The sequence below is a fragment of the Heptranchias perlo genome, chromosome 8, assembly GCF_035084215.1.
Source record: "Heptranchias perlo isolate sHepPer1 chromosome 8, sHepPer1.hap1, whole genome shotgun sequence".
Classification (NCBI taxonomy): Eukaryota; Metazoa; Chordata; class Chondrichthyes; order Hexanchiformes; family Hexanchidae; genus Heptranchias; species Heptranchias perlo.
The window spans coordinates 76,172,898-76,461,255 of NC_090332.1; the positions used below are offsets into that span (position 1 = coordinate 76,172,898).

Genomic DNA, 288,358 nt, shown 5'->3' on the forward strand with positions numbered 1-288,358 from the left:
CAATAGGGTAGATGTAGAGAAGATGTTTCCGCTTGTGGGGGAGTCCAAAACTAGCGGTCATAAATATGATAGTCTCTAATAAATTCAATAAGGAATTCAGGAGAAACTTCTTTACTCAGAGAGTGGTAAGAATGTGAAACTTGCTAGCACATGGAGCAGTTGAGGTGAATAGCATAGATGCATTTAAGGAAAAGCTAGATATGTACATGAGGGAGAAAGGAATAGAAGGTTGGATGAAGTAGGGTGGAAGGAGGCTCGTGTGGAGCATAAACACCGGCATAAACCAGTTGGGCCGAATGGCCTGTTTCTATGCTGTAAATTATATGTAATTCTACGTAGAATGCTATTTTGCTCTTTTGGCTAATTAAGGAACCTCTACATTCAAATCCTTTGATGCTGCTCATAGACTTGAATGTGAATTTAAACTGAAAGGATTTGTGTTGGTGTAGTGATTAGATAATCAATGTAGTGTTTCCAACCTTCCAGGATTGTCCTGGAGTCTCCAAGGATTAAAGATTAATTTCTCAGACACTGCTGCGAGCAACCCAGGAGAAAAATCATTGGGGCATTAAAAAATTGTGTTTTTCTCATTTTCTTTGTACATTTTTGTTTATTGGTTATAAAAATGTGGAAAAAAGGATGGGTTGGGGTGGTTGGAGGTGGGAGGCCATGTGATGAAACCTTCAGGCATACGTCCAACCAGAGTTGGCAACCCTAAATCAGTGACATGTTTATTCTGAGCTGCAAAGACATTTCCCAGGTAGGGGTAAGAGGAAGAACAGTCTGGCCCCTCCTGCAGTGCCCTGGAATGTCCTGGGGCTTCCCCATTGCATGTAAGTGGTGCCGGGCCTGTAGTAGGCCCAGGCCCAATGTTGGCATTTCAGTGAGGCGTGAGGGGACCTTCCTGACATCCCACTAAAACTCATTAGGTGCCCTAGCAGAGGAGTGCCTGTAGAAAACTGCCACACGTCCTTCTCATGGATCCCACTGATCAGAGGGTCTGCAGGGTTACCAGGGCAGACCGTAATGGGTAAGGAAGAAAATTACTCAGGGCCTCTTTAGCGGTGGTCAGAATGCCTGCACTCTGGTGCCTCGATATACACTATGGCTGAGGGTCCTGGTGGAGGAAATACAGGGGCAAATGCCACCCCTAGTGGGCACCTGTAAAGGAAAGTCTACCTGCAATACTTTAGCAGAACGGATTGAGAGAGTAGTTTAGTGAGATTATGGTTTTACACCATGCAGCTTCTTATTATCCTACACACAATAGCCTGGCAGTTGTTGTTTGTGCACTATTGAGGGGTCAACTGAGGGCTAGTTCTGGGAGTAAATTGGAAGTCCAGGGTAGAAGTTGACTGAGCAAAATTGCTGAAGAATGGGATATTAGAGAGGGAGGAAAGCCAGGGTTAATTCCAAGGCACTGGACACCCTATAACAAGGGATCTGTTGTGCCTAATAGGGTAGACATGCATTTTCTCGTACGGAAGAATTACATAGAATTTACAGCACAGAAAGAGGCCATTCGGCCCAACAGGTCTATGCTGGTGTTTATGCTCCACATGAGTCTCCTCCCACCTTACTTCATCTCACCCTATTAACATATCCTTCTATTCCTTTATCCCTCACATGCTTATCTAGCTTTCCCTTAAATGCATCTATGCTATTCACCTCAACTACGCCATGAGGTAGCAAGTTCCACATTCTCACCACTCTCTGAGTAAAGAAGTTTCTCCTGAATTCCTTATTGGATTTATTAGTGACTATCTTGTATTTAGGGTCCCAAGTTTGGACTCTGCACAAGAAGAAACATCTTCTCCACGTCTACCCTATCGAACTCCTTCATAATTTTCGAGACCTCTATTAGGTCACCTCTCAGCCTTCTCCTTTCTCGAGAAAAGAGCCACAGCTTGTCTAGTTTTTCCTGAATGTTATAACCTCTCAGTTCTGGTATCATACTTGCATTGGACTACTCGCATGCTAAACAGCAGAAGAAACATGCTATACACAGAGCTAAGCGATTCCACAACCAATGGATCAGATCAAAGCTCTGCAGTCCTGCCACATCCAGTCTTGAATGGTGGTGGACAATTAAACAACTAATGGAAGGAAGAGGCTCTGTAAAACATCCCCACCCTCAATGATGGCAGAGTCCAGCACGTGGCTGAAGCGTTTGCAACCATCTTCAGCCAGAAATGCCGAGTAGATGATCCATCTCAGCCTCCTCCCGATATCCCCACCATCACAGAAGCCAGCCTTCAGCCAATTCGATTCACTCCATGTGATATCAAGAAATGACTGAGTGCACTGGATACAACAAAGGCTATGAACCCCGACAACATCCCAGCTGTTGTGCAGAAGACTTGTGCTCCAGAACTAGCCGCGCCTCTAGCCAAACTGTTCCAGTATAGCTACAAAACTGGCATCAACCCGACAATGTGGAAGATTGCCCAGGTATGTCCTGTCCAGGACATATCCAATCCGGCCAATTACCGCCCCATCAGTCTACTCTCAATCATCAGCAAAGTGATGGAAGGTGTCGTCGACCATGCTATCAAGCGGCACTTACTCACCAATAACCTGCTCACCGATGCATAGTTTGGGTACCGCCAGAACCGCTTGGCTGCAGACCTCATTATCGCCTTGGTCCAAACATGGACAAAAGAGCTGAATTCCAGAGGTGAGGTGAGAGTAACCAAGGAGCCCTAGTAAAATTGAAGTCAATGGGAATCAGGGGGAAAACTCTCCAGTGGCTGGAGTCATACCTAGCACAAAGGAAGATGGTAGTGGTTGTTGGAGGCCAATCACCTCAACCCCAGGACATTGCTGCAGGAGTTCCTCAGAGCAGGGTCCTAGGCCTAACCATCTTCAGCTGCTTCATCAATGACCTTCCCTCCATCATAAGATCAGAAATGGGGCTGTTCGCTGATGATTGCACAGTATTCAATTCCATTCGCAACCCGTTAGATAATGAAGCAGTCCGTGCCCACATGCAGCAAGATCTGGACAACATCCAGGCTTGGGCTGATAAGTGGCAAGTAACATTTGTGCCAGACAAGTGCCAGGCAATGACCATCTCCAACAAGAGAGAATCTAACCACCTCCCCTTGACATTCAACGCATTACCATTGCCGAATCCCCCACCATCAACATCCTGGGGGTCACCATTGACCAGAAACTTAACTGGACCAGCCACATAAATACTGTGACTACAAGAGCAGGTCAGAGGCTGGGTATTTTGCGGCGAGTAACTCACCTCCTGACTCCCCAAAGCCTTTCCACCATTTACAAGGCACAAGTTAGGAGTGTGATGGAATACTCTTCACTTGCCTGGATGAGTGCAGCTCCAACAACACTCAAGAAGCTCAACACCATCCAGGACAATGCAGCCTGCTTGATTGGCACCCCACCACCACCCTAAACATTCACTCCCTCCAACATCGGCGCACAGTAGCTGCAGTGTGTACCATCCACAGGATGCACTGCAGCAACTCGCCAAGGCTTCTCCGACAGCACCTCCCAAACCCGCGACCTCTACCACCTAGAAGGACAAGAGCAGCAGGCACATGGGAACAACACCACCTGCACGTTCTCCTCCAAGACACACACAATCCCGACTTGGAAATACATCGCCGTTCCTTCATTGTCGCTGGGTCAAAATCCTGGAACTCCGTACCTAACAGCACTGTGGGAGAACCTTCACCATACGGCTTGCAGCGGTTCAAGAAAGCAGCTCACCACCACCTTCTCGAGGGCTATTAGGGATGGGCAATAAATGCTGGCCTCGCCAGCGACGCCCACATCCTTTGAACGAATAAAAAAAAATCCCTTTTGCACCTTCGCCAGTGCCTCTACATCCTATAGAAAAGACACAGGTCAGCGTTCTACAGTACAACCCTTCAGTTCTACCTGAAACGGTAAGTCCTGTACCGATGCTGGCAAACCTGCTGTGTGATTCTTGCGTTTTCTGTTTTTTGTTTCGTTTCAGATCTCCAGCATCTGCAGTTTTAAGCGCACATCCCGTTACACAGTTTAATAGAATTTTAATTTATATTTTCCCTACACCTTGCGGTCTGCCATTGTTAAATTACGCAGAAGAAGAAAGCCTCTATTGTCCAAAAATAATCAGAACGGATCATCGTTTGCTCAGTGCAAATAAAAAAACAAACGGAGAATTGGCGGGAGTTGCAATGCTCCAGTTGAGAATTGCAGGCTTCACCCTCCAAAATCATGAAAAATGTATCCAATAAAGTACCAAAAATCAATGCTTTCGGTCGGCCTTTGCCTCCAACTTCTCCGTCCCTCCCCGAAAATAAATTTAGTTCCTTTAGTGCTCACAACCCCCTTCAGAAAAATCGAAATACCCCACAGCTAGCTGTCGGTTCTTAAAGTAGTTTATAATCACCACTGATTTGTTAACTCACTTATTGTTATTTTTCTCTTGTTTATTTTTCTCCTGTTCCTCAGACTGAGCACCATGTCCCATTTCTAGCCAACAAACTGCGGATGTATGAGGGGATCCGTCGTCCATGTCTGTGCTGATACTTCAAAATTTCCAGATCGTTAAGCTCAATAATACCAGAACTGACCTGGACTAAAATAACTCATTCTTCAATCTGCCTCGGTAGCCGTACAAGTTCCTCAAGTTTTGGTTGGGCTCAATGGGTAGCACTCGGTCCTCGGAGTCTGAAGGTTGTGGGTTTAAGTACCACTCCAGAGCACAAAATCAGGCTGACACTCCCAGTGCAGTACTGAGGCGGTGCTAAACTGTCGGAGGTGTCGTCTTTCGGATGAGACGTTAAACTGGGGTCCTGTTCAGGTTGATATGACAGATTCCATGGCACTATTTGAAGAAGGTCAAGTGCGTTGTCCTGGCCAACATTAATCTCTCAAGCAACACCACTAAATCAGATTAATTGATCATTTCCTGTTTGTGGAATCTTGCTGTGTGCAATTATGGCTGCAACATTTGCTTGAACAATTATTACTTCAAAAGTAACTCATTGACTGTAAAGCGCCTGGGGATAGTGAAAAGATTTATGTAAATGCAAATTATTTTCTCTGCCCTAACAAGCAAAACCTAGGCTTCTTTCTGACTTCTCACTAATTTATGAAAGGGTAGGGCTTCTAGGAGCAGTGCTAAACACGATTAATAGGCCACTGATGCTTTCCATCTCTATTCTACCACTTTCTATTCCCGCCCACTTTTTGGGAATTTCAGTCTCTGCGTTACCGATCAAAGAGCGAGATCTGATCAAACCCATCACCCCTGTGCTCATTGACCTACATTGGCTCCCAGTCCGGCAACATCTCGATTTTAAAATTCTCATTCTCACGTTCAAATCCCCCCATGGCCTCACCCCTCATCTCTGTAACCTCCTCCATCCCTACCACCCTCCGAGATCTCCCATTCTGGCCTCCTGTGTATCCCTGATTTCCTTTGCTCCACCATTGACGGCCATGCCTTCAGCTGCCTAGGGCCTAAGCTCTGGAATTGCCTCCCCAAACCTGTTTGCTTCTCTACCTCTCTCCTTTAAGCCTCTCCTTAAAACCTACCTCTTTGACCAAGCTGTCGTAATATCTCCTTATATGGCTCGTTGAATAACTTGAGTTTAGGAATATTAAGTACCCAGTCCTCCCCTTATTTGAGGCAGGTCTCTGTTATTGCCGTAATATCATAGTCCCATGTGGCAACTTGTGCCTGCAGCTCACCAACCTTATTTACCACGCTATGTGCATTTACACATGTGCATTCCAAACTCATCTTAGACTGCTTCACATTTGCCCCCTATTTGATCCCTCCTCTTTCTGAACTATTCTTTACTCTAGTGCTATTTGTCTCTCCCATTCCTCTGTGCACCTTGTTTCTCCTTTCTAATATTTCATTCTGGTGTCCATCCCCCTGCCAAATCATCGAACTTACACAGAAGGAGGCCATTCGGCCCATCGACCCTGTGCCAGCGCTAGCTCTTCAACTGAAGCTGTCTACTCTAATCATATTGCCCTGTCCTTTCCCATTGTGCTTTAATTTTTTTCCTTTTTCAATACTTACCCAATTCCCTTTTAAATGATGTAACAGTCTCCCTTTGAGCTAAAGCATTCCCTGTTCTAATAATCCTCTGTGTGAAAACATTTCTACTAACTTCTCACTTCATTCCTCTAGTGAGTCTGTGCCCCCTTGTTACTGATTCACGAATCAGTGGGAATAATCTTTCACTATTTTCTCTCTCAAACTCTTCATAATGTTGAACACCTCCATTAGCTTCCCCCTTAACGTTCTCTGATATAATGAGAAAAGCTTTTCTTCCTGACTCCAACCATGCCTTATATCATATAATGACAATTGTACATCTCTGCATACTGCCTTCTTACTTCATTCTGACTACTCTTTGAGTAAATATTCACAAACTTCTTCCTCAGGACTTTCTTGCAGGAGAACTTTTGCTCTCCCATCGCCTACTCTCCGTAAACTTCAGCTCATCCAAAACTCTGCTGCGCGTATCCTAACTCCCTCCAAGTCCCTTTCACGCCTGTGCTTGCTGACCTACATTGGTTCCCGCTTCGGCAATGCCTCAAATTTAAAACTCTCATCCTTGTGTTCAAATCCTCGCCCGCCCCTCCCTATCTCTGTAGCCTCCAGCCCTACAACCCTCAGAGAACTCAGCTTTCCTCCAATTCTGGCCTCTTGCGCATCCCCAATTTCCTAACCCCACCAATTGACGGCCGTGCCTTCGACTCTCTAGGCCCTAAGCTTGCAAATCCCTACTTAAACCTCTCCGCCTCTCTATCTCTCCTCCTTTAAGACGCTGCTTAAGACCTACCTCTTTGACCAAGCTTTTGGTCACCTGTTGTAATATTTTTCTTATGTGGCTCGGTATCAAATTTTGTCTGATAATGCTCCTGTGAAACGCCTTGGGATATTTCTACTACGTTAAAGGCACTATATAAATGCAAGTTGTTGTTGTTATTGTTGTTGAATGTGACATCATTGTTTCTCATTGACAGGCTGTACTCATACGAGGGTCGAATTTACAAAACCGAGCTCCCTGATGGGAGCCTTGCCACCCTCCCCCTGCCCAGTTGGCAGTTTGGGTGCTGCCCGTGATTTCTCATCCAGTAATATTAGTGGATGGAAAAGCATAGGGACTGTACACCCGACTTCCTGACATGAATGTCTTGCGGATGAGTGCGGTTTTGTAAAGATTGGTCCAATAATCTTGTCATAAAGCTTTTTTTGGGCTTTTGCCCACCCCCATCTCCACCTCACCATAGCAGCTCGTGTAATTAATCTATCTGACACAATGGATGGAAAACAGCCCTGTTTGAACACAAGTGTTTTAACGTTTAGCAGCAGATGATGTCATCAAACGATCCCTCTTAAATGAAGCTTAGTGAAGGTGGGCCTTTCATTGCTGAGCTCTGCGCTTTCCTGGAATTTCTTGTGCCCCTGGTGTGACACCCGGTGGGTGTTGACCTGGCTTGGGGTTTAAAAGATAAATAAGACAGCACGCCTCTTTTTAACTGATTTTTTGTTTCTAATTTATTGACGCGATTGAATTGCTAATAAATCATCCTTTGAAACTCCGGCCACTTTAAGACCTGTCCAGATGTTACACATGAAAGAAAACAATTCATGGCAACAGTGCACTGTTGCAGAGAAAGACTCAGGTACATAGGACTGAGAAAGGGGAAGATATCAGGGGAAACTTTGAAAACTGCTGGATACTTTATTACTGCACTGTCCCAGATTGTTCCATTTTGTCACAGGTGTATGCTGAAAAGAACATTGTTTAGATTTGGCTGCTAATTGCCTCAAGCTCTAGGACGAGGGCTCAAAGCTCTCAGAGGAGGTGCTCAGAATGTGTGGGGTTGACTGCCCAGGGAGGAACGCGGGGTGGAGAAATTTAAGGGAGAGTGAGATAGGCGTGTGAGCGAGTGGGCGATTGAGTGGGATTAGTTTTGGGACCGTGACACCTTTACTGGTTTCATATTTTCTGGTGAACAGCTATGCGGGTGAGGTGGCAAAAACAACAGGAATTTCTCTCCTAGTGTTGTAGTTACAAAAGCACAGCCTGAGAAAGGCACGCACGTAAAAGAGCCTTTAATGTTTGGTGAAACATTGATTCAGTGTCACTTTAACAGCGTGTATGCCTGTGGTGATACATAAAACTAGTGCCAATGTAAAACAGCGTTTTTCTGGCTAGCTGCCAACACCTTTGTAATGCTTATTAGTTCAGATGAGAAGGACTTGTTCTGAAGTTTGATTCTGTTCCTCTCCCTGCACTCTCTCACTCGTATCCTCCTCCTCTTCACGCACAGGAGCAATGCAGTCGGAATGTTTGTGAAGCGCTGTCATCAGTAGTGAGCGCTGTAGTACTCGTCCTCCCCTGACTGTGCGGTTTTCTTTCTCTCTAGGTTGGTCAATTGATATGAAGTGCGATCCTACAGGCGACAGTGTCTGGCTGTGACACTGAGAGCTGCGTTGGCCTTTGTTTTTTTTCTTTCCCTCTCTGGATGCTGGTCATGGCAATTCCACTCCATCACAAATCACCTGCAATTGCTTTGCTGCAGAAGATTCAGGCTAGCGATTTGGACACTTTTGGCAGGCAAACTCTACAGTTACCTATAAGTGGCGATGGACCTCTAAATGAAATCTATGTGGAAAAAAATCGAGCAGGAACAATGAATTACCCAGAAGGTGGCTACGAATTTGCTGCTGCAGCTACCTTGTACAACCCGGCCAGTCTCGGCTATGCAGCCTCCACTGACTCACATGGCTCCAGCAACATTGGAGGTCTTCACTCCCTCAACAGCATGTCTCCGAGCCCACTGGTCTTTTTACAGACGGCACCCCAGCTCTCTTCCTTTGTTGCCCATGGACAACAGGTCCCATACTACGTGGAAAACGAACAGAGCAGCTGCAGCAGTTTTGGGCTGCGTGAGGCCCCCCCTTCCACCTTTTACAGGTAAGGTGCCGACTTTTCTCTGCTATCCTCACAGCCTACAGCTGCAGCACAGGGTGGGGGGTTGGGGGAGCGGAGAGGGGGAGGGAGGGGGAACGACAAAACTTTCAGCCGATCCCCTTGAACTTTGCTTTGTTACCTCAAAGTCTGCTGTGTGCTCAGGAGTGATCCTGAAATATTATGTTCGTACATGACAGTTTTTATTTCGCGTGCAGCTTATGATGTTTGATGCGGTTTTATGAGGTGTATCTCCCTTCATTCACTGCTTGCCACGTTTAGCTCTGCCTTGTTTTTAGTTCGGGCTATGGAGTTTCCCCTCGCACTGAGTGAATCTGGTTGACGGGCTGGTTCAGTTTTGGGTGTGCCCTGGATTTTACTGTATATATATCTGACGTTGTTTGTAACGTAGCTACAGTTTCTGGAATTTGGGTCTGATCTTGATTGTACACAAGTTGCACTACAATCAAAAACGTAATAGCACAGTCAGAACCTCTGAATAGTTTAACTTTCGATTCGAGTTTCTAGGTGATGTTGACAAGACTGACTGTGCAGTAAATCTGTCGGAGGAAGCAGAACGTTCAGTCAGCTTTAGGCTTATCAGGTCCCTTAACAAAATAAACCCAATATCTTTAGCCCTCAAGAGATGAGAAAAAAAACCTCTGGATATTTTCCACTGTTTTGTATTCCTTGCGCTGCCCTTGCTTTGAAAGGCTACTGAGACATAGTGAATGTGGTTGTGTAGCCCAGTCTCCCCGCACTCCCTGAAAATCGATGCCGTAAGTGCCATAAATTGACCCGAGCTCAGCTGAGAACCGAATAAAATTCCACACTGCACTATATGTAGCGTTACACAGCGGGCACACTCATGGTGTAGGGGCGTTGTAGTGAGAGATGAGCCCATGGAAGAAAACCCTTTTATTCTTTGGCAAACGAAGTACGTTGGTGTAAAATCGGTGCAAATCCACTCTGCAGCTTTAGGCGATGATATCAGTGAATGCTGATAATTTGACCTGACCCAAATATAACTTTTCTAACAGTGCCCAGGAGTTTAGAGCATTACAGAGTTTCTATGCCCTGCATACTGGTCAAGGAGATGCATTTCAGAAATGTACACTGGTCTGGTATGAGTAGGGAAGGGTTCAAACCCACTGGCCTCTACGTAAACCTCAGCAGGAGGTGATTTGTTGCCCAAGTGTTTTAGATACAGGTTTTTCTGTTATTGCTATTTCCCTCAACATGTTGAGGCAAGCTTCCTTTTACACTCACTCGGACAGCTGTTGCCATTGTTGTATTTCATATTGATTGCGCAATCAATAGTTTGGATACCAGTCCTATGAACAACACAATGCCGAACGTGTATTTTTTCGTTTAAAAAAAACTCTGGGGCATGAAGGGTTTTGATAGAGTAGATAGGGAGAAACTATTTCCACTGGCAGGAGAGTCGGGAACCAGAGGACACAGATTTAAGATAACTGGCAAGGGGAAATGAGGAAAAGTTATTTTTACGCAGCGAGTTATTATGATGTGGAATGCACTGCCTGAAAGGGTGGTGGATGCAGATTCAAAAGGGAATTGGATATTTACTTGAAGGGTACAAAATTGTAGGGCTATGGGGAAAAAGCAGGGGGGAGTGGGAATAATTGGATAGCTCTTTCAAAGAGCCGGCACAGGCACGATGGGCTGAATGGCCTCCTTCTGTGCTGTACGATTCTATGATTTATTCCGATTGGGCTGTTTCGGAAAGGGTTTGGCGCAGTGAGCTCACCTGCTGGTGATGAGAGCGGTGCCAGTTGCATTCCATTTCATTCTCTCCGTAGTCCATGTCTGCACTTCAGAGGGTGGGATCGAAATTCCCTGGTGGACCTGGGGAGGGAGAAAACAAATTTGTAGGGAAGCACAAAAGATACCTTGACCAAGGAGCATGTGGTAGAAAATAGAAAGGCAATGGATAAGGTTGAGTAATAGCTTGCCCATAAACATTCGAAGCGCATTTTGTACGGCCCAAAAGGTCCTGTAAGATCACTGGAAATGCTGCGGTTTGCTGCGCTGTAATATTATCGTTTAATTTTATTTATTCTCCTCCTTTTACCTCTCTCCTCACTATGAGCACTGTCCCATTGATTGTGAAGCCTGTTACCAGGGAGCTCCCTCCTCCACTGCTGCCTCTTAACCAGCCCCTCTAGAATATGCTGGGCGAGTACCAGCTGATCTCCACCTCGCATTTTCTTTCCGTTCTTGTGAAGAAGCACTTGGCCTGCGCTCTGTGCTTCCCCAGGGGCCCAGACCTGCAGGTCGCTGTGTCAGGAACCACAGGGACAGGTCTACATGCAGCCCACCCTCGGCTGTGGTTGTGGGTGGCCAGCACCGTGAGCCTGCTCAGGCCCCGACCATCCCCGTTGACTCAGCTGCTTATTGAAGCCGTGCAGGAGGTCCCAGGTTCGATCCCCAGTCTGTGCTGATCTCAGGCCAGGATAGAAGTACGAGGGATACGATCAGCCTTAGTTCCCCTGGGCTGGGGAAGGGGAGGGGGGTAAAATCGGCCAGATCTCATGATCACTATCCAACAACTACTGTTGGGAAGGATTGTGTGTGGTGATGGGGTGGGAACAAGATCAGACTCGGTGGTGATGCCCTGGGTGGGTCAATAGCTTGCTAACACTCACTGTCTAGGCCCACACATGAAGAATGGGCTCCTGGGTGAGGTACCGGGTGGCACCTGACATCTACACAACTATAGGGTAAATTTTCCAATGGCCACCATCAGGTGCAGTGCCTCTCCCACTGGGAGCGGGAGCCTGTACCAGGAAACACACTTGCTCAGACCGGCAAGAAGTCCACACCTTCAGGTGAGGAGAGCAAGTTGGCACAAGGCCAAGAAGAAAAATAAACACTTTCCCAAGAAACCTCAGTAAAAATAAATGAACCAGCCAGTGCCGAAATTTTTTTCAGTAAGGTGGCAAGATTCGCATGGATAGAATTTGAGTCTGCAAATTTTTTGAGAATGGGGCCCAGAATTAGTTTTGAGATCATTGAATCAGAAAACACAGTGTACTTTATAACAAGGTGACTGAAGGGAAGACTGAAGGGAAAAATTCCGCTTGTGAGTTTAGAATCGTAAAATGTTCCAGCACACAAACCGGCCATTTGGCCCATCAACTCTGCACTGGTGTTTTTATCCACATGAGCCACTCAGCCTAATCCTACTCTCCTGCTCACTCCCCATATCCTTTAATATCCCACCCAGTCTAATTCCACTTTCCTGCACACTCCCCGCACCCTTTAATATCATACCCAGTCTAATCCCACCCTCCTGCTCACTCCCTATGCCCTTTAATATCCCACTTAGTCTAATCCCACCCTCCTGCTCACTGCCCATACCCTTTAATATCGCACTCAGTCTAATTCCGCTCTCATGCTCACTCTCCATACTCTTTAATATCCCATCCAGTCTAATCCCACTCTCGAGCTCACTCTCCATACCCTTTAATATCCCATCCAGTCTAATCCCACTCTCTTGCTCACTCTTCATACCCTTTAATATCCCATTCAATCCAATCCCACTCTCCTGCTCATTCCTCGTACCCTTTATATCCCATCCAGTCTAATCCCACTCTCCAGCTCACTCCCCATACCCTTTAATATTCCATCCAATCCAATTCCACTCCTCTGCTCACTTCCCATTTCCTTTAATATTACTAAGCAATTATTTACCTCATCATAACCCCTCATTATCTTGAAGACCTCCATCTGCTCTCCCCTTAACCCCGAGCTCTAATATAACAAAGTCCTGACTTCTCAAATACAACATTTCAGTGAATGGATACTGTATTTCTTTGTCAAGTATTTATCACCTTCACTTATACCAGTATGTTGTGAGGAGTAGTTCGGCATACATCAGTCACCATCTTATGGCTCTCAACAATAGTTGCTGATTGTAAATGTGAAAGGGGGCAAACTGTTGAGATATTCATGGGGGAACCTAGCTCTTCTCCACCTGTGTGTGCAGTCACTCGTTGTGTGAGGTTTACCCACCTGAATTCTGTTTTCATATTGCCTGAGACCTGTGCTAGCGCTGTTGGTTCTCAGTGCATGGGGTTCACCCAGCCAGTGATGACCCAAATTAAATGGGCAAGGAAACCTCCTGCTGATTACCACCTAGCGCCCTCCCTCAGCTGATGAATCAGTCCTCCTCCATGTTGAGACCACTTGGAGGAAGCACTGAGGGTAGCAAGGGCACAGAATGTACTCTGGGTGGGGGCTTCAATATCCTTCACCAAGAGTGGCTTGGTAGCACCTCTGCTGGCCGAGTCCTGAAGGACACAGCTGCCAGACTGGGCCTGCGGCTGGTGGTGAGCGAATTAACACAAGAGAAAAACCTACTTGACCTCGTCCTCACCAATCTACCTGTCGCAGATGCATCTGTCCATGACAGTATTGGTAGGTGTGACCACCGCACAGTCCTCGTGGAGATGAAGTCCCATTTTCATACTGAGGACACCATCCATCATGTGTTAAATGGGATAGATTCAGACCAGATCTAGCAGCTCAAAACTGGGCATCCATGAGGTGCTGTGGGCCAACAGCAGCAGCAGAATTGTATTCCAGCACAATTTGTAACCTCATGGCCCGGCATATTCCTCACTCTACCATTACCAACAAACCAGGGGATCAACCCTGGTTCAATGAGGAGTGTAGAAGAGCATGCGAGGAGCAGCACCAGGCGTACCTAAAAATGAGGTGCCAACCTATTGAAGCTACAACACAGGACTACATGCATGCTAAACAGCGGAAGCAACATGCTATAGACAAAACTAAGCGATCCCACAACCAACGGATCAGATAAAAGCTCTGTAGTCTTGCCACATCCAGTCGTGAATGGTGGTGGATAATTAAACAACTAACAGGAGTAGGAGGCTACATGAACATCCCCATCCTCAATGATGGTGGAGCCCAGCACGTAAGTGCAAAAGACAAGGCTGAAGCATTTGCAACCATCTTCTGCCAGAAGTGCCAAGTGGATGAACCATCTCGGCCTACATAAGAACATAAGAACATAAGAAATAGGAGCAGGAGTAGGCCAATCAGCCCCTTGAGCCTGCTCCGCCATTCAATAAGATCATGGCTGATCTGATCCTAACCTCAAATCTAAATTCATGTCCAATTTCCTGCCCGCTCCCCGTAACCCCTAATTCCCTTTACTTCTAGGAAACTGTCTATTTCTGTTTTAAATTTATTTAATGATGTAGCTTCCACAGCTTCCTGGGGCAGCAAATTCCACAGACCTACTACCCTCTGAGTGAAGAAGTTCCTCCTCATCTCAGTTTTGAAAGAGCAGCCCCTTATTCTAAGATTATGCCCCCTAGTTCTAGTTTCACCCATCCTTGGGAACATCCTTACCGCATCCACCCAATCAAGCCCCTTCACAATCTTATATGTTTCAATAAGATTGCCTCTCATTCTTCTGAACTCCAATGAGTAGAGTCCCAATCTCCTCAACCTCTCCTCATATGTCCACCCCCTCATCCCCGGGATTAACCGAGTGAACCTTCTTTGTACTGCCTCGAGAGCAAGTATGTCTTTTCTTAAGTATGGACACCAAAACTGTATGCAGTATTCCAGGTGCGGTCTCACCAATACCTTATATAACTGCAGCAATACCGCCCTGTTTTTATATTCTATCCCCCCAGCAATAAAAGCCAACATTCCATTGGCCTTCTTGATCACCTGCTGCACCTGCATACTAACTTTTTGATTTTCTTGCACTGGGACCCCCAGATCCCTTTGTACTGCAGTACTTTCCAGTTTCTTGCCATTAAGATAATAACTTGCTCTCTGATTTTTCCTGCCAAAGTGCATAACCTCACATTTTCCAATATTGTATTGCATCTGCCAAATCTCCGCCCACTCACCCAGCCTGTCTATATCCCCTTGTAGGTTTTTTATGTCCTCCTCACTCTCTACTTTCCCTCCCATCTTTGTATCATCTGCAAACTTTGATATGTTACACTCGGTCCCCTCCTCCAAATCGTTAATATAGATTGTAAAGAGTTGGGGACCCAGCACCGACCCCTGCGGAACACCACTGGCTACTGGTTGCCAGTCCGAGAATGAACCATTTATCCCAACTCTCTGCTTCCTGTTAGATAACCAATCCTCCACCCATGCCAGAATATTACCCCCAATCCAGTGATTCTTTATCTTGAGCAATAATCTTTTATGTGGCACCTTGTCGAAAGCCTTCTGGAAGTCTAAATACACTACGTCCACTGGTTCCCCTTTATCCACCCTGTACGTTATGTCCTCAAAGAACTCAAGCAAATTTGTCAGACATGACTTCCTCTTCGTAAAGCCATGCTGACTTTGTCCTATTAAATTATGTTTATCCAAATGTTCTGCTACTGTCTCCTTAATAATAGACTCCAAAATTTTACCCACCACAGATGTTAGACTAACTAGTCTATAATTTCCAGCCTTCTGCCTACTACCCTTTTTAAATAAGGGTGTTACATTAGCAATTTTCCAATCTTCCGGGACCTTTGCCGAGTCCAGAGAATTTTGGAAAATTAGTATCAAAGCATCCACAATCCCTACTGCCACTTCCCTCAAGACCCTAGGATGTAAGCCATCAGGTCCAGGGGATTTATCCGCCTTGAGTCCTATTAATTTACTGAGTACCAATTCCTGAGTGATTTTAATCGTATTTAGCTCCTCCCCCACTAGAGCCCCCTGTTTGTCTAGTGTTGGGATATTCTTAGTGTCCTCTACCGTAAAGACTGAAACAAAATATTTGTTCAGCATTTTTGCCATCTCCATGTTTCCCACCATTAATTTCCCGGTCTCATCCTCTAAGGGGCCTACGTTTGCCTTAGCCACCCTTCTTCTTTTTATATAACTGTAGAAACTCTTGCTATCTGTTTTTATATTTTTTGCTAATTTATTTTCATAATCTATCTTCCCTTTCTTAATCAATCCTTTAGTTACTTTTTGCTGTCTTTTGAAGACTTCCCAATCTTCTATCCTCCCACTAAGTTTGGCTACCTTATATGTCCTTGTTTTTAGTCGGAGACTATCCTTAATTTCTTTACTTAGCCACGGATGGCTGTCATTTCTTTTACACCCTTTTTTCCTCAGTGGAATATATATTTTTTGAAAGTTGTAAAATAACTCCTTAAATGAACACCACTGCTCATGTACCGTCTTACCCTTTAATCTATTTTCCCAGTCCACTTTAATCAATTCCGCTCTCATACCATCATAGTCTCCTTTATTCAAGCTCAGTACGCTTGTTTGAGAACCAACCTTCTCACCCTCTAATTGGATATGGAATGTAACCATGTTATGGTCACTCATTCCAAGGGGGTCCTTAACTAGGACATTATTAATTAATCCTGGCTCATTACACAGGACCAGGTCCAAGGTTGCTTGCCCCCTTGTAGGATCAGTTACATACTGCTCAAGAAATCCATCCCTAATACACTCAATAAACTCTTCCTCAAGGCTGCCCTGCCCAATTTGATTTGTCCAGTTAATACGATAGTTAAAATCCCCCATAATTATAGCTGTTCCCTTATAACATGCCCCGACTATTTCCTGATTAATACTTCTTCCAGCAGAGTTGCAACTATTAGGAGGCCTAAATACTACGCCCACGAGTGTTTTTTCCCCCTTATTATTCCTTATCTCTACCCAAACTGTTTCATTATCTTTGTCCCAATATCATTTCTCTGTATTACAGTGATTCCTTCCTTTATTAACATAGCCACCCCACCTCCCCTTCCTTCCTGCCTGTCCTTCCTGATTGTTAAATACCCTGGCATATTTAATTCCCAGTTGTTGTCACCCTGCAGCCATGTTTCTGTAATGGCCACAAGATCATACCCATACGTAGTTATTTGTGCCGTTAACTCGTCCATTTTGTTACGAATGCTGCGTGCATTCAGATAAAGAACTTTCAAATATGTTTTGTGACACTTAGTTCCTGCTTTTTCCTTTTTTAACACTTTACCTTTTACTCCATACCTTCTGTCCCTTCCTGACACGCTTTCCTCTGTCTCCCTGCTCAGGTTCCCAACCCCCTGCCACAGCTTTGATGCTGGGTTAATCGCCTTACGCCTTCTAGTTTTTATTTTATCTGTCGTGCCTAAAGTACACTTTCTTTCCGCTGCTCTATGCTTTTCCCTTTCACTTGTTCTTGAACAACTGTTTGTACTATTTGTATTGTAGATTTCCCCTGGGTCTTCCCCTCTCTTGCTGCTCTCAACTTTATTCTCTTCTGACTCCCCACTCAGGTTCCCATCCCCCTGCCACTCTAGTTTAAACCTTCCCCAACAGCACTAGCAAACACCCCTGTGAGGACATTGGTCCCGGTCCTGCTCGGGTGTAACCCGTCACGCTTGTACAGGTCCCACCTTCCTCAGAACCGGTCCCAATGTCCCAGGAATCTAAATCCCTCCCTCCTACACCATCCCTGCAGCCACGCATTCATCCTGTCTATTCTCCTGTTCCTATACTCACTAGCACGTGGCACTGGTAGTAATCCTGAGGTCATTACCTTTGAAGTCCTGCTTTTTAATTTAATTTATCTCCTTAAATTCACCTTGCAGGACCTCATCCCTTTTTTTTACCTATGTCGTTGGTACCAATATGGACCATGACTACTGGCTGTTCACTACTGGCTGGCCTCCTCCCGATATCCCCACCATCACAGAAGTCAGTCTTCAGCCAATTCGATTCACTTCACGTGATATCAAGAAGTGACTGAGTGCACTGGATGCAGCAAAGGCTATGGGCTCTGACAACATCCCGGCTATAGTGTTGAAGACTTGTGTTCCAGAACTAGCCGTGCCTCTAGTCAAGCTGTTCCAGTACAGCTACAACATTGGCATTCATCCGACAAAGTAGAAAATTGCCCAGGTATGTCCTGTCCACAAAAAGTAGGACAAATCCAATCTGGCCAATTACCTATCAGGCTACTCTCAATCATCAGCAAAGTGATGGAAGGTGTTGTCGACAGTGCTATCAAGCGGCACTTACTCACCAATAACCTGCTCACTGATGCTCAGTTTGGGTTCCGCCAGGACCACTTGGCTCCAGACCTCATTACAGCCTTGGTCCAAATATGGACAAAAGAGCTGAATTCCAGAGGTGAGATGAGAGTAACTGACCTTGACATCAAGGCAGCATTTGACCGAGTGTGGCATTAAGGAGCTCTAGTAAAATTGAAGTCAATGGGTATCAGGGGGAAAACTCTCCAGTGCTGGAGTCATACCTAGCACAAAGGAAGATGGTAGTGGTTGTTGGAGGCCAATCATTTGAGCCCCAGGACATCGCTGCAGCAGTTCCTCAGGGCAGTGTCCTAGGCCCAACCATCTTCAGCTGCTTCATCAAAGACCTTCCCTCCATCATAAGGTTAGAAGTGGGAATGTTCGCTGATGATTGCACAGTGTTCGGTTTCATTCGCAACCCGTTGTATAATGAAGCAGTCCATGCCCGCATGCAGCAAGACCTGGACAACATCCAGGCTTGGGCTGATAAGTGGCAAGTAACATTTGCGCCACACAAGTGCCAGACAAAGTCCAACGAAAGCGTCTAACTACCTCCCCTTGACATTCAACGGCATTAACATTGCCGAATCCCCCACCATCAACATCCTGGGGGTCACCGTTGACCAGAAGCTTAACTGGACCAGCCACATAAATACTGTGGCTACAAGAGCAGGTCAGATGCTGGGTATTCTGCGGCGAGTGACTCACCTCCTGACTCCACAAAGTCTTTCTATCATCTACAAGGCACAATTCACTTGCCTGAATGAGTGCAGCTCCAACAACACTCAAGAAACTCAACATCATCCAGGACAAAGCAGCCCGCTTGATTGGCACCCCATCCACCACCTTAAACATTCACTCCCTCCACCACCAACGCACCGTGGCTGCAGTGTGTACCATCTACAGGTTGCACTGCAGCAACTCACCAAGGCTTCTTCGACAGCACCTCCCAAACCCGTGACTCTACCACCTAGAAGGACAAGGGCAGCATGCACATGGGAACACCGCCACCTGCATGTTCCCCTCCAAGTCACTCACCATTCTGATCTGGAAATATATCGCCCTTCCTTCATCATCGCTGGGTCAAAACCCTGGAGCTCTCTTCCTAACAGCACTGTGGGAATACCTTCATCACATGGACCACAGCAGTTCAGGAAGGCGGCTCACCACCACCACCTCAAGGACAATTAGGGATGGGCAATAAATGCTGGCCTTACCAATGACAACCACATCCCATGAATGAATATAAAAAAACCCACTAGTAACAGGCATTATTATCTCCATGGAAACGGGTCCCTGACGGGAGGGTAGCCCATTCAAGATCATAAATGAAGGGCTATGTTGTTTGCACAACCGAGAGTCTTACTGTGCTCCATAGACCACGGCACATGTTGGCTGATTTAACACGTTTCTGATGATGACAGGGGAACTCAAAGGTTTAAATGATGTTGTTTATGCATAAACTTGGGTTGTATTTCCTTGATTTCAGAAGGTTGGGCGGGGGGGTGATCTGATCGAGGTGTTTAAAATGATAAAAGCATTCTATTGGGTAGATACAGAGAAATTATTTCCTCTGGTGGGGGAAGCTAGAACAAGGGAACGCAATCTTAAAATTAGAGCCAGGCCATTCAGAGGTAAAATCAGGAAGCACTTTTTCTCTTTCTCCCCAAAAGGCTGTGAATACTTGGTCAATTGAAACTTTCATGACTGGGGTAGATAGATTTTTGTTAGGTAAGGGTATCAAGGGATATGGAGCAAATGTGGGTGAAAGTGATTGATGTTCTAATATCTTTCTCCTTTCTCTGACTCCTTTAAATTCTGCAAGTTTATCACTAATAACCAATCCTCTTCATTCACACAGTCCATTCCTGTTTGGGATGTGTACAGGTGATTTATGCCTGGTGGCTTAAACCTCTTAGACCTCAGGTCAGGAGCAAGTGAGTTAGAATTTTGATCCACCACTGGCACCCAACCTGCTTTCTCTTTACTTTAGCATCTATAGGATTGAATTTGCTGGTAGAGAGGTGAGGCTCTAAAAAGAATACAACGCAGATTCACGAGGATACTGCCTGGTATGAGAAAATACAAATACGAAGACTTGAAAAACTGAGTCTTTCTTCATTGGAACAACTCAGATTATAGTGCAATATAACAGATGATTTTAAATTATGAAAGGATGGGACAGGGTAGATAGAAGCAGACTGTTTGTGGTAGTTGACAGGTCAAGAACAAGAGGCCAGAGATACAAGATTAAATGTCAGAGATTTAAGACAGAGGGCAGGAGAAACTTGGGGATGGTGCAGGTAAACGGTGTTGAGGTAGAAGATCAACCATGATCTTGTTGAATGGCGGAGCAGGCTTGAGGGGCCGGATGGCCTACTCCTGCTCCTATTTCTTATGTTCTTATGTTCTACACATAGAGAGTTGTGAGGCTGTGGAATTCGCTTCCCAGGCTTAGTGGTGAACATTCAAGTTTAGATTGGATAGGTAGATGAAAGAAAAGGGGATGAAGGGATATGGGAGTAGGGTGGATAAATGTGATTAGGACCATGTGCTCGCGTGGAGGGTAAACACTGACTTGGATTGGTTGGGCTGACTGGCTAGTTTCTGTGTTGTAACTTATGAAGTGTTTTGATTGAGTAGGCAGGGAGAAACTGTTTCCACTGGCAGGGATGTTGGTAACCAGAGTTCACAGATTTAAGATAATTGGCAAAAGAACTAGGGAGAGATGAGGAGATTTTTTTTAATGTGGCGAGTTGTTATGATATGGAATGCATTTCCTGAAGGGTTGTGGAAGAAGATTCAATAGTAACTTTCAAAAGGGAATTGGATATATACTTGAAAAGGAAAAATTTGCAGGGCTATGGGGAAAGAGCGGGGATGTGGGACGAATTGGATAGCTCTTTCAAAGAGCCGGCACAGGCATGATGGGCCAAATAGCCTCCTTCTGCGCTGTACAATTCTATGACAACTTACATGTATTTCTGTGTATTAATTTTTACCTGTCTGTTCACTGATTTTGGACTGTTCCATAAGCATCTCACAATGCTGAGTGCTTTGGGACCACTGTTATATTGTTGAGTCTGTCCAAAATCAGCCAAAAATTGAACTGAAGAGGGATAAAACTTGCTAAAAGAAGCAATCAGTATGCACAAAGTGATTTATTCATATGCCAGCTAGCACCACTGAGAATGCATGTTATGCACGAGATGGGAACACAGTTCCCCTAGTCCTCGCTGTATCCCCTCATGTGCTGTTTCTCAACCTGTCCTTCCACTCTGTTGTGATTCTGCAGAATTAACAATGACAATCGACGCCAACGAGTTAATGACCATCTATCCAGCACCAGTGAGCAAAGCAGCCCATCAGCAGGCACGTTAGAATCAAGCAAGGAGACACGGTACTGTGCGGTGTGCAGTGATTACGCCTCAGGCTATCACTATGGAGTCTGGTCGTGTGAAGGCTGCAAAGCCTTTTTCAAGAGAAGCATTCAAGGTAACAGATTGGCTATAATTTATCGGTACTGCTTGTCATGGCAACAATAGAATGAGCGGGGCTCTTAAGCGACAGCCAGCTTGTGTAATCTTACATGTGTGTTTTTAGAAGTTTGTTTTCTGTATGGTAAATCTGGATCTGTTGCATTATTTTCAAATTGCATCCATTGCCTTGACAACAACCATAAGCATAGAAGCTGACCAACTCAAACACCATTAGCAACTCTCATTGAGATCATCACACAGTGTTTTCATCTAATGTTACATGGTGGTGTTAGGGACAACCTAGCTTGGCAAGTTGAGCCCCGTTATTTGTTAGCTGGTATGATTGATGTTAACTGATTACAGGAAATGTCTTGGCTTTCAGGCTCGATTTCAGTACAAGCTGCATGGAATCTGACTTTTGAAAAAAGAAACAAAATGATTTCTGAATTGCTGAATAACTTCTTCATCGAACTTAACTGCTCAGGTGCAGCATGGAGTGACTGGGATAGAGCAGGTGTTGAGCAGTCATAGCAGCAAGTGACTGGTTGTGGAAAGCGCCAGGATGAGGGGAGGGATTGGTTGTGAAGAAGGATTGATTGTTGCTCAGATCCGATCAGCAATCAGTGTTTTTACTGCCTCTGGGACATTTTGTGCAAAATTCTGGTGCTCAGCGTCAAGTCATGCTGTATATGTAATGCGCAGAAATTGTGGTGGGATGTTAGCGTCGTTGTAAATCCGTATTCTAATCCATGCCATGTCCTGCTAGCCCATCATCCCTGTCCTCACCAAATTACATTGGCTTCTGGTCCTCCAACGCCTCAAATTTAAAATTCTCATCCTTGTGTTTAAATCCCTCCATGGCCTCGCCCCCTCCCTATCTCTGTAATCTTCTCAAGCCCTACAACCCTCCAAGATCTCTGCATTTCTCTGATTCCAACCACTTTTTAAAAATTCATTCTTGTACTGTGGGCATTGCTGACAAGTCCAGCATTTGTTGCCTATCCCTAGTTGCCCTGAGAAGGTGATGGTGGACCTTCTCCTTGAACCGCTGTAGTCATCCGAAGGGAAAGTTAGAATTCTAAATTTCTGGATCTATAAAGGATGAATTCACAATTGAAACGTTCTTCAATTAAATTCAATAAAAGAACTGTTTACTAAGATAAAATTATATTTCAAGTATTGTAAAAGTTAACCACTTATAGTCATTAACTCAAAGGAATACAGGGATGAACATTTCAGTCATGATGTAATTGAATGGCAGAACAGGCTCGAGGGGCTGAATGACCTACTCCTATTCCTATGTTTCTATGTCAGATCCTTTGACTTCAGGTGCAACCATGAACATTTTCACCCTCTTCTTTCGGACAAGTTTGGTTTCTCTCTAGTAACAGTGCCCTTGCTCTTTGAACTTTGTACTCTGCGGGGTAAATTCTCACCTGGGAGACTCTGTGCAGAGCTTCACAGGCCTGAAGAGCGTTTGGGAATGCTGGCCCTGCGCGATTTTCCCTGATATGTGCTTTCAGTTCAAGAAACTCTGTCCCAGCAGCGCTAAAGACAAAAATGATCCTTATTTTGTTCTCACTTCTTACTTCAGTCATTGATTCTTTTCTGCAACGCTGTGTTGCTCAGTGAAGTGTGGGTAGTTCACTGTTTTGTTGTTATCATTGCCCATGCATTTTGGAGTTGGCAGTGATGTGGCTTTTCCATAAAAAGTATCTTGATGTTTGGACAACTGCCCATCAAAAATGAAAGAAAGAACTTGCAGATATATAGCACCTTTCACGATCCCAAATCCCTTTACAGCCAATGAAGTACTTTTTTGAAGTGTAGTCACAGCTGTAATGTAGGAAACGCGACAGGCAATTTGCGCACAGCAAGACCCCACTAAACATGGACAAAAGAGCTGAATTCCAGAGGTGAGGTGAGAGTGACTGCCCTTGACATCAAGGCAGCATTTGACCGAGTGTGGCACCAAGGAGCCCTAGTAAAATTGAAGTCAATGGGAATCGGGGAAAACTCTCCAGTGGCTGGAGTCATACCTAGCACAAAGGAAGATGGTAGTGGTTGTTGGAGGTCAATCATCTCAGCCCCAGGGCATTGCTGCAGGAATTCCTCAGGGCAGTGTCCTAGGCCCAACCATCTTCAGCTGCTTCATCAATGACCTTCCCTCCATCATAAGGTCAGAAATGGGGATGTTCGCTGATGATTGCACGTTGTTCAGTTCCATTTGCAACCCCTCAAATAATGAAGCAGTCCGAGCCCGCATGCAGCAAGACCTGGACAACATCCAGGCTTGGACTGATAAGTGGCAAGTAACATTCGTGCCAGGCAAGTGCTAGGCAATGACCATCTCCAACAAGAGAGAATCTAACCACCTCCCCTTGACATTCAACGGCATTACCATCGCCAAATCCCCCACCATCAACATCCTGGGGTCACCATTGACTAGAAACTGAACTGGACCAGCCATATAAATACTGTGGCAGGTCAGAGGCTGGGTATTCTGCGCCGAGTGACTCACCTCCTGACTCCCCAAAGCCTTTCCACCATCTACAAGGCACAAGTCAGGAGTGTGATGGAATACTTTCCACTTGCCTGGATGAGTGCAGCTCCAACAACACTCAAGAAGCTCGACACCATCCAGGACAAAGCAGCCCGCTTGATTGGCACCCCATCCACCACCCGAAACATTCACTCCTTTCACCACCGGCGCACAGTGGCTGCAGTGTGTACCATCCATTGCAGCAACTCGCCAAGGCTTCTTCGACATCACCTCCCAAGCCCGCGACCTCTACCACCAAGAAGGACAAGAGCAGCAGGTACATGGGAACAACACCACCTGCACGTTCCCCTCCAAGTCACACACCATCCCGACTTGGAAATATATCGCCGTTCCTTCATCGTCGCTGGGTCAAAATCCTGGAACTCCCTTTCTAACAGCACTGTGGGAGAACCTTCAACACACGGACTGCAGTGGTTCAAGAAGGAGGCTCACCACCACCTTCTCAAAGGCAATTAGGGATGGGCAATAAATGCCGGCCTCGCCAGCGACGCCCACATCCCATGAACAAATAAATTTTAAAAAATGAGATAAATGACCAGATAATTTGCTTTAGTGATGTTGGCTGAGACAAATGTTGGCCAGGACACCGGGATAACTCTGTTGCTCTTCTTTGAATAGTGCAATGGGGTTCTGGGAATTCCAGAGAGTGGGGCCTATCTGGCTGTAGGCATGGCCACCAATGGTGGGGTGAAGGGAGGAGGGGTTAAACAGAGGCTGGAGTCAGAGGCAAGGATAGAAATTGCAACCTGACCTGTTTTACTTGGATCAGCCCCAAATTAAGGAATTCTGAGATTCTCTGGTGTCTGAAACAGGGGTTGGGATCTTTGGTTCCCATTGTGCAATGTGTCAAACCATGCAGTGCATCAATTTCCCTTGTTTCACTGTTAAAAATAAATTACAACACCCATAAACTTCCCCACAGCATTTCCCCCAGAGGTTTGAATTTGTTGTATAAATCTCTATGATATACTCTAGCATGCTTTACACTATGAAGACTGCTGTCCCTATACAACTGTGAAACGAGGCTGTTGGTAGTGACTTAGTATAAAGGGCAGCCAGTGTTTGAAATGAAAGTACAACTATGAAAGTACAATCCACACTTGCTACTTAAATAGGATGCATCTTGTTGCCTGATTCTCATGTACCAAGATTAACTAATGTAACATGTGAGAGACTGGTAATGCCGTAGGGCTCATTGTTCTAGTTGGAATTTGCTTCACGCAACAGTGAGGAAGTCATGAGATTGATTTGTTCATGGCAGTGCAGTCACTGTTGTTGGTACAGATGAGATAGCATGTCTGACCTTGATGTGGGAGAGAACAGTTTGTGTGCCGGACGAGTTTCTGCCAAGGAAGCCAGCAAAAATGAATCATAAAGACACAGAACTCACTTAATGAGGCAATTTTAATACATAAAGGAGAGGCCCCAGAAATGCTGTTGCTGTACTATGTATAGTTTGTGCTGATTTATGTGGTTCTTTGAACTGGGATTCTGATATGCGAGGCCTTCTTTCAAATAAATTAACTTACTTGCATAAAGGTTGCGACTGTTTTTGTAGAGAGTAGCTGCGGACCCTTTTTAAAATCTTCTTTCCTGCACTGTCTCGCTCACCCAACACCACCCCCGCCCCCCACTGCCGTCCATGCTTCGCTACACTGGCTCTCTGTCCTTCACTGCCTTAAATCTGAAATCCTTCTACTTGTCTTCAAACCCCCTCCACGGCCTCACCCCACCCTCCCCCAGCCTCCTCCAGACTTGGTCCCGCCCCCAATCCCGCTGGTTTTTCTGACTGGGACACTCCCTTCTGGTGGGCCCCACCACTGTTGGCAGAGCTTTAAGTGGCCTCAGACCAACCTCTGGAACTACCTCCCTAAATGCTTCTCCTTCTCTACTCCTCTCCCCATCTCTAAACCCTTCTCAAACTCCATCATTCCGACCAAGCTTCCAGTCATTTCTCCCACTGTGGCTCGTTGTCTGATCCTTTATTCCTTTTGTTTGTATATTTTGTTTCTCCACCTTCTGTAAAACACCGTGGGATGTTTTTCCCTGTTAAAGGTGCTATACAGCATTGCCCATATAGTTGTCGAATGTATAAGTTTAAATACTTTAACTACGTTTAAAATGGCGGTGTTCCAGTTTTTAAAAAAAAGCATTAACAAACCTAATAAATGATTTGTTCTCAACTGGCACCGAGCTGTCTTTTGAAAACAGACATGTTCAAACCCCCACAGTCTGCACTCCGTCCTCATTAAAGCACCACGAGGACCAATTCAAGAGACTGTACTCCCAAGCCAGAGCAGAGCTGAGCTAGGTGGGAGCAAGAGGCACGGATAGAACTGTCATGAAAGAACTAGCAATTAATACTATCTTACGTCTCCAAATGCTTCATAACCAATAAATGACAGTCAGTGTTGTTCTGTAGGCAAACACAGCAGTCAATTTGAGCACAGCAACAACAACAACTTACATTTATACAGCACCTTTAACGTAGTAAAACGTCCCAAGGTGCTTCACAGGAGTGTAATCAGACAAAAATTTGACACCGAGCCACATAAGGAGATATTAGGACAGGTGACCAAAAGTTTGGACAAAGAGGTAGGTTTTAAGGAGCGTCTTAATGGAGGAGAGAGAGGTAGAGAGGCAGAGAGGTTTAGGGAGGGAATTCCAAAGCTTAGGGCCTGGGCAGCCAATAGTGGGGCAAAGGAATTCAGGGATGCACAAGAGGCCAGAATTGGAGGAACGCAGAGTTCTCTGTGGGTTGCAGGGCTGGAGGAGGTTACAGAGATAGAGAGGGACAAGGCCATGGAGGGATTTGAACACAAGGGTGAGAATTTTATAATTGAGGCGTTGCTGGACCAGGAACTAATGTAGGTCAGTGAGCAGAGGGGTGATGGGTGAACGGTATGGTGCGAGTTAGGATACGGCTAGCAAAGCTTTGGATGCAAAGCCACACAAACAGCAAATGTGTTAAATTACCAGTTAATCTGTTTTTGGTGGTGTTGGCTGAGGGAGAGAATGTTGGCCAGGCCACTGGGAGAATTCCCCTGCTCCTTAATTAGAGTCACAGAAATGGGGCTGTTTGTTGATGATTGCACAGTGTTTAGCCCCATTCGCAATTTCTCAGATAATGAAGCAGTCCATGCCCGCATACAGCAAGACCTGGACAACATCCAGGGTTGGACTGATAAGTGGCAAGTAATATTCGTGCCACACAAGTGCCAGGCAATGACCATCTCCAACAAGAGAGAGCCTAACCACCTCCCCTTGACATTAAGTGGCATTACCATCGCCGAATCCGCCACCATCAACATCCTGGGGGTCACCATTGTCTAGAAACTCAACTGAGCCAACCACATAATTTCCATGGCTACTAGAGTAGGTAAAAGGCTGGTGGCTCACCTCGTGATTTCCCAAAGCCTCTCTACCACCTACAAGGTACAAGTCAGGAGTGGATGGAATACTTTCCACTTGCCTGGATGGGTGCAGTTGCAACAACACTCAAGAAGCTCAACGCCATCCAGGATAAAGCAGTATGGAGGTACAAGTCTTCTTAGTGACTGTTGAATGTTCCTTGCCTTTCCCAAAATGGCTACCAAAAGGGAATTTGGCATTATACTGTCCTGCGAAAAAACACTCAATATGGAAAATAGCATAAAGCAACCTAATTTAATAATGTAACAATGACCATAGGCTGGGAGACAATATGCAACATTGTGTAATAACCATATCTATGTGATCCACACCAATGGTTAATGCTGAGAGGCGGAATCATTGACAATTTAAATTATTATTCAATTTCCTCTCACAGTCACTCTGCTCTGGTATTTCATCACCTTTCTTTATGTTGTGAAGAGATTAGGGAGACCTTGTAAATGAACCCTGTGCGGTGAATATATTTTGTGATCCCACTGTATCGGTGCCAAGAGAGGCTGGAAGTACTAAGCCTCTCCTCTTTGATTTCATTTTCTTTCCCTGCAGCTCAATCTATGAACATCATAAACAGCTGTTCGAGAGCTCAATTTACCGTAACCATGACATAGAGGCTTTACTGAAAATAAAAGGCAGTTTGAGAGCTAGTAGCACAAGGCCTTTCATTATCCAGTGGTCATGGGCACATTGCCTCATGTACCTTCTCTATCTCTATAGCAGACAGTATCGGTAACTACCAGAATCAAGGGCAGCTTGTGCTGTTAAAAGGAAATTCAACCCAACTCCTTCCTTTGCCTCTGGTATCTTTAATCCCAACAGACTATTCCTTGTGTGTGATCTGTTTCCCAGTTTATGTTCCTAAGTTTCTACAGATTGGACTGGATTCCCCTCCACGATGCCGTCTGAATTTAGGCAGGGTAGCAGCGGAGAATGATGGAAAAGTCAGGTGATGAGGCCCACCGCGATTCTCGCTCCTGCCGAGACCACCGCTAGGCCGCTCCTTCAACCCCTCCCCCGCGCGTGTAAATGCCAGCGGGGTCCGGGTCCTCCAGTCCGCCCGTTGCCCGAGGTCACCATGAGGAAGGTAACAGTTGGCTGCAGGAGGTGCCGGCAACGGCCCCTGAGGTCCTCCCATCGAGGAAGAGGGCCTTGAAGCTACTGCTGAGTGAAGCTGTTCGAATCAGGTTCTATTTCATCATTACCCGTCTGAGGTTTCCGAAAGGGCTTCGTCCAGCAGAGTCACTGTTTTCCTTAGAAGAGAGAAGATAATGGGGCAATTTGATGGAGGTGTTTAAAATTCTGAAGAGGTGGCACAGGGTAGATAGAAATAAACTGTTTCCAATGATTGAGGGTCTAGAATGAGGGGCCGTGGATAGAAGATTAAATGTAAGATTGAGGACAGAGTGCAGGAGAAGCTTTTTTACACGGAGGCTGTGGAATGCACGACTGGAGTTAGTGACTGAAGCAAAGACCATGGCCATGAATTTCCTCTGGAGCTGCTTCCGCTCCACTCCGTCCCACTAACTGCACTGGAAGTGGGGCAAAAGCCCTGTTTAAGGGTGTAAGTGGGATTTTCACTGCACTTCCGCTAAAGTTACTGGGTGACTCTTATCTCCACGAGTAACAAAGCACAACACAAGTATACATTTTCCTTTAAGTCCAAAGTGCATACAACCTACTCTTTCCCCGCACCTTGTGCTTCCTCTGGTTGAGTGGTCCCTGGGTCCTGGATGGGAGACTGAGGGACAGCTGGAAGGCTAACCAAGAAGAGCAATCTCTTCCTCTTCCCATCTAAAAGAAAGACTTACTTTTAGATATCGTGCCTTTCATGACCTCAGGACATCCCAAAGCGCTTTACAGCCAATGAAGTACTGTTGCAGTGTAGTCACTGTTGCAATGTAGGGAAACGTGGCAGCCAATTTGTGTACAGCAAGGTCCCACTAACAGCAATGTGATAATGATTAGATAACATGTTTTTAGTGATGTTGTTTGAGGGATAAATATTGGTCAGGACACAATATTAAAGACAATTGACATCGGCAGAAGGAAGAGTCACAGTAATACATGCAAATAATAAACTTGCACAAATGTGTCCAGAAACCTAAAAAATAATTGTAACTTGACTTCTTACACCTGGCATGTTCATTTTTCTGAATGAACAGCCAATCCCATGTATTGGTCTGTAACCAGACCACTGAAAGGATACAAATGATACATTCCTTGTCCTTTATCCATTTCATTGTAAAAGAAGAACAAAGCTATTGGCAGATTTCGCAGTAATAGCCTCTCAGTCTACAATCAAGTTTACGTGTTCCTACTGTTCTCATTGATTTCTAGAAATTTCTGCGTCAGCATGCATTCCGCAGTAAGAGTTTAATTGTTGCTCATTTTTCTTATTATCTGATTAAACCTGACAGCTTTTGTAAAAGGGACATCTTGCAACTCCAGGAGTAGATCTCTTGGGGGGGGGAGGCTAATGTTGGAATATGCGTTGGCGATTGACAATCTGAGCTGGAGTCAGCACATATTGGAAACTCGCGAGTGTGCTTCACATACTCAGGAAATTATCTCCTTTAACTCAATTCATCCTCACTGACTTGTTTACATTAACGATAAAATGATTATTGGTTGTATACTGTATCTAAGGGAGCATTGATATTACTAGTTTAGCTTTGGTGTGAAGCAGCTTCACTTTTGGAGCAAAGCTAAATTTGTGTAGTTCAAATTGGGTATTCAGGCGGATCCTGACTCCAGATTCAGGCTGCAATTACACTTTTTTTTAATTCATTCTTGTGATTTGCGTGTCGCTAGCAGGGTCAGCATTTATTACCTATCCCTAATTGCCCGTGAGAAGATGCTGGTGGTGGGCTTTCTTCTTGAACCGCTGCAGTTCGTGTGGTGAAGCTGCTCCCACAGTGCAGTTAAGTAGGGAGTTGCAGGATTTTGACCCCGCATCGATGAAGGAATGGCGATATATGTCCAAGTCAGGATGGTGCGAGACTTGGAGGGGAACTTGGAGATGATGGTGTTCCCATGCACCTGCTGCCCTTGTCCTTCTCGGTGGTGGAGGTCGTGGGTTTGGGAGGTGCTGCTGAAGAAGCCTTGGCAAGTTGCTGCAGTGTATCCTGTAGATAATACACACTGCAGCCACAGTACGCCAGTGGTGGAGGGAGACGGTGGATGGCTGCCGATCAAGCGGACTGCTTTGTCCTGGATGGTGTCGAGCTTTTTGAGTGTTGTTGCAGCTGCACCTATCCAGGCAAATGGAGATTATTCCATCGCACTCCAGACTTGTGCCTTGTAGGTGGTGGAGAAGCTTTGGGGAGTCAGATGAGCCACTTGCTGCAAAATACACTGCAGCATCAACACCAACAACAACAACTTGCATTCATAAAGTGTCTTTGACATAGAAGAACGTCCCAAGGTGGTTCACAGAGGCGTAAGAAAAAATAGGTGCTGAGCCAAAGAAGCAGATATCCCACAACATATTTGAATCTCTCCTATCAGGTTTCTGCCCCTGCCATAGCACTGAAACAGCCATAATCAAAGTCACAAATGACATCCTCTATAACTATCTGTCCTCATTTTTCTTGACCTCTCTGCAATCTTTGACATGGTCAAACACACCATTGTCTTCCAACTCCTCTCCTCCGTTGTCCAGCTGAGTGGCATTGCCCTCGCTTGGTTCAACTCTGACCTATCCAGCTGTAGCCAGAGAATCTCCTGCAATGGCTTCCCTTCGCACCCCTAAGTTGTTACCTCTGTTGTCCCCCAAGGATCTGTCCTTGGTCCCCTCCTCTTCCTCAACTACATGCTGACCCTTGGCGACATCATCTGCAGACATAGGGTCAGCTTCCATATGTACGCTGATAACCCCGAATTCTACCTCTCCACCACCACCACTCAATCTTTTCACCACCTCAGTGTTGTTAGACTGCTTTTACGACATCTAGTCTTTGATGAACCACAATTTTCTCCGTTAAACATTGCAAAGTCCGAAGCCATCATCTTCAGGCTCCACCTTAAACTCCATTCCCTAGCCACTGCCTCCAACCCCCTCCCTGGCCGCTGTCTGAGGCTGAACCAGACTGTTTTAGAACCTCGGCATCTTATTCAACCCTGAGCTGAGCTTCTGACTCTATATCCTCTCCATCACCAAGACTGCCTACTTCTACCTCTGTAAAATTGCCGGATTCCACCCCACCTCAGCCCATCTGCTGCTGAAACCCTCATCCATGCTTTTGTGACCTCCAGACTCGACTATTCCTATGCTTCCCTGGCCGGCTCCCATCTTCCACCCTCCATAAACTTAAGCTCACCCAAAGGTCTGCTACCTGTATCCTAATTCATCCTTGTACTTGCTGACCTACCAGTCCACCAATGCCTCCAATTTAAAATTCTCACTATTGTGTTTAAATCCCTTCAAGGCCTTGCCTCTCCCTATCTCTGAAACCTCCTCCACCTCTCAGAAATCTCCAATCCTTTGACTCTGGACTCTTGTGTATCCCCCCTTGCCCCACCATTGGCGGTCATTTCTTCAGCTGTCAATGACCTACAGCCAGGAATTCCCTCCCTAATCCCCCTGCCTCTCCACCTCCCTCTCCAACTCCTTTCCTTATTACCCACCTCTTTGACAAAGCCTTTGGTCACCCCATCTATTATTTCCTTCCTTGGCTTGGCAACTATTTTTTTTGACTACCCCCCTGTGAAGCGCCCTGTGATGTTTTTCTACGTTAAAGGCGCTATATAAATGCAAGTTGTTGTCGTGAGTAGGAGGCGTGAGCAGAATCAGCCCATGTGACACTCTGGCCTAGAAATCCACTGATGCCACTCCCATTTCACAGGTGTAAACGGGCCCCAAAATGGCGGGCAGCAGGCAGAAAAAGAGGCGTCCAGCACCCTTGTCTGAAACGGACATTAGGCCCATTACATATTCCCTCCTTATCGCCCCCTCCCTCTCGATCAACACCCCTCCCTGCCCGTCACCCCTTCCTCCCGATCGCTTCCGCTCATCTCCCTATCAACCCCCTCCATCCCGATTACCACCTTCCCTCCCAATCGCCACCCTCCCTCCTAATCATCCCCTCCCACCCCAATCGCTTCCCCCCCATCTCCCAAACACACCCCTCCTTGATCACCCCACTCCCTCCCAATCACCCTACTCCCCTAGGACCTACCTGAGGGTTGCTCCGAGCCACGCAGCCGCCTAAAACCTCTCAAACAGATATACTGCTTTGGATACTGTTGGGGGAGATATCTTATCAGGGGAGAGCAGCAAGCGCCAAGTTCATGGCACCATGGGTGGCTCTGCTGCACAGGAGGGGAGGAATAAGAGTGGCAGGGTTATATTGATAGGGGATTCAATCGTAAGGGGAACAGATAGGCGTTTCTGCGGCCGCAAACGTGACTCCAGGATGGTATGTTGCCTCTCTGGTGCTAGGGTCAAGGATGTCACGGTTGCAGGGCATTCTGGAGGGGGAGGGTGAACAGCCAGTATTGGTACCAACGACATAGGTAAAAAACGGGATGAGGTCCTGCAAGGTGAATTTAAGGAGTTAGGAGATAAATTAAAAGCAGGACCTCAAAGGTAGTGATACTACCAGTGCCATGTGCTAGTGAATATAGGAACAGGAGAATAGACCAGATGAATGCATGGCTGCAGGGATGGCGTAGGAGGGAGGGATTTAGATTCCTGGGACATTGGGACCGGTTCTGGGGAAGGTGTAACCTGTACAAGCGGGATGAGTTACACCCGAGCAGGACCAGGACCGATGTCCTCGTGGGGGTGTTTGCTATTGCTGTTGCGGAAGGTTTAAAGTAGAGTGGCAGGGGGATGGGAACCTGAGCAGGGAGACAGGGGAGGGGGAAACAGGATGGAAACAAAAGACAGAAAGGGAAGAAGTAATCGTGGAAGGCAGAGAAAACAATGGCGAAAAACAAATAGGGCCATTGTGCAAAATAAAACTAAGATGACTAGCAATTTTAAAAAGACAAGTCTAAAGGCATTGTGTCTTAATGTGCGGAGCATTCGCAATAAGCTAAATGAATTAACAGCGCAGATAGATATTAACGGTTATGATATAGTTGCGATTACGGAGACATGGCTGTAGGTTGACCAAGGATGGGAACTGAACATCCAGGGGTATTCAATATTTAGGAAGGACAGGCAAAAAGGGAAAGGAGGTGGGGTAGTGTTGTTAGTAAAGGAGGAAATCAATGCAATAGTGAGGAAGGATATTGGCTCGGAAAATCACGATGTGAAATCTGTATGGGTGGAGCTAAGAAACACCAAGGAGCAGAAAACTTTGGTGGGGGTTGTCTATAGGCCCCCAAACAGTAGTGGAGATGTAGGGGAGGGCATTAAACAGGAAATTAGAGACGCATGCAAGAATGGTACAACTACAATCATGGGTGACTTTAATCTACATATAGATTGGTCAAACCAAATTAGCAATAATACTGTGGGGGAGGAATTCCTGGAGTGTGTACGTGATGGTTTTCTAGACCAATACATTGAGGAACCAACTAGAGAACAGGCGATCCTAGACTGGGTATTGTGCAATGAGAAAGGATTAATTAACAATTTTGTTGTGCAGGGTTCCTTAGGGAAGAGCGACCAGAACATGATAGAATTCCTCATTAAGATGGAGAGTGAAGCAGTTGAATCCGAAACTAGGGTCCTGAATCTAAATAAAGGAAATTACAAAAGTATGAGGTGCGAGTTGGCTATGATAGATTGGGGAACTTTACTAAAAGGGCTGACGGTGGCTAGGCAATGACTAATATTTAAAGAACGTGTGCAGGAATTACAACAATTATTCATTCCTGTCTGACGCAAAAATAAAACAGGAAAGGTGGCTCAACCGTGGCTTACAAAAGAAATTAGGGATAGTATTAGATCCAAAGAGGAGACAGATAAAATTGCCAGAAAAAGCAGCAAGTCTGAGGATTGGGAGCAGTTTAGAATTCAGCAAAGGAGGACAAAGAGATTGATCAAGAGGGGAAAAATAGAATATGAGAGTAAACTAGCAGGGAACATAAAAACTGACTGCAAAAGCTTCTATAAATATGTCAAGAGAAAAAGATTCGTGAAGGCAAATATAGGTCCCTTACAGTCAGAAATGGGGGAAATTATAAGGGGGAACAAAGAAATGGCAGATCAATTAAACACATACTTTGGTTCTGTCTTCACAAAGGAGGACACAAATAACCTCCCAGAAATGTTAGGGAATCAAGGGTCCAGTGAGAGGGAGAAACTGAAGGAAACCAGTATTAGTAAAAAACTAGTGCTAGGAAAATTAATGGGGCTAAAGGCTGACAAATCCCCAGGGCCTGATAATCTACATCCCAGAGTACGAAAGGAAGTGGCCCTGGAAATAGTGGATGCATTGGTGATCATCTTCCAAAATTCTATAGACTCTGGAACGGTTCCTACAGATTGGAGAGTGGCAAATGTAACCCCACTATTTAAAAAAGGAGGGAGAGAAAAAACAGGGAATTACAGACCAGTTAGCCTAACATCAGTAGTGGGGAAAATGCTAGAGTCTATTATAAAAGATGTGATAACAGAACATTTGGAGGGCATTAACGGAATTGGACAAAGTCAGCATGGGTTTATGAAAGGGAAATCATACTTAACATGTATCTTTTTGAATGGCGGAGCAGGCCTGAAGGGCCGAATGGCCTACTCTTGCTACTATTTTCTATGTTTCCATGGGCTCGATTTTCGCACCCCCGATTGGGTGCGTTCGTGGTGGGGGGGAGCTGCGAAAATCGGGGATTCCCGGGGCGGGTCCGGAGCCCGGCTCCAACCCGCCCACTTCCGGGTTCCCCAGTGACGTGCTGACATGCGCACGCAGCCCCCGCATGTGAGACTCCCACCAGCAATTAAAGCCAGCGGGGTGCCACTTAAAGTATTTATCATACATCTACTGGAGTTTTTTGAGGATGTAACTGGTAGAATAGATAGGGGAGAACCAGTGAATGTGGTGTATTTGGATTTTCAGAAGGCTTTTGATAAGGTCCCATACAAGAGGTTAGTGTGCAAAATTAAAGCACATGGGATTGGGGGGAATATACTGGCATGGATTGAGAATTAGTTGACAGACAGGAAACAGAGAGTAGGAATAAACGGGTCATTTTCCGGGTGGCAGGCAGTGACTAGTGGGGTACCGCAGGGATCAGTGCTTGGGCCCCAGCTATTCACAATATATATCAATGATTTGGATGAGGGAACTAAATGTAACATTTCCAAGTTTGCAGATGACACAGAACTGGGGTGGAATGTGAGCTGTGAGGAGGATGCAAAGAGGCTCCAATGTGATTTAGACAAGTTGGGTGAGTGGGCAAGAACATGGCAGATGCAGTGTAATGTGGATAAATGTGAGGTTATCCACTTTGGTTGTAAAAACAGAAAGGCAGATTATTATCTGAATGGTGATAGGTTGGGAAAAGGGCAGGTGTAACGAGACCTGGGTGTCCTTGTACACCAGTCGCTGAAAGCGAGCATTCAGGTGCAGCAAGCAATTAGGAAGGCGAATGGTATGTTGGCCTTCATTGCAAGAGGATTTGAGTACAGGAGCAGGGATGTCTTACTGCAGTTATACAGGGCCTTCGTGAGACCACATCTGAAATATTGTGTGCAGTTTTGGTCTCCTTATCTGAGGATGGATGTCCTTGCCATGGAGGGAGTGCAACGAAGGTTTACCAGACTGATTCCTGGGATGGCAGGACTGACGTATGAGGAGAGATTGGGTCGGATAGGCCTATATTCACTAGAGTTTAGAAGAATGAGAGGTGATCTCATCGAAACATATGCAGGGAGGATGTTCCCGATGGCTGGGAAGTCCAGAACCAGGGGTCACAGTCTCAGGATATGGGGTATGCCATTTAGAACCAAGATGTGGAGGAATTTTTTCACTCAGAGGGTGGTGAACCTGTGGAATTCTCTACCACAGAAGGCAGTGGAGGCCAAGTCATTAGATGTATTCAAGAAGGAGATAGATATATTTCTTAATGTTAAAGGGATCAAGGGATATGGGGAAAAAGTGGGAACAGGGTACTGAGTTAGACGATCAGCCATGATCTTTTTGAATGGCGGAGCAGGCCTGAAGGGCCGAATGGCCTACTCTTGCTACTATTTTCTATGTTTCCATGGGCTCGATTTTCGCACCCCCAATTGGGTGCGTTCGTGGTGGGGGGGAGCTGTGAAAATCAGGGATTCCCGGGGCGGGTCCGGAGCCCGGCTCCAACCCGCCCACTTCCGGGTTCCCCAGTGACGTGCTGACATGCGCACGCAGCCCCCGCATGTGGGACTCCCACCGGCAATTAAAGCCAGCAGGGTGCCACTTAAAGTATTTATTTAGGTGTTTCAGGTCGTTTAGAGACCTGATTAACATGATATTTTAGGAGGGGTGGGATTTTGCAAACAACTGGACTGTTTCCCGTACTGGGGGAAACACTCCCAGTTCAAATGGACGTGTTGCAGCCATCAGCCTGTGGCAGCTGCAAAGGTCCATTTGACAGGTGGGGGAGGGAAGACCCTCACTCATTGCAGGAGGCCACTCTGTCACTTTGGACAAAGTTTGACCACCACCACCACCCTCCTAACAATGAAACTCGCCAACTTGCACACTTACCCTGGTGTCCAGACACATGTACCTACCTTGCGGACCCCCTCAAATGTACATCTTCCGGATGGGGGCCGCCGTAGCTGCAGTCATGACCTCCTCGGAGGACGAACAGCAACAGCAGCCTCGCCGGCCAAGCCATCCACCTCTGACACATGGAGCTCCACAACACGGTGCTGTGACACATCCACCTGCACAGCAGGAGGGAGGGCAACGGCAGAGAGAGATGTGTCGCAGAAGGTACTACCCTCGCCACAGGGTCTACAGACCGAGGCTCAGCTTCCTGGACCTCTCTGAGCAGCAGTGCACATGGAGGCTCAGAGTCACTCAACATGTAGTCGTGGAGATCTGCAGTCTCCTTCATGCGGAGCTGCTCCCGGCTGGCCCGAGCACCATCTTCTTACCTGTCGCTGTCAAAGTCACCACTGCCCTCAACAACTTCTTCTTCGCATCCTTCCAGGGTGCCACCGGGGACATCGCCGACATCTCTCAGTCGTCTGCACAAAAGAGCCCTGCAAATACACCTACACCCACTCTGCAGTGACACAATGGGTGGCATCAGTTGTGGGTCATCATAGTGATCCTCAGGAAAGGGCATTATTGCACAAACCAGACAAGATTCGCAAAGACGTGGCAGTAGTGGTGACAATATAATATGTTATGTGAGTTGATCAGAAATTCAATATTGGTAAAAACCATGACAAACCCTCAAACACCCTTGTGCATCCCCTTCATGCTCACGACATGCCTTACGCCTTACGCTTCCTACTGCACATATGTGATGCATGACCTGTGGCTGCAGCACAGGTAGTGGCAGGTTGAGTGAGGCTGACCGTGAAAGAGATGCACGAGAGGGTGAGTATGAGATAGAGCCATGAGATTGTATGAGGATTGGGTTGAGTGGTAGTGGCGGGATGAGTACTGGCGAGGTGAGTAAGTGCAGGTAAGATGAGGATGAGGTTTGAGTGGGTGTGAGGAGTGATGTGATAGAGTAGTGTTGGCAGTGCAGAAGGAGATGTGGGGTGGGGGCGGTGATGGGCAGATGGAGTGTAGGGGAATGAGTAAGTGTACTCACTTCGGCTGACCTATTTAGGTCATTGAAGCGCCTCCTGCACTGTATGCAGGTGGGCGATATGTTGGTGGTGCAGGTGACCTCCTCTGCCACCTCGAGCCAGGCCTTCTTGGTGGCAGAGGCAGGCCGCTTCCTCCCGCCTGCCGGGGGGGAAGATCTCTGTCCTCCCCCTCCTCCTCACCCCATCCAATAAGACCTGGAGTGAGGCACCATTAAACCTGGGAGCAGCCTTCCCCCTGGGCTGCTCCAAGCTGTAATTTTGCCTATTTCTTGCAGCATCAGTCAGTGGAGGACTGCCCCTTTAAATATGGCTCCTCCAGCTGACAGCCTATGCTGCGCATACGCAGTCTGCCTGCTGCGCAGCTTACCAGCGGGAAACCCGGAATCACAGGTAAGTGGTTCCAATTAGCCTGCGATTCCATGCGGAGCACCCCGATTTCACTGGGCGTGTTACCCACGCGCCCAGTTGACCCCCCCGCTGCGAACCCGCCACCCTGCTAATATCGGGCCCTATGTTTCTGAAATCCAATGTCGATTCTCCAGGCCGCTGCCTGGGGGCACCCAGCCTGATGCCCAATATCGGGTGTGCCTCAGGCCTACCCATTCTGGCTCAGGGATATTTCCCTGTGCCAAGTTCTTGCCAGCCTGCCAATTTCTACGCCACCGTTTGTACCAGTTCCATTGTTTGTACATCAATAGTAGCAGTCGTTTTTTCAAATTAACTGAACACCAGTCCGTTTACAGGTTCTTCCAGAAGATGAGGGCACTGAACCTGCTTTTCTCTCCAATTTCCCAGTTCACAGTTTTATTTAAGTCAACCTTACCTTGCAGCTTAAGTCCACAGCCTCCACCAATAAATGCATTGTCGCTGTCCACCATCTGTGGCATATCCTACCTTGAAAGACCTTGTACAGTAAGTACTTTTGCAGTCGCTAAAGCAGTACAGCAAGGAGTAGGAATATCTTCGACCCATGTAGTGAAAGAATCAGCAATAGTGAAAAAAACTGAATATTTTTTAACTGGTGAGAAACTATTAAATGTTGGTGCTCAGAGAGACTTGGGTGTCCTCGTACAAGAAACACAAGAAGTTAGTATGCAGGTAATGCAGGCAATTAGGAAAGCAAATGGCATGTTGGCTTTTAGGTTGAAGTACAAGAGTAAGGAAGTCTTACTACAGTTGTACAGAGCTTTAGTGAGACCTCACCTGGAGTACTGTATACAATTTTGATCTCCTTATCTAAGGAAGGGTATACTTGCCTTCGAGGCGGTGCAACAAATGTTCACTAGATTAATTTCTGGGATGAGAGGGGTATCCTATGAAGAGAGATTGAGTAGAATGGGCCTAGATTTCTGGAATTTAGAAGAATGAGAAGTGATCTCTTTGAAACATACAAGATTATGACGGGGCTTGATAGGGAAAATGCTGAGAGATGCTGGGGGGCATAGTTGTAGGATAAGGCGGCGGCCATTCAAGACTGAGATGAGGAGGAATTCTCTACCCCAGAGGGTTGTGGATGCTGAGATGGATAGATTTTTGGACCCTCAGAGAATCAAGGGATATGGGGATCGGGCGGGAAAGTGGAGTTGAGGTCTAAGATCAGCGATTATCTGATTGAATGGCAGACCAGGCTCGAGGGGCCGTATGGCCTACTCCTGCTCCTGTTTCTTATGGTCTTATATTTATTTGCCTTTGCAATCTGAGGCAGCTGGCCTGTGCAGTCAATTTGCAGTCGTTCCCAAGGTCCCATAGGGGGATGACTAAGGAGCAAGGCTTGCTTCTTTCGGGATGGAGGATTGTGATGTGCACAGGGGAGACAATTATCAAGGTGGGGCCTTGACGTCATCTTTCCACTGCAGCCAGCACCATTGACATGGTCCAGAAAATCATGATCACCTGTAATAAAGAACAGAAAATCCATTGTGGCTCTTCCGGAGACCCCTGGAATGGGATAATCTGCATAGCATGCATTTGTCAATTTTCTGATTTCCTTCTGTCACCATGGGGAATTCAGTAAATATCCACTTAAATTAAGCCCTGACATTTAAAAAAACAAATAAAGCATGTCTTTACATTCAGCATTGCAACTTGGCAAATAGAAGTAAGGGGTTAATTACTTCTTGGCTGTGAAAAACCTGGGGTTGGGGGGGATGGTGGGTAAGGGTGGAGTCAGCCACCACAACACCAGTTTCAGACTTGCTGTACACAAATTAAAAAATACACAGTGATTTGAAATAGTTCCAATTGATTTAAAACAGGACATCACCCTGTAACTGTAACCTTGCAATTCTCCAAAGCTCCTTTTCTCTTTGTTTCTAACTCCTCCATTTAACAGTGGTATAGCATATCCTGTAGATTTATAAAACTTCCTACATTCAATTTCACTTAAAATAAAACTTGCATAAAGATCATGACACAATTAAAGTCATAGATATGATTTACCCAATCAAATGCATTTGAATTCTACCAAAATAAATTTGAGCCTAAATGGGTCTAGGTTACTACTCTGATTTTTCCCCCAAACATTATCCTTGAAGACACAAAGGTTTTCCCAATCTTTACCATTGCTACCTTAAGCGACTGTATAACTATAAAGAACTTGCATCCTTATCAAATGCAAATCTGTGAAAACAAGCGGAAACTATTAGTCGATTGATAACATCACTATCGCTACACCTCATAATTCTGCGAAACACAATCCTGTTGGGGAAGACAGAATTTTAATTAATTCATCTTATCTAAAAATAGCAATGTAGCGGTAGATTTTCCACTTGATTGCACTGGTTTTATCAGCGCAATACGGCCAAACCAGCGCAAAAGATGGAGGAATTACATCTGGCGTAATTTGAGTTTCCACGATCTTTCTCGGTGGTTCAAAAATCATTGCGCAGAAGCAGGCCCCGCCCACAAAACTGGCCACGTCCCCTGATTGAAATAATGAGGATTGCACCTGTCTGCGGTTGTTTGGGGACGGTTTTCCTAAGCGCACAGGCACGTTTTAAACATTTTAAATGTTTTTACATATTAAAAATATTTAATTTACTAAGAAACTGACCAGTGTACATCAATGAAGGTAGTAAATGGTTCAGTTTAGTTTTTTAAGGTCACTTTCAGTGATGTAAAATCGGGTTACTCACAGGTGGAGGACCAGACACTCTTATTAAAAATGCTTATTTTTTGTGATAAACCCATTTTCAGCTGTATTAATAAAACTGTATCAGGTTACCACTCTTAAATACATCAACGAATATTTTTTATTGCCAAAAAATAAATGATTACTCTCTGTTAAGCCGTCGGATTGCACAGTTCATGGAAGATTTTACGTTTGTGCTTATGCAAAAGCATTTTAGCAGAAACTCGAACTGTAACCTAACCGTCGCAAATTTTGGGCGCGATTTGCTCCCAATCACCGATTGCGCCCAAAGCGGAAACTCTACCCCGTAGTGTTTCCTGGCTTTGTGTCATGATCACAAGAATATAACTACAAATGTTTCAGACTAAACCCCAATTTGTGTTAATTAATTTATCCCTGTTTTGTAGTTGAGAGGTGTTCAATACCCCATATTTTATTCATTAAAACAAAAGTGAAATACTGCAGTTGCTGGAAATTTGAAATAAAAACAGAAAATGCTGGATACACTCAGCAGGTCAGGCAGCATCTGTGGAGAGAGAAACAGTGCTAATGTTTCAGGTCGCTGACCTTTCATCAGAACTCATCGATCTGAAACATTAACTCTTTATTAACATTTTGGCAGTCAGTACATTCCAATCACAAGATCAGAGGGTACTGTCACCTTCCTGACAGCTATTCATTACCAGACTTAATCCAGTAAATGCAGGCTGAATTAACTGTTGCAATTTTTTTTAACAATAGAACAAAATGAATGAGACAAAGGACTACCTTAAATCTCCCAAGAGTTTGGGAGCACAATCTTAAAATGGGCTTCATTAATGCCTTATATTTAACCAAGCTTTCTTAGATATCGACTATATTCATGTTCTCCGATATTTAACATAACAACTCTAGTTACCTTATTTATACAACAAATATTCCCTCTAAAGCTTAAATTATTGATTCCCTGTTATGGGTGATGAACTCATAAGTGCCTATTGTTACATGACAGTCCCATGTCACGAACTAGAGACTGTTCGCATAATATATATAACTAGCTGTCTGTAGCGGCCATCCGCAGGAAACCAGTATGCAGAATTTGATAATTTGGTCAGACATTCAGGGTTAGAAATTCGTCTGGGACGGGAGACCTAACTAGGCGTTACCGCATCGTCCGCCCATTATACGCCCTGCTTAAAATTCACTTCTATTGAAGTAAATGGAACTGAATATTGATCGGGAAGTATAATGAGGTGCCAATTCGATACCGCCCGTTTCGCACTACCGCCCAGGACGGATTTCTATCCCTCGGTCAGTAAACTCAGGTTGGTCAGCATCAATTACTCCAATTCATTTCAGATCCAAAAGCAGAAGGACTCAATGTCTAAAAATGGCACATGTATATATGCATATATAGAGAAAAAAAACTAACAAAATGAAGACAGCATAAGCTTATAGAAAACACAATGATCAAATGCTTATATTATTCCTAATATCAACGGCAGAGACTACGAAGGGTTAAGATGCTTTAGTTCTGTGAAAAGCAAAGGGGCGGAGCCAGCTGCAGCTTGAAGCTGCAGAAAGCAGCACACATTTAAAGAGACGGTACACTGACAACAAAAGAAATTCTGTCTTTTTCTCTCATTTCAGTTTTATATTTCAATTTCTGATGTTTGTTGTGGACTTTTAATTTCTCTCTTTTTTTTCTAATTCTTTTGTTACTCTTTGTGTGGCTAACGAGAGGTTTTTATAAACTCCTTTACAGCCTCTGTCTACTGTGAAAGGGCTGATATTAACTTCTCGTCCTCCTGTACAATTTCTTTCCTTCTCAGTTGGACAAAGGGAGGGGTGTAATGACATAGAGTACAGTAGGATGGGGGTGTTGTGGAACCAGTTGAGAATCCCAGTCCCTTTCTCGATTCTTGAATCATTACAACTACCTTTCTCACTGCCGGTCTCAACGCTACAAATCCCATTCCTTCACATAAGGGCAATAGAGATTAATGACAATATGCTATAACACCTCCACATAAAAGCATTAGGGATATATGACAATATCCTATAATATCTCCATATAAGGGCAATAGGGATATATGACAATATCCTATATACACCCAATATTATTGGTGACTGTGGCAGGGCTAGAGACAATTGAGTGTTTGAGTGCTTTAAGTTGAGGGTCTAATTGGGGACTGGTCATCTTATATAATCATTATCATAGTATGGTACAGCACAGAAGGAGGCCATTTGGCCCATCGTGCCTCTGCAGCTCTTTGAAAGAGCTTTTCCAATTAGTCCCACACCCCTGATCTTTCCCCTTAGCCCTGTAAATCTTTTCTCCTCTAAGTTAGATAGACCCATTACATAGCAGATTCAGGAAATATGGGTGAATATATAGATGCGTACTTGGCAGGACATGACGGAACATCTTTAAGAGTTAGTGATCGGTGGGGAAAAACAGATCCTTGGAGTGAATCCTTAAAACTGACTTTCTGCAGATCCCGGAGGAGGGTAGAACCAAAATTGCGTTACAAGGATTGTTCTTAGTTGCTAAGGTTGTATCCCAGGTAGTAAAAGATTGAAGGAATTAAATAAACAGCAACAAGAGTTAAAGGAAAAAGAAAAGAATGAAAAAATGATGCAGAAACAGTTAAAGATGGAAGTACAGGAAAATGAATTCCAGGAACTTAGAGATAAGATTGTTGAGCAACAAGCAGCAGTTGCTTGCTCAGAATCCTTTAAAGTTTCTGTGGAAAGGGACCGTCTCAAAACTTGGAATGAGATGTTAAAGCTAGAGAAGAAATGTGAGATGTCTAAACATAGTCTAAAGGAATGTAGAAAGGGAGTTGTGGATTTGAGGCTAGCAGTGAGGGAGACAGTCGTAAACCAAGAAAGGGACCGGGACTCTCAACTACTGCCCCAGCACCCCCTTCCCCCTGTAGTCTATGTTATTACCCCCTCCCTTTGTCCAACAGGGAAGAAGGAAAGAAATTGTGCAGGAGGACGAAAAGGGAGAAGTTAAAAACCCATAGCAAACCTCAGAAATTAAAATTATTGTGAGGAAGAAATGGATAAAATGTAAAAGATTACAGGATCTCTTTTGTTTTCAATGTACTGTCTCTTTAAAAGTCTGTATGATATTTGGTTTCAGTGCTGCAGCTGACTCCACCCCTTTTTCAATCTGCAGTGTTAACCCTTTTCTGTGAGCCATAGTTTAGTTAGCATTATGAATGTTACAAAATTTCAATCTTTGATTAACTGCAAACTTTGCAGTTTTCTTCACAGTTATATTCAGTTTTACAGTCATTTGGAAAGGCATGCTGAAGAAAACAGGGGAAAGATGTCTTGTAATTTACCGGGTATTTGTAAGCACGTGCTGTTCTACAACTTTATATGTGTATGTGTTATTTTAAGATATTGAGTCCCTCTGTTTTTGGATCTGAACTGAATCGGAGTAATTAATGCTAAGTATCCTGAGTTTGCAGACGGTAGGGTAGATCTTGACTTTGTGAAATGGTTTGAGGAGGCCTGCTGACCTGCTGTCATCTGTTTTGCACTGTCGGTGGGGTCATGATTTACAGACTGAGTGCCTGGTCAAATTATTAAATTATCAATACTGTTTTTCTGTGGATGGCCACTACAAACAACCAGTTGGACATTTTAGCACGTTAAAGGCGCTTTATTGTTGTTGTTGTTATATGCACAGTCTCTATTTCGCGACATGGGACTGTCATGTAACAATTGGCACTTCTGAGTTCATCACCCATAACAGGGAATCAATAATTTAAGTTCCATAAGAAGTTAATGTTGAGTGTAATTAATGTAACTGGAGTTGTTGTGCTAAGTAGCGGAGAACATGTATACAGTTGATATCTAAGAAAGCCTAGTTAAATGCAAGGCGTGAATGAAGTCCATTTTAAGATTGTGCCCCCAAACTCTTGAGAGGTTTAAGGTAGTCCTGCTTTGTCTCATTAGTTTTGTTCTATTGTTAAAGAAATTACAACAGTCAATTTATCTTGGATGTTCTGGATTAAGTCTGGTAATGAAGAGCTATCAGGAAGCTGACTGTTCCCTTTGATCTTGTGACTGACTGTGGTCAAAAAGGGACCTGGGTCCAGAAAATTGCTGGAGGGTCTTCTACCAACTCTATGGCAACAACTGGAGACACCTTGTGATTGGACTGTACCGACTACCAAAGAGTTAATAATATGAGGGGTATTGAGCACCTCTCAACTACAGAACGGAGATGAAGTTTTTAACAAATATTGGGGTTTAATCTGAAACATTTATAGGTATGTCAGGAAAAACTATTTTCTTAAATGAGATGAACAAATTAAAATTCTGTCCTGACTAATGATTTCTGCTTGTTTTAACAGATTTGCATTTCCTAAGGATGCAAGTTCTTTATAGTTATACCTGTGATACTATCGCTTAAGGTAAAGATTGGTAAAATTTTTATGCCTTCACAGATAATGTTTGGAAAATTGGAAGTTAAAGAGGAGTAATCTAGACCAATTTAGGCTGAAAGTTATTTGACAGAATTTATATGTATTTGATTGGGCAACTCGTATCTATGACTTTACTTGTATCAGAATCTTTGTACGAGTTTTATTTTATGCTAAATTGATTGTAGCAAGTTTTATAAATCCGCAGGATATGTTATACCAGTATTAAATGCTCAAAGAGGTTTTTCTTAAAGTAAAAGGGAGTTTTGGAGAATTACAAAGTTACAGTTACAGGATGATGTCTGGTTTTTCAAATCACTTTTTTTTTCAAATTTGTGTGCAGCGAGTCTGAAACTGCTGTTGTGGTGGCTGACTCCCCCTCACCCCAGGTCTTTCAAAGTTTGAGGAGACAAGAAGTAATTAACCGTTTACTTCTATTTGCCAAATTGCAATGACTGGTGTGAAGACATCAATGCTATATTCGTTTTTTTAAGTGTCATGACTTAATTTGAGTGGATATTTCCAACTGCATTTCATTAACCCATTCCTGGGCATTCCAGAAAAGCCACAATGGATTTTCTGTTCTTTATTACAGGTGATCATGATTTTCAGGACCGTATCAATGGTGGTGGCTGCAGTAGAAAATGCGTCAAGGCCCACCTTGATAATTGTCTCCCCTGTGCACATCACAATCCTCCCTCCTGAAAGAAGCGAGCCTTGCTCCTTAGTCAAAACCCCATGGGACCTTGGGAACGATTGCAAATTGACTGCACAGACGAGCTGCCTCAGACTGCAAGGGCAAATAAATATCGTCTGGTTATTGTTGATTCTTTCACTACATGGGTCGAAGCTATTCCTACTCCTTGCTGTACTGCTTTAGCAATTGCGAAAGTACTTGTTGAACAAGTTCTTTCGAAGTGGGGTATGTCACAGGTGATAGACTGCGACAATGCATTTACTAGTGGAGCCTGTGAACTTATCCTGCAAGCTAAGGTTGACTCAAATAAAACTGTGAACTGGGAGACTGGACAGAAAAGAAGGCTCAGTGCCCTCATCTTCTGGAAGGACCTGTAAATGGACTTGTAGTGATGCATACACATGAAGCTTTGTATAATGGATTGCGATTCGAGATTATTCCTACTCTGTTCAATTTTTCTTCTGTATCTTTACCTTCCAGTTTATGTAAGTGAACGTATGTAGATATTTATCATCTAAGAGAAATGGTACAATATTTTACTATGCGCAATTTGGGAAGAGATTTAGATGAACGGACACAAAAACAATACGGGAACATGATGAAAAAATGCATAAGCAATTAAAGGGATTGCTTAAAGAAATAATTAGGCAGACAGGGGATGTTATATCAGAACAAGAAGAGTCCCTGGTTTCAATAAAAGAAGTGGCAGAAGGGTTAGGACAGGTATGAGATAAAGTTAATATGGTAATCGTTTAGAACAACAAACACTATAAGGAACATCTGATCTCAAAGGCAATCATTTGCAGCATGTATGAACGATATAAGCTGAATCAGGTTCAAAAGGGGTTCAATGATATAGAAAACAATCCGATCCCAAATTTTATATTAGGCAAACAAATGAAAATCTGGAAATCAGATGGGAATATGGATTAGTGTAAGGTGCGAAGATTTGGATTGGTGTATTATGCCAAGAAGCCTTCAAAGCAAAGTGACATTATTTTGGGACCGATTCCTGTGATAGTGGCAATACTATTTCTATCTGTTGATGTAAGACTGATGGAAGTATTTAAAGCAGAGTCGATAGTCTTGATGAAGGATGATATACATAAGGAATCTGTGAATTGTCCAAAGATATTAGTAAAGGGGAAAAGAAGGGTTCTGGATTGCACCAAACACTTCATGCTGTTCCAGGAGAATGAGGGTTGGTTGTTCAGATGTGATGTTTTACAAAGCACACTGCCAGCTTGTGGTTTCACCCTGGATGAAGAATGCTCAGATTGTCTCAATGGAATTTGAAGACGGCCAATGTCATTTATTCGGAGAGAGGAATGTATTGTATTACAACTAATGAGAAGCACTACACGCACGGGGATACTTCATGCCCGATGTGGGGGCCAATACTTTTCCTTACACCGACCAGAATGACTAAAATTGGGGATAATATATTGATGCCTGTTAGGAGCCACAATGTTGCAAAAGTTAAGTAAATATTACCCTCCAGACGGAAGCCTTATGAGCAGTTGTAAATGATGGAAATGTTAGTTCTCACTAGAAAGTAGGCTTCAAGGATGCAAAAAGAAGGTTCTTTTCGAGCCTTGAGGTGGGGAAATGTACCAGGTAGAATAGCCATTGTAAGCTTTTAAAATTTATCCACATATTAGTACTAATTCTGCAGTGGCTATACAAGCCCGGGCCTGGAGCAGTGGTGACTTTACCTCATCATGAGAAGAGATTATGAAATATAGTAGATATATAGTAAATCAGTCAAGTGACTGTAGGGAGGTAAACTGGTATAAATAGGCTTGTGTTATGAATGTACTGGGAAGAGATAAGAGGAAGGCCATGACTGATCCACAGTTTCTCATTAGTACAATGAACAAGAAACAGATGTTATTGCGCAGACTCGTTGAAGGGAGGTTAACCAGATGTGGTTAGAATGTGTTGACATAATGGCAATACTTTAGGAGGATGTAATTAAACATATAAAAGGTACAGACACTGGAGTTCCTTGGGCGCTTTTAACCTAGTCTTGCTGAGGCTAGCATAAGCACTTAAAGATAGCATGCTTTTGATCTCCTGAAGGAGTCCCTGGCCTCTGATTTATAATGTTATAATTGGTACCAATATCTCATATACATTGCATGTAAGGTGTTGTGTTTTCTCATCTCATTGACTTGATTTAATAAAGAGTTAATACCAGAGTTTCAATGTTCCCTAGTCCTTGAACTTGTATTCGAGGTAAAGGATGTATGATAATATCCTATAATGCCTCCACATAAGGGCAATAGGGATATACGGCAATATCCTATATAAACCCAATTAATTGTGTCTGATTGCTGATGTAATTATACCAATGTCTGACTGATTGTGTCTGATTACTGATGTAATAATACCAATGTCTGACTGATTGCTGATGTAATGATACAGTCCCCACCGCTGATAGTGGGCATGTTAGTGTCAATGCGATTTGCCCGCTATACGTGGAGGTTGCTGTAATTGTGAGACAGTATTTCTATCGAGATTGTGAGAGGAGTGCGATTCAATGTGGAAACTGAACTGTTAATCGTGGGAGAGTCAGATCGGTGTCCTGAAACCCTAAGTTCTGAGGTTTACTGTGCTTCTCCCAGTAATTATGTTATTACCAGAAAAAGATTTTTTAAAATTGGAAAACAAGTCGGCACAATGGGCCGAATGTTATCCTTCCGTGCTGTACGATTCTATGATTCTAAGTAAAAACAGCTTGTTCTATTTATAAAATAAATCTCAGCTTTCTATCAGGTGTTTCAGCACAAGCTGACTTGCGGCGCCAAAAGCAAAGAAATGCCTTTGCAAACACTTGGTCGGAAGTCGGAAGAATTGAGGAATATGTTAAACTAGCTGTACAGTCGTCATTCTATTGTTGCCTGAGGCCGAGAGATGAATCTTTGGCTGTTACTTTGGTTTTGCTTCAGGGCCGAGGTCCTTGTGCCCATGCGAAAGTGACGGGACCGGGGTCCTCGAGTACAGTACTGTACCTGATGGCCGAGATCCTGGAGCTGGCAGGTAATGCGGCACGGGACAACAAGAAGTTAGTACAAACAGTTCCGATTATAGTCAGAGGGTGAGTTCAACTTTCAACTTAAATTTTAAACCTGATTGTAAAACAACGCCTGGAATTTGTGATGGGAAGTTGGGAATTACTGGCATGGTAAAGAAAGAGATTGTGCAAGCAAGTGCTTGAAGTGCCTGAAATAGCCAGCGTGCTTAATAGGTTTAAGCGGCGCTTTTTTAATTGACACCTGTGGTGATGGCAAATGGTTAGTACTATTTCCCCGATTTAGGCGGCTGTCCGGGAAAAACTGGGACCGTGTAAGTGGTGGGAACAATGTTTGACGTGGCATCTGATTGCTGATGTAATGATACCAATGCATGACTGATTTTGAATGATTACTGATGTATCGATACCAGTGTCTGACTGATTGCGCCTGATTGCTGATGTAATGATAGCAGTACATGACTGATGTAATCATACCAATATCTGACTGATTCCAACTGATTACTGATGTTGTTATGCTAATGTATGAGTGATTGCATAAGATGATAAGAAACCAACATAAGAAATAGGAGCAGTAGTCGGCCATGCGGCCCCTCGAGACTGCTCTGCCTTTTAATAAGATCATGGCTGATCGTTGATCTCAACTCCACTTTCCCGATCCCAATATTCCTTGATTCCCTTAGAGTGCAAAAATCTATCGATCTCAGACTTGACTATACTCAACGACTGAGCAGCCACAGTCCTCCGGGGTAGAAAAATCCAAAGATTTGCAACCCTCTGAGTGAAGAAATGCCTCCTCATCTCAGTCCTAAATGGCCGATCCATTATCCTGAGACTATGCCACCTAGTTCTAGACTCTCCATCCATGGGAAACAGCCTGTCAAGCCCTCTCAGAATCTTAATCATTTCAATGACATCATTCTTCCAAACTCCAGAGAATATAGGCCCATTCTACTAAATCTCTTTTTTTATTCGTTCATGGGATGCGGACGTCGCCAGCAAGGCCAGCATTTATTGTCCATCCCTAATTGCCCTAGAGAAGATGGTGGTGAGCCTCCTTCTTGAACCGCTGCAGTCCGGGTGAAGGTTCTCCCACAGTGCTGTTAGGGAGGGAGTTCCAGGATTTTGATCCAGCGACGATGAAGGAACAGCGATATATTTCCAAGTGGGGATGGTGTGTGATTTGGAGGGGAACGAGGGTTGTCCTCATAGGACAATCCTCTCATCCCAGGAATCAATTTAGTGAACCTTTGTTGTACCCCTTCTAAGGCAAGTATATCCTTCCTTAGGTAAGGAGGCCAAAACTGTACACAGTACTCCAGGTGTGGTCTCACTAAAGCCCTGTACAATTGCAGCAAGACTTCCTTACTCTTGTACTCCAATCCCCTTGCAATAAAGACCAACATGCCAATTTGCCTTCCTAATTGCTTGCTGTACCTGCATATTAACTTTCTGTGTTTTGTGTACAAGGACACCCAAATCCCTCTGAACACCAACTTTTAATAGTTTCTCTCCATTGCAGATGTAATGATACCAATGCATGACTGATTGTTTTTGATTGCTGATGTAATGATACCAATCTTTAACTGATTGCATCTGATTGATGTAATGCTACCAATGTTTGACATTGCACCTTATTGCTGATGTAATTATAGCAACGTTTGATTGCTTCTTATTGCTGATGTAATAACACCAATGCATAACTGACTACATCTGATTGCTGATATAATCATACCAGTGTTTGACATTGCATCTTATTGCTGATGTAATGATACCAATATTTGACTGATTTCGTCTGATTGCTGATGTAATAATACCAATTTCTGACCGATTATATCTAATTGCTGATGTGGTGATACCAAAACATGACTTATTACTGATGTATTGATACCAATTTCTGACTGATTGTTATCATTACATCAGCAATCAGATGCAATGTTCGATTGATTGTGCCTGATTGCAGATGTAATGATACCAGTGTTTGACATTGCATCTGATTGGTAATATAATTACAACAATTTCTGACTGATTGCATCTGATTACTGATGTAGTGAAAATAATGCATCAGATTGCTGATGTAATCATTCCAATGCATGACTAATTGCTGATTTAATGATGCCAAAACATGACTAATGACTGATTGTGTACGATTACTAATCTATTGATAATAATGCATGATTGATTGCATCTGATTGATGATGCAATGACTCCAATGTCTGACTGATTATGTCTGATTTCTGATGTAATATACCAATGTGTGATTATATCCAATTGCTGATGTAATTATAACACTGTCCGACTGATTGCTTCTGATTGCCTGTGTAATTATTCCAATGCCTGACTGATTGCATGTGATTGCTGGTGTAATGATGCAAATGCATGACTTGTTGCATCTGAATTTATATAACATAGAATTACATAGAATTTACAGCGAAGAAACAGGCCATTCGGCCCAACTGCTCTGACCTGGTGTTTATGCTCCACACGAGCCTCCTCCCACCCTACTTCATCTAACCCTCTCTGCATATCCTTCTATTACTTTCTCCCTCATGTAATTATCTAGCTTCCCCTTAAAGGCATCGATGCTATTCACCTCAACTACTCCATGTGGTAGCAAGTTCCACATTCTTACCACTCTCTGGGTAAAGAAGTTTCTCCTGAATTCTTTATTGGATTTATTAGTGATTATCTTATATTTATGGCCCTTAGTTATGGACTCCCTCACAAGTAGAAACAGCTTCTCTACGTCCATCCTATCAAACTCCTTCATAATTTTAAAGACCTCTATTAGGTCACTCCTCATCCTTCTCTTTTCCAGAGAAAACAACCCCAGCCTACTCAGTATTTCCTGATAGTTATCATAGTATCACAGTAGGTACAGCGCATGAGGGGGCCATTCGGCCTATTGTGCCTGTTCCGGCTCTTTGAAAGGTATCCATTTAGTTCCATTTCCCTGCTCTTTCCCCACAGCCCTGTAAATTTTTTTCCCTTCAAGTATTTATCCAATTCCCTTTTGAAAGTTACTATTGAATCTGCTTCCATCACCCTTTCAGGCAGTGCATTCCATATCTCAACAACTCGCTGCATTAAAAAAAACATTTCCTCATGTCGCTTCTGGCTCTATTGCCGATCACCTTAAATCTGTGTCCTCTAGTCACTGACCCTTCTGCCACTGGAAACAGTTTCTCCTTATTTACTCAAAACCATTCATGATTTTGAACACCTCCATCAAATTTCCTCTTAACCGTCTCTGTTGTAAGGAGACCAACCCCAGCTTTTCCAGTCTTTCCACATAACTGAAGCCCCTCATCCCTGGCACCATTCGAGCAAATCTCTTCTGCAACCTCTCGAAGGCCTTGACATCCTTCCTAAAGTGCAGTGCCCAGAATTGAACACATTACTCCAGCTAAGGCCTAACCAATGTTTTATAAAGGTTTAGCATAGCTTCTTTGCTTTTGTACTCTGTGCCTCTATTAATAAAGCCCAGGATCCCATTTGCTTTTTTTAACAGCCTTCTCAACTTGTCCTGCCACCTTTGAGGGTTTGTGTATGTGCACCCCCAGATCTTTCTGCTCCTGAACCCTCTTTAAAATTGTACCATTTAGTTTATATTGCCTCTCCACATTCTTCCTACCAAAATGCATCACTTCACACTTGTCTGTGTTAAATTTCATGTACAGCGTGCCTGCCAATTTCGCCAGTCTGTATGTCCTCATGAAGTCTGTTACTATCCTTCACATTGTTTACTACATTTCCGAGTTTCATGTCATCTCCAAACTTTGAAATTATACCCTGTATACCCAAGCCCAGGTCATTAATATATATCAAAAAGAACAGTGGTCCTAATACTGACCCCTGGGGTATACATAGAAACATAGAAAATAGGAGCAGGATTAGGCCATTCGGCCTTTCGAGCCTGCTTCGCCATTCGATATGATCATGGCTGATCCTGTACCTCAATACCATATTCACGCTCTCTCCCCATACCCCTTGATGCCTTTTGTGTCTAGAAATCTATCTAGCTCCTTCTTAAATATATTCAGTGACTTGGCCTCCACAGCCTTCTGTGGTAGAGAATTCCACAGGTTCACCACCCTCTGAGTGAAGAAATTTCTCCTCATCTCAGTCCTAAATGTCTTACCCCGTATCCTGAGACTGTGACCCCTCGTTCTGGACCCCCCCAGTCAGGGGAAACACCCTCCCTGCATCCAGTCTGTCTAGCCCTGTCAGGATTTTATGTTTCAATGAAATCCCCTCTCATTCTTCTAAACTCTAGTGAATACAGGCCTAGTCGACCCAATCTCTCCTCATACGACAGTTCTGCCATCCCAGGAATCAGTCTGGTGAACCTTCGCTGCACTCCCTCTATGGCAAGTATATCATTTCTTAGGTAAGGACACCAAAATTGCACACTCCAGGTGTGGTCTCACCAAGGCCCCTGTGTAACTGCAGTAAGACATCCTTGCTCCTGTACTCAAATCCTCTTGCAATGAAGGCCAACATACCATTTGCGTTGCCAACCGCTTGCTGCACCTGCATGTTTACTTTCAGTGACTGGTGTACAAGGACACCCAGGTCCCTTTGTACATCAACATTTCCCAATCTATCACCATTTAAATAATACTCTGCCTTTCTGTTTTTTCTTCCGAAGTGGAGAACTTCACATTTATCCACACTATACTCCATCTGGCATGTATTTGCCTACTCACTCAACTTGTCTAAATCGCCCTGAAGCCGCTTTGCATCCTCCTCACAACTCACGACCCCACCTAGTTTTGTGTCGTCAGCAAACTTGGAAAAATTACATTTGGTTCCCTCATCTAAATCATTGATATATATTGTGAATAGCTGGGGCCCAAGCACTGATCCCTGCGGTACCCCACTAGTCACTGCCTGCCACCCCAAAAAAGACCCATTTATTCCTATTCTCTGTTTCCTGTCTGTTAGCCAATTTTCAATCCATGTCAGTATATTACCCCCAATCCCATGTGCTTTAATTTTGCACACAAACACTGGGGGCTGATTTTCGGATGGCCGAGCGGGTGCGTTGGGGGCGAGGGGGCTCCTAAAATGGCAGAATCCTGGAGCGGGTTCGGAGCCCGGCTCCAACCCACTGACTTCTGGGTTCCCCAGTGACTTGTTCGGGTGCGCGCACAGCTCCCGAATGCAGGACTCCCACCAGCAATTAAAGCCGGCGGGATGCTGCTTTAGATAGTTAGGTAGACAGTTGAGGTACTTGACAGACCTCATTGAGTGGAGATTTTGGCAGGGGTGCAATTTTCATGGATCCTCAGTGTGTTTCCCGCACTGTGGGAGACACTCCCTGTTGGAGCAGACGTGTTTCAGCCAGCAGCCAGTGGGAGATGCAAAGGATTATTTGACAGGTGGGGGGAAAACCTCATTTATTGCAGCAGGGCACTCTGTCACTTCAGATAAAGTTTTGGCTGCAACACCTTTGTCTTTCCACTCAAAATTCTTAATTTATATCCTAAACTCTGCTGTGCAAACACATTTACCTACTTTGTGGACCCCCTCGAACTCACTCCATCAGGATGGGGGGTGCCATAGCTGCATTCGTCACTTCATCCGAGGACAAGCAACATCACCAGCCTCGCCAGGCATGCCGTCCACCTCCGCCACGTGGAGCTCCACAACACAGTGCTGCGCCACAGGCATCTGCACAACAGCACGGAGGGCAACAACAGAGAGAGCGATGTTGCAGGAGGCACTACCCTCTCCACAGTGTCTACAGACCGAGGCTCAGCTTCCTGGACCTCTCTGAGGAGCAGTGCATACGGAGGCTCAGAGTCAGTCGCCAGGTAGTCGCGGACATCTGCAGCCTCCTTCATGTTGAGCTGCTCCCGGCTGGCCCGAGCAGCATCTTCTTACCTGTCACTGTCAAAGTCACCACTCCCCTCAACTTCTTCGCCTCTGGATTGTTCCAGGGTGCCACCGGGGACATCACCGAGGTCTCTCAGTCGTCTGCACACAAGTGCATAAGTCCACCGACGGCTTGTTTCGCAGGGCCTCGCACTATGTCAACATCCTCATGGATGACCTCAGCTAGACGGAGAGGGCAGTGGGGTTCCACGCTGTGGCTGGCTTCCCACATGTGCAGGGTGTAATCGATTGCACCCATATAGCAATATGAGCACCACCACACGAGCCAGGACTGTTCATCAACAGGATGGGCTATCACTCCATCAACAGTCAGCTCATCTGTGACCACCGCAAGAGATTCCTTCACGTGTGCGCCAGATACCCTGGCAGCTGCCACGATTCCTTCATCCTCCGGGAGTCCAACATCCCGCCCCTCTTCCACACACCGAACAACCACAAGGGCTGGCTCTTCGGGGACCAGGGAAAGCCCCTGCACATGTGGCTCATGACACCTCTGAGGAACCCCACCACCGAGCAACAGCGTCGATATAACGACAGCCACATCACTACCAGGTCTACAATTGAGCATGCTATTGGGCTGCTCAAGGTGCGCTTCAGGTGCCTTGATCGTTCTGGGAGAGCGCTTCAATATGCACCAGACAGAGTGGGACACATTATAGTCGTCTGTTGTGCCCTGCACAACAGGGAACAACAGAAAGGGGTGCCGCTGGAGGAGGCCCCATCCACATCTGCCACCCATATTGAGGAGGAGGAGGAGGCGGAGAAGGAGGAGGAGGACAAGGACGAGGAGAAGGAGGCAGAGGAGGAGAAGCAACCCATGGGCAGAACAGTGGCTCACCTGGCTGCTCGTGAGGCCAGGGAGTCACTGATATGTGAACGGTTCTCCTAAGATCAGACAGTGTGAAGAGTCCAGTCCTCACCACCTGGACAGACCAGCGGCCACACCAGCCCCCTGCCCCCTGCACAAAATAATCGTGCAACTACACATATATCCACTGTAGAGTGACCCAATGGGTGGCATCAAGTGTGGGTTTTCATGGTGAACCTCATGAAAGGGATTTATTACATAAGCCAGTCAAGAATGGCCACGACGTGGCAGTAGTGGTGACAATAATAATATTTAATGTGCCATTAACAAAAATCAAATATAACTAAAAAACATGACAAACCATCAAACACCCTTGTGCATCCCCCTTGTGCTCACAAAACCTTTGCCTTATGCTTATGAGTACTCTTACGTGGTGCCTCCCCTGTGGCTGCAGCAGAGGTAGTGGCAGGTTGCTCTTGTTCATGCCCTGACCGATTAGATGCTTTGAGCGTACCTCCTCTGGGCTTCGGTGTCCTTGAGGGCCCCTCCAAAGACTGCTCCACCTGCACCTGTGCAGGGGCAGACTCGGCCACCTGGAGAGGAGGCAGCATTGCGGGTACTGGTTGAGAGGGGGACAACGGGTGAGACGTGGGGGCGCTTTGAGTGTCCCCTTTTGCCATCTTCCCCCACCTGGGCCAGGCCCACACCATTCCTGCTGGACGACAGTTTGGAGGACATGTGTGAAGCTTTGTAAGGCCAGTGCCAGAGTATCTGCCCGCCTGTTTAAGGCGGCAGAATGTTGCTTACCCTGAGTCTGAAGGGCCATTCTCAGGGCCTCAACGGACTCATTGGTGAACTTTGCTTGAAGCTCCTTGGAGGCTAGCCTTCCCTCCAGCGCAGACATTCCTGCACTTACCCGCGACACTATCTCAGAGATGCCTTCACGTCCCCGTGACAGTATCTCAGAGATTCCCTCCTGTACCTGTGCCACCATTCCACTCATGCAGGAGTTGGACTCCTCCATCCTCTGCGTGATTGTGGAGAGTGCACGAGGCACTTGTTCCAGCACCTCACAAATGTGCTGCTGCCCCTCGATCATTCTCCTTTTCACGGATGGCCCCCAGGGTTCAGCATCTGTGTCCAGCTGAGCAGAGCCTGGAGAAGAGTGCTCCCACCGACGCGGACTTTCCACAGCTGCCCCTGCCACCAGTGTCTGCTCGTGCTCACATGCATGTGGTGACTCACCATGTGCAACTCCAACTAAGTGAGGACCGAGGTGTGTGTATCTGCGCTGGTGGATGGCTCGTTCAGATGTGATGGTGCCCCCTCAGAGGCCGGCAGGTCCTCTGAGGAATTGCCCTCTGCCGTCACGGCGGTCGCTGAAGGCCCTATAAGAGAACAGAAGGCAATATTAAGCATGATTACAGATGTTGAGGTGCTGAAGATGGAAAGGCATGTTAACATCATTTGCTATTGTGAGTGCTGAATGTTAAAGTTCTGTCACCAGCCGTTTGTCAGGTGGCAGTCTCAGCGTCCCCGTCGGACAGGCACTCAAGGGTACGGCTTAGTTCCAGAGCCTCCTGCTCCGCGTCTGAGGACGACCACATGTTGCGGCCCCCCTCCAGTCTTCGCCCTCTCCTGTGCATGCTGGGCTCTCTTCTATAAGGGGAGAAAGTAGAGAGGCGTGTGTGAGGGATGGTGACGTGGCCAACTGCTGAATGCATTGGTTTGGGTGAGGCTGACCGTGAAAGAGAGGCATCAGAGGGTGAGTATGAGACAGAGCCATGAGATTGTATGAGGATTGGGTTGAGTGGTAGTGGTGGGATGAGTACTGGGGAGGTGAGTAAGTGCAGGTAAGTTGAGCATGAGATTTGAGTGGGTATGAGGAGTGATGTGATAGAGTAGTGTTGGCAGTGCAGAAGGAGTTGTGGGGTGAGGGCGGTAATGTGGAAGACAGAGTGTAGGAGAATGAGTAAGTGTGCTCACTTTGGCTGACCTAGTTAGGTCATTGAAGCACTTCCTGCATTGTATCCATGTGCGGGAGACGTTGCTGATGCTGGTGACCTCCTCTGCCACCTCGAGCCAGGTGACAGAGGCAGGCCACTTCCTCCCATAAGGTAGTCGAATTAACAGCGCAAATAGAAGTAAATGGATATGATATGATTACAATCACAGAGTCATGGCTGCAGGGTGACCAAGGCTGCGAGCTGAATATCCAAGGATATTCGATATTTAGGAAGGACAGGCAAAAAGGAAAAGGAGGTGGGGTGGCGTTGTTAGTAAAGGATGAAATCAGAGCAACATGAGAAAGGATATTGGCTCAGAAAATCAAGATGTGAATCAGTCTGGGTGGAGTTAAGAAGCACCAATGGGCAGAAAACACTGGTGGGAGTTGTCTAGCGGCCTTCAAACAGTATTGGTAATGTAGGGGATGGCATCAAACAGGAAATTAGAGATGCACGTAACAAGGATACTACAGAAATCATGGGTGACTTTAATCTACATATAGACTGGCCAAACCAAATTAGCAATAATACTGGAGTGTGTACAAGGTGGTTTTTTGAGGAGCCAATCAGGGAACAGGCTATCCTAGATTGGGTATTGTGCAATGAGAAGGGGTTAATTAATAATCTTGTTGTGCGGGGTCCTTTAGGGAAGAGTGACCATAACATGATAGAATTCTTTATTAAGATGGAAAGTGAAGTAGTCCAATCTGAAACTTGGGTCCTAAATCTAAACAAAGGAAACTACGAAGGTATGAGGAGCGAGTTGGCTATGATAGATTGGGAAGTTTCATTAAAAGGAATGATGGCAGATAGGCAATAGCTAACATTTAAGGAACAAATGCATGAATTGCAACAATTATACATTCCTTTCTGGCGCAAAAACACAAAAGGAAAAGCGACCCAACCATGGCTAACAAAAGAAATTAAGGATAGCATTAGATCCAAAGAGGAGTCATATAAAGTTGCCAGAAAAAATAGCAAGCCTGAAGATTGGGAACAGTTTAGAATTCAGCAAAAAAGGACCAAGAGATTGATTAAAAGGGGAAAAATAGAGTATGAGAGTAAACTTGCAAAGAACATAAAAGTGGACTGTAAAAGCTTCTACAAGTATGTAAAAAGAAAAAGATTAGTGAAGACAAATGTAGGTCCCTTACAGTCAGAAATGGGAGAATTTATAATGGGGAACAAGGAACAAGGGTGTAACATTTGCAATCCTCCAGTTCTTTAGCACTGCCCCCATATCTAAGGAGGATTGGAAGATTGTGGCCAGAGCCTCCGCAATTTTCACCCTTACTTCCCTCAGTAACCTAGAATGCATCCCATCTAGACCAGGTGACTTCTATTTTGAGTACTGCCAACCTTTTAAGTACCTCCTCTTAAACTATTTTTATCCTATCCAGTATTGCTACTACCTCCTCCTTTATTGCTACAGTGGCAGCATCCTCTTCTCTCGTGAAGACGGATGCGAAATATTCATTTAGTGCCTCAGCCATGCCCTCTGCCTCCACAAAAAGATCTTTTTTGTCCCTAATCAGTCCCATGCTTTGTTTGACAACCACTTTACTATTTATGTATTTCTAAAAGACTTTTGGTTCCCTTTTATGTTAGCTGCTAATCTAGCCTCATACTCTATCTTTGCCTCTCTTATTCTCTTTTTTAGATCTCCTCTGTACTTTCAGTATTCAGCCTGGTTCTCCACTGTATTATGAACCTTACATTCGTCATTAGCCTCCTTTTTCTGTTTCAGTTTAATCTCTAGATCTTTAGTCATCCAGGGAGCTCTAGTTTTGGATGCCCTTCCTTTCCCTCTCGTAGGGATGTGTCTACTCTGTATCTGAACCAACTCCTCCATGAAGGCCTTCCATTGTTCAATGACTGTTTTGCCTACCAATTTTTTTTTCCAATCCACCTGGGCAAGATCCCTTTTTATCTCACTGAAATTTGCCCTCCTCCAGTTGAGCATTTTCACATTTGATTGTTCCTTGTCCTTTTCCATAACTATTCCAAACCTAACGATATTATGATCACTGTAGCCCAAATGCTCCCAAACATGCTCCACCTGCCCCACTTCATTCCCCAGAACTAGACCCAGCACTATTTCCTTCCTGGTTGGTCTGGAAACACTGTTCCAGAAAGTTCTCTTGAACACATGTCAGGAATTCCTCCCCTTCTTTGCCCTTCACACTGTTAGTGTCCCATCTATAATGGGATAATTGAAGTCCCCCATTATCACTACTCTATAGTCCTTGCATCTTTCTGTAATTTGCCTGCAAATATTCTCCTCTATCTCCTTCCCACTATTTGGTGGACTATAATATTCAGCCTGTACCATAATAGCTCCTCTATTGTTCCTTTTCTTTTATTATATTTTTGGTTTCTAGATGTTTTTCTATTACATCTTTGAGTAAAGATTCCATTATCTTTGCTACCACTGATGTTAAGCTAACTGTCTATAGTTTCCTGGACTTGTTCTATCTCCCTTTTTAAATATAGGAATAACATTAGCTGTCCTCCAGATCTCTGGCATTATAGCGTTTTCTAATGAATTTTTATCAATATATAATAGTGCTTCTACTATCCCTTCCCAGCTACTTTTAGTATGCCCAGATGTAATCAAGGGTTTTATTCTCTCTAAGTTTGATTAGTTTATCAATTATCTCCCCCCTTTTGATCTTAAATGTCTTGATATCTTTTTTGATCTCTTCTTTCTAATGTCAAGTCCCCCTTGTTAGTCTCCCTGGTAAATGCTAAGGCTAAGTAATTATTCAATATTTCTACCCTTTTGCTGTCAATACCTGTGAGTTTATATTGTGCATCCCTTAGTGGCCCTATCCCTATCCTGATTTTCCTTTTGTTGTTTATGTGTTTATAGAATACTTTACTATTTCTTTTTATATTCCATGATAATTTAATTTCATAGTTCCACTTTGCTTTCCTAATTGTTTTTTTGACTGCTTTGTGAACCTCTTCAATTTCTGATGTAATTATGCAAATATTTGACAAGGCATCTGATTGCTGATGTAATTATACTAATTACTGATGTATTGATACCAATACATGACTGATTTCTTCTGATTGCTTATGTAATGATTACAATGTTTGACATGGCATCTGATTGCTGATGTAATGATAGCAATCCATGACTGATAGTGTCTTATTGCTGATGTCATTATACCAATGTCTGACTGCTTTTCTTGCTGTTGTAATGATACCAATGTTTGGCATTACATTTGATTGCCGATGTAATGATACCAATGTTTGGCATTACATTTGATTGCTGATGTAATGATACCAATGTTTGGGATTGCATCTGATTGCTGATGTAATGATACCAATGTTTGGCATTACATTTGATTGCCGATGTAATGATACTAATGTTTGGCATTACATCTGATTGCTGATGTAATGATACCAATGTTTAGCATTACATCTGATTGCTGATGTAATGATACCAATGTTTGGCATTACATCTGATTACTGATGTAATGATACCAATCCATGATTGATTTTATCTGATTGCTGATGAAATTATTCAAATGTATGACTTTGCATCTGATCGCCGATGTAATTATACCAATGTCTGACTGATTGCTTTCATTGCTAATGTAATGATACCAAGTTTGGAATTACATGTGAATGCTGATATAATGATAGCGATGCATGACTGATTGCATCTGATTGTGATGTAATTATTCCAATGTTTGATGTTGCATTTGATTGCTGATGTGATGATAATGCATGGCTAGTTGTAGATTTAATGGTACCAATGAATGACTGATTTTGTCTGATAACTAATGTATTGATAGCAATGTATAACTGATTGCCTCTGGTGATTTAATGATAATACATGCTTAATTGCATCTGATTGGTATAATTACATCAGCAATGTTTGACATTGCATCTGATTGCTGATGTAATTACAATGCATGACTAATTGCTGCTTTATTGATAACAATGCATGACTGCTTCTGATTGTCAATGTAATGATACGAATACATGACAGATTGCATCTGATTGCTGATGTAATGATACCAATCCATGACTGATTGTGTCTGATAGCTGATCTAATTATACCAATGTCTGACTGATTGCTTCTCATTGGTGATGTAATGATACCAAAGTTTGGCATTACAGCTGTGATATAATGATAGCAAAGCATGACTGATTGTGTCTGATATTTGATGCTTCTCAAACTGACGTATTGATACCAAAGCGAGACTGATGCATCTGATTGCTGATGTAATGATAACAATCCATGACTGATTGGTGATGAAATGATAGCAATGTGTGACTGATTGCACCTGACTTCTCATGTAATGATAACAATGCACGACTAATTGCGTCCGATTGCTGATGTAATGATTACAATGCATAACTAATTGCTGATTCAATGATACCAATGCATGACTGATTCTATCTGATTACTGATGTATTGATAATGCATGACTGATTACCTCTTACTGCTTATGTAATAATACCAATGTTTGCCATTGCTTCTGATTGCTGATGTAATTATACGAATGTCAGACTGATTACTTATTTATGTAATGATACCAATGCATGACTGATTGCTTCTCATTGCTGATATAACGATACCAATGCCTTACTGATTGTGCCTGATTTCTGATGTAATGTACCAATGTATGGTTAATTGCATCTAATTTGTGATGTAATGATAGCAATGTCTGACTTATTGCATCTGAATGCTGATGTAATCATACCAATGTTTGACATTGCATCTGATTTCTGATATATTTATACCAATGCATGATGGCTTGCATCCTTGCTGATATAATGATACCAATGCATAACTGATTGCTTTGTATTGCTCATGAAATGATACCAATGTTTGATCTTGCATCTGGTTGTTTATGTAATAATACCAATGTCAGGCTGATTACATCTGATTGCTGATGCAACAATACCAATACATCAATGATTGTGTCTGATTGCTGATATAATTATACCAATGTCTGACTGATTACTTCTTATTGCTGATGTAATGATATGAATGCACGACAGATTGGCACTGATTTGCAGCTGTAATGATACAAAAGCAAGACTTATTGCATCTGATTGCTGATGTAATGATATGGATGTATGACAGTTTGTGACTGATTGCTGATGTAATGATACCAATGTTTGACATTGCATCTGATTGCTATTGTAATGATACCAATATCTAACTGATTGCACCTGATTTCTAATGTAATATAACAATGTATGATTAATTGCATCTAATTTCTGATGAAATGACATCAACGCATGACTAATTACATCTGATTGCTGATCTAATGATAATGCAAGACTGCTTCTGATTGCTGATGTAATGATGCAATCTCTGACTGATTTCTTCTTGTTAATGTAATGATATGAAAGCATGATTGTGACTGATTGCTGATGTAATGTAACAGTAGCATAACTTATTGCATCTGATTGCTGATGTAACGATAGCAATGCATGACTGATTGCTTCTCATTGCTGATATAATGATACTGATGTTTGACATTGCATCTAGTTTCTGGTGTAATTATACCAATGCATGATGGCTTGCATCCGATTTCTGATGTAATATACCAATGTATGATTAATGACACTTGACTGCTGATGTAGTGACACCAATGCATTGACTAATTGCTGATTGAGTGATACCAGTGCATGATGCCAATGGCTAATTGATTGCGTCTGATTGCCGATGTAATGATACCAATGTTTGATAGTGCATCTGATTGCTGATGTAAAGACACCAATGAAACACTGATTGTGTCTGATTGCTGATGTAATTGCAATGTCTGACTGATTGCTTCGTATTTGTCATGAAATGACACCAATGTTTGATATTGCCTCTGATTGCTGATGCAATGTACCAATGTATGATTAATTATAGCTGATTGCTGATGTAACGATACGAATGTCCGACTGATTGCTTCTCCTTGCTGATGCTGTGGTACCAATGTCTGACTGTTCGCCTCTGATTGCTGATGTAATGATATGAATGCATGACTGATTGTGTCTGATTGCTGACGTAACGATAGCAATGTTTGATAATGCATCCGACTGATGACTTAATGATAGCAATGAATGACTGATTGGCTCTGCTGATGTAACAATACCAATGAAACACTGATTGTGTCTGATGTAATTATACCAATGTTTGTCTGATTGTGTCTGATTGCTGATGTAATGATAGCAACGTCTATCTGCACCTGATTTCTGATGCAATTATACCAATGTCTAACTGATTGCTTCTCATTGCTGATGTAATGATACAAATGCATGACAGATTGTGACTGATTGTTGATGTAATGATACCAATATTTGATACTGTGTCTCTTTGTTGATGTAATGATACCAATGTTTGACAATGCATCCGATTGCTTACATAATGATAACAATGCATGACTGATTGTCTCTGCTTATGTAATGATACCAATGAAATACTGATTCTGATTCCTTATGTAATTATATCAAGGTCTGATTGATTGCATCTGATCGCTGATGTAATGCTATCAATGTTTGACATATCATCTGATTGCTGATGTAATGATAGCAATGTTTGACTAATTGTGCCTCATTGCCATTGTACTGATACCAATGTATGAAGGCTTGCATCTGATTGCTGATGTAAGTATACCAATGTATGGTTGATTACTTCTTATTACTGATGTGATGATATGAATGCATGACAGTTTGCAACTGATTCTGATTGCTGATATAATGATACCAATGCCCCCATGACTGATTGCTGATTTAATGATACCAATGCATGACAGTTTGCAACTGATTCTGATTGCTGATATAGTGATACCAATGCCCCTATGACTGATTGCTGATTTAATGATACCAATGCATGACTGATTGCTCCTGATTGCTGAAGTAATGATATCAATGCATTATTAATTACTGATTGAGTGATACTAATGCACGACTGATTGTGTCTGATTGCTGAATTAATGATACCAATTTTGACATTGCATCTGATTGCTGATGCAATGCTACCAATGTCTGTCTGATTACTTCTTCTTGCTGATTTAATGATATGCTGTTTGACAAATTGTGACTGATTGCTGTTTAATGATACGAATGTTTGACATTGTGTGTGATTGCTGATGTAATGATACCAACATCAAACGGATTGCGTCTGATTTCTGATGAAATGATACCAATGACTGACTGATTGCATCTTAATTGTGATGTAATTACCCAGTATTTGACTGACTGCTTCTTATTGCTGATGTAATGATAACAAAGTTTGGCATTACAGCTGTTTGCTGATGTAATGATACCAATACATCAATGATTGTGTCTGATTGCTGATTTAATGATACCAATGCATGACTGATTTTGGCTGATTACTGAAGTAATGATACCAATGTTTGACATTGCATCTGATTGCTGATGTAATTATGCCAATGTCTGACTGATTGTATCTGATTGTTGATGCAATGATAGGAATGTTTGACATTGAAGCTGATTGCTGATGTAATGATAGCAATGTCTGACTTATTACACCAGCAATGAGAAGGAATGATACGAATGTTTGACATAACATCTGATTTCTAACATAATTATACCAATGCATGACGTCTTGCATATGATTGCTGATGTAATGATACCAACCTCTAACTGATTACATCTGATTTCTGATGTAATGTACAAATGTATGATTAACTGTAATGATTGCTAATATAATGATAGCAATGCATGTCTAATTGTATCTGTTTGCTGATGCAATGTTGCCAATGCATGACAGATTACATCTGATTGCTGATGTAATGATACCTATGTTTGACAATGCATCTGATTGCTGATTTAATGATACCAATGTCTGACTGATTTTGGCTGATTACTGAAGTAATGTTAGCAATGTTTGAAATTGCATCTGACTGCTGATGCACTGACACCAATATCTGACTGATTGCGTCTCATTGCTTGTGTAATGACACCAGTGCATGACTAATTGCTTATTGAGTGATATTAATGTTTGATTTTGACTGATTTCTGATGTATTGATACCAATGTCCGACAGCTTAACTCTGATTGCTGATGGGATGTTTGACATTGCATCTGATATCTGATGTAATTGTACCATTGTCCGACTGATTGCATCAGAAATCAGATGCAATTAATCATACATTGCATCTGATTTCGGATTTAATATACCAATCAGTCAGAGACTGGCACAATTACATAAGAAATCAGATGCAATGTCAGACATTGGTATCAGTAATCAGACAAAATCAGGCGTGCATTGGCATCACTCAATCAGCAATTAGTCATGCACTGGTGTCATTACATTAGCAATCAGATGCAATCAGACAGACATTGGTACCATTACTTCTGATTGCTGATGTAATGATACCAATTTTTGATATTCAATCTGATTGCTGATGTAATGATACCAACATTAGACTAATTACTGATTACATCTGATTGCTTATAAAATGACTCCAATGCATGACCAATTGCTGATTGAGTGATACTAATGCATGCTTGATTTTGTCAGATTACTGATGTACTGATTCCAATGTCTGATATTGCATCCGATTGCTGATATAATAATAGCAATGTTTGATATTGTATCTGATCGCTGCTGTACTGATAGCAATGCATGACTTATTGCATCTGATTGCTGCTGTAATGATGCCAATGTTTGATATTGTATCTGATTGCTTATGTAATTATAACAAATTTTGACTGATTTCTGATGTGATGAATCTAATGTTTGATATTGAATCTGATTTCTGATGTAATGAATCAATCTTTGACATTGCATCTGGTTACTGATGTAATGATACCAATGTTTGGCATTGCATCTGATTTCAAATGTAATTATACCACTGCATGACAGCTTATATATGATTGCTGATGTAATGATACCAATGACTAACTGATTGCGTCTGATTTCTGATCTAATATACCAATGTATGATTAATGAAACAAATGTTTCAACAAATGCGAGGAGCTCATGGAATTCTTTGTCACTAGGATTGAGACCATCCATTCTGCTGCCTGTGCTGCTTCCCCCCTTCCCCTAGCCCACCAAGCCAAACTTCCCCTAAGCTTCCCCCTGCCCTAGCCCTGAACTTGCATCTTTCTCTAGTTTCTCTTCCATCTCCCCTCATGCCCTCTCCGAGCTCATCTTGTCTATGAGACCCACCTCTTACTCCCTCGACACTATTCCCACCAAACTACCGACTGCCCAACTTCCCTTCCTGGCCCCACATGTTAGCAGATATTGTTAACGGTTCCCTCTCCTCAGGTACTGTCCCCCTCCCCTTCAAATCTGCCGTCATCACTCCCCGCCTCAAAAAACCCACCCTTGACCCCTCTGTCCTTGCAAACTACATTTTCAACCTCCCTTTCCTTTCCAAAGTCCTTGAATGTGTTGTCGCCTACCAAATCCGTGCCCATCCTTCCCACAACTCCATGTTCGAACCCCTCCAATCAGGTTTCCGCCTCGGCCATAAAATTGAAACGACATTGCATCTGATTTCCGAACAATGCATGAAGGCTGCAAATTCGTGCTGATGTATATTATTGGCAGAAGTATTGAATAGTTACTTTGCCTCAGTACTTACCAGGGAGACTAACAAGGCGGGCATGAGCTCAGAGGAAGAGATCAAAAAAGATATAAAGACATTTAAGATAGAAAGGGGGAGACAATTGATAAACTAATCTAACTTACAGAGGTAAAACCCCTGGTCCAGATGGATTGCATCCGCGCATATTAGAAGAAGTTCGGTAAGAGATAGCAGAGGCACTGTTACATGCATATAAAAAATCATTAGCAAAGGGAATAGTGCCAGAGGACTGGTGGACAGCTAATGTTATTCCTATATTGAAAAAGGGAGATATAACAAGTGCAGGGAACTACATCGATGGTAGGAAAGATAATGGAATCTTTTCTCAAAGATGTAATAGAAAAACATCTAGAAAACAAAAATATAATAAAGAGTAGTCAGCACAGATTTCAGAAGGGAAAGTCATGCTTGACAAACCTTATTGAATACTTTGAAGAAGTAACAGAAAGAGTTAGCAAGGGTAATGCAGTAGATGTAATCTATTTGGATTTTCAAAAGACCTTCAATAAGATATGGCATAGTAGACTCATGATTAAGGTCAGAGCATGTGGAGTCAGGGGACAGGTACCAGAATGGTTAGCAAGCCAGCTACAAAACAGAAAACAGAGAGTGGGGGTTAAGCATAGCTACTCAGATTGACAATAGGTGGGAAGTAGTTTTGTGAGTGCTGGGATCGCTATTGTTCACAATTTACATTAACGGTTTGGACTCGGGAATTGGAAATGCAATTTCAAAACTTGGGGGTTGTAGTTAAAAGAAAGGAAGAATGCGTCAATATACAAGAAGACATTAATAAACTTGCATGTAATTGGTGATTGAATTTCAATATAGATAAGACTATAGATATATAGTATAGTGTGAGATGGTGCATTTTGGTAGGAAAATTAAGGAGACCACATACTGCTTGTATAATAAGAGTCTAAATAGGATAGAGGAGCAAAGGGATCTCGAGGTACAGATACACAAAACACTAAAAATAGTGACTCAGGTTAATAAGACCGTAAAAAAAAGCAAACCAAGCACTGGGGTTCATTTCCAGACGGATAGAATTGAAAAGCAGAGAAGTTATGTTAAACTTGCAAAGAATCTTGGTTAGACCACACTTGGAGTACTGTGCACAGTTCTGGTCTCCATATTATAAAAAGGAAAGAGAGGCATTAGCGAAGGTGCAAAAAGGATTCACAAGAATGACACCAGAACTGAGAGGATATAATTATCAGGGAAGGCTGAACAGGCTGGGGCCCTTATCTCTAGAAAAGAGGAGGCTGAAGGGTGACCTGATAGAGGTCTTTAAGATAATGAAAGGGTAGTGAAAATGTTTCCACTTGTGGGGGAGTTCAAAACTAGAGGTCATAAATATAAGATAGTCTCTAGATTTACTAATAGGGAATTCAGGAGAAACTTCTTTACCCAAAGAGTGGTAAGAATGCGGAACGCGCTACCACAATAGCATAGATACATAGAAGAGGAAGCTAGGTAAGTAAACAAGGGAGAAAGAAATAGAAGGGTATGCTAATACGGTTAGAATCATAGAATGGTTACAGCACAGAAGGAGGCCATTCGGCCCGTCGAGTCCATGCCGGCACTCTGCAAGAGCAATCCAGTTAGTCCCACGCCCCCGCCCTTTCCCCGTAGCCATGCAAATTTTTTCCCTTAAAGTACTTATCCAATTCCCTTTTGAAAGCCACGTTTGAACCTGCCTCCACCACCCCCTCAGGCAGTGCATTCCAGATCGTAACTACTCGCTGCGTGATTTTGCCAATCACCTTAAATCTGTGCCCTCTGGTTCTTGACCCTTCCACCAATGGGAACAGCTTCTCTCTCTACCTATTCTGTCTAGACCCCTCATGATTTTGTACACCTCTATCAAATCTCCTCTCAACCTTCTCTGCTTTAAGGAGAACAACCCCAGCTTCTCCAATTCATCCACGTAACTGAAGCCTTCATCCCTGGAACCATTCCAGTAAATCTTTTCTGCACCCTCTCTAAGGCCTTCACATCCTTCCTGAAGTGTGGTGCCCAGAATTGGACACAATATTCCAGTTGTGGCCAAACCAGTGTTTTATAAAGGTTCATCATAACCTCCTTGCTTTTGTACTCTATGCCTCTATTTATAAAGTCCAGGATCCCATATGCTTTATTAACCGATTTGTTAACCTGCCCTGCCACCTTCAACAATTTGTGCACATATACCCCCAGGTCTCTCTGTTCCTACCCCCTTTAGAATTGTACTCTTTAGTTTATATTGCCTCTCCTCGTTAATCTTACCAAAATGTATCACTTCGCACTTCTCTGCGTTAAATTTCATCTGCTGTGTGTCCGCCCATTCCACCAGCCTGTCTATGTCCTCTTGAAGTCTATCACTATCCTCCTCACTGTTTACTACACTTCCAAGTTTTGTGTTATGTGCAAATTTTGAAATTGTGCCCTGTACACCCAAGTCCAAGTCATTAATATATATCAAAAAAGCAGTGGTCCTAGTACCAACCCCTGGGGAACACCACTATGAACCTTCCTCCAGTCCGAAAAACAACCATTCACCACTACTCCCTGTTTCCCGTCACTTAGCCAATTTCATATCCATGTTGCCACTGCCCCTTTTATTCCATGGGCTTCAACTTTGCTGACAAGCCTATTATGTGGCACTTTATCAAACGCCTTTTGGAAGTCCATATACACAGCATCAACCACATTGCCCTCATCAACCCTCTCTGTTACCTCATCAAAAAACTCAATCAGGTTAGTTAAACACGATTTGCCTTTAACAAATCTGTGCTGGCTTTCCTTAATTAATCCATACTTGTCCAAGTGACTGTTAAATTTGTCCCGGATTATTGTTTCTAAAAGCTTCCCCACCATTGAGGTTAAACTGACTGGCCTGTAGTTGCTGAGTTTATTCTTACACCCTTTTTTGAACTAGGATGTAACATTTGCAATTCTTCAGTCCTCTGGCACTACCCCCATATCTAAGGATGATTGGAAGATTATGGCCAGTACCTCCACAATTTCCACCCTTCCCTCAGCAACCTATGATGCATCCCATCCGGACCTGATGACTTATCTACTTTAAGTACAGCCAGCCTTTCTAGTACCTTCCTTATCAATTTTTAGCCCATCCAATATCTCAATTAGCTCCTCTTTTACTGTGACTTTGGCAGCATCTTCTTTCTTGGTAAAGGCAGATGCAAAGATACATTTAGTACCTCAGCCATGCCCTCTGCCTCCATGCGTGGGTCTTTTATTTGGTCCCTAATTGGCCCCACCCCTCCTCTCACTACTCGTTTACTATTTATATGCCTACAGAAGATTTTGGATTCCCTTTTATGTTAGTTCCCTGTCTATTCTCATACTCCCTCTTTGCCCCTCTTATTATTTCCTTTTTCACTTCCCCTCTGAACTTTCTAATTTCAGTCTGGTTCTCACTTGTATTATCAACCTGACATCTGTAATACGCTCCCTTTCTCTGCTTCATCTTTCTATCTCTTTCGTCATCCAGGGAGCTCTGGGTTTGGTTGCCCTACCTTTATCCCTCGTGGGAATGTACCTGGACTATACCCAACCCATCTCCTCTTTTAAGGCCGTCCATTGTTCAATTATAGTTTTGCCTTCCAATCTTTGATTCCAATTTACCTGGGCCAGATCTGTTCTCAACCCACTGAAATTGACCTCCTCCAATTAAGTATTTTTACTCTAGCGTGCTCCTTGTCCTTTCCCATAGCTAATCTAAACCTTATGATACCATGATTACTGTTCCCTAAATGTTCCCCAACTAACACTTGCTCAACTTAACCCATCTGATTCCCCAGAACCAGATCCAGCAATGCCTCCTTCCTTGTTGGGCCGGAAACGTACTGATCAAGAAAGTTCTCCAGAACACACTTCAGAAATTCTTCCTCTTCTCTGCCCTTTACACTGTTACTATCCCAGTCTATATTAGGATAATTGTGGTCCCCATTATCACTACTTTATTGCTCTTGCACCTCTTTAATTTCCCTGCAAATTTGCTCCTCTATGTTCTTCCCACTAGTTGGTGGCCTATAGAATACGCCCAGTAGTGTAATAGCAGCTCTTTTGTTTCTTAACTCTAATCAAATAGATTCCGTCCATGACCCCTCCTGCATATCCTCTTTCTCCAGCTCTGCAATATTCTCCTTCATTAATACTGCCACACCTCCTCCTTTCTTTCCTACCCTATCTTTCCTGAACACCTTGTATCCAGGAATATTTAGTACCCAATCCTGCCCTTTTTTGAGCCAGGTCTCCGTTATCGCCACAACATCATATTCCCATTTGGCTATACGCCTGCAGCTCATCAACCTTCTTTACCATGCTTCTTGCGATTACACACATGCACTGTAAACCTATCTTAGACCTTCTTGTATTCTCTCTTAGTCTGATCCCACCTAATACCGTACTGTTTCTTACTCTAGAGCTACCTGTCTCTCTTTTCCAATGCTACATCCTGGCGCCCACCTCCCTGCCAAATTAGTTTAAACCCTCCCCCACAGCACTAGTGAATCTCCCCGCGAGGACATTGGTCCCAGCTCTGTTGAGGCGCAGCCCATCTGGCTTGTGTAGGTCCCATCTGCCCCAGAACCGGTCCCAATGCCCCAGGAATCTAAAGCCCTCCCTCCTGCACCATATCTCCAGCCAGCATTCATCTGCTCTATTCTCCTATTTCTGTACTCACTAGCGCGTGGCACCGGGAGTAATCCTCAGATTACTGAGGTCCTGCTTATTAATCGCTTTCCTAGCTCCCTAAAATCTGCCTGCAGGATCTCATTCCTCTTTCTACCTATGTCGTTGGACCACGACCTCTGGCTGTTCACCCTCCCCCTTCCGAATGTTCCGCAGCCGCTCAGTGACATCCTTGACCCTGGCACCAGGGAGGCAACATACCATCCTGGAATCACGTCTGCAGCTGCAGAAAAACCGACTGTTCCACTAACTACTGAATCCCCTATCACTATTGCTTTCCTAATCTTCCTCCTCCCCCCCTGTTTAGCTGAGCCACCCGTGGTGCTATGTATTTGGCTCTGGCTGTACTCCCCAGAGGAACCATTGCCCTCACCAGTATTCCGGTTAGAGAGTGAGATGCACTCAGGGGACTCCTGCACTATCTGCCTGGTCCTCCTTGTCTGTCTGGCAGTCACCCAGTTCCTCTCTGCCTGCACTTTCTTAAGCTGCGGGGTGACCACCTCCTGAAACGTGCTATCCATGTAGCTCTCAGCCTCGCGGATGCAGTGCAATGACGCCAGCCGATGCTCAAGCTCCGAAACCTGGAGCTTGAGCTCCTCCAGCTGACAACACTTCCTGCACCTGCACACGGGAAGTGTCCTGGAGTTCCCACATGGCACAGAATGTGCATTCGACGGGACTGAGGTGCCCTGCCATGCCTTTATTTATTAGATTACTAATTCACTTAACAGAAATAAATTAAAGACAAAAAAAAACACTCACTAGCTAGGTTGGATGAAGTAGGGGGGCAGGAGGCTTGTGTGGAGCATAAACGCCGGCATAGACCAGTTTGGCCGAATGGCCTGATTCTGTGCTGTAGACTCGATGTAACTCGATGTAATGCAACCAACGTCTAACTGATTTCATCTGTTGCTGATGTAATGGCACCAATGCATGGCTAGTTGCTGATTGAGTGATACCAACGCATGATAGATTTTGTCCAATTTCTGATGTGTGGATTCTAATGTCTGACTGCATCTGATTGCTGATGTAATGATAGCAATGCATGACTAATCGTGTCTGATGCTGATGCTTTGCTACCAATATCTGACTGACTGCTTCTCATTGATGTAATGATACCGGTGCATGACTGATTTTATCTGATTACTGATATACTGATACCAATGTCTGACTGATTGCATCTGATTGCTGATGTAATACCAATGTTTGACATTGCATCAGATTGCTGATCTAATCATACCAACATCTAACTGTTCATGTCTGATTTCTGATGTAAGATACCAAAGTATGATTGATTGCTGATGCAATCAGTCAGACATTTGGTATAATTACATCAGCAATCAATCATACTTTGGTATCTTACATCAGAAATCAGACATGTTCAGTTAGACGTTGATATCATTAGATCAGCAATCAGATGCAATCAGTCAGACATTTGGTATAATTACATCTGATTGCTGATGTAATGACACCAATGCATGACTAATTGCTGATTTACTGATACCAATGTTTGACTGATTGCACCTGATTTTGATGTAAAGATACGAATGTTTGACATTGCATCTGATTTCTGATGTAATTATACCAATGCATGATGACTTTCATATTCTTGCTGCTGTGATGATACCGATGTCTAACTAATTGCATCTGATTCCTGATATAAAATACCAAAGTATGATTAATTGCACCTGATTGCTGATATAATTCTACCGGATATCTGACTGATTGCTGATCTAATGACACCAATGCATGATTAATTGCTGACTGAGTGATACCAATGAATGTGTGATTTTTCAGATTACTGATGTACTTGAACCAATGTTTGACATTGAATCAGATTACTGATGTAATTCTAGCAATGCAAGACTCTTTCTGTCTGATTGGTATCATTACATCAGCAATGTCTGACTGCATATGTCCGTTTGCTGATGTAATGATTCCAATGTTTAACATTGTATTTGATTTCTGATGTAATAATACCAATGTCTGACTCATTACTTCTGATTGCTGACTTAATGATATCAATGTTTGACATTGCCTCTGATTACTGATGTAATTGGAACAAATAGCTGATGTAATGACAGCAATGCATGACTAATTGCTGATTGAGTGATGCCAATGAACATCTGATTTTTCAAATTATTGATGTACTGATACCAGTGTTTGACATTGAATCTAATTGCTGAATGTAATGATACCAATGTTTGACATTGCATCTCATTGCTAATGTTATGATACGAATGTTTGACATAGCATCTGATTGCTGATGGAATGACACCGATGCATGACAGATTGTATCTGATTGCTGATGGAATGACACCAATGCATGACAGATTGTATCTGATTGCTGATGGAGTGAAAACAATGTTAGACTGAATTCGTCTGATTGTTGATGTAATGACACCAATGTTTGACATTGCATCTGATTGCTTATTTAATGATGCCAATAAGAACATAAGAAATAAGAGCAGGAGTAGGCCATAAGACCCCGTAAGCCTGCTCTGCCATTCAATAAGATCATAGCTGATCTTTGACCTCAACTCCACTTTCCCGCCGATCCCCATATCCCTTGATTCCCTTAGAGTCCAAAAATCTATTGATCTCAGACTTGAATATACTGAATGACTGAGCATCCACAGCCCTCTGGGGTAGAGAATTCCAAATATTCACAACCCTCTGAGTGAAGAAATTCCTCCTCATCTCAGTCCTATCCTGAGTCTATATCCCCTAGTTCTAGACCCTCCAACCAGGGGAAACATCCTCTCAGCATCTACCCTGTCAAACCTTCTTCAATGAGATCACCTCTCATTCTTCTAAACTCCAGAGAATATAGGCCCATTCTACTCTATCTTTCCTCATAGGAGAACCCTGTCATCCCAGGAATCAATCTAGTGAACCTTCGTTGCACCGCCTCTAAGGCAAGTAAGGAAACCAAAACTGCACACAGTACTCCAGGTGTGGTCTCCCCAAAGCTCTGTACAATTGCAGCAAGATTTCCTTACTCTTATCCTCCAACCCCCTTGCAATGAAGGCCAACATACCATTTGCCTTCCTAATTGCTTGCTGTACCTGCATGTTAACTTTCTGTGTTTCGTAAACAATGGCACCAAATCCCTCTGAACAACATTTAATGGTTTTTCACCATTTAAAAAAATTCTGTTTTTCTGTTTTTTCTACCAAAGTGAATAACCTCACGTTTCCCCACATTTTATTCCATCTGCCACCTTCTTGCCCACTCACTTAACCTGTTGATATCCCGTTCAGACTCTTTGCATCCTCCTCACAGCTTACTTTCCTACCTAGCTTTGTATCATCAGCAAACTTGGATACGTTACACTCACTCCCTTCATCTAAGTATTAATATAGATTGTAAATAGCTGAGGCCCAAGCACCGATCCCTGTGGCACCCTGTGGCACCCCACTAGTTACATCCTCCCAACCTGAAAGTTTATTCCTACTCTCTGTTTTCTGTCTGTAAACCAATCCTTAATCCATGCTAATATATCACGCCCAATCTTGTGTAACAACCTCTTTTGTGGCACGTTATCGAATGCCTTTTGAAAATCCAAATATACCACATCCACTGGTTCCCCCTTATCTTCCCTGCTAGTTACACCCTCAAAAAACTCTAATAGATTTGTCAAACACGATTTCCCTTTCATAAAACTGTGTTGACTCTACCTAAACATATTATGATGTTGTAAGTGCCCTATTACTACTGATATTAGGCTAAGTGGTCCTGTTTTCTCTCTCCCTCCTTTCTTGAATAGCGGGGTTACATTTGCTACCTTCCAATCCACTGGGACCGTTCTAGAATCTAGGGAATTCTGGAAGGTCAAAACCAATGCACCCACTATCTCTGCGGCCACTTCTTTTAATACCCTAGGATGTAGGCCATCACGTCCAGGGGATTTGATGGCTTTTAGTTCCATTAATTTTTCTAAAACTTTTTCTTTGCTAATCTTAATTACTTTTAGTTCCTCCCTCTCATTTGACCCTTGGTTCCCCACTATTTCCGGTTCAACACGGTTTTATGAAAGGGAAATCATGTTTGACAAGTCTATTAGAGTTTTTTGTGTTTTGTGTTTTCTATTGTGAGAACAGATATAAAATATTTGTTTAATGTCTCCGCCATTTCTTTATTCCCCATTATAATTTCTCCTGCCTCTGCTTCTAAGGGACCCACGTTTACTTTCGCTAATCTCTTCCTTTTTACATACTTGTAGAAGCTCTTACAATCTGTTTTTATATTTCCCATGACCCCTCTTCCTTGCAAATTACTGCCCCATCTCCAACCTCCCTTTTCTCTCCAAGTTGTTGAACGTGTTGTTGCCTCCCAAATCCGTGCCCATCTTTCCCGCAACTCTATGTTTGAATCCCATCAATCAGGTTTCCGCCCCTGCCACAGTACTGAAACGGCCCTTATCAAAGTCACAAATGACATCCTACGTGACTGACCATGGTAAACTATCTCTCCTCATCCTTCGTGACCTGTCTGCAGCCTTTGACACAGGTGACCACACCATCTTTCTCCAACGTCTCTCCTCTGTCGTCCAGCTGGGTGGGACTGCACTCGCCTGGACCTGTTCTTATCTATCCAATCGTAGCCAGCAAATCACCTGCAATGGCTTCTCTTCCCAATCCTGCACCGTTACCTCTGGAGCCCCCCAAGGATCTACTCTTGGCCCTCGTCTATTTCTCATCTACATACTGCCCCTCGGTGACATCATCCAAAAACATGTTAGATTCCACATGTATGCTGACGACACCCAGCTTGACCTCACATCCACTGCCTCATCTGCTGCTGAAACCCGCATTCATGCCTTTGTTACTTACAGACTGGACTATTCCAATGGTCTCCTGGCTGGTCTCCCATCTTCCACCCTCCATAAACTTGAGCTTATCCAAAACTCTGCTGCCCGTATCCTAATTTGCACCAAGTCCTGTTCACCCACCACCCTGTGCTCGCTGACCTATATTGGCTCCTGGTCCGGGAAAACATCTTTGTTTTCAAATCTCTCCATGGCCTTGCCCTTCCCTATCTCTGTAACCTCCTCCAGCCCTACAACCCGCCGAGATGTCTGCACTCCTCCAATTCTTGCCTTTTGTGCATCCCGGATTTTAATTGCTCCACCATTGGCAGCCGTGCCTTTAGCTGCCTAGGCCTTAAGCTCTGGAATTCCCTCCCCAAACCTCTCTGCCTCTCTACCTCTCTCTCCTCCTTTAAGATGCTCCTTAAACCCACGTCTTTGACCAAGCTTTTGGTCATCTGTCCTAATACCTCCTTATCTGGCTCGATGTGAAATTTTGTTTGATAACTAACGTTCCTGTGAAGTGCCTTGGGACGATTTACTATGTTAAAGGTGCTGTATAAATGCAAGTTGTTGATGTTGTTGTTCTTGCAAGTTTACTCTCATATTCAATTTTTTCCCTCTTTTATCAATTTCTTGGTTATCCTTTGCTGATTTCTAAAACCCTCCCAATCCTTAGGCTTACTACTCTTTTTGGCAACACTGGAAGCCTCTTCTTTTAATCTAATACTATCTTTAACTTCCCTAGTTAGCCATGGTTGGATCACTTTTCCTGTGAAGTTTTTATTCTTCAAGGGTATGTATATTTGCTGGGAATTATGAATTATTGCTTTAAATGTTTGCCATTTCTTATCTACCGTCATATCTTTTAATCTAATTTCTCAATCTAATTTAGCCAACTCGCCCCGCATACCTACATAATTGGCCTTGTTTAAATTTAAGACCCTAGTTTTGGACTTATCTACATCACTCTCAAACTCAATATGAAATTTGTCATATTATGATCACTCTACCCCAGAGGATCCTTTATTATAAGATTACTAATTAATCCTGTCTCATTACACAATACTAGATCTGTTCCCTAGTTGGATCCTTGACATATTGTTCTAGAAAACTGTCTCGGATGCATTCCATGAACTCGTCCTCCAAACTACTTTTGCCGATTTGGTTTGCCCAGTCTATATGAAGATTAAAATCCCCCATGATTATTGCATTTCCCTTGTTATATGCTCCTCTAATTTGCTGATTTATGCTCTGTCCAACACTATAGCTACTGTTAGGGGGCCTGTAATCTACTCTCACCAGTGTTTTCTGACCCTTGTTATTTCTTAGTTCCACCCATATTGAATTTACATCCTGATTTTCAGAGCTAAGATCCTTTCTCACTACTGTCCTTATCTCATCCTTTATTATCAGGGCTACTTTCCCCCCGCCCCCCCACCTTTTTCCATTTTGCCTATCTTTTCTAAAAGTCAAGTACCCTGGAATATTTAATTCCCAACCTTGGTCACCCTGCAACCATGTCTCAGTAATGGCTACTAGATCAAACCCATTTATCTCTATTTGTACCATTAGTTCATCTATCTTGTTATGAATGCTTCATGCATTCAGATACAGCGCCTTTAATTTTAACTTTTTACTTTTTTTCCCTGATGTGACCTTAATCACTAATGCCTTATTACCTTTGTTAAACTCTCTGTCCCCTCCTGACACACACTGCTTGTTTTTACCCAAATCGCTACTCTGCTGTACAGCCTTGACTTTTTTTTTAGACGGATAAAATTACCCTTACCTGAACCCTTCCCCTCTCTTATTAGTTTAAAGCCCTATCCACCGCCCTAGTTATTCAATTTGCCAGCGCACTGGTTCCAGCCCGGTTTAAGTGGAGCCCATCCCAACAAAACAGCGCCCTCCTTCCCCAGTACTGGTGCCAGTGCCCCATGAATTGAAACTCCTGCTTCCCACACCACACTGTCAGCCACGCATTTAACCATCTAATCTGTTTGTCTCTATGCCAATTTGCACGTGACTCAGGGCTCAGAGATTATTACCTTTGAGGTTCTGTTTATTAATTTGGACCCTAGCTCATCAAACTCCCTCAGCAGAACTTCATTCCTAGTTCCTACGTGGATCACGACAACTGGATCCTCCCCCTCATGCTCAAGTTCTTTTCCAACTGTGAGGACATGTCCTTAACCCTGGCACCGGGGCAGGCAACACAGCCTTCGGGACTTCCGGTCGCGGCTGCAAAGAACAGTATCTATCCCACTGACTATACTATCCCCTACAACCATCACATTCCTTTTTACTCTCCCCACTTGAATGGCCTCCTGTACCATGGTGCCGTGGTCAGTTTGCCCATCCTCCCTGCAGTCTTTGATCTCATCCATACAGGTAGCAAGTACCTCGTATCTGTTGGACAAGGTCAAAGGCTGAGGCTCCTCCATCACTGCATCCTGGGTCCCCATACCTGCCTGACTCGCAGTCACATCCTCATGTCCCTGACCACTAATCAAATCTAAGCCACTATCTAACCTAAGGGGCGTGACTGCCTCCTGAATCAAAGTGTCCAGATAACTCTCCCCTTCCCTGATGTATCGCAATGTTTGCAGCTCAGACTCCAGCTGAACAACTCTGAGCCGAAGTTCCTCGAGTTGCAGACCCTTACTGCAGATGTGGTTGCTCGGGATCATGCTGCACTCCACATACTGCAGTTATGACACACCACCTGCCCTTCCATCTCTATCTAACCATGTTTTATTTATTTACTTAATGAGCGTTTTTATTTACTCGATATTTTTAGGTTTATTAACTAATTAGTTTATCTGGTTTAAGTTTTAACTTAATAAAGTAATAGCAACTTATCGTTTCCCAGCTCTTTGTTTAACCCACTGCCCTACCTTAGAGAACAAAAAATTGAGTAATTGCGTCTGATTTCTGATGTAATGATATCAAAGTATGATTAATTGAATCTGATTGCTGATGTAATAATATCAATCCCTGACTGATTGCAACTCATTCCTGATATAATGATACCAAAGTTTGACAATCGATCTGATTGTTGTTTTAATGATAGCAATGCATGACAGATTGCGTCTGAAGTCCCTCATCCCTGGAACCATTCTAGTAAATCTTTTCTGCACCATCTCCAAGGTCTTCACATCCTTCCTAAAGTGTGGTGCCTAGAATTGGACACAATACTCCGGTTGTGGCTGAACCAGTGTTTTATAAAGGTTCATCACAATCTCCTTTCTTTTGTACTCTGTGCCTCTATTTATAAAGCCCAGGATCCCATATGCTTTTTTAAACCACTTTCTCAACCTGCCCTGCCACCTTCAACGACTTGTGCACATATACCCTCAGGTCTCGCTGTTCCTGCACCCCCTTTAAAATTGTACCATTTCGTTTATATTGCCTCTTCCTACCAAAATGTATCACTTCGCACTTCTCTGTGTTAAATTTCATCTGCCACGTGTCCGCCCATTCCACCAGCCTGTCTATGTCCTCTTGAAGTCTAGCACTATCCTCCTCACTGTTCACTATGCCGCCAAGTTTTGTGCCATCTGCAAATTTGGAAATTGTGCCCTGTACACCCATGTCTCAGCCATGAATATATATCAAGAAAAGCAGTGGTCCTGGTACTGACCCCTGGGGAACACCGCTGTATACCTTCCTCCAGTCCGAAAAACAACTGTTTCCTGTCACTTAACCAATTTTGTATCCATGCTGCCACTGTCCCTGTTATTCCATTGGGTTCAACTTTGCTGACAAGCCTATTACGTGGCACTTTATAAAACTTTTGGAAGTCCACATACACCACATCAATCATATTGCTCTCATCAACCCTCTCTGTTAACCTCATCAAAAAAATTCAGTCAGGTTAGTTAAACACGATTTGCCTTTAACAAATCCATGCTGGCTTTCCTTAATTAATCCACTCTTTTCTAAGTGACTGTTAATTTTGTCCCGGATTATTGTTTCTAAAAGCTTCCCCACCACCGAGGTTAAACTGACTGGTCTGTAGTTGCCGGGTTTATCCTTACACCCTTTTTGGAAGCAGGGTGCAACATTTGCAATTATCCAGGCCTCTGGCACCACTCCCATATCTAAGGATGATTGGAAGATTATAGCCAGTACCTCTGCAATTTCTATCTTTACTTCCCTCAGCAACCTAGGATGCATCCCATCTGGACCTGGTGACTTTTCTACTTTAAGTACAGCCAGCCTTTCTGGTACCTCCTCTTTATCAATTTTTATCCAGTATCTCAACTACCTCCTTTTTTACTGTGACTTTGGCAGCATCTTCTTCCTTGCTAAAGACAGATGCAAAGTACTCATTTAGTACCTCAGCCATGCCCTCTGCCTCCATGAGTAACTCGCCATTTTGGTCCCTAATCGGCCACACCCCTCCTCTTACTACCCGTTTTCTATTTATATCGCTATACAAGACTTTTGGGTTCCATTTCATGTTAGTTGCCAGTCTATCCTCATACTCTCTCTCTTTGACACTCTTATTTCTTTTTTCACTTCCCCTCTGAAGTTTCTATATTCAGCCTTGTATTATTAATCTGACATCTGTCATACACCCACTTTTTCTGCTTCATCTTACTCTCTATCTCTCTCGTCATCCAGGGAGCTCTTGCTTTGGTTGCCCAACTTTCCCTCTCATGGGAATATACCTAGGTTGTACCCGAACCATCTGCTCTTTTTAAAGGCCGCTCATTGTTCGATTACAGTTTTGCCTGCCGATCTTTAATTACAATTTACCGAGGTCAGATCCGTTCTCATCCCACTCAAATTGGCCCTCCTCAAATTAAGTATTTTTACTCTAGATTGCTCCTTGATCTTTTCCATTGCTAATCTAAACCTTATAATACTATGATCAGTGTTCCCTAAATGTTCCCCCACTGACACTTGCTCCTCATTCCCCAGAACCCAATTCAGCAATGCCTCCTTTCTCGTTGGGCCGGATACATACTGATCAAGAAAGTTCTCCTGAACACACTTCAGAAATTCTTCCCCTCTTTGCCCTTTACACTATTACTATCCCAGTCTATATTAGGATAATTGAAGTCCCCCACTATCGCTACTCTATGGTTCTTGCACCTCTCTGTAATTTCCCTGCAAATTTGTTCATCTATATCTTTCCCACTAGTTGGTGGCCTATAGCATACACCCAGTAGAGTAATGGCACCTGTATTGTTTCTTAGCTCTAACCAAATAGATTCTGTCCTTGACCCCTCCAGGACATCCTCTCCTGTTGATGGAATGATACCAATGTTTGACATTGCATCATGATTGCTGGTGTAATTATACCAATGTTTGACTGACTGACTCTGCTTATGCAATGATACCAATGCATGACTAATTTCATTTGATTGTTGATATTATGATACCAATGTTTGACATTGCATCTGATTGCTGATGTAATCATAGCAATGTCTATTTGGTTGCTTCTCATTGCTGATGTAATGATAGCAATGTTTGACATTGCATCTTATTTTTGATACAAGGATAACAATGCCCAACTGATTGCCTCTGATTGCTGATATAATGGTACCAATGCATGACTGATTTTGTCTAATTACTCATGTATTGATACTAATGCTTGACATTGCATCTGATTGCTGATGTAATGATACCAATATCTGACAAACTGCATCTGATTACCGATGTAATTATATCAATGTTTGACTTTGCATCTGATTTCTGGTGTAATGATAGCAATGTCTGACTGATTGCTTCTCATTGCTGATGTAATTATACAAATGTATGACTAATGCTGATTTAATTATGCTAATCCATGAATGATGTAATTATACCAACGTCTGACTTATTGCACCTTATTGCTGATGTAATGATACCAATGCATAGAAGTGTGAATTTATGAATTTTGGCATAAAATATGCAGGAGATCAGGAGAATTATTTGCGTATAATGTAACGATACCAATGTTTAATATTTCACCTCATGGCGGATGTAATGATACCAATGTCTGACTGATTGCGAATGTAATAAGACTAAGCCATGGCTGATTGCATCTGATTGCTGATGTATAAGTAACAATGTTTAACTGATTGGATCTGATTGCTAATGTAATGATAGCTGATGTAATGTTGCCAATGTCTGACTTATTGCATCTTATTGCTGAGGTAATAAGATGCAATAACTCAGACATTGGTAACATTACATCAGCTAACATTACAACATTGCATCGAAGTGTTAAGTTATGAATTTTTGAAGGAAATATGTGGGAGATGAGGAGAATTTTTTATGCCTGATTTAATGATATCAACCCATAACTGATTGTGTCTGATTGCTAATGTAGTTATACCAATGTCTGACTAATTGCATCTGATTGCTGATATAATGATACGAATGCATGAGTAATTGCTGATTTAATGACACCAATGCATGACTGATAGTGTCTGATTGCTAATGTGTTGATCATGATGCATGATTGATTGCTGATGTAATTATATGAATGCATAATTAATTGCTGATTTAATAACACCAATGCATGACTAATTGGTATTTAATTATGCCAATGCATGACTGATTGTGTCTGATTGCTGATGTAATTATAGCAATACATGACTGATTGCGTCACATTACTGATGTAATGATACCAATGTTTGACTGGGCGCTAAATTGGGGCGTGTAGCGCCCATTTTTTCGGTGCTACACGGCCTCTCCACCATCCAAGGTAGTGTCTTGGATGCGCATGCACTTTTCCAGTGTGACGTGTGCCAGACGCCATCTTGGTTTAGGAGTTAATGCAGGCACAGATAACGCACGCTGAAATCATGTAAAGTAGGGAGAAAATCGCTTCAATCAGTGTGCAACACTGATTTCAAGTGATAGACTCCATTTTGGGGCTTAACTCTCAACTCAATGCACAGTCTTAACCCCGACCATCTGAACGTGTTTTTTAGAGTGCCTGGAGGACCCCCCACTGGCACTATTTAAGGAACCATGTAGGATTTACAGGTTAGTGGCTGGATTATTGCTTCTGGCTGCTGAGACATTTGTAACTGTTTTTGGAGGTCTCCTAGACTTGAATGCTAGGACGCGGGGACATAGCCTAATGTTTAGAGCCAGGACATGCAAGAGTGAAGTTAGAAAATGCCTCTACATACAAAGGGTGAAAGACGTTTGGAACGCTTTTCTGCAGATGGCAGTTGATGCTAGCTCACTTGTGAATGTTAAATCTGAGATTGATAGATTTCTGTGAACCAAGGGTATTAAGGAATATGAGGCTAAGGCGGGTATATGGATTGAGATCACAGATCCACCATGATTTCATTGAATGGTGGAACAGGCTTGAGGGGCTAAATGCCACTGCCACTTGCTGCCTTTTGATATGCGCCACCTTCTCCTGCAAGAAAGCAGGATGTGTGTCTGTGTGATTTGCCTGTCATGGTTGAATAGCTGCCAGTGTGTGTGGCCTGTGAGTTGTGGGTGGGCAGCTTGAAATAATGGTAATGTGTAAGGGTGAGAGGAAGCATCCGGTTGGAAGTGTTGAGAACTAATGGAAAGAGTTTGTTGGTATGTGGGGGTTGGGGGGTGTAGTCTGTGTTGCAGTTGGCAGGAGACGCCACTTGACAGTTAACTTCACTCACCTTGACCACTCATGTCAAAGCATTGAACTTCTTCCTGCACTGCATCCATGTTCATGATGCTATGCGCCTGGCATTGACTTTGTCCCCTACTGCCTCCCACTTCCTTTTGGGTATATGTCTGGAGGGCTTCTTGCCGCCCCCCCCCACCCCCACCACCACCACTGCGGATATAGGATGTCCCTCTTTCTGTCCAGCTTTTGCACCAAAGCCCCTGGTGCATCAGCAGAGAACCTTGGTGCATGCACTCTTGCAGACCTGGTACAAATTCAGATCGGCAGATTGGTGAGGTCTGGCGTGCGGATTGGAGTATGATTTAGTGGATTTAGTGGTGCGCAACCTTTATTCAATGTTTTAGCATAACTCATCAGTGTGTAATTATAGGGACGGGACCTGCATCTCTGCTTTACGTGTGCGATGTCTGATCTCCGTTCAGACTCCATGCAAACAGCAGACTGTTATTTTCAGCAAATAACAGGTACCAGCTACCTTTAAGAGATTTCTAACCAACATCCTGCCTTTAAGAGATTGGAGCTCCCCCTGCTGGTGGAAAGTGTGAATTGCATTGAATCCGAGATCAACGCTGATTTCCAATGCAGATTGCAGGTATGTCCTCAGATGTGACGAAAGTCCTGTCTGCGCAGGGGCCATTGGGCGCAGGGTAATAGCGGATCGTGCTACCCCAGCCCAAAAACAGGCCCTATCCAATTTCTCCCCCAGCGTGTCTTATTGCTGATATAATAATTCAAATGCCTGCCTGATTGCTTTGGATTGCTGTTGTAATGATAGCAATGTCTGAAATTGCATCATGCTGATGTAATTATACCAATGCCCATTCTGATTCCTGATTTTATGATACCAATGTTTGACATTGCATTTGATTGCTGATGTAGTTATACCAATGCTTGACTGGTTGGGTCTGATTGCTGATGTATTGAAAGCGATGCATTGCTGATGCCTTGATTGCGTCTGATTGCTGATGTAATGACACCAATGCCCGACTGCTTCTTATTGCTGTTATAATTATATCAATGTTTAACATTGCATCTGGTTGCTGATGTAATGATTGTAATGCATGCGTGATTGTGTCTGATTTTTGATGTAATGACACCAATGTCTGACTGATTGCATCTGATTGAAAATGTAATTATACCAATGTGACTGGTTGTGACCGATTGCTGATGTATTGCTAGCGATGCATTGCTGATGTAATAGCAATGCACAAGTGATAGCGTCTGATTGCTGATATAATTATACCAATGTTTGACTGATTGCATCTGACTGCTGATGTAATGATACCAATGTTTTGCATTGCATCTGATTGCTGTTGTAATGATATAAATGTTTGACATTGCATCTGATTGCTGATGTAATGATTGTAATGCATGAGTGATTGTGTCTGAGTTTTGATGCAATGATACCAATATCTGACTGACTGCACCTGATTGCTGATGTAATGATTCCAATGTCTGACTGATTGCATCTTATTGCTGATATAATAAAACAAATGCACGACTGATTACTTTGGATTGCTGTTATAATGATAACAATGTCTGACTGCTGATTTCATCCTACCAATGTCTGCAGATTGCTACTCATTGCTGATGTAATGATACCAATGATTGACATTGCACATGATTGCTGATGTAATTATACCAATGCCCAATTGAATGCATCGGATTGGTGATGTAATGATACCAGTGTTTGATATTGCATCTGATTGTTGATGTAATAATACCAATGACTGACATTGCTCTGATTGCTCCTGTAATTATACCAATGATTGACATTGCATGTAATTGCTGATGTAAAGATAGCAATGTTTGACTGATTGCATCTGAATGCTGATATAATAATACGAATGCATGACTGATTACTTTGGATTGCTGATATAATTTGACATATCATCTGATTGCTGACGTAATGATAGCAATGTATGATCTTGCATCGGATTGCTGATGTAATTATACCAATGTTTGACTGATTGGGGCCGATTTTCGGGTGACGGTGCAGGTGCATTGGGCACAGTGTCCACCTCCGCCACGTGGAGCTCCACAACACAGTGCTGCACCACAGGCATCTGCACAGCAGTATGGATGGCAACAACAGAGATAGCGATGTCGCAGGAGGCACTACCCTCGCAACAGGGTCTACAGACCGAGGCTCAGCTTCCTGGACCTCTCTGAGGAGCAGTGCATATGGAAGCTCAGAGTCAGTCGCCAGGTAGTCGCAGACATTTGCAGCCTCCTTCATGCCGAGCTGCTCCCGGCTGGGCCGAGCAGCATCTCCTTACTTGTCGCTGTCAAAGTCACCACTGCCCTCAACTTCTTTGCCTCCGGATCATTCCAGGGTGCCACTGGGGACATCACTGGGGTGTCTCAGTCGTCTGCACACACGTGCATAAGGCAGGTCACCGACGGCTTGATTCGCAGGGCCTCGCACTATGTCAACTTCCCCATGGACGACCTCAGCCAGACGGAGAGGGCAGTGGGATTCCACGCTGTGGCTAGCTTCCCATGGGTGCAGGGTGTAATCGATTGCACCCTATAGCAATACAAGCACCTCCACACGAGCCAGGACTGTTCATCAACAGGAAGGGCTATCACTCCATCAATACTCAGCTCGTTTGTGACCACCGCAAGAGATTCCTTCACGTGTGTGCCAGATACCCTGGCAGCTGCCATGATTCCTTCATCCTCTGGGAGTCCAACATCCTGCCCCCTCTTCCACGCACCGAACACCCGTAAGGGCTGGCTCCACAGGGGCAAGGGATACCCTCTGCACACGTGCCTCATGACACCTCTGAGGAACCCCATCACCGAGCAACAGAGTCGATATAACGACAGCCACTTCGCTACCAGATCTACAATTGAGCATGCTATAGAGCTGCTCAAGATGCGCTTCAGGTGCCTTGATCGTTCTGGGGGAGCGCTTCAATACGCACCAGACAGAGTGGGACGCAGTACAGTCGCATGTTGTGTCCTGCACACATGGCACAACAGCAAGGTGTGCTGCTTGAGGAGGCCCCATCCACATCTGCCACCCACATTGAGGAGGAGGAGGAGGTGGAGGAAGAGGAGGAGGAGCAAGAGCAACCCATGGGCAGAACAGTGGCTCACCTGGCTGCTCGTGAGGCCAGGGAGTCACTGATATGTGAACGGTTCTCCTAACATCAGACAGTGTGAAGAGTCCAGTCCTCACCACCTGGACAGAGCAGCGGCCACGCACAAAACAGTCAGAAGGCTGGAAATTATAGACCAGTTAGCCTAACATCTGTGGTGGGTAAAATTTTGGAGTCTATTATTAAGGAGACAGTAGCAGAACATTTGGATAAACATAATTTAATAGGACAAAGTCAGCATGGCTTTACGAAGAGGAAGTCATGTCTGACAAATTTGCTTGAGTTCTTTGAGGACATAACGTACAGGGTGGATAAAGGGGAACCAGTGGACGTAGTGTATTTAGACTTCCAGAAGGCATTCGACAAGGTGCCACATAAAAGATTATTGCTCAAGATAAAGAATCACTGGATTGGGGGTAATATTCTGGCATGGGTGGAGGATTGGTTGTCTAACAGGAAGCAGAGAGTTGGGATAAATGGTTCATTCTCGGACTGGCAACCAGTAGCCAGTGGTGTTCTGCAGGGGTCGGTGCTGGGTCCCCAACTCTTTACAACCTATATTAACGATTTGGAGGAGGGGACCGAGTGTAACATATCAAAGTTTGCAGATGATACAAAGATAGGAGGGAAAGTAGAGAGTGAGGAGGACATAAAAAACCTACAAGGGGATATAGACAGGCTGGGTGAGTGGGCGGAGATTTGGCAGATGCAATACAATATTGGGAAATGTGAGGTTATGCACTTTGGCAGGAAAAATCAGAGAGCAAGTTGTTATCTTGATGGCAAGAGACTGGAAAGTACTGCAGTACAAAGGGATCTGGGGGTCTTAGTGCAAGAAAATCAAAAAGTTAGTATGCAGGTGCAGCAGGTGATCAAGAAGGCCAACGGAATGTTGGCTTTTATTGCTAGGGGGATAGAATATAAAAACAGGGAGGTATTGCTGCAGTTATATAAGGTATTGGTGAGACCGCACCTGGAATACTGCATACAGTTTTGGTCTCCATATTTAAGAAAAGACATACTTGCTCTCGAGGCAGTACAAAGAAGGTTCACTCGGTTAATCCCGGGGATGAGGGGGCGGACATATGAGGAGAGGTTGAGTAGATTGGGACTCTACTCATTGGAGTTCAGAAGAATGAGAGGCGATCTTATTGAAACATATACGATTGTGAAGGGGCTTGATCGGGTGGATGCTGTGAGGATGTTCCCAAGGATGGGTGAAACTAGAACTAGGGGGCATAATCTTAGAATAAGGGGCTGCTCCTTCAAAACTGAGATGAGGGGAAACTTTTTCACTCAGAGGGTAGTAGGTCTGTGGAATTTGCTGCCCCAGGAAGCTGTGGAAGCTACATCATTGAATAAATTTAAAACAGAAATAGACAGTTTCCTAGAAGTAAAGGGAATTAGGGGTTACGGGGAGCGGGCAGGAAATTGGACATGAATTTAGATTTGAGGTTAGGATCAGATCAGCCATGATCTTATTAAATGGCGGAGCAGGCTCGAAGGGCCGATTGGCCTACTCCTGCTCCTATTTCTTCTTATGTTCTTAGTCCTGCAACTACACAAACGCCCACTGTAGAGTGACCCAATGGGTGGCATCAAGTGTGGGCGTTCATGGTGAACCTCATGAAAAGGCCTTATTACGGAAGCCAATCAAGCATGGCCAAGACGTGGCAGTAGTGGTGACAATAATAATATTTAATGTGAGTTTAACAAAAAGCAAACATAAAGCAAAAACATGACCAACCGTCAAACACCCTTGTGCATCTCCTTCGTGCTTACAAAACCTTCGCTTTTCGCTTCCGACTACTTCTACATGGTGCGTCCCCTATGGCTGCAGCAGAGGTAGTGGCAGGTTGCTCTTGTTCATGCCCTGACCGATTAGATGCTTTGGGCCTACGCCCTCTGGGTATTGCTGCTCGTGAGGGCCCCTCCAAAGACTGCTCTACCTGCCCCTGTGCAGGGGCAGACTCGGCTACCTGGAGAGGAGGCAGCATTGTGGGTACTGGTTGAGAGGGGGGCAACAGGTGAGACATGGGGGCGCTTTGAGTGGCAACCCCATTTCCATGTCCCCTTTTGCCATCATCCCTCCCCTGGGCCAGGCCCACACCACTCCTACCACTCTGCTGGACAACGGTTTGGAGGACATGTGTGCAGCCTTGTAAGGCCAGTGCTAGAGTATCTGCCTGCCCGTTTAAGGCGGCAGAACGTTGTTCACCCTGAGTCCAAATGGCCGTTGTCAGGGCCTGAATGGACTCATTTGTGAGCCGTGCTTGAAGCTCCATGGAGGCCAGCCTTCCCTCCATCGCAGATATTCCTGCACTTACCCGCAACACTATCTCAAAGATGCCCTCACATCCCTGTGACAGTATCTCAGAGATTCCCTCCTGTACCTGTGCCACCATTCCACTCATGCAGGAGTTGGACTCCTCCATCCTTTGCGCGATTGTGGAGAGTGCGCGTGGCACCTGTTCCAGCACCTCGCAAATGTGCTGCTGCCCCTCGATCATTCTCCTTTTATAGGATGGCCCCCAGGGTTCAGAATCTGTGTCCAGCTGAGCAGAGCCTGGAGAGGAATGCTCCTACCGACACAGACTCTCCACAGCTGCCCCTGCCACCAGTGTCTGGTTGTGCTCACATGTGTGTGGTAACGCACCATGTGCGACCCCAACTAACTGCGGACTGGGACCCACCGAGGTGTGTGTATCTGCGCAGGTGGATGGCTCGCTCAGATGTGACGGTGCACCCTCAGAGGTTGGCAGGTCCTCTGAGGAATCGCCCTCCACCGTCACAGCGGTTGCTGAAGGCCCTGTAAGAGAACAGAAGGCAATATTAAGCATGATCACAGATGTGTCATGTTGCGATGAGCATACGGAGGTGCTGAAGATGGCAAGGCATGTTAACATCAATTCATATTGTGTGTGCTGAATGTTAACGTTCTGTCACCTGATGTTTGTCGGGTGCCAGTCTCGGCGTCCCCGACAGACAGGCACTTGAGGGAGCAGCTCAGCTCCAGCGCCTCCTGCTCCGCGTCTGTGAGGACAACTATCTGATGCGGCCCCCCTCCGGTCCTCGCCCTCTCCCGTGCCTTCTGGGCTCTCTTCTACTGTAAGGGGAGAAAGCACAGATGCGTGAGTGTGTGATGGTGACGTGGCCAACCAATGAATGCATTGGTTTGGGTGCGGCTGACCGTGAAAGAGATGCATCAGAGGGTGAGTATGAGACAGAGCCATGACATTGTATGAGGATTGGGTTGAGTTGTAGTGGTGGGGAGGTGAGGAAGTGGTGAGGAAGTGCAGGTAATTGAGGATGAGCTTTGAGTGGATGTGAGGAGTAATGTGATAGAGTAGTGTTGGCAGTGCAGAATGAGTTGGGGGTTGAGGGCAGTGATGTGGAAGACAGAATGTAGGAGAATGATTAAGTGCACTCACTTTGGCTGACCTGGTTAGGTCACTGAAGCGCTTCCTGCACTGTATCCAGATGCAGGCGATGTTGCTGCTGCTGGTGACCTCCTCTGCCACCTCGAGCCAGGCCTTCTTGTTGGCAGAGGCAGATGACTTCCTCCCGTCCGCCGGGTAGAAGACATCCCTCCTCCTCCTCACCCCATCCAGTAGCACCTGGAGTGAGGCATCACTAAATCTAGGAGCAGCCTTTCCCCTGTGCTGCTCCATTGTACTGTGTGGGTGTTTGCTCCAGGACCAGCCATTGGAGGACTGCCCCTTTAAGTAGAGCTCCTCCAGCTGACAGCCTGTGATGCGGGTACGCAGTCCGACTGCTGTGCAGCTTTTACACGGCAAACCCGGAAGCCTTGTTAAGTGACTTCAATTGACTCACGATCGTGTGGGGAACGGACAGATTTTATTGGGCGGGTTACGCACACGCCATCCCGCCTCCCCGCTAATATTGGGGCCATTGTGTCTCATTGCCTTTGTACTGATACAAATGTACGATGGCTTGCATCTGATTGCTGATGTAATGATCCCAATGTTTGTCTGATTGCATCTGATTGCTGATATAATAATACGAATGCATGACTGATTACTTTGGATTGCTAATATAATTATACCAATGTTTGATATTGCATCTGATTGCTGATGTAATAATACCAATGATTGACATTGCTCTGATTGCTGTTGTAATTATTGTAAACAATTTTACAACACCAAGTTATAGTCCAGCAATTTTATTTTAAATTCACAAGCTTTCGGAGGCTTCCTCCTTCCTCAGGTGAACGTTGTTGGAAATGAAATCCTCGAAATGAAATCGCATTTATAAATCACAGAACAATGCTTGGTGATTACAGACAGTTTTTTCAACTGCCCGTTGCCAAGGCAATCAGTGTGCAGACAGACAGGTGTTACCTGCAAGGTCTCCGAATATACAAATCACCAAAAAAAAAAAAGCAGAGATAGAGAGGTAGAAACATAGAAAAGACAGCAACTGACCCGTTATATTAAAAACAGATAACATTTGTTCGCTGGTGGGGTAACATGTAGCGTGACATGAACCCAAGATCCCGGTTGAGGCCGTCCTCATGGGTGCGGAACTTGACTATCAATTTCTGCTCAACGATCTTGGGTTCATGTCACGCTACACGTTACCCCACCAGCGAACAAATGTTATCTGTTTTTAATATAACGGGTCAGTTGCTGTCTTTTCTATGTTTCTACCTCTCTATCTCTGTTTTTTTTTGGTTTTTTTTTGGTGATTTGTATATTCGGAGACCTTGCAGGTAACACCTGTCTGTCTGCACACTGATTGCCTTGGCAACGGGCAGTTGAAAAAACTGTCTGTAATCACCAAGCATTGTTCTGTGATTTATAAATGCGATTTCATTTCGAGGATTTCATTTCCAACAACGTTCACCTGAGGAAGGAGGAAGCCTCCGAAAGCTTGTGAATTTAAAATAAAATTGCTGGACTATAACTTGGTGTTGTAAAATTGTTTACAATTGTCAACCCCAGTCCATCACCAGCATCTCCACATCATGTTGTAATTATACCATTGTGTGACTGGTTGTGCCTAATTGCTGATGTATTACCAATGTTTAACATTGTATCTGATTGCTAATGTAATAATATCAATGTTTGACATTACACCTGATTGCTGATGTAAGGATAGCAAGGCATGACTGATTGCATCTCATTGCTAATGTAATGATACCAATGTCTATTTGATTGCTTGTCATTGCTAATGCAGTGATACCAATATTTGACATTGCAACTGATTACTGATGTAATTATATAAATGCATGACTAAGTGCTGATTTAGTGATACCAATGCATGACTGATTGTGCCTGATTGCTGATGTAATATACCAATGCCTGACTGATTGCTTCACATTGCTGATTTTATGATACCAATATTTGACATTGCGACTGATTGCTGATGTAGTTATACAAATGCATGACTGATTATGTCTGATCACCGATGTATTGATATCAAGGCATGACTGCTTGCATCTGATTGCTGATGTAGCTATACCAATGTCTGATTTATTGCATCTGATTGCTGATGTTATGATGCCAATGCTTGACTAATTGCTGATTTAATGATACCATTGGATAACTGATTGCTTCTCATTGGCGATGTAATGATACCAAAGTGTGAGTGATTGCATCTGATTGTTGATGAAACAATACTAATGTCTAATTGATTGCATCTCATTGCCGATACGATGATACCAATGTTTGACTGATTGCATCTGATTGCTAATGTAATGATTCCAATGCAGACTGATTTTGTGTGACTACAGATGTATTGATACCAATGTGTGACATTGATCTGATTGTTGGTGTAATTATATCAATGTCTGACTGAATGCAGCTGATTGCTGATATAATGATACCAACATCTGGTTAATTGCATCTGATAGCTAATGCTATGATTCCATTGCAGACCGATTACTGATGTAATAATGCCAATTGTATCGGATTCCTGATGAATTTATACCAACATCCCGCTGATTTAATCTAATTGCCATTGTAATGATATCAATGTTTGACTTTTCATCTGATTGCTAATGTAAAGATAGGAATGCGTAACTGATTGCATCCGATTAACGTCATTCTATAAGCAATGTTTGATATTGCATCTGATTGCTGATGTAATGGTACCAATGTTTCCCCGATTACATTTGGTCGCTAATTTAATCATATCAGTGCAGACTGATTTTATCAAATTACTGATGTATTGATACCAATGTGTGACATTGCATCTGATTGCTGATGTAATTAAAGGAATGCATGGCAGTTTGTGTCTGATTGCTAATGTGATGATACCAATATTTGACATTACATCTGATTGTTGATGTAATGTTACCAATGTTTGAAATTGCATCCGATTGCTAATGTAATGATAGCAATGCCTATTTGCTTGCTTCTCATTGCTGATGTAATGATAGCAATGTTTGACATTGCATCTTTTTCCTGATGCAAGGATACAAATGCCCAACTGATTGCATCTGAATGCTGATGTAATGATAGCAGTGGACAACTGATTGCATCTGATTGCTGAAGTAATGATACCAATGCATAGAAATGTGAAGTTATGAATTTTGGAAGGAAATATGGGGGAGATGAGCATCTGATGTAATGATACCAATGTTTGCTATTGCAACTGATTGTTGATGTAATAATAGCAATGTCTGACTGATTACTTGTAATGATACAAATGCACGACTAATTGCAGATTTAATGATACCAATGTGTGACATTGCACCTGTTTGCTGATGTAATGACAGCAATGCATAACTGATTGCATCTACTTGCTGATGTAATGATAGCAATGTCTAACTGCTTCTCATTGCTGATGTAATTATACAAATGCATTACTAATTGATGATTTAATGATACCAGAGCATGGCTAATTGTGTCTGATTGCCGATGTAATGATACCAATCCATGACTTCTTGCATCTGACTGCTGATGTGATGATACCAATGCATAGAAGTGTGAAGTTATGAATTTTGGAAGGAAATATGTGAGAGGAGGAGAATTTTTCACACCTGATATAATATCAATGTTTGATATTGCACTTGATTGCTGATGTAATAATAGCAATGTCTGACTGATGGCATCAGATTGCTGATATAATTATACAACAGCATGATGGATAGTGACTGATTGTAATGTAATGATACCACTGCATGACTGATTGCAGCTGATTTGTGATGTAACAGAACTAATGTCTAACCGATCACATCTGATTGCTGATGTAATGATACCAACGTTTAACTGCTTGCGTCTGATTGCTGATGTAACAACTCCAATGTTTGAAATTGCATCTGACTGATGATGTAATGATCGTGATGCATGACTGATTGCATCTGATTGCTGTTGTAATGATAGCAATGGTTGACTAATTCTTGATTTAATTATGCCTGAGTAATTGTCCCTGATTGCTGAAATATTGATACGAATGTCTGACTGATACTGATTGCTGATGTCATGATACCAATGTTTGACATTGCATCTGATTGCTGATGTAATTCTGCAAATGCTTGACTAATTGCTGCGGGTAGTAAGAGGAGGGGTGGGACTGATTAGGGACCAAAATGGAGATCTACTCATGGCCGAGGCACTAAATGAGTACTTTGCATCAATCTTTACCAAGGAAGAAGATGCTACCAAAGTTACAGTAAAAGGGGAGGTAGTTGAGATACTGGATGGGCTAAACATTGATAAAGAGGAGGCACTTGAAAGGCTGGCTGTATTTAAAGTAGATAAGTCACCAGGTCCAGATGGGATGCATCCTAGGTTGCTGAGGAAAGTAAGGGTGGAAATTGTGGAGGTACTGGCCAAAATCTTCCAAACATCCTTAGATATGCGGGTGGTGCCAGAGGACTGGAGAATTGCAAATGTTACAACCTTGTTCAACCTCGGTGGTGTGGAAACGATAACCCGGGACAGAATTAGCAGTCATTTGGACAAGTGTGGATTGATTAGGGAAAGCCAGCCATGGATTTGTTAAAGGCAAATTGTGTTTAACTAACTTGATTTAGTTTTTTGATGAGGTAATCGAGAGGGGAGATGAGGGCAATGCAGTTGATGTGATGTATATGGACTTTCAAAAGGCATTTGATAAAATGTCGCATAATAGGCTTCAAGATTGAAGCCCATAGAATAAAAGGGGCAGGAGCAGCATGGATACAGAATTGGCTAAGTAACAGGAAACAGAAAGTAGTGGTGAACGGTTGTTTTTCAGAGTGGAGGGAGGTGTACATTGGTGTTCTCCAGGGGTCGATGCTGGGACCACTGCTTTTCTTGATATATATGACATGAATTTAGATTTGAGATTAGGATCAGATCAGCCATGATCTTATTGAATGGCGGAGCAGGCTCGAGGGGCCGATTGGCCTACTCCTGCTCCTATTTCTTATATCAATGACTTGGACTTGGATGTACAGGGCGCAATTTGAAAATTTGCAGATGACATGAAACATAGAAGTATAGTGAACAGTGAGGAGGATAGTGATAGACTTCAAGAGGATATAGACAGGCTGGTGGCAAGGCCGGACACGTGGCAGATGAAATGTAATGCAGAAAAATGTGAAGTGATATATTTCAGTAGGAAGAATGAGGAGAGGCAATATAAACTAAAGGGCACAATTTTAAAAGGGGTACAGGAACAGAGTGATCTGGGGGTATATGTACACAAATCGTTGAAGGTAGTAGGACAGGTTGAGAAAGTGGTTGAAAAAGCATATGGGATCCTGGGTTTTATAAATAGATGCATAGAGTACAAAAGCAAAAAACATGATGAACCTTTATAAAACACTGGTTCGGCCACAGCTGGAGTATTGTTTCCAGATCTGGGCATCGCACTTTATGAAAGATGTTACGGCCTTAGAGAGGGTGCGGAAGAGATTTACTAGAATGATTCCAGGGATGAGGGACTTTAGTTATGTGGATAGACTGGAGAAACTGGGGTTGTTCTCCTTGGAACAGAGAAAGCTGAGAGGAGATTTGATAGAGGTATTCAAAATCATGAAGGGTCTAGACTGTGTAGATAGAGAGAAACTGTTCCCATTGGCAGAAGGGTCAAGAACCAGAGGACCTAGATTTAAAGTGATTGATAAAAGAACCAAAGGTGACATGAGGAAAAACTTTGGTTAGAATCTGTAATGCACTGCCTGAGGGGGTGGTGGAGGCAGATTCAATCATGACCTTCAAAAGGGAGCTGGATAAGTAATTGAAAGGAAAACATTTGCAGGGTTACAGGGAAAGGGTGGAGGAGTGGGACTAGCTGGATTGCTCTTGCATAGTGCCGGCACGGACTTGATGGGCCGAATGGCCTCCTTCCGTGCTGTAACCTTTCTATGATTCTATGATTTAATGACACCAATGCATGACTGATTGCTGATGTAATGACGTTTGACATTCCAACTAATTGCTGATGTAACGATACCAATGCTTGACTGATAGCATCGGATCGGTGTTGTAATGATAGCTATGTCTGACTGATTGCTTCTGAATGCTGATGTAATGATATGAATGCATGACTGATTGCTGATTTCATGCTACCAATGTCTGCAGATTGCTTCTCATTGCTGATGTAATGATACCAATGTTTGACATAGCATCATGATTGCTGCTGTAATTGTACCACTGCCCAATTGATTACATCTGATTGCTCATGTAATGATACCGATGCATGAGTAATTGCTGATTTAATGATACCAATAAATGACTATGTCTGATTGCTGATGTACTGTTACCAATGCATGATTGATTTTGTCTGGTTACTGATGTATGAAATTGTGTCTGATTGCTGCTATGATACCAATGTTTGACATTGCACCATGATTGCTGATGTAATTATACCAATGTTTGACTGATTGTTGATGCAATGATACAAGCATGACTGATTGTGTCTGATTGCTGATGTAATGACACTAAAGCATGACTGATTTTGTCTAATTACTGATGTATTGATACTAATACTTGACGTTGCATCTGATTACTGCTGTATTGATAGCAATGCATGACTGCTTGCATTTGATTGCTGATGTAATGATACCAATTCATGACTGATTTCTTCTAATTGCTGTTGTAATTATACCAATGATTGACATTGCCTCTGGTTGCCGAAGTAATGATACCAATGCATAGAAGTGTGAAGTTATGAATTTTGGAAGGAAATATGGGGGAGATGAGCAGAATTGTTTGCGTCTGATGTAATGATACCAATGTTTGATATTGCACTTGATTGCTGATGTAATAATAGCAATGTATGACTGATTGCTTCTGATTACTGATGTAATGACACCAATGCATAGAAGATGAAGTTATGAATTCTGGAAGGAAATATGTGGGAGATGAGAATTTTTTGCATCTGATTTAATGAAACCAATGCATGACTGATTGTGTCTGATTTCTGATGTAATTATACTAATGTTTCACTTATTGCATCTTATTGCTGATGTAATGTTACCAATGCATGACTGAATGTGTCTGATTACTGATGTATTGATAGCGATGCATGACTGCTTGCTTCTCATTGTAGATGTAATTATACCAATGTCTGACTTATTGCATCTGGTTTATGATGCAAGGATTCCAATTCTTGACTGATTTTGTCTAATTGCCGATGTAATTATACCAATGTTTGACATTGCATCTGATTACTGATGTATTTATACAAATGCATGACTTTATTGTTGATTTAATGATACCAATGCATGACTGATTGTGTCTGATTACTAATGTATTGATAGCGATGCAGGACTGATTGCATCTGATTGCTCTTGTAATGATACCAATGCAGAGAAGTGTGAAGTTATGAATTTTGGAAGCAAATACGTGAGAGATGAGAATATTTTGCATCTGATTTAATGATACCAGTGCATGATTGATTGTGTTTGATTGCTGATGTAATGATACCCACATCTGACCGATTGCATCTGTTTACTAATGGAATGATACAAATGCATGACTGGTTGCATATGATTGCTAATGTAGTGATATAAATGTTTGAAATTGCATCTTATTGCTGATGTAATGATACCAATTCTTGACTGAGTTCTTCTAATTGCTGATGTAATGATACCAATGCATGACTAATTTTTGGTTAAATGATACCAATGCATGACTGATTATGTCTGATAGCTGATGTATTGATAGTGATGCATGACTGATTGCATCTAATTGCTGATATAATGATGCCCATGTCTGACTGATTGCTTCTGATTGCCGATGAAATGATACGAATCGATGACTGATTGTGTCTGATTGTTGATATAATTATATCAATTCTTGACTGATTTCTAATTGGTGATGTAATGATAACAATGTCTGATTTCGTCCGACTGCTGATGTAATTATACCAATACATGACTGATTGCTGATGTAATGATACCAATATATGACGAATTGGGCGCTAAATTGGGCCGCTGCACGGCCTCTCCAACATCCAAGATTATGTCTTAGCTATGCATGCACATTTCCAGCTGACGTGCGCCGGACGCCATCTTGGTATAGGAGTTAGCGCATGCGCAAATACCGAATGCCAGAAGCATGTAAAGTAGGGAGAAAATGGATGCAATCAGTGTGCATAGCTGATTTAAAGTGATAGACAGCATTTTGGGACTTAACACTCAACTCAACAGTCTTACCCACGACCATCTGAACGTGTCTTAGAGTGCCTGGAGGACCCCCACCAGCGCTATTTAAAGGGACCATGCAGGAATTACAGGTTAGTGGCTGGATTGTTGCTTGTGCCTGCCAAGACATTTGTAACTGTTTTTGGAGGTCTCCTATACTTGAATACTAGAACTAGGGGACATAGCCTAACATTCAGGGCCAGGACGTGCAGGAGTGAAGTTAGGAAATGCTTCTACATGCAAAGGGTGGGAGAAGTTTGGAATGCTCTTCTGCAAACGGCAGTTGGTGCTAGTTCAATTGTGAATTCTAAATCTGAGACTGATAGATTTCTGTGAACCAAGTGAAATAAGGGATATGGGGTTAAGGCGGGTATATGGAGTTAGGTCACAGGTCCACCATGATCTCATTGAATGGTGGAACAGGCTCGAGGGGCTAAATGCCACTGCCATTTGCTGCCTCCTGATATGTACCACCTTCTCCTGCAAGAAAGCGGGACATGTGTCTGGTTGATATGCCTGTCATGGTTGACTAGCTGCCAGTGTGTGTGACCTGTGAGTTGTGGGTGGACGGCTTGCAACAGTGGTAATGTGTAAGGGTGAGAGGAAGCATCAGATTGGAAGAGTTGAGTACTGATGGAAAGAGTTTGTTGGTAGGTGGGTGATGGGGGGTGTAGTGCATGGAGCAGTGGATGCGGCCAGTGGTGTAGTTGGTAAGAAACACCACTTGACAGTTGACCTCACTATCTTGACCACTCATGTCAAAGCACTGAACTTCTTCCTGCACTGCATCCATGTTCATGATGCTGTGCACCTGGCATTGACTTCATCCCCGCTGCCTCCCACTGCCTTTTGGGTATATGTCTGGAGGGTCTCTTGCCCCCCTGCAGATATAGGATGTCCCTCCTTCTGTGCACCTCTTGCACTAAGGCCTGGAGTGCATCAGCAGAAAACCTCGGTGCACACACTCTCGCAGGCATGGTACAAACTCAGATCGGCAGATTGGTGAGGTCTGGCATGCAGATTGGAGGATGTGGGATTTAATAGTACCTGGTTGATGACTGGTTGCATCTGATTGCAGATGTATTGATACCAATGATTGACATTGCATCTGATTGCTGATGTATTGATACCAATGATTGACATTGCATCTGATTGCTGATGTAATGATACCAATGATTGACATTGAAACCGATTGCTGTGGTAATTATACCAATGTGTGACTGGTTGTGTCGGATTGCTGATGTATTGATAGCGCTGCATTGCTGATGTAATAGCAATGCATGAGTGATTGCGTCTGATTGCTGATGGAATGACACCAATGCCTGACTGATTGCTCCTCATTGCTGATATAATTATATCAACAGTTGACATTGCATCTGATTGTAATGATAGAAATGTTTGAGATTGCATCTGACTGCAGATGTAATGATAGCAATGTTTGACTTTGCATCCGATTGCTGATGTAACGATACCAATGCTTGACATTGCATTTGATTGCTGATGCAATTATTCAAATGCATGAATAATTGTTGTTATAATAACAACAATGCATGGTTGATTGATGCTGATTGCTGATGTAATATCAATGTTTGACATTCCAGTTGATTGCTGATGCTGATATAATGATACCAATGTCTGACTGATTGCATCTGATTGCTGATATAATAATATGAATGCACGACTGATTGCTTTGGATTGCTGTTGTGATGATAGCAATGTATGACTGCTGATTTCATGTTACCAATGTCTGCAGATTGCTTCTGATTGTTGATGTAATGATACCAATGTTTGACATTGCATCGTGATTGCTAATGTAATTATACCAATGCCCAATTGAATGCATCTAATTTCTGATGTAATGATACCAATGTTTGACTGATTGCATCTGATTGCTTATAAACTTAGAGAAATGCATGACTGTGATTGATTTAATTATTCCAATGTTTGACATTGCATTTGTTTGATGATGTAATGAAACTAATGTTTGATATTGCATCCGATTGCTGATGTATTTAATGATACCAATGCAACACTGTGTCTGATTACTGATATAATGATACCCTCGTCTGACTGATTCTGATTGCCGATGCAGTAACATGAATGCATGACAGATTGCATCTGTTTGCTGATGGAATGATACAAATGTATGACTGTTCGTCTATGATTGCTAATGTAATGATACCAATGTTTGACATTGCATCTTATTGTTGACGTAATCATACCAATTCTTGACTGATTTCTTCTAATTGCTGATGTAATGCTACCAATACATGCCTGATTGTGTCTAGTTGCTGATGTAATTATACCAATGCATGTAACTGTGAAGTTATGAATTTTGGAAGAAAATATGTGGGAGATGAGGAGAATGTTTTGGGTCTGATGTAATCATACCAATGTTTGATATTGCATCTGATTGCTGATTGAATTATACCAATGCATAGACGTGTTAAGTTATGAATTTTGGAAGGAAATATGTGGGAGATGAGAATTTTTTGCATCTGATTTAATGATACCAATGCATGACTGATTGAGGTAATAATACCAATTGATGACTGATTCCGTCTGATTACTGATGTAATGATGTGAATGTTTGACATTGCATCTTATTGTTGATATAATGATACCAATTCTTGACTGATTTCTTCTAATTGCTGATGTAATGATGCCAGTGTTTGACTGATTACATCAGCAATCCAATGCAATTATACCAATGCATAGAGGTGTGAAGTTATGAATTTTGGACGGAAACATGAGAGGAGGAGAATTCTTTGCGTCTGATGTAACGATGCCAATGTTTGATATTGCATCTGATTGCTGATGTAATGATATTAATGTCTGCTTGCTTCTCATTGCTGATGCAGTGATATCAATGCTTGACATTACATCTGATTGGTGATGCAATGTAACCAATGCATGACTGATTGTGTCTGATTACTGATGTAATACTTCAATGTATGTTTAATTGCTGATTGCTGATGTAATGATAGCAATCCATGACTGATTTTGTCAGATCGCTTATATCAAGTGCTGACTGATTGCATCTGTTTACTGATGTAATGATACCACTGTTTGACTGATTGCTTCTCATTGCTGATGTAATTATACACATACATGACTAGTTGCTGATTTAATGACATCATTGTCTGACTGATTGCGTCTGATTGTTGATGTAATGATACCAATGTCTGACATTGCATCTGATTGCTGATCTAATGATATGAATGCATATCAGATTGCGACTGAGTGCTGATGTAATGATACAAACGCATGACTGATTATATCTAATTGCTGACTTAATACTAATGCATTACTGATTGCTTCTGATTGCTGATGTAATGATATCAGTACATGCCTGATTGTATCTGATTGCTGATGTAATGATACCAATGCATAGAATTATTAAGGAAATATGTGGGAGATAAGAATTTTGCGCACCAGATTTAATGATACGAATGCATGAATGATTGCTGTAATTGGTGTAATAATATCAATTCTTGACTGATTTCTTCTAATTGACATAATTATACCAATGCATGACTGATTGCATCTGATTGCTGATGAAAATAATAGAACTAAAGAGTGACAAATCGCCAGGACCAGATGGTTTCCATCCCAGGGTTCTAAAGGAAGTAGGTGAGCACATTGCAGATGCCCTAACTATAATCTTTCAAAGTTCTCTAGATTCAGGAACCGTCCCTCTAGATTGGAAAATTGCACATGTCACTCCGCTTTTTAAGAAAGGAGAGAGAGGGAAATCAAGGAATTATAGACCAGTTAGCCTAACATCTGATGTGGGGAAAATGCTGGAGTCTGTAATTAAGGATAGGGTGACTGAACAGCTTGAAAATTTTCAGTTAATCAGAGAGAGCCAGCATGGATTTGTGAAAGGTAGGTCGTGCCTGACAAACCTGATTGAATTTTTTGAAGAGGTGACTAAAGTAGTGGAGAGGGGAATGTCAATGGATGTTATTTATATGGACTTCCAGAAGGCATTTGATAAAGTCCCTCATAAGAGACTGTTAGCTAAGATAGAAGCCCATGGAATCAAGGGAAAAGTACGGACTTGGTTAGGAAGTTGGCTGAGCGAAAGGCAACAGAGAGTAGGGATAATGAGTAGGTACTCACATTGGCAGGATGTGACTAGTGGAGTCCCGCAGGGATCTGTCTTGGGACCTCAATTATTCACAATATTTATTAACGACTTAGATGAAGGCATAGAAAGTCTCATATCTAAGTTTGCCGATGACACAAAGATTGGTGGCATTGTAAGCAGTGTAGATGAAAACATAAAATTACAAAGCGATATTGATAGATTAGGTGATAGAACAGGGTACTTTCTAAATGGTAAAAAGTTAAAAACAGTGCATGTCCAAAGGGACTTAGGGGTTCAGGTACATAGATCATTGAAGTGTCATGAATGGGTGCAGAAAATAATCAATAAGGCTAATGGAATGCTCGCCTTTATATCTAGAGGACTAGAGTACAAGGGGCAGAAGTTATGCTGCAGCTATACAAAACCCTGGTTAGACCGCACCTGGAGTACTGTGAGCAGTTCTGGGCACCACACCTTTGGAAGGACATATTGGCCTTGGAGGGAGTGCAGCGTAGGTTTACTAGAATGATACCCGGACTTCAAGGTTTAAGTTACGAGCAGAGATTACACAAATTGGGGTTGTATTCTCTAGAGTTTCGAAGGTTAAGGGGTGATCTGATCAAAGTTTATAAAGATATTAAGGGGAACAGATAGGGTGGATAGAGAGAAACTATTTCCACTGGTTGGGATTCGAGGAGCAGGGGGCACAGTCTAAAAATTAGAGCCAGACCTTTCAGGAGTGAGATTAGAAAACACTTCTACACACAAAGGGTGGTAGAAGTTTGGAACTCTCTTCCACAAACGGCAATTGATGCTAGCTCAATTGCTAATTTTAAATGTGAGATAGATAGCTTTTTGGCAACCAAAGGTATTAAGGGATATGGGCCAAAGGCAGTTATATGGAGTTAGATCACAGATCAGCCATGATCTTATCGAATAGCAGAGCGGGCTCGAGGGGCTGAATGGCCCACTCCTGTTCCTATGTTGTGATACCAATGTTTGACATTGCATCTTATTGCTGATGTATTTATACAAATGCATGACTAATTGCTGATTTAATGATAGCAATGTCTGGCTAATTGCTTCTGATTACCAATGACAGATTGCTGATGTAATATTACCAATTTTTGACTGATTTCTTCTTATTTCTGATGTAATGATACCAATGTCTGACTGCGTCTGACTGCTGATGTAATGATACCAATTCATAGAAGTGTGAAGTTATAAATTTTGGAAGGAAATATGTAGGAGGTGAGGAGAATTTTTTGCACCTGATTTAATGATACCAATTCATAAGTGATTGCCTCTGATTGCTGAAGTAATTATACTAATGCCTGACTAATTGCATCTGATTGCTGATCTAATGATACCAATGTTTGTAATTGTGTCCGATTGCTGATGTAATGATAACCACGTCTGACTGATTGCATCTTATTGCTAATGTAATAATGCCAATCCATGACTGATTGTGTCCGATTGCTGATATAATACCAATGTCTGACAGAATGCGACTGAATGCTGATGTAATGATACAAATGCATGACTGATTTTGTCTGATTGCTGTTGTAATGATTCCAATACAAAGAATTGTGAAGTTTTGAATATTGGAAGGAAATATGGGGGAGATGTGAAATTTTTTGCATCTGATTGCTGATGTAATGATAGCAATGTCTGATTGATTGGCCTTGATTTGAACTCCCCACAACGGACGGGAGGGTTAAAAATATTGGAATCATGCAACCCGACACCAATCCGCCATGTCCATGCCATTTAACGGCGATGAGACTTCTGCTGTGGAGAGTCAGGAGGCTCATTACCATATTTAAATGTGAAGGGAATGAGGATTAGAGGAGATGCATTGAGCCAGTCTGGTTGGTCCTGATGAGAATGATGTGCAGGTGAGGAGTGGTGTCAATGGAATAGGATTGACAAGACAAAGTGAGAGGGGGTGAACTGCAGGATTTAGGTGAATATAACCGTACGCTCACCTTTCTTGACTGAGTCAGGTCATTAAACCGCTTGCGGCACTGAACCCAGGACCTCAGGGTCACTTTCCTGCTGCTCACTTCCTCTGCCTCCTCCACCCAGGCCTTCTTCGCCGTAGCAGCAGGTTTCTTCTTTCTGCTGGTGGGGAACAGCAGCTCCCTCCTGGCCCTTACTGTACCCAGCAGAACATCCAGGGAAGCATTGGTGAATTTGGGGGCAGTCTTTCCTCCTCTTGCCGCCATCTCTCAATTCATGGTTCTTCACTCACAGTCAAAAGCTCCAAATCTCCTCCTCCATTTGATTTCCACACTGGCCCTTTAAATAGGCGCTGGGAAATTGCGTTATGCTGGTGGAAGTCACGCCCACTGATGCCCAGTGGAGCTGTGGAACCCAGAGGTTTTATCCAAATGATGTCTGGCCCAGAAAATTGGCCAGGCTTCGTCGTCTCACGATGTTGTGTATACATCACCCGCTACCGGCACCCCCCCACTGCTCCGTTCCCGTCACCGCGATAATATTGGAGCCACTGCATCTGATTGCTGATGTAATGTCACTAATACATGATTAATTGCTGAGTAGTGATTGTCTAACTGATGTCTAACTGATTGCTTCTGATTGCTGATGTAATGATACCAATTGATAACTTATTACATGCTGATTGTTGATGTAATGATTCCCATGTCAGACTGTGTCTGATTGCTGATGTAATGATTCCAGTGTCTGACTGTGTCTGATTATTGATATAATGATACCAGTGTCTGTCTGACTGTGTGTGCCACTGTCTTTTATTCTTTTATAGCCATTGATCAAGATGAACATTTGCTTTTGGTCGCTCAAGTGTTCCAGTGTTATAGATATCTGAGTTGGAGATAAGACACTGTTCTGCTCTGGTTTTCGAAATCTGGCTAAAGTTTCTGTTGTAGACATTTGTGTTGGCAAAAAGACCAACATTTCTTGTCACAGTCAAGAAATTCAATTCTACTTCCTGCTTTGCTGCAATTGGTTCCAACATTACACTTAACGAGTAGTGTGTAGCATGGGGATGCTCTGAGGAAACTTTGACATCGCCATCTGTTCATGAATTAGAGTTGGATGGTCTGCCAGAGGCCTAAATTTCTAACACGTGACATTTGGCCTCTTACATTGTCAGTTTAAGGGTACAAATTCAGCTGCTGTACTGCAGGAACACACCAGGGATTTATATTGGGCAATTGCGTTTGCGTCCATTGAAGTTAATGGATGGAAATTCACAGGCTGGGAGTGTAGAGTTTCCCAATATACACACCATGTGTTCTCCTGGAGTAAGAGCAGTAGAATTTTAGCAAACTAGGAATAGTTCGGGAGTGAGCCTTGGCTCAGTGATAAGCTTCCTATCTCTGAGTCAGAAGGTTATGTATTCAAGCCCCAGTGAGGGGGGAGAGTTCCAGCCTCTGAATATTGGGTTGCCATCCAGTGGAGTACTTGTGTCCGATGAGAGAGGAGTGATGAACCCCACACGCCCCACATTACATCTCCTGGTAGGGGATTGTGAGTCCGGGTAATGACCGGTCCACGTAAAACAGGATCTTCGTTACAGAAACAACTCAGAGTACAGTGGAAGAAATGGGATGCCTTGTGTACCATTAGGCGTAGAAGAGAAGAAGAGCGAACAGGTTTTGCTCTGTAGAGACGTGACCGTCTGCATTTGACACTGTTGAAATTCAGACCGCGAATAGAGAGGAAAAGTTTCATCCCATCAAGTCCGGAGCAGATTCAGACTCTGAAATGAAAGCATAGTGCTAACCTGCATTAAAGGGAGAACAAAACAATTGAAAGGAACTGTAGATTTAAAACTAAAGTGGGGTGATTTTAACTTTGGGTGAGAGAGTAGAACAGACGATATCGAATTGACCGCCCATTATACATCTCGACCGGTTGACTTCAATGGAAAGAAAAGACAGGCAGGGTGTATAATGGGTAACTAATCCGATATCGGCCAAAGTTAAAATGACCCCCAATGTTTCTTTATTTTAGGGTGCCAGATTTTTACCCATATATACTCACAAAAGGTTTCACATAAATCTTAAGCGTCTGCACAGAAAAGATAACCATCTGTGCACATGTTATTGATAATGTTACTGTTTATGACTGGATGGATGTACACATTGAGTGGTGACTGGGAGGATCTGCCCATCTAATCCCTTGTCCAATCTGTGATCCTAAGGGTCACATGTGCCCCCCTCCACCCCCCGCTCCAATCCTGGGAAGGTGGCCTCTGAAGCCCAGGCAGCTTAATCCTATTTGCATCATCTTTCTTCGGGTAGATTTTCTGATTTTGCTCTCCCGGCATGGAGCCTCACCCACAAGACTCCACATCGGGAAATTGTGTCTGCGCAGTCAGTGATTTTCAATCCATTTAAAACAAATCGCAGTCTCATGATACATTCTCAGCAAATGAAAATTTACCTTCCTGTTTGTTGGTTTGTGGGCCTGGAGATTTGGAAAGGGCTGTTAAGAACATAAGAAATAGGAGTAGGAGTGGGCCATACGGCCCTTCAAGCCTGCTCTGCCATTCACTAAGATCATGGCTGATCTTTTACCTCAACTTCACTTTTCTGCCCTATCCCCATATCTCTTGATTCCATTAGTGTCCAAAAATCTATTGATCTCAGTCTTGAATATACTCAACGACTGAACATCCACAGCCCTCTGGGGTAGAGAATTCCAAAGAGTCACAACCCTCTGAGTGAAGAAACTTTTCCTCACCTAAATGGTCGACCCCTTATCTTGAGATTATGACCTCTAGTTCTCGGCTCTCCAGCCAGGGGAAACAGCTCTCAGCATCTACCCTGTAAGCCCTCTAAGAATTTTATACGTTTCAATGAGATCACCTCTCATTCTCCTAAACTCCAGAGAATGTAGGCCCATTCTACTCAATCTCTCCTCACCGGACAACCCTCTCATCCCAGGAATCAAGCTAGTGAACCTTCATTGCACCCCCTCTAAGGCAAGTATATTTTGCCTTGGGTAAGGAGACCAAAACTGTACATAGGTGTGGTCTCACCAGAGCCCTATATAATTGCAGCAAGACCTCCTTTCTCTTATACTGCAACCCCCTTGTAATAAAGGCTAACAAAGCCTTCCTAATTGTTTGCTGTACCTGCATGTTAACTTTCGTGATTCATGTAAAAGGACACCCAAATCCCTCTGACTACCAACATTTCTTAGTCTCTCACCTTTTAAAAAATATTCTGCTTTTCTATTCTTCTTACCAAAGTGGATAATTTCACATTTCCCCACATTATACTCCACCTTGTCTCCCACTCACTTAACCTGTCTATATCTCTTTGCAGCCTCTTTGCATCCTCCTCACAGCTTAAACATAAGAAATACAAGCAGGAGTAGGCCATCTAGCCCCTCGAGCCTGCTCCGCCATTCAATAAGATCATGGCTGATCTTTGCCCTCAGCTCCACTTTCCTGCCTGATCCTCATATCCCTTGATTCCCCTAGAGTCCAAAAATCTATCTATCTCAACCTTGAATACATTCAGTGACTCAGCATCCACAGCCCTTTGGGATCCTCTTACTTTCTCACCTAGCTTTGTATCGTCAGCAAACTTGGATACATTATACTCGATCCCCTCATCTAAGTCATTGATATATATTGTAAGCAGATGAGACCCAAGCACTGACCCTTGCTGCACCCCACTAATTACAACCTGCTAACCCGAAAATGACCCGTTTATTCCTACTCTCTGTTTTCTGTCCGTTAACCAATCCTCAATCCATGCTAATATATTACCCCCAATCCCATGAGCCCTAATCTTGTGTAACAACCTCTTGTGTGGCACCTTATCGAATGCCTTTTGAAAACCCACTGCTTCCCTCTTATCCACCCTACTAGTTATACCCTCAAAAAACTCTAATAGATTTGTCAAACACGATTTCCCTTTCATAAAAACGCTTTGACTCTGCCTAATCATATTATGATTTTCCAAGTGCCCTGTTACTACGTACGTAATAATAGATTCTAGCATTTTCCCTTCTACTGATGTCAGGCTAACTGACCTATAATTCCCTGTTTTCTCTCTCCCTCCTTTCTTGAATAGCAGGGTTACATTTGCTACCACGGGGATTGTTGTGGAATCTAGGGAATTCTGGAAGATCAAAACCAATGCATCCACTATCTCTGTAGCCACCTCTTTTAAAACCCTAGGCCATCAGATCCAGAGGAGTTGTTGGCTTTTAGTTCCATTAATTTCTCCAGTACTTTTTCTTTACTAATCTTAATTACTTTAAGATCCTCACTCTCATTAGACCCTTGGTTCCCCACTATTTCTGGTACACATTTACTTTCGTTCCTCTCTTCCTTTTTATATTCTTGTAGAAGCTCTTACAATCTTTTTATATTTCTTGCTAGTTTGCTCTCATTTTCAATTTCCTCCCTCTTTATCAATTTCTCGGTCATCCTTTGCTGATTTCTAAAACTCTCCCAATCCTCAGGCTTACTGCTCTTTTTTAGCAACATTGTAAACCTCTTCTTTTAATCTAATACTATTCTTAACTTCTCTAGTTAACCACAGTTGGATCACTTTTCCCATGGAATTAGAACTCCTGCTTCATTGGATAAATCCTAAATCAGAGAAAGACAGACTTGCGCCTGTCATGACCTCAGGACAACCTAAAGCGCTTTACAACCAATTAAGTATTATTTTAAAGTGTAGTCCCTGTTCTAATGTAGGAAACGCAGCAGCCAATTTGCACACAGCAAGGTCCCTTAAACAGCGAACAGCAACTTGGTAATGATCAGATAATCTGTTTTTAGATGTTGGTTGAGGGTGAAATATTGGCCAGTTCACCAAGGGAGAACTCCCCTGCTTTTCAAAATAGTGCCATGTGATCTTCTACATCCCCTTGAGAGGGCAAACGGGGCCTCAGTTTAAAGTCTCAACTGAAAGACAGCACCTCCGACAGTGTAGCACTCCCTCAGTACTGCACTGTAGTTTCAGCATGGATTATGGGGCTCAAGTCTCTGGAAATGGACTATGAAACCACAACCTTCTGACTTAGAGGCAAGAGTGCTATGGACTGAGCCACGGCTGACACCTGGATCTGTTAGTATCAGCATGTTGAGATATATGGTTATTAACGAGTACAGAGATCTTGTATGTGATCCTGAGGCTCCGTGTTATAACCTACGGAGCCCCACAAATCCAAAATCTGGGATACCCCAGCTCTAGAGTATGCACTACAGCAGCCCACATCCTGTCCCACTTGAATTGAAGTAGGTTAGATTGGCGGGACAGCACTGAAATGAGCAATTGCAGCCTCTGAGCTTGTCCCTCTGAATTCCATGCTGAAGTCACACTTCATTGTGGCGTGGAACTGATTGTAACTACCAAATCTGAAATTGACAATGAATGACAATTCAACTGTGGGATGGGAGGGCGGGGGGCATCATGGATGAGCCCAGTCACGTCCTCCCTTGTCCCTGTTGTCACCCTAAGCCTGATGTTCCTGTGTTCACTGGTCATGAGCTAGACATGAGGTAAAGAATGTTGGAGTGTTGGGAAAAGATCATCTATTTCCAGCACTGGAGTGAGCATTCCTTCAGGAGTAAGAAAAGTTCATGAAAAGCTGACAATAAAGGTCAAATAAACTTGTTAAAAGTTAAGTGTCCATCTAGCTCCAAAAGCCCTTCACCTGTGTCAACCCTTGTTGACCTAGAACAGTTACAGGGACCTCTGCCATAGTCACTATGGACTAGTGCTTTGAAAATGTAGTGTTAACTAGATATAGGGCTGCATGGTGTCACAGAACTGACGCTGGCATGATGAGTGACAATCAGCCAGTCCTGTGCCACTTCATGGTATCACTGGCACAGTGGCTCAGTCTCATTAAAGGTGAAGGGATCGGGTGCAATGCTGGTTTTACACTCCGCCCAATTATACTCTCCTTTGAAGTCCATGGAGAGTAATATTGGGCGGGGTGTAAAACCAGGATTCCACCCGGTCCCGTGGGATCCCTGCCCGGCAAATTAGGTTAAAATGACCCCCATTGAGTTATTGAGCGAGCTGTCTGTCATTGCACGTTTTCTGCAATGATCTGGAGATTAGTGCTGCTAGTTATTGATATCATTACCTGCTATATGTTCGTTACTGATGGAACTATCAATCTGAGATTATTTGGACGTTTCAAAATTTTGCTCTGCATTCCCAAGCACCACACCTCGCACATTCCCTCAAACTCACTCATCGCTGTTCTTCGTTGTGCATTTGAAAAATTCGCTTTGCAGACTTCAATGGGGATTTACCTGTGACCTTGTATTAAGTACAAACCATTTGAGTAACATCAATTTATTTGCATAAATATACAAACCCTTATGGCTCATTAATCAATACTTTCAGTTTCATTAAAAACTCGTGCCCTGAAAGCAGATTTCCTTTGATGGGGAAACAAGAATTTGATGGGGGGAGCAGAGCGAGGATCTATCCCCTGGGTGGCTGCATTTCTCACTGATTCATCGATGTTTTATTAAAATCAGATATTGCGCTCAATGCTCAGCAGATCCTTTGAACATTTTTATTGCTATACTTTATAGCAGTCTGCTGCGGAAACAGCAGGGATGCCTTGTATCTGTCAGGGAACTTATCACTGCGTTTGATTTTTATTGCTGATTTAGATTGCTTGCTCTTACCAGGAAAATAAGATGACCCCCCACCTCCCCCCATCTTTATTATTAATCTCTCTTGACCTTAAATGTCATGTATTTTATTCAAAAGCTCATGTCTTTACTTGTCAGAATAAGAGTTATGCAATTTTTCCTGCTCTTTCATTTTGAATCTGTGCCGGGTGCAATGATATTGGATGAGAAATTGGTATGAATGTGAAACTAGACAGAAATAGCCTGTGCTTTCAGTAGCTTTTTTTAAAACCGTGATCAATGCGTTTTGGACTTCCAACTTGCAGTTAAAATAATGCAACTGTAAATAGAATCAAAAGCTTATTCCTGTCAGAGGTTCAGTAACCAGTATCTCAGGAGAAGCCACTCCTCTCCCTAAGAACAAAGACTCCCTTTAGCTGGTCGTAATAATGAGCAGTGACTGGGCACTAACATCAGCAAGTGCAAGATTACAAAGAATTCCATAAAATTTACAGCACAGAAACAGGCCATTTGGCCCAATTGGTCTATGCCGTGTTAATGCTCCACATGAGCCTCCTCCCTATCTGCATATCCTTCTATTCCTTTCTCCCTCATGTACTTATCTAGCTTCCCCTTAAATACATCTATGCTATTCACCTCAACCAAGTGGCAGCAAGTTCCACATTCTAATCACTCTCTGGGTAAAGAAGTTTCTCCAGAATTCCTTATTGGATTTATTAGTGACTATTTTATATTTATGGCCCCTAGTTTTGGACTCCCCGACAAGTAGAAACATTTTCTCTACATCTACCCTATCGAACCCCTTCATAATATTAAAGCCCTCTATTAAGTCACCCCTCAGTCTTCACTTTTCTAGAGAAAAGAGCCCCAACCTGTTCAGACTTTCCTGATAAGTATATTCTCTCAATTCTGGAATCAGCCTTGTAAATCTTTTTTGCGCCCTCTCCAGTGCCTCTATATTCTTTTTGTAATATGGAGACCAGAACTGTTCACAGTACTCCAAGATGTAAGGCTATGATATTAGTGTAATGCTGCAAGCAGCACATCAACACAAGGGGCCCAATCTCTGTCTCCCTACCCTCCATTTTTTTCCAACTTGAACAGGGGGACGAATGCCCAAGGCCCACACGCCCATTGCGATTTCCAAGCGGGTTTTGATTTAGGCGCACAACATCTACCCAATCGAACCCCTTCATAATTTTAAAGATCTTTATTAGGTCACCTCTCAGTCTTCTTTTCTAGAGAAAAGAGCCCCAGCCTGTTCAGTCTTTATTGATAAGAAACAGGCAGGGGCCTAATTAAATTATTTATATTAGGGTCCCATGATGTGATTAGGATCCAGACGTAATTTTTTCTGCGAGCTAGTGCTGTTTCCCAAATCCGCCCACAAATCCAAAGAGGCACTCACCTGCTCTCACTTAAATCACTGTAAATGCTTGGTAGAGGTCTAGTCTGTATTTCTCTGTGGTTTTTGGGTGCAGAACTGCTGTTTTGTTTTGCTGGTGGTAACTGGACAACCTTCAGGAAGTTTATGGTGGGGTACTAGCATTGCTTTGTCTGAAAATGGGAATCCTTTTTGGCCATTCTGGGAGCAGCAGCAACAGGTGAAAGGACCAAATGGAGTTGGAGCTGCAGGGAGTCCAGAGAGAAGGCGAATTCGCAGATATCCTACCCTCCCAATTGGGTGTATAGGCCCAGAGTTACATACCTGCACATCTCAGAACAGTACATAAGAAGGTTGCGCTTCTCGAGGGAGGCTGTCACAGAGCTGTGTTGCTATCAGACCTGCGGCCCACAGCCACAGCCACAGCCGCCTATTGCAGTTAAGGTTACTACAGCCCTCAATATCTTTGCCTACATCTCATTCCGGGCTATAACAGGGGTTATTGGCAACATTAGTCAATCTGCATCTCATGCTTGCATTAAGCAGATGACTGATGCCAAGCAAATAATTTTATCACGTTCTGCAAAGTGCTCTCTTACTTATTCTACTGCTCCTACGAGGTGGCTGCAGCAGGTGAGGAGGGAGCCTACTGAGACTCTGATTAGGGCTCTTGAGATGCTCACGCACAGCGACCTCTGGGAGCTGGGCCCGAGAGGCCCTGGCTGGAGACTGCAGCATCTTGACCTCTGTCAGAGCAGTCTGGCCCGGCTGGCATTCTGGCACCAGAGCAGGTTTTCACGAGTTCACACTGCCAGCGGGGAGCCTCAACTGCGAACAGCACATATCGAGAAATAACGGACGTGCCGTACTCTGTTTTCTGTCCAATGAAATGAACTTTGGGGAACATCAAGGGTGGAGTGCCAGCATCGGTGAGAGAGGGGGGGTCCCAAACTAATAACCCAAACTCAGAAACTCAGCTCGCTGGTCTAAACCTGACAGCACATTGACTGAAGGGAATTTGCACCCTCACAAATCCTTCCAGATCAGAACTATAAGCAGTAATTAATATGCACATATCCTGCCTGTATCCTAACCCGTTCACTCATCAACCCTCTGCTCGCTGACCTACATTGACTCCCGATTCCGGCAATGCCTCGATTTTAAAATTCTCATCCTTGTTTTCAAATCCCTCCATGGCTTTGCCCCATCCTATCTCTGTAACCTCCTCCAGCCTACAACCCTTCGAGACCTCTGTGTTCCTCCAATTCTGGCCTTTTGCGCATCCCCAATTTTAATCGCTCCACCATTGGCGGCCGTGCCTTCAGCTGCCTAGGCCCTAAGGTCTGGAATTCCCTCCCTAAACCTCTCCGCCTCTCTATCTCTATCTCCTCCTTTAAGACGCTCCTTAAAACTTACCTCTTTGACCAAGCTTTTTGGTCACCTGCCACAATCCAGGTGGCAGGTGACCAAATTAGGATCGACAAAATTAGGAGGAAGAACTGCTATGCCTGCAGACAGCAGCCCAGCTGGCACTACATTGCCAATTGCAGTTAAGGTTACTACAGCCCTCAATATTGTTGCCTCAATCTCATTCTGAGCTACAACAGGGGATATAGGTAACATCAGTCAATCTGCATCTCATGCTTGCATTAAGCAGATGACTGATGCCAAGCAAACAATTTTATCACGTTCTGATATCTCCTTACGTGGCTCGGTATCAAATTTTGTTTGACTTTCATGTGAAGCGCTTTGGGATGCTCTACTACGTTAAAGGCGCTATATATATGCAAGTTGTTGTTGTTAACATTGGAGAAATGTATACTGTGGTTGAAATTTATTTGGGATCTCTCCTTTTTTTCCAGGACACAATGACTACATGTGCCCTGCCACAAACCAGTGCACCATCGACAAAAATAGGAGGAAGAGCTGCCAAGCCTGCAGACTGCGTAAATGCTATGAAGTGGGCATGATGAAAGGTGGTATGTAGTATTTGGCTTTTAGTTCTCATGTCACCTGTGTTCAGATTGTAAAAGCAGAAACACATTAGTTTTTGTCAATATTTTCGATAGAAGGTGTGACAAGGGCGAATGACATTACCACTGTTGATCAATTTTTAGATGTAAGATGTCAGCCTTGGCTCAGTTGCCTCTGAGTCAGAAGGTTGTAGGTTCAAGCCCCCCTCCAGAGACTTAAGCACACAATCCAGGCTGATGCCTCAGTGCTGCACTGTTGGAGGTACTAACTTTCATATGAGATGTTAAACCAAGGCCCCCTCTCAGGTGGATGTAAAAGATCCCATGGTACTATTTGAAGAAGAGCAGGGGAGGCCTGGGCAATTTTTAACCCTCAATGAACATCACTATAACCGATTATCTGGTCATTTATTTCATTGCTGTTTGTAGGACCTTGCTGTGTGCAAATTGGCTGCTGCATTTTCCTACATCAAAATATTTAAAATAATGATTGAGAAAGACATAAGTAAGACAAAGAGCAAAGTAATGGATTGGAAAAAAGCTGGTTTTGAGGGGATGAGAATGGAACTAGGGTGGGTAAAGTGGAAAAAAAATCTAGACAGACAAAGAAATGGAACAGCTGTGTAATTTTTAAAATGGTGATCAATAGAGTTCAGGAGAAGTATATTCCTCTAAAAAGCAAGAACAAATTAGCCAATAATATAACACCATGGATGAATAAAGAGAAACGGTTAAAATTGAAACTAATAAAAAGGCATACTCTAAGTACATAGACAATAAAAGAGAGGGTGACAGAAGGGACTATGAAGAGGTTAGGAAAGAAGTCAAAAAAACAATTAAGAAAGCAAAGGGAAACAACGAGATTAAATTATCAAGGAATATAAAAAGAAATAGTGAAGTATTCTACAGACACATGAAGAACAAAAGAAAAATCAGAACAGGGATAGGGCCACTAAGGGATACACAAGATAAATTCACAGGTAACAACAGCGAAATGGCAGAAATATTGAATAGTTACTTTGCCTCCGTATTTACCAGGGAGACTAACATTTGAAAAAGAGGTCAAAAAAGATATTAAAACCTTTAAGATTGAAAGGGGAGAGATAATTGATAAACTAACCAAACTAGGGAGGACAAGACCCCTGGTCCGGATGGATTGCAACCGCGAATATTAAGGGAAGTTAGGAAGGAGATAGCAGAGGCACTTTTACATATATACAAAAGTTAATTAGAAAAGGGAAAAGTGCAGCTAAATTCATTCCTATATTTAAAAAGTGAGATAGAACAAGTCCAGGGAACTATAGATCAGTTAGCTTAACATCAGTCGTAGGAAAGATAATGGAATCTTTACTCAAAGAATAGAGAATGAAATAATAATAAAGAATAGTCTGCACGGATTTCAGAAGGTTAAGTCATGCTTGACCAATCTTAATGAATTCTTTGAAGAAGTAACAGATAGAGTAGTCAAGGTTAATGCAGTAGATGTAATCTATTTGGATTTTCAAAAGGTCTTCGATAAGTTACCGCATTGTAGACTGATGGCTAAGATCAGAGCATGTGGAGTCAGAGGACAGGTAGCAAAATGGATAGCAAACTGGCTACGAAACAGTAAACAGAGAGTAGGGGTTAAGGGTAGCTACTCAGACTGGCAAACGGTGGGAAGTGGTGTATCCCACGGATCAGTGCTGGGACCACTGTTGTTCACCATTTACATTAACGATTTGGATTTGGGAATCGGAAGTACAATTTCAAGATTTGTGGAAGACACCATATTGGAGGAGGTAGTTAATAGAAAGGAAGAATGTGTCAAAATGCAAGAGGACATTAATTATCTTGCAGAATTATCTGCGCCTCCAGCCAAGCTGTTTCAGTATAGCTACAACACTGGCATCTACCCGACAATGTGGAAAATTGCCCAGGTATGTCCTGTCCACAAAAAGCAGGACAAATCCAATCCGGCCAATTACCGCCCCATCAATCTACTCAATCATCAGCAAAGTAATGGAAGGTGTCGTCGACAGTGCTATCAAGCGGCACTTACTCACCAATAAACTGCTCACCGATGCTCAGTTTGGGTTCCGCCAGGACCACTCGGATCCAGACCTCATTACAGCCTTGGTCCAAACATGGACAAAAGAGCTGAATTTCAGAGGTGAGGTGAGAATGACTGCCCTTGACATCAAGGCAGCATTTGACCGAGTGTGGCACCAAGGAGCTCTAGTAAAATTGAAGTCAATGGGAATCAGGGAGAAAACTCTCCAGTGGCTGGAGTCATACCTAGCACAAAGGAAGATGGTAGTGGTTGTTGGAGGCCAATCATCTCAGCCCCAGGACATTGCTGCAGGAGTTCCTCAAGGCAGTGTCCTAGGCCCAACCATCTTCAGCTGCTTCATCAATGACCTTCCCTCCATCATAAGGTCAGAAATGAGGATGTTCGCAGATGATTGCACAGTGTTCAGTTCCATTCGCAACCCCAGATAATGAAGCAGTCCGAGCCCGCGTGCAGCAAGACCTGGACAACATCCAGGCTTGGGCTGATAAGTGGCAAGTAACATTCGCGCCAGACAAGTGCCAGGCAATGACCATCTCCAACAAGAGAGAGTCTAACCACCTCCCCTTGACATTCAACGGCATTACCATCGCCGAATCCCCCACCATCAACATCCTGCGGGTCACAATTGACCAGAAACTTAACTGGACCAGCCACATAAATACTGTGGCTACAAGAGCAGGTCAGAGGCTGGGTATTCTGTGGCGAGTGACTCACCTCCTGACTCCCCAAAGCCTTTCCACCATCTATAAGGCGCAAGTCAGGAGTGTGATGGAATACTCTCCACTTGCCTGGATGAGCGCAGCTCTAACAACACTCAAGAAGCTCGACACCATCCAGGACAAAGCAGCCCGCTTGATTGGCACCCCATCCACCACCCTAAACATTCACTCCCTTCACCACCGGCGCACAGTGGCTGCAGTGTGTACCATCCACAGGATGCACTCCAGCAACTCGCCAAGGCTTCTTCGACAGCACCTCCCAAACCCGCGGCCTCTACCACCTAGAAGGACAAGAGCAGCAGGTACATGGGAACAACACCACCTGCACATTCCCCTCCAAGTCACACACCATCCCGACTTGGAAATATATCGCCGTTCCTTCATCGTCGCAGAGTCCAAATCCTGGAACTCCCTTCCTAACAGCACTGTGGGAGAACCTTCACCAGACAGACTGCAGCGGTTCAAGAAGGCGGCTCACCACCACCTTCTCAAGGGCAATTAGGGATGGGCAATAAATGCTGGCCTTGCCAGCGACGCCCACATCCCATGAACGAATAATTAAAAAAAGAATGGGCATTTAATTGACAATTTAATTTCAATATAGATGAGTGTAAGGTGGTGCATTTTAGTAGGAAGAGTAAGGAGGCCACATACTGCTCAGATAATAAGAGTCTAAGCGGGATAGGGGTGCCAAAGGACCTAGGGGTACCGATACACAAAGCACTAAAAATACCGATGCAGGTTAATAATGCCATTAAAAAAAAGGCAAATCAAGCACTGGGTTTCATTTCTAGAGGGATAGAATTGAAAAGCAGAAAGGTTATGTTCAACTTGTTATAGAACCTTGGTTAGACCACACTTGGAGTATTGTGCACAATTCTAGTCTCCATATTATAGAAAGGATATAGAGGCATTGGAGAGGGTGCAAAAAAGATTCACAAGGATGCTATCAGAACTGAGAGGATATCCTTATCAGGAAAGGCTGAACAGGCTGGGGCTCTTTTCTCTGGAAAAGAGAAGGCTGAGGGGTGACCTGAAAGAGGTCTTTAAGATAATGATAGGATTTGACAGGGTAGATGTAGAGAAAATGTTTCCCCTTGTGGGGAGTCCAAAGCTATTGATCATAAATATAAATTCAGAAGAAATCTGTTTACCCAAAGAGTGGTAAGAATATGGAACATGCTACCACAAAGAGTAGTTGAGGCAAATAGCATCTATGCATTTAAGGGGAACTAGATAAGCGCATGGGGGAGAAAAGAATGGAAGGATATCCTGATAGGGTTAGATGAAGCAAGGAGGAAGGAGACATATGTGGAGCATAAACACCGGCATAGACCTGTTGGGCCGAATGACCTGTTTCTGTGCTGTAGTTTCGATGTAACTCGAAAGTAAAGAATGAGGAGTAAAATGAAAGGAGATAGAGGCCGAGATACAGAGACAGTGAATGAACAGAGAGAGGGTCAATGAAGTGGGGAGAAAAAGAGAAAATTAGGTGGAGAGAGATTTGTGTTTTGTATTATCTCTCTGAACACTCATGTAGTAACAAATTAATAATTATTATTATTGGACTAGCTGCACCAATTTCCTTCTCTTCAAATCAAACAGAAAGCATGGCTTGAGTGGCTGTGAGGAGATATATTTTCAGCGTGTAAAATTTCTCTGTGATAGAGCAGTGTACAAAGTACGCCATTTGATAATGCTCTTGACTCTATCATAAGGCTGTGGGTTGGAACCCCACTCCAGGACTTGATTGCATGACCTAGGCTGACACTTCAGTGAAGTACCGAGGGAGTGTTGCATTGCTGGAGGTAACACCTTTTGGCTGAGATGTTAAACTAATGCCTTGTCTGCCTATTTAGGCGGTTATAAAAGATCCATGACGAGCAGGGAGTTCTTTTGCTGTCCTGGCCAATATTTCTCCCTTGAACAATACCACCAAAAAATGACAGGTCATTCATCTCATTGCTGTTTGCAGTGCGCAAATTTCCTACAATACAACAGTGACTACACTTCAAAAGTACTTCATTGGTTGTGAAGCGCTTTGGGGTATTCTGAAGATGTGAAAGGCACCATATAAATGTAAGTTCTTTCTTCCAGAAGTTGTGAGTTAAAAGCTACCGTAGTAAGTTATAAAATTGAATTCAATAAATCTGGTAATTTATGGGCTGGCACCAGAAAATGACCATGAAAAGTTGTTGGATTGTTGCATAAATCCAACTGGTTCACTAATGTCCTCCAGGGAAGGGAACCTACCACCCCTACCCAGCCTGATCTACACGTGACTCCAGTCCCACACTATGTGGATGACTCTTAATGCCCTCAGGGCAACTAGGGATGAGCAATAAATGCTGCCTTGCCAGTGTACCCACATTTCCAGAACAAAGAAAATGCTGAATGATGGAATTCAGAGGCAGGGATTAGAATATGCCTCTTTTCCACACTTTTTATTGTTTTTTTGAAATATATATTTTAATGGGCATAATGTAAAGCCTGATACAGATTGGGACTTTCACATGGAAAAATGGGGCAAAATGCAGGTTCACACTGAATGGGCATACCTGTTGCAGCCTGGAGAATATGGCACTCAGTGACTTTTATTCTTTCATGTTTGCTCCTCCTCCCCTCAGTACAGAGTTGGGCTGATAAGGTCTAATGTTTAAAAGTAGCTTGTGTACTGTAGTTAAAATTTAACCTCTCATATCGCTGATAGTCAGGCCTTGTTGTAACAAGCTGCTCATATAATTAACTTAATTGTATTTCTCGAAGACATTGCTTCATTTAACTTGGGATCCGCCATTTGTTATTGAAAGTTTTCAATTATAACAAAGAACAAAGCATACTAAATTCCTCTTTGAAGACCACCATGAATCGGAGATCCACTTGGGTCATTAACTCCTCTGTAGCTGCCAGCAAAGTCGTGGTTGGCCAGCACAAGAAGCTTTCATGTTCGGAAATTCAGTCTCCTTTCCTGCTCATCTCCCCTTCCCTTCCCAGCCCAGGTGAAATGTCTTGTTCTCCGCAACCCTCTGCTTTAAGTAGCTTGACCACAAATTCAACAAAACCCATTCGACTGAGACAGGTGGTCAAAGGTGCCTGCAGCCCTGGATTCGAAGCTGTGACATGTAGGTCGGTGACTTAGGCATTAACTTTGGCTTAAAAAGAATTTACCTTTCCAATTTTTTTTTTGCTGGTCAAATTTTTAATTCCACCGCCTCCCCCCCTTCCCTCCTCCCCCCACCAATCTGCTGAGTTTGAGACAATGCAGCCCTCGCTGCTCAGCCTATCTGCAAAACTCAGAACCCTCGCTTTATCTTAGCCTATTTTCTTTGAACCAATTAAATGGCATCAGGATCCCCCATTGCCGCAAAATAACGGTCAGTTACTGACATGTGACTGATGTGTACTCAGCCATATGGAGTAAGCATTCTCCATTCATCCAGGTACTTCAAAAAGAGAAGCATTGCAGCTGGTCTGGAACTACTTCCATTGTCCAATATAAAATCCTCATCTTCATGTTGAAATCCCTTCATGGTGACACCGAGCCACATAAAGAGATATTAGGACACATGACCAAAAGTTTGGTCAAAGAGGTAGGTTTTAAGGAGTGTCTTAAAGGAGGAGAGAGAGTTGAGATGCAGAGAGGTTTAGGGAGGGAATTTCAGAGTTTACGGCTTAGGCGTAAATGGTTGAGCGATTAAAATCGGGGATGTGCAAAAAATATATATCTCCATATATAATTGTTCTCGAATGGTCTTGTATCAAACACCCAACCCTGGATTCAGGGTGTAAGGAAAATCAAATGGCTAACTTGCCCCTCCTTTGTCTGGCCCACCTTTCTGCAAGGCCGTGATGGCAACTTTCTGCTGTTGACACTGGTGGGCACAAAAGTAGCTCGGACAGCAGCTGGTATGAACTGTTCATCTGTGTGGGGCGGCAAACACCGAGATCAGTTTGCACTGATGCTAGCTGCTCACTGACTGGGATAAAGCCAGCCTAGCTTGTCCAGATAAAGGGAACATTGCTGCATTGTTTCGGCAACTCATTGCCAATTCCTTCTCCAAGATCCTCTCCACAGTGGCACCTTAAGTAGTCTAGACCACTTTGATCACTCAGATCAAAGCACTCTCTGTACTTACAGTGACAAACTGCTGGTAATAAATGAGCCATTTCAATAATAGTGCTTTAAATTTTATAATGTTAAAAAAAACATTGAGTACAAAAGAAAGCCCAGATAGTGCTTTTTATTAAAGATTTACACAGGGTACCTCAGTTATGCATGATAGCTTCTATACAATAGGCTTGTGCCCAAGAGTTGTATGTAGACAGGGACCTTAGCCCAGTTCCAGTGTAAGTTCAGCTCACATATCTTATCCCTGCACATTTTGAATTGAGTGTCCATAAATGGAATGAGAGTTAGTCTTCTCTGGTCAGGATTCCCTGGGGCAGATTTCTACCTTGCCACCCATGCTTCAAACTGGTGTGGAGGAGACCCCCATTATAGAAACCATCTGGTCTTCATCTCCATTTATTCCAATGGATGTGTAAATTGGGAGGCAGTGTTGGTGCGCTAGGTCAGTTCAGGGATGCTAAGGCTCCAGTATAGGTGGGCATGTGGGTCGCAGATTTGGCCTGATAATGTTAAAGGAACTATTTGCAATCTGCGCTCCCATCAAACGAGGCCCTGCGCTAGAATCAACAGGCATCAAAAATCCACAACCAGGCATCTTAGAGCAAATTTGTTTAATTGGACACCCTGGGGCCTAAGAAGGCCTTTTGGTTGTCTCATTTGCGGTCAAGAAGGATGGTGAGATCTCGGTCATAAAAGTTGAAACGTTGCAATCAGCCATTGCCTGATTCTTCAGAATACCTATGACTGTGACTGTAAAAGTACCTGAGGGAGGTGTGAAGTGGAACTGTAAGAGTACCTGATGGGGTGGGGAGCGGTGGAGTGTGACTGTAGGAGTACCTGGGGTGGGGGAGTGGAGCTGTAGGAGTATCTGGGGAGGTGGGGGGTGGAGTGAGACTGTAGGAGTATTGGGGTGGGGGAGTGGGACTGTAGGAGTATCAGAGTGGGGGTGGAGTGGGACAGTAGGATTATCTGAGGGCAGGTGGATTGCGACTGTAAGAGTATCTGGTGGGGGTTTGAAGTGGGACAGTAGGAGTATCTGATGGGGGCGGGGGGCGCCTGATGGTAGAGTCAGACTGTAGGAATACCTGAGGAAGCATAGTATGGGACTAGGAGTACCTGGGGGTGGGGAGGGGTGGAGTGGGACTGTAGAAGTACCTGAGGTGGGGGCGGGGGGGCGGTGGAATGGGGCTGTAGGAATACCTGAGGGTGTGGGGAGTGGGTCTGTTTGAGTATCTGAGGGGGGTGGAGTGTGACTGTCAGAGTACCTGAGGGCGTGTGAAGTGAGACTAGGCATATCTGGGGGAGGGGGCAGTGGAGTGGGACTGTTGTAGTTCCTGAGATGGATGTGGAGTGTTACTCACCACTGCTCAGGACTAAGACTTAATTAGTATCCAAGCAATGCCACTGCAAGCAACTTGACTACTTTAGGGGAGATTTGGATCAATATTGAGTTGGGGGGGGGGGGCGATTGGGGGAGATCACTGGATTTCCTGTGTAGCCTTTGAACAGGAGGCAAGAAGCATTAACTATCTCTGGTGTAAATAACAGCGGATCTGGAGTCAATGGTCTTAACCCTCTAGCAGTGCCGTTGACTCCAGGTTGGATATGTTATCTGTCTTGCACCACAATTTCTTGATCATGAATGTTTCCCATTTTGTACCAAAGAGATGATAAAACTCCACTATAGATGACTATTCACTACTGAGGAGAGCAATATTGATATTAAAGCATACGGTATCCTTGGCTTTATAAACAGAAGCGTATAGAGTACAAAAGCAAGGACGTTATGCTAAACCTTTATAAATCACTGATTTGTTCAATTCCGGGCAGCACATTTTAGGAAGGATGTCAAGGTCTTAGAGAGGGTGCAGAGGAGGTTTATTATAATGGTACCAGGGATGCGGGACTTCAGTTATGTGGAGAGACTAGAGAAGCTGGGGTTGTTCTCTTTAGAGTAGAGAAGGTTAAGGGGAGATTTAATAGAGGTGCTCAAAATCATGAAGGGTTTTGATAGAGTAGATAAGGAGAACCTGTTTCCAGTGGCAGGAGGGTCAGTAACCAGAGAACACAGATTTAAGGTAATTGGCAAAAGAAGCAGAGGCAAGATGAGGAGAAATTTTTTTTACTCAACGAGTTGTTATGATCTGTAATGCACTGCCTGAAAGGGTGGTGGAAGCAGTTTCAATAATAACTTTCAAAAGGGAACTGGATAAATACTTAAAGGGGAAATTTGCAGGGTCATGGGAAAGAGCAGGGAAATGGGATTAATTGGATAGCTCTTTCAAAGAGCTGACACAGGCATGATGGGCCGAATGGCCTCCTTCTATGCTGTATAATTCTATGATAGGGTATCGTAACCTCACCCATCGAAAGTGCATGGGCACATGTGAGAAAAGATAATCCATGCAGCAATCATCACTGTGGGATGGGGAGTAAAATGAGAAATTGAGAAATTTCAGTCTTTTGGGTAACTAGTCTTTGAAATGTTTGGTTGCATTTTGTTTTAAGATACAATGTAAATTTGGCCATGTGACTCAACTGCCTGTCCTCCATACCTTCAAAGATCTCTTGATACCTCCTACTGGTTTGCATCAGGCCCTCTTTAAGATTCCTGCATATTGACACCTACCAGAAATGTCTGAAAAGGAAGCTGAGAAGAGGCCTTCAAGCCTATCCCACCCTATCCATTAGACAGTGCAAGCGCTTCACCCTTCTTCCCAACTCCTACTAATGCTGACCCCTGGGGGAGGCAAAAGCCTTTGGTCAATTTCAGGAAAACCCGGAAATTCCTCTGACTTTCTACAGCAATCAAGCAAACCCCAGGAGACCAAGGTGACCAACAAAGTATCATTAGACCTACTTAACTATCTCGTTTCCCCCATTTGTCCCAAGAAGCCCTCAATAGACTGCCAAAATTGTATCCATCAACCTCCTTCCACTGTATTGAGCTATTTCATGTGTTTACGACCTTCTGCATGAAGGATTATCTCGTTTAAGATTGAATCCGTATCCCCTTATCTTAGAGCTCATGTTAATATTGAACATCCTTCTGGGATTCAACTTATCTACTTCTTGGATGATCTTAAAGACTTCACTAAGGTTATCTCTAAGCTCCCTTTTTTCCAAAGTACTCACCCCTAGTCTCCCTACCCTTCCCTCATAGCTCAGGTGACCAGTCTCATTTATCGGCTTAATTGCCTTTCTTTGTAGTCCCTCCAAGTCCAGGATGTCCTCACTGTGGTAAAATGCCCATAACTGTACACTGTACTCAAGGTTGGGATGGACCAGTGCTTTGTGCAAGTGGAATATCACTTCCTCCATAAACTTGAGCTCATCCAAAACTCTGCTGCCCAAACCCTAATTTGCACCAAGTCCCGTTCACCCATCACCCCTGTGCTCACTGACCTACATTGGCTCCTGGCAATGCCTCAATTTTAAAATTCTCATCCTTGTCTTCAAATCCCTCCATGTCCTCGTCCCTTCCTATCTCTGTGACCTCCCCCAGCCATACAACCCTCTGAGATTTCTGCGCTCTTCCAATTTTGGCCTCATGCGCTTACCCGATTTTAATTGCTCCACCGTCGGCAACCGTGCCTTCAGCTGCCGAGGTCCTAAGCTCTTGGAACTCTCTCCCTAAACCTCTCCGCCCTTCTACCTCTCTTTCCTCCTTTAAGAGGCTCTTAAAACCTACCTCTTCCCGTCCTAGTATCTCCTTATTTGGCTCAGTGTCAAATTTTGTTTGATAACGCTCCTGTGAATCTCCTTGGGACATTTTACTACATTAAAGATGCTACATAATGCAAGTTATTGTTGTTGTTTTCTCATCAGTCTTATCTCCCAAGTGAGAGCAAGATGCAACTAGGAATCAAAACCAAAAAGCCAAGTCTCCTTCTCCTTGAACAAAGTGTTGAGGGAGAAACAGACATCCTCTGTCAGTGTCATGCCATGGTCTTGTGACCACAAAATCTCTTACCTCTCCCCCCCCCGCCCACCAACTCTGAGAATGGCTGCTTCCTGTCGGGATTATGCTAGATCCTGATCACCGTGCCGATTGCATAATACATCGCTCTATTTTATTTCCTCCTTATTTCTCCACACAATATTGAGCTGTAATGATCCCAGAAGTTGGAGAGATTACTCTTCAAGTGAAGGACAACCCAGTAGACTAGTTGCACCATTTATCTGGGTTTGTATCTTGATATAGAGCACAATTGAAATGCTACAGGAATTCTATTTGCTGGCAGGAACTTAACCATTGGATGTTCTCCACGATCATGTCCTCTGTGATCTTCGTCTAGTACTTCAGTTCTGCTAGCTGCTGCTACCATGGAACAACAACTGAAGCGGACTGAATCATTTGGACTCTACTCTTGGAGTGACTAGTTTATTGTTTACAAAAATAGATAAGAATCTTTTAATAAAGTATAGTTCCTTTTTGCATGTTGTGTCTCAGCTCAAGGTTCCCTCTTTTAGATACTATGTAAAGAGTTTGCTATCATTTAAGGATTTCTAAAAAAAAATCCTTCCTAATGCATCGGTCTAGACACATAATATGATAAAGCTGTTTTAAAAAAAAAACATATGGCATCCTTGGATTTCTAAATAAAGACAAAGGGCGTCATTTTAGCACCCGCTATCGGGTGCGTTCCTGGTGGGGGGGCTCCGAAAATCGGAGAATCCCGGCGCGGGACCCGAGCCCGCCCCGAACCCGTGCACTTCAGGGTTCCCCGCTGACGCGCCGGCGTGCGCGCGCAGCCCCCGCTGGTGGGAATCCCGCAGGCAATTAAAGCCAGCGGGATGCCACTTGAAAGTATTTATTTAGGTATTTCAGGTCATTAACTGACCTGATTAAGGGATTATGTGAGAAGGGGTGGGATTTTAGAGCAAACTGGGACTGTTTCCCATACTGGGGGAAACACTCCCAGGTCAAATGGATGTGTTGCAGCTGTCAGCCTGTGGCAGCTGCAAAGGTCCATTTGACAGGTGGTGGGGGGGAGACCCTCAGCCATTGCAGGAGGCCACTCTGTCACTTGGGACAAAGTTTGGCCTCAACCACCCTCCTCCTGACAGTCAAAGTCACCAACCTGCACACTTACCCCGGGGTCCAGAGATATGTACCTACCTTGAGACCCCCTCAGATGTACATCTTGCGGATGGGGGCTGCCGTAGCTTCAGTCATGACCTCCTCGGAGGGCGAAAGCATCACCAGCCTCACCAGCCTCGCCATCCACGCCGTCCACCTCTGACACGTGGAGCTCCACAACAGAGTGCTGTGACACATCCACCTGTACAGCAGGAGGGAGGGCTACCACAGAGAGAGATGCGTCGCAGAGGGCACTACCCTCGCCACAGGGTCCACAGACCGAGGCTCAGCCTCCTGGACCTCTCTGAGCAGCAGTGCACACGGAGGCTCAGAGTCACTCGACATGTAGTCGTGGACATCTGCAGCCTCTTTCATGCCGAGCTGCTCCTGGCTGGCCCGAGCACCATCTTCTTACCTGTCGCTGTCAAAGTCACCACTGCCCTCAACAACTTCTCCTCTGCATCCTTCCAGGGTGCAACCGGGGACATCGCCGACGTCTCTCAGTCGTCTGCGCAAAAGAGCCCTGCAAATACACCTACACCCACTCTGCAGTGACACAATGGGTGGCATCAGTTGTGGGTCCTCATAGTGATCCTCAGGAAAGGGCATTATTACACAAACCAGACAAGATTCGCGAAGACATGGCAGTAGTGGTGACAATATAATATGTAATGTGAGTTGGTCAGAAATTCAATATAAGTAACACCCATGACAAACCCTCAAACACGCTTGTGAATCCCCTTCATGCTCACGACACGTTTGCCTTACGCTGCCTACTGCACATATGTGATGCATGCCCTGTGGCTGCAGCACAGGTAGTGGCAGGTTGAGTGAGGGTGGCCTTGAAAGAGATGCACGAGAGGGTGAGTATGAGGTAGAGCCATGAGATTGTATGAGGATTGGGTTGAGTGGTCGTGGCGGGATGAGTACTGGCGAGGTGAGTAGGTGCAGGTAAGATGAGGATGAGGTTTGAGTGGGTATGAGGGGTGATGTGACAGAGTAGTGTTGGCAGTGCTGAAGGAGATGTGGGGTGGGGGCAGTGATGTGGCAGACGGAGTGTAGAGGAAAGACTATGTGTACTCACTTTGGCTGACCTACTGAGGTCATTGGAGCGCCTCCTGCACTGTATGCAGGTGGGCGATACGTTGGTTGCGCTGGTGACCTCCTCTGCCACCTCGAGCCAGGCCTTCCTGGTGGCAGAGGCAGGCCGCTTCCTCCTGCACCCCGGGAGGAAGATCTCTGTCCTCCCCCTCCTCCTCACCCCATGTATTGATACCTGTAGTGAGGCATCATTAAACTGGGAGCAGCCTTCCCCCTGGGCTGCTCCATGCTGTAATTTTTGCTATTTGTTGCAGTGTCTGTCAGTGGAGGACTGCCCCTTTAAATAGAGCTCCTCCAGCTGACAGATGTTACTGCGCATGCACAGCCCGCCCTACGCGCAGATCAGCAGTGGGGAACCCGGAAGACCAGGTAAGTGGATCCAATTAGTGGATTGTCTGCTACAATCGCGCAAGGAGCTGACTAATTTCACTGGGCGCGTTACCCACGCGCCCGATAGCCCCCCCCCCGCCGAGAACCCGCAGCCCTGCTAACATCGGGCCCAAAGAGTACAAAAGCAAGGAAGTTGCTTTAGATTTAGTAATGAGTAATGAGCAAGAATTAGTTAGTAATCTAACTGTAAGGGAACATTTATCTAATAGTGATCATAATATGATCGAATTCAATGTTAGGTGTGAAAAGGAGAAACTTAACACAGTTTCTAAGATTCTAGATTTTGGTACGGCTAACTTTAACGGGATGAGATAGCAACTGACACCAGCAAACTGGTCAAAACTGTTATCGGGTAAAACTACGGATTAACAGTGAGAGGTGTTCAAAAAAGAATTTAGCTCAATACAGCACCAGTATATACCCCCAGGGGCAAGAGCTCTACTTACCAAATAAAACAACCATGTTTGACAAAATAGGTTAGAGATAACATGAAACTAAAGGAAAGAGCATTCAAAACTGCAAAGAATAGTGTAGATCCAGGGGATTGGGAGAGAGATAAAGAACAGCAAAGGAAGACAAAAAAGATAGTAAGAGCTGCAAAAAGGGCATATGAAAAGAAACCTGTGAGGGATATCAAGATTAACACAAAAAGTTTCAATAATCATACTAGAAGAGAAAGGGTAGTCAAAGGTCATGTGGGCCCTTTAAAAACAGATGCAGGTAATATTGTAAACAAAAATAGGGAAATGGCAGGCTTGTTGAATAATTACTTTTTGTCAGTCTTCACAGTAGAGGTAGAGGATAATATACCTGACATTCCAGGGAAACTAATAATGAATCAAGGACTGGAACTCACTAAAGTTAATGTAACCAAGAAAACAGTATTAAAAAAAATAATGGCACTAAAGACTGACAAATCCCCAGGACCTGATGATTTCCACTCCAGGATTTTAAAGGAAGTACGTGAGGAAATCGCAGATGCTTTAGCCTTAATTTTCCAAAGCTCTCTTGATTCAGGAATTGACCCTTTAGATTGGAAAATTGCAAATGTAACTCCATTATTTAAGAAAGCTGAGAGAGATAAACCAGGAAATTATAGATCTGTTAGTCTAACATTTGTTGTGGGGAAGTTCTTGGATTCTATAATTAAGGACAGTGTGACTGAGCACTTTGAGAAATTTGAGCTGATTTGAGAGAGCCAACATGGATTTGTAAAGGGTAGGTCATGTCTAATGAACCTAATTGCATTTTTTGAGGAGGTGACTGAAGTAGTAGAAAGGGGAATGTCTATGGATGTAGATTATATGGAATTACATAGAATGTACAGCACAGAAACAGGCCATTCAGCCCAACAGGTCCATGCCGATGTTTATGCTCCACACAAGCCTCCTCCCTCCCTACTTCATCCAACCCTACAACATACCCTTCGATTTCTTTCTCCCTCGTGTGTTTATCTAGCTTCCCCTTAAATGTATCTATGCTAGTCGCCTCAACCACTCCTTGTGGTGGCAAGTTCCACATTCTAACTACTCTCTGGGTAAAGAAGTTTCTCCTGAATTCCCTATTGGATTTAGTGACTATCTTATATTTATGGCCCTTAGTTCTGGTCTCCCCCGCACGGGGAAAACACCTTCTCTATGTCTACCCTATCAAACCCTTTCATAGTTTTAAAGACCGCTATCAGATCACCCTTCAGTCTTCTCTTTTCTAGATAAAAGAGCCCCAGCCTGCTGAATCTTTCTTGATAGATATAACCTATCAGTTCTGGTGTCATCCTGGTAAATCTTTTTTGCACCTTCTCCAGTGCCTCTATATCCTTTTTATAATAAGGACTTCCAGAAGGCATTTGATAAGGTACCTCATAAGAGATTTTTAGCTAATATTAAAGCTCATAGAATTGAAGGCAAATTATTGACCGGGTTAGGTGATTGGTTAGGCGGTAGAATACAGAGAGTAGGGATAATGGGTATGAACTCGAATTGGAAGGAAGTGACTAGTGGTGTCCCACAAGAATCTGTGCTAGGGCCTCAACTATTCACTATATTTATTAGTGACTTAGAAAACACAATAGAGAGCCATATATTCAAGTTTGCCGATGATACAAAGATTGGTCAGTAGTGTAGATGGGAGCATAAAATTACAAAGCGACATTGATAGATTAAGTAAGTGGGCAAAACTGTGGCAGATGGATTTCAATGCATGTAAGTATGAGGTCATCCATTTTGGACCAAAAAAAGATAGATCTGAGTATTTTTTACATGGTGAAAAGCTAGGAACAGTGGAGGTCCAAAGCGATTTAGGGGTCCATGTAGTAGTCAGGTACAAAAAATAATCAAAAAGATTAATGGAATGTTAGCCTTTATAACTAGAGGGCTAGAATATAAAAGGGAGGAAGTTTTGCAACAGCTGTACAAAGCCCTGGTGAGACCACATCTGGAGTACTGTGTGCAATCTGGGCACCGGACCTTAGAAAGGATGTATTGGCCATGTGAATCTGTGCTGCACTCCTTCCGAGAATGTTACCAGGACTCCAAGGGTTAGATTATGAGACAAGATTACATAAATTAGGCTTGTATTCCTTGGAATATAGAAGGTTTTTAGAATTTTGAAAGGAATTGATAGGGTAGATAGAGAGGAACCTTTTCTGCTGGTGGGGGAGTCTAGGACAAGGGGACATAGCCTTAAAATCAGAGCCAGGCCATTCAGGAGAGAAGTTAGAAAACACTTCTTCATGCAAAGGGTGGAAGAAGTGTGGAACTCTCTCCCATAAAAAGCAATAGATGCTGGCTCAATTAATAATTTTAAATCTGAGATCGATAGATTTTTGCTAGCAAAGGGATATGGAGCCAAGGCAGGTGGATGGAGTTAGGATACAGATCAGCCATGATCTCACTGAATGACAGAACAGGCTCGAGGGGCTGAATGGCCTACTCCTGTTCCAATGTTCCTAAGTTTTGGTAAACCTGTATAAATCACTGGTTAGACCTCAGCTAGAGTATTGTGTTCAAGGATGTGGGGATAAGGATGTAGGCTGTGGGGTGCTAACCATGGCACCTTGGAGCAGGAGGCAGTCCAAGGGGCGGGGGGGCAGGGGGAGGAGCAGAATAGAAAGCTTATAGTCATAGGGGATTCTATAATTAGGGGGATAGATAGCATCCTCTGCAGTTGCGACCGAGAGCCCAGGAAGATGTGTTGCCTATCTGGTGCAAAGGTAAAGGATATCTCGGAGCAACTGAAGAGGAACTTGGAAAGAGAGAGGGAAGATCCAGTTGTCGTGGTCCATGTTGGGAGCAATGACATAGGGAAGAAAAGGGAAGAGGTCCTGCTAAGAGAATATCAAAAGTTAGGAACTAAATTTAAAAGCAGGACCTCACGGGTGGTAATCTCGGGTTTGCTACCCGAGCTATATACTAATTGGCATAGGGATAAACAGATCAGAAAGGTGAATGCGTGGCTGAAAGACCGGTGTGGGAAGGAGGGGTTCCATTTCACGGGACACTGGCACCAGTACTGAGTCAGGAAGGAGCTATACCATTGGGACGGGCTCCACCTGAACTGGAATGGGTCCTGCGTCCTAGCAGAAAGGATAAATAGGGCTGTCAATAGGACTTTAAACTAGTAAGACGGGTGGAGGGATCTGGGGAAGAGAACATAAGTCTGAAGAAAAAAGAAATAGGAAATGAGAGTAATAGTCAGACCAAGTTAAGGAATAAGGGTAACATAAACGGTCAAGTTATAGAACATAAGTGCAAAATGACTGTTAAAAACGAAGGCTGTGTTGCCTACCCGGTGCCAGGGTTAAGGACATCTCCTCAGGGCTGGAGAGAAACTTGGAGTGGGAGGGGAGGATCCAGTTGGTCCATGTAGGTACCAACAACATAGGTAGGACTAAGAAAGAGGTTCTGCTGAGGGAGTTTGAGCAGCTAGGGACTAAATTAAAAAGCAGAACCATAAAGGTGATAATCTCCGGATTATTACCTGAGCCATGAGCAAATTGGCACAGGGTAAATCAGATCAGAGAGATGAATGCGTGGCTCAAAGATTGGTGTGGGAGAAGTGGGTTTCGATTCATGGGGCACTGGCACTGGTACTGGGGAAAGAGGGAGCTGTTCTGTTGGGATGGGCTTCACCTGAACCATGCTGGGATCAGTGTTCTGACAAACCGAATAACTAGGGCGATAGAGAAGGCTTTAAATTAAATAGAGGGGGGGAGGGCTCAGGTGGGGCGAAGTTTAGATTGAGAAAGAAAAAAGACAAGGAAGTAGTACAGGAAAGTGATGGGGGGGGGGTAATGATAAACAGAGTGTGTCAGGAAGGGACAGAGCATACAAACATAAGAGTGCACTAGCAAATGGGGCCGGGGTAGGAAAGAATGGTAAAAAGACAAAATTAAAGGTTCTTTATCTGAATGCGCGCAGCATTCGTAATAAGATAGATGAATTGACAGCACAAATAGAAACAAATGGGTATAATCTCATGGCCATTTCAGAGACGTGGTTGCAAGGTGACCAAGGTTGGGAGCAAAATATTCAGGGTTATTTAACATTTCGGAAGGATAGGAAAAAAGGTAAAGATTAGAAAACATTTCTACACACAAAGGGTGGCAGAAGTTTGGAACTCTCTTCCGCAAACGGCAATTGATACTAGCTCAATTGCTAAATTTAAATGTGAGATAGATAGCTTTTTGGCAACCAAAGGCATTAAGGGATATGGGCCAAAGGCAGGTATATGGAGTTAGATCACAGATCAGCCATGATCTTATCAAATGGCGGAGCAGGCCCGAGGGGCTGAATGGCCTACTCCTGTTCCTATGTTCCTATGGTGGGGTAGCTCCGTTAATAAAGGATGAAATTGGTATAATAGTGAGAAATGATCTTGGCTCGGAAGATCAAGATGTCGAATCAATTTGGGTGGAGGTAAGAAATAGGATGAGACTGGCGAAATAATAATGGAAAACAAGGAAATGGCAGAGGAATTGAACAGATATTTTGTATCTGTCTTCACAGTAGAAGACACTAATAATATACCAATAATAGTAGAAAATCAAGGGGCAAAGGGGAGGGAGGAACTAAAAACAATCACTACCACTAGAGAAAAAGTACTAGGTAAACTAATGGGTCTAAAGGCTGACAAGTCACCTAAACCTGATGGCTTGCATCCGAGGGTCTTAGAGGAAGTGGCTACAGAGATAGTGGATGCATTGGTTGTAATCTTCCAGAATTCACTAGATTCTGGAAAGGTCCCAGCGGATTGGAAAACCGCAAATGTAACACCCCTATTCAAGAAGGGAGTGAGACAGAAAGCAGGTAACTGTAGACCAGTTAGCCTAACATCTGTCATTGGGAAAATGCTAGAATCCATTATTGAGGAAGTAGTAGCAGGACATTTGGAGACTCATAATACAATCAAGGAGAGTCAACATGGTTTTATGAAGTGGAAATCGTGTCTGACAAATTTATTAGAGTTCTTTGAGGAAGTAACGGGCAGGGTGGATAAAGGGGAACCAATGGATGCAGTATATTTGGATTTCCAAAAGGCATTTGATAAGGTGCCACATAAAAGATTACTGCACAAGATAAGAGCTCATGGTGTTGGGGGTAATATACTGGCATGGATAGAGGATTGGCTAACTAACAGAAAACAAAGAGTCGGGATAAAAGGGTCATTTTCAAAATGGCAATCTGTAACTAGTGGGGTGCCGCAGGGCTCAGTGCTGGGGCCTCAACTATTTACAATATATATCAATGACTTGGATGAAGGAACAGAGTGTCTTGTGGCCAAATTTGCTGATGATACAAAGATAGGTGGAAAAGCAAGTTGCGATGAGGACACGAAGTGTCTGCAAAGGGATATTGACAGGTTAAGCGAATGGGCAAAAATTTGGCAGATGGAATATAATGTGGGAAAATGTGAAGTCATCCACTTTGGGAGGAAAAATAAAAAAGCAAAATATTATTTAAATGGAGAAATACTACAAAATGCTGCGGTTCAGAGGGATCTGGGTGTCCTCGTACATGAAACACAAAAAGTCAACATACAGGTGCAGCAGGTAATCCGGAAGGCAAACAGAATATTAGCCTTTATTTCTAGGGGGATGGAGTATAAAAGCAGGGAAGTCATGCTACAGCTGTACAGGGTGCTGGCGAGACCACACCTGGAGTACTGCTTACAGTTCTGGTGCCCTTATTTAAGGAAGGATATACTTGCATTGGAGGCAGTTCAGAGAAGGTTCACTAGGTTGATTCTGGGTATGGAAGGGTTGTCTTATGAGGAAAGATTGAACAGGTTGGGTCTATACTCATTGGAGTTTAGAAGAATGAGAGGAGATCTTATGAAACATACAAGATTCTGAGGGGACTCGATAGGGTAGATGCTGAGGGGATGATACCCCTCATGGGGGAATCTAAAACTAGGGGGCATGGTCTCAGAATAAGGGGTCGCCCATTTAAGACGGAAATGAGGTGGAATTTCTTCTCCCAGAGGGTCATGAATCTTTGGAATTCTTTGCCCCAAAGAGCGGTGGAAGCTGAGTCATTGAATATATTCAAGGCTGAGTTAGACAAATTTTTGATCAGCAAGGGAGTCAAAGGATATGGGGAAAAGGCGGGAAAGTGGAGTTTAGGTAAAAATCAGATCAGTCATGATCTCATTGAATGGTGGAGCAGGCTCGAGGGGCCGAGTGGCCTACTGCTCCTATCTCTTATGGTCTTATGGTCTAAAGGGAGGGGAACAATTACGAAAAACAAATTAAATTCCCTGTACAGCAATGCGCACAGCATCCCAAACAAAATGGGGGAAGTGGAGGCAATAATTCTCTGTGAGGAGCTAGATGTGGTAGGAATAACTGAAACATGATTACGTAAGGAACAGAACTGCCAGTTAAATGTTGCAGGGTATAATGTATTTAGAAAGGATAGAGAAGGAAGAAGGGGAGGTGGGGTAGCTGTACTAATTAGAGTCACCATAATGGCATTAGAAAAAAGGGACATAAGTAACATTAAGATAGAATCGCAATCCATATGGATTGAGACAAAGGATAAGAAGGGATCGATCATGTTAGTAGGTATATTCTACAGACCACCTAATAATGGAAGGGAAGTGGAGGATGAAATATTTAGACAAATCAATGAAATGGGTAAAAAACATCGAATAACAATCATGGGAGATTTCAACTACTCCCAGTTAAACTGGCAAGAGTTAGGGAAAGAAGAAAAGGGAATGGAGTTTTTACTGTGTAAACATGACTCCTTTCTTATGTCGTATGTGAGAAGCCCAACAAGAGAGGAATCACTGCTGGATCTAGTAATGGGAAAAGAACCAGAACAGATAAGAGAAGTAAGCATAGGGGAACATCTAGGCAATAGTGATCATAACATCAAAAGGTTTAAAATAATGATTGTGAATGACATAAGTAAGACAAAGACCAAAGTAAAAGATTGGAAAAAAGCTAATTTTGAGGGGATGAGAATGAAACTAGGGTGTTAAAGTGAAAAAAATTTAGACAGACGAAGAAATGGAACAGCTATGGGTCATTTTTAAAATGGTGATCAATAGAGTTCAGGAGAAGTATATTCCTCTAAAAAGCAAGAACAAAGTAGTCAATAATATAACACCATGGATGAATAAAGATATAAGGGTAAAATTGAAACTAAAGAAAAAGGTATACTCATAAAGGAGAGGATGACAAAAGGGAATATGAAGTGGTTAGGAAAGAAGTCAAAAAAACAATTAGGAAAGCAAAGAGGAACTACATTTCATCTGGGCCTGGCAATTTATCTACTTTCAAAGATGCTAAACCCCTTAATACTTCCTCTCTCACTATCCCATTATCCCATCCAATATTTCACACTCCTCCTCCTTAACTACAATCTCTGCATCGTCCCTCTCTTTTGTGAAGACAGACGCAAAGTATTCATTGAGAACCATACCCACATCTTCTGCCTCCACACATAGGTTACCTTTTTGGTCTCTAACAGGCCCTACTCTTTCCTTAGTTATCCTCTTGCTCTTTATGTATTTATAAAACATTTTTGGGTTTTCCTTAATTTTACTTGTCAGTATTTTTTCATGCCCTCTCTTTGCTTTCCTAACTTCCTTTTTAATTTCACCCCTGCACTTTCTATACTTCTCTAGGCTTTCTGCAGTATTGAGCTCTTGGTGTCTGACATAAGCTTCCCTTTTTTGCCTTATCTTACCCTGTATGCTCCTAGTCATCCAGGGACTCTGATTTGGCAGTCCCACCCTTTTTCTTTGTGGGAACATGTTTACTCTGAACCCCTTGGATCTCCCCCTTGAATGCCTCCCACTGCTCTGACACTGATTTACCTTCAAGTAACTGTTTCCAGGCCACTTTTGCTAATTCACTTCTCAGCTTAGTAAAATTGGCCCAGATGAAATGTATCCCAGGCTGCTAAGAGAAGCAAGGGAGGAAATAGCAGAGGCTCTGGCTACAGGCGTGGTGCCAGACGATTGAACGACTGCTAACATTGTACCGTTGTTTAAAAAGGGAGAAAGAGATAGACCGAATAATTACAGGCCAGTCAGTCTAACCTCGGTGGTGGGCAAATTATTGGAGTCGATTCTGAGGGACAGCATAAATTGCCATTTAGAAAGGCATGGGTTAATCAAGGACAGTCAGCGTGGAATTGTTAAGGGAAGGTCCTGTCTGACTAACTTGGTTGAGTTTTTTGAGCTGGTAACAAGGAGGGTCAATGAGGGTAATGCGTTTGATGTAGTGTACATGGATTTTAGCAAGGCTTTTGACAAGGTCCCACATGGCAGACTGGTCAAAAAAGTAAAAGCCCATGGGGTCCAAGAGAAAGTGGTTAGTTGGATCCAAAATTGGCTCAGTGGCAGGAAGCAAAGGGTAATGGTTGACGGGTGTTTTTGCAACTGGAGGGCTGTTTCCAGTGGGGTCCCGCAAGGCTCAGTACTAGGTCCCCTGCATTTTGTGATATGTATTAATGATTTGGACTTGAATGTGGGGGGCTTGATGAAGAAGTTTGCAGACGATACAAAAAAATTGGCCGTGTGGTTGATAGTAAGGAGGAAAGCTGTAGATTGCAGGAAGATATCAATGGACTGGTCAGGTGGGCAGAAAAGTGGCAAATGGAATTCAATCTAGAGAAGTGTAATGCATTTGGGGAGGGCAAACAAGGCCAAGGAACACACAATAAATGGGAGGATACTGAGAGGTGTAGAGGAACAAAGGGACCTTGGAGTGCATGTCCACAGATCCCTGAAGGAGGTTATGCTAGAACTGTATAAAACATTGGTTAGGCCACAGCTTGAGTACTGCATACAGTTTTGGTCACCATATTACAGGAAAGATGTGATTGCACCAGAGAGGGTACAGAGGAAGTTTACAAGGATGTTGCCAGGGCTGGCGAATTTTAGCTATGAGAAAAGATTGGATAAGCTGGAGTTGTTTTCTTTGGAAGGCTGAGGGGAGATTTAATTGAAGTATATAAAATTATGACGGGGCTAGATAGAGTGGATAGGGAGGACCTATTTCCCTTAGCAGAGGGGTCAGTGACCAGGGGGCATAGATTTAAAGTAATTGGTAGAAGGATTAGACAGGAGCTGAGGAGAAATTTTTTCACCCAAGGGTGGTAGGGGTCTGGAACTCACTGCCTGAAAGGGTGGTAAAGGCAGAAACTCTCAACTCATTTAAAAAGTACTTGGATGTGCACTTGAAGTGCTGTAACCTACAGGGCTACGGACCAAGTGCTGGAAAGTGGGATTAAGTTGGATAGCTCTTTGTTGGCCTGCACAGACACAATGGGCAGAATGGCCTCCTTCTGTGCCGTAACTTTCTATGATTCTATGATAATGAGTGCCTGTGCCCTTTTGACTCTTTTGTGATAAGCATGCAATTGAAAATGTTACTCCCAACTCCTGAATGCTCTGCCAATAAACTATTACCCAATAACACAACACAAACATTTAAAATCATCTTAACCTTGTATAGTACAGGATCTGAAAGACCAAATCAAAGACCATGTGAATTATTATATATTATATGCATGCTACCTGGCTCAGTAACAGGTGTTTTAGTTAGTTGTAGATTCTTAAATCAATCAATCATTTCAATGAAGGTAGCTTGTTAATTATGAATGAGTCTCAGAAGAGATTGAAAAAGAAGCTTAATTTTCTTGTTTTGCAAGAACAGGAAAAATAAACTCAGAGTAAAGTGCATTGTCTATTATTCTGCCTGATGACTCTGTCCAATGAACAACTTGCTTTTTCGGAAGTAGTTGAACTGTGAAGATCACAGCTGTAGATTATGTTAAATAGAAGTAAAAGCGATCAGAAAGGTGATTCTTTAATCTGGAGCTGAAAGTAAACCAAACCTGCTGCTGACCAGGAGTGGTGAATTCTAATAGGCTCACCCCCTGTTCTAGTGCTGTGATAACGTGATGATAAATGTGAACTCCGTTCAGTACAGCTGAATTGTTGAACATACTGGGGCCAAATCTGCATTGGCCATGATCCCAGCAGTCACACCCTCCACTATGGGCACAACTTGTACCTGGCAGCCTCACACTATCGGGAAACTGGATGCCTGTGCCCATTTTGGCTTGGAGATGTCTTAGCCTCCCCACAGAAGCAAGGAAACTGGCCCCCATGCAGTCCCCCCACCCCACCTTCTTTGTGAGGGAGCTGTTGTAACAAATAAAATTGTGCTTCAGATGAGATATTAAACCGAGGCCCCGCCTGTCTTCCCAGATCCCATGGCACTATTCGAAGAAGAGTAGGGTAGTTCTACCCGGTGTCCTGGCCAACATTTATCCCTCAACCAACATCCCTAAAACAGATTATCTGGTCATTTATCTCATTGCTGTTTGTGGGACCTTGCTGAGCGCAAATTGGCTGCCATGTTTCCCTAAGTTACAAGAGTGACTACATTTCAAAAGTATTTAATCATCTGTAAAGTGCTTTGGAACATCCTGAGGTCATGAAATGTGCTATATAAATGCAAATCCTTTCTTTCTTTACTGACAATCTACAGGGGTTAAGGTCATGTTCCTGGCCTGAACACCACCACCCCCTTCTCTGGTGAGGCTCACTTGCCACTTCAGGAGGCCGGTAAGCCTCATTTTACTGGACATACTGACCTCCAAGTTTATGTGTGGTCCCACTGAGTGCAGGGAAGTGGGAACACCCACCATAGGGATTCCCTGCCCTCGGCCCTATCCCCTCTGACATAGGGAGCCATGTTTGGGGCGGACAGAGAACCTTTCCCCTGACAAGACCCCCCCGGAAACTACCAGCGAAGGCCAGGGCCTGACGTATCTAGGTTCTGGCCCATTTTCCAGGCTTCCTGCTGCACTCTTGCTGGCATTAAAGTGGGATTGAACTGCATTTCTGGGGCCATTGAGTGTAATAAGCCGAATATGGAGACCAGAACTATACAGTTCTCGCCTCTATTATAAAAAGGATATAGTGGCACTGGAGAAGGTGCGAGAAAGGTTTACAAGGAAGTTACCAGAACTGAGAGATTATATATATCAGAAAAGACTGAACAGGCTGGGGCTCTTTTTCTCTAGATAAGAGAAGGCTGAGAAGTGACCTGATAGAGGTCTTTAAAATTATGAAAGGGTTTGATAGGGTGGAGGTAGAGAAGATGTTTCCACTTGTGGGGTAGTCCAAAACTAGGGGCCATAAATATAAGATAGTCACTAATAAATCCAATAAGGAATTCAGGAGAAACTTCTTTACCCAGAGAGTGGTTAGAATGTGGAACTCGCTATCAGAAGGAGTAGTTGAGGCAAATAGCATGGATGCATTTAAGGGGAAGCTAGATAAACACATGAGGGAGAAAGGAATAGAATATGTGAATAGGATTAGATGAAATAGGGTGGGAGGAGGCTCGCTTGGAGCATAAACACAAGCACAGACCAGTTGGGCCGAATGGCCTGTTTCTGTGCTGTACATTCTATGAAATTCTATGAAATATAATACTGAATACAGGAGGATCATGGCATTCGAATGAGATAGTTGTAAAGGAGCAACACCTAACAGGCAAAAGAAGAGAGAAAGAAAGTTTACACATTGCTGAGGTTGTTGAAAACCTCATGTGGGTCAAATGCTAACTGAGCGATATGCAAATGAATCTGCGTGACCCAAGGATGACCTAATGGTTGGTGGTGAGTGGGTGTGTGTAACTGAAGAGAAATCTAAGGCCGGGCTAGGGAAATAACAACTACTTGGCCTCAAAAGGTTAACGTGCATGTTAGTTATTGGCAATAGCTTTACATTTAAATGTTGACTTGGGGTTGGTGAGGAGATGGACTTACTGAAGGATGAAATGCAGTGCGCAAAGTTGGTGATGATTTACTAAACTATGTCCAACTAGAGCTTATTATTAATGAATTCAGTGGAGGATCCCACCCTGTCAATACTGAAGTATATTTTATGTGACACCAGAGACTTATTACAATTTGGGTTCCCTTTGAACTGTTTCTATTTTTGCTCACAGTGTATAGCCATTTTCAGAAGCAGACCCATTGTCGCTTTTTGAGATTTTTGCCTATTTGGTCTAGAATGGATACATACAAACATACAAAAATGTAGGACAGGAAAAGACCGGCTGGTCCATCCAACATGTCCTGTGCAGTACAGACACTCCCTACTCACCCGGAGCCATGTGATCTACTGGGAGAGGCGAAAGACCAGAGATGAAAACCCAGGCCAATTCGGGGAAAGAAATCCAAAAAATTCATCATCGACCCCTTTAGGTGATTGAAATTAGTGCAGGAGATTGCAATGGGTTAATTTGTAATATAATGTTGTTGTAGAGTTAAATTTGCCCCACAAGGGGTTGACTCATAGCAAAATACCAGCTATCTGAGACAGTGGGGGGAAATTTTAAACACCCCCCCACGGGCGGGAGAGGGTCCAGTGGGAGGAGGGTGGAAATTGTTAAAATTGGGAACCCCAACTCCAAACCTGCCACAATCACTAAGGCCGGGCTAGGGAAATCTAAGGCCGGGCTAGGGAAATAACAACTACTTGGCCTCGAAAGGTTAACGTGCATGTTAGTTATTGGCAATAGCTTTACATTTAAATGTTCTTCTGGTTTAGCCGTGGCGGGTTAGGGGGTGTCGCCGTGATCTCCATCTCGTCCCCCACCCCCCTGCGGGATCTCTCTTCCCCCCACCCCACGGGATCTCTCTTCCCTCCTGCGTGATCTCTCTTCCCCCGCGCGATCTCTCTTCCCCCCACGTGATTTCCCCTGCCCCCCGCGTGATCTCCCCTGCCCCCGCACGATCTCACCCATCCCCCGCGCGATCTACCCCATCCCCCGCGATCTCCCCACCCCCCGCGCGATCACCCCGCCCGCCCGCCCGCGCAATCTCTCTTCTTCCCCGCCCCCCGCACGATCTCTCTTCTTCCCCGCCCCCCCATGCGATCTCTCTTCTTCGCCCCCTGCGTGATCTTAGATCCCCGCCCAACGTTAAATTCAGCTGGATCTCTGGGTTCCCAGGCCACTGACACCCGCCCCCACTCTCTCTTGCCTCCTTGTAAATATCAGGGTCGAATTGATTTGGTCCACTAACTGACCACCAGATGAAGTAATTAATAGAATTGTGTTTCTTTTTATTAAAAGATAGACTTGCATTTATATAGCACCTTTCACGATCCCAAGACGTCCCAAAACGCTTCACAGCCTATGAAGTAAGAAGCCTATGAAGGCTTGAGGGGCCGAATGGCCTTTTCCTGCTCCTATCTCTTATGGTCTTATGGTCTAAGTACTTTTGAAGTGTAATCATTGTTGTAATGTAGGAAATGCAGCTACCAATTTGTGCAGAGCAAGGTCCCACGAACAGCAATGAGATAATGACCAGATAATCGATTTTTAATGATGTTGGTTGAGGGATAAATATTGAGCAGAACTCCAGAAAGAACTCCCCAGCTCTACTTCGAATAGTGCCATGGGATATTTTTTGTCCATCTGAGAGGACAGATGGGCCTCGGTTTACTGTCTCGTCCAAAAGACGGCAGCTCAGAATGTGCAGCGCTTTGTCAGTGCTGCGCTGGGAGTGTCAGCCTGGATTATGTGCTCAAGTCTCTGGAGTGGGCCTTGAACCCACAACCTTCTGACTCAGTGGCGAGAATGGTACCACTGAACCTAGATTAGTTTGTGACAATGAGGTTCTACAGCGTCTCCTAGAGAAATTTGCATCTATAATGTTAGAATGTTAAAACATACCGCTAATGAAAACTCCACCTCACCTTGATAGATTTTTGTTAGATAAGGGGTCAAGGGATATGCAGTAAAGGTGGGTAAATGGAGTTGAGGTACAGATCAGCCTTGATATAATTGAATGGTGAAATAGGCTCGATGGGCTGAATGGCCTACTTCTATTCCTGTCTTCCTATGTTCATAGAATGAACCCCATTCATTGGACACAACAGGAGTCCTAGCAAAACAGGCAATATAGATGCCGTGGCGCCATACCGAGCGGGGAGGTAGTAGTTTTGATTGGCAGCTCAACAAGTCAATCCTGGGGAAGGGCCAGAATTTAAACTTTTGTCTCTCTCGTGGTCTGCAGTAAGTTTGAGTTTGAAACAGTCAAAGGAGGGAATTCTCTCTTTCTAAGTGAGCACCAGTCGGTGCAGCGATACTGACTACTAAATTGAAGGTAGGCCCTTATCAAGGGCACAGTTTTATTATTTTTAATGTTAAGACGAGCAATAAGAAGTAGTTAAATCGCGCTGTGATAATGGTATTCTGTTCAGTCATGAATCTCATGTAAAATAAACCAGTTGATTGGTTTACAGTTATTCTCATCTCTTTAGTGCTCACTAGTCCGCCTTCTGGAAGATAGGAGAAATGTATGTGGAGCACTGCGAGATATCAGTATCTAGTAGATACAAAGGGGATAATTTTAACCCCCAAGAATGGGTGAGTGGGAGATTAAAGTTCCAGCTTTGTGGAGCGGGTCCACATCCCGGCTCCAACTGGCCCAATTCCGGGTTTAACCCAGGCGCATTAGGATGCACGCGCGAAACAGAAACCCAGAAGTCCCGCCGGCATCGGCAGGCCGATATTTAAAGGGCCAATTCAGGTACTTGAAAGACTTAAGGTAATTAACTTTTTGTGGATTCTGCAACAGAATCGAATTTAACTTCTCCTGAACATGTCTCCTGTGGCTTTTGAAACACGCCATAGAAACGAAGACGAGTTGCAGCCAAAGCTCATTTGGCCCTTTAAACCAGTGATTGACATGTCTCAATAAAAGGTGAGGTATTGCAGCTGGGCACTCATTACTCTCAGACAGCTGATGTGTGACCATCGGAGGAGGTTTCTGCAGGTGTGTGCCATATTCCCTAGCAGCTGCCATGATTCATTCATTTTGCGCGAGTCCAACATCCCGGACCTCTTCCACACTTAAGGGCTGGCTCCTTGGACACAAGGGAGACCCCCTGCAGACGTGGCTCATGACACCTGTGAGAAACCCCACTAACGAGGCACAGCAGCAGTACAATCAGAGCCACATCACCATCAGGTGTGTTAATGAGCAAACCACAGGAATGTTGAAGATACGCTTCAGGTGCCTGGATAGATCTGAGGGAGCCCTTCAGTTCTTGTCAACGAGGGTGTGCAGGATAATCGTCATGTGCTGCGTCCTACACAACATAGCACAGCAGAGAGGGTTACAGATAGAGGAGATCAAATGCACTCATGAAGCAGCCTCATCTGCCGGCAACATCGAAGAAGAGGATGAGGAGGAGGAAGAGAAGGAGGAAAATGAAGATGGGAAATCCATCACCAGAGCAGCGGCGTACTTTGCTGCCCGTGATGCCAGGGATTCCCTCATCTCTAACAGGTTCTCATAATGAGATCTGCAAACTGAAGACTTTGAAATACTCAGGCTGCCTGGAACAACCACCACCACCCACCCTCCTGCCCCTCCATTTGCACAAAACAGTCCTTCAACCACGCGTACACCCATTGCACACGCATCCAATGGGTGGCATAATGTCTTGGCATTCATGATGAAGCACATGAAAGGGCGAATTCACAAAAGGTACTCAGTAATGGCCAAGATGTGGCAGTGGTGGTGAGAATTATTAAATTTAATGTGACATAAACAAAAAAAATATATAAAGTAACATCAAACACCCTTGTGCATACCCTTGGTCAATTACAATTGCTTAGCCTATCTCTTCCTACCGCTTCTATGTGGTGCATCCCCTGTGGCTTCAGCAGAGGTAGTGGCAGATCCCTGCCCTGACTGATGAGATGCTCTCAGCCTGGCCTACGACCTCTGGGTTTTGGAGCCCGTGAGGGCCCCGCCAAAGACTGCTCCATCTGCAGCTCTGAAGGGGTAGGCTCAGCCATCGGGAGAGGAGGCAGCATTGTGGGTACTGGTTGCGGGGGGGGGGCAACGGGTGAGATGTGAGATGTGTCCCCTTTCGCCATCATTCCTCTCCTGGGCCGCGCAACAACCATCCCACCATTCTGCTGGCGAGCAGGTTGGTGAGCAGATGTGCCATGTTCTAAGACCATGGCTAAAGTCTGTCTGTTTGTTTAAGGCGGCAGACATGTTGGCATCCAGAGTCTGCACGGCCGATGTCATGGCCTGCATGGATTCATTAGAGAGCCGTGCTTGAAGCTCGATGGAGGAGAGCATTCTGTCCATCGCAGACATTCCTGCACTTATCTTCGCCATCATTGCACTAGCGATAGAGTTGGACTCCTTCATCCTCTCCACTATAATGGAGTGTGTTCATGGCTTGTTTTCCAGTACCTCACAAAGGTGCAGCTGCACCTCTATCATTCTCATTTTCAATGATGGTTCAGCATCTGTGTCCAGCTGAGCAGAGCTTTTTTTTAATTCATTCATGGGATGTGGGCGTCGCTAGCGAAGCCAGCATTTATTGCCCATCCCTAATTGCCCTTGAAAAGGTGGTGGTGAACCGCCTTCTTGAACCGCTGCAGTCCGTGTGGTGAAGGTTCTCCCACAGTGCTGTTAGGAAGGGAGTTCCAGGATTTTGACCCAGCGACAGTGAAGGAACGGCGATATATTTCTAAGTCGGGATGGTGTGTGACTTGGAGGGGAACGTGCAGGCGGTGTTGTTCCCATGTGCCTGCTGCCCTTGTCCTTCTAGGTGGTAGAGGTCGCAGGTTTGGGAGGTGCTGTCGAAGAAGCCTTGGTGAGTTGCTGCAGTGCATCCTGTGGATGGTGCACACTGCAGCCACTGCACACAGGTGGTGAAGGGAGTGAATGTTTAGGGTGGTGGATGGGGTGCCAATCAAGCGGGCTGCTTTGTCCTGGATGGTGTCGAGCTTCTTGAGTGTTGTTGGAGCTGCACTCATCCAGGCAAGTGGAGAGTATTCCATCACACTCCTGACTTGTGCCATGTAGATGGTGGAAAGGCTTTGGGGAGTCAGGAGGTGAGTCACTCGCCGCAGAATACCCAGCCTCTGACCTGCTCTTGTAGCCACAGTATTTATGTGGCTGGTCCAGTTAAGTTTCTGGTCAATGGTGACCCCCAGGATGTTGATGGTGGGGGATTTGGCGATGGTAATGCCGTTGAATGTCAAGGGGAGGTGGTTAGACTCTCTCTTGTTGGAGATGGTCATTGCCTGGCACTTGTCTGGCGCGAATGTTATTTGCCACTTATCAGACCAAACCTGGATGTTGTCCAGGTCTTGCTGAATGTGGGCACGGACTGCTTCATTATCTGAGGGGTTGCGAATGGAACTGAACACTGTGCACTCATCAGCGAACATCCCCATTTCTGACCTTATGATGGAGGGAAGGTCATTGATGAAGCAGCTGAAGATGGTTGGGCCTAGGACACTGCCCTGAGGAACTCCTGCAGCAATGTCCTGGGGCTGAGATGATTGGCCTCCAATAACCACTACCATCTTCCTTTGCGCGAGGTATGAATCCAGCCACTTGGAGAGGAGTGCGCCCCCCCCGACATGGACTCTCCACAGCTGCCCCTGCCACCAGTGTCTGCTCATGCACACTTGTGAGTGGTGAATCATCACGTGACAACCCAACTAACTGTCTAACAGGACCCATCGAAGTGTGAGTATCTGTGCTGGTGCATGGCTCTATGTCCTGTGACAGTGCACCCTCAGAAGGAATGAGCTCCCCTGAGGAATCGCCTTCTTCCATTGCGGCTGAATGTTGTGGAAGCTGCGAAGGCCCTGGAAGACAACAGAAACCAATATTAATTATTCATCGGAAAAGTGACAATCTTTCCAATGATCTTACTCAGGAGTGGAACAGTTCAATCATTGATAAAATCAATTCATTATGTGTGTGAAGAACGTTAAAGTTCTGTCACCAGCTCTCTGCAGGTTGCCAGTCTCTCCATCTCTGACAGATGCAACGATGCGACTGATCTCCATTGCCTCCTCCTCTGCATCTGTCAACTAGACTGTTTTTGGTGGTCTACCATTGCATTTTGCGCTCTCCTACAAGGGAGAAAGGAAAGACCTGTGAGTGGCTAAAGGTGACATCTTCATCCGATGGATGCATTGCTTTGGTTGAGGCTGACAATGAAACAGATGCATCAGAGGGTGATTATCAGACAGATGCATCACATTGCATCAGGATTGGGATGAGTGGCAGTGGTGGGTGCACAAATGGGGAGGTGAGGAAGTGCACAGAAAGTAAAGGTTGGTTGATGTTGGAACTTAAGTGGGTGTGAGGAGTGATGTGATGGAGTAGGCGAGCCAACTCAGAGTGAGAGGGGTGAGGGGGGGTTGCATTTCACAGGATGTGGCTGAATCAGCAAATGTACTCACTTTTCCTGACCTGGTTAAGTCATTAAACTGCTTCCTTCATTGAACCCAAGACCTGGGCACCATGCTGCTGTTGCTCAGCTCTTCTGCCACCTCCAGCCATAAGAACATAAGAAATAGGAGCAGGAGTAGGTCATACAGCCCCTCGAGCCTGCTGTGCCATTCAATAAGATCATGGCTGATCTTCGACCTCAATTCCACTTTCCAGCCCAATCCCCATATCCCTCATTTCCCCTGGAGTCCAAAATCTATCCATCTCAGCCTTGAATATACTCAATGACTCAGCATCCACAGCCCTCTGGGGTAGAGAGTTCCAAAGATTCACAACCCTCTGAGTGAAGAAATTCCTCCTCATCTCAGTCTTAAATGGCCAACCCCTTATCCTGAGACTATGACCCCTAGTTCTGGACCCAGCCAGGGGAAACAACCTCTCAGCATTTACCCTGTCAAGCCCCCTCAGAATCTTATATGTTTCAATGAGATCACCTCTCATTCTTCTAAAGGCCCATTCTACTGAATCTCTCCTCACAGGACAACCCTCTCATCCCAGGAATCAATCTAGTGAACATTTGTTGCACCACCTCTAAGGCAAGTATATCCTTCCTTGGATAAGGAGACCAAAACTGTTCACAGTACTCCAGGTGAGGTCTCACCAAAGCCCTGTTCAATTGTAGTAAGACTTCCTTACCCTTGTACTCCAACCCCCCTGCAATAAAGGCCAACATGCCGTGCCTTCTTGATGGCAGAAGCAAGTCTCTTCCTCCTGTCAGCTGGGAAGCACCTCCCTCCTGCTTCACACACCAACCAGTAGCACCAGAACTGGGTGCTGCCTTTGCTATGTGTCATTCCATTTTGCTTGTTCCTCCTTTCTCCTTCAAAGTCCATTTTTGCATTGGCCCGTTAAGTACTCCATTTCACATCACATCATGCGGGTACACTGTATGCCCACTGCACAGCTTGGAGTCGAAAAACCCGGAAGTAAAATTAAGTTCCTTCAATTGAGTTGCGATCGCTCAATCCGATGCGCTAAAATTATTTCTGGGTTTCCCACGCGACTAATGACGCACCCGCTGAGTTCATCCTGCAATGCTAAAATCATACCCCAAGGTGTCTTATGGTTATGTTCTCCGGATTACGCTAACGTATAACCAGGTATAGGGCAATAAAGATATATTCCTGATCATAGGGGACATGGGGTTCACTTTGAGAGTGAGCAGTGATGCCAAATCCAAGAGAATATCTAGCGCAGACCCATAATTTTTAACTCTTGCATTTCATATGATCTGGAATAGCTTTCTACATAACATGAATAGTGACTCACTCACTCCTGGGGATCCCTTGAAAATAGTGATTCTCCTGCACACCCCCAGAGATCCCCTCGTATTACAGATAATACAGATTCACTCCCACGGACCCCCTTAAGGTTGACAAATCTCCCGGATTACTCAGGAGTGTCCTGGCATGGGGCATGAATCTCCCGAACGCTGCCGGTAGCAGCCTGGGAGAACTTTGCCCTTTAAATTTCTGCAGCCAGATTCCAACCCCCCCCCCCCCCCCCCACACCCCGCCAATTCCATGACGTCACTGCAGAGAAACTTCCAGCTCGGTGATGTCACTCCGCCTCTCCCCCCCCGCCCCCCACCACTGCCTGCAGAGAGATGGCTCCCGCTTAGGGATGACCAGAAACGGGACTGGATGGTCGGGGGGGGGGGGGGAGAGAGAGAAGGAGCGGGGACAAGTAAAGGGCTGGGATGGCAGAGGGTGAACAGAGACAAGAGGGCAAGGGATTGGAGCTGGGGGGCTGTTGGTCACAAGTGACCTAGGGAGGGGGTCGGGGGTTTAGGGCTCAGCGTGGGGGGGGGGAAGAGAGTGACAACAGATTTGGGATTGGGAGAAAGGGAGACAGGGGACTTGGGGGTGGGAGTATGGGGGCTCGGGGAGAGATGGAGACTGGGAAAGGGGATCAGGGAGTGGCGGCTCAGTGTGAAAAAGGGAGACAGGGCAATGGGGGCCTGGGGCTGGGGTCTCAAGGAGAGAAGGAGACTGGGAACTGGGGGGTCGGGGAGATTAGGGCTCGAGTGGAAGGAGTGGGGGAGACTGGGGAATGGGGTGGGGATGGGGTCCAGCATTTCCTGCAGAGCTGGGAGCAGCAGCAATGTGGTAAGTGGGAGTGTGGCTGAGAGAGGAGCAGCCAGTAAAGGGGTGAGTGAAACCTGAGGACTTTACTGTGGGTAAACAGTGAAAGATTGTTTCCACTGATGGGCAAGTGGGGAACAAGGGGACAGAGACTGAGGATTCTCACTGGAAGAAGCAAGGGGGAAGGAAGGTTCTTGAACTGAGAGCTATTAGATAAAGGGATGCTTCACCACGTGACTATTGATGTAGAGATTAGAATATCATTTAAAAGGGAATGGGATTAATATCTAAAAAGAAGGAAGATAAAAGGATCTTGAAGGAATGGGGTTACATGAGAGAGCATCAGCACCAGGGGGCCGAATGGTCTCCTCCTGTGCTGTAATTTCTATCATTCTATGAAAATTCTCCTTTATTGAGTCTGACCCGAGGGAGTGGTTTAGAAATTTGTTTTTTCTTTTTGTTTGTTCTTTGCAGTTTGTACTTTCTCCGTTTTTAGTTTAATTTTAGGTTTCTTCCGATTTTTACTCACCTTAAGTCTTCGATCAAAATGGCCCCAAACATTGCAGGAGATGCTCAGACGCCTCTGCAGATGGGCACGATAAATGCCCCCAACACCCTACTGCCAAGCGCAACATGGCGGAGTGCAAAGTTTGCCTGTCACATTCTGTCCGCAGTCACTCACACCAATCCACGCACCTGATGGGGTTTGCTGAACCTTTAGTTCGTGGGGTAGAAATTGATCCTCGATTGAAATTAAGTTGGATTGTTGGCACTGATGCACTGTGTGTAAGCAGTCACTAGGAACTGGATAGAAATTTACCAAACTTATTTTATTTAGGATCCAAGAGGAGAGACCGAGAGAAACAAAGACAGAGAGAGAGAGAGAGAGAGTGAGAGACAAAGAGAGAGAGAGAGACAGAGAAAGACTTACAATACTAATCATTGTGCTAATTTGAACTTAGCTCTTTGGTGTCAAACCAACTGCATCACCTAAAATTCTCTACATTTTTGATTCTGGTGCCTGACTATAGAAAGAAAGACTTGCATTTATATAGTGCCTTTCACATCCTCAGGACATCTCAAAGCGCTTTACAGCCAATTAAGTACTTTTGAAGTGTAGTCACTGTTGTAATGTTGGCAAACCCGGCAGCCAATTTGCAGACAGCAAGATCCCACAAACATAAATGAGATAATTGACCAGATAATCTGTTTTTGGTGGTTTTTGTGAGGTGTGTTTTCCATTTTTAACACCAGGGGTGTTAATCTCTCCATTTAAAAAAATATTTAACAGCAACTCATAAAAGTTCTAATTATTGTACTTCAGTTTTCCAGTGGAAGAGTTTGGCCTATGGGATTTCGCTAGCTCTTATTGGCTGAAATCTGGCCAATCAGGGACTCACCTGCAATAATTTTCATTTTGAGCCTCTCAAGTGGCTTAACAGCCACTTACCTATTCAAGGAGCAGTCAATCACCTTAATCCAGCTCCTGAGAGCAGGAAACTATAGAAACTTTAGGCAATTTCTTAAAGATTAATTGACTCCAGCAGGGAATTCTGGTTTTTGAAAGACTGTTTTCTAGACTTCTGGAATTGGAAGCAAAGCACTTGCTCCTGCAGGCTAGAACTTCTGGGTTAGCAGCTGCGACCCTAGGAGTGCGGTGGGAGCGGGACTTCTGCTTGCCCACCTGCCCGCCCCAGCAATAACCTTAACCCAAATAAAAACAGAAAAGGTTGGAAACACACAGCAGGTCAGGCAGCATCTGCAAAGAGAGAAACAGAGTTAATGTTTCAGGTTGATGACCTTTCATCAGAACTGGAAGATGTTAGGAGTGAACAGGCAGGTTCAGAGTAAGGTTGCCTACTCTGGTTGGTGTCATCACATGACCTCCTGCCTCCAATCTCCCCGCCCCCACACTCCTGCCACCGGTCACCCAACATGTCCATATTTGAAGTGCACTGCCTTCCAACGCCAATTGGAAAGCGAATAGATTCTTCATTACTCGATTGGATGATTCTGGACTGTCAGTCAAACAGCCTTTTTTCTCATGTCCAAAATTTTTATAACTAATAAACAAAAGTGCTTAAAGATTTTTTTTTAAAACACAATTTTTTAAATCCCCTATGATTTTTCTGTCAGGGTTGCTCACAGCAGTGTTCTGGACATTAGTCTTTAATTCCTGGAGAAGTCCGGGGCAATCCTGGAGGGTTGGCTATCCTAGTTCAGAGAGAGATAGATTAGAGTGAGTGAGGGGAGTAGAGAAACTGAGACGGCTGATGTCATGCCCGCAGTTCTCAATGAATAGATCAAGAGAGGGTAAGAGGCCAGAGGGAGCGATCCAGATGGAATGAGAATTCTGAAGACAGGAGAAGCCTCCTGGCGAAGTCCTGGAGATGGGGTCAATTTACATATGGGTGTGGGTACCTGCACCATTTATAGTATCTGGACATCTGCCTCAAGGAGGCACCTTGTCACTGCAATGGGTGGGGGGTGGGGGGGGAGGGGAATGTGTGGGCCAGTCCAGCCTAAGATTCCACAGAGACAGATTTTTGTCCTGAACTGCTCCTTCGCTGTTTTTCCACTCTCCGAACGGCAAACGATCTCTCTTGAATATGGCATTGTGAATCCTACGTACGGCATTGTACAGCAAGTTGAGGGGTGATCTAATCGAAGTGTTTAAAATGATTAAGGGATTCGATAGAGTAGATACAGAAAAACTATTTACTCTGGTGGGACAATCCAGAACAAGGGGGCATAATCTTAAAATTAGGGCTAGGCCATTCAGGAGGAAAATCAGGAAGCATTTTTTCACACAAAGGGTAGTAGAAATCTGAAACTTTCTCCCCCCAAAAAGGCTGTGGATGCTGGGGGTCAATTGGAGCTTTCAAGACTGAGATCAATCGATTTTTGTTGGGTGAGGGTATCAAGGGATATGGAGCAAAAGCGGGTAAATGGGGTTAGGTACAGATCAGCCAAATTGTGTTTGACTAACTTGATTGAGTTCTTTGATGAAGTAACGGAGAGGGTAGTGCGGTTGATGTTGTGTATATGGACCTTCAAAAGGCATTTGATAAAGTACCACATAATAAACTTGTTAACAAAATTGAAGCCCATGGGATTAAAGGGACAGTGACTGCGTGGATACGAAATTGGCTAAGGGTCAGAAAGCAGAGTAGTGGTGAGCAGTTGTTTTTCAGACTGGAGGGAAGTATACAGTGGTGTCCCCCAGGAGTCGGTATTAGGACCACTGGTCTTTTAATGACCTGGATTTAACATGGGGAAATGTGAAGTGATTCATTTTGGTAGGAAGAATGAGGATAGGCAATATAAACTAAATGGTACAATTTTAAAGGGGGTGCAGGAACAGAGATATCTGGGGGTGTATGTACACAAATCTTTAAAGGTGGCAGGACAAGTTGAGAAGGCTGTTAAAAAGGCATACAGGATCCTTGGCTTTATAAGTAGAGGCATAGAGTATAAAAGCAAGGCAGTTATGCTAAACCTTTAGAAAACACTAGTTTGGCCTCAGCTGTAGTATTGTGGCCAATTCTGGGCACCACACTTTAGGAAGGATGTCAAGGCCTTGGAGAGGGTGCAGAGGAGATTTACTAGATTGGTACCAGGGATGCGGGTCTTCGGTTATATGAAGAGACTGGAGAAGCTGGGGTTGTTCTCTTTGGAGCAGAGAATGTTAAGGAGAGATTTGATAGAGGTTCACAATCATGAAGGGTTTTGAAAGAGTCAATATGTGGAAACTGGCAGAAGGATCAATAACCAGAGGACACAGATTTAAGGTAATTGGCAAAAGAACCGGAAGTGACACGAGGAAAACAGATTTTACGCAGTGAGTTGTGATGATCTGGAATGCACTGGCTGAAAGGGTGGTGGAAGCAGATCCAATATTAACTTTCAAATGGGAATTGGTTAAATACTTCAAGGGGAAAAATTTGCAGGACTATGGGGAAAGAGCAGGGCAGTGGGATTAATTGGATGGCTCTTTCAAAGAGCCGGCACAGGCACGATTGGCCGAATGGCCTCCTTCTGTACTGTATCATTCTATGATTCTATAATTGAATGATGGAACAGGCTCGAGGGGCTGAATGGTCTCCTCCTGTTCCTATGCCCCCCGTCAGAATTCTATACCCTAGACAAAAGTAGGCAGGAACTTGGTGGAAACCATTCTTCTCTCCCCTTTACAAGTAACACCAAATCCGTGCACAAAAAAAGGTGTGAATTTCTAGTTTAATTGTATTTTGAAATGAGATACAAAGATTGAACTACAATTCAGACTTAACAAATGGTTACATCACCCGTTTATGTATTTCGCATTAATGAATCTCTTAGTTAGTTCTGGCCCAATTAATTTCTTGGTTAATTCTGGTCTTTCTTTGTACTTGTAATGATTTATTAAACCTTGAGATTTTTCAGTTTGCTGTGTGGGAGAGGGAAACACACAGCTGAACAGTACATTGGCAGATTTTGCACATCTGTTTCAAATCAGCCACGTGCAGTTTGCTGCTCAGCGGGCTAAAGTAACGGTTAGTGCAGCACAAGAGGGAGTCGACAGGGAGGGTGCTTAACGTTTAATGGCTAGAAAATCGGGAGAAGAGGGAATCAGGATCACCGATCTTCGCGCCCAATCTTCCGATCTGTGTCTCCTCACATAATCTAGGCTGACGTTCCAGTACAGTACTGAGGGAGTGCTGCACTGTCGGAGGTACCCCCTTTTGGATGAGACGTTAAACCGAGGCCCTGTCTGCTTCCTCAGGTGGACCTAAAAGACCCGATGGCACCATTCAAAGAAGATCAGGGGAGTTCTCCCTGGTGTCCTGGCCAATATTTATTCCTCAACCAACATCACCTAAAACAGATTATCTGGTCATTATTACATTGCTGTTTGTGGGACCTTGCTGTGCGCAATTTGGCTGTCACGTTTCCTACATTACAACAGTAACTACACTTCAAAAGTACTTCATTGGCTGTAAAGCGCTTTAGGATGTCCTGAGGTCGTTAAAGGCGCTATATCAATGCAAGTTCCTTCTTTCCTTCTTTCATCCAGTGCTAACAGTTAGTTCAAATGTATATTTTTGTCTTATTTTAACAATTAGCTTTGCCAAAATAGTTGGACATGTGCCCAAACCTGTGACGAATTTTTCAACCTCTATGGCCCACTATTGTCTAATTAACATTGCCAGTTTTTCTTTCAAACTGATTTCAAAAATCCCACAAGAGGAACTAACATTGTTTCGTCAACTGAAATCCTCATGGCTTAAAAGGTTTGGACTTTTATCTTTCTTTTGTTTTTGAATTGCCAGGCATCCGCAAGGATCGCAGGGGTGGGCGCATGCTAAAGCACAAGAGGAGGAAAGATGAGAAGGATCACATCGTCAAAAGCACTGGGGTCACCAACAGACCAACCTCCAGCAGTGTAAGCCCAGCGCAGAGGAACACCAAGCAGAACTTGGTGATGGGCATGACGTCGGACGAGATTCTCAACACTCTGATGGAGGCCGAACCTCCCATGGTTTACTCTGCGCACGACCCCAGCAAGCCCTTCACCGAGGCGTCCATGATGACTTTGCTAACAAACCTGGCTGATAAAGAACTGGTGCATATGATCATTTGGGCTAAGAAGGTTCCAGGTAAGACCATAGAACTTTGATAGTCTCCAAAAGAATCCATTTTGTAAATCGCAACAGTTGAGGTACAAGCATATCACATGAGTCTACGCAGATGCAGGGTTGACATTTATTAGCAGTGCCAGAACTAAATACAGCGTTGTCAGATTAAATAATAAATTCAAATATAACTTTCATTCAAAGACATGTGACATTGTTCCAAGGTTACTCAGCGTTCCTTTGTGCCTTGCCTAAAAAGATTGAGAGAGATGCAGCTTGCGCTAGTTTACCTGACACGGTTGTTCCTGCCAAAACCTTAGGCTTCGAACAGTACTTCAGTCCTGCGGAAATCACAGATCATTTATGATCAGACTTTGATGTTTAAATTTATTTTTATTGGCTTGAATACAGTGTCAGCATCTCTCAAACAGAATGAATGTGTTTGGTTTCAAATAGAGTGAAAATGACAGCAGGTTATTATGAAGTATGTAGCGAGCTGTGTCTAATGATTCAAAGTATAGAGAAATGAGAGTTGCAAAACATGTCCAATATAACAAGAGTGTGCAAATTTAACATCCCCACAAAAATTAAAGGACAGGGTAGGAAAAGATTCCTTACACAGAGGGTAGAATTCTCAGCCACAAACCATTGTTGAAGCAGAGTCCATAAATTATTTTAAAAGAATTAAGACAGTTGCTTGAAAAAGAGGAATATTAAAGTGTATATTTATGATTCTATGTCAGGTACTGTTACTCTGGATCCATAACCCCAGTAATCCACATGTGTATATGTGTGTGTGTGTTAGACACTGATACCAGCGATGGGCCAAATGGTCTCCTGTGTTGTGAACTCTTTGATTGATTGGTTTTACAAGTGATTTCTGTCACTCTTGTGATGGACTGTCTGGTTGATTGCAAGAAGTTTTGACAGGTATTGTATTTTCAAAGGATTTGTGTAAAATAAGGAAAATCAGTTTGAAATATTTAAGGAGCACCTTGAACGTAAAAAGTACCCAACAAACCTTTGTTCGTTTGCACGCCCGGTAATGCACTGAAATGCGTTCCCGTGTCACTTGGATGTGATGTGACCATAACAAAAATGGCATTTGGATTTTTATTGCTGAGTCTCCTCCCCAAATAAAAGACTATAACAAGTGCTCCTTCAAAATTACAGTCACCCATCTCATTTGGTTATTGTAATACTGATGTAAACATGGGATGGGTTCAGAGGGGAGGGGGGTAATTAATACTTCAGATAGGAATGCAGCAGCATTGGGAATCTTGATAGATAGAGGGTAGACCAAGAGGCCCAGATGCTTTATTGATTCCCAGGTGCTAGGATAAGGGTCATTTCGGAAAGACTGGAAAAGTTTATGGAAGAGGATGGAGAGCAGCCAATCATCATGGTCCCGTGGGAGCCAACAATAGAGGAAAGGAAAGGACTGAAGTCCTGCAAAATGAGTTTCCTGCCAGGAAACCCACTGGCAGTTAAACCCCCCCACCAATCTGTTTCCAGTGATTGAGGGGCCTAGAACAAGGGGACATGGATCATAAAATGAAATTTAAGAGATTTAGGACAGAAAGTAGGAGAAACTTTTTTTGCACAAAGGGCTGTGAGGCTGTGGAATTCACTATTGGAGTTAGTGCTTGTAGCAGAGATCATATCAACATTTAAGAATTGGTTAGATAGGTGGTTGTAAAAAAGGGGGATAAAGGGATATGGGAACAGGGCAGGTACATGGGATTAGGTAAACACCCACACGGACTATTTCCGTCTTGGAATTTCTGTGTAATTCTATGTAATGAGCTATAGTTCTGACCATTACAGCTATTACCAGACAATAGGGCCTTTCATCCTACAGGTCAGGTCATGGGACAGTGTCCTAAAAGTGCTGCTCTCCCAGATGTGCACCTTAACTTACGCCTCTGGTGACTTTGTGAAACGGCGGCAAAGTGCATCCCGAGAAACATACAAACGCAAAGCGGCTCCCACAATTCAGTCTCTGCGCATGCACGATGTAACTGCGTCGTAATGTCAACAAGTCATGATGTCATCACAAGACAAACTGACGTCACAACGTAACAGTCTAAGACCCAGAAAGATCATGCTGCAGTGCTAGACCACAGTTAGACCAGGGGCAAGAGTTAATTAAAGCAGGCTGCTGAAACCCTCATCTATGCCTTTGTCACCTCCAAACTCGACTATTCCAATGCTTTCCTGTCTGGACTCCCATCTTCCACCCTCCGTAAACTTCAGCTCATCCAAAACACTGTTGCCCGTATCCTAACCACACCAAGTCCCACTCCCCCATCACCCCTGGTGCTCGTTGATCTGCATTCCCTCCAACACCTCAGATTTAAAATTCTCATGCATAGAATCGTATAGCACAGAAGGAGGCCATTTGGCCCATTGTGCCTGTGCCGGCTCTTTGAAAGAGCTATCCAATTAGTCCCACCACCCCTGCTCTTTCCCCATAGCCCTGCAAATTTTTCCTTTTTTACGTAGAGATCCAGTTCCCTTTTGAAATTTACTTTTGAATCTGCTTCCATCACCGTTTCAGTTAAGGATAGAGAACTGGAACGGTTCGGGAACGAGACAAGGATAGAAATAAGGGCAGAGATATCCATTCCAGATCATAACAACTCGCTGAGTAAAAAAAAATTTTCCTCATCTCCCCCCTGGCTTTTTTGGCAATTATTTTAATTCTGTGTCCTTTGGTTACAGACCCTCCTGCCATATTTAAATTCTTTCCTGCCCTCACTCCTCATTACCTCTGTACATTCCTCCAGTCCTACAAACCCCCCACAACTCTCCGTTCCTCTGACTTCAGCCTCTTGTGTACCCCTCCCATGCCTTTGCCCCACCATTGGTGGCCGTGCCTTCAGCTGCCTCAGCCTCAGTCTCTGGGATTCCTTCCCTAATCCTTTCTGCCTCCCTCTCTTCATTTAAGACCCTCCGTAAAACCCACCTCTTTGACCAAGATTTTGGTTACTCCTCCTAATAATTCCTTCTTTGGCTCGGCATCCATTTTTGTCTGATTACGCATCTATGAAGTGCCTTGGAACTTTTTTTTCTCCATTAAAGGCGCTGTATTAATGCAAGTTGTTGTTTCCCTAGCCAGCAGTCTAACAAAATACAACAACTTTAGCTTCATCTGACCATCAGCTGTGGGAGACTCAGGATTCAACAGTGGAAGGCGAGTTTAATAACAGCTGTAGGCCAATGCCTGGTGCTGCCTTAGAAATTGAAGGCAGCGGTTAATTTGATGCAAGGCATGGCCCTTGGCTGGGTGATCCATAGATCTCCATATATAACTCGATCATTGACTGGTTATCAAGATCTGTACAAAACCTATTTGTCTATCTGGAGTGAAACCCTGTCACAATGCAAATCAACTGTGCGTTGCCATGGTATTGTGCAAAGCACCCTGGGAACAAAACAATGTTGGCCTTTGGCATTGGAGCAAAGGGAAAGTTGTCTCGGCGACAATTGCAAACCCTACTGCATATAGGGGGCTAACACTATTTAGTGAATGGTAAACCATAATAGGTTAACAGCTGATTGAAACTGCCTGAAGTCTCCACTTTCGACTGCCTCCTGTAGTTGTTAACAGTGTGAACAGCTAATTGAAGACCAGACTTTGCCTGAAATCAGCAGAGCTTTTAAATCGGTAAGTACTGAACTGCCCGAAATAGTTGGCGCGTTTAATACGGTTTAAGCAGTGCCTTTGTTATTGACACCTATGGTAATGAGAGAACTTGTATTTATGTGGCACCTTTCACCTCTCACTAACAGCACCAGTGCTGGGAAGCCACCATTGGCTGCTTTGCTAAAGGGAATCAGGGCCAGGAAGAGGGTGAGCTGGTCTTCTTATCATTGGAACCATCACTACCACGGAAAAGATATCCAAAAATGCCAAATGCACATCTATCCATGTACACTAGCACAAAAGTTAGTACAAAACTCTTATTTTTTCTGAACTAAGCATTGCTAAGCTTGATAACACTCTCACCTCTGAATCAGCCGGTTCAAGCCCTGCTCCAGAGACTTCAGCACATAATCTAGGCTGACACTTCAGTGCAGTACTGAGGGAGTGCTGCACTGTCGGAGATGCTGCCTTTTGTTAAAGCGAGACTCTGTCTCCCTGCTTAGGTGGATGTAAAAGATCCAGAAGAAGAGCGGAGAGTTCTTCCGAGGTCCCGGTTAGCACTCCGCCCTCAACTAACACCATCAAAAGCAGATTAACTGGTCATGCATCTCATTTGCTGTTTGCACAAATTGGCTGGCACATTCGCCCACATTGTCACAGACTCCATTATTTTCCACTCGTGCTCTCCCGATCATCCATTGTGACTTTGGTGGAAGATCCACGGAAACCACAGAGAAACGGAAAAACAGTGTCTACCCTGGTTCTCCAGGGTTTACACCAGAGTTAACAGCAATTGATCGGAACAAGACCTGTGGAAATTGAACCCTAGTCAGTACTCTTCAGAAGTAATCCATTGGCCATGAAGTGCTTTGAGGCGTCCTGAGGAGGTGAAGGGTGCTACATAAATACAAGTTTTCTTCCTTTTTTGCCTATTGCACGACGGGGTCCAACAGAATAGATTTATTTATTTCACTTCCCAATTGTAAATTCAAAAATAGAATTGTGCATCTTGGTATTACTGGGGATGTCAGACTGGTGCAGTAAGGAGGAGGTAGGGGTGGTCTTCCTGTGAGGCCAGAGGGAAAGTTTGCAGAGAGCTATACCCTCCATCTGTGGCACACTATATTCGACCTGGGAATGTTTGAGTGCACTGAGTACAAAATGCGTCCTTTTCTTCAGCACTGCCATCTCCCATTGCCCTAGATGGCTAACGCTGTGGGCTGGGATGCCGTTGCCCTAAGAAGGCCCTGTTGGTGGGTAAAATGAATTTGCTTCCACAAATAAAGTGAAATTGACTTCCAAATAGTGACCACATCTCTGTTCACGAACAAACATCAAGATTTACTTGAGACTCACTAGATTGTTCCAGCCTAACTTTGGGCCCTCCGACCTCTAACTACTTTGGCCTTCACCCTGAGGAACTGGGGCACCTTCTCCTCTGTTGGATCACCGCCTTCAATATTGGCAATTGTCTCCAGTTGCAAATTGAGACTGCAACTGGAGGCGATCTAACTCTTGGCAAATGTTTTAATGTCATCCAGCAGTTTTCTGCAGTCATCCCAAGCTTAGTTGATTTGTGGTACTAATAACTATGGCAGTGTCTGTCTGTGCAGCGTAACATTTACTAGATGTGGAGAGATGCTTTCTGGATGTTTCCCTTGGAACTGGTCCCGTGCCATTTTAAGACTCTTATCACTAACAAATCTATATCTGCTTCTCTCGAACTTATCTTTTCTATCCTCCACTTTCCATTGGTTACTGACAATGCAGCCACCACAACTTCATTTGCAGAGCTGTTGGAACTAATGTTGGATTCACCAAGGCCATTCACTCGCAACATAGCAATAGATTTCGTTGACTGAAAGAACTTGCATTTATATAACGCCTTTCACATCCCAAAGTGCTTTACAGCCAATTAAGTACTTTTGAAGTATAGTTACTGTCGTGATGTAGGAAATGCGGCAATCAATTTTGAGCACAACAAGATCCCACAAACAGCAATGTGATAATGACCAGATCTGTTTTAGTGATGTTGGTTGAGGGATAAATATTTTCCTGGGACACCAAGGAGAACTCCTCTGCTCTTCTTTGAATAGTGCCATGGAATCTTTTACGTTCACCTGAGAGGGCAGATGAGGCCTCGGTTTAACGTCTTATCTGAAAGATGGCACCTCCGACAGTGCAGCATCGAGTGTCAGCCTAGATTTTGTGCTCAAGTCTCTGCAGTGGGGCCTGAATCCACAACTTTCTGACTCAGAGGCGAGACTGCTACCACTGAGCCAAGATTGATACCTAAATTCATCGCTCGAGAAATTTGTTGTCACGCTGACAGTGAATTATATCAAATGTAACTGTATCTCTTCTCTCTCCACCCTCTCCCCTCCCCCAGGAAAATTGCACCAAGAGAAATATCTGCTCAGAGTGGGCAGCACAGGAAGGGAATGTACTGAATTTTTTGCTTCCCCATGTAAATGTTTTGACGATGGTGTTCACAAGATCCCAAGTCAGGCTGGGATGAAGAAGGGCCTTTAGCTCATTGATCTCATCCTTCCAGGATACCAGCTGTACCATCTTCTCATTGCAGCATCCAACTGTTTCTTAAATGAGTCCAGTCTCGTGGCCAACCCATTTCAGCCTCTGATCGCCCTTAGTATAAAGAAATGCTTCTCTCAATCTTGCTTTTCACAATGCTGAGCCTGTGCCCTCTTGTACTTCTCCTCTGATGTTTCTGGAAGTATTGATGCAGGTTTACTTTCTTTATTCCTACTAAGTATCTAGCTGCGTTTGTGTGGAATATACTCCCTGCCGTGTGGGGCTGGGGTGAATATTTGTAATTCAGCTTTGTTGAAATTCAATTGGCCTGAATCTAGAACTGAAGGGGTTTTATTGATTGGATTGGCTTTCAAAGTTTAAATCATCGGATACCTGAGTGAATAAAGTTTAAGACCTAAGGCCTCAACACTAAATCGCAAACAAAATTGTGTTACAGGAAAAGTGTATAGTGGCTATATCGAAAGGCCCTGTTCCCAGTCTGAACCGTGGGTCTCAGAACCAGTCCTTCACAGTTAGAGGCCTATCTCCGACTTGTGCTTGTCTCTAGTGAGCTGGAAGTTCAAAAAATGGCTCCTGGATTATGCCTTTTCTACTATCGTTACACTGCAATATGGATACACTCCCGAACATAAGAACCCTCAGACCACTTACAGGATGACCAACAAAACCCCAAACTTGTAACACCCATTGTTCCATTGCTCTCTATCCCATGCCTTCCTATTGTGATCTACTCTATCTCATGTAGCACTCGTAGCCAGAAGAAGCCATTTGGCCTCCATGTCAGCACCGGACCTTCACCACGCCAGCTCGGTCCAACGTCATGCACTGCTCCTGTGGCCGTGCTCCTGGCTGGAGACCAGTGCAGGCTGGTACCAGAGCTGCTCTCGTACTTGTAGAAAGAGCATTAAAGGGCCTGGGGAGTGAGGAGGAGAGTGGGATTAGATTAGGTGGGATATTAAAAGGTATGGGGAGTGAACAGGGGAGTGGAAGTGGACTGGGTGGGATATTAAAGGGTATGGAGAGTGAGCAGTAGAGTGGGATTAAACTGGATAGGATATTAAACGGTATGGGGAGTGAGCAGGGGAGTAGGAGTAGACTGGGTGGGATATTAAAGGGTATGGAGAGTGAGCAGGGGAGTGGGAGTAGACTGGGTGGGCTATTAAAGAGTATGGAGAGTGAGCAGGAGAGTGGGATTAGATTGGGTGGGATATTAAAGGGTATGGGGAGTGAGCAGGAGAGTGGGAGTAGACTGGGTGAGATATTAAAGGGTATGGGGAGCGAGCAGGAAAGTGGGATTAGACTTGTTCGATATTAACAGGTATGGGGAGTGAGCAGGAGAATGGGATTAGACAGGGTGACTCATGTGGAGAAGCATACCAGCACAGACTTGATGGGCTTTTTTCTTCATGTAGTTTTCCAATGCTTTTTGTCCTGAAAGTGTCCATTCTAGAGTAGAGGGCCCAGATCCGGTGTGTTTGTTTGCACACTATAGGCTATAAATTTGGCCGTGTAGCACTCATTGTTTAGGTACTACGCGGTCTCCTAGGTCCTAAAATGGCGTCTGGAAAGCGCGCTCACAACGTGCGCCGGACGCCATCTTGGTAAAGGCGTTTGCACACGCGCAGATAATGAACGCAGATACCATGTAAAGTAAGGAGGATATGCATTAGATCAGTGTGCAACGCTGATTTAAAGGAATAGATACCATTTTGGCACTCAACGCTCCAGCCAATGCACTGTCTTAACCATGAACAACTGAACATGTCATAGATGGCCTGGAGGACCCCCTGCCAGCGCTATTTAAAGGGACCGTGCAGGATTTACAGGTTAGTGGCTGGATTATTGCATCTGGCTGCTGATGCATTTGTACCTGTTTTTGGAGGTCTCCTATACTTGAATACTAGGACTAGGGGACATAGCCTAAAATTTAGAGCCAGGACTTGCAGGAGTGAAGTTAGGAAACGCTTCTACACGCAAAGGGTGGTAGAAGTTTGGAATGCTCTTCTGCAAACGGCAGTTAGTGCTAGCTCAATTGTGAATTTTAAATCTGAGATTGATAGATTTTTTGTTAACTAAGGGTATTAAGGGATATGTGGCGATATAGAGTTAGGTCACAGACCAACCATGATCTCATTGAATGGCAGAACAGGCACGAGGGGCTAAATGCCACTGCCATTTGCTGCCTCCTGTTATGCGCCACCTTCTCCTGCAAGAAAGCGGGGCATGTGTCAGTGAGTGGCCTGCAAGATGTTTGGGTGATGTGCCTGTCATGTTGAATAGCTGCCAGTGTGTGTGACCTGTGTGGGTGTGCGGCTTGCAACAGTGGTAATGTGTGAGGATGAGAGGAAGCATCTGATTGGAAGAGTTGAGTACTGATTGAAACAGTTTGTTGGTATGTGGGTGATGGAGGGTATAGTGCATGGATCAGTGGATGCGGCTAGTGGTGCAGTCGGTAGGTGATGCCACTTGACAGTTGACCTCACTCATCTTGACTACTCGTGTCAAAGCATTGAACTCCTTCCTCCTCTGCATCCATGTTCGTGGTGCTATGCGCCTGGTATTGACTTTGTCCCCTACTATCTCCCACTGCCTCTTGAGCATATGTCTGGAGGGCCTCTTGCCCCCCTGCGGATTTAGGAAGCCCCTCCTTCTGTCCACCTCTTGCACTAAGTCCTCTAGTGCATCATCAGAGAACCTTGGTGCATGCTCTCTCGCAGGCCTGGTACAAACTCAAATCGGCAGATTAGAAAGGTCTGGCGTGCAGATTGGAGGATGTGGGATTTAGTAGTACGCAACCTTAACATATCTCAACAGTTTGTAAACATAGGGACAGGAACTGCATCTGTGTTTTACGTGTGCGATGTCTGATCTCCGTTCAGACTCCTTGCGGACCCAGATCTCATTTTTTTGTAAATAAGAGATGCAGCCTGCCTTTAAGAAGTGCAAGCCACTCACGCGACATCTGGGCCCCCCTGCTGGTGAGAAGTCACTAAACAACGCAGCTAGGCCTGGCTGCTCGCGCTGGAATCAGGTAAGTGAGCAGGCAGCATGAATCTCACGTGCTGCCTGCATCGGAAACATCGGGTTAATCGCGCACCACGACCACTGCGCTCGGATTCGGGATTTATCGAATTTAACCCCTATCTGTTTACTTTCTGTTAGCGTGGACTCCAACTGAGGTGTTTTGTGCTGAAGGGTCATGGTGTGTTCACTGTACGTGTGCTGATATAGTGTAGGTCATTTTAATCTAACCCGCCCGGGGGGGAGCTGGCGTGGTTAGTTTGAAGTCAGTGGAAAGTAAAATGGGGCGGCCTATCTGATCCTGTCAATTCCCCTGGCGGGATTGGTTAATATTAGCCCCCTGCCAATGTCATAAGTTGAGGAAATTTAAAAAGCTGTAGGGAGAAGTCAGTGGCTGTGAGATGATCTCTTTGAGGTAAATTCACTAATCCTGAGCTCCCAGCAGATGGCCAAGTTCAAACGGAACATGAGTTGAATCAGGGACTATAACACTGTTGTGCCGATTCTCCAACTGCACTGCGCCCTGCTGGGGATTGGTGAATTTAGAGGAAGTACTTGCATTTATATAGCGCCTTTCACATCCTCAGAACGTCCTAAAGTGCTTCACAGCCATTGAATTACTTTTTGAACTGTAGTCACTATTGTAATGTAGCGAAACACAGAGCCAATTTGTATAGATGACCAATTAATCTGTTTTAGGTGTTGGTTGAGGGATGAATATTGCCCAGAACACTGGTATGAACTCCCCTGCTCTGCTTCACATAGTGCCGTGTGATCTTTTACATCCACCTGAGAGGGTAGATGGGACCTCGGTTTAACGTCTCATCCAAAAGATGGCACCTTGGACAATGCAGCACTCCCTAGCTGACACCTAGATATCTAGGTCATTATGTGACTGTGAGTGTAGTTTCTTCATTAATGAGGCTGTTCTCAGTAAGCCTGCGGCACATCTCAATTCATCAACTTTAGCTGCAAAGATCTTGAAGGCAAATATCAGATTGAATTTGCCATTCAGTGTGAGCAAGGTCTCAGGCAGATGCACACACACGTACGATTTGAATGAAGCCTTTAATAAACATTGCCTTTCTGCTCTACTTTTGAATATCTTGGAAAGGAAAAACTAGCAGACAAAATAACACCAATGTCCAACCGTTTGAATATCAAATTCAGCTTTCAAACTGCATATGAGGATGCACTTTGGGGAGCAAAGTCCAAGTGGCATAAAAATCACGAAAAATCAGTGGTGCAGTTAATGGGAACACAGTGAGCAGTCCTTCAATACTAGATGGATGCATTGTGTACTCTTCAAGTGTTTTGGTACGTGCACACACAAGGAATTACTACGGCCCAAATCTGATTCATCAAATAAAATTCACAATTATTGATTGTGATTATGACGCATAACCCTAACTAATATCCCAGTGCAGGAAATTCCCAGACACAGTATTATACTATGCCCAATTCTGTCTCTATATTACAAAAAGGATATAGAGGCCTTGGAGAAGGTGCAAAAAAGATTCACAAGGATGATACCATAACTGAGAGGTTATACCTATCAGGAAAGACTGTACAGGCTAGGGCACTTGTCTCTAGAGGGGTGACCTGATAAAGGTCTTTAAAATTATGAAGGCGTTTGACAGGGTAGATGTAGAGAAGATGTTTCCAAACGCGGGGGAGTCCAAAACTAGGGGCTATCAATATGAGAAAGTCACTAATAAATCCAATAAAGAATTCAGGAGAAAATTCTTTACTCAGAGAGTGGTTAGAATGTGCAACTTGCTACCACATGGAGTAGTGGAGATGAATAGCATAGATGCATTTAAGGGGAAGCTACATAAGTGAAAAAGGAATAGAAGGATATGTTGATAGGATTAGATGAAATGATGAAGAGGGATAGGAGGAGGCTCCTGTGCAGCATAAACACAGTATAGTCCAGTTGGGCCGAATGGCTTATTTCTGTGCTGTTCAATAAAAGGGAGAGGGATAAACCTGGCAATTACAGGCCAGTCAGACTAACGTCAGTGGTGGGGAAACTTTTAGAGACAATAATTCGGGCCAAAATAAATTGGCACTTGGAAAAGTATGGGCTAATAAATGAAAGTCAGCACAGATTTGTTAAAGGAAAATCGTGTTTAACTAACTTGATTGAGTTCTTTGATGTGGCAATGGAGAGGGTTGATGAGGGTAGTGCGATTGATGTTGTGCATATGGACTTTCAAAGGGCATTTGATAAAGTGCCACATAATAGACTTGCTGGCAAAATTAAAACTCATGGGATTAAAGGGACAGTGGCAGCGTGGTTCCAAAATTGGCTAGGGAAAGCAGAGAGTAGTGGTGAACAGCTGTTTTACAGTGGTATTCTCCAGGGGTCAGTATTAGGACCACTGCTCTTTTTGATATATATTAATGACCTGGACTTGGGTGTAGAGGGTATAATTTCATTTTGCAGATGATTTCAAGTTTGCAGATGGCAAGAAACTTGGAAATGTAGTAAACAATGTGGAGGATGGTAACAGACTTCAAGAGGACATAGTGGTGAAATGGGCAGACACGTGGCAGATAAAATTTAACACAGAGAAATGTGAATTGATACATTTTGGTAGGAAGAATGGGGAGAGGCAATATAAACTAAATGGTACAATTTTAAAGGGGGTGCAGGAACATAGGGACCTGGGGATGCACATACATAAATCTTTGAAGGTGGCAGGACAAGTTGAGAAGACTGTTAAAAAAGGCATATGGGATCTTGGGCTTTATTAATACAGACAAAGGGCATGATTTTGGCCCCGAGCCAGGAAGGGGGCGGGGGGGGGGGGTCAAATTGCAGACGGGAAACCCAGAAGTATGGGTTTCCCGGACATCCTGACAATTTTGACGTAAGGACGTCATTTTTTTTGCCGGTTTGCTGTCCAACTGACGGGCCTGATTGACAGGCTGGCCTCAGTCAGACGGGAGACCAGTCAGGGAGAGGACGTGTTCAGGTAAGTCTTTGTATGGATGGGGGGAGGCATGGGTTGGCATGGAGGTCACAGGGGGGAGTCAGTCATGGGTGGAGGGATCGGGGGTCAGTCAATGGGGGTGTCAGGATCAGGGGTCATCGTGGGGATCTGCGATCGTTGGGGGGGTTCGGGAATCGGGGGCAGGGGTCCGCGATCATTTGGAGGGGTGTCATGGATTGGGGGCAGGAGTCCGTGATCGTTGGGAGGGGTTTCAGGGATCGAGGACTGGGGTCCGCGATCGTTGGGGAGGGTCGGGGGTCATCACAGGGGTCTGCGATCGTTGGTTGGTCGCTGCAGGTAGGCTTGTTGGGCCTGGGGGAAGCACTCCTGCTCCTCTGGGCCCAGAAGCTGTGCCTTTCTAGGCACTTACCTGTTAGTCTTGGGCCTTCTCGCCTCCTTTCACGTGGCATAAAAGAGAAGGCCCAGGAATCCCGGCCCCCTGGGTTGAAATTGGAAAGTGTAGAAAAATGGAGGCCCGAAGCCCGAAAGGTTTTAATCACCAACCCGTCTCCTGGGAGCGGGTTGGTCGCCCGGCCCTCATCCCACCCTGATGAAAACCAGAAGTGGGCGGGTTGGGGGCGGGTCTGAAATGGATGCAATTTTGAATGACCCCCCGCCCCGCTGCACCCAACCTACCTGTTTTTCCCTTTTAAAATCGTGCCCATAGAGTACAGAAGCAAGGAAGTTATGCTAAACATTTATAAAACACTGGTTAGGCCTCAGCTGGAGTATTGTGTTCAATTCTGGGCACCACACTTTAGGAATGATGTCAAGGCCTTAGAGAGGGTGCAGAAGAGATTTACTAGAATGGTGCCAGGTATGAGGGACTTCAGTTCTGTTGAGAGCCTGGAGAAACTGGGGTTGTTCTCTTTAGAAAAGTGTAGGTTAAGGGGAGATTTGATAGAGGTGTTCAAAATCATGAACGGTTTTGACGGAGTAAATAAAGAGAAGCTGTTTCCAGTGGTAGAAGGGTCGGGAACCAGAGGACACAGATTTAAGGTGACCGGCAAAAGAGCCAGAGGCGACATAAGGAAACATTTTTTTATGCAATGAGTTGTAATGATCTGGAATGCATTGCCTGAAAGTGTAGTGGAAGCAGATTCAATAGTAACTTTCAAAAGGGAATTAGATAAATACTTGATGGGACAAAAATTTACAGGGTTATGGGGAAAGAGCTGGGGAATGGGACGAAATAGATAGCTCTTTCAAAGAGCCGGCACAGGCATGATGGGCCAAATGGCCTCCTCCTATGCTGTACCTACGACGATATTATGTAATACTATATAAAACAAAAGCAAAATATTGCAGATGCTGGGAATCTGAAATAAAATCAGAAAATGCTGGAAAACACTCAGCAGGTCAGGCAGCGTCTGTGGAGAGAGAAACAGAGTTAACATAGGAACAGGAGTAAGCCATTTAGTCCCTCAAGCTTGTTCCACCATTCAATGAGATCATGGCTGATCTGTGCGCTAACTCCGTATACCCGCCTTAGTCCCATATCCCTTAATACCTTTGGTTAACAAAAATCTATCAATCTCAGATTTAAAATTAACAATTGAGCTAGCATCAACTGCCATTTGCAGAAGAAAGTTCTAAACTTCTACCACCCTTTCCGTGTAGAAGTGTTTCCTAACTTCACTCCTGAAAGTCCTGGCTCTAGTTTTTAGGCTATGTCCCCAATCCTAGACTCCCCAACCAACAGAAATAGTTTCTATCTATCTGCCCTATGAGTTCCCCTTAATATCTTGAAAACTTCGATCAAATCACTCCTTAGTCTTCTAAATTCCAGGAATACAACCCTTGTTTGTGTAATCTCTCCTCGTAATTTAGCCCTTGGAGTCCAGGTATCATTCTAGTAAATTTACACCATACTAGCTCCAAGGCCAAAATATCCTTCCTAAGGTGCGGTGCCCAGAACTGAACACTACTCAAGGTGCGGTCTAACCAGGGCTTTGTATAGCTGTAGCATAACTTCTACCCCCTTGTATTCTAAACTTTTAGACATAAAGGTCGGCATTTCATTAGCCTTTTTGATTATTTTCTCTACCTGTCCATGAAATTTTAATGATCTACGTACATGGACCCCTGAGTCTCTTTGGACCTCCACTGTTTTGAGCTTTTCACCATTTAGAAAGTACTCTGATCTATCCTTTTTAGGTCCAAAGTGGATGATCTCACACTTGCCTACATTGATATCCATTTGCCACATGTTTGCCCATTCACTTAATCTATTAATATCTCCCTGTAATTTTATGCTTCCATCTACACTGCTTACAAGGCTGCCTATCTTTGTGTCATCGGCAAACTTGGATATGTGGCTCTCTATCCTGTCATCTAAGTCGTTAATAAATACAGTGAATAGTTGAGGCCCCAACAAAAATTCCTGTGGGACACCACTAGTCACATCCTGCCAATTTGAGTACCTGCCCATTATCCTTACTGTCTCCTGCCGCTCAGCCAATTTCCTAACCAGGTCAATAATTTGCCCTCAATTCCATGAGCTTGAACCTTAGCTAGCAGTCTCTTATGAGGGACTGTATCAAACGCCTTCTGGAAGTCTATATAAACAACATCCATATACATTCCCCTGTCCACTATTTTAGTCACCGCTTTAAAAAATTCAATCGAGCTTGTCAGGCATGACCTACCCTTTACAAATCCATGCTGGCTGTCTCTGATCAGCTGAAAATTTTCAAGGTGATCAGTCATTCTATCCTTAATTATAGACTCTAGTAATTTCCCAACAACAGATGTTAGGCTAATTGGTCTATAATTCCTTGTTTTCCCTCTCTCACCTTTCTTAAATAGAGGAGTGACGTGCAATTTTGCAATCTAAAGAAATGGTTCAGGATGACCTTTCATTTAATGTTATATAGTATAACCCTAACAAATATCCTACCACAGGAAGTGTCCCAGACACAGTGTTATACAGAATAACCCTAACCGATATCCCACTGCAGGAAGTGTCCCAGACACAGTGTTATACAGTATAACCCTAACCGATATCCCACTGCAGGAAGTGTCCCAGATACAGTGTTATACGGTATAACCCTAACCAATATCCCACTGCAGGAAGTGTCTCAGATACAGTGTTATACAGTATAGCCCTAACTGGTATCCCATTGCAGGAAGTGTCCCAGATACAGTGTTATACAGTATAACCCTAACTGATAACCCACTGCAGGAAGTGCCTCAGATACAGTGTCATACAGTATAACCCTAACTGATATCCCACTGCAGGAAGTGTCTCAGATACAGTGTTATACGGTATAACCCTAACTGGTATCCCACTGCTTGAAGCGTCCCAGACACAGTGTTATACAGTATAACTCTAACAAGTATCCCACTGCAGGAAGTTTACCTGCCCACTGTGTTATGCAACATTGCTTCAACCTATTGAATGCCTAACTTCTTTCTGTAATATTAGAAATGCCCTTTTAACTGACAAACTCTATTCCCATTCCTTATGTTGTCAATACTTTTTCCTGGTTTGGTCATTCCTCCTTTCTACACACTGATACTCCTGCACAATGGCCACACAACACAAACAATTTGGCAAGCAGAGGAAATTGTTTATTTTTTTCATTCCCTTTTGATGTATAGCAAAGAATCTTGAGAACAACTTACAAACAATTCTGCACACTGAAACTCCTACACAACTCAAATCATTTGGGCAATTTGAGGAAATTGTTTGAATAATTCTTTTTTTTTTCCTTTTGATGTCTGGTGGAACCTTAAGAATAACTTTTAAACATTGGCTCAAGATCAAAGATCAGCACCAACTGCTTTAGAAAAAGCTGACAGTCCCTCCAATATAAATAACCCTGCTCTGATTTTAGCTATTTTACAAAAAAAAAGTTCCTCAGGTTTCGATTATAGTCTGGATTCTCTGCATCATTGAGCCCAAGTTATGGGCTCTCCCTTTTGGGATTCTCTGCATACCAAACAAACTATGCTACAGTTGGTTCAAGGTCACATCCAGTTGTAAGGTGGCATCTGACTTGCGTATGACCTTTAGCTGTAGTTTATTTGATTTTTTTAGTTACAGTGAAATGTCAAAAAATCTTTTGTGATAATTTCAGTTTCATCATCAATCTTTATCCGTTAACATTTAACAGTGGTTCAATATTTCTCCCCTCTTTTAATGTTTGATACTGCAATGTACCTACCAAATAAGAGGTATTTAAAGAACAAACTTTCATTTGCATAGCACTTTATGTTAAACTTGTATAGAACCTTGGTTAGACCATACTTGAAGTACTGTGCACAGTTCTGGTCTCCATACTATAGAAAGGGTATTGAGGCATTGGAGAGTGTGCAAAAACGATTCACAAGGATGATACCAGAACTGAGAAAATATACTTATCAGGAAAGGCTGAACAGGCTGGGGCTCTTTTCTCTAGAAAAGAGAAGGCTGAGCAGTGACTTGATAGAGGTCTTTAAGATAATGAAAGGGTTTGATATGGTAGACGTAGAGAAAACGTTTCCACTTGTGGGGGAGTCCAAAACTAGAAATTATAAATATAAGATAGTCACTAATAAATCCAATAGAGAATTTAGGAGTAACTTCTTTACCCAAAGAGTGGTAAGAATATGGAATGCACTACCAGAAGGAGTAGTTGAGGCAAATAGCATAGATACATTTAAGAGGAAGCTAGATAAGCACACGAGGGAGAAAGGAATAGAAGGGTATGCTGATAGGGTTAGATGAATTAGGGAGGGAGGAGTCTCGTGTGGAGCTTAAACTCCGACATAGACCAGTTGGGCTGAATGGCCTGTTTCTGTGCTGTGCTTTTGATGTAACTCGATGTAACTTTATCATGCCACATTCTCAGGATATCTCAAAAGTACTTCTCATCCAATGAACTACCTTTGAGGTGTAATCACTCTTCTTGAATAGCCAAACACAACAGCTAATTTTGCATAGCAACATCCCACAAACAGCAAATGAGAGGAATGACCAGAATAATCTTTGTGTAATGGGGGGAGGTTGGTATTGTTAGGTGAGGGAGGAATGTTGATCAAGAGGACTCTCTGCTCTTCTTCACATAGCATCACATGATCTTTTACATTCACCCAAGCAAGGAGACAAGGCCTCTGTTTAATACTTGACCTAAGAGACCGCACCTCTGACAATGTAGCACTCCCCCAATCCTTCACTGAAGCATCACCCTAACTTATATGCTTCAAGTCCTGGAGTGGGGCTTGAACCCACAACCTTTTGATTCCGAGGTAAAGGCTGGCACTTTCACAACCAAGCCTTTCTTTCTCCTGTCTATAGCCCTTTATACCCATGTCAAATGGGGGCTGCTCCATTTCAGCACTCTCCCCATGGCTCATTTGGCATAACATGCTTTGAAACTGAACCATACAGATCAGTCCTAAGTTCCATCCCCAGCCTGTGCTGAGTTTGCTTTCTCAGTCTGAGCACTGATAGGGACACTTCAATTGGCCTCAGTATCCCCTGGTTACAGAGGGAAAAATCAACTGGGGTTCCTGTGCTGATCACTGATCTGGAATGTGTGTAATTTTCACTTTTGGCGTGGGTGGAAAACTGCCGATTGCGGATCAGCCACCTGTTAAATATTCTGTCTGATTTTTCTTTCTATTGAAGTCAACGGAAAGGAAAATCAGGTGTGTATAACAGGCAGCTGATCCGCAATCGCCTTCTCAGCCTGCACACGGTGAAAATTACCGTGTGTGTCTGTGTGTACGTGTCTGTGTGTCCGTGTCTGTGTGTGTGTGTATATGTATTTGTGTCTGTATCTGAGTGTGTGTATATATATTTGTATCTGAATGTATGTGCATGTTTATGTATTTGTGTCTGGGTGTGTATGTATGTGTGTGTGTGTGTGTGTGTGTGTGTGTGTATTTCTGTGTGTGTGTTTGTGTGATCCTGAGATCTCATCAGAAAATATTACCTTCAGGGGAGGAGGAATTAGGATCACTCACGTTTCAGTGTATTTTGGAAATATTTCAATGTAGTACGTAGTGAACAGACGTAACCTCGGGGGGACTGTTATCTTCTAACCCTACCGCATGGTGTTACAGGCACTACCCCTGGGGCCCCTTACCACTGCTGCCCACCTCCGTCTAAAGCGCCTCAATTAAACTCACCAAAGGACTGCTTTTGGCAGCTCTTTCTCCCCCGTATCACTACTACCACTGCTGAGAAAAGCTTTCTCATTCAGCCAACGTAAATACCGCAGCACACTTCAAAAGAAACGCAGAGTGTTGCCATGAAACTTGGCGGCAAATTACAGACAGAAGAAGGAATGAAAACGGTTGGAATGAAAAACCATTGTCAGCAGAAGTGGACGATTTGAAGGCTATATCTAATCTCGGGGTGCAGACAATGGGTATAAACTGCTCAGGATATTCTGTCGCAGTAACTGATGTTATCTAAACCCCACAGTTAACCATGTGACCTTGCGGTCACTCCTCGCTATCCAGTATTGTGTATGTATTGGTTGATAAGGTTACTTTCTTCTTAAGACTACCTTTTCTTTCCCTTTGGCAAGATTGAGTGCAGTCAGTGAACCAGCAAAAGATTACAAGGAGTTTGGTGAACCTTCACATCTTAGTAAGATTTCTGTTCCCTTTTCTAAAGAACATCTGGTCTTGATGTACTTTGCAGCAACATGTTTCATCCAATTTTTTATTGGCCCATCCTTGGCTATTCGCTGAACAAAGGTCAAAATATGTATAAAAAAAGAATCATGATGTTTTCATAAATTCATATAAAACGCTCCAAAAATGATACAGATGATTCATGTTAGACTATCGTGTTTAACTCAGTTTGTTTAAATCTAGGGCTGGAATGTGTCAGAGAGATTAGGTTGGTTTGGGGTCCCGTGTCCTTATTTTTAACTCCTGTCTAAGCTATCCAGACATAACCTCTTCTAACATATGGGCATAGAAATTGGATTAGGCAGCGCCTGTTTTTCAGGCGAAGAACAGGTGCTGAAGGGTCCAATATGGCATGCAGCATGGGCGCGCTCATTCCGGGTCGGGTATATGCCACATGCCATATTGGTTAGGGCACCCCTTGCAGTCACCATTCATTCTGCGGTCAGTTTTCTCAAGTGCACAGCAGCCGCACCAGTCCTTAAAGGGACCGCTGGGGGCCGCCTCCTAAAAAGGGCAAGTTTTTTTTTTACTTGCCTGACTGTGGAGCAGGGAGGGACAGGAGCGCTCCTCCCGACTCCACATTCAAACCTCGGGCTACTGCTGGCCACCGCTCGCACCCCTCCCCCTCCTGGCCATGCCAATCGTGCAGTCCTCTTGCTCATTTGTTTCGTGGTTCATGGTTGCCGCTGGGAACCAATTCCCAGGGCGTGATCTCTCCCAGTATCTGGTTATTTTACTTGCGGAGGTGTGCGCACTCTTTGCATTGCTGCCCTAGAAGAATCAATCTCTTGTTAACAAGTGGGCTTGACTACTATTGATGAATGTACAACGCTTCTAGAGAACAGCAATCAATCTGACCGTCCAGCCCAAACGTTGAGAACAGACTGATTTTTCCAGCACTGATTACAATGCAGCTTTTTTTCCACTTCATTTCAAATGTGCTGCTGAGTTCATTAAAAGGGTGTTATCGTTACGGTAACACGTCCTGTTAGCCACTTGATCGCGTTTATAGGTCGAGGTGTGCGCAATACTGCAATTATTGCGTTGACAGATCACAGGTCTTGCTGCAGATTACTTGCTTTGGAATTATAGCTCTGATTTAAAAACTAAAATACACTTTTTTAAATACAAATGTTTATGCTATAACCAATAGAACGCCTGCTGCAACATTGTCTCTGCCTCCTGCAAAATCTTTGAAGTGCAGCCTGTTCAGGGAACTAACCCTGAGTGAAAGCTACCCAATACACTGCCCCTTTACTGTGGGTTTCTGTGCAAGAGGTGAGCTAGAATGGCTTCCATCGCCTATACATATAGAGTCAAAGAATCTTATAGCACAGAACGGGGTGAGAATTCCCAGCAAGGGTGACCAAAGCAAAGCTGAACAATAGTAAAAGGGAATTGTCACTGAGGATGCTTAAATGTACACCCCTCAAAATGTTAGTGTGCAGCAGTGTTTAATTGGTGAAAGTGTTGAAGTGGCAATAAACTGAACCATGATGATTGTGTGAAACCAGGTCCAACACAAGAAAGAAAGAGCTTGGATTTATATAGCGCCTTTCACGACGTCTCAAAGCACTTTACAGCAAATGAAATACTTTTGAAGCGTAGTCACTGTTGTAATGTAGGAAACACAGCAGCCAATTTGCGCACAGCAAGGTCCCACAAACAGCCATGTGATAATGACCCAATAATCTGTTTTAGGTTTTGGTTGAGGGATAAATGTTGGGCAGAACACCAGGGAGAACTCCACTGCTCTTCAAATGGTGCCATGGGATCTGAGAGGCCAGGCGAGGCCTCGGTTTAACGTCTTATCCAAAAGACAGCACCTCTGACAATGCAGCACTCCCTCAGTACTGCACTGAAGTGTCAGCCTAGATTTTGTACTCAAGTCTCTGGAGTGGGACTTGAACTCACTACCTTCTGACTTAGAGCTGAGAGTGCTACCGACTGAGCTGACACAGAATAGAACAATGTAAAAAGTAATAATGAAACACTGTAAATAGATCAGGACAGAGTATCCATACTTTGAATGGCAGTGAGAGATAGAGGCTCACACTGGCCATCTGGCATCGTAATTAATAGAAACAGACTTACATTTCTCTGCTGACTATTATGTTCTATCTGATGACAATGTTACAACACTTCAGATGGTCAGTACTGTCTGGGAACACAGCTGTAATGGGCTGCTCTTGCATCCAATGTTTGATCTGTTTAGAGATGGATTCCATAGATAAAGCTCCCTCTTAAGATGTCATTTGGCAGTCGCAGAACGAGTGATAACATCATGCAATAACTAGGAATATAAATTGTGTTTTTTACTAGGTAACCTCAAAAACGGGATCCAGAAACACATTTCTTCGGATGGGTCAGGTTGTTATTGTACATTGGATTCATGAAGAAAGTCAAATACCTAAAATTTGAATAAACGGTGCTGATATTGACCTGAATCCTTGCTCTGTCCTTCTATCTTTTCATTAAAAGAAAACTGCTTGACAGATAGAAACTTGGGTTATTCCTTATGAAATCTCCAGAGGCAACTTTAATTTACTAGTTTCGGGTTTCTCTCACATTTGAACTCTCATCACACATGAGAACCCTCTGGCCTATTCCAATCGGCTTTTCATTACGAACAGCCAAGCAAAGTCCAACCTTGGATTTTTTTCATAAAGAAAGAAGGACTTGTATTTCTATAGTGCCTTTCACGACGTCCCAAAGTGCTTTACAGCCAATGAAGTACTTTTGAAGTGTAGTCACTTGTAATGTAGGAAACACAGCAGTCAATTTGCACACAGCAAGCTCCCACAAACAGCCATGTGACCAGATAATCTGATTTAGGTTTTGGTTGTGTGATAAATGTTGGTCAGGACACTCAGGAGAACTCCTCTGCTGTTCTTTGAATAGTGCCATGGGATCTTTTACTTCCACCTGAGAGGGCAGACATGGTATCGGTTTAACATTTTATCCAAAAGACAGCACCTCAGACAGTGCAGCATCCCTCAGTACTGCAATGGTGTGTCACCTTAGATTATGTGCTGAAGTGTCTCAAACCCATGATCTTCAGACTCAGAGGTGAGAGTGCTACCCACTGAGCCACGGCTGACACTTGTATTGGAATGACATTTTTGGATTTGAATTCCACCCCCCCTCCTGATGGTACAGTCTTGTGTCCAGGTACCTCTCCAGGGGCACTGGCAGCCTGCTGGCACATCGACCCAATGTCCATTCTTTATGCATGAGCAAAGACAATGAGCGACAATTTTCTATTTGACTATGGGGGGCGCATCATAGGCGAGCATAATGCTGACCTTGTGTGACAGACATACGTGTGAATTTGCAGTGGTGGGGTCACTAGTTAGCATTTGGTGGCAAGAACTCTGCTGAATCTGTGCTACACCCCCTCCAAGACCAATATGTCTTTCCTGAGGTGTGGTCTGTCATGGTGCAGCATGGGTCAGCTGTGATATCAAGCTCCTACTACACCCAGCATTATGACTTAACATCAGCCTCAGTACATCAGTGTGACAGTTTCATTTCCCATCAACCTTTGTGGATTGTCAATTTAATGCCAAACTCAGGGCAGTTTTGTGTTTTGGGCACTGACTGAAATTGTCAACATTCATTTCACTCAGGTTTCTTAGAGCCAGCAGAGATAGAGAGAGAGAAAGAGGAGACTTTTAGTGTTGGCTGGATTCAAACTGGCCGTGTTAATCAATTGCACCATCCAATAACCCTGGCGAGTCTCCTCATAGAAACTGGCTCCAGCTAAACGGACATCGACGCTTATTTTGGGCGAGTTCTCAACCATCAGGTTTAACCTTGCTTGTTTATATTTTTTCCCCTCAACTATTCCAGCTTGTGCAAATAATCCACTAGTTTAAATAACCAGGAAAGATAGTCCATATTTTTTCCCCAGGACTGGGAACAGCAGAATTAGAATTTCTGCGGGAGCTCTCCCAATCTCCCGTTGTTTCTGCCAGTCTTCCGCCAGTGGGTGACCGAGAAAACACCCACAGAAATTCCAAATGCATATATACTTACTCTTGTTAAATTAGAAGCACAATTTAATTTAAGGGTCGAATGTCAGCCTTGACTCAGTGGTAGCCCTCTTGCCTCTGAATCAGAAGGTTGTGGGTCCAAGCCCCACTCCAGAGACTTGAGCACATAATCTAGGCTGATAAACCCAGTGCTGCACTGTCGGAGATGCCGTCTTTCGGATGAGATGTTAAACCGAGGTCCCCTCTGCCTGTTGAAGTGAATACTAATGATCCCACGGCACTAGTCGAACATTCCTCCCTCAACCTACACCACCAAATGTAGATTTAACTAGTCATTCATTCAGTTGCTGTTTGTTGGCTGCCATGTGTACCTGCAAAACAACAGTTGCTGCATTTGAAAAGTCATTCATTTGGATGTGAAGTGCTTTGGGATGTGATAAGGTGCTGTTGAAAGCAAGCGCCGTCTTTCTTAAATGGTGTTTGCCTGGTGTTGCTAGAAACCAGATTAAAAATTTATTCACCTCAAGTAAAACTTCTTAGCATTTTTCAGAGCAATTTTCATAAAGGTAATGATTTACTGGTCACTTTAGTGGGTTGGACTGTCTCTCAGGTATGGTTCCAGGATAGTGCAATCAGTGCAAAGCCAGGGCGTAATCACAGGGTAGGTTAAGAACAATAAGAACATAAGAAATAGGAGCAGGAGTAGGCCATCCGGCCCCTCGAGCCTGCTCCGTCATTCAACAAGATCATGGCTGATCGTCTACCTCAATGCCATTTTCCTGCACTATCCCCATATCCCTTGATGCCTTTAATATCTAGAAATCTATTGATCTCTGTTTTGAATGGACTCAATGACTGAGCCTCCACAGCACTCTGGGGTAGAAATTCCAAAGATACACCACGCTCTGAGTGAAGAAATTTCTTCTCATCTCAGTCCTAAATGGCCTACCCCTTATTCTGAGACTGTGACCCCTGGTTCTAGACTCCCCAGCCAGGGGAAACATTCTCCCTGCATCTACCCTGTCGAGCCCTGTAAGAATTTTGTAAGTTTCAATGAGACCACCCCTCATTCTTCTAAACTCTAGAGAATACAGGCCTAGTCTACTCAATCTCTCCTCATACGACAATCCCGCCATCCCAGGAATCCTTGGTTTCATTACATTACTTGTTGGATAGTCACTCACGGGCAGATAGATCTCACGGAGATACGTAAGTTATGGTGGCCATGAAGGGACACTGAGCCCTGCTGGTGTCCTGAACAGATTCCTCCCTCAACTAAACACCACCAAAAACACTATCTGCTCATTCATTTGTTTGCTGTTTGTGAGATCCTGCTGTGCGTAAATTGGCTGTCGTGTTTGCCTACATAACAACAGTGACTGCATTTCAAAAGTAACCCACTGGTTGTAAAGCGCTTTGGGTTATCCTGAGGATGTGATGAGGTGCAATATAATTACATGTTCTTTCTTATTTACACCAATGGAAATATATTAATTTACAACCAATATTTTAGAGTGTTAGAAATTCAAAACTGTCAACTTGGAGAAAGTAACACTGTCAAAGAGAGTTTAAGTGTTATGGAAACTTATGTCTTATGTGTGTTTTGTGTGTGTGTACCTGTATGTTGTGTGTATTTTGCACATGTGTATCTGTGTGTAAGAATCTGTGTGTTATGTGTGTGTACCCATATATGGTATGTGTGTCTTTGTGTGTATTCGTGTGTGTTTTGTGTGGGCATGTGTTTTGTATGTGTGTATCCGTGTATGTTTGTGTGTCCGTGTGTGTATCCCTGTGTGTTTTGTGCATATGTATGTTGTGTGTATTTGTGTGTTTTGTGCATGTGTGTGTATTTTGTGGTTTTTTTGTGTATCTGTGTGTTTTGTGTGTGTACCTGTGTGTGTGTGGACCCATGTGTGTTTTGTGTGTGTGTTTATCCATGTGTGTGTGTCTGTGTATGTGTACCCGTGTGTTTTGTGTGTATCCGTGTGTGTTTTGTGTGTGTATTTGTGTGTCTGTGTATCTGTGTGTATCCGTGTGCATTTTGAACATGTATGTGTATCAGAGTGCATTTTGTGTGAGCATGTATGTCTGTATTCATGTGCATGTGTATGCGTATCCATGTGCGTGTGTATCCATGTGTGTTTAGTGTGTGTGTATCCTTCTGCATATCTGTGTGTGTGTATCCATGTACTTGTATATATGTGTGTTTATCCATGTGTATGTGTATCCATGCGTGTATGTGTATCTGTGTGTGTCTGTGTCCATATGTGTGTGTGTGCATGTCCGTGTGTGTACGTGTGTATGCGTGTCCATTTGTGTACATCTGAGTGTCTGTGTGCGTTTGTCTCTGTGTGTGTCCATTTGTGTCCATGTGCATGTGTGTAACACGTACGCTGAACACTGTCTTATACACTACACTACTTTCCACTAGAGACAGTTCCTTTATATAAGTAGGTGTCTTGCTGCTCAGTTTGACCCGTCACCTTTAGAGAATGGCCCATGCGTGAGATCCATGTCTGCCCGGTTGTTCTGAAGTTATGAATAACCCCAATGTGTAGATCATACATGGCGCTCTCCCTCCAACCGATGAAGTAGGGGGATCATGCGGCTGCTACCTCAATGACTACCCCCCACTCCTCTCTAGGCAGTCCCATCAGCGGCATCAAGAAGGGAAATCAGGCGGCTGGTGGGGTCATTTACAAGCTGACCTTTACGTATTTGCCCCAGGTTTATTCATCTCCTCCCGATTTTGGCTGACACTTGAATCCAGTATAAGTTTGAGGGCGCTTGTCCCTTTTTAAAAAATTTTAAACTCTATACACAGAGTCCCCTTTTCTCCTTTTTGTTTTTTGCTTCTCTTTTTTGAAAGATTTGTCCGATTCTAAGAGCCAATTTTGAGATGCGAAGGTCCCATCACAGAGTCGCGCTCATCGGCTGCTCCTGTAGGAGAATTGGCGCGGCTTTCGATAAACAAGGATCCAATTTTTCAGTCGCTAAACTCAATGGGCAGAAGATTCTGCGGAGTGCAGTGACCTTTTGCGATCAAAAACTCCCAACGTGCCCTTCCAGCAGGTGAAGCTCTCCACCGTGAGCTCCATCTTGCCAGCCTTTCTGTGTCCGCTCCCGAGCTGTCTGGTTGGGTGATGCGGTATGTTTGTTGCCAGTTTAGTGAGAGCCATGCATCATGAGAGCATTGTTTGGCTGCTGCCTCCCAAATGCTCAGATGAGATAGTGTAGAGGGAGTATTTGATGGAACAGTGTAAAGGGATTGTTTAATGGGAAAGTGTAGGTGGAGTGTTTGATGGGACAGTATAGAGGGAGTGTTTGATGGGACAGTGTAGAAGGAATGTTTGATGACCAGCATAGTCAAGGCCTTGGCCGCCCTTACTGAATAGACTGATTGAGTTATCAGCTGAATATAAGATAGAAAAGTAACAAAATGTTCCCAGGCTTCTCATCAGTCTGTTGTATGCAATAGGATCATATTGTTACAACAAGCAATATGTGATTCTATTAGTTTGTTGCTCCATTGCACAGTGGCGATTTCTAAATGTGTAAAATAAAGCTTAGCTTTGTGATCCTAGCCGATGTGATCATATCACCCTTTGACTGTGTCTGGTTAATAAGTCTCAATGGAAACAATTTCAGTATGGCCAAACCAGCCAGGCACAACAAACATACAAGTTGCCTTGTTTAATCCTTGTCTTTAGTACCTCTCAAAAGGGAAAAGTCATAAAACTAAAACAAACAAGATATTAAGGACAAAAGACTTGGCCTTGCTTTGGATATTTTGGGGTTTTTTTCCTCTGAACTGGCCAAAACCCATCAAATCTGGAGCCAAGCTACGGCATTAAAATTCCTGTTTCTGTGACAACTGAGATCAATTGGAACACTGCACATTTTATCAGGTAATGCAGTTGTAGGACTGGAAAAGGCGGCAATCACACAAGTTCGCAGTGCCAGTGGGCACCATGCCTGTCTGCAGTGCCGATCAGAAAGTGCACTGCCCAGGGTTTTCACCCCTGTGCTTGCTGACCTACATTGGCTCCCGGTCCAGTAGTGCCTTGAATTTAAAATTCTCATCTTTGTGTTCAATTCCCTCCATGGCCTTGCCCCCTCCCTATTTCTATAACCTCCTCCAGCCCCACAACCCTCAGAGATCTCTGCATTCCTCCAATTCTGGCCCTGAGATGAGGAGAAACTTCTTCACTCAGAGGGTAGTAGGTCTGTGGAATTTGCTGCACAAGGAAGCTGTGGAAGCTACATCATTAAATAAATTTAAAACAGAAATAGACAGTTTCCTAGAAGTAAAGGGAATTAGGGGTTACGGGGAGCGGGCAGGAAATTGGACATGAGTTTAGATTTGAGGTTAGGATCAGATCAGCCATGATCTTATTGAATGGCAAAGCAGGCTCGAGGGGCCGATTGGCCTACTCCTGCTCCTATTTCTTATGTTCTTATGTTCTTTTGTGCATCCCTAACTTCCTTTGCTCCACCATTGGCAGCTGTGCCTTCAGCTGTCCAGGCCCTAAGCTCTGGAATTCCCTCCCTAAACCTCTCTGCCTCTCCATCTCTCTCTCTTTCTTTAAGATACTCCTTAAAACCTACCTCTTTGACCAAGCCTTTGCTCACCTGTCCTAATATCTCCTTATGTGGCTTGGTGACAAATTTTGTCTGATAGCTCTCCTGTGAAGCACCTTGGGACATTCTATTATGTTAAAGGCGCTATATAAATGCAAATTGTTGTTTGTGGCCATTTTCTTGCCAGAATTCCCAATTTTCACTGCTGGAGGGCAAGGCTCCCTGTTGGCACTCATAAATTGACCCCGGAAATGTATACTTGGAGCCACTGTATGGTGTGGCTATGATGCTCGAATAGCAGCCCAGCATCTGAGTTCAGATCCCAAAAATGCCAAGTTCCGAAACCAAATTCAATAAATCTGCTAATTTGCAATTGGTGATGAATACCACTTTTGAATGCAAGTTGGTTTGCGTCCTGACAGAGCGAAAACAAGGAAGAATGTTTCAGATTCAAGCAGCCAAATTCTTTAGTAAGCGTGCACTGAGCATTCCTCTTCTCAGATAAGATAATTAAAGGGGCAGTGACTGGACCTGAAGAAAATTTGCTAGGGGCTTCTAACAGAAACTAGGGGTTTTTGTTAGAATGACTAGTGGCTCAGGTGATCTGATCGAGGTGTTTAAAATGTTAAGAGGACTCGATAGGGTAGATAGAAATTATTTCCTCTGGTGGGGGGAATCAAGAACGAGGGGACATAATCTTAAAATTAGAGCCAGGCCATTTAGGAGTGAAATCAGGAAGCACTTTTTCATACAAAGGGTAGTAGAAATCTGGAACTCACTATCCCAAAAGGCTGTGGACGCTGAGTTAATTGGAGCTTCCAAGGCTGAGACCGATAGATTTTTGTTAGGTAAGGATATCAAGGGATATGGTAGTAGTAGGCAGGAGTTGAGGTACAGATCAGCCATGATCTAATTGAATGGCTCGAGCAGCTGAATGGCCTACTCCTGTTCCAATGTTCTTCTCTTCAATATGGTCTCTTTCGAGCTAGATGAGGGATAAGGAGAGAAGATTTAGTCCCCATGCTCATAAGCTACTGGTTCAGCTGCACTGTTACAAGGAGCTGGATTGGATGTCAGGCTTCCCCGGAAGAGCTATCCTCAGATCATAGTCACACACCTCCTTTGGGACATCCTGAGATCGTGAAAGGTTCTATATCAATACAAGTCTTTCTTTCTTTAGCAGGTGACTTGGAGCAGTGATGGGGTCTAGGAGCAGGATGCTCATGCAGTCTCTCAGCCAACATTTATCTTTAAAGTCACACATTCTGTCTTTATTTTTACATTTCCATTAAAAATCCCTATATCCACATTTATAATGAGAACGCCCTATGTAAACTTAACATGTTGTAATTACAACTTCTGGACAGTGGTGGTGCTGCAGATGTTCCATTGGTAGGGCAGTGTGATAACAGTGTGACAAGTTTACAAAGGCAGTTTCCATTATAAATATTGACATAGGAATTTTTAATGGAAAAATTTGACAAGAAGTGCATGCAGAAGTAAAATCTTTAATATGTAGGAAGTAGTAAAGTGTTAAGTACAATGATTCCTTTCAGGGGTAGGCAGGTAAAATCGTTTCATTGGATTTCAAACAAGAAGCTGATGATGAGGACGATAGGATTTTCTCCATCAGATTGGTGGATAACTTGTGAATGAATGAAACTCTGCCAATCCTTTCTATTGGATATTCAGTGGGGAGCCTCACTCGAAGTGGTTAGAGAATCAGGTGCAGAGATCTCTGCATTAATTCATAGCCCTCTCCATTTTCTGGACTGGAAAATTGGGAACGCCACAAATCGGACACTGAGGGGATGCTCTGAAGCACATGCTCATCAAGTGAGACTCAGAGCCTTGCTGAATTTACTCTCTAAAGTATACTACTTAGACCACCTATAGCCATCCCTGTGACATTGCCCATTTCCGCCCTGCCTCAGCCCATCTGCTTTTTTTTATTCGTTCATGGGATCTGGGCGTCGCTGGCGAGGCCGGCATTTATTGCCCATCCCTAATTGCCGTTGAGAAGGTGGTGGTGAGCCGCCTTCTTGAACCGCTGCAGTCCGTGTGGTGAAAGTTCTCCCACAGTGCAGTTGGGAGGTAACCCTCATACTTAATTCTCTTGCACTGATTTTAATCTTCCCACTGGACATCTTGGCTGCTCTTGATCATTGTGGACCTCTTGAAACTGCATGAGCATCCATACCTTCGTTACTTCCAGACTTGACTATTCGAATGCTCTCCTGGCCGGCCTCCCATCTTCCATCCTCCATTAACTTCAGCTCATCCAAAACTCTGCTGCCTGTATCCTATCCCACACCAAGTCCCATTCCACCATCACTCCTGTGCTCACTGACCTACATTGGCTCCCGGTCCACCACCTCGATTTTAAAATTCTCATCCTCAGGTTTAAATCCCTTCATGGCCTTGCTCTGCTTCATTTCTATAATGTCCGGTCCTACAACCTTCTGAGAACTCTGTCTTCCTCTGACTTTGGCTATGTGCACCCCCCACTCCCTTCGCCTGAACATTGGCGGTTGTGCCTCCAGCCATCTAGGCCCTAAGCACTAGAATTCCCTCCATAGACCACTCCGCCTCTCCACTTCTCCTCCTTTAAGACCATCCATAAAACCCACCTGCTTGACCAAGTTTTTAATCACCCTTCTTAATATCTCCTTCTTTAGCTCAGCGTCCATTACACTTCTGTGAAGCCCTTGGGACGTTTTTCTATCTTAAAAGCCCTATTTAAATGTAGGTTGATGTTGTTGTATTTCCATAAAACTAAATGGTTTGGCCTTAATATTACTCTTAATAATTCATTGTTTTCCCCTCAATCTCGTTTCTTCTACATAAGAATGCATAACACTCTTCACTAATCTGTCAGTACTCATACACGTCCGAACCATCCTAGTCATTGTTGGGTGACTTATTCCTCTATTGGTTTGTTCAATCCCCAATTTTCGTACGTCTTGTCTCATCTTGGAGCCTCTGAAGCCCAGACAAGATCATCTAAGCTAAGCCATTCCTGTAACTGATGATCATCTACTGTCCTTTCAGCACACAATTAAACACGTTCTCCCAGAGTTTGTTTGCTAAAGACATACTCCTTGCATTCCAGTCGTCTACAATCAGCAGCTGTCAGAGTTGTTATTCTTTAGTTTCATTTTCTCAGCACCCTCCTTCTGAAATCAGCCCTTCCAGATATACATATTTATCCATTTGCTCGATTTCTTCTTTGTTTAAAATTCTCATCTTCCTGTTTAAATCCCTTCATCACCTCTCTTTCTCTGTAATCTCTTCCAACTCTACTACACTGTACCAATTCTCTATTCCTCTGACTCCGGCCTCTTGTGCATTCACCTCCCCCATGCCCCCTTTGCCCCTCCAAGGGCGGCCGTGCCATCAGCCGCCTACACTCCACGTCTGGAATTCCCTCCCTAATAGCCTGCACCTCTTCACCTCTTTAAAGCCACCTCTTTGACCAATCTTTTGGTCACCTTCTGTTTGGTAATTCTGATGCTTCATTGACTTATCTTTTGTAAGTTCACGTTGGAGCTACCATTAACATGAGGATAGATGAAACCAAAGACACATTGCAAAGCTCCTTCTTTCTGAATGAGGTCAAAGGTATTACATTGCTGGGTAACTCCAAATTGGTACTTGTCCAGTTTATCCACAAGTATGCAATTAGGGTTGCCAACTCTGGTCGGACATATTCCAGAAGGTTTCATCACATGATCTCCTGCCTTCCACTGCCCTGCCCCCACGCTCTTGCCATTGATCGTCCGACATGTCCATCCTTGCGGTGCTTCGCCTTCTCACGCTAATTGGAGAGTGAACAGACTTTTAGTTATCTGATTGGATGATTCTTGACTGTCAGTCAAACAGCCTTTCTCCCCCATCTCCAATATTGTTATATCTAAAAAACAAAAGTGTTTGAAGAAAATATGAAAAGAAACACCAATTTTTAATGCCTCTATGATTTTTCTCCCAGGTTGCTTGCAGCAGTGTCCAGGAGATTAATCTATAATTCTTGGAGACTCCAGGACAATCCTGGAGGATTGGCAACCCCTACATGCAATGGATGACAGTTTCAAGTCATACAGGCCATTAGGATGAGTGAACTTGTAGGAGCCAAAAGGAGAATCTGAGTCGGGGTGATTCCTCCTTTTTCATTCAGGCAATGGGCCACTTACATCAGAACTTCCCAGTTGAAGACTAGTCTGTGCTGATTCAGAAATAATGAATGAGTACAAGTTGTCACATAAACATAGGAAGGAACATAGGAACAGGAGTAGGCCATTTAGCTCTTCGAGCCTGTTTTGCCATTCAGTTAGATCATGGCTGATCTGTCTCTCAACTCCATCTACCCGCCTTGGTTCCGTAACCCTTAATACCCTTACTCAACACAAATCTATCAATCTCAGTTTCGAAATTTTTAATTGACCCAGCCTCAAGAGCTTTTTAGGGGAGAGAGTTCCAAATTTCCACTACCCTTTGTATGAAGAAGTGCATCACCCCTGAATGGCCTAGCTCTAATTTTAAGGTTATGCCCTCTTGTTCTGGACTTCCCCACCAGAGGAAATAGTTTCTCTCTACCTACCCTATCAAATCCTTTTATCATCTTAAACACCTCAATTAGATCAACCCTTAATCTTCTATACTCAAGGGAATACAAGACTAGTCTATGCAACCTGTCCTCATATTATATTCCTAAGTTCCTAAAGAAAGAACTTGCATTGATACAGAACCTTTTACGACCTCAGGACATCCCAAAGGTTTTGGTGTCACATCTTCCCACAGGCCAATCATGGCACTCAAAAAATTGCAAGTGCTCAAAAGCAACCGTCACAGATCAGTAAGATGATTTCTACTGGCCAAGTGGCAATTGGAATGGTCACAAGATCACTATTGGCCATTATGTTGGCTGAAAAGAGACGCTCGAGGGAATACAAGTCTAGACTATGCAACTTGTCCTCATCATTTAACCCTTTTAGCCAACTACGTTTTTAGAAATTCTCCATGTATTAATACCGTGTAATAAAAGGCAATAATGAGTTTGTTTTTCCATTTGATTTATGTTGTCGGCATGATTGCAATCTGCGTGTGCTTGCTCCAAGAGAATGGACACAGTGCTGAGCTGTCAGCCTCATGTACAATTAGCAGATTCGGTGTTCATTGCATGCCTTGTTTTCACTGTCTAAAGTGTATATGTATCTCTAACGCAGTCTTTTCCCCCCCCACTCCTCCAGGATTTGTGGATTTAACACTTCATGACCAGGTGCAACTACTGGAATGCTGCTGGTTAGAAATTTTGATGATTGGCCTTGTCTGGCGCTCCATGGAACATCCGGGAAAGCTCATATTTGCTCCAGATCTGGTTTTGGACAGGTATTTCAAACTTAGCTCATTGGTTTGCACAGATGTGGTTTTGGACTCAGTACATCTTTAAGGTATATTGATCAAGCACATTACCCCGATCCAAAGTCCTGTATTTCCTGATTATTCCTCCTAGTTTCTTCTGATAGGCTGAGGAGCACAGAATGAAGAAAGACTTTTGGTTAAACTAAAGAAGTAGTGAGGGGGGTTGGGGGTTGGATTATAACATGGTATATTGCAGAAACAAATTCCTGCTGAGTATGCTGAGCATATGCCACTGCATCAGGCAAAAGTCCAACTTTTTAGCCTTGACATTGGAACTCAATGTGCCAGATTCACAGCCGTAAAATGGGCACTTAAGGGTTCAATATGGCTGGCGGCGTGAGCATGCTCATTCCGCGCCGGTAGAGCATCGCCCGCTATTTGGTTAGGGCTCCTCTGCAGGCGTCCAGGGCGTGTGCCTGAAACGGGCACTGGGGCCCATTCAAAATGCAAATCGGGGCTAACACCTGTTTCAGGCCCCTTTTTTGCCAAATTGGACTGCGGCATGTGCTGTGCGTGCTGCGGTCAATTTTTTCAGGCGCTCAGCAGCCAAACCAGCAATCCGTAAACGTTTTTTACTTACCTTATCATGGAGCCAGGAAAAGCAAGAGTGCCCGTCCCAGCTCCACATTAAAACCATGAGCTGCTGCCGGCAACCGCTCGTCCCCACCCCACCCCACCCCCCTGGACTCCCTCGAGACCCTTGATCGGTGTCCAAGCTGGCCAATCTTGTGCCCACCCCATGACCAATGAGCAGCCTCTGTGGTCGCGAATGGCGTCCACGGATTCTGGTACTATCCCATGTGCTGCATTGGGATCGCACTCCAATTCGGGCATGATCCAATTTCTATGCCATAATATTGGATCTGTGCACCACTACTTGCAGTGCATTCCAGCTAGGATGCTGCGATTCTATAACTGGCCGCCTTTTAGTTGGAATTTTAACTATCAAAATGAAACAGACATTTGTTTCTTATCCACTGGGAAAGGAACTCTGACACAGCCCAGAGTATAAACTGAACACAGTCCTCCACAAAACACAAAACACAACTCTGCGTCGTGCAAATTCAGAAACTTTCCTAAAACTAGATTTGGTGCTTTTTAATCTGCCGTTAGGTTGTTGAAATTTGTTGCTTTGTTTGTAATTCAGATGATGAAAGGCACAATCTGTTGTGATTGCTTGGGACTGAGCATTGACTCAGCAAGTGTCTCAGGAAGCTATAAAATATAACGATGGTGAAGAGATTTTGTTTGGATTGCAAAGAGGCAGCTTGGAAGCTAGTTTAGAAATCAGCATACTTTTCAGACACCTCCAACTGTTTCCTACTGTAACACTGAGTTGGAGATTTTATGATAATGACTTTGAAAGTGAGGAAGCTGAGCCATGTATAATACCACTAGCAACTGTGCACAGTTCTGGTCTCCATATGACAAAAAACATATTGAGGCACCAGAGTAAGTGCGAAAAAGATTTACTAGGATGATATCAGAACTGAGAGGTTATAACTGCATTTAAGGGGAAGCTAGATAAACACATGAGGGAGAAAGGAACAGAAGGATATGCTGATAGGGTTAGAGGAAGTAAGGAGGGAGGAGGCTCGTGTGGACCATAAACACCAGCATGGACCTGTGGGCCGAATGGCCTGTTTCTGTGCTGTACATTCTATGTAATTCTATGTAACTATCAGGAAAGACTGAACAGGCTGGGACTCTTTTCTCTAGGAGTGTCCTAATAGAGGTCTTTAAAGTTATGAAGGGGTACGAAAGGGTAGATGTAAAGAAGATGTTTTCACCTGTGGGGGAGTTCAAAACTAGGGACCGTAAATATAAGATAGTCACTAATAAATCCAATTAGGAATTCAGGAGAAACTTCTTTACCAAGAGAGTGGTTAGAATGTTGAACTTGCTACCACATGGAGTAGTTGAGGCGAATAGCTTAGATGCCTTTAAGGGGAAGCTAGATAAGTACATGAGGGAGAAAGGAATAGTAGGATATGCTGATAGCATGAGATGTAGTAGGGTGGGAGGAGGATCGTGTGGAGCATAAACACTGGCATGGATCATATGGGCCGAATGGCCCATTTCTGTGCTGTAAATTCTATGTAAATCTAATGTATTAATGGCAGTGGCCATCAAGGAGGACAGGGCATAGAGTGGCAACGTTTTATTTCAACTTCATACAGCAGATACAATGCCAACATAGTTTCTTCATGACTGGTCAAGTAATGGCCCATCATCCTGTCCTCTCTGACCTACATTAGCTCCCTCTCCCCCCCACACCCAATGCATTAAATTCTCTTTGTTCTTTCTCTGCTTTCATTCATTTTCTCATTATTATTTTCTACTTTTTACTCCCCTGTTGGTGTTAGCTTGGCTCAGTAGGTAACATTCTTGCCTCTTGTCAGAAGTTTGTGGGTTCAAGCCCCACTCTATAGACTTGAGCACCTAACCTAGGCCCATACCTCAGTGCAATACTGAGTGAGTGCTGCATTGTCAGAGGTACCGTCTTTCAGATGAGATGTCTGCCTGCTCCAGGGGTTCAGGTGCACATTAAAGATCCCATGGCATTGTTTGAAGATAAGCAGCAGAGTTCTTCCCATGTACTGGCCAATATTTCTCCTTCAATCAATGTCACTAGAAACAAATTATCTGGTCATTCATCTCATTGCTGTTTTTGAGATCTTGCTATGCACAAAATGGCTGCTGTTTTACCTACTGAATTAAAAAGTGATTCATTGGATGCAAAGCTTTGAAATGTTTCTGAGGGGTGCGATAAGGAGACACATAAGTGCAAGTTTTTCCTCCTTTATTATCCGTGTTTTTTCTCTTAACCTCGTTATCCAATTTTTAAAAAATGTTTTTGTACATACCAATTTAGTTTTAGCCTGACAAGAGGTCCACAATGATCAAGAGCAGCCAAGATCTCCAGTGGGAAGATTAAAATCAGTGCAAGAGAATTAAGGAGCGATAGGGGGAGGGGACTGGGCAGCAATGGGAGTGCAGAGAAAGCTCATAACTTCATATGAACATATGAACAATGACAGACAAGAAAAGACCCTCTGGTCCATCCAGCCTGTCCCACACAACTGCAATGCCTTGAGCATCACAATATATATAGTCTGCATCCCACCTGAAACCACGTGATCTCCTGGGAGAGGCAAAGAACCAGATAAAAAACCCAGGCCAATTTGGGGGAGGGGAAAAAATCGGGGAAATTCCTCTTTGACCCCCTTAGGCGATCGAAACTTTCATGGTAGAGAATGGCTTTGGCAAATCATAACGGGGCAAAATAGTGGAAGAGTGCGTGTCAAGAGAGGCAGGCGAAAGGACTACAGACTGTATGGGCAGGAAGTTATGCTGAATTGTGAATTCGGACATTGTTTAGTCTGGTGGTAGTGTGTAAAAAGCCAACTGTGCCAGTTATTGAGGGTGGCCCAGTTAACCTGCAAATTCAATTCATCATTTGGCCTATCCAAGCCTCTCTCAGATTAGCATTTAACCTATGTTAGTGAAACAAAGCTAGTGTGACAGAAACGCATTTTTAAATTGTTCATTTGAACCATTCAGATGTTTTTGGGGGCCTCCAGTGTTCATAGTGATGATTGTACTCATGTCATTTGCTGTATGTGCAACAAACACTAAGTATATTGCATTTGTTTACTCCATTTTTCCTTGCAATATATATCTTTGAACATGAAGTACACCTCTGGCATGTATAATGTCAGCAGAATCCATCAGTGGTTATGTGACTGGACCAGTAATCCAGAGGCCTGGACTAATAATCCAGAGAACATGAGTTCAAGTCCCACTATGGAGTTTGAGAATTTGAATTCTGTTTAAAAAAATCAGGAAATCAAAAGCTAGTATCAGTAAAAGTGACCATGAAGCTGTTGGATTGTCATAAAAACCCAACTGGTTCACTAATGTCCTTTACGGAAGAAAGCCTGCCATCCTTACCCAGTCTGGCCCTATATATGACTCTGTTCCCACACCAACATGGTTGACTCTTAACTGCCCTCTGGACTGGCCTAGCAAGCCACTCAAGGGCAACTTGGATAGGCAATGAAGGCGGCATTGCCAGTGACGCCCACATCCTGAGAATGAATAATAAAAAAAGATATACAGAGCGCAATATGTGTCTGACCACTTACAACCTGCAGAGTGACTAAACATTCTGCTGAAGGATCCATCCTACAGATGAAATGGGATCAGAAGACTGGCCAGTGAAAAACAAAGACAATAGCGATAAAAATGAACACCTCACACAGTTGGAATATAGATACAGATGTGGCCCATGTTCGCTAATCCCCCAACACAGCATCCAACTGTTTCCTGAATGATTCCAGTGTTTTCCCCTCGACAGCTGTACTTGGAGAAGAATTTCCTAACATCTGACCTACATTTGCCTTGTACGAATTTGAACTGTCATGGTTTAGTTTGCAGTAGTACCCCTTTTCCATGCTGTTTACTATCCTATATCCCTCCATAAGGTCACCTCTCAGTTACCTCTTTTCAACGCTGGAAAACCCAAGTTTTTCTTGTCTTCCCTTCTAACTCATCCCGTCGACATTAGTGATTAGTCTTGTTGCTTTTCTTCGAATGGCCTCCAGAGCTTGAATGTATCCCTTGTGTCTCAATGGCCAGAAGCGTATGGAGTACTCACTGGCCAGAAGCGTATGGAGTACGTCGAGTCCATGCAGCTGAGCTTCCACGAGGTCTGAATAGAGTACTGACATGTACCCTACTGTTTGACTACAAAGTTCTGCACCTGATTTGCACTGTTGACTACTGCTCCATGATGTTGAGTGTCAAGTCTACTGAAACATCTAGAACTCATTCAACATACATTTCAACTAAAAAAAACACAGGTAAAGTATCAGTTTCTATTTTAAAACTAATATACAATTCACTCAATTTTCTCGACTACAGTTTGAAATACTAATTTGAAATGAACAGGAAATAAAAATTCTTCTTAGCCATGCCTGCACTGTGACAGTAATTCTGTTCAATATGGTGACAATATTTGAACAAAGCAAAGTTTTCAATGTCTGAGAAGTTTGTGTGATCACTGTATTAGAATACAGTCGCATATTTCTAGTTGCAGATTTGAGAAAAAGTGTCTGCTGAGCTTCACATCAACCAATTGGCCAATCAATGTCCTGCAGAGCGATACTCTAGATGACAAGGACACCTCAATAATAAAAGACGTAGATTCTGGCTCCATTGTGGCATTCAAGTGACTTAGGGGAGAATTAAGTAGTTACTTCCTGGAGCAACAAGGATGAAGATTGCTGGTTTTGCACCAGTATAATGAGCAGATGAAACACTGATCTACCTGCTCTTCCAGATGTGCAAAATCCAGTTGTGTCATGTATGCATCTGGGTGTTCCTGGATGGCCTTTGCCAGTAGCTTGCTCAAGCAGGAGCGTATTCTCCTCTGCAAGTTTCTGGGATGATGTTGGGGAAGCAGGAGGTGGAGATGGTGGATGAGCCAGCATTTGTCTATTGTGGCTGATGTGATCCCTTGCTCGTCATTTATTGCAGAGCCTCCTCCATATTTGTGCTAGCTCAAAGAAAACCCTCTGGAGGATATAGCAACAGGTCTTCCTATTATTCAGCAGTAAACGGGATTCCTCTCACAGGGTGACTATGACAATTCTCCCTTCAATCGATTTCTCACTTTCCTGTGCCTTGTCGTGCCTTCTGAAATGTTTGTGTTCTCATGGATGGATATAGTGGAACTGGATGAAGGTGACTTCCCTGTGGTGAGAAGGAGGACATTGTGTATCTAATGACATGGAACATGGGAGTGCATTTTGACTTGAACATTTATCCATCATTTGCTTTATTCACATTACATAGAATCATAGAATGGTTACAGCATGGAAGGAAGCCATTTGGCCCGTCGAGTCCATGCAGCTGAGCTTCCACGGTCTACTTTGGATCTTCAAAAATTTCAAGCCAACCTTCTTCCCTGCCGCCCTATTGATGCTATTGATGCATTTCATGCACCCATCAATTTTTAATTGGATTTTTATATGAACTATTGCTTACATTCTACCCAACCACATCAGCCACACTAGACGAATTCTGGCTCTTGCACAGTCTCCACCTCCTGCTCCCCCAGCATCATCCCAGAAACTGATAATGCAGGCTGAGTTGTGAAACTGACTGCTCCCTTTCTACAAGTCAATTTAATTCTGCCACAGGACCTCTGACTTTAACTTTGGACTCTCTCTTATTGTCTTCTCTGTATTCTCCATTTATTACCAGGATATATCTATCCTAACCTTTGCTATGCACTTGTACCCTGAGTCCATTCAGGTGTGCATTTTGGCTGCTGCGGACCCGAGCCCATTACTTCTATCTCCCTTTTTCTTTCTCTTCTCTTTACCCCTCTTGGGCCCTTCTCTGCTGTCTCCTCACCTTCCTGTTACCTCTCGGATACTTTGCCCACCTAAATCCCTCCCCAACTCATCACTATTCCTCAACCTTACTACTCTCGTGGGGTAGCTCTGTTAATAAAGGATGAAATTAGTACAATAGTGAGAAATGATCTTGGCTCAGAAGATCAAGATGTAGAATCAATTTGGGCGGAGGTAAGAAATAGCAAAGGTAAGAAATCACTGGTGGGAGTAGTCTAGAGGCCCCCTAACAGTAGCTGCACTGTAGGGCAAAATATAAATCAAGAAATGATGGGGGCTTGTAAAAAAGGTAATGCAATAATCATAGGTGATTTTAACTTTCATATAGATTGGACAAAACAAATGGCAAAAGTATCCCTGAGGATGATTTCATAGAGTGTATTCAGGATTGTTTCTTAGAACAATACATAAGAACATAAGAACATAAGAAATAGGAGCAGGAGCAGGCCAATCGGCCCCTCGAGCCCGCTCCGCCATTCAACAAGATCATGGCTGATCCGATCCCAACCATGTCCAATTTCCTGCCCGCTCCCTGTAACCCATAATTCCCTTTACTTCTAGGAAACTGTCTATTTCTGTTTTAAATTTATTTAATGATGTAGCTTCCACAGCTTCCTGGGGCAGCAAATTCCACAGACATTGTCGAACCAACCAGGGAACAGGCCACATTAGATCTGGTAATGGGTAATGAGACAAGATTAAATAATGACCTCAAAGTAAAGGATCCCTTAAGAAACAGTGATCATAATATGATAGAATTTCACATCCAGTTTGAGACTGAGGATCTTGGATCTATAAACTACTGTATTAAACTTAAATAAGGGCAATTACAATGGCATGAGGACAGAGTTGGCTAAAGTGGACTGGGAAAACAGATTAGAAGGTATGACTGTGGATAAGCAGTGGCAGACATTTAAAAAGATATTTTATGACTCTCAACAAAAATATATCCCAGTAAGGAGGAAAGACTCCATGAGAAGGGTGTACCAACCATGGCTAATTAAGGAAGTTAAGGATGGTATCAAGTTAAAAGAAAAGGCATAAAACGTGGCAAAGATTACTGGTAAGCCTGAAGATTGGGAAAACTTTAGAAACCAGCAAAGGAGAACTAAAATAAAAGATGGAGAAAATAGATTATGAGAGTAAACTAGCAAGAAATATAAAAACTGACAGTAAGAGCTTTTACAAGTATATAAAAAGGAAGAGTGTAGCTGAAGTAAGTATAGGTCCCTTAGAGAATGAGACTGGGGAAATAATAATGGAAAACAAGGAAATGGCAGAGGCATTGAACAGATATTTTGTATCTGTCTTCACAGTAGAAGACACTAAAAGCATACCATTAATAGTAGATAATCAAGGGGCAAAGGGGAGGGAGGATCTAAAAACAATCACTATCACTAGAGAAAAAGTACTAGGAAAGCTAATGAGTCTAAAGGCTGACAAGTCCCCTGGACTCGATGGCTTGCATCCAAGGGTTTTAAAAGAAGTGGCTACAGATATAGTGGATGCATTGGTTGTAATCTTCCAAAATTCACTAGATTCTGGAAAGGTCCCAGCAGATTGGAAAACCGCAAATGTAATGCCGCTATTCAAGAAGGGAGTGAGACAGAAAGCAGGTAACAATAGGCCAATTAACCTAACATCTGTCATTGGGAAAATGCTAGAATCAATTCTAAGGAAGTAGTAGCAGGACTTTTAGTGACTCAAAATAAAATCAAGGAGAGTCAACATGGTTTTATGAAAGGGAAATCGTGTTTGACAAATTTATTAGAGTTCTTTGAGGAAGTAACGAGCAGGGTGGATAAAGGGGAGCCAGTAGATGTAGTGTATTTGGATTTCCAAAAGGCATTCGATAAGGTGCCACATAAAAGGTTACTGCACAAGGTAAGAGCTCATGGTGTTGGGGGTAATACATTAGCATGGATAGAGGATTGGCTAACTAACGGAAAACAGAGTCGGGATAAAGGGGTCATTTTCAGGATGGTAATCTGCAACTAGTGGGGTGCCGCAGGGATCAGTGCTGGGGCCTCAACTATTTACAATATATATCAATGACTTGGATGAAGGAGCAAGTGTACTGTGGTCAAATTTGCTGATGATACAAAGATAGGTGGAAAAGTAAGTTGTGAGGAGTACACAAAGTATCTGCAAAGGGATATAGATAGGTTAAGCGAGTGGGCAAAGATTTAGCAGTTGGAGTATAATGTGGGAAAATGCAAAGTCATTCACTTTGGTAGGAACAATAAAAAAGCAAAATATTATATAAATGGAGAAAGACTAAAGAATGCTGCGGTACAGAGGGATTTGGGTGTTCTCGTACATGAAACACAAAAAGTTGGCACACAGGTGCAGCAAGTAATTGGGGAGGCAAATGGAATATTGGCCTTTATTTCCAGGAGGATGGAGTATAAAAACAGGGAAGTCTTGCTACAACTGTACAGGGTGCTGGTAAGACCACACCTAGAGTACTGCGTACAGTTTTGGTCCCCTTATTTAAGGAAGGATATACTTGCATTGGAGGTGTTTCAGAGAAGTTTCACTAGGTTGATTCCGGATAAGGAAGGGTTTTTTTATGAGGAAAGATTGAGCAGGTTGGGCCTATACTCACTGGAGTTTAGAAGAATGAGAGAAGATCTTCTTGAAACATACAAGATTCTGATGGGGCTTGACAGAGTAAATGCTGAGAGGATGTTTCCCCTCATAGGGGAATCTAGAATTAGGGGGCATAGTCTCAGAATAAGGGGTCGCCCATTTAAGACAGAGATGAGGAGAAATTTCTTCTCTCAGAGGATTGTGAACCTTTGGAATTCTTTGCCCCAAAGAGTGGTGGAGGCTGAGTCATTGAATATGTTCATGGCTGAGTTAGACAAATTTTTGATCAGCAAGGGAGTCAAAGGACATGGGGAACAGGCGGGAAAGTGGAGTTAAGACCAGAATCAGATCAGCCATGATCTCATTGAATGGAAGAGCATGCTCGAAGGGCCAAATGGCCTATGCCTGCGCCTATCTCTTATATTCTTATGCCACCGTCCTAGGCTTGACTCCCTCTTGGATGAGCTCACAGCTTCCCTCTGTGCCTCTCTTGGCATCCTTCGAAGGGCCTATCAAGGCACTTGTCGCTGCCTCCTTATGAGCAGCAACCCCATCCTCCTCCCTCACTGATTTTTCCACCCAGCATACCTGCTGAGAGCTAAGCTTGCCAACCTCCTTCCCGTCCCATTCACCCTTCCCAGCGCTGAACTCGTGGATTCTGCTAGCGAATCAACTATCCGCCCCTCTCTGCATCTCCTTCCAGAATGCCGGTTCACTTGTGAACAAGGTCCTTGCCATCCATGAGCTTATTGTGGATGATTACATTGACATCATGGCCATGACGGAAAATTGGCTCACGGGTGATGACACCTTCCCCCTTACTGAAGCCTCTCCACCTGGCTATACCTTCCACCACCTACCCCGCCCAATGGTTTCTCTTCACGCTCCTGCACTGTTACCTCTGGTGTCCCTCAAGGATCTATCCTTGGCCTTCTCCTATTTCTCATCTACACGCTGGCCCTCGGCAACATCATCCAAAAACACATCAGGTTCCACATGTATGCTGACGACATCCAGTTCTACCTCACCACCACCTCTCTCGACCCCTCTACTGCCGCTGATTTGTCATGCTGCTTGTCCGACATCCAGTATGGGATGAACAGAAATTTCCTCCAATTAAATATTGGGAAGACCAAAGTCATTATATTTGGTCCCCGCCACAAACACTGTTCCCCGCTACTGATTCCATCCCCCGCTCTGGCCACTGTCTTAGGCTGAACCAGACTGTTCGCAACCTCGCATTCTATTTGACCTTGAGCTGAGTTTTGAGCTTGAACCAACCCCAAATCCACTTCATCACCAAGACTGCCTACTTCCACCCCTGTAATATCCCCTGCCTCAGCCCATCTGCTGCTGAAACCCTTATCCATGTTTTTATTACCTCCAGACTCGTCTATTCTAATTTCTGGCCAGTCTCCCATCTTCCATCCTCCATAAACTTAAGCTGATCCAAAACTCTGCTGTCCATATCCTAACTCACGACAAGTCCCGTTCACCCATCAACTCTGTGCTCGCTGAACTACATTGGCTTCCAGTCCACCAATGCCTCAAATTTAAAATTCTCATCCTTGATAGCTCCCAGTGGCCAAGTGATGCTATGTGTGAGCTAGCTGGGCCAGTCTCTGCAGGCATAAGAAAATAGCAGCACAGAGCAGGAGGTACGCACAGGGAAGTCCAATTGTAATTCATTCCGAAGGTATTTAAGGTGTTTTAACTTTTTTTCAAGATGTTTGTAGGATAGAGCCAATCCACAGTGTTGTCCTTGGAAAATTCTTTTAAACTTTGGGAATTGGCAGTAGTATCAGCAAAGACTGTATCACCAACCCTAATGACTGTGCCTGCATTGATATTTATTTCTTCCTACAGTTGATGCCGCTTGATAGCTGCTTCACTATAAGCAATGTTCTTCGTTTTACTAGCATCAAGCACCTAAGTAGTTAATCTAACACTTAACACCAATGTATTTTCAATTGCGAAGCACTCATTTGATTTCAATCTCTATTCTAAAGGAATGTAACACTGCTTACATAGGAATATTAGGAAGAGGAGTAGGCCATTCAGCCCCTTGAGCCTGTTTCGTCATTCAATTAGATCATGGCTGATCTGTACCTCAATTCCATTTACCTACCTTTGCTCTGTATCCCTTGATATCCCTATAACAAAAATCTATCAGTCTTAGTCTTGAAAGCTCCAACTGTCCCAGCATCCACAGACATTTGGAGGAGAGAATTCCAGATTTCTACGACTCTTTGTGTGAAAAAGTGCTTCGTGATTTCACCCCTAAAGATCCCAGCTCTAATTTTAAGATTATGTCCCCTCGTTCTTGATTCCCATACCAGAGGAAAGGTTCTTTGTATTTACCCTATCAAATTCTTTTAACATTTTGAACATCTCAATTAGATCACCCCTTAATCTTCTAAACTCAAGGGAATACAAGCCAAGTTTATGTAATCTATCCTCATAATTTAATCCTCTACGCTCTGCTATCATTCTGATGAATCTGCGCAATATCCCCTCCCAAGACCAATATATCTCCTTCCTCAGGTGCGGTGTCCAGAACTGAATGCAGTACTCCAGATGGGGTCTGACCATGGCTCTATGCAACTGAAGCATAAATTCCTTCCCTTTGTATTCCAGCTCCCTTGAGATAAAGGTCACCATTTTGTTACCCTTTTTGATTACTTTTTGAACCTGTTTACTAGCTTTAAATAATTTGTGTACTTGGACTCCCAAATTCCTGCTCCTCTACAGTTCTTCATTTCTCACCATTTAGAAAATACTCCAACTTATCTTTCTTGGGTTCAAAGTGGATTTGCCCACTCACTGCCAACTCACACTTGCCCAAATTAAACTCCATCTGCCAGAGATTTGCCCACTCATTAATCTGTCTATAACACCGTTTACATAGCCGGTTATTTTCATAAAAAGAATGAAGATATCCAGGGGGGAAAATTGGATAGGGCCTGTTTTTGGGCGGGAGTAGCACGATCCGCTATTACCCCGCGCCCAATGGTCCTTGCGCAGGCAGGACGAGATTTTTGTCAGGCCTGAGGATTCAGCGTTGAAAGAGGATTCCATGCAGTTCGCACTTTCCACCAGCAGGGAGAGCGCCAATCTCTTAAAGGCAGGCTGTCTGTTGGAAATCTCTTAAAGATAGCTGGTACCTGTTATTTGCTGAATATAACAGCCTGCTATCTGCACAGAGTCTGAACAGAGATCAGACATCGCACACGTAAAGCACAGATGTAGGTCCCATCCCTATGTTTACATACTGATGAGTTAAGTTAAAACATTGAATAAAGGTTGCACAACACTAAATCCCACATCCTCCAATCTGCATGCCAGACCTCACCAGTCTGCCGATCTGAGTTGGTACCAGGCCTGCGAGAATGCATGCACCAAGGTTCTCTGCTGGTGCACTAGAAACCTTGGGTGCAAGAGCTGGACAGAAGGAGGGACAACTTATATCTGCAGGGGGGGGCAAGAGGCCCTCCAGACATATACTGAAAAGGCAGTGGGAGGCAGCAGGGGACGAAGTCAATGCCAGGTGCACAGCATCATGAACATGGATGCTGTGCAGGAAGAAGTTCAATGCTTTGACATGAGTGGTCAAAGTGAATGGGGTCAACTGTCAAGTGGTGTCTCATACCAACTGCACCACGCACTACACCCCCCATCACCCACAAACCAACAAACTCTTTCCATCAGTACTCAACTCTTCCAACCAAATGCTTCCTCTCATCCTTACATATTATCACTGTTGCAAACCGCCCACCCACAACTCACAGGCCACACACACTGGCAGGTATTCAACCATGACAGGCACATCACCCATACACATGTCCCGCTTTCTTGCAGGAGAAGGTGGTGCATATCAGGAGGCAGCAAGTGGCAATGGCATTTAGCCCCACAAGCCTGTTCCGTCATTCAGTGAGATCATGGTGGACCTGTGACCTCAATCCATACACCTGCCTTAGCCCCATACCCCTTAATACCCTTGGTTCACAGAAATCTATTAATCTCAGATTTAACATTCATAAGTGAGCTAGCATCAACTGCCATTTGCAGAAGAGTGCTCCAAACGTCTCTCACCCTTTGCATGTAGAAGCATTTTCTAACTTCACTCCTGCACGTCCTGGCTCATATTAGGCTATGTCCCTGCGTCCTCATAGTCAAGTGTAGGAGACCTCCAAAAACAGTTGTAAATGTTTGGGCAGCCAGAAGCAATAATTCAGCCACTAACCTGTAAATCCTGCATAGTCCCTTTAAATAGCGCTGGTGGGGGGTCCTCCAGGCACTCTAAGACACGTTCAGATGGTCGGGGTTAAGACTGTGCATTGAGATGAGCGTTAAGTCCCAAAATGGTATCTATCACTTTAAATTAGCATTGCACACTGATTGAAGCCATTTTCTCTCTCCTTTACTTGATTCCAGCATTCGTTATCTGCACCTGCACTAACTCCGATACCAAGATGGCGTCCGGCGCATGTCACGCTGGAAACGCAGATCACATCTTGGATGGCAGAAAGGCCATGTAGTGCCGAAACAACGGGTGCTACATGGCCCAATTTAGTGCCCCCAGTCTTTTGTTTTTCAAATGGCAAGGATAAAAAAATTCCAGGAAGTTGCAGAGCTGTCATTTTTTTTTGAAAAAGCGCTAAACTTATGCTTTTCAATTTGTTGTCTCAGGAATGAAGGAAAATGTGTCGAAGGGATGGTGGAAATATTTGATATGCTCCTAGCAACAGTGTCACGTTTTCGACTGCTAAAACTCCAGTGTGAGGAGTACATCTGCCTGAAAGCCATTGTTCTGCTGAATTCCGGTGAGTCACAGCTTCAAACTGGATTATCCTATCAATCACACATTCTGTGATTGGCACTACACATCACATCAACATGTCCATGCACACTGTACAAAAATACTTAATAGTTCACATATTGATAGAACGGTACCCAAATGGATTAATGTGCTGAGATACTTGTAATGTCCCATCTATTATTTTCACAGTGCAAGAGGTGGTCTTCAGTGTGCACCTGAAGAACACTGGTCACCATCACCACATACACACTTGCAATGATCACCAGCATGGATCGAGACAAAATTAGTCAGTGATGTAGAGGAAGAATCATGGGGTGAAGCATAGGCCATTACCAATGAAAGGGTAGCAGGGGTGGGGGAACGATGAGGAGAAAGGTTCAGAATGAGGACTACCGTCCCTGAGCTGACATGGGATACAGACCTTTCTCATGGAGGATGTTAGAATATGGTTTGTGTTGAGCAAACACTAGCCTCCAAATACACAACAGGGGAAGGTGGTATTGGCTAGCTATTCGCTGGTTTGAAGGAATGCTTGTCTGCACTGCATTGAACACCTGGTAACACCAGTGGCAACTCAGTGATGTAGGTTTTGGACCCATTGATAGGTGCCTCTCTCATGAATGTTCCTACTGCTGCAATGGGAACTTTGGGTTTCAAACTCCGAGGAACCATCGCAGATAGCTTCAACTTGCTTGGAGAACAGCTGCAGACAATTGTGAGGGAGGGATTTCAGAGGCCTCTGTGCTCAGACAGCATGGTGGGCAAAATGAGGAGATGGTTTCCAATAGTAAAGTACGTGGAACAGCATAGAAGCAGCTGAGATCCGAGCTATTGTGGAGGCCTGAATATGTGACTACAAATGACGCCTCCAAAAATGAGCTCACAGGGTCTCCAGCAAAGGACAATGGAGTGCCTGGAAGGACACTGTAGTGTAAAGGCTGAGGGTAATCCTGACCTTCAGTTTAGATGGTTGACTGTTCCTTCAGCTCTTTGTGGACTAGGCTACACACTTCAATCTCCCTTAAGCCATTCAGGCTTTATCAAATGCCAGGCTCACAAATATAAGTGCACAGGACACATTTGGCCTAATTATCTTATTGGAAGCATCATATCCAGGGAGCATCCCCTGTTGTTTCCTATATCATAATAGTGACTACACTTCAAAAGTACTTCATTGGCTGTAAAGCGCTTTGGGACATCCTGAGGTCGTGAAAGGCGCTCTATAAATGCAAGACTTTCTTTCAAATCCACTGCCCTGGGCAGTTTTTGCTGTGACTCATGTACTTCCTTCGCCCTCAGTACTTCCAATGGCCTACTCCTGTTGCTATGTTCCTATGCTGCAAGCTGCCCTCTCCTCCTGCAGCTTCAGGCCTAAGAGACACCTGTTGATGACTACTCATTTCTACCTAAAACTCCTCAGTACTACTCACTTCTGTCAGTGCAGTGGAACTGTATTGAAATTTTATTCAGCCGACTAACACTGACGTCCTGGGCTCACCTATGGTTTATGCCCCCACAGTACAGACGGTCTGTGTACCAAACCACTACCCCTTTACTCCCATTAAATAGGAGGACTCATTCAGAGCTGACACTTAAACACACATGTATATTTTTCCAAACATAAGAAATTCTCCACTTATTTAAGTTCTCATTGGTCATTGCAATGAATATTGATAATCTATTAGATATTTTCATTGGCCAATGCAATGGCTATTGATAATCTAATGGATGTTTTTATTGGCCAATGCAATGGATATTGATAATCTAAGACACGATGTTTTCATTTGCGTACTAGTAGCTTCTTGACGAGGATCCAATAATAATATATTGAAACATTATTTCATTGCAACACTTTTTTTATAAGCAGTCTGTTGAAATCCCAATCCAAGCATAACAATTCTTGGGAAACTAATCACATGTTTGCCACGATTATAAAATAAGGTTTTATCACTAGGCAATCTCAGAGTTTAGGGACCAATTAATATTTTTAGGAATCTCATGTACACAGGATACTGAAAGTATTCAGATAAGGAGTGAGACATGAGCCAGGGAGCTAGAGTTCGACCTTGGTAGTGTAGGAAATTGATTATGGGAACAGGAGGAGGCCATTCAGCCTCTCAATGCTGCTCCACCATTCAATTCGATCATGGCTGATCTGTATCTTAACTCCAGCTACCGCCTTAGTTCTGTAACCCTTAATACCCTTGCCCAACAAAAAATTATCTATCTCAGTTTTGAAATTTTCAATTGACCTAGCCTCAACAGCTTTTTAGGGGGTAGAGTTCCAGATTTCCACTGCCCTTATCTAATGAGTATTCACCACAATCTTATAAGAAATAGACCATGCTGTACGAATCTGGTGGGATTTTTTGAGTTGTGCTAGCCAATGGATACAGGGGTGAGTGCTTGTTCTTAACACTGTGGCTGCAGAGCTTTGATTGCTGGGAGCACCTAGCTGAAATTGAAGCGCAATTAGTGCAGTGAAACCTGGCAGAATGGCTCTCCCTTTCCGACTCTCCAGCTTGCTAAAGCCGAACCAGGCAGCTCCTTGAAGGTTGGAACCCCAGAAATACCACTTAATGGGCACAGAAAACGCTGGATTTCAGATAGATGCTTCTTTTATATGCAGACCCCATGAGGTCCAAATCCCAGGGCTCTGCAGCTCAGGAACGATGTGAGCTGGACTCAGCCAGCAGGTTCCTGCTGCTCCACTGCCATCAACACATGGTCGTGCTCACTCACGCTCTGTGATTCAGCCAGTGACCCCTCCTCAGACTGACTATCCAAATCCGTGGGTTGGGTGTTCCTACAATAGTACTTTTAGTGGGTGGAATGCATGGTGCGGGGGTGCTGTGTGGTGCTGTCTTCTTGGGAGCCACTGTGAATACTTATGGAAAGAGAAGAGCATAGAATTACATGGAATTACACAGAATTCACAGCACAGAAATAGGCCATTCGGCCCAACCGCTCTATGCTGGTGTTTATGCTCCACATGAGCCTCCTCCCACCTTACTTCATCTCACCCTATCAACATATCCTTCTTTTCCTTTCTCCCACATGTACATACCTAGCTTCCCCTTAAATGCATCAATGTTATTTGCCTCAACCACTCCTTGCGGTAGCGAGTTCCACATTCTAACCACTCTCTGGGTAAAGAAATTTCTCCTGAGTTTCTTATTGGATTTATTAGTGACTATCTTATATTTATAGCCCCTAGTTTTAGACCCCCATACAAATGGAAACATCTTCTCTACTTCTATATTTAAAGAGCATATTTTAGAATGTTGACTGCAAAACACCCTTTTAAATATTATTTGCATGACACTAAACAGTGTGACATTGCAACTTAAGTAGCATCACCTGGGAGGCATTGAGTGAGTGAATAGGGCGAGAACACATTATATGAGAAGCATGGTACTAGCCCTGACCCGGGGAGAGGGAGGGTCGCAACCTCATCTTCCCTCACACCGCTCTGTCCCATCGAGTCCCAGGGTGGGCTCTCTGAAAGCACTCATGGACCTGATGTTACAGGGCCCTTCTGCTATGAATGCCTGCTCCTTTCAGCTGTGCGCTGTCTTCAGGGGTGAGATATGCAGTGACTCTCCGCTCATCGTGGCTGTGAGTACATGTACATGCATCATGCAGGTGCACTTTGTTGGAAGGATATTTAGATGACGGTCTTTTAGGACATCAGTGTGGTAAAAGTATCGAGATGTAACTTGGATGAAGGGACCGAATGTATGGTTGCTAAATTTGCTGATGACACAAAGGTAGGTAGGAAAGTAAATTGTGAAGAGGACATAAGGAGTCTGCAAAGGGATGTAGACAGGTTAAGTGAGTGGGCAAAAATTTGGCAGATGGAGTATAATGTGGGAAAATGTGAACTTGTCCACTTTGGCAGGAGGAATAGAAAAGCAATATATTATTTAAATGCAGAGAGATTGCAGAACTCTGAGGTACAGAGGGATCTGGGTGTCCTAGTACATGAATCACAAAAAGTTAGTATGCAGGTACAGCAAGTGATTAGGAAGACAAATGGAATGTTGTCATTTATTGCAAGGGGAATGGAATATAAAAGGAGAGATGTTTTACTACAGTTGTACAGGGCATTGGTGAGACCACATCGAGAATACTGTGTGCAGTAGAAAACCGTCATGTACACACTCCAGGAATTCCTCCCCCACAGTATTATTGCTAATTTGGTTTGACCAATCTATATGTATGTTAAAGTCACCCATGATTAAAATTGTACCCTTCTTGCATGCATTTTTATTTTCCTGTTCTCCACTACATTTTGGGGGCCTATAGACAACCCCCACCAACATTTTCTGCCCCTTGGTGTTTCTTAGCTCCACCCATACAGATTCCACATCGTGATTTTCCGAGCCAATATCCTTCCTCACTATTGCATTGATTTTCTCCTTTACTAACAACACTACCCCACAACCTTTCCCTTTTTGCCTGTCCTTCCTAAATATTGAATACCCCTGGATGTTAAGTTCCCATCCTTGGTCACTGCAGCCATGTCTCCATAATTGCATCTATATCATAACCGTTAATATCTATCTGCGTTGTTAATTCATCTAGCTTATTGCGAATGCTCCGCGCATTAGGACACAATGCCATTAGACTTATCTTTTTAAGATTGCTAGTCATCTTAGTTTTATTTTGCACTATGGCCCTATTTGTTTTTTTCCCTTGTTTTCTCTGCCTTCCACTATTGCTTCTTCCCTTTCGGTCTTTTGTTTCTATCCTTGTTTCCCCCTCCTCTGTCTCCCTGCTCAGCTTCCCATCCCCCTGCCATTCTAGTTTAAACCTTCCCCAAGAGCACTAGCAAACACCCCCGCGAGGGCATCGGTCCTGGTCCTGCTTGGGTGTAACCTGTCCCGCTTGTATAGGTCCCACCTTCCCCACAGGGCTCTTTCAGCTGGGAGAGAGAGGAAACCTTTATCTAACCTAGGTCTAGAATGGGAGAGGAAATCTACAGTTGGATTAGAGATATGATTTGGAATAACAAAATTATTGTTCTGGGAGATTGTATTCGCTAGGAATTTCCCCTGGGATTCTCCTGATTGGCTGCAGTATTTTCAACAAAAATCCCGGATAGATGCATAAGGGGCCGATGATGGAGAGAATCCCCCCAGGAAATCCCAGCAGTATCTTCGAGAAATTTCTCTTAGCTTGATGAAATTCTAGTTTAGTTTATTGTACTAAAATGAGAGCATTGTATATATCTCACTGAAAGTATCAATTTCAGAGTGGGATAAGACCTTTCCCAGGTGCCTTGGCAGATAAAGCATCATAAAGTGGGTACGGTAGAGTAATGGTTATGTTACTGGACTAATAATCCAGAGAACGTGAGTGCAAATCCCATCATGGCAGTTTGAGAATTTTGAATTCAGTTCAAAAAATCTGGAATAAAAAGCTAGTATCAGTAAAAGTGACCATGAAAGTCAGATAATCGTAAAAACCCAACTGGTTCATTAATGTAATTTAGGGAAGGAACCTGCCATCCTTACCCAGTCTGGCTGATATGTGACTCCAGCCTCACACCAACGTGGTTGACTCTTAACTGCCCTCTGAAGAGGCCTAGTAAGCCACTCAGTTGTATCAAACCTCGATAAAGAATAACATGGGCTGCAGCAATTCAAGAAGAAGGCCCACCACCACCTTCTCAGGGAAACTGGGGATGGGCAACAAATGCCAGCCTTGCCAGCCTTGCCCAAGAATGAATAATAAAAGAAATCAGTCCCAACAGATACCTGCAGCTGAACCTCTCCAGATGCGGTTTTGATATTTCTACATTGCCGTTGAGTGTGCATTTTACAGATCGTCATGGTGACAGTGTGTCTGTGGTACCAAGGACATTCTCACAGACTTCACCAACCTTATCCAAATGGCATCACTTGCTGTACCTCAGGAGTGGAGCAAAAACCTTTAAACTACAAAACACACTCTGTTCTCAAAAATACACTGATAGTGCATGTGGCTAACGCTGGCTGTGTCATAAGACTAAGGTCAAGGAGACAGTAAAACATGGATAGAGAGAGTAGGATAAAAGCAGGTATCTTATTAAGGAGAAGAGAGATCCTCTGGAGTAGTGTGTGTTTACAGTTTGCACTCACGTTGCACGATGGGTCAGGTCTGAAGCTAACTTTAGCTTCATAGAATGACGTAGAATTACAACTCGGACACAGGCCGTTTGGCCCAACCAGTCTGAGTTGGTGTATATCCTCCACATGAGCAATATCCTAATCCCATGTGCCCGCCCTGTTCCCATATCTCTTTATCCCCCTTTTCTTTAACCATCAATCAAACCAAATTTGGAACTCTCTCCCCCAAAGTGCTGTTGAGGATAGGTCAATTGAACATTTCAAAACTGAGATCAATAGATTTTTGTTAGACAAGGGTATTAAGGGATATGATACTGCCACATAAGATAAGATCAGCCATGATCTAATTGAATGGCAGAATAGGCTCAAGGGGCTGAATGGCCTACTCCTGTTCCTATATTCCTAAACCTGTTCTTGAGTGTTGACATGGTCTCTGCTTCAATCACTAACTCTGGTGGTAAATTCCGCAGCCTCACATCCCTCTGTGTAAAAAAAGTTTCTCCTGCTCTCTCTCCTAAATCGCCTACATGTAATCTTATATTTATGCCCCCTTGTTCTGGATCCCTCAATCACTGGAATCAGACTGTTTCTATCTACTCTGTCCCATCCCTTCATAATTTTAAACACCTCTATCAAATCAATTTCCCCTGTTCTAATGAAAACAGTCCCATTTAGTTGAAGATTGAGAGTTGGCTAATTAAATTCTATGCCGACATTCCTAGATTTCTGAAATCGTTCAATTTAAGCAAACCAGGCCTGATCTTGCCTGCGACGTGTCTTTTTACATTTATATGAAGCAGGTTATTTTCTTTTGCATTTAGAGATTGGTGCTCTACGTGTTAAAGAAAGAAAGGACTTGCTTTTATAGAGCGCCTTTCATGACCTCATGATGTCCCAAAGCGCTTTACAGCCAATGAAGTACTTTTGAAGTGTAGTCACTGTTGTAATGTAGGAATTGCGGCAGCCAGTTTGCACACAGCAAGGTCCCATAAATAGCAATCAGATTAAAAAAACACTATCTGGTCATTTGTGATGTTGGTTAAGGGACACTGGAGAAATCACCTGCTCTTTTTCAAAATAGTGCTATGGGAGCTTTAACATCCACTTGAGAGGGCAGACGGGGCCTCGGTTTAACGTCTCATCCAAAAGACGGTACCTCCGACAGTACAGCACTCCCTCAGTACTGCAATGGGATTGGAGCCTGGATTATGGGCTCAGGTCCCTGGAGTCGGGCTTCAACCCACAACCTTCTCACTCAGAGGCGAGAGCACTACCAATTGAACCAAGGCTGACACTTATCATGGAATGTTACAGCACAGAAGGAGGCCATTCGGCCCATCGTGCCTGTTCTTAAGATAAGAATTATGGCGTATATCTCGGAGAACGGTGTCACCATTTTTCCCGGGGTATCTGCAGCGCTTTTGCCTAAGTTACAGCAGACAATCTGGAGACCCAGAGCAAATATGTAGGCAAATTTCCGAGAAGTGCAAAAACAATAAGGCAGTAATAGTAGTGGATTTCAACTACCCTATTATCAACTGGGATAGAATCAGTGTAAAAGGTATAGAGAGTGCAGAATTCTTAAAATGCATTCAGGAGAAATTTTTTAGCCAGTACGTAGCAAGCCCAACGAGAGAGGGAGCAGTTCTGGATTTAGTTTTAGCGAATGAAGCTGGGCAGGTGGAAGGAGTATCACTGGGAGACCACTTTGGTGGTAGTGATCATAATTCAGTTAGATTTAACATAGATATGGAAAAGGACAAAGATAGAGCTGGAGTAAAAGTTCTCAATTAGGGAAAGGCAAATTTTACTAAGCTGAGAAGTGATTTAGCAAAAGTGGACTGGAAACAGCTAGTTGAAGGTAAATCAGTGTCAGAGCAGTGGGAGGCATTCAAGGGGGAGATAGTGAGGGTTTAGAGCAAATATGTTCCCACAAAGAAAAAGGGTGGGACTGCCAAATCTAGAGCCCCCTGGATGTCAAAGAGCATGCAGGGTAGGATAAGGCAAAAAAGGGAAGCTTATATCAGGTACGGAGAGCTCAATACTGCAGAAAGACTAGAGGAGCAGAGAAATTGCGGGGGTGAAATTAAAAAGGAAATTAGGAAAGCAAAGAGGGGGCATGAAAAAATACTGGCAAGTAAAATCAAGGAAAACCTAAAGATGTTTTGTAAATACATAAAGAGCAAGAGGATAACTAAGGAAAGAGTAGGGCCCATTAGAGACCAAAAAGGTAACCTATGTGTGGAGGCGGAAGATATGGGTAAGGTTCTTAATAAATACTTTGCATCTGTCTTCACAAAAGAGGGGGACGATGCAGAGATTGTAGCTAAGGAGGAGGAGTGTGAAATATTGGATGGGATCAACATAGTGAGAGAGGAAGTATTAAGCGGTTTAGCATCTTTGAAAGTAGATAAATGGCCCGGCCCGGATGAAATGTATCCCAGGCTGCTAAGAGAAGCAAGAGAGGAGCTAGCAGAGGCTCTGACCATCATTTTCCAATCCTCCCTTGATACAGGCGTGGTGCTGGAAGATTGGAGGACTGCTAACGTTGTACCATTGTTTAAAAAGGGAGAAAGGGATAGACCAAGTAATTACAGGCCAGTCAGCCTAACCTTGGAGGTGGGTAAATTATTGGAAAAAATTCTGAGGGACAGTATTAATCATCATTTAGAAAGGCATGAATTAATCAAAGACAGTCAGCATGGATTTGTTAAGGGAAGATCGTGTCTGACTAACTTGATTGAATTTTTCGAGGAGGTAACAAGGAGGCTCAATGAGGGTAGCACGTTTAATGTAGTCTACATGGATTTTAGCAAGGCTTTTGACAAGGTCCCACATAGCAGACTGGTCAAAAAAGTAAAAGCCCATGGGATCCAAGGGAAAGTGGCATGTTGGATCCAAAATTGGCTCAGTGGTAGGAGCAAAGGGTAATAATCGACGGGTGTTTTTGTGACTGGAAGGCTGTTTCCAGTGGGGTTCTGCAGGGCTCATAACTAGGTCCCTTGCTTTTTGTGGTATATATTAATGAGTTAGACTTAAATGTAGGTGGCATGATTAAGAAGTTTGCAGATGATACAAAAATTGGCCGTGTGGTTGATAGTGAGGAGGAAAGCTGTAGATTGCAGGAAGATATCAATGGACTGGTCAGGTGGGCAGAAAAGTGGCAAATGGAATTCAATCCAGAGAAGTGTGAGGTAATAAATTTGGGGAGAGCAAACAAGGCAAGAGAATACACAATAAATGGAAGGATACTGAGAGGTGTAGAGGAACAGAGGGACCTTAGAGTGCATGTCCACAGATTCCTGAAGGTAGCAGAACAGGTAAAGAAGGTGGTTAAGAAGGCATATGGAATACTTTCCTTTATTAGCTGAGGCATAGAATGTAAGAGCAGGGAAGTTATGCTAGAACTGCATAAAACACTAGTTAGGCCACAGCTTGAGTACTGCGTACAGTTCTGGTCACCACATTGCAGGAAAGATGTGATTGCACGAGAGAGGGTATAGAGGAGATTTACAAGGGTGTTGCCAGGACTGGAGAATTTTAGCTATGGGGACGGGTTGGATAGGCTGGGGTTGTTTTCTTTGGAACAAAGGATGCTGAGGGGAGATTTAATTGAGGTGTATAAAATTATGAGGAGCTTAGATAGAGTGGATAGGAAGGACCTTCCCTTAGCAGAGAGGTCAATAACCAGGGGGCATAGATTTAAAATAATTGGTAGAAGAATTAGAGGGGAGCTGAGAAGATTTTTTTTCACCCAGAGGGTGGTGGGGGTCTAGAGCTCACTGCCTGAAAAGGTGGTAAAAGCAGAAACCCTCATCACATTTAAAAAGTACTTGGACATGCACTTGAAGTGCCATAATCTGCAAGGCTACGGACCAAGTGCTGGAAAGTGGGATTAGACTCGATAGTTCTTTTTCAGCTGGCCCGGACACAATGAGCCGAATGGCCTCCTTCTGTGCTGTAAATTTCTATGATTCTATGACCCTCTGCAGAAATTCACCTCAATACTTTCCTCGCCCTGACATCACTAATACCTCCCTCTGCTCAGGCACTGCCCTTTCCTTATTAAAACTGCAACCATCAACTGTGGCCTCATCTCAAACTGCCATCGTCCTTGGACAGATTGTTCCCACCCAGCTTCATGCCCACAACAAACTCCCTGCTCAAATCCCCTCTGCGTATCATATCCTTCTCCACTGCCTCTCCAACTCCTCTAATTAGCCTCTCACTCTATCCCCTTCCTGGCTGTCCACTCAGGCTGAACCAGGCTCTGTGCACAATCCCATTATCCTCTCAACATATAGCTCAGCTTCCAACCTCCATATCCTTTGCATCATTGAGACTACAAACTTCCATCTTCACAACATTGTTTAACCTGCCTCATGTCCACAGCTGCTGAAACCTTTGCCCTTGCCTTCATCACCTCTAGACTCGATTTTTCAATGGCCTCCTTACTGGACTCCAAGCACCTATCCTCCATAAAGTCCAGCTTGCCCAAAATGCCATAGACGGCGTCCTGTCCACGCAGCCCCTCCCCCTATCACCTCTCCCCCTTCCTGGTTGGCCTGCTGGCTCCCTACCCAAAATGGATTGAACTTAAAATCATCTTCCTCTACAAATCTGTCCTTGGCATTGTCCCATCTTACCCCTGCAACTTCTGTTGCTTCTTTGTGCATCCTCCTCTCCTTCTACTCTTCCATTGGTGGCAGAGCCTTCTGCTATCTTGACCCTACTGTCTCAAATTCCTTCCCTAAACTCCTCTGCCTTGCTCTCTCTGTCACTTGGGCAAAATGCTGGAGGGCAGCTGGTGCTTGTGAAACCGAGCACCAGCGATGTATCAATGGGTTCAATGGTGGGGGGTAAGCAAATTGGCAGGAAAAGGAGGAGGAGCAGGAAATGAATTAGAACAGCAGCTGGTGTGGTACCTTTAGTAAGATGGAGCTGGGCACAGCTGTGATGTGAGCACATGAATCTTCACAATCTGGGCTTTCAATTGGCTGGTTGCAGCCAGTCTTTAGCCAATGAAAACCCACTTTTAAAAAAAAATGGTTTCCACCTCCAAAAAAAATGAGAATTTATTTTTTAAATAGAAAAAAACAGTAAAAATTAAAATAAAAGAGCAAAGAAACAATGGGGGAAAGGGAGAATGGAGGGGAAATGGAACATAGGAACGTAGGAACAGGAGAAGGCCATTCAGCCCCTCGTGCCTGCTCCGCCATTTGATAAGATCATGGCTGATCTGTGATCTAGCTCCATATACCTGCCTTTGGCCCATATCCCTTAATACCTTTGGTTGCCAAAAAGCTATCTATCTCACATTTAAATTTAGCAATTGAGCTAGTATCAATTGCCGTTTGTGGAAGAGAGTCCCAAACTTCTACCACCCTTTGTGTGTAGAAATGTTTCCTAATCTCACTCCTGAAAGGTTTGGCTCTAATTTTTAGACTGTGCCTCCTACTCCTAGAATACCCAACCAGTGGAAATAGTTTCTCTCTATCCACCCTATCCGTTCCCCTTAATATCTTATAAACTTCGATCAGATCACCCCTTAACCTTCGAAACTCTAGAGAATACAACCCCAATTTGTGTAATCTCTGCTCGTAACTTAACCCTTGAAGTCCGGGTATCATTCTAGTAAACCTACGCTGCACTCCCTCCAAGGCCAATATGTCCTTCCGAAGGTGTGGTGCCCAGAACTGCTCACAGTACTCCAGGTGCGGTCTAACCAGAGTTTTGTATAGCTGCAGCATAACTTCTGCCCCCTTGCACTCCAGTCCTCTAGATATAAAGGCCAGCACCTAATCTATCAATATCCCTTTGTAATTTTATGTTTTCATCTACACTGCTTACAATGCCACCAATCTTTGTGTCATCGGCAAACTTAGATATGAGACTTTCTATGCCTTCATCTAAGTCGTTAATAAATATTGTGAATAATTGAGGCCCAAGACAGATCCCTGTGGGACTCCACTAGTCACATCCTGCCAATGTGAATACTTACCCATTATCCCTACTCTCTGTCGCCTTTCGCTCAGCCAATTTCCTAACCAAGTCCATACTTTTCCCTCGATTCCATGGGCTTCTAACTTAGCTAACAATCTCTTATGTGGGACCTTATCAAGCGCCTTCTGGAAGTCCATATAAATAACATCCATTGACATTCCCCTGTCCACTGCTTTAGTCACCTCTTCAAAAAATTCAATCAGGTTTGTCAGGCACGACCTACCTTTCACAAATCCATGCTGGCTCTCCCTGATTAACTGAAAATTCTCGAGGTGTTCAGTCACCCTATCCTTAATTATAGACTCCAGCAATTTCCCCACAACAGATGTTAGGCTAACTGGTCTATAATTCCCCGGTTTCCCTCTCTCTCCTTTCTTAAAAAGCGGAGTGACATGTGCAGTTTTCCAATCTAGAGGGACAGTTTCTGAATCTAGAGAACTTTGAAAGATTATAGTTAGGAAAGGGAAGGTGAGCAGAGTCAAATGGCTAGAATTTCCCTCTTGCCGTAACTTCAGTGGATGATCACCGGAAACCCTGGAGAAATGGTTTAAAGTAAAAGTATATAGAAAAAAATTTAATTGATCAATTAACCCTGAGCAACACAACAGGCAGTTCATCTGTGTCGATGAAAAATCGTGCCATCTGGTGAAATGAGTGAACTTTACATAACCTGCTATTTGTCAGATCTAGTCCCAAGCAGATCAATAACCAATTTTATATCTTTGCATAAACTAATGAAATCTGCTGTTATAGGGGTTATAATAAGTTTTATTTTGGGGGAATTGGAGGACAAGTAATTGCTGATCAAAATAATTATATTGTGCATTAGGGCAAGAGTGATTAGATAAAGGGATCGTAGTATTTACCAAAAGGCATGTTTCCATTCATAGCTTGATACTAGATTTATAATAATTTACAATAACCTGGCTCTCCCAATCCAGAATAAAATAACCTGGGTCCCCCATTCCTGACTACAATAATCCGGGTCTCTTAGCCCAGACTATAATAACCTGAATCTCTTAGCCCAGACTACAATAACCCAGATCTCCTAGCCTAGACTATAATAACCCAGATCTCCTAGCCTAGACTATAATAACCTGAATCTCCTAGCCCAGACTACGATAACCCAGGTCTCCTAGCCCAGACTACAATAACCCAGATCTCCTAGCCTAGACTATAATAACCGGGACTCCTTGCCCAGACTACAATCACCCAGGTCTCCTAGCCCAGACTATAATAACCCAGGTCTCCTAGCCCAGACTATAATAACGCAGGTCTTCTAGCCCAGATTACAATAACCCAGGTCTCCCAATACGGACTATAATAACCTGGGTCTCCTAGCCCAGAATACAATAACCCAGGTCTCCTAGCCCAGGCTACAATAACCCAGTTCTCTCAATCCAGACTACAATAACCCAGGTCTCCCAATCCAGACTACAATAACCCAGGTCTCCTAGCCCAGGCTACAATAACCCAGTTCTCTCAATCCAGACTACAGTAACCCAGGTCTCCCAATCCAGACTACAATAACCCAGGTCTCCCAATCCAGACTACAATAACCCGGGTCTCTCCTCCCAGTCTATAATAACCTGGGTCTCCTAGCCCAGACTACAGTAACCCGGGTCTCCTAGCCCAGACTACAATAACCCTGGTTTCCTAGCCCAGTTTGCAATAATCCTGGTCCCCCAGACCAGACCACAATAACCAGGATCTCCTACCCCAGACTACAATAACTTGGGTCTCTTTACCTGGAATACAATAACTGTATTCTCTTAGTTCAGTAACTGTCATATCCAAATTCAGATTCCAGTACATTTTACCTTCCTGCAGTTTGCTGATTTCTGGTTAAGTGCTGTTCGCTTTGATTTGGTAGATTTCCATTGCTCCCAGACTGTCACATCTCCCTACATTAGCTTATCTATCTCCAGCTCCAGTTACTCCGATTGGCCATGAAGAAAGGATAGAATTCTGGTCCCTTGCACGTCATTGATTCTACAGAGGACTCACAGCAAACAGTCTATTTTACAGCAAACGAGGTCTGTTTGCTCAGCAAACAGGGTCTATTAAAACAGCACACTACAGCAAACATTCTAGAGAGTCTATTTAAAAAGAGTCTCTACGAACTACAGCAAACAGAACTTATGACCGAAACTAGAGCAACATCTCCCAATAAAAGCAGGGTAATTTCTCCAACAAAATGCAGTGAGTGGAGGATAGTTACATAATACAAATTATGTGCATAAAATCAATCCCAATCACTTACAGCAGTGCGGTCTCCAGGCATGATTAACGGGGGAATTATCCAATCATCTCTATTCAACCGGGAATAGTGCTGTCACTATATGCAGCCTTGATTCTATAGCCGTGACTCTTAGAAGATGTTGCCTGCTGTTTCGTGATGGTCTTCTTATTGAATTGGGTAGCGGCTTGAGTCAGCAGCGTTGAAATTCAAGAGGCTTAAATGGTTTCCTGTGCATAATTGAAGTTCATGATGCAGAATAGCCTTGGGCCGATTTTAACTCCCTCCACCGGTGTAAATGTGGCAGTTAAGGCCTGAAAATGGTGCCGTCACTTAGCGACATGATAATGCTGCCACTCAGGCTGCCATTATCTTGGGCAGGGTCCTGAAGTGCAGGAGTGCTCCTCCTGGGCCCACAAAAAAAACTCCAGGCCACTATCGGCCTGCCAGAAGCCATTCTCTTCCCCACCCTGGAATCGCCTCTCCCAGCCTCCGACCCCACCCTCCCAGAACTGGTGAGCTGCAGTGTGGCATCTGTTTGGAAGGTAAATGAGACCTGGGCCTCAAAATTAACCAGGCTTCACGCCAGCAAGAACTGGCGGGTAACGGGCGCATTTCGTTCCTTCTTTCCCTGTCGGCATTTAAATTGGCCCTCCATGAGTCTTGTGGCATTTCCTCAGCCATGCTATTGTTGCCTCCAGACTCGACTATTCCAGTGCTCTCCTGGCCGGCCTCCCATCTTCCACCCTCCAGAGCTCATCCAAAATTCTGCTACCCGTATCCTAACTCGCACAAAGTCCCATTCACCCATCACATCTGTGCTCACTGACCTACATTGGCTCCCTTTCTGACAACACCTCAAATTTAAAATTCTCATCGTTGTGTTCAAATCCCTCCATGTCCTTGCCCCTCCCTATCTCTGTGACCTCCTCCAGCTGTTTCCAGTATATAGCAATGACTTAGATAAGGTGAACGAGTGTAATGTATCCAAGTTTGCTGATGATACAAGGCTAGGTGGGAAAGTAAGCTGTCAGGAGGACACAAAGAGGCTGCAAAGGGAATTAGACAGGTTCAGTGAGTGGGCGAGAAGGTGGCAGATGGAGTATAATGTTGGGAAATGTGAAATTATCCACTTTGATAGGAATAGAAAAGCAGAATATTTTTTAAAAGGCGATAGACTAAGAAATGTTGGTAGTCAGAGGGATTTGGGTGTCCTTCTACATGAATCACAGAAAGTTAAGATGCAGGTACACCAAGCAATTATGAAGGCAAATGGTATGTTAGCCTTTATTGTGAGGGGATTGGAGTACAAGATTAAGGAGGTCTTGCTGCAATTATATAGTTGTAAACAATTTTACAACGCCAAGTTATAGTCCAACGATTTTATTTGAAATTTACAAGCTTTCGGAGGCTTCCTCCTTCCTCAGGTAAATGTGACATTTACCTGAGGAAGGAGGAAGCCTCCGAAAGCTTGTAAATTTCAAATAAAATCGTTGGACTATAACTTGGTGTTGTAAAATTGTTTACAATTGTCAACCCCAGTCCATCACCGGCATCTCCACATCATGGCAATTATATAGGGCTTTGGTGAGACCACACCTGGAGTACTGTATACAGTTTTGGTCTCTTTACCTAAGAAAGGATAAACCTGCAACAAAGGTTCACTAGATTCCTGGAATGAAAGGGTTGTCCTTTGAAGAGAGATTGAGTAGAATGGGCCTATATTCTCTGGAGTTTAGAAGAATGAGAGGCGATCCCATGGAAACATATAAAATTCTTAGAGGGCTAGACAAGGTAGATGCTGAGAGGCTATTTCCCCTGGCTGGAGAGTCTAGAACTAGAGGTCATAGTCTTAAGATAAGGGGTCGGCCATTTAGGACCGAGAGAAGGAAACATTTCTTCATTCAGAGGGTTGTGAATGTTTGGAATTCTCTACCCCAGAGAACTTTGGATGCTCAATCGTTGAGTATATTCAAGACTGAGATCGATAGATTTTTGGACACTAAGGGAATTAAGGGATATGGGGATCGGGCGGGAAAGTGGAGTTGAGGTTGAAGATCAGCCATGATCTTATTGAAAGGCGGAGCAGGCTCGAGGGGCCGTATGGCCTACTCCTGCTCCTATTTCTTATGTTCTTATGTCATACATCCCTCCAAGATCTCTGCACTCCTCCAATTCTGGCTTCTTGTGCATCCCCAATTTCCTTCACCCCACAATTGGTGGCCGTGCCTTCAGCTGCCTAGGCCTGAAGCTCTGGAATTCCCTTCCTAAACCTCTCCACTTCTCTCTCCTCCTTTAAGATGCGCCTTAAAATCTACCGCTTTGACCAAATTTTTGGTTACGTCTCCAAATATCTCCTTATGTGGCTCGGTGTCAAATTTTGTTTGATAACGCTCCTGTAAAATGCCTTGGGACGTTTTACTACATTAAAGGCATTATATAAATGCAAGCTGTTATTATTCATGAGATTTGTCAGCCCTGCAGATCTGTTTACACTCCAGGTTCTCTCAATCTCTCGCCGTGCGTTTCCTAATTGATCTGTTTATTTCCCCGCAGGCGTGTTCCCCTTCCTCTCCAGTACCATGGAAGCTCTGAACGAAAGCGAGCAGATTCAGATCATCTTGGACAAAATCACTGATGCTTTGGTTCACTTTATCACCAGGGCAGGGCTCTCGCTGCAGCAGCAGTCTCGGAGGCTAGCCCAGCTTCTCCTCCTCCTCTCCCACATCAGGCACATGAGGTGAGCAGAGCCCTTTTCTCCGCACCCAGTACCCAGCCGATTGGCAGATTGTCACATTTCTATATAAATACAAGTAGTAGTAGTAGTAGTAGTAGTAGTTGTTGTTGTTGTTGTTATAACTATCAAGGAAGGACTGAACAGGCTGGTGCTCTTTTCTCTAGAAAAAAGAAGGCTGAGGGGAGACCTGATAGAGATCTTTAAAATTATGAAGGGGTTTGATAGGGTAGACGGAGAGAAGATGTTTCCACTTATAGGGGAATCCAAAAATAAGGGCCATCAATATAAGATAGTCAATAATTAAATCAAATAAGGCCACCAAATAGTGGGAAGGAGATAGAGGAGCAAATTTGCAGGCAAATTACAGAAAGATGCAAGAACTATAGAGTAGTGATAATGGGGGACTTCAGTTATCCTAATATAGACGGGACAGTAACAGTGTAAAGGGCAAAGAGGGGGAAGAATTCCTGAAATGTGTTCAAGAGAACTTTCTAGAGCTTTTTTGAACAGTGTTTTTCCAGCCCAATGAGGAAGGAAGCAGTGCTAGATCTAGTTCTGGGGAATGAAGTGAGGCAAGTGGAGCACGTTTCAGTGGGGGGACATTTAGGGAACAATGGTTATAATATCATTAGGTTTAGAATAGTTATGGAAAAGGTCAAGGAACAAGCAAATGTGAAAATACTTAACTGGAAGAGGGCTAATTTCAGTGAATTAAAAAGGGATCTTGCCCAGATAGATTGGAATCAAAAATTGTTAGGCAAAACAGTAATTGAATAATAGGAGGCCTTCAAGGAGGAGTTGGTTCGGGTACAGAGTAGACACATTCCCACCAGGGGGAAAGGAAGGGCATCCATGGCTAGAGCTTCTTGGATGACTAAAGATATAGAAATTAAAATGAAACAGAAAAAGGAGGCTTATGACAAATGTAAGGTTCATAATACAGTAGAGAACCAAGTTAAATACAGAAAGTACTGAGGAGATCTAAAAAAGCAAATAAAAGGGTCAAAGAGATAGTATGAGAATAGATTAGCGGCTAACATAAAAGGTAACCCAAAAGTCTTTTATAATCATAGAAACATTAAAAGGGTAGTCAGGGGAAGGGTGGGACCAATTATGGACAAAAAAGATCTTCTTGTGGGAGGCAGAGGGCTGAATTACTAAATGAATACTTTGCATCAGTCTTCAATAGAGAAGAGGATGCTGCCATTGTAGCAATAAAGGAGGAGGTAGTAACAATATTGGATAGGATAAAAATAGATAAAGAGGAGGTATTTAAAAGATTGGCAGGACTCAAAGTAGAAAAGTCACCGGTCCAGATGGGATGCATCCTACGTTATTGAGGGAAGTAAGGGTGGAAATTGCGGAGGCTCTGGCCACAATCTTCCTATCCTCCTTAGATATGGGGGCAGTGCCAGAGCACTGGAGGATTGCAAATGTTACATCCCTTTCAAAAAAGGGGAGAGTGATAAACCTGACAATTACAGGTCAGTTAGCCTAACATTGGTGGTGGGGAAACTTTCGGAGACAATAATCCGGGACAAAATTAATTGGCACTTAGCAAAGTATGGGCTAATAAATGAAAGTCAGCATGGATTTGTTAAAGGAAAATTGTGTTTGACTAACTTGATTTGAGTTCTTTGATGAAGTAACGGAGAGAGTTGATGAGGGTAGTGCGGTTGATGTTGTGTTTGTGGACTTTCAAAAGGCTTTTGATAAAGTACCACATAATAGACTTGCTGGCAAAATTGAAGCTCATGAGATTAAAGGGACAGTGGCAGCATGGATATAAAATTGGCTAAGGTTGTTTTTCAGACTGGAGGGAAGTATACAGTGGTATACCCAGGGGCGAAAGCACCACTGCTCTTTTTGATATATATTAATAACCTGGACTTGGGTATAGAGGGTATAATTTCAAAGATTGCAGATGACACGAAACTCGGAAATGTAATAAACAATGTGGAGGATAGTAACAGACTTCAGGAGGACATATTGAAATGGTGAAATGGGCAGACACATGGCAGATGAAATATGAAGGAGAGAAGTGTGAAGTGATACATTTTGATGGAAGGATGAAGAGAGGCAATATAAACGAAATGGTACAATTTTAAAGGGGGTGCAGGAACAGAGAAACCTGGGGGTGTATGTACACAAATCTTTGAAGGTGGCAGGACACTTTGAGAAGGCTGTTGAAAAATCATATGGGATCTTGGGCTTTATTAATAGAAGGATTGAATACAAAAGCAAGGATGTTATGCTAAACCTTTATAAAACACTGGTTAGGCCACAGCTGGAGTATTGTGTTCAATTCTGGGCACCACACTTTAGGAAGGGTGTCAAGGCCTTAGACAGGGTGCAGAAGAGATTTACAAGAATGGTGCCAGGGATGAGGGACTTCAGTTATGTGGAAAGACTGGAGAAGCTGGGGTTGTTCTCCTTAGAACAGAGACGGTTAAGGGGAGATTTGGTAGAGGTGTTCAAAATCATGAATGGTTTTGATAGAGTAAATAAGGAGAAACTGATTCCAATGGCAGAAGGGTCAGTAACCAGAGGACACAGATTTAAGGTGATTGGCAAAAGAGCCAGAGGCGACACAAGGAAATATTTTTTTAATGCAGCGAGTTGTAATGATCTGGAATGCATTGCTTGAAAGGGTGGTGGAAGCAGATTCAATAGTAACTTTCAAAAAGGAATTGGATAAATATTTGAAGGGAACAAATTTACAGGGGTATGGGGAAAAAGCAGAGGAATGGGACTAATTGAATAGCTCTTTCAAAGAGCTGACACAGGCACAATGGGCCTGTACTGCACCTGCTACGATGCTATGGGCCCGATATTAGCACCCGCTATCGGGTGCGTTCCTGGCAGGGGGGCTCCAAAAATCAGGGAATCCCGGAGCGGGTCGTGAGCCCGGCTCCAACCTGCCCACTTCCGGGTTCCCCACAGACGCGCTGACGTGCGCGCGCAGCCCCCGCATGTGGGACTCCCGCAGGCAATTAAAGCCAGCGGGGTGCTACTTGACAGTATTTATTGTGGTATTTCAGGTCGTTAACAGACCTGATTAAGGGAATATTTCAGGAGGGGTGGGATTTTACAAACAACTGGGACTGTTTCCTGTACTGGGGGAAACACTCCCAGTTGAAATGGATGTGTTGCAGCTATCAGCCTGTGGCAGCTGCAAAGGTCCATTTGACAGGTGGGGGGGAGACCCTCACTCATTGCAGGAGGCCACTCTGTCACTTTGGACAAAGTTTGGCCTCCACCACCACCCTCCTAACAATCAAATTCACCAACTTGCACACTTATCCCGGGGTCCAGAGATATGTACCTACCTTGCGGACCCCCTCAGATGTACATCTTCTGGATGGGGGCCACCATAGCTGCAGTCATGACCTGCTCGGAGGGCAAACGGCATCACCAGCCACGCCGGCCACGCCGTCCACCTCAGACACGTGGAGCTCCACAACACAGTGCTGTGACACATCCACCTGCACAGCAGGAGGGAGGGCAACCGCAGAGAGAGATGCGTCGCAGGGGGCACTACCCTCGCCACAGGGTCCACAGACCGAGGCTCAGCTTCCTGGACCTCTCTGAGCAGCAGTGCACACGGAGGCTCAGAGTCACTCGACATGAAGTCGTGGACATCTGCAGCCTCCTTCATGCCAAGCTGCTCCCGCCTGGCCCGAGCACCATCTTCTTACCTGTCGCTGTCAAAGTCACCACTGCCCTCAACAACTTCTCCTCCGCATCCTTCCAGGGTGCCACTGGGGACATCGCCGACGTCTCTCAGTCGTCTGCACAAAAGAGCCCTGCAAATACACCTACACCCACTCTGCAGTGACACAATGGGTGGCATCAGGTGTGGGTCTTCATTGTGATCCTCAGGAAAGGGCATTATTGCACAAACCAGACAAGATTCGCAAAGATGTGGCAGTAGTGCTGCCAATATAATATGTTATGTGAGTTGGTCAGAAATTAAATATAAGTAAAAACTATGACAAACCCTCGAACACCCTTGTGCATCCCCTTCATGCTCACGACACGTTTGCCTTACGCTTCCTACTGCGCATATGTGATGCATGCCCTGTGGCTGCAGCACAGGTAGTGGCAGGTTGAGTGAGGCTGACCGTGAAAGAGATGCATGAGAGGGTGAGTATGAGATAGATCCATGAGATTATATGAGGATTGGGTTGAGTGGTAGTGGCGGGATGAGTACTGGCGAGGTGAGTAAGTGCAGGTAAGATGAGGATGAGGTTTGAGTGGGTATGAGGGGTGATGTGACAGAGTAGTGTCGGCAGTGCAGAAGGAGATGTGGGGTGGGGGCGGTGATGTGGCAGACGGAGTGTAGGGGAATGAGTAGGTGTACTCACTTTGGCTGACCTACTTAGGTCATTGCAGCGCCTCCTGCACTGTATGCAGGTGGGCGATATGTTGGTGGTGCAGGTGACCTCCTCTGCCACCTTGAGCTAGGCCTTCCTGGTGGCAGAGGCAGGCCGCTTCCTCCCGTCCGCCGGGTGGAAGATCTCTGTCCTCCCCCTCCTCCTCACCCCATCTAATGATACCTGGAGTGAGGCATCATTAAACTGGGAGCAGCCTTCACTCTGGGCTGCTCCATGCTGTAATTTTTCCTATTTGTTGCAGCATCAGTCAGTGGAGGACTGCCCCTTTAAATAGAGCTCCTCCAGCTGACAGACCTTACTGCGCATGCGCAGTCCGCCCGACGCGCAGCTCAGCAGCGAGGAACCAGGAACACCAGATAAGTGGATCCGATAGCGCGCGGGGCAGACTGATTTCACCGGGCGCGTTACCCACACACCCAATAGCCCCCCCACCACGAACCCGCAGCCCTCCTAATATCGAGCCCCATGAGTCCAGGAAAAACTTCTTTACCCAGAGAGTAATTAGAATGTGGATTTTGCTACCACATGGAGTAGTTGAGGCGAATAGCAAAAATGCATTTAAGGGGAAGCTGGATAAGTACATGAGGGAGAAAGAAATAGAAGGATATGCTGATAGGGTTCGATAAAGTCGGGTGGGAGGAGGCTCGTATGGAGCTTAGACATCAGCATAGACCAGTTGGGCCGAACTGCCTGTTTATGTGCTGTAAATTCTATGTAATTCTATGGTTATAATTTAAAGAGTCAGTCCCACCATTAATATCCTCTTCAAAATTAAACTAGACAATCGCTGACATGGTATCAGCTTTATATAATTTTTTTAAAATTCAACTTCTGTCAAATTAGACTGTAAATTTCAGCCAACAGGGGCCAGAACTACAGTATGATTCCAGCGGGGGTGGGGGCTCTCGGTTTGTGATGGAACCTGGATTTGCTGGGTTTTTGCCCCTCTGAATTATGCTCGGGGGAGGGAAGTCCCTTCATAAACTCACCTCCATAACATGGAAGGACAACTCCTGGGGTGTATTGGGGCGATGATGCCACGGTACCCTGGAAATTCCACCCACCTCGCCCCTGACGGATCCAGAGGAAGCAATACCTGCTCAGACCAAACGTAAGCCTCATTCCGGGCCTTTGGAAGGCCCAATGAATGCAAGAAACAAAATAAATTTTTGACGGTGGCAGGACAAGTTGAGAAGGCTGTTAAAAAAGCTTACGGGATCCTGGGCTTTATAAACAGAGGCATAGAGTACAAAAGCAAGGAAGTTATGCTGAACCTTTATAAGTCACAGGTTAGGCCTCAGCTGGAGCATTGTGTCCAATTCTGTGCACCACACTTTAGGAAGGATGTCAAGGCCTTGGAGGGGGTGCAGAGAAGATTTACTAGAATGGTACCAGGGATGAGGGACTTTGGTTACGTGGAGAGACTAGAGAAGATGGGGTTGTTCTTCTTAGAGCAGAGAAGGTTATGGGGAAATTTAATGGAGTTGTTTAAAATGATGAGAGGATTGATAGAGTAGATAGGGAGCAACTGTTTCCAGTGGCAGAAGGGTTGGTAACCGGAGGACACAGATTTAAGAACCAGGGGGGAGAAGAGGAGAATTTTTTTTTATGCAGCGAGTTGTTATGATCTGGAATGCACTACTGCCTGAAAGGGTGGTGGATGCAGATTCAATAGTAACTTTCAAAAGGGAATTGGATATATAGTTGAAAAGGAGAAATTTGCAGGGCTATGGGGAAAGCAGCTGTGTGGGATTAATTGGATAGCTCTTTCAAAGAGCTGGCACAGGCTCGATGGGCCAAATGGCCTCCTTCTGTGCTGTATGATTCTATGAAATTGATCCCAAACAGATCGATTACCTTTTCAAAGTTACCCCAAAATATTTGTGCCATTTTTCTTTGGCCCAATTAGGGCCTCTGGTTCCCCCATCTCATAGCAACAGTACGTCACATCGACTTCTGCCTCCTCAGGTGGGCTCTCCTCTGTTGTCCCGCTACAGACACTGAGCACAAGCCCCGAATATTCAAATGACCTCCAGGCTTTGGCACGGGGTCAGAAGTGGGTCAAAGGGACAGGCAGAAACCCTCACCCCATTTCACTTCCTCCCTGTCAAAAGTGTGCACATAATTCCTTGCATAGCTTTTTGGTGGTCATCTTGGACTCTCACCAAACTGAGAAACAGGATGCCGGAAGTCAGATTTAAAACATAATGAAGGTGTACAAACTTGCAAAGTCAGCAAAAACACGATTGAACTTGTCTATATGTCAGCACTATGTGTGTTTAAAATGTGATTTACGTGGCTCTTCCATCTGAAGCCTGTGCCTCTCTGAGAAGCCTAGGGCTTGAGTTTATGGGGCTTCCCAGAGCGATTAGTCTCAGCCCAACATGGCAGCAATCTACAGCTCCCAGCATGAATCTGTGCCTACGACTCCCATGATTGACAGGAAGACTGGCCATTCACAGAGTGTGGCAGGACTTATTGTTTGTAATCCCCGCCCCTCCCTGTCCAGTACTGCACAAAGCCAACATCTTTGGGGTTTTGAAGGTAAAAATTGATTTGCATTTTTTTTGTATAAAAAAATCAAAACAATGTAAAATGTAAACTTTTAATAAACAATTTACGTTTATTAAAGCAGCTAGATGTTAATGTAATGTTTCAGAAACAAACCGCCCCCAAACCCAGTCACACTCATCATCCTCTCTCAGGAACATTATTCCAGGTTGGTTTTTTCTCCCAATCTGCAGTCCTGGTTTTTAGGCTGTCCCCTAGTCCTAGTATTCAACTATAGGAGACCTCCAAAAACAGGTACAAATGCATCAGCAGCCAGAAGCAATAATCTAGCAACTAACCTGTAACTCCTGCGTGATCCCTTTAAATAGCGCTGGTGGTGGTGGGGGGGGGTCAGCTGCCCCCACACTCTTGCTAAACTTGACCAACAAGAATGTTTCAGGTGAAATGGTTCAGGTGTGGACCCTTTATCTGAACTCAGGTCAAGTGACAGGAGCCTCCCCACTTTGTCTCCCCATGTTCATGCGTGACACTAGATGGAGCTGATTTAGGGTTTTATGCTTTAGACTTATTGAGCTATAAATTGGTCATGTAGCGTCCATTTTGTAGGCGCTACATGGCCTCCAAAGGACCCAAAATGGCGCCTGGAATGCGTGTGCACACTTCTACCGTGATGTGCGCCAGATGCCATCTTGGTGAAGGCATTTGCGCACGCGCTGATAACGAATGCCGGCACCATGTAAAGATGCATGTAGGGAGAATATGCGGTAGATCAGTGTGCAACGCTGATTTAAAGGGACAGATGCGATTTTGGAACTCAACGCTCCAGCCAACGCATTGTCTTAACTGCGCACAACTGAACAGGTCGTAAACAGCATGGAGGACCCCCCCCACCACCACCAGCGCTATTTAAAGGGATCACGCAGGAGTTACAGGTTAGTTGCTAAATTATTGCTTCTGGCTGCTGATGCATTTGTACCTGTTTTTGGAGGTCTCCTATAGTTGAATACTAGGACTAGGGGACAGCCTAAAAATTAGAGCCAGGACTTGCAGGAGTGAAGTTAGGAAATGCTTCTACATGCAAAGGATGGTAGAAGTTTGGAACATTTTTCTGCAAATGGCAGTTGATGTTAATTTTTAATGTTAATTGTTAATTTTAAATCTGAGATTGATAGATTTTTGTTAAGCAAAAGTATTAAGGGATATGGGGCTAAGGCGGGTGTATGGAGTTAGGTCACAGGTCAACCATGATCTCAATGAATGGCGGAACAGGCTCAAGGAGCTAAATGGCCTAGTACTGTTCCTATCTTCCTATAATAAAGTTTCAGGAGTGGGCTGGCTAGCTGATAGGCAACAGCAAGGGCATGGGCAGAGTGGCAGGGTGGGACAGGAATGCTGTCATCCTGAGAGAGGACAGCAGGTTCATGTTCCATGGAGCCACTGCCACTAGCTGTCTCCTGTTATGCGCCACCTTCTCCTGCAAGAAAGTGGGATGTGTATCGGTGAGTGTCCTGCAAGATGTTTGGGTGATGTGCCTGTCATGGTTGAATAGCTGCCAGCGTGTGTGACCTGTGAGTTGTGGGTGTATGGCTTGCAACAGTGGTAATGTATGAGGGTGAGAGGAAGCATCTGATTGAAAGTGTTTGTTGGTATGTGGGTGATGGGGAATGTAGTGCGTGGAGCAGTGGATGTGGCTAGTGATGCAGTTGGGAGGTGATGCCACTTGACAGTTGACCTCACTCACCTTGACCACTCGTGTCAAAGCATTGAATTTCTTCCTGCACTGCATCCATGTTCATGGTGCTATGCGCCTGGCATTGACTTTGTCCCCTACTGCCTCCCACTGCCACTTGAACATATGTCTGGAGGGCCTCTTGCCCTCCTGTGGATATAGGATGCCCGTCCTTCTGTCCACCTCTTGCACCAAGGCCTGTAGTGCATCATCAGAGAACTTTGGTGCATGCTTTCTCACAGGCCTGGTACAAACTCAGATCGACAGATTGGTGAGGTCTGGCATGCAGATTGGAGGATGTGGGATTTAGTAGTGTGCAACTTTTATTCAATGTTTTAACATAACTCAACAGTTTTTAAACGTAGGGACAGGACCGGCATCTGTCTTTTGCATGTGTGATGTCTGATCTCCGTTCAGACTCCATGTGGACCTGTATCTTATATTTTGCAAATAAAGGTGCAGGCTGTCTTTAAGTGGTGTTAGCTACTCATGCTATCTGGGCCCTCTGCTGGTGGGTGGCCACTCAACAGCGCAGCTAGGCTTGGCTACTTGCAGCAATCATGTAAAACAGCAGGCAGCACGAACATGCTGCCTGCATCTCAATGGGAAGTGTTGAGTGGTGAGCAATCGCTCTCTCTCATGCCATCTCTACTTGTGCCTCTCTCCCTTTTTCCTGTCTCTCTCATTCCCTATTTGTCCCTTTCTCTCCTTTCTCCTCTCTCCCATTCCTCTCTTGTTTTCAGTCTTTCATTCCTTCTCGTTCATCATTCTGCTTCTTTCTTTCTTTGCCTTTCCTTCCCTCTATCTTCACTCCTTTTCCTATTCTCTCTTTCATCACTCTCTCTCCTTCTCTCTCCCTTCCATTCCCACCTCTTCCCTCTTTCATCACTCTCTCCTTTCTTTCTTTCATTCCCTATCCTTTCTTTTTCTCTCCTCTCTCTCTCACACAGTTACTGATGGTGGTTCTTTGTCTCATTTATCTGAAGGGCTACACCACTCTAGGTAACGCTATCTGGCTTCTTACCTGCTGTGAAACTGAGTAACATTGAAGATTTGTGCTTTTGGCAGTCGCTCCCTGTTTGTTCCTTTGCCATGCTTCCAATCACTTGATTATTTAAGAACTGAATGTGCCTGGCGGGCTCCTGTTATATATGGTGGCACATTCACAAACAGATAAACTATTGTACGTTAGATCAGGTTCACTCCAGAATTAGTTATGATTTAAAACCACGATCCTTGCTCTTGGTATACGAGATAGGAACCTAGGAACAGCAGTAGGCCATTCATCCCCTTGAGCCTGTTCCGCCATTCAATTAGGTCATGGCTGATTGTATCTTAACTCCTTCTACCTGCCTTTGCTCCATAACCCTTAATACCCTTGTCTGACATAAATCTATCAATTTCAGTTCTGAAATTTTCAATTGACCCCCAGCCTCAACAGCTTTTTGGGGGAAAGAATTTCAGATTTCCACTATCCTTTGTATGATTTCACCCCTGAACAGCTTAGGTCTAATATTAAGGTTATGCCCCCTTGTTCTGGACTCCCACACCAGAGGAAATAGTTTCTCTCTATCTACCCTATCAACTCCTTTAATCATCTTTAACACTTCAATTAGATCACTGCTTAATCCCATAAGACCATGAGAGATAGGAGCAGGAGTAGGCCATTCGGCCCCTCGAGCCTGCTCCGCCATTCAATGAGATTGTGGCTGATCTGATTTTTACCTCAACTTCACTTTCCTGCCCTTTCCCAATATCCTTTGACTCCCTTGCTGATCAAAAATTTGTCTAACTTAGTTTTGAATATATTCAATGACTCAGCCTCCACAGTTTTTTGGGGTAAAGAATTCCAAATATTCACGACCCTCTGGGAGAAGAAATTCCTCCTCATTTCTGTCTAAAACGAGCGACCCCTTATTCTGAGACTATGCCCCCTAGTTTTAGATTCCCCCATGAGGGGTAACATCCTCTCAGCATCTACCCTATCGAGTCCCCTCAGAATCTTGTATGTTTCAATAAGATCTCCTCCCATTCTTCTAAACTCCAACGAGTATAGACCCAACCTGTTCAATCTTTCCTCATAAGACAACCCTTCCATACCCAGAATCAACCTGGTGAACCTTCTCTGAATTGCCTCCAATGCAAGTATGTCCTTCCTTAAATAAGGGCACCAGAACTGTACGTAGTACTCCAGGTGTGGTCTCACCAGCACCCTGTACAGTTGTAGCATGACTTCCCTGCTTTTGTACTCCATCGCCCTCTGTTCCTTCATCCAAGTCATTGATATATATTGTAAATAGTTGAGGCCCCAGCACTGATCCCTGCGGCACCCCACTAGTTACAGATTGCCATTTTGAAAATTACCTTTTTATCCCAACTCTTTGTTTTCTGTTAGTTAACCAATCCTCTATCCATGCCAGTATATTACCCACAACACCATAAGCCCTTATCTTGTGCAGTAATCTTTTATGTGGCACCTTATCGAATGCCTTTTGGAATCCATTGGTTCCCCTTTATCCATCCTGCCTGTTACTTCCTCAAAGAACTCTAATAAATTTGTCAGACATGATTTTCCCTTCGTAAAACCATGTTGACTCTCCTTGATTGTATTATGAGTCTCCAAATGTCCTGCTACTACTTCCTTAATAATGGATTTTAGCATTTTCCCAATGATAGATGTTAGGCTAACTGGTCTACAGTTACCTGCTTTCTGTCTCACTCCCTTCTTGAATAGGGGTGTTACATTTGCGGTTTTCCAATCCGCTGGGACCTTTCCAGAATCTAGTGAATTCTGGAAGATTACAACCAATGCATCCACTGTCTCTGTAGCCACTTCCTTTAAGACCCTCGGATGCAAGCCATCAGGTCCAGGGGACTTGTCAGCCTTTAGACCCATTAGTTTACCTGGTACTTTTTCTCTAGTGATTGTTTTTAGTTCCTCCCTCCCCTTTGCCCCTTGATTTTCTACTATTATTGGTATGTTACTAGCATCTTCTACTGTGAAGACAGATACAAAATATCTGTTCAATTCCTCTGCCATTTCCTTGTTTTTCATTATTATTTCCCCAGTCTCATCCTCTAAGGGGCCAATGTTTACTTTAGCTGCCCTTTTCCTTTTTATATACTTGTAGAAGCTTTTACTGTCAGTTTTTATATTTCTTGCTAATTTACTCTCATAATTTATTATCTCCCTCTTTATTATTCTTTTAGTCATCCTTTGCTGGTTTTTAAAGTTTTCCCAATCTTCGGGCTTACCAGTAATCTTTGCCATGTTGTATGCTTTTTCTTTTAACCTGATACCATCCTTGACTTCCTTAGTTAGCCATAGTTGGTTCAACCTTTTTGTGGAGTCTTTCCTCCTCACAGGGATATATTTTTGTTGCGAGTCATAAAATATCTTTTTAAATGTTTGCCACTGCTTATCCACCATCATACCATCTAATCTGTTTACCCAGTCCAGTTTAGCCAATTCTGCTCTCATTCCTTTATGATTGCCCTTATTTAAGTTTAATACAGTAGTTTCAGACCCAAGATCCTCGCTCTCAAACTGGATGTGAAATTCTATCATGTTATGATCACTGCTTCCCAAGGGATCCTTTACTTTGAGATCATTAATTAATCCTGTTTCATTACCCATTACCAGATCCAAAATGGCCTGTTCCGTGGTTGGTTCCCCGACGTATTGGTCTAAGAAACAGTCCCTAATACACTCTATGAATTCCTCCTCAGGGGTATTTTTGCCAATTTGATTTGTCCAATCTATGTGAAAGTTAAAATTGCCCGTGATTATTGCATTACCTTTTTTACAAGCCCCCCTTATTTCCTGATTTATATTTTGCCCTACAGTGTAGCTACTGTTAGGGGGCCTATATACTACTCCCACCAGTGATTTCTTTCCCTTGCTATTTCTTACCTCCACCCAAACTGATTCGACATCTTGATCTTCTGAGCCAAGATCATTTCTCACTATTATACCAATTTCATCCTTTATTAACAGAGATACCCCACCTCTATACTCATCCTCTATACTCATATACAGTTTCATCTGTTGGGGACGTCATTCCACCTCTCAATGACGCTTGTTTAAAGAAGGAATAAAAACTGAAAATGCTGGAAACACTGAGCAGGTCAGGCAGCATCTGTGGAGAAAGAAACAGAGTTAACATTTCAGGTCGTTGACCTTTCATCAGAACTGGAAGATGTTAAGATTAACAGCTTTTAAGCAAGTACAGAGCTAGGGAATAGGGGAGGTGAAGGAGAGAACAAAGGGAAAGGTCTGTGATAGGATGGAGGGCAGGAGTGATTAAATTACAAAAGGGTTAAAGTGCAAGGCAAAAGGGGGTGGTAATGGGACATGTATAGAAACAAAAGATGGGTCCAGAGGAGGTGCAAATGGTTACAGCAGAATAGCAGAGGGGGAGGGAAGCTGGAAAATCTGACAAAGAGAGGACGTCTCCCATGGTCCAGGAGAAATGTAAGTGACCACAGGGGTGCGGACCATCCTGCCGGCTGTGTACTGATCGTGGATCCCCAACCCAAGCACCATCAAGTGGGCTGGAACATTCTACTACTTAGTCATGAGGAACTGAAACAATTTTTACTGTGATGATTCAGGTTATCAAACCTCCCTCTCACTCCCAAACAATCCTACTACTTGTCGTGAGAATGGACATGGAATCAAAAGAACATTTTTTCAGGGATGTCTCCAGTTTCCATCTACATTTGCCAGAGTTTTAAATCTTGCCCTATTCTAGTTTCTCTCCTTATAACCCATTTTTGATTATGGGCTGCTCTTCAGACACCTGAAGAAACCATAAAGTTTCTCAACCTGAAGACAGGTTTATAGAACCGTTTTTAAGCGACTTAGTATTCCAGAAAGACACAAGAGGCCAGACAGATAGAAAATCGCAGCGAGGATGTGTCCAAATCCCTGATGAGTGACCCGGATGAGTGAGACTCCATGGTAGGGGTGTGATTTTGTAAACTGACCTCGAAGTTGCGATCACACAAACAGAACGATACCTTCAGGGCATTGTTATTAAATGGTAAAGAGGGAAAGAGTGGACTAGAAAATAATTGGAAGCAAAACACAACCGCTGATATCCAAGGCAGAAAACAGGAGAAGCCTGGTCAGAGAAGGCCTTTTGACCCGTTGTGCTCTTTGAGAGAGCTCTCCAATTTAGTCCCACACCCCAGCTTTTTCCCTATATCCCTGCAAATTAGCCCTCTTCAGGCCCAATTACTTTTTGAAAGTTCCCATGGAATCTGCTTCCACCACTTTAAGATAGTGCGTTCCAGATCTTAACAATCCTCTGTGTGAAAAAAATTCTAATTTCCCCTCTAGTTCGTTCTTCTGCCAATTATTTTAAATCTATGACCTCTGGTTACTGACCCATTTGCCAGAGGAAACAGTTTCTCCCTACTTGCTCTATCAAAACCCCTCATAATTTTGAATATCTCTATTAGGTCTCCCCTTAACCTTCTCTGCTCTAAGGAGAACAATCCCAGCTCCTCCGATCTCTCCACATAACTGAAGTCCCTCATCCCTGGTATCATCCTGGTAAACCTCCTCTGTACCCTCTCCAAGGCCTTAACATCCTTCCTAAAGTTTGGTGCCCAGAATTGTACACAATACTCCAGCTAACGCCTAACCAGTGATTTATAAAGGTTTAGCATGATTTCCTTGTTTTTGTATTCAATCCCCCAATTTACAAAGCCAAGCATCCTTTCTTAACCTCCATATCAACTTGCTCTGCCACCTTCAAAGATTTGTGAAAATGCACCTCCAGGTCCCTCTGCTCTTGCATCCCCCTCAAAATAGTGCCATTTAGATTATACTGCCTTTCCATGTTGTTCCTCCCAAAGTGCATTATTTCACACTTATCCACATTTGCCATGTGTCTGCCCATTTCACCAATCTGTCTATGTCCTCCTGAAGTATGCTACTATCCTCCTCACTGTTTTCTACCTTGCCAAGTTTTGTATCATCCGCAAACTTCAAAACTGTACTCCCTATACCCAAGTCCAGGTCATTTATATATAACAAGAAAAGCAATGGTCCTAATACCGACCCCCGGGGGACCTCACTGCATACTTCTCTTCAGTCAGAAAAACATCCGTTCACCACTACTCTCTGTCTTCTATCCCTTAGCCAATTACGTACCCAAGTTACCACTGCCCCTTTAATCCCATGTGCTTCTATTTTCCAAATAAGTCTGTTATGTGGTACTTCATGAAATGCTTTTTGAAAATCCATATATACAATATATACTGCACCACCTTCATCAACCCTTTCTGATACTTCATCAAAGAACTCAAATCAGATTAGTCAGACATGATTTGCCTTTAACAAATCCATGCTGGCTGTCCCTTATTAACCCTTGCTTCTCCAAGTGAGAATTAATTTTGTCCTTGACAATGGCCTCTAGTTCTTTTGTCAACAGAGATGTTAGTCTGTAGTTACCAGGTTTATCCCTCTCCCCTTTTTGAACAGGGGTGTAACATTTGCAATCCTCTAGTCCTCTGGCACTACTCCCATATCCAAGGAGGATTGAAAGATTGTGGTCAGAGCTTCTGCGATCTCCACCTTAGCTTCCCTCAGCAATCTAGGATGCATCCCATCTGGACCCAGTGATTTGTTAACTTTGAGTGATGCAAATCTGTTTAGCACCTCCTTTCTATCTATTTTTATCCTATCCAATATCTCTACTCCCCCCTCCTCTACTGCAACGTTAACTTCATCCTCTTCTTTTGTGAAGACAGATGCAAAGTATTCATTCAGTACCTCAGTCATGTCCTCTGTCTCCACAAGATTTCCTTTTTTGTCCCTAATCAGCACCATCATTCCTTTAACTATCCTTTTACATTTTATATGTTTATAAAAGATTTTTGGGTTCCCTTTTATGTTACCCTCTAATCTTTTCTCATGTTCTCTCTTTGCCCTTACATCCTTTCTCAATTTCCCTCTGCACTCTCTGTATTCTGCCTGGTTTTCTACTGTATTCGGAACCTGATATTCCAGGAATGTAGAATGTAGAAGCCAAAGTCAAACTGCTGCAGCTGCTGAAAATCTGAAATAAAAACAGAAAATGCTAGAAACACTCAGCAGGTCAGGCAGCATCTGTGGAGAGAAGAAGGTAGGGTTAACGTTTCAGGTCGATGACCTTTTGTCAGAATGTTCTGCGAAATGTCATCGACCTGAAACATTCTCTGCATCAGAAAAGGCCACAAAAGGATCATTTTTCAAAGAGTTTGCCTTGTTCCAACCTACAATATCACAAGATATTAATGGTGAGGAAGGCCATTCGGCCCATCATAATTCATCCATCCTGAGAGATCCCAGTGTTCCCCCCATTGTAACATCCACTTGTTTCTTAAATGATTCCAAGGTTTCTGCCTCCACTACTTTATCTGGAAATTTATTCCATCGCATTGATCTCTGCAAATCTCCTGATGTCAGTCCCAAAGTTACCTTTTATTAATTTGAATTGGTGTCCTCTAGTTCTACTCCCACAGTTTAATTTAAAGTAAACTTTGCTGAAATCACAATTATGGCTGACATCTGATACAATAAAAGTTCTGCAATTAATACATAAAACCCTTTTAAGAAAATTCTACTTAATCCAAGATGAAGTGTAGACCTGGTGGTCTTTATCACATAAGAGTTGTCTAAGTAGAGCCATTCATTTTGTAATTTACCTCCTGTGAGAAGATGCCATTTACCTCCTGAGTGATGCTGACATATATCATTACACTCTCTCCTTTTCTGTTCAATCTGCCTCATAAACCCAAAACTAATATGGGCTAGTAGTACCTTTGTAATTGAACAACACCTTTGTAATTGAACAACACAACAGCAACAGCAACTTCCAATTGTGTAATCCTTCCCCTTCCCTCTCTACAGCTTTTTTTTAAACTTCTCATTTTAAATATATATGAATATGCTGCCTTTCTATCAGAGTGACTGGTCTGGGCAGTCGTGTGTACAGTCTGGGGAGGTTTGGGATATTTCTGTGTAAGTTGTGTGTACTCAGGTGATGCTGAACTGATTTCCCTATAATGTGCTTTGATCTTTTTGATCAACAGTAACAAGGGAATGGAACACCTGTACAGTATGAAGTGTAAGAACGTGGTGCCACTGTATGACTTGCTGCTGGAGATGCTGGATGCTCACAGAATGCACACGCCAGTGGACAAGACCCAGTCTGGAGGAAATGGTGCAAGTCCAATGAATAGAGGGGCCACCTCATCCTCTTCATCGTCACTAAAGAAGACTGACGTGAGTTTTGAAACGTCCAGATAGGTAATTGATCCAATGGTGCACAGTATTAATGGAAAACCCAACAGAAAACTACTTATGATCACTTGCAAATGAAGCAAATGTCACTGCAGCATAATCATATCGCTTCAGCTTCATCTAAACACACTCCATCCATCTCTACCCCGCAAAGAAGAATGCCCTGTATTTTGTATGTCTACTGACTGGGAACAGGGCTTGTTAATGATGTGGAAACAGTATAATGTTTCCAGCAGTTATGTAAAGTTCTCTAATATTCCTGAAGAATTTTTCATGATTCCAAATGCTTCACACAAACATCAACACAAGGAACATGAATAAGAAATATAGGACTGATACTAAAGGATCCATAATGCTTAGCCTAGACACTGACCTTTCACCTCTAGGACCTCGGGTCAAATCCTTTGCTGATTTTTTGCTGGAAGTCTTGGATGAAAGGGTTCGAGGTGAAATGAGTCTTAATGCATTTCTCATAGCACACAACTGGCTCTAATAGACAATCTCAAAGGACGGCTGATGTGGGGAATGAGGAAATGTGGAGAATGGGAAAAATAATGCCACTCTGGTGCCATAAGGAGCAGTCTTCTGAGGTGGGGGCATATTGTTGGGGCAGAGTAGAGGAACTTTACTCTGACGCTGAGTTCAATTATCTTCCTCAGCTTCAGCACAAAACTTAAAAAGCAAAGCACACATCACCCCTGTGATCCCTGCTTGTGAACTTCCCCATGACCCAACTGACCCAGTCTCCACCTCAGCTGTTCTGCTAACACTGGCATCAGTCTTAGTTGTGTTGTTTCCTCCATCATCTTTGTTGGTGAATTTGGTTTATGCTATGCTCATTATTAATTTGAATAGATCTACTTGTTTTATGCCCAGTCAAGCGGTTATAATATGATCAGGACTTAAAGGCAGTGTCTGCTTCCATTAATTACAGCTAATGCTCTACACACCTTCCAGTTAAGTCTGACATTGTCGCTGGGTCAAAATCCTGGAACTCCAGCACTGTGAGAGCACCTTCACCACATGGACTGCAGCGGTTCAAGAAGAAAGCCCACCATCACCTTCTCAAGGGCAACTAAGGATGGGCTATAAATGCTGACCTTGCCCATATGCCCAGAATGAATTAAAAAATAATGGATTTTACTGGGTGTGGAAGGCTGACCAAATCACCATGATCAGGGACTGAGGTCTTTGAGGCTTACGCTTACTTCAGGGCCTCATTCCTATAAAGCTTTTTGTCACACAATGGTCAAATCTGATTCTAAACCCTGGGCAGGAAAAGGAGTTTCACTCTAGATCGAGGTCTTGTTGATTTGTCCGGACATCGGTGCAATATTATGTTACCAATTTCAACACTGGCTACTACCTCACCTATTGGTGGTTTGGAGGGCATCTTTTCTAGAGCAATACAGTTTGCTCCGTATCATTGCTGCATCCTCGGTGAGAAGGGCGATTCTCTTCTTCAGAGCAGTCTGGCCTTTGGGCATAACAACCTTAGAGGTGATGTCTCCTAATTCTGGTTCATCTTTCGTATTGTTGCTTCAGATGTTTATTGTTTAGGCATTATCAAACCTATGGCACCACCGGGGGGGCATATTGATGTTTTTTGTTTTGAATTCTGGCCATGTTGCTGCAACCCCAAGGGTTGGCAGAATATTTCAGGAGCTAGTTTTAGGATGGTCTTACCTGATGCAACCAGGATACAGCAGTGACCTACTTTGTAGGTAGAATGAGTGAAGTACCACAGTCCCCCGGATCCATCCTCAGGTGTTGATTTAGTCTCGGGTTCAATAAGTGAAACTGAGACAGAGATGCTGACTGATTCAGCAGTATAGGAATCCTCTTGCTCTTCCTTCCCTGACTTCAGTTAGGATCACCCAACCAGTCAATACACCCTTATTGGAGCTGTTTTGTGTTCCACAGTATTGAGTTTACTAGATTTCTGGTTCCACTGCCGCTTTAGGAGGTAGCCAAGGGGTCGTAGTCATAACTAGCAAGAGGAAACTTGGGCAAGAATAGAGAAGATCTGTATGGGTTCCAGAGACCATTCTGGCGCCATATTTGGAAGCACATTAGCAGATTCAATGATTGCGAACTAGAGTAAATTGTGTAATTTACAAGGAGCCATTCGACCTGTGAAAACCTCTCTGTGGTGAGACAAAGTGTTTGACGTGCTTTGAACACAACCATTATACATGTGGAATACTCCAGATGTACACCAGTTACATGCTGTTCATTCTGGACAAACTAAGGGTCCATGCCCATTCTTTTCATTCACCTGTAGAGACTAGAATTGTACTCTGGCTGCCAGAATACTACAGCTTGGGGATCCAGAATTAGATAGCTTTTTTCTGAACTGACAGCAGGACCCTTGCCAGAGGTTGTTTCAAGCCCCTGGGATCTTGTGTTTATTTTAATAGTTGCTTTTGTTAGGTTTATCATGACCTCGTCATTAGATCTGTTGCCTCAATGGTTCTTCAGCCATCTTTCCTTGTGGTGGCAGCTGAAATATAGATGGAGCCTTTCACAAGACTATAGATGATAGATGAGGTGAATTTTCTCTCCCGGGTAAAGTTACAACACAATTATTAAAGAATGTTCAAAATAATATGGGGTTTTTATAGAGTAGGTAGGGAGAAACGGTTTCCACTGGCAGGAGGGTCGCTAACTAGAAGACACAGATTTAAGATAATTGGCAAAAAAGCCAGGGGGGAGATGAAGAGAATTTTTTTTACACAGCGAGTTGTTATGATCAGGAATGCCCTTGCCTGAAAGGGTGGTGGAAGCAGATTCAGTAGTAACTTTCAAAAGGGAATTTTATATTTACTTGAAATGGAGAAGTTTGTGGGGCTATGGGGAAAGTGCGGGTGAGTGGGACTAATTAGATAGCACTTTCAAAGAAAAAGGCACGATGGGCCAAATGATCTCCTTCTGTGCTGTATGATTCTATAATTCTATAACAGCCCTCTTGTTTCTGGCAATGGAGGTTTCACTTTCAGAGAGTGGAGGATTGTGCATGATGCAGAAGACATAGTCCACTCATTAGGTTGATTGATATATCCATAGATTAGCCTTGTCCTTTCTCTGGTAGGTTAGTTTGTAGGAGGAGACAGTTATCAAATATAAGTGAGATGAGGAATGGGGTGGTGGAGGAGATTTGCTCTTGCCCTTATTCTATAAATGAAGAGTCTTCCTTCACACACTACTGCCTTGCTGCTGTCCATAAGGTACTTAGAATCAGAGTCAGAGGCTAGCTTTCATGTTTGCAGCTCTTTTAGTCACATGCAATGTTTGGGATTACTTTGCTGCATCATCAGCTCCACAGTGCTGTTCTGCCTCTGAGGGCAAACAGTTGAAGCAAACTGTAAGACTACAACCTAATACAAGGTATGGGAGTAGGGAGATGCAGATCACAGAAAAACAGGTTGTGTAACGTTTCTTTGAAGGGACAACACATGGATCCTCAAGGATCAATATCTTTACATCCAGGATGTGGGGGAAACCTTTCAAAGAAACACATTCAATAATCTACCTTTTGATGGTGTGCTTATCATTAAACAATGATGAAACTGAAATTTCATCAAAAAAGACATTGGGGTAAATGTCCCTACACACTGGTAAAGAGTGAGAAGTCACTGTCAGCATATAACGGAGAATTGAGGCTATTATTTCAGGTTAAATTTATTTTAATCCTGTATTTTGTTTGGTTAATTTCTATTCCTCTGATGCATCAAAGCAGAACCACCTGGTAAATGTTCAGTTCTGTGTACACACTAAAATTACAGATAATTTTGAAAATGGAGTTTTAAAGGATATCAAATTATTAAATTTGTGTTTACTTACTGCTGTATGGCCATCAGTGTCAGTAACCAGGCAACAATAGACTTTTACAGCACAGTAGGAGGCTGTTCGACCGATCCTGTCTGTACCGCCTCTTTGTTTCTGCATTGCATAGTCCTGCTCTCTCCCTATAGACCTATGTTGATTCCAAACTAATCCCATTGCCCCGCTCTCTCCCCCAGCCCTGTATCAATCTCAAACTAATCCCACTGCCCTGCTGTCCCCCCATTGCCCTGTATCAATCCCAAACTAATCCCACTGCAAGCTCTCTCCCCATAGCCCTGTATCAAACCCAAACTAATCCCACTACCCTGCTCTCTCCACATTAATTGTATTCATAGAATCATAGAAAGGTTATAGTACAGAAGGAGGCCATTTGGCCCATACAGTCCGCGCCGGCTCAATGCAAGAGCAATCCAGCTAGTCCCACTCCCCCGCCCTATCCCCATAGCTCTGAAAATGTTTTCATTTCAAGTACTTATCCAGGTCCCTTTTGAAGGCCATGATTGAAACTGCCTCCATCACTCCCTCGGGCAATGCATTCCAGATCCTAACCACTCGCTGTGTAATAAAGTTTTTCCTCACGTCACCTTTGGTTCTTTTGCCAATCACCTTAAATCTATGTCCTCTGGTTCTTGACCCTTCCACCAATGGGAACAGTTTCTCTCTATCTACTCTGTCTAGACCCTTCATGATTTTGAATACCTCTATCAAATCTCCTCGCAACCGTCTCTGTTCCAAGGAAAACAACCCCAGCTTCTCCAGTCTATCCACATAATTGAAGTCCCTCATCCCTGGAATCATTCTAGTAAATCTCTTCTGCACCCTCTCTAAGGCCTTCACATCTTTCCTAAAGTGCACTACCCAGAACTGGACACAATACTCCAGTTGTGGCCAAACCAGTGTTTTATAAAGGTTCATCATGACTTCCATACTTTTGTACTTCTTGCCTCCATTTATAAAGCCCAGGATCCCGTAAACTTTTTAACCGCTTTCTCAACCTGCCCTGCCACCTTCAACGATTTGTGCACATAAACCCCTAGATCTCGCTGTGCCTGTACCCCTTTTAGAGTTGTGCATTCTAGTTTATATTGCCTCTCCTCGTTCTTCCTACCAAAATGTACCACATCGCATTTTTCTGCGTTAAATTTCATCTGCCACGTGTACGCCCATGCCACCACCCTGTCTATATCCTCTTCAAGTCTATCGCTATCCTCCTCACTGTTTACTACACTTCCAAGTTTTGTGTCATCTGCAAATTTTGAAATTGTGCCCTGTACACCCAAGTCCAAGTCATTAATATATATCAAGAAAAGCAGTGGTCCCAGCACCGATCACGGGGAACACCACTGTACACCTCCCTCCAGTCCAAAAAACAACCATTCACCACTACTGTCTGTTTCCTGTCCCTTAGCCAATTCTGTATCCATGTTGCTACTTCATTAAGCATCTTTCTGAGCCCATCTATTCTATTTTCCATCAGGCAGCCCATAGACTCAGCCTGATCAATATAGAAGAACCCTCTTTTGGGACTGGTAGCGGTGGGGAGAAACACATGTGTGAGTACCTCTAAAAACCTGCCCTACATTTCCAGAGCCCAATCTCATGAGTACAGCAAAGAAAGGAGCCCTTTAACCACTGTCAAACTGGCATCTGGCCTCAGACACGAGACAGTTGGGAGCTGCAGCTGTTTGCACGTTGGTACCATGTTCTCCTATCTACGCCAAAATACCACACTGTCAACCGCTACATTCGGGCTAACACTAACAGTCAGATTTATTTGCAAGTGGAACCATACAGAGAACTTGTAAGACACAGTGAGACACTAACAGCACAATATCAGATTAACAGTCTGAATGGTTCTGATTGTTTTCAGTATGTTGTGATTGGGTCTCTAGATGGATGCTATGTGGGTGATGACCTTGCATGGAAGCATCTGTTAGCTCCCGAATGTGGTTGAGGTGATGTGAAGCAGGTGGGGAACTACAAGGCTGTTTCCTTTGATGGTAAAGCAGATCTATTTGATGATTGAACAATTTCTTCCCGGTGGTCAGGCAGTTAAGATGTTAACCATTTTCAATACTTATGTAGGTAAATAAGCCTTGACTTGTAGTTTCCGGGCTGTCTAATTGTTTATTTTTGACAACCGTGACTTCATCTGATTGGTATGAACCAGAGTTAATATATAAAAAACTCACCATCCTTGAGTAGCTGCTGTTGAAAGGCTACTTTGGCCTTGACCCAGTCATCCTGCCTTTAGTCCGGCTACAATGAGCTTCTGTTAAGATCTCTAACTGAAGACAAGTTTATCTAAAATCCTATAAAATATAGCACAGAAATCTCCCAAATCATCACAACCATGATAGGAGGGTTGATGTAGTAGAGGCATGAGATTCGCTGGCTCTTTCCTTCTATCTTATGTCCCATCTATGCAGTTTACTGTTGGGAGTGTCTCACAGCACTAGTTTGCTCTGCATCCATATTATTGGAAGGGGTTGTCAATTATAACAACCTGAGTACAATGCTCAGATTATCAATCACAAGGGCCACTATTAATCACAATAATTAAGTATGGTGATGGGACAAGTTACTTTACTCTAAAACTCTTGGTAAACATTGTAACACCATGAATTCTTGCTCATGTGCAAGATGCCCCATTGCTTTCTAACTACCTTTTAAAGGGCTGTGATAAGAGCCGGACAGCATCTAGTATATTTTGTAAAGGTGAAATGCATGTGTACATGTAAATTTGTTACTGTTTCATTGAAAACGTTTCTGTTTCAAAACTGCAAGTGATAAAGCAAGGCAAAGTATCGTTCCCCCTTGAATCACTGAGTCTCAATACTATGCCACACAGAAGCTCTGCTGGAAGCAGAAGATTAGTTTGAGACAAACTATTATTTTGTAGCTCATCTATACAGACAAGATGAATGTATTTCTGTGGTTTATCAGAGATATACACTTTGTGAAATTAGCAGCTTTAAAAGCATTATCTTTCTGAATGACCTGTTTCATCAGAGTCTTCGCAAATAGTTTTCAAAACTTTTATTTTTAAACTTTTTGGACTAATTGAAGAAGGGAGCTCATAGGTTTAAACACTATCATAGTTTGCACAAGGATTGCAATTTATATATAGCTTTACATCTTTATCACATAATCTCAATCATCACTGCGTATTAGTTACTAAGTATTATTAAAAAGGCAAGACAATGGCATGTGTTAGATTATTTTTAAAGGCAGCTGATTAATGTTTCTATTGTTGAATTGTGCAGATAGTTAAAATTTACTCCTTGCTGCTGTTTATAATAGAACTAGAGGCAGCGAGGACCAGAGGTTACAGATTGAAATTGGACTAGATGAAACTCGCCCATACAAGTCCACAGTGCCAGATCTGATCAGTCAGGGAGCTCTTTTCTCGGTCGAAGTTTTTTTTTAAACCGACTTTGCGCCTAAAATGACTGGTTTCAAAATTCTGTGAGAACACAATCTGCAGGTGTGATAGTACAACATGAACTAAATTAAATCAAAAATGTGTTCACACACTGTGAGTGAGTTCCAGTGATTCTATTGTGCTATCAACTCCACTGGTCTCTCAACTTTTGAAGAAAAATGTCTAGTCGAATTGTGAAGTACAAATGTACTGTATCTTTTTACATTTAATTGCTGAATACTCTTGATTCTAGTATGTTCTAACTACCTAATGCGGTGCAGTTCTGATTAGCAGGAACACTGTGATTACAGTTCATTAACCTTGGGAGGGCAGTGACAATGGTTTAAAAGTCAAACGCCCGTTAACAAAGTTATTTTCCTGCATCATCCCTTCTCACACATGAACTGTGAGGTACACTTGGCTTTTAGTCAAAAACATTAATATTCATAGTTATATTTTAGCTTGAAATGTATTTTTTTTGCTCATGTATGTGATGCAATTCCACCTGTGTAAATGTAAAAAAGGTTAACGATGAATGTAATGTGAGAACAGGGGATTTTAGGGGTGAAAATGTACTGTAATTTGTTCATTAATAATTGGTTAAGTGATTTCACTCCACTGAAATCCCTTCACACAAACACATTCTCCCTTAGGCACAATGTGCTAGGAATACAGCACAATCCCAAAGAAGAACAGTTTTTTAACCAAAGAAAAATATGTATTTTTTTTTGATTCGCTTTCAGCTGTTGTGTTAAAAAAATTAAGAACCTGTGGGTGTGTCGTAAGCAGCAGAACTGAGTGCTGCTGATACTGAAATGTAGGTCCACAAATGACTTGAAGTCAGATACCGCTCACTGTCTGCTAGAGGTATCTGTAAATTAGAATGTGCAAACAATTTCTAAATGAGAATGAAAAGGTTAATTCACAAAATATTTGATGACATACTTGTGCTCTGTGTCATGCACTCAATGTGAAGTGTGAATGATGTCTCTAAAAAATCAGGTTGGTTTTTCCTTAAGTTACTGATAATGCTGCAGAACCTCTGCTACCTTACTCACCAAGATCTCCTCTCGAAATTGGAACCAATTGCCAATTACATTGTGGGATTCCCCCTAGAATGATGCGGAGATGTAGCAATTATAATAGAAGCGAGCAACTGAATGAGGAACGTGTGTTGCTGCAGCCTAAGATTTCCCCATCCCCACATTGTAACGGATATGTGCTTCTAAATGGAGAGCAAAATAATTATTCCCAGTGAAAGTTAGCCCAGAATGTGTGAAAAACCAGGGTGCAATTATCCTTTTCCAAAATGAAGATGTAAATCTCAGGAGGAGGAGTATATTAACTGATTGGCATGTGCCTGTCATTCACATTACTGGGTAAGCAAAGTTCTCCTGCTCATGTTTCACACTACACGATTCATTCTACCTTATTTGAATGCTACCTACATTGATGAATTGTTTGAACTACCTATTGCAATGCACTACCTAGTACCTAGTAACTAATGGTGGCCCTTCCTCCCCCATCCCCCGAAGGGTCTGCACTTTGTAGCACCAAGAAAGTGTTTTGTAACAGATTTTTCTTTTTCTTTCTTAATACGTTATTCCAGCTGACACTGTTTGTAATTTTTGTGTGATTTAATTTAGGAAATCCCGTGCATGTAGAATGATTTATTTGCATATGGAATGGGTGAAATAAAACAGTGACTTAACGCGCCTGTTACCGTGTTTTGCTTTGAATCCAGATCTCAGGTTTACAAGGAGCAGGGCTGCACTCTTCCGTGGAACAGTACTTTAACAATGGAGTCACTTCACAATTTTACACCACTGCTGCTGTGGAACAAGTTCAGCTCGACAAGGGGCTGAATAGACAGCTCCATAATTGGTAAACAAGTTCCATGGCGGCAGCGGGGGCGGGGAAGAGAACGCAAGGCTATCACAGTTGCATTAACTGAGAATAGATGTCACAATCCTTGAAGGTAGTGGAACAAGTTGAGAAGGCTGTTAAAAATGCATACGGGATCCTGGGCTTTATAAGTAAAGGCATAGAGTACAAAAGCAAGGAGGTTATGCAAAACTTTTATAAATCACTGGTTAGGCCTCAGCTGGAGTATTGTGGCCAATTCTGGGCAGCACATTTTAGGAAGGATGTCAAGGCCTTGGAGAGGGTGCAGAGGCGATTTACTAGAATGATACCAGGGATGTGGGACTTCAGTTATGTGGAAAGACTCGAGAAACTGGAATTGTTCTTCTTCGAGCAGAGAAGGTTAAGGGGAGATTTAATAGAGGTGTTCAAAATTATGAGGGGTATTGATAGAGTAGATAGGGAGAAACTGTTTCCACTGGCAGGAGGGTTGGTAACCAGAGGACACAGATTTAAGGTAATTGGTAAAAGAACCAGAGGGGAGGTGAGGAGAATTTTTTTTAGGCAACGAGTTGTTATGATCTGGAATGCACTGCCTGAAAGGTTGGTAGATTCAATAGTAACTTTCAAAAGGGAATTGGATATATACTTGAAAAGGAAAATTTTGCAGGGCTATGGGGAAAGAGCTGGGGGGGGTGGGACTAAATGGATAGTCTTTCAAAGAGCCGGCACAGGCACGATGGCCGATTGGCCTGCTTCTGTACTGTATGATTCTATGATTCTTTACACTGACCGTGATGGGCTATTCTCAACTACTGCTTCATTTTTGACGTCTTAAGTCCCAATGTTATCAGGTAAGGGGTTAATCGCCTGCATTTCCTTACATGGAGACGGGGGCGGGGGGGGGGAAGAAATGATGCGTCTGGGCTTGATAGAATAGGAAGTGGCAGAGCCTAGGGCAGATCACCCTCTAACGAATGGCACACGACAGTGTGAGGCAGGAACACAGTAGTGATGACACAAAGGCTAAGGATGAAAGAAGTAGGTCTTTTATTAGCGACCCAGTTTTCCGCTGTACACCAAAAGAACCAGCTTTCCATATTATTACTTGTAGACACGCGAGGCTGCTTCTGCATAGAAAAATGCTCGGCGTTTGACCATTTTCTGAACATGCCACTATTAGACAATGACAGTAGTTTAAAGGAGCGACACTGTTCAAGAGGCCTTCCTTAACTCAAAGAGATTAAATCATCTCCTGATTCATGCTGGGATTGCTTCAAACGCGAGTCACACCAGCTGGACAGAGCAAGAAATGCAGTTTACGGGAGGATTTATATATTATATATTATATACACATCCATGTCCCAAAAGAACAAGAAAGGGGAGTAATTATTTTGTGGACTTTTTGAAAAGAAATTACAAGCAGCACACAGGTTAAATCGATCAGCATGTGTAATAAACGCAAAGGAAAATATTAAAACATAAAATAGCTCTAACAAACTGTACACAAATAATCTGTTCAATTTTAGTTTACATCCAGTAATTGTCTTATGAAGGTCACCAGAAATTTTACTTACACCTCACTTTCATCCTGCTCAAAAAATCCCTTCCAGATTTACATAATTTGCATTCAGACATTCAAAGGGTTAGTTTTGAAAGCTCAAGTTATATATGGCCATGCCTAAAACAAACACTGTAAAAAAATAATGACCATTAAAAAGCTATTTAAGTTTTATATTACACATTTCTCTTTGAATCTTGGGACAGGTAACGAGGATTGGCCGTTTCGTGTCCTATTTGATGCAGGTTGGCTTCATTTCACCTGAGAGGTTGAGAAGGACAGTGTACAGACCAGCCAATGGTGTGTTGAGAGAGCACAAGTAGGAGCCATGCCCTTCTCCCCCTCCTCTGTGAGAAAGTCCTTCTATGGATCATTCCATTCTTCAACGCGTTCCAACGGGTCATATTGGAGGGGGGCCATTGGTGTATCTCAGCATGGGGTGGAAGGATCGGGCAAAGTTGTTGGACATGGTACAGCTGTAGTCTTCCTCGGTCATTGGCACCAAACAGGCCAGAGCAATCAACAGCAGCAACAGAAGCTGGAGGGGTAATGCCGCTCTGATCACCCGCATAAAGAAGGAAGGACTCTGCCGGGCTCCCTGCTCCTCAAAACGGGAAGAACCTCTTCGACTTCCTGTATGGGACCTAGATTTATGATATATTAAAAAATACAGCTGAGACAAAAATCAGTTTGGAACAGAAGCCTCTTTAGAGATTTGCATCGATAAATCATCTTTCCAATTGTCATTTTGTGTTTGTTGAACTACTAACCTTAAAAGTAGTAACCTGCCGTGTTTCGCTGAGAGTAACTTGCTGAGAGACGAAACTACATCTAGCTTTCAAGCTATATTTCTTTGGTCGACCTCGACACCAGGCATGGCGCATCCAAGCTTTGTGTCATTGTAAGCTTCGTCATTACGGAGCTTCAGGGCCCGTATGCAAAGTTTAAACCCACGTCCTTATTGATTCGCATTGATCTCAAGCTGCTGATACAGGTCTTAGTGTTTAGAGTTAACCAACAATGAGGCAGTGTTACTTAAAAACGGCTCTTTCCAAATTGCCAACCCTCCAGGATTGTCCTAGAGTCTCCAGGAATTGAAGATTAATCTCCAGATCACTGCTACGAGCAAATACCGTGAGAAAAAGCATAGGGGCATTAAACAAAATTGTGTTTTTTCCATTTTCTTTGAACACTTTTGTTAGTTATAAAAATGTTAGTGAAAGCCTTCTTTGCCCATCACCAACAGTCAAGATTAATCCAATTGGGTAACAAAGAGTCTGTTTGCTTTACAATCGGCCGTGGCAAGACAGCGCACCCAGAGGATGGACCAATGGCGGGAGTGTGGGGGCGGGACGGTTTGAGGCGGGAGGTCATGTGACGAATCCTCCAGGAATACACCCAACCAGTGTTGGCAACAGTAGCCAAACCATTAAATAAGAAATGGATATGCAAACAGGCCTGAGCTGTCTGGGCTTCAAGGAACTTGTGAGCAGGGCTCGGGCGACTCGTGGCTGGACGCCCCCTCGGTCTACCTGCGATTTTCTGGAAATCCCCACTGGTGTTCCTTGCTGTTTGCAGTAGTGATTGTGAACAGCAGTCCCCTCTCACCACGTCGCTGGTGTGGAATTTTCTGCTGTTACATCAGGACCGGTTCGACACAACATGCCTCACGGGCCATCAGAGTAGTAAACCTCTGGAATGCGTTGCTGGGTGGTGTAGTGAGTACTGACTCGCTGCTTGCCTTCAAGAAGGAGCTGGATCGGTTCTTGACTGGGGCAGAGATCGCATCATATAGAAGATAAATCTTTATAGATAACACTTGGTCCACGTGATCTCAATTTCATATGTACCTCTAACTACGGCACAAGACACGGTAGCAACTGAGAGATGGCAGCAAACGTAGAGGGATCCCCCTCCGGAATTATGGGACAATTCAAAATAAGTTCCCCCTTAGTCAACTAATTACACCACGTAGTCCTGTTGTACCAACCTTGGAATCACATGCTGTGCCTCACAGATTTCACCATTCCTCTGGTGAATGCAATAGTCGCCAACTTTCCATTAATTCTCTCCTCCAAGCATTTGTCTCACTCTGTTTGAAACTTTGAAAATGCAGGCAGTCTGCATCACCTCCAGTGACCTGTTTTGCAGCTTTAGTGTTTTAGGAACTTTGAGCTGCCCTCTCCTGGTTTAGGACACTGCCACATGCTTTAGATTAAAATTCAATTTAACTCCTTCCAGTCCAATTACTTAATCCAAATTAAAATAATTCTGTAGACATGTGCAATAGGGGGGAAGCAAAAAAAAATCCTCAACCATTCAATATGGAGGAGTGCACGGTATTTACCCAAGACAAAGTAAACCAAATCAAGGCCTCTTCCCTCTAAGATAAGTAATGCTCCATCTTTTCTCTGTGCAGGAGTGTAACAGTATGGATTTTCGTGTTTGCAAACAGGAACTCAGGCTCACATTTACTTGTGCTATGGAGCTGATGTTTTCAAAGCCATCAGGTTCAGATACAAGGTGAGACAAGAATTTGGGGAACCCCTTTCATTCATTTACAAACACACAGTGCAATAAAGTACACTGCCCTGAAACACATCGATGCACCACAAAAATAAAATTGAGCCCCTCAGGCTCTTCCTCTTTTTATTTGTTCTCGGGACAAGGGCATCACTGACAAGGCCACATTTATTGTCCATCCCTTGTAGCCCTGAGGGCTCTAAAAATCAGCCACATAGTGTAGGACTGGAATCACATGTATCCCAGACTGGATAGGGTTGGGGCTGGCTCCCTTTCCTGAAGGACATTAGTGAACCACTTGGCCTTTCATGGTCATTTTTCAAGTGCCAGCCCACAAATTACCTGATTTATTGAATTCAATTTTACAACTGGCTATGGTGGGACTTGAACTCACCACCTCAGAGTTCCTAGCCCAATACAATAGGCTAACATACCCACATACCACCCCTTCCCCCCACCCCAAAAAAAGGTTAGCCAATCATTTAATCACCAAGACAGTGCATTAATTCTATTCTCTCCTGCACTATAGAACATATTGGATCATTCACTACAGCCATTAGCAAAGGCCTCAGGAATAGTTTGGACTTTTATCGGAGGATGTGTTTCAGCGGGGTTGTCCAAGACTGATAGAACCTCTGCATATACTGGGTGTGCTAATACAAGAAGAGCTTCCCCATGGGACTACTGCCCAGAACACCATGGTTACCCCTGCACATTCCATGATTAGTGGCTTGGGAACTTTATCAGCTATCAGGCATCGGTACATTGTCTAATTCAAAAAATTTAATTCAAACATCTTTTCCATCAGTTCTAAGACAGCGCCTATTTTAATTTAAAAGTTTTTAGCCAGGATCTGGTGGTTCCTGACTCAACTGTTTGATTTAACCAGCAAAATGGTGATGTAGCCCCATCCAGTTCCCACCTGCAGCAGAACTCAAGGCTTGGCTGAGAGAGAGTTTGGGCTCTTGCAAAGCGTTAAGAGTGACTGTTCGCGCCAGACTGCCTATTTCTGCTCCTCCCTAGTGTGCGAGGAAAGGTGTACGATACGCGGCAATGAAACCAGACTGAAACGCACGCAACCTGAAGGAACACTGAATGAGGCACTTACAGCACTTGGGATCACTACTCAGTGATGGAGAAAGTCAGAGGCAGTGAGCCTGTCCTGAATTTTCGATACTTCCTGGCAGTTCCCCCTTCAGAACCCACCAGCTGCAGAGTCAAGTGGAATGTCTATCGTCACAGATAAGTTTTCTCTGACATCTGTATACAGTCTATTTCCAACGTTTCTTCTTTCGATTCAGGAACTCCTTGCCGCAGTAACATTGTTTCTCCATCACGCTCCACATAATCAGGAAAGAAAAAAGGAACTTGCATTTTTACAGCGCCTTTCATGACCTCGGGACGTCCCAAAGCAAGGTCCCACAAACAGCTATGAAATAATAACCAGATTATCTGTTTTTAATGATGTTGATTCAGGGATAAATATTGGCCAGGACACCGGGGAGGACGTAAAAGATCCCATGGCACTATTCGAAGAAGAGCAGGGGAGTTCTCCCCAGTGTCCTGGTCAATATTTATACCACAACCAACATCACTAAAACAGGTTATCTGGTCATGATCACATTGATGTTTATGGGATCTTACTGTGTGCAAATTGGCTGCCGTGATTCCTACATTACAACAGTGACTACACTTCAAAAAGTACTTCATTGGCTGTGAAACTCTTTGGGACATCCTGAGGTCGTGAAAGGTGATTTATAAATGCAAGTCTTTTTTTTTGTGATGCTAAAGCTGTTGTGTGCAGATATTGACCTCAGCAGTGGATGTGACTCCCTCCCCCTACGGCAGCCTGGTGGGAACTTCACACCAGAAACGGCAGATCCCCAAACCCCAGCGTGGAGCTGTAGGCAGAATCCTCACCTCCCACTGCACATTTATAATTTTACTAACTCATTCTCGAAACCAATTCGCAACTTGGAACAGCAGCAATTAGACAGTCCAACATTCAGCTGAACTCCCATCAGTTACAAGAAATGTAAGGATTTGAAAAAGGAAGCAGAGGTCATGGGTGGGGGGGTTTGGAAGAGCCGGTGTGAATCAGCTCAGCGTAGTAATAAATTGGGGAGTGATAAGCTCACTTAGCCAAGCAGTAAGCCCTTAGCCATCTGCCATTTTCTGTTATGTTATTGTTTTAACAATACACGTATAATTAATCACCAATACATCATGAAACAGGCAGAACAGGTTCGAGAGGCTGAATGGTCTACTCCTGTTCCTATGCTCACATTAGGAACAGGAACCAATGGCATAGGTAGAAAGAGGGATGATAAGCACTGCAGAGCGAGGAAAGAGATTAATAAGTAGGACCTCAAAGGTAGTAATCTCCGGATTACTCCCAGTGCCACGTGCTAGTGAGTATAGAAATAGGATAGAGAAGATGAATGCTTGGCTGGAGAGATGGTGCAGGAGGGAGGGCTTTAGAATCCTGGGACATTGGGACCGGTTCTGGGTGAGGTGGGACCTGTACAAGCCGGACAGGTTGCACCTCAACAGGGTCGGGACCAATATCCTCGTGGGGAGGATTGCTAGTGCTATTGGGGAGGGTTTAAACTAGCTTGGCAGGGGGATGTGAAACTGAGCGTGGATTCTAAACATAAGAACATAAGAAATAGGAGCAGGAGTAGGCCAATCGGCCCCTCGAGCCTGCTCCGCCATTCAATAAGATCATGGCTGATCTGGCCGTGAGAGAGAGTAGCAGAGCTGGAAATGGAAGGCAGAAAATTAGTAAGTGAGTTTGGAAGGCAGAGGAAACAAAGGTTAGAAACTAGACGACAAAGGAGTTTGGCAGTGCTTAATGGTATATACCTCAATGCAAGGAGTATAGTGAATAAGGCAGATGAGCTAAGGGCACAGATAGACATGTGGATGTACGCTATCTTAGCTATTACAGAAACATGGCTTAAACAGGGGTAGGAATGGCAGCTCAATGTTCCTGGTTACAGGGTTTTCAGACGAGATAGAGAGGGGGATAAAAAAGGAGGGAGGTGGCAATATTGGTTAAAGAAACAATTACAGCTGTGAAGAGGGATGATGTGTTAGAAGGATCATCAAATGAGGCCATATGAGAAGGGGATTTCAACTACCCTAATATTAACTGGGATACAATTAGTGTAAAAGGTATTGGGGGCGCAGAATTTTTAAATTGCATTCAGGAGAACTTTTTTAGCCAGTACGTAGAAAGCGCAACAAGAGGGGGGGCAGTTTGGGATTTAGTTTTAAGGAATGAAGCTGGGCAGGTGGAAGGAGTATCAGTGGGAGAGCATTTTGGTGGTAGTGATCATAATTCAGTTAGATTTAGCATAGTTATGGAAAAGGACAAAGATAGAACAGGAGTAAAACTTCTAAATTGGGGAAGGACAATTTCACTAAGCTGAGAAGTGATTTAGCAAAAGTGTTCTGAAAACAGCTACTTGAAGGTAAATCAGTGTCAGAGCAGTGGGAGGCATTCAAGGGGGAGATTCAAGGGGTTTCAGAGTAAACATGACCCCACAAAGAAAATGGGACTGCCAAATCTAGAGCCCTGGATGACAAGGAGCATACAGGGTAAGATAAGGCAAAAAAGGGAAGCCTATGTCAGACACCAATAGCTCAATACTGCAGAAAGCCTAGTGGAGTATAGAAAGTGCAGGGGTTAAATTAAAAAGCAAAGAGAGGGCATGAAAAAGTACTGGCAAGTAAAATTAAGGAAAACCCAAAAATGTTTTATAATTACATAAAGGAAAGAGTAGGGCCCATTAGAGACCAAAAAGGTAACCTATGTGTGGAGGTGGAAGACGTGGATATGGTTCTTAATGAATACTTTGCATCTGTCTTCACAAAAGAGGGGGACGATGCAGAGATTGTAGTTAAGGAGGAGGAGTGTGAAATATTAGATGGGATAAACATAGCGAGAGGAAATATTAAGGGGATCAGCATCTTTGAAAGTAGATAAATCGCCAGGCCCCGATGAAATGTATCCCAGGCTGCTCAGAGAAGCGAGGGAGGAAATAACGGAGGCTCTGACCATCATTTTCCAATCCTCCCTGGCTACAAGCATGGTGCCGGAGGATTGGAGGACTGCTGAGGTTGTACCGTTATTTAAAAAGGGAGAAAGAGATAGACCGAGTAATTATAGGCCAGTCAGTCTAACCTTGGTGGCGGGCAAATTACTGGAATCGATTCTGAGGGACAGCATAAATCATCATTTAGAAAGGCACGGGTTAATCAAGGACAGTCAGCATGGAATTGTTAAGGGAAGGTCGTGACTGACTAACCTGATTGAGTTTTTTGAGCAAGTAACAAGGAGGGTCGACGAGAGTAACGCATTTGATGTAGTGTACATGGATTTTAGCAAGGCTTTTGACAAGGTCCCACATGGCAGACTGGTCAAAAAAGTAAAAACACATGGGATCCAAGGGAAAGTGGCTAGTTGGATCCAAAATTGGCTCATTGGCAGGAAGCAAAGGGTAATGGTTGACGGGTGTTTTCGTGACTAGAAGGCTGTTTCCAGTGGGGTCCCACAAGGCTCAGTACTAGGTCTCTTGCTTTTTGTGGTATATATTAATGATTTGGGCTTGAATGTGGGGGGCTTGATCAAGAAGTTTGCAGATCATACAAAAATTGGCCATGTGGTTGATAGTGAAGAGGAAAGCTGTAGACTGCAGGAAGATATCAACGGACTGGTCAGCTGGGCAGAAAAGTGGCAAATGGAATTCAATCCAGAGAAGTGCGAGGTAATGCATTTGGGGAGGGCAAACAAGGCAAAGGAGTACACAATAAATGGGAGGATACTGAGAGGTGCAGAGGAACAGAGGGTCCTTGAAGTGCATGTCCACAGATCCCTGAAGGTAGCAGGACAGGTAGATAAGGTGGTTAAAAAGGCATACAGGATACTTTCCTTTATTAGCCGAGGCACAGAGTATAAGAGCAGGGAGGTTATACTAGAACTGTATAAAACATTAGTTAGACCACAGCTTGAGTACTGCGTACAGTTCTGGTCACCGCATTACAGGAAAGATGTGATTGCACTAGCGAGGGTACAGAGGAGATTTACAGGGATGTTGCCAGGGCTGGAGAATATTAGCTATGAGAAAAGATTGGATAGGCTAGGGTTGTTTTCTTTGGAACAAAGGAGACTGAGGGGAGATTTAATTGAGGTATATAAAATTATGACAGGACTCCTTTGCAGAGGGGTCAGTGACCAGTGACCAGGGGGCAAAGATTTAAAGTAATTGGTAGAAGGATTAGACGGGAGCTGAGGAGAAATTTTTTCACCCAGAGGATGGTGGGGGGTCTGGACCTCACTGCCTGAAAGGGTGATAGAGGCAGAAACCCTCAGCTCATTTAAAAAGTACTTGGATGTGCACTTGAAGTCCCGTAACCTACAGGGCTATGGACCAAATACTGGAAAGAGGGATTAAGTTGGATAGCTCTTTCTCAGCCAGCACGGACATGATGGGCCGAATAGCCTCCTTCTGTGCGGTAACTTTTTATGATTCTAGGAGTGAGCCATTCAGCCCCTCGAATCTGTTCCGCCATTCAATTAGATCATGGCTCATCTTTACCTCGATTCCATTTACCTCCCTGCTTTTGAAATATTTGAAATATTTTTATCATATGCGTTTCGATTTTACATTCTAAAGGTGATTTAAAAAGTGTTTGACCCTGAAACCTCCATGCGGAGTTACCATAATACAGAGGATTATATCAATCGAAGCCCTGCTTATTCTCACACATTAGTGATTATCTAAGGTTCATTTGGATCCACGGGTACAATCGCTAGTATTGTGTGTACTTGCACAACACAGTGACCTGCTGCAAACACATAAGCAAATGGACCTTTTAAACTTTCCTGCATAACACTCGATTGCTGCTGTAATGAGTAATCTTTCCTTAAGAAGGGTAGTAAGCAGAACTGAGTGTGACTGGGTCTGCATCAGTGCTCCAGGATTTAGTTTACAGATGTGGCTTCTCTCCCAGTCATTCCGAAAGCCCATTATAGCACTGAAAGTCATGGCACATTAAACAGCATCACAGTGTTCCTTTACTGAGGTCCCATTATACATTACCTCAGACTGTCTGAGAACGCCAATAATGGGAGTTAATGAAATGCAACAGGCACAACAGGAACAAGCAGTACCTCATTGCTCGCTAACAGGTTGTTTTATTAAAACTAAACATTTTAACCAAAGATATTTTCACCACAGGTTGAGAATATTTTTCTTTGTCTCTGATATAATGGGTTTTGACCTGTGTCCCCTTTAAATGAAACCCAGTTTTATTTTAGGGTTTAACTGCAAACTGAATGCAAAAGATAACTGAATAATGAGGCTGACCCTAAATATCAACCACCTCACAACCACAAATATAACGTCCCACTAACCCTGTCTCTTAACTCTTACCCTGAGTGATTCTCAAGTGTAGCAGACTTGTGTAGTATGTGAACTTTCTCAAACTCCACACACAAGACAACACAATATTTATGGTGTAATATTTTGCGAGATAATGGTGGGCTGGCGAGAGTTATTAATTTCATTTTGGGATGGGCTGATCTCCCCCCCCACCCCCCAAAATGTCAGTACCTTATGGAGACGTCTATTGACTCAGTGGTAGCACTCTTGCCTCTGAGTCAGAAGGTCGTGGGTTCAAGCCCCTCTTGAGAGACTTTTGCACACAATCTAGGCTGACACTCCAGTGCGGTACTGAGGGAGTGCTGCACTGTCGGAGGGCCAGTACTGAGTGAGTGCTGCACTATTGGAGGTGCCGTCTTTCAGATGAGATGTTAAACTGAGGCAACGTCTGTCCTCTCAGGTGGATGTAAAAGTTCCCATGACACTATTTCAAAGTAGAGCGGGGGAGTTCCTGCCCAATATTTATCCCTCAACTTCCACCTAAAACATTATCTGGTCATTTATCTCATTGCTGTTTGTGGCACCTTCTGTGCGCAAATTGGCTGCTGCGTTTCCTACATTACAACAGTGACTACACTTCAAAAGTACTTCATTGGCTGTGAAACACTTTGGGAGTCCTGATGTTGTTAAAGGCGCTATATAAATGCAAGTCCTTTCTTTCTTTACTGGGCCCATAAATGACATTGGCATGCAGGGGAGAACATGGAACACTGTTTGGGGAGTGACAATCACCTGTCTGTCCAGGAACGACAGGTGATTGTACCTGCTGAGAGACCCAGCAACTTTCTACCATTTATAGAAGCTTATACCAGGCAAATATAAAGTATTCTTTACAACGAAGTAACGTAGCTGCTAAAATCACATTTCACATTAAGGGTAAGGACAATTTAAGGTAAATTAAGGTAACTCATACTGGTTACAGTCCAGTATTTTGGAAACAATGAGATGTTAGTCGAACAGTTAAGCATTCCACTCCTGCGTTTTTATATAGAAGTGCTGCGTCATGGATTGCAAACGCTCTAAATAATAATCTGAATTTTTACTGTCCTGTGTAACTTTCTGCCTGCCTTCAAGAGGGAGCTGGACCGGTTCTTGACTGGGGCAGAGATCACATCATATAGAAAGTAAGTGTCTTTATAGATAACACTTGGTCCATGTGATCTCCTGGACTGGTCTCGATCGCCCAGAGTATTTTTTCCCTCATTGGTCCTGGCTTTTTTCTCTTTTGCCTCTCCCAGGAGATTACATGTCTGTCGGGGTGGGGGGGGTGGGGTGGGGGAAGGGGGGCTGTGTCCAGTCATGATGCTCCGGCCAACATGAGGTGAGGGGCAGGTTTGATGGACCAGCTGGTCTTTTCCTGCCTGTCGAATTTCGTATGTTCATGTAACAGAATACACAAGCGGTAATGTTCAGAATGTAAAACTCTCTTCTTGGGAGAGGGGGATGGTGCTATTCTGCGGGGGTCTCCGGATCAGGCACAGTAACTGCGGCAGAAGATTTGGTGGCCGATTGGATGAACCTCCGTGGAAATAGACCCTCGTAGACTTTAAATCCCTCCACAGTCTTGCTCCACCCTATCTCTGTAATCTCCTCTATCCCCTCCTGAACACACGGTTCCCCCTCCCCACTCGGGCCTTTTGAGCATTCTTTCCTCCCTTCACCCCGACCATTGGCGGCCATGCCTTCTGCTACCTCCACCCCACTCTCTGGAACCCCTTCTCTAAACCTCTGCCCCCATTTTTAAAGTCCCTCTCTTTGACCAAACGTTCAAACACGCTCTGCTAATCTTTCTTGTCCTGGGTCTGCGCCCCTTTCCTTGAACCTCTCTGTGAAGAGGCTGGAGATGTTTTTTTACCTTAAAGGTGCTCCGTGAATGTAAGTGTTGTCATTAAAAACCGTACACAAGTGGAGGAGACCATATTTCATACATAATGTGGTTTTCACAAGTTCCCCATTGTTTTGATGCCTCATTTAAAAACACAAATTCAATGGAATCTGCCACCATCTATTACTATACTACAAGATTTCTTTAAAATAACACAATTTGATAGGTTGGCGTCTCAAAACTAACAGATTGATTGGTTAATTTCTTTAAAATAACATAATTTGATTAGATTCTTAAAACTTCTGATTGGTTAGTTTGTTAAAACCAATATTACGAACATATGAACAATGACGGACAGGAAAAGACCCTTTGGCCCATCCAGCCTGTCCCACGCAATCGTGATACTTTGTGTATCACAATATACACTCCCCACCCCACGCCACGTGATCTCCTGGGAGAGACAAAAAACCAGATAAAAGCCCAGGCCAATTTGGGGGGCAAATATCTGGGAAATTCCTCTCCGACCCCTGATTGGTTATTTGATTGATTCGTGTCTGAAAATTAAGTTTGACTGGTTGGTGAGTGGACAGTAATTCTGATTGAACCAAGCATCTGAAGATGAGCAAGATGGTAACGCCATTGAAGACAGAAGCTCCCTCTTTAGCATTATTGATGATCACCGAGCACAGGTAAGCTCATAGGAGACATTTAGAATTCATGCCGTCATCTGCATCCCTTATTCCAAGCTCACATCAGGCAACTTGACATGCCCGTGAATTGCCCCTGTCCTCGATAGTTTCATGAACTCCTCAGAGTTCACCCACAAAGGTTAGTTACATAATCGTTTGGTTGTGTAACTAGCAGAGAATCCTCTGCAACAGTGAAGTTCCGGGCTTCAGTTTACACAAAACTACTGCACACTCCAACTGTGGAGTGGCTGGTGAAGATTCAGGCAAAATAAAGGCAGCTCTCAACCACTCGGGATGAATGGATTTGAATGCCAGTATTCCTCACCCTTCATACAGTACCTCTCCTCTTTCCCCTCCCTAGAGTTTGAACATGCCATTCCTTCACTAGTGAAACTCATGCTGCAGAACCTCAGAAACAATGCTGCTTTTAACACTCATTCCAGACTGTACATGGTTGTGGTTGGTTCATGCATTGTAAGATCAAACACAAAGCACTCTGATCGGAGAACAAATGCTGATAGCCCATAATGCTCAAGATCAAACATTTATAATACGCAGGCACACTGACCACAAGCTGTCAGGCCTGTGTGCCTGATTTATTTCTCTATTCAGTAAAAACTGATTTATATCAGTGCTTGTCAAAGTAACAAATTGAATATTGTACACAGACAAGAAACATAATAATAACAATAAACTAGGCAGTAGCACACTGACCTTACTGTATTGCCACAGCTAGAATTAGCTTTTGAATGTGAGTTGCACAGCAAGTTTCAAGCACTGTTAGATTACTTAGAGCCAGCTGCTTGTGCTGCTGCTGTAAAGAGTATATTAGATCAATGCCACTAGAAGCATATAGACTGGTACAAAAGTTAGTCAATCGCAGGACTCCCTTGGCTGCACTGATGTTACTCAAACAACCTCAAGGTGCTGTTAGGGCTCAGGTGCATTGGAAATTTCTTCGCATTTTGTGTTAGAAGTGAGTGAGAAGGGGTGGGGCAGGGGGCAACATGTGCAGGAATAAACAAAAGGATTGGACACACAGGGCAATGAGACACAGTCAGAGATGAGATACATGTAGAAAGCGGGTTGCAGCTGCAATTCTGCCCTCTTGTGGCCAGGTTAGGTTACAAGCGCTGTCTGCTGCTCCAGGCAGAATGGATAGAGGCAAAGCCAATAGGTTTCCTGTTAACCAGCAGAGAAAGCATTCAAGCAACAGAAGATAGTGTCTGAAGAGTATATAAAGCACTGCGTTACTGCAAAACCCATTAACTAGCTTCATTTAAAGTCTAGGATCAAAGAAGATGATGGAAGCTGGTGAGAAGGGAGGTCATCTGGCAGGATGTTCAATATGGATAGCTGTCTCCCAATGTGAACAGCTGTCGCCCACTGTGAACAGCTGTCTACCCAAGGTGAACAGCTGTCTACGCAAGGTGAACAGCTGTCTACGCAAGGTGAACAGCTGTCTACCCAAGGTGAACAGCTGTCTACCCAAGGTGAACAGCTGTCTACCCAAGGTGAACAGCTGTCTCCCAACGTGAACAACTGGAATGAAGTTAAAACTGCACTTTGCATCTGGAACCAGGATTCCATACCATCCAATATTCTGGAGAGATATAAATGCACAATTCATTTGGTAAAAAGCAGTTTGAGAACATTTTGGAAACCTGTTAAATGCAAACCTCTAAAGCAACAAGAGGAGAGAGTTATGCATTTAATATTTGGAATCGTCATACAGGCTTTTTTAAAATTTTAGTATATTAATGCCCGCTGTTTGATTCTGAGTGAAAGTGTGTTAAACAACAGTCAGATCCTGCTGTCAAATTAACACAAAGATGGGTCTGAATCTGAAGGAATTTTGCACTTTTTAAAGTGGATTGTGCACAGGTTATGCCAATCCTTCCTCCTCAGTGTTTAGCACGCTGGATCCTTTCTAGACATTTCCATCATCCTCTCCGAGCTCTAGAGGTAAATTGTAGAAACCAGGAGAACAAAGGTACCTGCTGTGTGGGCTGCTGACAGAGGCTCCAGGCTGGGAGAGGCTACATTTGCCTCGTGGCTGTTTGGAATGAACGAAGGGGTAAAGAAAGAGAATGTTCAGTCCAGGCAAATAAAGACAAAGCTACTGATGACAGAACACAAAAAAGTGCAGCAAAAAATCAGATGAGGCGACTAATATCCATGACAACAAGGAAACTGGCTCTTCCTGCTGTCTTCAGTGAGCTGGTTAACTACAGTGTCCTTTTCTATGTGTTTATTGATGGAGTCGACTTTGTTATTGGAAGGATTTTACTGAGGGAAGTGTGCATACAGTAACGTTTATATTATCTAGTGTTTGTTTAGTCCAGAAAACTGATGTGGTTTCCTTAATCCTTCTTTCATGTCTCCTGAATCCTCCCCACCCGCCCATACTGAAAAGGTCAGCTCCTCACACGGAATGATCACTGAGTGACCAGGTGCAGGTACCCTGGTCACTTTTCCCCCTCCCTAATCCACAAGTGCTGAAACCAGTTATGGCCCCTCTACCATAGCCTTGGCTCAGATCAGCTAGCTCAGCACAGGCAGATGATCGAAGCCTGAGCCCCTCCTAGCCTGTGCGTCGTCGCTAGTAACAGTCTCCAGTCACGGTGGAGGGGAGAGGTCCAGGGACAGGGACAGGGAGGGCCCTCCCGGGACAGGGACAGGGCTCTCGGGACGGGGATAGGGTTCCCGGGACAGGGGCAGAGACAGGGCTCCCGGGACGGGGCTCCCGGGACAGGGGGAGGGCTCCCGGGACAGGGGGAGGGCTCCCGGGACAGGGGGAGGGCTCCCGGGACAGGGGGAGGGCTCCCGGGACAGGGGGAGGGCACCAGGAACAGGGACAGAGTTCCCGGGACAGGGACAGGGAGAGGGCTCCCGGGACAGGGGGAGGGCTCCCGGGACGGGGCTCCCGGGATAGGGACAGAGGCAGGGCTCCTGGGACAGGACTCCTGGGGCAGGGACAGGGCTCCCGGGACCGGGCTCTCGGGACAGGGACAGAGCTCCGGGACAGGGACAGGGCTCCCGGGACAAGGGGAGGGCTCCCGGGACAGGGGGAGGGCACCCAGGACAGGGTGGGGGCTCCCGGGACAGGGGGAGGGCACCCGGGACAGGGACAGGGCTCCCGGGATAAGGACAGTGCTCCCAAAATAGGGACAGCACTCCCAAGGTAGGGACAGCACCAATGCTCTGAATGAGACTGCATGCTAAGTGGGAAATGATGGAGAGCTAAGAGTCTTGCAACTGAAAGTGAGGGTGCCGAGACTTGTGTGCTGGAGGCCCCTTAGAACTGACAATAAGGAAACACTTTCATCCCCTCACTCTGGACTTAGGCACTCCCGGTGGCAGGATACTATCAAGGAGAAGGATGGAGTGTGTACCGTGCACTCATGTCTGACGTGGGCCGGGCTGAGACTGCTTGAAACTACTTAACTCCAAGATCCCCAGCAACGTCCATCTGAGGGCAGCCTGATGCCACATCACACTCTATGTTCTCAATCCTCAACTACAACGCCAGGAAGAGATAGGCAAGAGGAGCCCGGGGGCTGCTCAATTACAGTCGAACCAATTCCTGCCTCCACCCAACTAGGGTACGCTGGCTGATATCTCCCCTCCTCTTCATACACACACACCAGCCTCTCCACCTCTCTCTCCTCCTTTAACATGCTGCTTAAAACCTACCTTTTTCACTAAGCTTTTGCTTGCCTGTCCTAATATCTCATGTGACTCGGTGTCAAATTTTGTCTGATAACGCTCCTGTGAAGCGCTTTGGGATGTTTTACTACATTAAAGGCGCTATATAAATGCAAGTTGTTGTTGTTGATGTTGTAATGATCCAGGGGTCAAATGTGCTGCCCCTACAACAACCGCATGCCTCTGTCCCCACACACTAGCTGAGATCAAAGAATATCAGGGATCGAACATGGGATATTCCTGGTCTGGGTGACTCACTATCACACAAGACACAGTAGTAAATGAGTGGGTGATGACTAAGATATTCTTGTTTAACTCTTTCATTTGACACTACACTAAGTTATATATTGTAGTGCAAATTATTCACAATGTAATCATGCATTTGGTTTAGAATTGGTTAAAAATATATTGATTGTAATGCTGTGGGGTGTCGAATGAGAATGAAATGTTAGTTTTATGTGCGTGTGTTAGCACTCCGTGCCTTGTGAGTTTGAACTGCGATGGAAAGCCAGTATTCCTTTAGAAAAGCTACCACTAGTGAATGGAGAAAAATCAATTCAAAGAACTAGAGCGGATCAACAGACAGAAATATTGGAACAAACAATAAACATACCGCTCAGAACTCAGAAAAATTGAATTAAAAAAGAACAAACAGTCAAAAGAAACTTTTAACCAAAGTAAAATTTACGATTTTTCTCGATTCCATGCATGGGGGAGGGTTGGGGGGGGAGGGGAAGGGGGGGTAAGCAGGAGGGAGCATGAAGGGGTGCAAGGGTTGTACTTCCTGTTCAGGGGGCTCTTTGTATGATATCATGGCACCAGCTGTCAGATGCAAGGGTTAAATACTTGTTACCGCCCTACCATGTTGGTTATAGAGATTGGTGAAGGTGAATTACCAGTCTGGGTCGAATGGGCATATTTCCACTGGACACAGGACTGAGGGAGCCCGATGTGTCCAAATCATCTGCCGAAGACCATGACACCAGGTCCTGAAAGGAAGAAGAGATCCTTAAACCAGCTCTTAAATCAGTTCTTAAACCAGCTCGCCAAAAGCGGCACCAATGACACAACAAGAACTTACGTCGTTGGAAGAAAAACAACTGCAAGAATTAAGAATTACATGCCAGGGTTTTTTTTTACTTGTGTGCTCGCCAGACTGAAGTGAATGGAGAGGGGGAATCACAAGCATGGACAGAAGTAAAAACCCCAGGCCATACCATCTTATATTTAATTCTAAACCTTGCAGCTACCAAATCCTTAAAATTAAATGTAATTTGTGTTCGAGGTAATTTGCAATTGCAATTAATTAACATTTAGTACACATAGCAAGGTTATTATGATTTTACCAAGATATTTAATTGTATTCTGTAGCCTTGTGCTTATTGGTTAATACAACTCCCATTGAGCGGGATGGCAGGAAACAGCAGCTCCCCACTGGGGCACATCCTATGTATAACCTGCTTAGTATTTCTGCCATGAATACAACGGTTTTGAGTCCACATTCATTCCCCTTCATGTTTATTGGCTAGGAGACCAATCTGGATTTGATTAGATGGAGCTCCACCTCAAAATCATTTGAAGTCTTATCGAGTGCCCGGGGTTTCAAACCAGTATCCCCAGATCCTGGGGAGTCCCCCTCATGTGACTGTCTATGGTCAGGAACCTAGGAGAAATGGCGCAATCAGCTCTTTACATAATTTCCCCAGGGTTTCTGCTGATCTTATGGTGGGAGATTCCACCCGCACAGTGTAAATTGTGCGTGATGGCCCAAAGTGACTCTGAGGTGAAGTGGAGTGAGAGTACCTCCACAGGAAATCGCACTCCACTGTGATGTCAGGTCCCCGATCCGGATTCAGGCTGCACTTACATTGGAACTGCAGAGTCAGTGAAAGCGGAAGCACTCTGCAACAATACAGTTAGAGTGTGAATGGACCCTGACTAACCCAACATGTCCCCTTAAAATGTGAGCATCGTCATGAAGAGAGGTTGGAATGTTTTTGCTTTTGTTTACAAACAAGAAATTAGAACAGACAGATTGTGGAGAAAGGCATCACTATGTAACTTCTAGGAAATATCATTGTAACACAAAAGACTCAACCCAGGAGAAAGTTACCCAGACTTTTTCATGAAGATGGTTTTGTCTTCACTTTTACACATTATGGACTGATTCTAATGACGTACCATTTGACTGCCACAGATGTCCAAGAGTCTCTCCAACTCCTTCAGGTCTTGGGTGACCTCTTTCAGAAGCAGCTTGAGGCGGTTGCCAATGACGTGAACCTTCTCCTTTGCTTCGAGACAATCCCTGCCCTCCGCATTTACCAGCAGTTGACTGGACATGTCCTGCAGTGATGCCACTTTCAGCTGGGACTCCAGCAGCTCACGTCTGATTTGCTAATTCAATACACAAATTAACAGAACTCACGTTGGGATTACAACTCCACCATTAGGGGATGCGCTACACAATCACAACAATCATCTTCCTTATTATCAATTATTTTACCATTATCAAATGCTTGGAATCAAACAGTAAGCCATTAACATATATTAACTCACTTAGCATCCATTTATTTCGGTCAGTGGTAGCACTCTTGCCTCTGAGTCAGAAGGTCGTGGGTTTAGAGACTTGAGCCTATAATCCAGACCCCATGATACTATTCAAAGAAGAGCGGGGGAGTTCTCCCTGGTTTCCTGGCTAACATTTATCCCTTAACCAACATCACAATGCCAGATGATCTGGTCATTTATCTCATTGCTGTTTGTGGGATCTTGCTATGTGCAAATTGGCTGCTGGGTTTCCTACATTACAACAGTGATTACACTTCAAAAGTACTTCATTAGCTGTAAAGCGCTTTGGGACATCCTGAGGTCATAAACGGCATTATATAAGTGCAAGTCTTGCTTTCTTTCTTTTAAAACTGTTGGGGAAAGGACAAACTTTAACTGAGGACTCATGACTGAAGATTTCACACCTGGGATTTCTCCAATATTGACGGCTTTGTGTGTCAACCGGAAGTGCACTGACCTCAGCGAGCCAATTCAGAGGTGCAGCAAATGACCATGAAAGTGGCATTGGTGACCTTCCAAATCAGCAATTCTACGGGAAATCAAGTTAAAAATTAATTGAATTTTTAAAATGGTTGTGAAGACCTACGTATTACACACTACATCGTATTATAATATAGAGAAGATCACAGTGGTTATAAATAGCACACATTTTAGGTGCGTCAAGACTGCTTACAGTTACAATAAAAGAAAACTAAAGGTCCACAACGGGGCCATTGATAGACACAGACAGAGGGTCGGGTTAGCATCTCTCTGGATGGATGAGCTAAAATGGCCTGGTTAGGGCTCAGACAGCATGTGGGAGGGTTCTGCCCCGGGTCCAACCTTCACATTTATTGGCTAGGAGACCAATCTAGATTTGTTTAGCTGGAGCTCCACCTCAGAACATACATCAGGAAGATGCGGGTCAGATATTAGCTATTAAACAAAGAAAGCACTCCCATTTAATAGCACCTTTCGCAACCTCAGGACGTCCTAAAGTGCTTTACAGCCAATTAACTACTTTTGCGGTGTAGTCACTGCTGTAACATACGCAAATGTGGCAGCCAATTTGAGCACAGCAAGATCCCACAAACAGCAAAAGAGATAAAACACCAGATAATCTGTTTTATTGGTTGAGAGATAAATATTGGCCTGGACACCGGGGAGAAACTTCCCTGCTTTTCTTCAAATAGTACCATGGGATCTTGAACATCCATTTGAACAGGCGGATGGACCTTGGTTTAACATCTCATCTGAAAGACAGCACCTCCGACAGTGCAGCATTCCTTCAGTACTGCACTGGAATGTCAGCCTGGATTTTGTGCTCAAGTCTTTCAGTGCTATACATTTATATTTAATGACTAAAAGCGGTGTCTGGTTTGCACTATAATTAAGTTACTAACTAGTACCAATTGTTAAATGGTAACACACCCAAATTACTTCACAAGTTCAAACTATAATGGCAGGAGGTCAGAGTGATAAAGATGATGGATTGTACTGACGTAGATGCAGCACATAGTGCTGGCAGGAAGTAGGTAGGAGACATTGAAAAACAGTCACTTTGTTGTCTGTGGCAGTAAAGCCGACTCACCCATAACAGAAAAAAACAATCCTGATTTATAGAATTAACACCTGTTAGAGGCTGAAGGCAGTGAAGTAAATGTTAAACCATCCCATAGAAACTGGACTTCCCTCCCACCCACTCCCCTCCCTCCCTCCCTCCTACCCTCCCTCCCTCCTACCCTTCCTCCCTCCCTCCCTCCTACCCTTCCTCCCTCCCTCCTACCCTTACTCTCTCCCTCCCTCCCTCCTACCCTTACTCCCTCCCTCCTACCCATCACTCCCTCCCTCTTACCCAACACCCCTTCCCTCCCACCCTTCCCCCTTTCCTCCTACGCTTCACTCACCCTCCCTCCTACACATCACCCCTCCCTCCTACCCTTACTCTCTCCCTCCCTCCTACCCTTACTCCCTTCCCTTCTTCCTACACATCACCCCCTCCCCTACCCTTTACTCACCCTCCCTCTTACCCATCACTCCCTCCCTCTTACCCATCACTCCCTCCCTCTCACCCATCACTCCCTCCCTCCTACCCAACACCCCCTCCCTCCTACCCTTACTCTCTCCCTCCTACCCTTACTCCCTTCTTCCTACCCATCACCCCCTCCCCTACCCTTCACTCATCCTCCCTCCTACCCAACACCCCCTCCCTCCTACCCTTCCCTCCTACGCTTCACTCACCCTCCCTCCTACACATCGCCCCTCCCTCCTACCCTTCACCCCCTTCCTCCTACCCTTCACCCCCTCCCTCCTACCCTTACTCTCTCCCTCCCTCCTACCCTTACTCCCTTCTTCCCTTCTTCCTACCCATCACCCCCTCCCCTACCCTTTACTCACCCTCCCTCTTACCCATCACCTCCTCCCTCCTACACATCACCCCCTCCCTCCTACCCTTCACTCACCCTCCCTTATACTCTTCACTCACCCTCCCTCCTACCCTTCACTCACCCTCCCTCTTGTGTATACTAGGCCTGTATTCTCTAGAGTTTAGAAGAATGAGAGGTGATCTCATTAAAACATACAAAATTCTTACAGGGCTCGACAGGGTAGATGCAGGGAGGATGTTTCCCCTGGCTGGGGAGTCTAGAACCAGGGGTCACAGTCTCAGAATAAGGGGTAGGCCATTTAGGACTGAGATGAGGAGAAATTTCTTCACTCGGAGGGTGATGAATCTTTGGAATTCTCTACCTCAGAGGGCTGTGGAGACTCAGACATTGAGTACATTCAAAACAAAGATCGATAGATTTCTAGATATTAAAGGCATCAAGGGATATGGGGACAGTGCAGGAAAATGGAGTTGAGGTTAGAAGATCAGCCATGATCTTGTTGAATGGAGGAGCAGGCTCGAGGGGCCAGATGGCCTACTCCTGTTCTTATTTCTTATGTTCTTATGTTCTCCCCTACCCTTCACTTAACCTCCCTCATACTCTTCACACCCTCCCTCCTACCCATCACCCCCTTCCTTATCCTTCACCCCTTCCCTCCTACCCTTAACCCCCTCCCCCACCCTTCACTCCCTCCCCTACCCTTCACTCACCCCTCCCCCACCCTTCACTTACCCTCCCTCCCACCTGCATTCCCTCCCCCACCCTTCACCCCTCCCCCACCCTTCACCTACCCTCCCTCCCACCCTTCACTCCCTCCCCCAGACTTCACTCACCCTCCCTCCTACCCTTCACTCCCTCCCCTACCCTTCACTCACCCTCCCTCCTTCCCTTGGCTCACCCTCCCTCCTACCTTTCACTGCTTAATGGGAACACCAGTTGGAGTCGGGCATGGAGACCTGTGCGACTTTTCTTTTATTCGTTCATGGGATGTGGGCGTTGCTGGTGAGGCCAGCATTTATTGCCCATCCCTAATTGCCCTTGAGAAGGTGGTGGTGAGCCGCCTTCTTGAACCGCTGCAGTCCGTGTGGTGAAGGTTCTCCTACAGTGCTGTTAGGAAGGGAGTTCCAGGATTTTGACCCAGCAACGATGAAGGAACGGTGATATATTTCCAAGTCGGGATGGTGTGTGACTTGGAGGGGAACGTGCAGGTGGTGTTGTTCCCATGTGCCTGCTGCCCTTGTCCTTCTAGGTGGTAGAGGTCGCGGGTTTGGGAGGTGCTGTCGAAGAAGCCTTGGCGAGTTGCTGCAGTGCATCCTGTGGATGGTACACACTGCAGCCACAGTGCGCTGGTGGTGAAGGGAGTGAATGTTTAGGGTGGTGGATGGGGTGCCAATCAAGCGGGCTGCTTTGTCCTGGATGGTGTTGAGCTTCTCGAGTGTTGTTGGAGCTGCACTCATCCGGGCAAGTGGAGAGTATTCATCACACTCCTGACTTGTGCCTTGTAGATGGTGGAAAGTCTTTGTGGAGTCAGGAGGTGAGTCACTCACCACAGAATACCCAGCCTCTGACCTGCTCTTGTTGCCACAGTATTTATGTGGCTGGTCCAGTTGAGTTTCTGGTCAATGGTGACCCCCAGGATGTTGATGGTGGGGGAGTCGGCGATGGTAATGCAGTTGAATGTTAAGGGGAGGTGGTTAGACTCTCTCTTGTTGGAGACGGTCATTGTCTGGCACTTGCCTGGTGCGAATGTTACTTGCCACTTATCAGCCCAAGCCTGGATGTTGTCCAGGTCTTGCTGCATGCGGGCACGGACTGCTTCATTATCTGAGGGGTTGCGAATGGAACTGAACACTGTGCAATCATCAGCGAACAGCCCCATTTCTGTCAAACAAAACTCCACACTGAGGGATAACCTTTATGAGACAGAGAGAGAAAATCAGAAAGATAAAGAGAAAGAGCAAGAGAGAAAGATAAAGAGAGAGAGAAAGAGAAAGAAAGAGAAAGATAGAGAGAGGATGAAAGAAAGATAGAGGGGAAAGGAAGAAATAAAGATGAAGAAAAAAGAAAGTAAGGGGTAGGGAGAGAGAAAGAACAAGTAAGAAAGGCAGTTGGAGAGAGCAAGAGAAAGACAGAGAGACAGAGAGAGAGAAAGAAAGATAGACAAAGAGGAATAGAGGAAGAGTTGGAGAGAAAGCATGAACAACATACAAAGAGACTGAAACTGCAAGAGTCAGTGCAACATTGAAGAGTTAGGAAGAAATAGCACGGAATATGACAGACTGAGACTGAGCTGGTGTCTGAGTGAGACGATTCTCAGCATCTTTCTCACTTTATTCAGTTTCTCATACTGTGAGCCACAGCGCCATCTAGTGTGCATCTGATGAAGCTCACAGCTTGGTCGAGAGAGTGAATTTCTAATTTAAAAACAGGCTCTGCCAATGATCGACAGACTGGAATATTCCAGGTTTGATCCCCGGTCAATGCCAGGTTAGCTGATCTCGGCTGGACTGCTGCAGATAGCCACAGTGCCCCAGGGTTAGAGAGAAGGCGGTTTGGGAGAGCAATAAAAGAGCGAAAGAGCTCAGCTGGGATCCCACTCCTGATCGCTATCAGGGGACCTCTCCTGGAAACGGGGATGTGTAAACATCGGGTGGGGACAGAATTGGGATTGGCTGTGTTACATGGGAAGTGATTAAAAAAATTAGGTTATAAAAATGAATACAGCCTAATGCTGCTTCATTGCTGGGCGTGTGTGGGATATTTAGCACTATTCATTTCGTGTTTCAGTTTTGCTGCTGAACGTCAGCCCTTGTGGGAAGGTGAAAAGAGGCCAAATTTTAGGAAGTAGCCTTATCGTCCCTCCTTGGCCTTATCCTCCCTCCTTGGCCTTATCCTCCCGCCTTGGCCTTATCCTCCCTCCTTGGCCTTATCGTCCCTCCTTGGCCTTATCCTCCCTCCTTGGCCTTATCCTCCCTCCTTGGCCTTATCGTCCCTCCTTGGCCTTATCCTCCCTCCTTGGCCTTATCCTCCCTCCTTGGCCTTATCCTCCCTCCTTGGCCTTATCCTCCCTCCTTGGCCTTATCCAACCTCCTTGGCCTTATCCTCCCTCCTTGGCCTTATCCTCCCTCCTTGGCCTTATCCTCCCTCCTTGGCCTTATCCTCCCTCCTTGGCCTTATCCTCCCTCCTTGGCCTTATCCTCCCTCCTTGGCCTTATCCTCCCTCCTTGGCCTTATCGTCCCTCCTTGGCCTTATCGTCCCTCCTTGGCCTTATCCTCCCTCCTTGGCCTTATCCTCCCTCCTTGGCCTTATCCTCCCTCCTTGGCCTTATCGTCCCTCCTTGGCCTTATCGTCCCTCCTTGGCCTTATCGTCCCTCCTTGGCCTTATCCTCCCGCCTTGGCCTTATCCTCCCGCCTTGGCCTTATCCTCCCGCCTTGGCCTTATCCTCCCTCCTTGGCCTTATCGTCCCTCCTTGGCCTTATCCTCCCGCCTTGGCCTTATCCTCCCGCCTTGGCCTTATCGTCCCTCCTTGGCCTTATCCTCCCGCCTTAACATCATCCATCCCAGTGGCACCAGACACAACTGAATTAAATTGATCTAATGAGAACAATGACACAAGACAGAAATAAAGAACAGAGAACCAGATTCCAACGTAGCTCTCACCATCAGTGTCTTGTGATGGTCTTGCAGGGTGTCTGGATCCAGATTTGGGTCAATGGGGAGAATTTCATTCCTCCTTCTGTCTATATTCTCCAGCCAGAGCAGTAGGCCGTGGCTCATCTCATGGAAATCCTACAGATACAAAAAGGGAAAGTTAACATCAGATGCATTACAATAGACCCGCCAATTCCAACCGCCAGGAAACCTGCTTAGAAATAACATCAGCTACCTGCCATCTTGGTGTCAGCCTCAGGTCAGCAGTAGTACTCACACCCGTATCAGAAGGTTGTGGGTTCAAGTCCCACTCCAGAGACCTGAGCCCATAATCTGATTTGACACTCCCTGCGCAGTACTGAGGGAGTGCTGCACTGTCAGACGTGCCATCATTCGGATGAAACGTTAAATCGAGACCCCGTCTGTCCTCTCAGGTGGATGTAAAGGATCCCACAGCAATATTTGAAGAAGAATAGGGGAGTTCTCCCAGTGTCCTGGGGCCAATATTTATCCCTCAATCAACATCATTAGAACAGATGATTTGGTCATTTATTTCATTGCTGTTTGGGGGACCTTGCTGTGCACAACTTGGGTGCCGTGTTTTCCTACATTACAACGATAACTACATTTCAAAAGTACTTTATTGGCTGTAAGGCACTTTGGGACGTCCTGAGGTCGTGAAAGGCTCTATAGAAATGCAAATTCTTTCTTTCTTTAATAGTAGAGTACAAGACACAAGGGACTAATGACCTACAGCTGCTCAGAGTTCTCACAACCCTTGTCCAAACGTTAGGACAGTCTCTTTGAAGAAAGTCTGAAGAACCTGTATAGTGAGTGTTAATAATCCAATCTTCTGCCCCTCCTTGGTATCAGAGAGATGTCTCTGTTGGGTTAAATAAACTTGTTTGATACTCTAATGAACACACACCTTATTTTGGTCCAAGACCCTTGTCTAGTTTAAATCAGATCATATACAGCTTTGCTGAAGAGCTCTGTGGGGAGGCCCACAAATAATACTCACATGACACTGCATAAGGGCATCCTGAAGGGTGCTACGCCAATCCTCCAGCAGGCTGCTCACTCGGTCCCACCGCTTGTTCATCTGACTCAAGCGTTCCTGGAGCTCCTGTGCATCACTAGTGTCGGACTGGGTGAACTCGGCACTGCACAGGTTTATGGACAAGATGATGGCTTTGCGGTTGTCGACTGCCTTTTGTAACTCCTGAAACAGATACAAGGAAACAACCTGAAGTGGCCACGTTCCATCTCAAGAGCAGGTGGCTGAGCCACCATCTTCATCACTCTACTGAATGAACAAAGGATGAAAGCATCCCATAGTCCAATCTTCTTCCATTAGCTCGAGACTTTATCAAGACTAGTAATGGCTAGGAGAGTGAATTAATATTTATGTAATATATATCTATTATATATTATACATTTTACATCTGCACATACTTCCTGTGTCAACGTTCACCATTGAAATTTCATATGTCAACATTTATAACGGAAACTGCCTATGTAAACTTGTCACATTGTAATTACACCCTCCTGCCAGAAGTGGTGCTGAGAGCTTCAGTTTTGTATTCCCCAGCTCCACAGCCTGCACTGCACAGAAATGCCTGAGTTCCAAACAACTCCAATTCTCTGCTTCCCAAATTCAAGACTCTTCTTAAAACCCATCCCTTTGTCCAAGCTCTTGGTCACCCTTCTCAATATTGCCTCCTATGGCTCGGCGTCCATTTTTTCCTATTACGCCTCTGAGAAGCGTCTTGGGATGTTTTTCTACATTAAAGCTGCTAAATAAATGCAAATTGTTATTGAGTTTAAAATGGGGACTGAACGGTGTCTGAACATGATGGAAACGGCCAATGTGAATGTGTCACTCCACAATTACATCTCCATGCCACTGGTGGCGCTGCAGTACCTCAGTTTTGCATCTCTCAGGAACGTCCACCCTCCAACTAATCCAAATTACCGTAAACAAGATGAAACTCAAGGAAAAGTGCCGAGAAAATAAACCCCTTGCTTTCTGATCAATGAGTCATAATTAAAACAATCAACTGACTTACCGAGCACTGAACCTATTTTGAAGTGATCAGTATTTTGAAGTGGTTTGTGTACAAACTTGATCCAATCGCTAACCTTGTCTTAAAGATGATGTGGCACTTCAAATATTTCCATTATTAATATTCAATGTCAATTTACTGAAGTGTGAAATATTTGTGCTGTTTGGACTGTTGAATATATTTACCATTTTCTGTATACACCTTTTGGCGAAAAGTACTTTACTCAACAGTACAAATCTGTGGCCGTGTCTATTTAAAGATAAAAGTGTAATGGCACTTTGATTCTGGCCTAAATCCATGGGAACTCCAGATGACTCTGCAGTTTCAAGCCCTAAGTATGTCAGTGATGAGAAGCTGTGACAGAAGTGACTGATCACATTGGTACCTACTCATTCACATGGTGAACAGAGCTGGACTGCAACAGGGGCATTCCTCTTCACACCATGCAATAAACTTACTGCCATCTGTGACATTAACGGGTCCATTTGTTATATTGAATGTTTTTTTTAAAATTAAGTCAACACGACACGGTCTGCTGCTAACAGGCTTGCTACCTGGATGGCACTTAGGCTGCTAGGTCAACGCCAGGTCAAACCAAGCAATCTAATTGGGTAAATTCACCAACCCAGCAGGAGGACCATGTGACGGAGATAAGACCACAACACGGGGTAGTGTCAATTCTCCATCCCGCTCTTCCTTCCAGTTTGGTCCCCACTCCGAGTGCAAGACCAGTGAATCTACCCGAAGGACCAGACCCCTGTTAAGACTTGTGCCTGTCATTAGATTCAAGCACATATCACCCCCTCCAGTAAACGTATTGAGCTGCACGATGCACTCCCAAATAAGTCAATTATGTCATTTCCTAAACTCAGCTTTCACATCTCCAGGCGGATTCACAGTGTTCATGGGTGTGCCGATTTCTACACCTGAGCTCCCAATTCATGGGGATTGTGCCGATTTTTACACCTGAAATCCTGATTCACGGGGAGTGTGCCGATTTGTACACCTGAAATCCTGATTCATGGGGAGTGTGCCGATTTCTATACCTGAAATCCCAATTCATGGGGAGTGTGCCGATTTCTATACCTGAAATCCTGATTCACGGGGAGTGTGCCGATTTGTACACCTGAAATCCTGATTCCTGGGGAGTGTGCCGATTTGAACAGCTGAAATCCTGATTCACGGGGAGTGTGCCGATTTCTACACCTGAAATCCTGATTCACGGGGAGTGTGCCGATTTCGACAACTGAAATCCTGATTCATGGGGATTGTGCCGATTTCTACATCTGAAATCCTGATTCATGGGAAGTGTGCCGATTTGTACACCTTAAACCTCGATTCATGGGGAGTGTGCTGATTTCTAAACCCAAAATTTCGCTAAATGAAATCTACCCCTGCATTTCAATTATGTAATAATAAAATGCAGAACTCGAACCACCGCACTGCTCTAACCACCGCACACCTCTAACCACCGCACACCTCTAACCACCGCACACCTCTAACCACCGCACTGCTCTAACCACCGCACACCTCTAACCACCGCACACCTCTAACCACCGCACTGCTCTAACCACCGCACACCTCTAACCACCGCACACCTCTAACCACCGCACTGCTCTAACCACCGCACTGCTCTAACCACCGCACTGCTCTAACCACCGCACACCTCTAACCACCGCACTGCTCGAATTACCGCACGGCTCTAACCACCGCACACCTCTAACCACCGCACTGCTCTAACCACCGCACACCTCTAACCACCGCACACCTCTAACCACCGCACACCTCTAACCACCGCACTGCTCTAACCACCGCACACCTCTAACCACCGCACACCTCTAACCACCGCACACCTCTAACCACCGCACTGCTCTAACCACCGCACACCTCTAATCACCGCACACCTCTAACCACCGCACACCTCTAACCACCGCACTGCTCTAACCACCGCACACCTCTAATCACCGCACACCTCTAACCACCGCACACCTCTAACCACCGCACTGCTCTAACCACCGCACACCTCTAACCACCGCACTGCTCTAACCACCGCACACCTCTAACCACCGCACTGCTCTAATTACCGCACGGCTCTAACCACCGCACACCTCTAACCACCGCACACCTCTAACCACCGCACTGCTCTAACCACCGCACACCTCTAACCACCGCACTGCTCCAACCACCGCACACCTCTAACCACCGCACACCTCTAACCACCGCACACCTCTAACCACCGCACTGCTCTAACCACCGCACTGCTCTAACCACCGCACACCTCTAACCACCGCACACCTCTAACCACCGCACACCTCTAACCACCGCACTGCTCTAACCACCGCACACCTCTAACCACCGCACTGCTCTAACCACCGCACACCTCTAACCACCGCACACCTCTAACCACCGCACACCTCTAACCACCGCACTGCTCTAACCACCGCACTGCTCTAACCACCGCACACCTCTAACCACCGCACACCTCTAACCACCGCACACCTCTAACCACCGCACACCTCTAACCACCGCACTGCTCTAACCACCGCACACCTCTAACCACCGCACTGCTCTAACCACCGCACACCTCTAATCACCGCACACCTCTAACCACCGCACACCTCTAACCACCGCACTGCTCTAACCACCGCACACCTCTAACCACCGCACTGCTCTAACCACCGCACACCTCTAACCACCGCACTGCTCTAATTACCGCACGGCTCTAACCACCGCACACCTCTAATCACCGCACACCTCTAACCACCGCACTGCTCTAACCACCGCACACCTCTAACCACCGCACTGCTCTAACCACCGCACTGCTCTAACCACCGCACACCTCTAACCACCGCACACCTCTAACCACCGCACACCTCTAACCACCGCACTGCTCTAACCACCGCACACCTCTAATCACCGCACACCTCTAACCACCGCACACCTCTAACCACCGCACAGCTCTAACCACCGCACACCTCTAACCACCGCACAGCTCTAACCACCGCACTGCTCTAACCACCGCACACCTCTAACCACCGCACACCTCTAACCACCGCACTGCTCTAACCACCGCACACCTCTAATCACCGCACACCTCTAACCACCGCACACCTCTAACCACCGCACTGCTCTAACCACCGCACACCTCTAACCACCGCACAGCTCTAACCACCGCACAGCTCTAACCACCGCACACCTCTAACCACCGCACACCTCTAACCACCGCACACCTCTAATCACCGCACACCTCTAACCACCGCACTGCTCTAACCACCGCACACCTCTAACCACCGCACGGCTCTAATCACCGCACACCTCTAACCACCGCACACCTCTAACCACCGCACTGCTCTAACCACCGCACACCTCTAACCACCGCACACCTCTAACCACCGCACTGCTCTAACCACCGCACACCTCTAACCACCGCACACCTCTAACCACCGCACACCTCTAACCACCGCACACCTCTAACCACCGCACTGCTCTAACCACCGCACACCTCTAATCACCGCACACCTCTAACCACCGCACACCTCTAACCACCGCACACCTCTAACCACCGCACACCTCTAACCACCGCACACCTCTAACCACCGCACACCTCTAACCACCGCACACCTCTAACCACCGCACACCTCTAACCACCGCACACCTCTAACCACCGCACGGCTCTAATCACCGCACACCTCTAACCACCGCACACCTCTAACCACCGCACACCTCTAATCACCGCACACCTCTAACCACCGCACACCTCTAACCACCGCACACCTCTAACCACCGCACGGCTCTAATCACCGCACACCTCTAACCACCGCACACCTCTAACCACCGCACACCTCTAATCACCGCACACCTCTAACCACCGCACACCTCTAACCACCGCACACCTCTAACCACCGCACACCTCTAATCACCGCACACCTCTAACCACCGCACACCTCTAACCACCGCACACCTCTAATCACCGCACACCTCTAACCACCGCACGGCTCTAATCACCGCACACCTCTAATCACCGCACAGCTCTAATCACCGCACTGCTCTAACCACCGCACACCTCGAACCACCGCACACCTCTAACCACCGCACGGCTCTAACCACCGCACACCTCGAACCACCGCACACCTCTAACCACCGCACGGCTCTAACCACCGCACACCTCCAACCACCGCACACCTCTAACCACCGCACACCTCTAATCACCGCACTGCTCTAATCACCGCACTGCTCTAACCACCGCACACCTCTAACCACCGCACACCTCTAACCACCGCACACCTCTAACCACCGCACGGCTCTAATCACCGCACAGCTCTAACCACCGCACACCTCCAACCACCGCACTGCTCTAATCACCGCACTGCTCTAATCACCGCTCTGCTCTAACCACCGCACACCTCTAACCACCGCACACCTCTAACCACCGCACGGCTCTAATCACCGCACACCTCTAACCACCGCACACCTCTAAGAACCGCACACCTCTAATCACCGCACACCTCTAACCACCGCACACCTCTAAGAACCGCACACCTCTAATCACCGCACACCTCTAACCACCGCACTGCTCTAATCACCGCACGGCTCTAACCACCGCACACCTCTAACCACCGCACACCTCTAATCACCGCACACCTCTAATCACCGCACTGCTCTAACCACCGCACACCTCTAACCACCGCACACCTCTAACCACCGCACGGCTCTAATCACCGCACTGCTCTAACCACCGCACACCTCTAACCACCGCACACCTCTAATCACCGCACACCTCTAACCACCGCACACCTCTAACCACCGCACTGCTCTAATCACCGCACGGCTCTAACCACCACACACCTCCAACCACCGCACACCTCCAACCACCGCACTGCTCTAATCACCGCACTGCTCTAACCACCGCACACCTCTAACCACCGCACACCTCTAACCACCGCACTGCTCTAACCACCGCACACCTCTAACCACCGCACACCTCTAACCACCGCACACCTCTAATCACCGCACACCTCTAACCACCGCACACCTCTAACCACCGCACACCTCTAACCACCGCACACCTCTAACCACCGCACACCTCTAACCACCGCACGGCTCTAATCACCGCACTGCTCTAACCACCGCACACCTCTAACCACCGCACACCTCTAATCACCGCACACCTCTAACCACCGCACTGCTCTAATCACCGCACGGCTCTAACCACCGCACACCTCTAATCACCGCACACCTCTAATCACCGCACACCTCCAACCACCGCACTGCTCTAATCACCGCACTGCTCTAACCACCGCACACCTCTAACCACCGCACTGCTCTAATCACCGCACGGCTCTAACCACCGCACACCTCTAACCACCGCACTGCTCTAATCACCGCACGGCTCTAATCACCGCACACCTCTAACCACCGCACACCTCTAACCACCGCACGGCTCTAATCACCGCACAGCTCTAATCACCGCACTGCTCTAACCACCGCACACCTCTAACCACCGCACACCTCTAACCACCGCACGGCTCTAATCACCGCACTGCTCTAACCACCGCACACCTCTAACCACCGCACACCTCTAACCACCGCACACCTCTAACCACCGCACGGCTCTAACCACCGCACACCTCTAACCACCGCACGGCTCTAATCACCGCACTGCTCTAACCACCGCACACCTCTAACCACCGCACACCTCTAACCACCGCACACCTCTAACCACCGCACACCTCTAACCACCGCACACCTCTAACCACCGCACACCTCTAACCACCGCACTGCTCTAACCACCGCACACCTCTAACCACCGCACTGCTCTAACCACCGCACACCTCTAACCACCGCACACCTCTAACCACCGCACACGTATAACCACCGCACTGCTCTAATCACCGCACACCTCTAACCACCGCACACCTCTAACCACCGCACTGCTCTAATCACCGCACACCTCTAACCACCGCACTGCTCTAACCACCGCACACCTCTAACCACCGCACACCTCTAATCACCGCACACCTCTAACCACCGCACACCTCTAACCACCGCACACCTCTAATCACCGCACTGCTCTAACCACCGCACTGCTCTAACCACCGCACTGCTCTAATCACCGCACACCTCTAATCACCGCACACCTCTAACCACCGCACACCTCTAACCACCGCACTGCTCTAATCACCGCACACCTCTAACTACCGCACACCTCTAATCACCGCACACCTCTAACCACCGGACTGCTCTAACCACCGCACACCTCTAATCACCGCACTGCTCTAACCACCGCACTGCTCTAATCACCGCACACCTCTAATCACCGCACACCTCTAACCACCGCACACCTCTAACCACCGCACTGCTCTAATCACCGCACACCTCTAACCACCGCACACCTCTAATCACCGCACTGCTCTAACCACCGCACACCTCTAATCACCGCACAGCTCTAATCACCGCACACCTGTAACCACCGCACTGCTCTAACCACCGCACACCTCTAATCACCGCACTGCTCTAATCACCGCACACCTCTAACCACCGCACACCTCTAACCACCGCACACCTCTAACCACCGCACTGCTCTAACCACCGCACACCTCTAACCACCGCACACCTCTAATCACCGCACACCTGTAACCACCGCACTGCTCTAACCACCGCACACCTCTAACCACCGCACACCTCTAACCACCGCACACCTCTAACCACCGCACACCTCTAACCACCGCACAGCTCTAACCACCGCACTGCTCTAACCACCGCACAGCTCTAACCACCGCACACCTGTAACCACCGCACACCTCTAACCACCGCACTGCTCTAATCACCGCACTGCTCTAACCACCGCACTGCTCTAACCACCGCACACCTGTAACCACCGCACTGCTCTAACCACCGCACACCTCTAACCACCGCACTGCTCTAATCACCGCACTGCTCTAACCACCGCACAGCTCTAACCACCGCACTGCTCTAACCACCGCACACCTCTAACCACCGCACACCTCTAACCACCGCACACCTCTAACCACCGCACACCTCTAACCACCGCACTGCTCTAATCACCGCACACCTCTAATCACCGCACAGCTCTAATCACCGCACTGCTCTAACCACCGCACAGCTCTAACCACCGCACTGCACTAACCACCGCACACCTCTAACCACCGCACACCTCTAACCACCGCACACCTCTAACCACCGCACACCTCTAACCACCGCACACCTCTAACCACCGCACACCTCTAACCACCGCACTGCTCTAACCACCGCACACCTTTAACCACCGCACACCTCTAACCACCGCACTGCTCTAAACACCGCACACCTCTAACCACCGCACTGCTCTAACCACCGCACACCTTTAACCACCGCACACCTCTAACCACCGCACACCTCTAACCACCGCACTGCTCTAATCACCGCACACCTCTAACCACCGCACACCTTTAACCACCGCACACCTCTAACCACCGCACACCTCTAACCACCGCACACCTCTAACCACCGCACTGCTCTAACCACCGCACACCTTTAACCACCGCACACCTCTAACCACCGCACTGCTCTAACCACCGCACTGCTCTAATCACCGCACACCTCTAACCACCGCACACCTCTAACCACCGCACTGCTCTAATCACCGCACACCTCTAACCACCGCACACCTCTAACCACCGCACACCTCTAACCACCGCACTGCTCTAACCACCGCACACCTCTAACCACCGCACACCTCTAACCACCGCACACCTCTAACCACCGCAAACCTCTAACCACCGCACACCTCTAACCACCGCACACCTCTAACCACCGCAAACCTCTAACCACCGCACTGCTCTAAACACCGCACTGCTCTCAACACCGCACTGCTCTAACCACCGCACTGCTCTAAACACCGCACTGCTCTAACCACCGCACAGCTCTAATCACCGCACTGCTCTAACCACCGCACAGCTCTAACCACCGCACTGCTCTAAACACCGCACTGCTCTAACCACCGCACAGCTCTAACCACCGCACTGCTCTAAACACCGCACTGCTCTAACCACCGCACTGCTCTAACCACCGCAAACCTCTAACCACCGCACAGCTCTAACCACCGCACTGCTCTAAACACCGCACACCTCTAACCACCGCACACCTCTAACCACCGCACACCTCTAACCACCGCACACCTCTAACCACCGCACTGCTCTAACCACCGCACACCACTAACCACCGCACTGCTCTAACCACCGCACACCTCTAACCACCGCACTGCTCTAACCACCGCACACCTCTAACCACCGCACTGCTCTAACCACCGCACACCTCTAACCACCGCACACCTCTAACCACCGCACACCTCTAACCACCGCACACCTCTAACCACCGCACTGCTCTAACCACCGCACACCTCTAACCACCGCACTGCTCTAACCACCGCACACCACTAACCACCGCACTGCTCTAACCACCGCACACCTCTAACCACCGCACTGCTCTAACCACCGCACACCTCTAACCACCGCACTGCTCTAACCACCGCACACCTCTAACCACCGCACACCTCTAACCACCGCACACATCTAACCACCGCACTGCTCTAACCATCGCACAGCTCTAACCACCGCACACCTCTAACCACCGCACACCTCTAACCACCGCACACCTCTAACCACCGCACAGCTCTAACCACCGCACACCTCTAACCACCGCACAGCTCTAACCACCGCACTGCTCTAACCACCGCACACCTCTAACCACCGCACACCTCTAACCACCGCACACCTCTAACCACCGCACGGCTCTAACCACCGCACGGCTCTAACCACCGCACTGCTCTAACCACCGCACACCTCTAATCACCGCACACCTCTAACCACCGCACACCTCTAACCACCGCACACCTCTAACCACCGCACACCTCCAACCACCGCACTGCTCTAACCACCGCACACCTCTAACCACCGCACAGCTCTAACCACCGCACACCTCTAACCACCGCACTGCTCTCACCACCGCACAGCTCTAACCACCGCACACCTCTAACCACCGCACTGCTCTAACCACCGCACACCTCTAACCACCGCACAGCTCTAACCACCGCACTGCTCTAACCACCGCACAGCTCTAACCACCGCACTGCTCTAATCACCGCACACCTCGAACCACCGCACACCTCTAACCACCGCACACCTCTAACCACCGCACTGCTCTAACCACCGCACACCTCTACCCACCGCACACCTCTAACCACCGCACACCTCTAATCACCGCACTGCTCTAACCACCGCACTGCTCTAACCACCGCACTGCTCGAACCACCGCACACCTCTAACCACCGCACTGCTCTAACCACCGCACTGCTCTAACCACCGCACACCTCTAACCACCGCACAGCTCTAACCACCGCACTGCTCTAACCACCGCACACCTCTAACCACCGCACTGCTCTAACCACCGCACACCTCTAACCACCGCACTGCTCTAACCTACGCACAGCTATAACCACCGCACTGCTCTAAGCACCGCACACCTCTAACCACCGCACTGCTCTGACCGCCGCACGGCTCTGACCGCCGCACGGCTCTGACCGCCGCACACCTCTGACCGCCGCACAGCTCTGACCGCCGCACACCTCTGACCGCCGCACACCTCTGACCGCCGCACTGCTCAGACCGCCGCACTGCTCTAACCGCCGCACGGCTCTAACCGCCGCACGGCTCTAACCGCCGCACAGCTCTAACCGCCGCACTGCTCTAACCGCCGCACTGCTCTAACCGCCGCACGGCTCTAACCGCCGCACGGCTCTAACCGCCGCACTGCTCTAACCGCCGCACGGCTCTAACCGCCGCACGGCTCTAACCGCCGCACGGCTCTAACCGCCGCACACCTCTAACCGCCGCACTGCTCTAACCGCCGCACGGCTCTAACCGCCGCACACCTCTAACCGCCGCACACCTCTAACCGCCGCACTGCTCTAACCGCCGCACTGCTCTAACCGCCGCACTGCTCTAACCGCCGCTCACCTCTAACCGCCGCACGGCTATAACTGCCGCACACCTCTGACCGCCGCACAGCTCTGACCGCCGCACACCTCTGACCGCCGCACACCTCTGACCGCCGCACTGCTCAGACCGCCGCACTGCTCTAACCACCGCATACCTCTAACCACCGCACACCTCTAACCACCGCACACCTCTAACCACCGCACTGCTCTAACCACCGCACACCTCTAATCACCGCACACCTCTAACCACCGCACACCTCTAACCACCGCACACCTCTAACCACCGCACACCTCCAACCACCGCACTGCTCTAACCACCGCACACCTCTAACCACCGCACACCTCTAACCACCGCACTGCTCTCACCACCGCACAGCTCTAACCACCGCACACCTCTAACCACCGCACTGCTCTAACCACCGCACGGCTCTAACCACCGCACACCTCTAACCACCGCACACCTCTAACCTCCGCACTGCTCTAACCACCGCACACCTCTACCCACCGCACACCTCTAACCACCGCACTGCTCTAACCACCGCACTGCTCTAACCACCGCACTGCTCTAACCACCGCACACCTCTAACCACCGCACTGCTCTAACCACCGCACTGCTCTAACCACCGCACACCTCTAACCACCGCACAGCTCTAACCACCGCACTGCTCTAACCACCGCACACCTCTAACCACCGCACACCTCTAACCACCGCACTGCTCTAACCACCGCACACCTCTAACCACCGCACACCTCTAACCACCGCACACCTCTAACCACCGCACTGCTCTAACCACCGCACTGCTCTAACCACCGCACACCTCTAACCACCGCACACCTCTAACCACCGCACAGCTCTAACCACCGCACACCTCTAACCACCGCACAGCTCTAACCACCGCACACCTCTAACCACCGCACACCTCTAACCACCGCACAGCTCTAACCACCGCACACCTCTAACCACCGCACACCTCTAACCACCGCACACCTCTAACCACCGCACACCTCTAACCACCGCACAGCTCTAACCACCGCACACCTCTAACCACCGCACTGCTCTAACCACCGCACACCTCTAACCACCGCACACCTCTAACCACCGCACACCTCTAACCACCGCACTGCTCTAACCACCGCACTGCTCTAACCACCACACACCTCTAACCACCGCACACCTCTAACCACCGCACACCTCTAACCACCGCACACCTCTAACCACCGCACTGCTCTAACCACCGCACACCTCTAACCACCGCACACCTCTAACCACCGCACACCTCTAACCACCGCACTGCTCTAACCACCGCACACCTCTAACCACCGCACACCTCTAATCACCGCACTGCTCTAACCACCGCACAGCTCTAACCACCGCACTGCTCTAAGCACCGCACACCTCTAACCGCCGCACGGCTCTGACCGCCGCACGGCTCTGACCGCCGCACACCTCTGACCGCCGCACAGCTCTGACCGCCGCACACCTCTGACCGCCGCACACCTCTGACCGCCGCACTGCTCAGACCGCCGCACTGCTCTAACCGCCGCACTGCTCTAACCGCCGCACGGCTCTAACCGCCGCACGGCTCTAACCGCCGCACTGCTCTAACCGCCGCACGGCTCTAACCGCCGCACTGCTCTAACCGCCGCACGGCTCTAACCGCCGCACGGCTCTAACCGCCGCACACCTCTAACCGCCGCACTGCTCTAACCGCCGCACGGCTCTAACCGCCGCACACCTCTAACCGCCGCACACCTCTAACCGCCGCACTGCTCTAACCGCCGCACTGCTCTAACCGCCGCACTGCTCTAACCGCCGCACACCTCTAACCGCCGCACGGCTATAACTGCCGCACACCTCTAACCGCCGCACACCTCTAACCGCCGCACACCTCTAACCGCCGCACTGCTCTAACCGCCGCACAGCTCTAACCGCCGCACACCTCTAACCGCCGCACACCTCTAACCGCCGCACTGCTCTAACCGCCGCACTGCTCTAACCGCCGCACTGCTCTAACCGCCGCACTGCTCTAACCGCCGCACTGCTCTAACCGCCGCACTGCTCTAACCGCCGCACTGCTCTAACCGCCGCACACCTCTAACCGCCGCACACCTCTAACCGCCGCACACCTCTAACCGCCGCACTGCTCTAACCGCCGCACGCCTCTAACCGCCGCACGCCTCTAACCACCGCACGCCTCTAACCACCGCACTGCTCTAAACACCGCACTGGTCTAACCACCGCACTGGTCTAACCACCGCACAGCTTTAACCACCGCACTGCTCTAAGCACCGCACTGCTCTAATCACCGCACTGCTCTAACCACCGCACACCTCTAACCACCGCACGGCTCTAATCACCGCACACCTCTAACCACCGCACACCTCTAACCACCGCACTGCTCTAATCACCGCACTGCTCTAACCACCGCACTGCTCTCACCACCGCACACCTCTAACCACCGCACACCTCTAACCACCGCACACATCTAATCACCGCACTGCTCTAATCACCGCACTGCTCTAACCACCGCACTGCTCTAATCACCGCACACCTCTAACCACCGCACACCTCTAACCACCGCACACATCTAACCACCGCACTGCTCTAACCATCGCACTGCTCGAACCACCGCACACCTCTAACCACCGCACACCTCTAATCACCGCACTGCTCTAACCACCGCACTGCTCTAACCACCACACACCACTAACCACCGCACTGCTCTAACCACCGCACACCTCTAACCACCGCACACCTCTAACCACCGCACTGCTCTAATCACCGCACTGCTCTAACCACCGCACACCTCTAACCACCGCACTGCTCTAACCATCGCACTGCTCTAACCACCGCACTGCTCTAACCACCGCACACCTCTAACCACCGCACTGCTCTAAACACCGCACACCTCTAACCACCGCACGGCTCTAACCACCGCACAGCTCTAACCACCGCACTGCTCTAACCACCGCACACCTCTAACCACCGCACTGCTCTAACCACCGCACACCTCTAACCACCGCACGGCTCTAACCACCGCACAGCTCTAACCACCGCACAGCTCTAACCACCGCACACCTCTAACCACCGCACACCTCTAACCACCGCACACCTCTAACCACCGCACACCTCTAACCACCGCACACCTCTAATCACCGCACACCTCTAACCACCGCACACCTCTAACCACCGCACACCTCTAACCACCGCACACCTCTAACCACCGCACACCTCTAATCACCGCACACCTCTAACCACCGCACACCTCTAACCACCGCACACCTCTAACCACCGCACACCTCTAACCACCGCACAGCTCTAACCACCGCACACCTCTAACCACCGCACACCTCTAACCACCGCACACCTCTAACCACCGCACACCTCTAACCACCGCACAGCTCTAACCACCGCACACCTCTAACCACCGCACACCTCTAACCACCGCACGGCTCTAACCACCGCACAGCTCTAACCACCGCACTGCTCTAACCACCGCACAGCTCTAACCACCGCACACCTCTAATCACCGCACAGCTCTAACCACCGCACACCTCTAACCACCGCACAGCTCTAACCACCGCACACCTCTAACCACCGCACACCTCTAACCACCGCACGGCTCTAACCACCGCACACCTCTAACCACCGCACACCTCTAACCACCGCACACCTCTAATCACCGCACACCTCTAACCACCGCACACCTCTAATCACCGCACTGCTCTAACCACCGCACACCTCTAACCACCGCACAGCTCTAACCACCGCACACCTCTAACCACCGCACACCTCTAACCACCGCACACCTCTAACCACCGCACACCTCCAACCACCGCACACCTCTAACCACCGCACACCTCTAACCACCGCACAGCTCTAACCACCGCACACCTCTAATCACCGCACTGCTCTAACCACCGCACACCTCTAACCACCGCACAGCTCTAACCACCGCACACCTCTAACCACCGCACACCTCTAACCACCGCACTGCGCTAACCACCGCACAGCTCTAACCACCGCACTGCTCTAACCACCGCACACCTCTAACCACCGCACACCTCTAACCACCGCACTGCTCTAACCACCGCACGGCTCTAACCACCGCACGGCTCTAACCACCGCACGGCTCTAACCACCGCACACCTCTAACCACCGCACTGCTCTAACCACCGCATACCTCTAACCACCGCACACCTCTAACCACCGCACACCTCTAACCACCGCACTGCTCTAACCACCGCACACCTCTAACCACCGCACACCTCAAACCACCGCACACCTCTAACCACCGCACTGCTCTAACCACCGCACACCTCTAACCACCGCACACCTCTAACCTCCGCACACCTCTAACCACCGCACTGCTCTAACCACCGCACACCTCTAACCTCCGCACACCTCTAACCACCGCACACCTCTAACCACCGCACACCTCTAACCTCCGCACACCTCTAACCACCGCACTGCTCTAACCACCGCACACCTCTAACCACCGCACACCTCTAACCACCGCACACCTCTAATCACCGCACACCTCTACCCACCGCACACCTCTAACCACCGCACTGCTCTAACCACCGCACTGCTCTAACCACCGCACACCTCTAACCACCGCACTGCTCTAACCACCGCACTGCTCCAACCACCGCACTGCTCTAACCACCGCACTGCTCTAACCACCGCACACCTCTAACCACCGCACAGCTCTAACCACCGCACTGCTCTAACCACCGCACACCTCTAACCACCGCACTGCTCTAACCACCGCACACCTCTAACCACCGCACTGCTCTAACCACCGCACAGCTCTAACCGCCGCACAGCTCTAACCGCCGCACACCTCTAACCGCCGCACAGCTCTAACCGCCGCACTGCTCTAACCGCCGCACACCTCTAACCGCCGCACTGCTCTAACCGCCGCACAGCTCTAACCGCCGCACAGCTCTAACCGCCGCACTGCTCTAATCGCCGCACACCTCTGACCGCCGCACTGCTCTGACCGCCGCACGGCTCTGACCGCCGCACGGCTCTGACCGCCGCACGGCTCTGACCGCCGCACAGCTCTGACCGCCGCACACCTCTGACCGCCGCACACCTCTGACCGCCGCACACCTCTAACCGCCGCACTGCTCTAACCGCCGCACGGCTCTAACCGCCGCACGGCTCTAACCGCCGCACTGCTCTAACCGCCGCACGGCTCTAACCGCCGCACGGCTCTAACCGCCGCACACCTCTAACCGCCGCACTGCTCTAACCGCCGCACTGCTCTAACCGCCGCACACCTCTAACCGCCGCACGGCTCTAACCGCCGCACACCTCTAACCGCCGCACACCTCTAACCGCCGCACTGCTCTCACCGCCGCACACCTCTAACCGCCGCACACCTCTAACCGCCGCACTGCTCTAACCGCCGCACTGCTCTA

General features: G+C 44.7%; 2 protein-coding genes across 9 annotated transcripts in view; one reads left to right on the forward strand and one right to left on the reverse strand.

Moving 5' to 3' along the window:
* Nucleotides 1-8,433: 8,433 nt before the first annotated feature.
* esr1 (estrogen receptor 1) lies at nt 8,434-236,536 on the forward strand. Its single transcript, XM_067989369.1, has 8 exons — nt 8,434-8,963; nt 21,300-21,499; nt 115,581-115,697; nt 155,387-155,713; nt 188,364-188,502; nt 202,239-202,372; nt 219,280-219,463; nt 236,183-236,536. The coding sequence occupies exons 1-8, from the start codon at nt 8,512-8,514 to the stop codon at nt 236,397-236,399; spliced, it is 1,770 nt and encodes a 589-aa protein (XP_067845470.1). The 5' UTR covers nt 8,434-8,511; the 3' UTR covers nt 236,400-236,536.
* A 10,017-nt stretch (nt 236,537-246,553) lies between these two features.
* The window catches only part of syne1b (spectrin repeat containing, nuclear envelope 1b), a 478,102-nt gene continuing 436,297 nt past the window's right edge, over nt 246,554-288,358 (reverse strand). For all 8 annotated transcript variants that reach the window (XM_067989374.1, XM_067989378.1, XM_067989371.1 and 5 more), the window contains 6 exons: nt 271,890-272,090; nt 270,878-271,006; nt 264,463-264,675; nt 263,178-263,270; nt 260,571-260,629; nt 246,554-247,731 (listed from right to left, as the gene is read on the reverse strand). In XM_067989374.1, the coding sequence (XP_067845475.1) occupies nt 247,488-247,731; nt 260,571-260,629; nt 263,178-263,270; nt 264,463-264,675; nt 270,878-271,006; nt 271,890-272,090 (939 nt within the window). In that variant the 3' untranslated portion in view covers nt 246,554-247,487. The remainder of the gene's footprint in view (nt 247,732-260,570; nt 260,630-263,177; nt 263,271-264,462; nt 264,676-270,877; nt 271,007-271,889; nt 272,091-288,358) is intronic.

What these genes read in the sequence shown, in the direction of transcription:
- esr1 (XM_067989369.1), top strand. Translation starts at nt 8,512, where the DNA reads ATGCTGGTCATGGCAATTCCACTCCATCACAAATCACCTGCAATTGCT. An exon ending in CCAGATCTGGTTTTGGACAG is followed by an intron (nt 188,503 to 202,238) that starts GTATTTCAAACT and finishes TTGTTGTCTCAG; the next exon opens with GAATGAAGGAAAATGTGTCG. An exon ending in CATTGTTCTGCTGAATTCCG is followed by an intron (nt 202,373 to 219,279) that starts GTGAGTCACAGC and finishes ATTTCCCCGCAG; the next exon opens with GCGTGTTCCCCTTCCTCTCC.